This window comes from Canis lupus, chromosome 7 (genome assembly GCF_003254725.2).
Source record: "Canis lupus dingo isolate Sandy chromosome 7, ASM325472v2, whole genome shotgun sequence".
NCBI classification, from domain to species: Eukaryota; Metazoa; Chordata; class Mammalia; order Carnivora; family Canidae; genus Canis; species Canis lupus.
The window spans coordinates 65,509,972-65,798,329 of record NC_064249.1 but is presented as its reverse complement, the minus strand read 5'-3'; the positions used below and the strand labels follow the sequence as shown (position 1 = coordinate 65,798,329).

The window sequence follows — 288,358 nt, the reverse complement described above, 5'->3', positions numbered from 1 at the left end:
TAGGGAGTATAGGGGAAAATGCAAAGGCTCTGGGAGATGGAATCCAAACCTGGTTCCATATGCATTTGCTAAGCGGCCTTGAGTGACCTCCTGAAGATTAAATTTCTTAGGCTGCAATATAGAAGCAATATCTAATTCACAGGGTTGATGTGAAGAATGTATACAAAGCTGCTTTTATACAGTACTTGACCCAGAGTAAATATAGCAAGTAAACAGTTAACTATTAAACTCTGCTATACTGATGATGGAAGCAAAGGAAGTCTCTGTAGTCTGGTGGAAAAAATGATCTTAAATAAGTATATGGGAAAATTTAATGATCAAAATTGGTGCTACAAAGTAAAAGGGATAGAGTCCTATGAGATTATTTTAAAAGTTCAGAACTTATTCTGGGGGCATGTTGTTAGAACTTTAGAGATGTTGAAGATGGCGACTAATTTAAGAGCCAAGCTGGGGAGACCAACCATGAACACATACACAACAGTGCTCAACAATACCTATGATGCCAGACAGCGAACACGCGCTGAGGGCCAGCCAGCACAGTGTTGAGAAGAGGGCTAAGGTGTCTGAGAGCTGATGGGAGCTGGGGGGTAGCCTGTGGGCTGGTAGCAAGGGTGGAGGGCTGGAGGGAAGTGAAGACGCAGTAAACGCTGGAGGCAAGAATATTGCAGGGTTCGCCTCGGGACTGGGAGTAGACCCCATGGCTACAGAAAGAAGACCTGTTCAGCCCATACCCCCTTTGGATAAATAGAAGAATCCTGTGCCCTTCCCCAACCCCCACACCTAGAGATATTGATCTACTTCAAATTGGGCTGTCCTCTGGTTATCTCCTGTGGATCTCCTTTGGCCAACATTTTATTGAGCTTTTCTTTCTGTAATTTATATTGGAACAGCAAGAGGCATTTCTTCTCATTTTCCACATATGAAATTTATCATACTAACTTTGCTTCTTAAGCGATACCTCCCCCTCCCCCAGATTTTCCCTTAGACCATTGATTGTAAAATAAGTAGTGGGGGTTGGGGGAGAGATAAGCTCCTCTGGAAAGTAGGTTGGAGCCAGATAAGAGGGCCTTCAGTGTTGCTAATGTCTCTGCTACTATAACTACCCCCACCTGAGGCACACAAATTCTTCTTACAAGAAGAGGGCCAAGGGGGGCCATTTGGGGGCCCACAGGAGTGAAGTGAGCTCAGTTCTTTGGGACCCCCTTCTGCAGGCTCGTGCTTGGCCCTAAATGAATGAGAAGAGAGGAAGCCTAATATATAAATAACTTGCTTGGTCAATCTCAAGGCTGAGGAGTTGAGAGGCCGGTTTTCCACAAGATCTGTCTCTGAGTCTACTAGTTTTTCTTATCCCAGAAAATCAGAAGAAAAGAATTCTTCCCATTCTGCAAGTTCTAAAAACCTTACTCCCTTAAGAGGAGCTCGACTTACTGTCTTTAGTTCTAATTTGGAATCTTTAGGTAGAACTGGGTGGGGGGTGGGCAGGAGAAGTTCTTGAATTCATTTTAATATTAGGAATGGCCAAAAAAATCAAAGTATTGACCCCAGAGGAGATGTACAGGCTAAAGAAACTTAGGGTTTTTTTGTTGTTGGTTAGAATTGCATCTGCCCAACATAGTGATACTGGTTATCTACACTGATTGCAAACGTGTCATTTAATAAAAGCAGTGTGTATGGTAGTCAGGATCTTCAGTGCATGGAATCTATGGAATTATAATAATAATAAGAGGTAGTGGGTGAGCAAAGATTTAGGTCTTCTGTTCTAAGTAGTTTGTTGAATAATTGAGGGGAGAATCCAGTTCTGCCAAGTAAGAGGGAAAAAGGATACGGAAGAGTGGGTAAGGCTTGTAGAGGCACCTTTGACCCAGGGAAGTGTCACAGTCAAGACCGTGGAATCTAGAAGAAAGGAAAAGTGAGGCACAGTTGTCTTGCCATTCATTTCTGATTTATCTTTGAGTGAGTTGCCAGTTGTAGCCAACCTTAGGAAGATATTCGGAGTCTCCATCAGGCTCTGTATCCAAATTTGGCATTTGTAGTATCAACCTGTTGATGCATGAGCAGTACTGTGTTTGCAAGGACAAGCTAAGGAGCCCGAATCCAACTCCCTATTCCTGTCCCCACCCGAATCCCAGCCCGGGGGACCACATTGAAGATAACTCTGTGCCGGAGATGGCATTTAATTCATACAATTCTGATGATAGGAAAGACTTTCTTTATCCACCCATTTTCCTCATTCATTCATTCATTCAACAAATGATGTTTGTGCAAAGTATTCTGGGGCCACCGGGACCTCTACTTCTGAGCCCAAGGTCCATGAAGTTGATGATGTCCTAAACATTGTGATATCAGCTCAATGATAGTAGTGTGGGTGCTGATTCTGACACTATTACAGCTTCGATGATGAATTAGGCAGTGTTTGGCATGGTGGTTGGAAGACTCCTAAGCCCAACTGGGTGGGAGGCAGCTGTGGTGTCAGGAGGAAGTGAGTCTGTAACCAGGACTAGATTCAAAGAAGTGGTCTGAGCAGCATTAGCCGGAGACACTGCTCTCTCCCAGGGGTGCACGCCCCTACAGCTTCTGCTTACACACCTGGATAAGGGCTTCCTCCCAACCTGTTTCAGGAAGTGGATCAAGAATGGATTAAGAATGAGTCCTGAGTGTAAGATTCTCACACATAATGCTTTTCTGAGCTGTGGGTGTCCTAGCAGGTAGTACTCAGCAAGCCAGAGATCCACGTGCCTTCAACTTCCAGCCTTTGTGCCCTAAAACTCTAAAGTTTGGGTAACTGAGCTCCTGGCAGGTGTTGTCTGCCAACGGGGCTATTGCCTGCATTGCTGGGAGGGCCAGAAGCAGGCTTCCTGGTGTCAGCTAACCTTAGTGCTCTCCAAAAGGCAGTGAGTGAACGTCAGTGCACTTGACTGAGCACAAGGCCTACGTTCTACAGACTGCTAAGTGCAGCCAAGGGGCCTGCCAACCAGAGGCTGATAGAAATGGGCTGTTCTTAGGTGAGAAGGAAGGAAAACAGGGGCCCCATTGAGGACCTACCAACCTAGCTCCCACGTTGGCATCTAAAATGGTCAATTTTAGCTGATTGGGTTCATTTCGCAATTGGGTTATGTGATTCCCAAGCACTACCTCTTATCGCTAAACAGAGGTGTGAAAACAGAACTGACTTGGCACAGACTGGCTGCCTAAAGGAACGTCTTTGTATAAGGCTCAAGACTTGTAGGGAGGAAAAAGACACAGGATGCTGGTCCCTATGCCCCTGCTTCAGCTCATCTATTTTTGGTTCACTTCATTCAAAAGGAGACCAGACACAGGTCTGTTGCATAAAAAAGTGGTCCCTGTAGAGAGGAGAATTAACCCCACTTGTGCCATGATGTGGGGTTCTGGCCTCTGCCTGGGGTTAACCTGCAGGCCCGAGTGAACTACTCAAATAGCTTGTGGACATTTCCCAAATGTGTAGTGAGGCTTACATACAAATATGCAGTCGGCGCTGCTCGCTGCCTCTTGGGAGTGAGAAGCAAGATGGCGCCATGCCAGCAGCCTCACAAAGCCGCCTTGTTAATGCTTCTTTAGATGCTCCTGTGTGGCTTCATCGGAGCAGAGGAGGATCTGTTTACGCCACTGACTCCTATTGATTCTTCTGGGGGGGATGGGAACTACAATGCTGGTCTCTGTTAGTCTCTGGAGCGTGTTGGGAGTGTTTGGCCAAAGCTTGAGGGTGTCCTGTGATCCTCTTGGTTGATGTGATACTGAATTATACCGTTGGAGGGTGAGCTCATTCCTGGGCCTCTGAAAACAGGTTTCTGACTAGGTTTGGGGCAGAGGGAAAACTTCAGGCATTGGATCTGTTGAGAGGCCTATTGTCTCCTTGCAGTGAGCTGAGGGTAATGTTTCTCAGAGTTGGGTCTCAGGAAAACTGGGTGTCCAAGGGCTCATCCAAAACATACATGACAGTGAAATTTGAGGGGCTGAAACACATCTTTCTCCAGAGTCACTTTAATCCTAGCAAAGGTCTCTTTGTGGAAAAACTTCAGCAAGTGTTTGGCTATTGTTTTGTCCTCCCCCATTCCCCTCCCACCCCTTCTTTCAGCCCCTTTGTTCTGCTTAAAGGGATTACAAACCTGGTAAAGGGAAGCCGTCAGCTAGATCAGGAGGTAAGGCCCCGTGGCCAAGTCAGGCTGGAGTCTCCTCCCACTTTCTTCTGAGGACCGTCCTCCCGGGGCTCTGCCTAAGGTGTACTCCCCATCACAGTCTTACCCGCCCTTCTTTCGGCAGAGGGCAGGCTCGACTACAGCTCGCGGCCGACCGGGCTTCATCAAGGGCAATGCACAGCATTAGTAAAGTCCGGATAGTCCCTGGTGACCTGACACAGACCCTCTTGGGAAAGTGTCCCTTGAATCCTGACCCCTGGCCCCCAGCCTCCCAGCTGAATGAAGCACAAAATCCACACCACTCTTCTGCCTCGAAAGCTCTCTAATTTGGCTGAAGCGTCCCTTATTGGGTCCCTATGTTCAGAACCCTTTGACACTGGAGCCCATTTCATCTCCAGCTGGGCCTCGCTTCAAACCATATGTCACCCTGTGGGCAGAGTGAACTTTCTAAAATGAAAATCTGCATATCATTCCCGGTTTTAAAGGTTCTAATTGTTCCCTAGAGTTTTTGAGAAAAGGTAGAAAGTTCTTATATGGCATCCAGTTGGGCTTAAGGATCTGGCATCTTCCTCCTTCCTCATCCTACCCCATCACAAACCAGCTCTTCAAGCTGGTTCTGCTCCAGGTGTCTGACTGTCTTAAATGCTCTCCTGCAACCCCTTCATGACTTTTCGACCATGACCAGGTCTGTCCTCCCTTCCAGACTGTACAAGCGAAGACAGACATGGTGCCATCTGGCTTTCTATCCCCAGCACCTTACAGAGGTGGCAAATACAGGTGCTCAATAATTTTGCTCAGTCATTTAAAATTTTTTTTTATTTTTTTATTTACGATAGTCACACAGAGAGAGAGAGAGAGAGAGAGGCAGAGACACAGGCAGAGGGAGAAGCAGGCTCCATGCACCGGGAGCCCGACGTGGGATTCGATCCCGGGTCTCCAGGATCGCGCCCTGGGCCAAAGGCAGGCGCCAAACCGCTGCGCCACCCAGGGATCCCTTGCTCAGTCATTTTAAATAGGGATCTTCCCTGCATATATTACAGGAAGTGTTCTTGATAACCATTAAGAATGTGTTCTTGACAACATTTAACTAGTTTGGGTTGGTCTGTTTTTTCCTGAAGAGATTGTTCCTAGGATTCGTGAAGAGAAAGTACGAGGACTTCAGACCTGGAAAGGAAAGCAAAACATTTTCAGGGAACACTCTTGAAATAACAGCTTTTAAAAATGAGTTTGACCCAAAAATATTCTTCTCCCAGGATTCTAAGGTCTCATGGAAATGCCATTTTTGAGAACAAAATATTGGAGCTGACGACTCAAAGAAATGTGTATCACAGAAAATGATGGGACTATTAATACAAAGGGAGTAGATCTGTATTTCCAACATGGTGGGATGTCTGTGGTACTGGGTGAAGAAGTAAGATGGTGAAAAATTTAATGGTGTCATCCTCACATATCTGAGGGTAACATTTTGCATGTATAGAAAATGGTCTGGGAGGACACATATCAAGTGAAACCTATGTCCATTTCTGGGAATGGGACACAGAGAAGAGCATGGGGAATTGTCCATTTTCCATGATAGTTTTTGGAGTGGCTTGAGCGCTGAATTACCTGGGTCTCGTGGGACGCTGTAGGATTGGAGTACATGACCTTAAGCTCTGGCATGATTAGCATTGGCACAATTGATTTTTCTCTGCTTCCTGCCTATTTCTTACCTGTCAGAGGTTACTGTCCTGCCTTCACGGCATTTCGATTGGGATTCTGGAAGATGGGGAGGGTTTTCCAAGAACCAAGGCCAAGGTCTGCCGGGGGAGATGGTGATGGTGAAGAAGATCCTTTTGGTCAGGGGACTTCCCTGAAGTGATCCATGAGGGGCCAAGGTGGGTCGGAGCCGACACAGCTCACATCTGAGGGAAGGTGGACCTGGGAGCAGCACCTTGTTCTGGTCAGTTACGGGGTCGGAGAGTGAGTCTGAGTTCAGGCTCATGAGTAGGGATGTGCTGGGGAGGAGCAATATAAATACTAATAGCTATTATTTATTAATTCACATTTATTAATCCTGAGCACTTCTTTTTTTAAGATTTTTATTTATTTATTCATGAAAGACACACAGAGAGAGGCAGAGACACAGGCAGAAGGAGAAGCAGGCTCCCTGTGGAGATCCTGATACGGCACTCGATCCCAGGACCCCGGGATCACGACCTGAGTCAAAGGCAGATGCTCAACCGCTGAGCCACCCAGGCTTCCCATTTTTTCTTTTTCTTTTACCTGACATGAAAATAAAGCTCCTAGGTAACGAGAAAGTAGGATTCGAACCCAAAAAGTAGGATTCGAAAGTAGGATTCGATTGCTGGGGCCCTTGGCACATGTGCTTCCTTTTGCACTTGGATTCTGACTGAATCCAAACTCTGTGCCTGTTACCATGACACGGCCTAGGGGGGTAGACAGCAAGTGAGCTCCAGTCACATGGGTGCTGAGGGGCTCTCAGAGGCAGCAGGCGTGTGAAGAGGCCTCCTAATGGAAAAAGCACAGATCTCAAAGGCGGACACCTCTTGGTTAAGTCCCAACTCTAATGTGGTCACGGAGAGGGCAAGTGCCTCTTGGGCCTCAGTGTTGTCATCTGTAAAGTGGACCCATGGTCCCTACCTGGCACTCAGGGAAGAGAGCTCCTGGCAATGTGGATTTGGACACCACTTCCTGCTCTAATAATAACGAGCACGTCTGTTACAGAGCCCCAGGGCAGCCCTTCCCAGCTTTATCCCTGTTGACCCTCCCAAGGAGCATCAAGCTATCTGCCCACTCCCTATCACCCTGCTTCAGGCAAGAGTTGTTTACACTTGCTCTCTGCTTCCTCACCACCATTTACACCTCAGAGCCCTGGAATCTGGTCTGGACTCACCACTCCACCGGGAACTGCTCAGGCCAAGGTCACCTACCCACAGCTTGCTTGGGGCAAAATCCGGCAGATACTTTTCTGTCTCTACCTTGCCAGGCCTCCCAATGCACTTTATCCCTCCAGCTTCTGGATCTCACTCCCTCCTAGATCTCTGCCTTCCCTCAAGCTGCTGCTTACTAACTCATTCCTTCATATCCCTCAAACCAGGGGGGCCTGGCTGGCTCCACAGGTGGAGCATGCAACTCTTGATCTCAGGGTTGTGAGTTTGAGTCCCATGTTGGGCATAGAGATTACTTAAAAATAAAATATTTTTAAAACCCCCCACAAAACTTCCCAAATCCACTGATTTCTCTTCACCTAGCAGCCCCAGTCATTTTCAGATCAGATTGTGCCTTCCTCTGCTCAACCAAATTCACCTTTTGCTCTTCAGATAAAGACCAGAGTCCAGGGATCCCTGGGTGGCGCAGAGGCTTAGCGCCTGCCTTTGGCCTGGGGCGTGGTCCTGGAGACCCGGGATTGAGTCCCACATCGGGCTCCTGGTGCATGGAGCCTGCTTCTCCCTCTGCCTCTCTCTCTCTTTCTCTCTCTCTATGTGACTATCATAAATAAATAAAAATTAAAAAAAAAAAAAAAAAGACCAGAGTCCACTCAACATGGCCAAGAGGTCCGGCCCATCAGGCTCTTTGACCACCTTTCAGTCTTCACTGTGCCCACTCGGCCCTCATGCCCTGGGCTCAGCTTGCTGGGCCTCTGTGGGGGAAGGGGGCTCTTTTGCTGGGGCCCTTGGCACATGTGCTTCCTTTTGCACTCCCCCTCCTCCCCCAGCAGCCCCCACGCCCTTCCACTTCATCGCTCCCCTCCTTACCTTTGCCAAACCAACTTCCAGTCTCGGTTTAAATATCACTTCCTCAGGAAGCCTCTTCTTGATACCCCACACCAGCTGGGGCCCCTTGGTTATATGTTTTTCTTGGCACGCTGTACCTCTCCCTCCCAATGTTTATCATAATTGCAAATATGTGCGGATTATTTGTTTCATATTTTAAGAATAATTCCTTCCCAAGATGGAGGCTCACTGAAAGTAAGCCCGGTGGGTCTTACTCATCACTTGATGAGGAGTGAGGTGATGGGATCTGCCCAGATGCAGGTTCATTCCCCCTGGTAGCTCCCCTCCCCATCCATGTCCATCCTCCATTCTCCAAACCACAGAGTTGGATTCAAAACACAAACCTTGACCATGTCATTTCCCTACTTCGAAATCTTTGCTGACCTCCTACTGCCCAAGATCTTCACTCTGCTTCTCTCTCTAGTCTCACATTTAAGAACAAATTCTGCCCTGGAATTCTGAGTTTGGTAAATCTGACTGAGTTGTTCCTAGTTTCTGTAATGAGCATCCTCTGTCCTCCGACAGGTTCCATATGCCTTAGTTGCCATGGCTTCCTCTGCCTAGAATGGAATGAATACATACTCACCCCCAGTCTTTTTCCAACTACTTGGTCTCCCTGGCCTGGCTGGGGTGTGTACCCCGTATACCCCGGTAAGATCCAGTGCTACCCCAGTGTTGGTTCACAGGTCTGTCACCTCCACTAGGTGACAAGCTCCTCAAGAGGAGGATCAAGACTTGCTGAGTGTCCTTAAGTCCCTAAAACAGAGAGCCTGGGGCATGGAGCAGATGTCTAGTATATTCAGTGAATGAAGACTTACCTGATTTGTAGTCTGTGGCTCCTAAATGAAGCCTGCTCCACTTTGAATGGTTGGTCCTGCCTTGCTCGTGTCACACTAGCATATTGGTTCCTCTAAAATATCAAGGAACAGTAGTCGCTCCTGGGAGAGCTGTTATGTATTATCTGGTGGTGGAGAGGGGAGTGAGAGAGGAAAGAACACTTTGGGGGGCTACTCATCTCTCATCTCTCTAGAGCTCCTCTAATGCATGCTATTTCTCCTTTTGCTAATGAAATCTCTTTCTCCATTCTCTGTCTACTCTCTTTGCTATTTATGAGGGCTTACTGGAAGGATCCATTAGGACCAGTGGTGGAATATGTTGTACAAGTACTGACTTAGGATTCTCTCTAGGTTTGTGATGTATACAACAGCTTCTTCTTTTGTTTTCTGTCCTTGACAATGAGAAATGATTCATCTGAGGAGAAGAATGTCTTCTATACCTGGGGTTAGGACCAAGGCCTGCAAACACCCAGATATCCCCAACTCTGCAGGTTCCATCCCACCCGGCTCACCTCCTGTGCTCAATCAGCCTCTCCAAACAGTGTAGCTCTCTTCTCCCCAAAAGTCCCACAGCCTGTTTCTCTTGCTCTGTGCAAGTAGTTATCAACCCTGGCTATACCCTATAATCATCAGGCTTTTAAGAAATACAGAAGCCCAGGACCTGCCCTACATCGTTTGAATAAGAATTTCTGGGATGGGCTTGGTTGGGTATGAGTAATTTTGAAAACTTTCCAGGGTGATTCCAATGTGTAGCCTGTGTTGAGAGCCACTACCCTAGACCCTTGCTGGTCTTTCTGATGGAGGGTCCTCTCTGCTCTGGCCAGATTCCTGCCTACAAGATGTTGCTTACTTCATAACTTCGTCCCTGAGACAGCAAATCCAGATGGTCCTCTCATGTGACCCTGGAGGGTACTCTGGACCATTCGCATGATAGCTCATTATGATTATTTATGATGGGTAGACTATCTGCTTCTGGAGGCCCCTCAGTAAAATAGATCAGAATACCCTAAGCATTGTAAGTTTTTAATAACATTTATATAAATTGAATTCAGTGGAAACTTCAGCTGCTTTTAGGTTCCCACAGATTGTCAGGGAATTAGATCTTCCCTTCCTCGTCCATTCTGGGCCAAGGGGCTGCACCCTTCTTTATTTTGTTCTGATAGTTCACCCTTCATGATGTGGGTCACATTGATTGCAGTAAGCCCAGTCTGGCTCAAACGTTACTTTACAGGATAGTTTTGAGGGCCTTGGAATGTACTTGGCCAACATATGTGAAGGTACTACAGCAGTGAACCGAACACTGTTTTCCAAATAGATCGATCAATTGATGAACTCATACACTTTATCCTTAAAAAAAAAAAAAAAAAAAAGTCCCCTCAAGGCCCAGTTGCTTTGGCACCTGAAGCTTCCTTTTTCAAACTCAAAACTGCCTGTTATAACTCTAGCCAGTTTCCACTGCTCTTTAAATATTCCACCGCAGCAGACCACTAGTCGCTTTGCTATCAGTGTGCACGTTCTTTACTCCTCTTTCCTTGCACTCTTCCCTGACCTTGGATGGATTTCATGTTATCATAGAAAATCCTACCCACTCTTCAAAGTCTAATTCAAATGTTAGCCCCTAAGTGTCCCCAGCCAGAAACAATCCCTTTCTCTTCTATGTTTCTAACATACTTATTTTCTTACCATTTAATCCCTCATTCGTTCTATAAATATTTATTGAACACCAAATATGTGCCAGATTCATTTATCCATGGTCTCGTTTTATACTCCATTATGGTATTTTTGTTATATCTTCTTGAGGGCTGTGGCTGAATTTTGTCACTTTTCCCTCTCTCCTCTGCCCCCTTTCTAAGAACATGGAGTCAGGTGTAATGATGTGGGGTCAGGTGTAATGATGTGATTGTTTCCTGTCCTAGACAACAGGAAAGTGATCTGTCCAAAGAGAAGAATGCCTTCAATACTTGGGATTAGCACCAAGGTCCACAAACATCTAGATGTCCCCAACTCCTCATGGGGTCAGGAGTAATGATGTGAGGTCAGGTGTAATGATGTGGGGTCAGGTACAATGGTGTGGGGTCAGGTGTAACAATATAGTTGATGGAATTGAATCTTGTTAACAATATTCTTGATGATGTGAATTGGGCACAAATTTTCTTCTGGATAAAGGAATCTACTTAACCTATTATCTATGGAGGTGACTTTTAGAATGAAAAATTTCCCATTTAGGGCTCATCACGTAGCGTCACTCTCCAAATTCTTCCAACAGTGTTTTTAATGCGTAAAAAATGCCTTCTCCAGGGACACTTCCTTGGCAATGAAGGAGGACCTGAATAATTGGCAACTGATAATAGTGATGACTTCAATGCTATCCTGCCTCAACTCTCTCTGTTCACTTCATGTGATTTGCACATGGCTATTCCCTGCCAGGGTCGAGGTTCCTTGTCAGCAGACATTCTGAGCTAAATCACTGGAGTGTTTGCACCATGAGCCCACACACGGGTAGGGTGTTAAGTACAAAGCTTCACCAATCTATTCCTGGGACGGTCAAAATTCACTCGAATGCTCTTGCCAAACACTTACCTCCCTTGGATTCCCTCTGCTTGTCTTTCGCTTCATCTTTTGCTAGCCATTGAAGGCTTCTCTCGCAGGATGTTTTGCTTTTCCAGGGATCCGAGTGAGAGCTGCTGTTTGGTTTCTTAATTAAACTGGGAGTTTTTAAATTCTTAGTGAAGACTACCAAACCCGTTTTTCCCCAATACTGGAAATAAATCCCACGCTAACATTCATTACACATTTGGAACACAATAAACTTGCAAGCTCCACATCTGTCCCAAGGTCTGTCCCACGTGCTGCCTTTCTGCTTCCCGACTCGGAGAGTGCTTTCAGTTCCACTAGGGCTTGTCAAGGACAAGAGAGCTGAAGACTGGGAGAGAGATGTAGCAAACTTATGACCAGAACTGAGAGAAAGGAAAAATCACTGTGAGAAAGGCAGCCTCCAGGAGAAATGAAATGCTGCCGAATGGGAGGGCAGCCTTCAGGTGACTTTGTGCAAAACCTCATTTCTGTGGGAAACAGTTTTTACAAAGTCAAGAGGAATTAGTGTGTTAGTCCAAAGATTTTTTTTCTTCCTTCTACAAATGATCAAGGAAAATGGATTTTGAAAATGTAAACATTCTCTTGTAGTATTTACGGCTTCTCTAATACAGGGGGACAAAGGTCTCAGAGTTTAAAATAAAAAAGCAGGAACAGAGAGATAACAGTTCTTTTACAGTTTGATTGTAATCTAAATATAACAGGAAAATCACTCTTTACATAAAACACCATGATGGAGAAATATCTGAGTAAGGAGATTATTGGTTCTTTTTTCCTTTTTCCTTACTTTTTCTTCCCTATAAGTTTTCTTTGTCTTTGAGAAAAGCCTTTCGTGATGAAGACAAATAGTGGGTTGAATGAAAAGCCAGTGTTGGGCTTTGCTGATAGAGGGTTTTGGGGAAATGATTTGTTAGGGCAGAGAAGCTAATAGATTGAGAGGGAGACCTCAGAGATCACCCAGTTCAATCCTTCATTTGACGCATAAGGGTACTGAGCCCAGCAGGTGCACAGTGTGAGGAAGCACAAAGCCTCATTTTGGGAGATTTCAGGACTCACCTATGTCATGATATGAAGAAGTACACTTAAAAAAAAAAAATCAAACTGCTGGTGTAATTAATCTGCCCCCCACCCCCATTTCCAGGAAAGAAATCCTTCAATTACCTCCAAATGACCTCTATTCTCTTTGATAGCAAAGTCACTTGCTAATAGAAAGTTTGCCGTTTGGGGAAGTTATTCTGCACCCCGCTCCCAGCCATCTAGTTTAATGTTTGTTGAGTTTGTGCTGTGCTGGCTCTCACTGTATTGCTGATACAGGGGTGTCCGTCCCTTTAGGTTTGGCTCCCTGCCTCCTAGATGCCCAAAGTCTCTCTTGCCCCCACTGGGGAGCATTGTGGGGCCCCTGGGGCAGTATGGATGGTGCTGGCTTTCTCATGCTCAGGGTGCAGGTCTGTGGGTGCACACATGCAGTGTGACAGCTGACTCCTCCTGCCCCATTTGGCTCCATCCACCGGTACTAGCTTGGACCTCAACCTTTGTTAATGCTGTCGGGGTGGGCGGAGGCAGTCCACCATCTGTGAGAAGGATGAGCCCCCTCAGGCCCAGAACCCAGTTTGGCTATATTCTCCCTGCAGGCTACCCTCTCTACTCCTTGCCTGGACTTCCTGTGAGTCTTTTATAGCTGCTCCCCAGCCTGCCTGCCCCTATAGAGTCCCCATAGAGCCCTGCCCCACAGTGACTGGGTCTCATTTGTCTCTGCATCCCTGGTTTTAACGCAGGACAGGCACTTAATAGATGTTGTGCAAGAAGTGATGTTAAGTGGCCATTCAAGTCTGTGAAAACCAAAGCCCAAAACCCAAAACCATACAAATACACCTTTCATTTCAATTAATTATTAAGTAAGGAGCTGCTGAGCCTTTAGTAGAGGGGTGCCAGAGTAGTGTGAAATGCAGTCCTTGCTCTCAAAGGACTTCCAGGTAACTAATATTACAAACAGAACTGAGTATCTCAATCAAAATGTGCTCACCAGTGGCCCAATGATGGGGACTAGACCCTCATCTTCACCAGAAGGGCACTAGGAGAGAATCAGTGGCTTCTAAGGCATCTTAGATGTTGTTGTCGCCATTGATAGAGTTCAGCTAGCATTTGGTAACATGTAGGTGGAATGTAATGATCAGTCTAGCCATCCATAGTTTTACTACTCATTCCATCTCTGTGTATCTCAAAGGATGTCTTCCTGCAGCAGAGAGAATGACTCAAAGCTTTCAAATAACATCACTTGGCATCTCACTCTTTTCCAGGGTCTCCTCTACTGGTTGTGAAGACACTGACTTATCTCCTGCATCCTTCTCTACTAACAATCTTCGAGAAATTGTCTGGATGAGGGGTTATGTCCTCCTGGAGAAACTGCCCTCTACAAAAGATACATTGTGTGCCACCAGCAGCTGAACTTGCAAAACGTGTTCTGAACCCCCCAATATATCATATTTTGCCTAAGAAAATAAGCAAATTATATAAAATGTGTTTTATAAAATGTACTCCTGTGCTTCTGCAAAATATCACAGGGTGGAGAGCAAATTCTGCCCTTGTTTTGTCTGTTTTCAGGGACGGAGACTCAGGCGGGGGAACGCCTTATTTGCTCAGCATCCAACGCCAGCCCGTGCTCGTGACCATCCAAAATGCAGCTGTGAATAGCAAGTATATCACAAGGGTTCTCAAATATGAAAGTGGGGTTGGAACACTGAGCGGGCACCAGACTTCCTCTGTTAAAGATTATCCAACGTGTCACCTGGGTGCCAACATTCCCATAAACCCCAGCAGCTCTGTCTCACCTAGGGTAACTTAACGGCTTTGAAACTGTGCCCAAGACCTAGTAGCATTCCATGAAACAGCCTCATCACCGGGGAATGAAGTCTATCTCTAAGACTGCAAGTGTGTTTGCCTTAAAGATGATTTATCACGCTCAACAATGACCAAATTTCCTAAATTAAACCCGATCCCTTGTTATAACTGTATCACTGACAATTTCATCAAGAGGAATAGATCAGCGAGGGGAGGGTCAAGCTCTCTGGGTTGGCTTTTCAATGAGCCTGCAGGCTGGTTCCCAGTTTGGGGGAAGCAAAGAGAGGAAGGCTTCTCATCTGGGGAAGGCTGAAACCAGAACCAGTGCCCAGTCAGAAAGACAGGTTGGAAGAATCTTCCTCCTGACCTCCGCCCCATCTTCCTCTTTCTAGATCCTAATTCCTTGTCTCTTTTTCTTTTAGAGATTGAGGCTCTCAAGGTTCATGATTTATGATAGAGAAAATTAGTTTCTCTTTTTCCTTTGCCAAGGCCAGTTGGAGAAGCCCGTCGTGGCAATGACTTCACTGAACTCTCAGTGAGGCCAGTCCCCTCCCCAGTTAACCTCTGCTTTTGTTTATTCTGTTCATTTAGCAGCGGCTCCCAGCAGTTCACGGTCACATCGCCTGGCTTTGAGAAGGGAATGGCCTACATCCCTGGCTAAATTGTGTTCCCTTTGCTCCACTTGCTTGAGGGCTCTTATAATGCAGTTCAAGGATAAGAGCTAGTTCATAAAAACCATTTGAGAACAAATAGAAAACGGGAACATTTGAAAGGAGAATGGGTGGTCCGTGGATGCTGCACTGGTTTGCAAGTCTTTGTGGCGAGTGTTGATCTTTGAGCTGGGCCTTCAAGAGCAAGGAGGGTTTGGATGGGCCAAGAGCATGTGTTCTAGAAGAGGGCAATGTCATGCCATCGGTGGAAGGCAGGCATCTGCTTCTTTTATAGATGTAGATTTTTGGCACTATTGTGTAGAAACATGTAGCAGAGCTAGGTGGCTTGAAATGTAGAACAGCGGTGCAGTTCTTCTGGAACTGGGCAGCAGTTCTTGGCTAGAAGCTGGATAAGGGGACCGTAGAAGAGCTTTTGCAGGTCTGAAAGGTCTGAAATGCAGATCCTTTCCAGTGACATGGGTTTGTGTGGGCACTAAGTGTCCAGTATCATCTGTTCTGCTGACTGAAGTCACTTACCATTCTTGACTGAGGCCACTTATTACAGGTGACAACACAGACCACAAGGTGAGACATAGCTAGGAAGAAATTCCAACTCTACTCTTGCAAGCTCGAACCATTTTGAGTATGTGACTTAAACTCTTTACAAAATGGGAATAATGATGTCCTCTTTACAGAGTTAATCTGCAGGAAAATATGAAGTAATGTATAAAATGCCAGGGGCCCCATAAATGCTAATGTCCCTTTTTTCCTTCCTGTGGCGTTCTTCTGGAGGCTTCTTCTCCTCTTTTCTTTTATTTTGCCTGGCTGGAACTTCCTTTCTCACCTCCCCCCACCACCCCAAATTGTCCCTGGGCTCCATGTGAAGGACCCCAGTGTGTGTACGGAAAGATTAAGCTGTCCTTATAAAGGAGAAATGCATTCAAAATGGGGCACATCAAAAGTGAATGTAGGTGACAAATGTTTATATTTGGAAAGTGCTTCTGCTTTGATCTTGGTTTCTATTTTTCGAGAGCTTGACAAATGTGCCCTCTGGGCCTTGGCTTCAAACGTCTTCAGTCAGCAGAGCACTTTGGCGGAGGTGAAACTCATTTGATCCTGCTCGTGCTTGTGCCCCCGGCCCAGGCGAGCCGCCGTCACGGAAGAGGTGTCCCCTGGTGTCCCTCAGGGCCGCCCTTAGGCCTGCAGGTGCCTGCGGCAGTGGAGGCTGCCCCTGGCTCGGGCCTCCAGAGGCTCTGGAGTGTACTTGGCCGTCAGGAACGGTGCCCTGACCCCGCTGCCTTCCTTCCTGCTCCATGAGGTCACAGCGAACCTTTGCTGATGGAGCCCTGCCCCTGCCTGGCCAGGTGCCAAAGGTGCTTCCCCGAGGGGAAATTCGTCAGGGGCGGCTGTGCGGTGGCGCAAGTCAGGCCAAAGGCTCCATGCCGGCCACCCCAGCGCTGATCTTCCCAGGGTTTGGAAGAAAAGTCTTGACGGGCTTTCACAACCATGTGTAGCCCCCATGACGCGGCCAGTCCTCGCCAGGAGGTCACGAAACATCTCTGTGGGGGCTCGTGGGTGGTGCAGCCTCTGGGTGTCGGCTCAGGTCGCGATCCCGGGTGTGTGTGTGAGATGCAGCCCCGCACGGGGTCTGCCCATCTCCCTCGCTGCTCCCCCTCTTAAACAAACCACCAAATAAGTACACAAAATCTTCAAAAGCAGAAACAAAAACAAAAGGTCTCTGCTGCGAGGCGGTTTGCTGCGGGCAACGCGCAGCCTTGTGCGGGTTTTCAGAGCTGCGCGCATGCGCCTTCCTGCCCGCGAAGCCCGGGTTCTTTCGGTCCCGTTTCTGGCCACGCTTGGATCTGGGAACGGAAAGCAGGTGGGCACCGCCGTGCCTGCCAGGCCAGTGTGCACCCGGGAACACGGCACCGCCCCAGGGTTCCCGACAGAGGGACGTCACTCCCAAGAGTCGGTCACGCGGGTCACCCAATGGCTGAGAAGCCAACCGAGGGTTAGCGGGACAGCGAGGCCGCCGAAGGGTAGCTACAGCAGGAAGCCGTCACCGCCTCCGGCTGGAGGGACAAGAGAAGGAGGTGACATTACTTGCAAGTAGGGGCTGGGGTCGGCTGGCAGAAGCAGAAACCTCAGCAGGGCTGGATTAGAGGAGGTGCAGGAGCGGGACTGGAGGAGGTGCAGGAGGGGGACTGGAGGAGGTGCAGGAGGGGGACTGGAGGAGGTGCAGGAGCGGGACTGGAGGAGGTGCAGGAGCGGGACTGGAGGAGGTGCAGGAGCCGGACTGGAGGAGGTAGGAGCGGGACTGGAGGAGGTGCAGGAGCGGGACTGGAGGAGGTGCAGGAGCCGGACTGGAGGAGGTGCTGGAGTGGGACTGGAGGGGGTGGAGGAGGTGCAGGAGCTGGACTGGAGGAGGTGCTGGAGCTGAACTGGAGGGGGTGGAGGAGGTGCAGGAGCTGAACTGGAGGAGCAGGAGCGGGACTGGAAGAGGTGCAGGAGCGGGACTGGAGGAGGTGCAGGAGCGGGACTGGAGGAGGTGCTGGAGTGGGACTGGAGGGGGTGGAGGAGGTGCAGGAGCTGGACTGGAGGAGACGCATGCTCTACTTGCAGAGAGAAGGGAGGGAGAGAAATGCCCTCCCTCCTCCTCATCTCCTACAAGAAGCCCTCGTTGCCCATTGCTGAACCCAGAAGCCAGGAGACACAGATCCTGGGAGACAGCCTGCAGGCGTCAACCACTCTTTCTCTGCCCTTAGGATTTAAAGCAAAGATTAAAGGGGAGAACCAGAAGATCCTCTGGTTCCCCAGTGTCTAGGAGCCTGCTTTGGGACTTTCTTCTCTGAAAACCAGAAAGCCGCAGGACCAGGGAAGTCCAGGGTACTTACTGGAAAAACAGTGGTATGAAGTTCTAGCATGCCTGTGCTAAGTGCAGACAGAGCCACACTCCCCTGGGGGAAGCTCACCAGGACCAGTGTTCTCACAGACACACTCATCCCTCAATAACTTCTGGAGCTCCCTCACCAATGACTGTGATCCATGCCTCTGTTCTCAGAAGGGTTGGCTTAGGCAGGTGGCATTTCCAAGAATGCTCTGGCTGGCATTAGCAGGTTACGATCCCCCCCGCCCCTCCCGGGGTCACTGAGAAATGTGACATGCCTTGATAACTAGGAGGCACAACTGTTTGGCTTCTTATGGTAAATGCTGGCTTATGGTGACATTTGGGGTATGAGGACACCGTTGATTCTGGGAATTTGTGGTCTGTTCTGCATCTTTTATTTGATTGCTCTCTCACAGAGTTATAGATGCTGCCTGCTTTCTTATCTAGATGTGTCCTGTGTGTGATGTGTGAGAATATATTTATTGAGAGGTTATGGGGGGGGGGCACGGGTTGCCAAGCAACTCTCTGGAAATGGAGGGCTATAGAGTTTACACTTGTGGGTCACCTTGGGAAAGATGTTCTGGGCTCTGGGCAGAACATTTTTCTCTCTTTGGCAAATGGAAGTTATAGGCACTTCCTAAGAACCCTGTCACCCTCAACATGCCTCTTAAATGCACACTTTTTGATGGTGTTCAGTAACATATTTTTTCCTTCTTCATAAATACGTATTCATCATAGAAGATTTGGAAAAAAATATTTAGGGAAGAAATTAAAGATTACCTACACTTCCATAACCCAAAGGTAACCAGTGCTAATCATTTTCTGAATTTGCCTTCAACTATTTTTTTTCTAATGGAGTATATATTTTAAATTAGGGCCATACTATAGTTATACAGTTTTTTTAAAAAAAGATTTATTTATTTGTGTCAGAGAGAAAGAGCACAAGTGCGTGTAAGTAGGGGGAAGAGCAGACAGAGAGAATCTTCAAGCAGACTCCCCGCCAAGAATGGAACGCAAAGTGGGGATCAATTCCACCACCCATGAGATCATGACCTGAGCCAAAACCAAGAGTTGGACATTTAACCGACTCAGCCACCCAGGTGCCCCTGTTATATACTTTTTCATCTAATATTTGGTAGAAAGTATAAAAGTATCTTACTTTTATTAAAAAAAGCTTGTTTTTAAAATCAGTGAATAACATTCTAGCTGCATGGATACACTGCATTTTGGTTATTCTTTATTGGATGTTTATACTGTTTCCAGTTTTTTTCTTATAATTATACTGCAATCAACATTTGTCCCATAAATTTTGAAGCTGGTACATCTAAAAATGTAAATATAATTGGAATGTCTGGCTGGCTCAGTAGAAGGGCTTGTTGTGACTCTTGATCTCAGGGTTTGTGAGTTCGAGCCCCATGTTGGGTGTAGAGATTATTGAAAAATAAATAAACTTTTAAAAATGTAAAAATACATGTAAGTAAAATTAAGAGTTGTTAAACTATGAAGAAGAAAATATTTGCAAAAAAAGTTACAAAGGATCAATGTTCTTAATATATAAAGAGCTCTTTTCAATCATTATGAAAATCACTATTACCTTTTTTTTTTTTTTTTTTTTTTTTGAAAATCACTATTACCTTAATGGAAAAATGGACAGAGAAATGAAATAGAAGAATTATCTAGTACCAGTAAATACATGAAAAATGTTCAAAGCCATTGGTAATCAACAGGCATGAATTAGGGGTGCCTGGCTGGCTCAGTCAGTAGAGCATGTGACTCTGGATTTTAGGGTAGTGAGTTCAAGCCCCACATTGAGTGTAGAGATTACTTAAAAATAAAATCTTAAAAAAAAAATTAAGACAACAACATGACCTTGTTTTTGCCTGTAAAGTTGGCAAAGACAAATAAAAACAAAACAAAATACAGAAAGTGTAATGCTAGTGGTAGTGATCATGTAGGTTAGAGAGAGGTCAGGATCACATAATTCCTTGTGGAAAAGTAGATTGATATATTCTTTTTGTTTTAGAGAGATTTTGTTTATTCATTTATTAGTCAATAATTATCAAGTTCCTACTATACTGAAACATATTTTTGGAGGGCGCCAGGCTGGATCAGTTGGTTGAGCACCCGACTCTTGGTTTTGGCTCAGGTCATGATCTCAGGGTTGTGAGATCAAGCCCCACATTGGGGCTCTTTTCTCAGCTAGAGTCTGCTGGAAATTCTTTCCCTCTCTCTTGCCCTCCCCCCTCCTCATGCACATACACTTGTACTCTCTCAAGTAAATAAATACATCTTTAAACAGACAAACAAACAAACAAACAAACAAATATGTTTTTAGGTGCTAGGAGTCCTAGTCCTATAAAAATATGTGGGATATAGCCCCCGTCCTTATGGAGGCTATGGTCAAGTAAGAGAGGTCTCAGGTGTCCAAATAAAGATAGTGAAATGTCAAATGGACTGATAGGAAGAGCATTGGATTTAGAATCAGAAGATTTGGGTTCTAATATTGGTTTTGGTCTCTTATTAGCTGTGTAACTTTGGCAAAGTCACTTTACCATCTCCAGCTTTGATTTCTCCACCTGCAAATAAGTTGTAGGAGAATGAAACGAAGCCAGAGATCTCAAAATAATTTGTAGGTTACTCATGCTTTTCACATCTGAAGCTTGTAGCTCTGTGATCTTAAATGAAGAAGTCATTATGCTCTTTTGGGACGACTTGGAAAGCTGGTGGGGGGAGACAAAGCATCCTGTGCTGTGGGGAGAGATTTTTGACACTGAAATTGTAGAGAAAAAATGGGCCAAGTGGCAGGAATTGATAAGCAAAGCTGGGAAGGCAGGAGAGGGTAAGGAGAGTTTAAGACCCTGTGGAGTATAAGGTATCTGGCTGAGGTGTAAGAGACTTCTGGGGGTTGAGATAAGCCTGGGGAAGCTGGATTGGGAACTAATGGTGAGAGAGCCTTGATGTGAGGCCAAGGAGCCTGGAGTATGTTCTGTAGATAATCAGAGCTACAGAGATGTTTCAGTAGACGAGTGGCTAAGAATTGAGGTTGATGACTGGCATAGGAAGAAAATGATAGGTAACCCCAGCATGCAAATCTAATATCATTCTCCAGGAAAAGGAACAAGAGCTCCTTGGAGAAGAGGCCAATGCACCGGCTGGGGCAGGGAAGTGCAGGAATAAGCCTGAAGAACCTCATAGTGCTGGAAGGTAGGAAAGTGCTAAACCCAACCCAACCCAACCCAACCCAACCCAAACAAAAGGATGGGGGGTGGGTGTCAAAGAGATACAGGAGCCAACCTGAAAGAGGTCTTAACAGCCAAAGCAGAACAATTTGAGCAACAGAATAAATAATGTAGTACAAGGTTATAACCCAAAGTATAAAATAAATACCCATGTGTCCATACTGATACAAATAAATGAGGAGAGAAGAAGAAAATCCTTCTTGTCAGAATTCCAAATAATTTCCTTAGATACCCCTCCTGCCAGGAGGTGGACCTAAGCTCCTCTCTAACCCCTCCCCACCTTGAGTGTAGTTTGTGGTTTGTGGTTGGTGACTTGCTTCCAGCAGGTAGAGTATGGCAAGAATGGGGAGGGAGTGTACCTTTACCAGGCAGGAATCTGGCAAATACTCTCTTGGTTTGGTGGTCAAGGTCAACATCTTCAGCAATAAATTGTGTTGCCAGCATATACCCTTGATGTGATGTCATGAGAAGAGCACTTATCTCTGTGGTCCTCTGATCCATAACCTTAGTTTAACCATAAGAAAATTATCAGATAGATCCAAATTAAGGATCATTCAACAAGATACCTAACCAGTGCTCCTCAGAATTGTCAAAGTCTTTGACAAACAAGAAAAGTCTGATAACCTGTCACAGACCTGAGACATGGCTACTAAATGCAATGTGCTATCCTGGATGAGATCCTGGGAACAGAGACAGGTATTAGTGGAAAACCTAATGAAATCAAAATAAAGCACAAAATTAAAAAAAAAAAGTTTTAAAAATGTATTTATTGAGAGAAACAGAGAGAGTGCACACATGTGCATGAGTGTGGGGAAGGGCAGAAGGAGAGAGAGGATCTCAAGTAGACTCCATGCTGAGCACAGAGCCTGACCTGGGGCTTGATCTCACGACTTGAGATTATGACCTGAGCCAAATCAAGAGTTGGATGTTTAATCACCTGAGCCACTCAGGTGCCCTTAAAGCATGAAATTTAGTTGATAGTCTCTTATCGGTATTGGGTTCTTTGTGAAAAACTGCTATGGTGGCGTAAGATGTTAGCAATGGGAGGTACTAGGTGAGAGCTATATGGGAACTCTCTGTACTACCTTTGCAATTTTTTTTTTATAAATCTAAAACCATTTTATTTTATTTTTAAATATTTTATTTATTTATTCATGAGAGACACAGAATGAGAGAGAGAGAGGCAGAGACACAGGCAGAGGGAGAAGCAGGCTCCATGCAGGGAGCCTGATGTGGGACTCAATCCCGGGTCTCCAGGATCATGCCTTGGGCTGAAGTCGGCGCTAAACCGCTGAGCTGCCCGGGCTGCCCCTAAAACTATTTTAAAGTGGAAAGTTTATTTAAAAATTGTTTTTAGGGGGTTCTGAGTGGCTCAGTCAGTTGGCCGTCTGCCTTCGGGTCAGGTTGTGGTCCTAGGGCCCTGGGATCAAGCCCCATGTCTGGCTCCCTGCTCAACATCTTCAGCAATAAATGAATAAATAAATAAATGAAGACCCCTGCTCAGTAAGGGGTCTACTCCCACTACTCCTCCCTCTGCTCTCATGCTTTCTCTCTCTGAAATAAATAAAATATTTTTTTAAATGTTTTTAAAGATAAATGAATGCTGTTAAATTCATTATAGAAGGTAATAAACAATATTATAGTGACTTTGATAGAAGATATTCCATGGGACAGGTATAAGGAATAAAATGATTGGATGGGCCACCTAATAATTTGACTCTTGTCTGCCTTTGATATTGAAGGCTGTGATTTTTTTCCCTGTAGCTTAGAAATTTAACCTGGAAAAACACACACAGATTCACAATGCCTTACTAAATCCCTCCAAAAAATTCAAGTTGTTTTTCTTCAGATCTCTTCAAGACTTCTTTGATAAGCGTTAAAGATATAACTAGCCATGTTTTCCTGGAATCTTATCTCATAATCATCTTTTCTTTTCTTTTTTTGAACTGCTAGGATAAAATGTGACAGAGAGTCTATAGTCTCAGGTTAAATCCATAGTACATTTCATATTACCTTCCATTCAAGTTCTCCTTGGATTCTATAATTTTTCCCCCCAGTGTTTATTTCCCACTAAATTTAGGGTAGGCTTTAAACATCTAAAGTAAAATACATTTTCCCTTAATTTCATTACCCTACCACTACAACTTCTAAATTTCTTTATACTTCCTGCCAACTGAGTCAAACCCAAGAAATGTCACAGGCATCAAAGAATGTTTTCTCTTGTGCTCACAGCTTTTCCTTTAAGAAGGACCCATTTCCACCAAATTTGCATTTACAGGTATTTCCTGTTTACAAGCTGGCCAATGATAAAAGCTTACTCTTCGGTCTTATTTCTTTTCAAAGACATTATTTGATAAGCTTAGTTTGATTCCACCCTTCCACTTACTCATTGTTAATGCCCCGTGCCTGAGAGACAGGATGGCTACAAAATTTGTAGGACCCAATGCAAAATGAAAATTATTAATAACTCTAGAATTATTAAGAGTTTCAAGAGAGTGACAGCAGAACATTGAGCAAAACATGGCATTCTTCTAAGCACCAGGTGGCACAGGTAGTGGGTCCCTGAAGCTGGCCCTGCCAAGGGGACTTAAAGTATAGCGCTTTTCATTATGGCCCTTGGACTTTATTCCAAAAGAAAAGGGTGGGGGGACGCAGTTTAGATGCCACCATCTAGCATTCATTCAGAGGCTAATGGGAGCTGGAGAATCACAGGGGGTGGCTTTGTCCAGTAGCTCAGCCCAGTCCTGTGGTGAGAGGCTGGAGTGTTCAAGGAAGGGACATAGGAATGGCCTGGAGTTCAGTTTTGGTAGACAGGTGACAGCACCCTCCTTACAACATCAATGAGGGGAAGGAGAAGGAGAGATGTGGAAGTCTGCTGGGACCATCTGACTCTTTTTGAGCATCTAGCGAATGCCAGGGACAAAGCTAGAAGCTAGAGGTATATGTAAGTGAATGAATAAAGGAATGAATGAAATATTTACCCTAGAGGAGGTAGTCTAGTAGGGGGAGATGGATACAGAGATAAATAATATCAGAATAAATATGTTAGATATTTTGAAAGCCTCTTAATCCTACTTTGGTCTTGGGGGCCTGGAGCCCCCTGACCTGATCAAACAAAAGTGGCCCCAACTCTTCATATGTTCAATCCTGCATATGGCAGGTAAGAGATGCACATTCCCTTCAATGAGCCAGGGAAATGCTCTCATGGAGGTATACAGCAGGGTTCCCCAGTGAAAAACAGTGTCGATGCTTTATTTAAGTTCTACCTAAACAAATCTTAGCGGTTTTAGGTATACACATGAATGATAACCCTAACATATGCCAGAGTTTTTTGGGGTGCCTGGGTGGCTTAGGTGGTAAAGTGTCTGCCTTCCACTCAGGTCATGACTCCAGTGTTCTGGGATCCAGCCCCACATTGGGCTCCCTATTTGATGAGGTTTCTTCTTCTTCTTCTCCTTCTTCTTCTTCTTCTTCTTCTTCTTCTTCTTCTTCTTCTTCTTCTTCTTCTTCTTCTTCTTCTTCTCCTTCTTCTTCTTCTTCTTCTTCTTCTTCTTCTTCTTCTCCTTCTTCTTTTTTTGTTAAAGATTTTATTTACTTATTCATGATAGACACACAGAGAGAGGCAGAGACACAGGCAGAGGGAGAAGCAGGCTCACCTTGGGGAGCCAGCCCAATGTGGGACTCCATCCCAGGACCCTGGGATCATGACCTGAGCCAAAAGCAGATGCTCAACCACTGACCCACCCAGACATTCTGAGGAGTCTGCTTCTTCCCTTCCTGCTCTGTGCTCATTCTCTCTCTCTTTCTCAAATAAATAAATTAAATCTTAAAAAAAAAAAAAGCCGGAATTTTTAATGGTTTAGATTTATTTTTAAATTCACCCAGTTGAGATGATTAAAGAATTTACCGCTTTATTTATTTATTTATTTATATTTATTTATGTATTTATTTATTTATTTATTTATATTTTAAAGTAGGTTCCACACTAGCTCAGAGCCAGACATAGGGCTTGCACTCACCACCCTGAGAGCAAAACCTGAGCTGAGATCAAAAGTTGGATGCTCAACCAGCTCAGCCACCCAGGACCCCCTTTACTGCTTTTTTAGAAATAGCAAACTGAAGAATCCCACCGTAATGCAAAAAAGCATTTCCCATGAATATCTATTACAGCTTTAAATGAGCTTTTACAGTATTTTCTCAAAATCAAATTCTTCTCTGAAGTGAGCAGTTTGACATTTCATATCATGTGATAGGTAGATTGTGGCTGTCAAGAGGAACTGGTGGATGATTCCACATCAGTTGTCCTAAATCCAGTTGCCTTACCAGGGTGCCTGGGCACACAACAGATCAGAACAGTCGTTTCTTCGGCTGTGGAATTTCCCAATCTAAAATTGCTAATGAGGGATCCCTGGGTGGCGCAGCGGTTTAGCGCCTGCCTTTGGCCCAGGGCGCGATCCTGGAGACCCGGGATCGAATCCCACATCAGGCTCCCAGTGCATGGAGCCTGCTTCTCCCTCTGCCTGTGTCTCTGACTCTCTCTCTCTCTCTCTCTCTCTGTGTGACTATCATAAATAAATAAAAAATAAAATAAAATTTATAAAAAAAATAAAATAAAATTGCTAATGATAATTTTCTATTTGGTAATCATCTGATAATGATAAGCACACTCATAAGGACAACAGCTCATAGGGTTTAAAAAACGAGGGCCATTGCTCACATGCAGAATTTCTCCTGCTTTCATAGCAGGGGTCACTCGAGATATTCACATCTCTTCCCCCCTGTGGCTGTCCCCATACCTTTCTCTGACCTGAGTGGGTGGGTGACACAGTAAGACTGGGTGACACTGGGTGTCATAGTAATACTGTCTGAGACACCGGCCCACCCCATCTCCTCATCCCTCTGCCTGCACTGGTGCTCGACACACATGTTGTGTCCACACAGAAGGCTGACTGAATGAGCAATTTAATGATTCCTATTTTTTTCCTTGCAGAAAACTTCGCAAGTCCTTTCATATGAATCTTGCAAGGTCCCTGAGTTGTGGGTAGGCAGAAATTCCATTTTGCATGAAGAGCCAGAGATCCAGTAAGCTAAGTGAATTACTCATACTGACACAGCAAACTGAGCTGATGCCAGGGCTGCCGACCCAGCCTCCTGCTGCTTCCCCAGTGCTCGGGCCTGCAGATCGGAGCCCTTGCCTCGGGTTGAATAGCCAAACAGCGACAGTAACAAATGTTGGCTATAAACTCTCCTGATACATTGGTTAACTAGGGAACTTGCTAACTAAGAGTAGCATCAAAAGTACTTGACGATTTACTGTCAACCTCTTCTGAGAACGCATTTTGGGAAACAAGATGTTAAAACCATCCATAGGACACAAAAGAGATAAATCAGCTGAAGCTCAATGTATACTTAAGTTTTAAAGCTTCTCTTACTACCTGTCCCCTCTCCACTTTTTTTTTTTTTTATAAACAACACATAAACACTAGGAACGGCATGTCTAGGATTCCAGTCAATTTTCTATGATTTAAGAAGTATTTTAAAAACAAAACAAAACTCTGGAAGATAGTTTGAGGAAATAAAAGTCTTAACCTCATGACAAAAGAGGTCAGTGGTAGTTCTAGGTGTCTACAAAAGGGGAACTAGTACATCCTTGTTATAAGGAAAAGAAAAAGGAGAAGCAAGTTGTGACCGTTCTCTGCAGGGCAGCAGAAAGGCCAAAGCTTGTGAAAAAAGAAGACCTAGCAGAATAAAGCGCAGTCATCCTGGAAAAAAATATACTGGGAGAAAAAGAAGAGAAAAGAATGACAAATCTGATGCTGAAATTGTTTTTCTGAAACACCATTTTTAAGTAATACTACTTTTTCTCTCTCCTACACATGCACACACACACACACACACACACACAGACATGCATGCACACATACTCATAGAAAAATCTGGGGTTTTGATTGGTGGTAGAAAAGTAAGTAGCAACAGAAAAATACATACATATGAACAACTGAAAATTTTGGAAAAGACTCAAGGGGCATCCCCATCTCTGGTAGATTATGGATAACCAGCTGCCTAGAGTGGTTGAATTGTTCATTTGTTCAGTAGCAGAGCAGATTTGTTCTAGAACACCCCAGCCATGGGCAGACAGCGTGATTCTAAGCAGCAACCAGCAGTTATGTGGCTTGTGGTGACTTCATCACTGTTTACGTTTTTATTACCAGGTAACATTACAGTTCTCATTCTGCAATAGGATTTGGCTCTCAGATCCAATAACTGTGTGTGTGTGTGTGTGTGTGTGTATACATTCATATATATTTTAATATTTAACATTCCTTTATGAGCAGGGCTGCAAAAGGAACTTTTAATCGGGGGTTAAAATACAGAAAAATCTTATATACTGGTTTGGAAGGTAAACCTTTCACTTCTGCCCTTCTGTCTGTCGTTTTTCTTCTCATTTCGCAGATGTGCTGCTGGAGAAGAACCCAGCCCCCTGGTCGGAGGATTACTGCCCAGCCCTCTGGGCAAAACAGACAGTGGTTTACCCTTAGGCTCTCTTGTGGTCTAAGGAGAGGAGGCCTGAATGAAAGCCACTGGGGAAATGTTAAATGTAAAAGGTATTAGAGAAGAAAATCAGAGCAGTTTAGTGAAATACTGACTCGGAAGAGGGCACTAACACCTCCCACATGCCCCCTTTATTTCGGAGCCGTGTCTGGGGTGGATGTGGACACTTCTCTCAGTGAGGTCTGGTTAGAGGAAATTAGCACCTCTCACCCCTCCTCTGCCCCTGGTTTGCTAGAGGGAAAAGGCTCTGCAGGCCACACTGTTCTCATGAAATGAAGCTTGGCTCCAAGCCTGCATTTTAAAAAAACTGATATATAATTGTCATATAACATTGGATTAATTTGGGGTGTACCACATAATGATTTAATATAGATTAACATTACAAAATGATCACCATAATTTGTTTAGATAACATCCGTCACCATGCACAGTTACAATTTTCTTTTTCTTCTGATGAGATCTTTTAAGACCTATTCTTAGCAACTTTCAGATATCCAATGTACTATTCTTAACTATAGAGTCCCCGTTGCTGTGCAGTTGCTGTACATACTTTATGTTACATCCCCAGGACATCTTCATCTTATAACTGGAAGTCCAAACCTACATGATACAGCTCAGATTTATTCCCATTCTAATCCAACACTCCTTGTCAGAGCTCCTGCCAACTGGTGGTGCCAGTACGTGTGCTTGTGTGTTGGAATGTGAATGGGATCTAGACATCGCTATGGTGGAAGGTGGAAGGAAGCCTCTTTAGGATTGAGTCATTCTTGGCTCAGGGGTCTTCATATAATGAGGTGACCATCACTCTGCTTTCTGAGCTGCTCACACAGGCTGGAAAGGGCTTTGACGGAAAAGATTACTTTCCAACCAGAAGTCCAAGAGCTTTGGGAGGCAGGACCTTATGCAACCTTTCTTTGACTCACTAGAGCTTTGGAAAAATCCATCTAGACCAAAGTACCTGCATCACTTGTGGTGGGCGGATCCATAGGTAGATGCCACTGATCTTATCCTGGGCTGCTTATGATGTATGTAATCTTAGGTTCCAGAATTAAAATGAAGAAATAAGTGTTAATCATATTCTTCCAACCAAATGGGGGTAAAACAGGCTTCTTTCTTTGAGTTGGCTTTTATTTTCCTGTATCTTTTTTTTGTCTGGAGGTATGAAGTATCTTTTGTGGAAACCAGTTCTGATGAAAGGTTTTTCCAATGGAAAAAGTGGAAAATAATGCTAGGAACTCCCCCACTTCTATTGATATTTTCGACGAGGCCTTTCTGAGCTCCCTTTACTTCCAAAAAACCAAAACCACAAGAAGAAAACAACTATGAACCTCTTGTTTCTTGACATTTAAATCTGCTGTGTCCTTTGGGTAATTCATGTTGGGTTTCAGAGTCTGATTTGAGACTTTTTTCTTTCCTTTCTTTCTTTCTTCTTTCTTTCTTTCTTTCTTTCTTTCTTTCTTTCTTTCTTTCTTTTTTAGGGGAGATGATGGGGAGGGGCAGAGGAAGAGGGAGAGAGAAAATCTTAAGTAGGCTCCACACACCAACACAGAGCCCAACACGGGGCTCAATCTCACAACCCTAAGATCACAACCTGAGCTGAAATCAAGGGTTGGATGCTTAATCAATTGAGCCACCCTAGGCAGCCCATACCTGGCTTTTCTATAGGTTTCACGGCACACCAGGAATGGGGCTGTTGAAATGCGTGTGCCAAAGCGCTGTCATGACCAGATGGGTTAGAGAAGCTCTTGCTAAAACAAAAAGACAAACAAAAACAAATAACTCTATCGAGATTTTAATTTTCTTTCCCTGGCTGCAGAATGGGGAGGGTGTGGAGGATGGGGAAGAGGCAAAAATGGTGGAGAATGCATAGTGTTTCCATGAGTAAGTTTAATTTGACCTTTAGGAATTTATTAACTTCTTATTGAGTTGAAGTTCTAACCTGAGATCTAAGGGTCTCATTCATCAATATACATGATTTGGGGGTGGGTGGGTGGGTGGAAGGTACATTAGTCATGGATTCAGTTATCAAGAAAGCTCAGAGTTGGGACAAAGTGTGGCTCTGTATGCAAGTGTCTCCCGATATCCATCTGCTTGATATTCGGACTTCTCATTGTTCTCCTTGTGAGATTACACCTTCCAACCCACCACCTGATCCCCTTTTGAGTTTCTCTGTTCTCAAATTCCTCCGAAAATAAGGCTGCCAGAGGGGCAGGCCAGCAGCTATGGTATCTGGACAGCTTGTCTTCATGTTCTCTTAGCTAGAAGGTGTAGGGGTAACAGCAGTGGCCAGCCCTGCCCTGGTGCCACCGACCTGACTCTGATGGCTGAGGGCACCGCTGGCCAGGGTCTGGAAAGAACAATAAGGAAGAGGGACTGCAGAGGTGGATCAATCAGCTCACACAGGCTCTGGCCAGCCGGACTCTTTGCCGATTACTCAACTCTTCCTTTTCTTCCACTCCAAGGGACAAAAAGGTCAGGATTTCATGGCAGAGTTCTCCTCCTGGACGCCTCTTATTGTGTCTTCACAGGCTCAGCAAAGATCCAGAAGGGACTCCAGTTTTGGAATTCTATAACTTCTGTGGGAACTTGTTGGCTAGTCCAGTGCCCACGCTGTGGGGAGGTGAGGGGTGAAGATAACAGGACCAGAGAGAGTCCTGCGGAGCCCCAGGAGCCCGCGCCTGCCGGCACAGCACAGGAGGTGGCCACTGGACAGAAGCAAGGATGGTCCCCTCTGGAGCCCCCTGAGAAGCCTGGGTGAGAGGAAGTGTGCGAAGTTGAAAGGGATTTCATCCTCAAGCAGAAAGCATTTAGCAGATGTCTAAACCCTCGTTTGGAGGAGGGGGAGATATTATGCCAATTAAATCAAGACAATAGCATCTTGTTCCCCCTGCAGTGAACCCTGATAAAATTGCCCGTCCAGGGGAAGGAAAGTATTTCATTATTGCACCTTTGAAAGAGGATAATCCTTTCTGTATTTCCTCTCTGGGGGATGGTGTCCTTTGTTCTTGCACCTCTGACTCACAGCTACTCCTTACCTTTAGTTTCGGGGGAAAAACTCGGTAGTTAAAAAAAAAAAAAAAAAAAGGCATGTGTGATTTAATGACCAGGTTGTTAGACAAGTGAAGACCCATCTCAGGATTCTGATCGATAAACCAGAGGTGATGACACAGTAATCTCACAGTGTCCCCTGGGCCGGGGCACTGACACTCAGGAAGTGCCTTCTGCTTCCCTGGGGATTGGGGCCCCCGGCTGGGCCCTGCAGAGCTGACTCCTCTGGGGCAGGCATCTGAGACTGGTGGACGTGCAAGTCTGGAAAAGATCTTTTGGAACCGGGAGGGGCGACAGGTTACCACTCTGATGACCTCACTCCAGGACAGAAAGCCAGAAAGTGTAACAAGGAAAAGAATTGCTCTCACAGAATCTGTGGGATGGGATCGTAAAGCCCATCAAGCCCAGTGGCTCCATCTTACAGCTGCAGACACTAAGGCTGGGCCTGATTGAGAAACATTCCCAGATCTGCTGAATGAGTCTAACGGGCCTTGCAGCACTCGGGAGGGGCTTATCCCCAAAACGTTGGAGTTTCCAAAGAGCATCAAAGAACAAAATAAAAAATTAGAAGCTCTGCCCAGCCTGGTTCTCCAAGTCATTGCGTTCTTAGCATGATCAGGAAGTTTCAAGCATCCTTTTATCAGTCGTAAGCATTGTTTTAATCATGAAGTGTCTCTCCCTGAAAGATAAGAGCCTTCCCAGGCATGAGCAAGGAATGTCTATTTCTCAGAGTGTCTTGCTTCTTTAGAGTGACCTTTTCTTTCAGGTGAAATGCAAAGACCTGGCCTTTTCATAGGAAGGCAGGTGACTCGCTTTTTCAGACTCTGGGCATCACTAAGTATGGCCCGAACTCCATAGGAGTGGTGGCAATCCAGTTTCAGACCAGAGAGCCGGTCCCACCCCAGCACAGGGCCTTTTCTGGGAACAGTCTGAGTATCTTTAGGGAGACTCACTGATTGATCTATGTTGGAACGAGTGACTTTCCTGGCGGGGACTGATCCCAGGCACCGTGCCCGTCTTCACTGTGTGTGAACCACCTGAAATTTTGATTTTTGGATAAGCAGTAGGTTGGAGAGGTTTGATGACACTAATGGGGGTGGAGTATGTGTGTGTTGAGGGTCGTGAGGCTGCTGGCCTGGTCCTGGACTTAATCTCTGGGGAAGGACATTTACTGGAAACAGTAGTGGAATGGGGGTGGAGCTTGTGGAAATACCTCTCTAACAGCAGATGTTCTTTGATGGTGAGACACAAAAATCTCCAAGTACCAACAGCTCACCCCACTGGCCCACAGTACTGTAGTCGCACCATGCCTGTTGCTTAGGATTTGGAGAATATTTTGAGCCCTCCTTTGGTACTTTAGCCTTTCCCATAGAAAATCCTACCAATTCTTTTCCTTAAGAAAAATAAAATTGAGATCTTAGTTTTAGTTTTGTTTGGAGTTAATAGTAATTTTAATACTTCTGATAGTGAGAAGATAGTAAAAGATAAAAGAGAGAAATCTTCACTGCTTAACAACTGCTTGATCCCCTGTTCAGCTCAGAAATAGGGCAGAAAGACCCCAGGACAAGGAAATGCACGCATGAATGTGTATTAGCACCGCTGGACAGAATCATAGTGCTGGGAAGGAATATATGCATGACCACCCTTCCACTGGCCTAGCTGTGACCTTTACATTGGTTAGACTTCTCCAGTCTGGAAGTAGTACTGGGAGGGAAGGGGAGATGGCTTAGGGGGAGGTGCAGTAACCCTACAGAAGAGGGTTACTGAGGCTATTTGTCAGCTGCACGAAGCACAGATAGTGGCAGGGTACCAAACTACTCTGAATTATGGACAATGTGGTTATCATTCATGGGAGGCCGAAGTAAGGCTCTAAACAGCCTCCCCAGAGATGATGGTTTCCCCTAGCAGGTAGGACAACTTGCATTTTCTGAACTGTATGGAATTTCAGGTTGTCATAAAACTCCAGAAAAAGCTGCTTTAAAACCCAAGTACATCTGTGCAGTGCATCACCATGCCCTAACCATCCGAAAACCTCTGCCCTCCAGCATGTGACTAGCTTGCGAGAGAGATTAGCCTTTTATTATTTGTGAAAGCACTCAGCAACCCAGAAATAAACATGGACGCTGATGTTGATTTGAGAACTAAGGGATATCTTTCAAGTCTAATAGATGTGATAAAAATAAACAACATCCTTTCATAAATTTAATGGAGCATGGCTTTCTGTTTATCTTGTGTCATGTACTTGAGGTTACCCCACTGGAAGAAGAAAACACTTGATTAATGCAAGGAGTCTATTTTGTAATCTGCAGTGGTTGGAAAATATTTTTCTACTTCCTGCCATGCCCTTTTTTGCTTCTCTAAGGAAGTTATTGATGGTGTGCTTTATAATAATGAGAATGCAGCAATTTCTAGTGAGAAACCCAACAGGTTCCTTTGTTGCAGCCACTCATCCATTTGGAAGTTAGTTAAAAAGGGATTCTCTGCTCTTTTTCTTTCACTGTGTGGCCGAAGCTTTTCTTTGGGTGTTTGTGACATCAAAGAATAATGATAACAACAAATATTTCAAGTACTTGTTGAAGTACTGGACAAAGCACTTTCCATAAATTGTTCATCCATACAGGGCTGTGAGGTAAATATTATTCTCATTTTACTGATGAGAAGCTAAGGTTTGAGATTAGATGACTTGCTCAAGGTCATACAGCTAGTAGTAGATGGAGGACCCCATCTTCACCGGAATGACTGTCAGTCCTGCACAAGAACCAAGGCCCTGACTGTGTTCATTCATTTATTGTGCTTGAGTATGATTATAGCACCTACTGTGTGCCAGACATTGTTCTAGACACTGGAGATACCAAACCAAAGCAAACAAAACCCCTGCTCTCCTGGAACTTACATTTTAGTGAGGTCCAGTGTGGTGACTTATGCTATGGAAAAAAAGAAATTAAAAAATGAATATATAAGATATGAGAGCAGGAGTTGCAAGTTTAAATAGAGCAGTCAGGAAAGCAAATGGGATTTCAAGAAAGAGCTGAAACAGGTGAGGGAGTATGCCATGTGGCTACCTAGGGAAAGAACCGTCTAGGCAGATGGAATGTGCAAAGACCCTTGTCTTTGTGGGGCTATGCTTAGTATGTTTCAGGAACGAAGAGGAGACTAGCAGGGCTGCAGAAGTACTGAGCAAGGTGGGGAACAGCAGATGAGATGAGAGAGGCACATGGAGGCTGGGTGGCGAGGGCCTTATAGGCCTCACAGAGACTTCATCATTTATGCAGAATGAGATGGGGAGCCATTGGAGGGTTTTGAGCAGAGAATTTTCCGAAGGATCCTTTTGGCTGCTGCATGAAGACAGATTCCACTCACCAACCCGAGATCAAGAATCGCATGCTCTACCGACTAAGCCAGCCAGGTGCCCCTAGAAATGTTTTTTTTACTGTGGAAGAGACCACAGAGAGGGGCATGAGGAGGGCAAAGGGGATTTATATCAGATCTGAGAAATGGGCCTTTGTGAATGTCTTTTACTCCATGCAGTTGTCTCCTTGACAAGCAGGAGACACTGAAAGGGGGCTTCCAAGAGTATACCTGGTGGATGCAAATCGATAGGAGGTTCTCCCGTGTGATAGAAAGTTCTACAAAGATAAGGCCTGTTTCCTGTCTTTTTTCTTCTTGAGACTATCTTGCCTGACCCACCCTGCAGGAAGAACATTTTGTCACAAACCATCATCACACAGGAACCTACAATTGTGCCTGAATGGGGATAGGTCAGTTAGTGGATTATGGAAGTGAATATTCTAAGGGTCAGGGTGGGTTCTGAGATATGCAAAGCCTGCTTGCTGATGGATACGCTTATCAGAGCTGAATCTTGGAGGTTCCTAGAGGAAGTAGGGAATAAGAAATGGAGTAAGGTTTAGGGGCAGCTGGAGTGGGGCGGAAGGACCTTTATCTACTTTGGGAGACCTAATCCAAAAGCTATTGCACACTCTGAAAATCAAGGCAGGGCAGCTGGGTGGCTCAGTGCCGCCTTTGGCCCAGGGTGTGGTCCTGGGGTCCCGGGATCGAGTCCTGCGTCGGGCTCCCTGCATGGAGCCTGCTTCTCCCTCTGCCTGTGTCTGTGCCTCTCTCTGTGTGTGTCTCATGAATAAATAGAATCTAAAAACAGAAAAAAATGAAAATCAAGGCAATGTAAAGTAAAGAGTAAAGGAAAGAGGTAATTTCCATGGATCAGGGTGCTTTAGGGATTGGAAAATGAAACCATGCTAGAATTTCCGGGAAAGGCTCTTCTTCTATCCTCACCCTCAACCCTCACTTATCACAGTGCTCTGGACTGAGACACTGATCTTAAAATGAAAGCTGTTCCTCTGAAGACACTGAAAGAATTTCTTAATACTTAGTTGGGATGATCATCAAATTCTGGGCTGTCCTAAGATTGGAAACCTCTGGGAAAACCAGGGGTCTGTGGTATCATGATGACAGTAGCTTACCTTTATGGGAATGTTTGCTAAGTGCCAGGCTCTGTGGCAGGCAACTAAAGTGCATTTTCTCATCTAATCCTCGTGCAATCTGAGCAGACACATCTGGGAGCCTTAGCCCATCCAGTGGACTCTAAGACCTGTCCTGTCCCACTGAGACCAGGCATAGGACACACAAAAGGGGGACTGACGGGATATCTGGGGGGAGGAGGGATTTCTTTTCCCTGTAGTCTTAGAACTAGGCCATGCCATTCTGAAAGCTGGTTAACCTTGATTTCAAATTAAGGAGTCATTAGTTTTCTCAACATTTGCCTCAGAAAGAAACACCTCCCTTCTTCCTTCTTGAAGTAATTAAACGTTCACATTATACTTTAAGGGATATCCTCTATTTACCTAATGCTTTCCTGTTCAGTCCTTTCAGACTATGAATCTTGTATATTTTATATACACAAAGGTGACTTTTCCTTCCTTGAATGACCAATGCTTATCAGCACGAGCAACCGATACTGAGCTCATAAATATGTCACTCGGAGTTCAGTCCTTGCCCTTCTCTTTTCTAAGAGTAATTCTCACGTGACACTTTCTCTCCCCCTTTCTTTCTGTAACCCCATGGAGACTGCACTTGTGCCCCCAAGTCCCTCTTGGAGTCTGTCTTCATTCCACTCCCCATCAGCATATATAAAAATGAGTGACTGATGCTTACACACCAGAGTCATTTTGGCAGGAGCCTGCAGACAATATAAAACAAGGCCCATGGAGCCAGCGCCTTCCGATTCCAATTAAATATTTCCTGTAAGTCTGTGCCAATTGTGCATCTTGTAAGAACATTTGAAAGCAGAAGTTTGAACTCACAGGGACCCCGTTGCCTTAAAAACCTGTTTCCTGTTTGACAAGATTTTACTAGTAGGAGCAAAGTAGCACATTCAGCAAGAAAAGTCATTGTTAGTGGCTGCGATGTGCAAAGGTGGTGGTTTCCTCTCCTGAGTGCCCTCACAGCACAGCCGCGCTGGGTTGCAGATTTCTTTCTTCCAGATAAATCTCTCAGAACATTAGAACCCTATCCCAGAGGACCCTAATGACATTTCCAGAGTTAGAGGAAATATTCGCTTATCTCCCTGTCTGCACATCCAACCCCTTGCCATCTTGTGAAGTTTGAAAAGCTCTTCAAGACAATTCTGTAGGTGTTATGCATCTTCATTTTGCAGATAAGGAAACGGAGGCTCAAGGTTCTTAAGTCAGTAAGTTTTGTTTGGAGTATTTTAGATTGGCAAGGACTAGGTGTTTGAGGTGCCTCTCATGTCACCGCTTTGCACAAATTACTAAAATCCTTGTTGTCTCAGTGTCCCAAGCTATAAAATGAGATAAATGGCAGCAGGTATTTGACATCATAGCTTTGAAATACCTCTAAGTTGGTCACAAGAAAGGCACTACAATAATTGTAAGGTAGTATTATTATCGGAGTATTATTATTAAAAAATTTTTTTAGAACAACTCAAAGTACTCTGTGATCTGGCCCTAGCCTACTGGTCTACCAAGTTTTTTTCCAGCCCCGATACCCTCCTGCTGTGCCCCATCACCCAGACACACTGTATCCTTTCTTCAGACTTTGACCTTTGGAACTTTTCCTACATGATCCCTTCTACCTGGAACCCTCACTACGGCTTCACTACAGCTTCTCTGAAGCCTTCCCAGCTCACCTGGGGATTAGGCTAGGGATCAGGCTGGTGTGATACACGGTTGGTATCAGAATTGGAAAGCTACACATTTGAAGCCTTGTGTATTATCACTGTGGTTTATTTAGGTTCCTGGAGTTCCTGTGCTCATCTCCAAGATCCCCTTTCCCTCACAATACTATGAAGACTCAGTGACATAATGCATGCCATATGCAGGGCCCAGGATAGGCACAGAATCCACCTGAGCCCTGACCTCCCATCCCCTCAGGTTAGATTCCTCTCTCCCTCTCCTGTGCTGTGTGTCTATTTTGCTTGTAACTCTCTTATGACATTCACCAAACTCTGTCTTGAGTTATTGTCTCTAGTGTATGTCTCTGCTTCTCACGTGAAACTGTGGCCAGGCTCTTTGAGATCGGGAAGGTGTTGATATATTTGTATGTCCTTACCTCGTAGCAAGTCCTCAGTGCTGCTGACGGAACTCCAGAAATGTTATCAGCTGGCTCTCCTGGCCCTGCTTCGTTGTGGCGTGGGCCGGTGACTAATGCTCATGGCTAATTTGTGAGCATGGGAAGCTGAGGCAAAGAGGGGTGAAGTGAGTCAGAAATGAAGCCCGAGCGTTCCAGAACATATTCTGAGGCTCTGACTCCAAACTGCCTTCTCTTACCACGTCAGCATTGGACACATTTAAACAACTGAGTATTCTGCTTGACCGTGTGAATATAATTTGATAAAGAAAGACTGAAGCATTCATTTAACTAACCTGTAATATTAATACTTTCAATGGGTAGGTACTACATTCTAAGCAACTAGACCTCTTACTTCAGATGATATTGACCTCATGGAAATCCTGAGAGATGGTACCCACCCCCCTCCATTTCGCAGCACAGTGATGCTTAGACAGTACTTGTGATATATTGTGCTAGGTTGTAGAGGTAACTGTTAGTGAGCACCAAGCTCCTGTTTGTTAAGATCACATATTGTCAGAGACAGGCAAACAAATCATTGAGTGTATTAAGAGGCATACACTAAGCTATAAAGTGGGGGCACAGATGGGAGAATAGTTACATTGGGAATGAGAAATTATCAGGAAAACAGGCACTATTTGAACAGAATCCTGAAGGATGAGAGATCAGAATATAGATAGGGGAGAAAAGGCAATTCTAGGAATGGGGAACAGTATGTTAAAGGTCAAGGAAGAAAAAAAAGGTCAAGGAAGAAAGAACAGAGCCCATTTCACTTGCAGTGGAAAGAGGACGTGAAACTTAGGCTGGGGCAGGAGTATGGGCCAAGCCAAAGAGCTTGGCCTTTTTTTCTGTAGGCAATGGGGAGCCATTGAGGGTTGTACACAGGAGGAGTTACTCTGGTGTTTTCTTTCTTTTAAAAAAGTAATTAGTTTATTGGAGGGAAGGAGAGAGAGAGAGAGAGCAGGGCAGAGAGGCAGAGGGAGAGGGAGAAAGAAACTATAAGCAGACTCCTCACTGAGCTCTGAGCCTACTCAGGACTTGATTTCAAGACCTTGAGATCATGACCTGAGCTGAATCCAAGAGTCAGGCGCTTTGTTTTTGTTTTTAAATTTGTTCATTTATTCATGAAAGACGAGAGAGAGAGAGAGAGAGAGAGGCAGAGACTTAGGCAGAGAGAGAAGCAGGCTCCATGCAGGGAGCCCAATGTGGGACTCGATCCCAGGACCCCAGGATCACGCCCTGAGTCAAACGCAGGCGCTCAACCGCTGAGCCACCCAGGCATCCCAAAGAGTCAGGCACTTAACCAACTTGCAACCCAGGTGCCCTCACTCTGGTGTCTTCTTACGATCATTTAGGTGGTCTTAGATTTGGAAGAGACAGTGAAGATGTCCTAAGCATGTTAGCTATAAAGTTATATCAATGTTAAAAGTTATTCTAATGGAAAATATGGATGAGTTGCTATTATTATTATGCTTGGATATTAGCAAAATTAAGCTTTTTCTATTTCAGTGCTTATTTCTTCTTTGGATAAAATTGAGAGAAAATGCGGTATGTGTCTAAAACACTTCCTTGCAGGGACAAAAGATCTCAAAGAAGCTTCATTCTGTGGAATGTTCTGCCCCCCGGGATGGTAATTGTTAATCTTTTGAATGACTGTATTTCTTTCATTAATGGAAACACAGTTTGTCTGAGAGTGTCTCTCAGGACACGTTCCTTGGCACTCTCTTCCCAGCGCCACAGCAGACACAGCTCCTTTAGGTATCCAACCATCCTGGCCCAGCCCCCTTCACCCACAGTGAACGAAATCTTCAGATACATATTACATATGCATTTATATGTTCTTAAATAAGTATGTGGGGGCGGGCACCTGGATGGCTCAGTCAGTGAAGTGTCTGTCTTCGGCTCATGATCCCGGGGTCCTGGGATCCAGCCCTGCCTCCGGCTCCCTGTATGGGAGTGGGGTGGGGAGGGGGACCTGTGCTTCTCCCTCTCCCTCTGCCTGCTGCTTCCCCTGCTTGTGCTCTCTCTCTCTGTCAAATCAATCAATTAAATAAATAAATAAATAAATAAATAAATAAATAAATAAATAAATAGTGATGTAGGCTATGGGGAAAGATAATCCAGACACGTTCACAGAGCCCAAACTTCCAAAGATTTCCCCATGATGGCCCATCAGTTTCAGTCAAGTTACAGCCCGTGCAGTTCCTGGCTTGGACCCAGGGAGGCTGAGGCTCCTGCCTCTATTGCTCCCTGTGGCTGTCTCATGTGATCAACCTGCACAGGAAGTGTCCTCGAACAGCTTTTCTTTCTTCGTTTCTTTTAAACAACAGCTGACTAATCTACTGTGAAATGTTCTTCATGAAGTGAGCTCACCAACAGATGGTGCTGCTGGGACCCATCTGGGTACAAACAACATCCTCACCCCCTGACAGGGCCGGCTCTTCCTGGCTTTCCACACCAGTGTTTTAACATTCCTTCCATTTTCAAGTGCTTGAGCTTCTGCAGTAGCCTATCAGAGAGGCCATCATGAGTAGTAAGGCAGGTGCTTGTTGGGAATATGACTTTTCCAAGGTCACCTGGGTGGGTTCACTATTCCTCTGTGGCCCCCCACCTCAAACCCCACCTTCCTTATGTGTGATGTAATCTGCACAGGCCATCACAAGTTCTACAGGCTGTTTCTGCCATCATCCATCATTAGCTCTGGGTCAGTGGAACTTCCAGAACCTTGGAATTCAGCCCCTCAACCTGGTCTTGGAAACTTGCCCATCTCACGGTGGTAGGTAAATCTGACGCAGGTCTGCTCAATTCTTCACATGGTGAAGAAGGCCTTTGGGGTGACTGACCACTGGGCTGGACGTTGCCACAGGTGTGGTTCCTGTGGAAAGGGTGAGTCACAGCCCTGGCTGTTGGCTTGCTCCTTCATGCACCTGCCTCTGTCTGGAGGCATCTCACTTCCTCATGAAATGGACAGAGGAAAGCCCCAGGGTGCCAGGGCATAAGCTGCTTTGGCTCTGCCAAGTTACTTCGTCATCCTCAACTCATGTTGCCTTTCACCAACCACACCACCAACACCACTGGAATCACCCAGTGAACAGAGGAAGGAAACGGGGGAAAGTATAAGTGTGCCGTCACATCAGGTTCTGGATCTGCTCAGGTAAGTTCAGAGATAGTTCAAAGGAGCAACAGCAGTTCAAAGTTCAAAGATCAGAGAGCTTGAACTCAGTTCCTGTGTTGGGTGGAGGCGTGCATGGCTGTTGGTGTTGGGCAGATGTAAATTGAAATCCTGGCTTTTCTATTAATGAACCCTGTGGCATTGGCAAGTTACTTGAGCTCCCTGAGACTCAGTTTCCTCATCTGTAAAAGGAAAGGCAAAATGTTTTCCTCATAGACTTCTAGTGAAGGTGAAAGGTGATGGTTAATATAGGGTAATCAAAAGAACCAGATGCCACTTTGAGATTTCAAAGAACCATGAGTTAACTAGAAGCAGGAATAATCAGCAGATAGGGTAGATGACAAAAATAAGATAAATCATCTCTAATAGTTAAATAAAATTTTAATAATAAGTTTAGAAAGTACCCTTTCTCCAGACTCACTGAAATGTTTAACATAAATATATCTCTCAAAAATTTAAACTGAGTAAAAACATTTTCATCTTGCCGCCTTGGTTTGATGTCTTATTTTCACAGTGTTTTGTGCCATATTTTGAATGTTTATTAAGTCACCTTCTCTATATATAATCAGAGCACTGTGATGGTTTTGTTGTTTTTAATTTTAAAAAACTGTTAAAAAATAAAAATAAAACCCATTTATAACTCATTGGCTTATCATTCTAATGTCTTTTATCAAAAATATCAAAATTAAGCAATGACTAAAACGTTTAAAAGCTTAAGAAATGCCATCCAAAACAAAGTATTGCAGTTGATAAAGAGGACTCTGGGGACTGAAAAGGAAGCCCGAAGGAAGACTAGAGGAATTATTCTGAAGAATTATCCTAGAGAGGATGGTGAACAGGCATTACCATGTACCTGTCCCCAACTCAGATGACTTCCACAGTGCAGAGTTCCTTCTTTTTGTGACCCTGACTTACCTGCCCTTTCCTTGCTTGCTCTTGTTCTCTTAGGATCCGACCTTTCACTGACTTTAGATTCTCACTTGTACCACGGGGAGAGGTAATGCAATGGCTCAGGCCCAACCACTGAGAGTGTGGCCTTTGTGAAAGATGTATGTCCCCAAATTGAAACCAGGGGCTCCCTCTCCTGGTGTCACCCTAAGAACCCTCACATTGGAAGGATCAGTGGGGCCTTCATCAAGGGAGATGGAATGGATGGTCTTTTTATGGCTTTGGGGGATGGCAGTCAGGACCCATCATCGAGTGGGACCACTTCTCATCCTATGCCTTCATGGCCAGCACTTCAATGGGCACTTGAAAGTTTCCATTTGGATCAAGGCATCCTTCACAATTGGACAGCAGAAATTCCCTTCTGAGTCAGAAGCTGTTATTCACCTCCATACCTCTAAGACAAGGGGAAGGGTAAGGTCACCCAGACAGTACAAAACAGAGAAAGACTCTCCAGGATCAGTATTATGTTCATCCACATGTTAAGTGTGGTCCTTGAGCAGGAGAAAATGTAGCCAGAACTCTCGTTTTCAAGTAATTTTTCTTTTTAAAATTTTTTTTTTAATTTTTATTTATTTATGATAGTCACACAGAGAGAGAGAGAGAGAGGCAGAGACATAGGCAGAGGGAGAAGCAGGCTCCATGCACCGGGAGCCCGACGTGGGATTCGATCCCGGGTCTCCAGGATCGCGCCCTGGGCCAAAGGCAGGCGCTAAACCACTGCGCCACCCAGGGATCCCTCAAGTAATTTTTCTAATAGCGCATTTCATAATAAGCCAAAACTTGGTTTCCTTATTTCACTATTTTTGCTTTATGTCATTATTTTTATGAAGGTCTCTTAGCACATCAAAAAGGTATTTATGAGGTGTTTAAAAAAGCCATTAGGCAAAAAACCCAAAAGATAACGAGGATACAAGAATGATGTAGAGGAAGAAAGTAAGGAATGTGTATTTCCTGAATAGTTATTATTAGCACTTATATGCCAAGCATTCTAAATGATCTTATGTAAGCCTAATAACTACTGGAAATGCAGGTTTTTGCATCTCCATTTTACAGATGGGCGTCCAAGACTTGAGTGGAGTGAGGTTAAGTAATTTGTGTGAAGATGCTGCTGAGGAGCAAGATTTGAACTCAGGCCTGCCAGCTCTGAGGCTGTATTAACCAGGCAGAGGGCAACACACCCATGGGCTAGGTGAGGCATACGTGGGGACATGGGGACACAAGCATTTCTCTGGCCCTCAATGTCCTCAAATGGGGGCTAAATTGGATACTCCTTAAACTGTTATCAAGACATAAAAGTATTGCCTATGTAGGTTCTCAATAAATGTTGACTGAACCACATTGTGTATATCTGGAATTACGGAATAGACGTCTGAGATGGGCCCCACCCAGGGAGGGAAAGAGAACAATATGATGTTGTGACTACAACCTCAGGGAACTGAGCCTTTAATTTGTTGTTCATTTTAATATATATTTTGTCATATTAAAAGTGCATTTTTAGAGGACCCTGGGCAGCTTAGTCGGTTAGGCATCTGCCTTCTGCTCAGATCCTGATCCCAGCATCCTGGGATCTGGCTCCCTGCTCAGTGGGGAGCCTGCTTCTCCCTCTTGCCTCTTCATGCTTTCTCTCCTTATCTCTTCCTCTCAAAAATAAATAAAATCTTTTAAAATATTTAAAAAAAAACCCGTAGTGTCATCATTTAAAAAAAAAAAAAGGAGTGCCGTTTTACAAAAGTAGAGTTTTGGCTTTTTTTTTTTTTTTTTTTTTAAAGGAGGCTCTATGCCCAACATGGGGCTTGAACTCACCACCCCGAAACCAAAGGTCACATGCTTTACTGCCTAAGCCGGCCAGGTGTCCCTTAGCCTATTTTTAAATAAACAAATATGGTTGGCTCTTTTGTTATACTTCTAAATACATGTCTGGGGTCTTAAAAATCAAACTGATTTCTCTTCAAGTATATATTTTCAATCGTTTCTATTTACACTGAGGATTAAAAGGCCCCCACACCAGGTTAACATGATGGTTAGCATTATATGCGTGCAGGCACCTGCTTTATAAATATACTGAGAATTTCTCCATATATCTGAGATGCAAGGCTACTCTCTAGAGAGCATTTCCTACACTGTGCTGTGGCTTACCTTGTATGGACAGCTGCCACACTTATTTTATCTAGAGTTATCTGGAACATTTGGGCCTCCTTGATTTATGTGAGTGAATGAAAGAAAACCACTACTATATCTAAACAATACAGATAGCAGGTGTGATAGCTAAACCCAGTAGTGAGGAGACCAGATTCCTGCAGTTTCCTGCCTGCTCTGGCCACACTGGGATGGGCCCTGTGTCTGGGGGTGACTGGCATCACCTCTGTGTCACCAAGACAGAGCACTTTGGGCATACAACTGGATAAACTGCTTCCACCAAAGAAGCACTGAGAGGGCATGTGGCTTTGTGTGATGTTGTGGCTCATTTCCTTAAGAGATAAGTGGTACCTGGCTTCCTTGAGGTCTAAAGATCTCAGAGATAGCTGGACTTTTGTCATTAAGCTTGGAGCAGGACAGGGGAGGGATATATATATATATATATATATATATCCCTTCCAGTGGCAAAAGAAGAGTGAAATCCCGGGGTTTCTCCTTCTTCATTTGAAGCCCTACCCATGAGGCATCCCAGACAGGGAAGATTATGGAGTTCCAATGAATAGGTTCCTTATAAAAGACCTACAACTTATATACATAGAATCATCCCATAATAATCGGCACCCTGATTTGGGGATCAGGGGCAAGAAGCAAATGCCTCTGTGCTTGTCCAGACTTCTCTGGCTTTCTGAGACAGCTTTCCTATCTTTTAGCTTATATTGCACTTGTAGCAGAGTTCATCTGTAGAAACATATTCATGGGAAGAAGGAGCTGGGTGCCCAGTACCCCAACAGGGACAGTTGCTTCTCTAACAGCGGCTCCAGGATCTGGAGTGGACTCCAGAGGGCCAATTTGAATACACTCAAAGCATATGGCCTGGCTTAATGCATTTTTTTTAAAAATCCTTATTGATAAACAGACTGATTTCTATTCGGGAGGGGTAGACCAGAGGTTCTCAACTCTGGCTGCCCCTTAGAATCATCTGGAGAGTTCAAAATCTCAAGGATTGTATAGTTTCTTTGATGAATTGAAAACAGAGAAAAAAATGATTCTAGCAGATTATTTCTTTTGGAAACCAATCCCCAGCACCTTGCTTGCTCTTAATTAACTTATTGGAGTTGACCCAAATAGAAATGTATCTCATCTCATCCACCCACCTTCTCTGTCACTCACTGAGTAAGGAAGATGAAGGGATAAGAAGCAGAACTTGGCACTGTGCATGCCATTGACACATAAACCGATGCAGGATGCTTGGACAAATCAAGAGCAGCCTTTCCCACACCTGGAGGTTCCTCCTGCGTGGTCCGCGGTACTGGCATTTCTAAACCATCTCTTCTCCCAATCCACACAGCTGCTTCCAGAAACATCAATGGAAAGTCAAGAGCAGGAAAACAGCCCTTTCTTCTTGCAAGAGGTATTTTACATTTTAGTGACAGAGGTGGAATTGCCTGAATGTCACTCTGCACTTAGCAAAAAAGAAAAAAGAAAAAAAAAACCCAACCCCAAACTCTGGAGTGTTCCCAAGAAGAGAGGCAGATTCTCCTGGTGATGAAGATTACAGCATCTGACTGAGAAAGAATCTCCCAGGATAGATGACTGGAGAATCAGAAGAAGAGGGAGCTAGGGACTTATGTGTCCTCGATGGTGGAGCTTTCAGTGGGTTTGACTTGCGCTTCTATAGAGTTAGACTTACTCCTCTGCTTTTCTGAGCAGCCTGAGAAGATAGATCCCAGATGGAATATTCGGGGAAACTCTCAGATGGGTTTGGGACTCTAGTGTGTGTTCTTCACTCCAAAACATATCTATTGTCATCCCTCTAAGTAACTGTATGCAGTCTGACAGACGTCTGGGTGATAACGCTGTAAAGGAAAACCAAAGAGACCAACTGCTTGGGTTCATTGCTGCCGGCATTGACGTCATTTAGAAAGTGTAGGACATCAAGTCACATGGGAGACACTTTCACACCCTGTGCTCCAACGCTGGCTGAGGCAGATCATTGACAAATTTTGATCTTGTCACTACTATAGAAATGTTGTAAAGGATAGAACGTTAAAAATAAATAAAACCAAAAACAAACTTCAGAGTAGACATTAGTAAGAAATATAGGAGGGTTGCAAAGGCACCGCAGCTTCTGAAATCTGTGCTGGTGCTTTGTGAGTATTTGGAAAGGTTTTTGTCAGGCTGGAGGGGATATTAGAGGAAAGGGGTGGGGGCACTTGCTCATTGCACTCATTGAAACACAAGAAAGCTGGAGCATGGACACACAAGACCTCCCAGGCTAGGGTTGGGCAGCCGGGGCAAGATCTAGATACTGGTGTAAGGACACGAGTACAGCACTCCGGAGGGTGTTCCTGCTGTTAACTGTGCCAGGCAGGCCCCAGACCTCTTCAAGCTGCCTGGTACCCTGCATCCTTCTCCAACACTTCCCAAGGTCATAAACAAACACTTGCAAAGAGCAGTTCACATATTTGAGAGACAAAATTGATCCGCTTTAACCTTTTAAACCTGAAAGTTTTAAGAAATGTATTACTGTAATCATAGATGCATAGAGAAGGCAACATAAGACCTCCAGGCATTGGCCAAAGTGGTGTCATGTTGTCTGTTTTACAGTTGGAAACTCTATAGATATATACTGCTGGGAAATATTAAAAAGAAGATCTGTGAATGTCTTTTGAGTGTTTAGTTCTGGTAGGGCGGGAGAGAACCAAACAGAATTACTATATTTCTTAGCAGATACCGACAGTTTCCAAAATGCTTAATGTCACATTAAAAAAAAAAAAAAGAAGGATTTTCCAAGTCAAGGATATGTTCCTAGAGTCATGAAGGGATGTCAAAAATGATTATGTCCCCACAAAAAAATTCATTCAAACGAAGACATAAAGATACTCTATAGGAATGGCAAAAGAAGGAAGCTGGGGCTGTGTCCAAGCCCAAATGAAGAAGGTTAACATTACTAAAAATCACTTCCATTGGAACAGTGTGGCTCACCAGACATCCAAATAGTTTTTATTTCCACTGGTTTCTCCCTCAATAATTGGATCTTCTAATCAATTCACTTTCAGGAAAGAATATTGAAAATAGATTTGCATCTATATTCTTTTAAATTCTTGGTCCCAATGTTAGACCGAAAGATCTGATAGATAAAGATAATGGTTTGATCCAGTGTCCTGACAGGTGTTTCAAAGTTTGTTAAGGAGGGCTCTCACCCATTAGATTGCCACTTGTTTTAGATCCCTCTGGTCCCAAGAAACAAACGATAACTCACCGGCTTGCTAAAGCGCTCAACTCTCATATCATGTCAGGTGAGTGATAATCCAGTCTATACTTGTCCTTTGGTCAAGTGGAAGAAGATGAAGACAGGACGTCTGGGTGGCTCAGTGGTTGAGCATCTGCCTTTGGCTCAGGGCATGATCCTAGAGTCCCAGGATTGAGTCCCCACATGCACTGGGCTCCCTGCATGGAGTCTGCTTCTCTCTCTGTCTGTGTCTCTGCCTTTCTCTGTGTTGTCTCTCATGAATAAATAAATAAAATCTTTAAAAAAATTTTTTTAAAAAGAAGAAGATGAGGAGCACACAGTTCCCCTTAGACAGACGTCAACCAGCCTTCAAGGCACTCTCTTCCATTCACAGCATTACCTCCTAAGGACTTTCCAATGGAATTTTAGGAATATTCCATTTTAATTCTATTTTCTAATAATAAGAATAGAAACACCTTCATTTCAAATAATAAAATCACATTTGTTTCCTGTTTCTTTTTCTTCTGCTTTATCATCATCATTACTAAAGATTTCATCATTGGATCCTAATATAATTACTCTTTGAAAATAAATTTTATTATATCATAATGAGAAATAAAAATTTAGGAAAATATTAAGAAGGAAAAATAAGGAAGAAAATGTTACATATTTTTCAACCAATGAAAAAATCTAAAATGGTATTTTGGGGTTATTTATGCTCTTTTTTCCATGTAATGATTTTTTTAAAAACTCAACATAGATATGATGTAGAGAAGTGAAAAGGCAACATACAGAAATTTCTGAGAAAAGATGTTTGAAATAAAGTGGCAAAATCCTTGTATCCAGATTATTAAAAATTTCCTACAAAGTAATAAGAACAAGACAACCTAATAGAAAAATCGGCAAAAGAATTGAATGGGCATATCACTAAAAAAGATATTGAAGGGGCCCCTGACTGGCTCGGTCAGTGGAGCATGTGACTCTTGATCTTGGGGCTGTGAGTTTGAGCCCCACATTGGGTGTAGAGGTTACTTAAAAAATATTCAAATGGCTAAGAAACATATGAAAAAGTGTCCAAATTCATTAATCATAAGGGAAATGCAAGTTAAAACCATGATAACATACCACTACATACCTCCTGGGATGACAAAGATTAAAGTCACTGGTAGTATCAAATGTTGGCAAGGAGGTAGAGCAACTGGAACTCTCCTGCACTTCTCATCACAGTGTAAATTGGCATAATATTTTGGAAAACTTTTTGTCAGAATTTACTAAAAATGAACATACATATATCCTACAATCATCAATTCCTCTTCTAGGTATATACCCTGTAGAAATGTGTACATTTGTGCAACAAAAGTCATACTCACTGTAGCACCACTTGTAATAGCCCCAAACTAGAAGGAACAAAGTGTCCATCAACAGTAGAACAAATAAAAATGCTGTATTTATGTAAGGGAATACTACACAGTAATCTGAAAGAATTATTCCTGAATGTAGCAATGTAGATAAATCCCATAAACATAAATTAATCAAAAGAAAAGACACACAGAAGTACAGTTGACCCTTGAGCAACACAGGGGTTAGGAGCTTTGACCCGAAATGCAGTGGAAAATCCACTTATAACTCTTGGCTCCCCAAAAACTTAACTACTAATAGCCTACTGTTGATAGTCAATTAACACATATTTTATATATTGTATGCATTATACATTATATTCTTACAACAAAGTAAGCTAAGGAAAATAAAATGTTAACAAGGAAATCATAAAGAAAAGAAAATACATTTACAGTACTGTACTGTATGAAAAAAATCCGCAAATAAGTGGACCCGCAGTTCAAACCCATGTTGCTGTAGGGTCAACTGTACATATTTATGGTCCCACTTATATACCTCAAAATTAGGCAAAATTTCTTTATGATAATGCAAATTTGGTTATTTTTTGTGTTGTGACTGAGAGGGTATCTGAAGGGGCTTTTGGCATGCTGGCAATGTTTGATTATTTGTTTTGAGTGGTGTGTACATGTCTATACTCACTTAGAGAAAATTTATTGAGCAATAAATCCATGGTTTTATACTCTTCTGTGTATATAAATGTCAAGAAAGATTCACTTTATAAAACGTCATTTAACAAAGAAAAAGACACTGCTTCCAAGCTGTTTGTGAAGTGTTAAAATTTTTTCCCTCTACAATGAGTTGGAAAAAAGCAATATTTCAAAATTACCATATTCTTTTGTATAATTAATGATTGTAAACATGTGAAACAAAATTAAATGTAATTATAAGTAAAACTACATTGTTTTAAATCTTGCAAAAAATAGTAGATCTAACTTTTCTTACTTAACAAAAAAAAAAAAGGATATTTGGTGTTGCTAAAGATTCACCATAAATATAACCTCTGATGTCTATTATTGGATCAAGATTTGTTAACCCCTTTCCTTCTGTAGGACTGGATAATTTTAAATTTAGGGATGTTATTAAAAATGTTACAATGAATATTGGTACATATTTTTTCTATAGTTCAGATTATTTGCAGATGGGAATTACTGGGTTATAGAACATAGAGATTTTTAACTCTTAACGTATATCATCAAATCGCTCTTTTATTTTATTTTATTTTTTTATTTTTATTTTTTTTTCAAATCGCTCTTTTAAAGGGCTGCTCCACAGCAAAAGAGACAGTTGACAAAACTAAAAAGCAACCTATGGAACAGGAGAAGATATTTATAAACGTCTTATCAGATAAAGGGGTAGTATCCAAAATCCAAAAAGAACTTATCAAACTCAGCACCCAAAAACCAAAAAATCCAGTCAAGAAATGGGCAGAAGACACAAACAGACAGTCCTCCAAAGAAGACCTACAAATGGCCAACAGACACATGAAAAAATGCTTACATCACTCTGCATCAGGGAAATACAAATCAAAACCACAATGAGATACCACCTCACACCAGTCAGAATGGCTAAAATGAGCAAGTCAGGAAACGAAAAGATGTTGGTGAGGATGCGGAGAAAGGGGAACCCTCTAACACTGTTGGTGGGAATGCAAACTGGTGCAGCCACTCTGGAAAACAGTATGGAGGTTCCTCCAGAAGTTAAAAATAGAGCTACCCTATGACACAGCAGCTGCACTACTGGACATTTACTACAAAGATAAAAATGTAGTGATCTGAAGGGGCACCAGCACCCCAATGTTTATAGCAGCAATGTCCCCAGTAGCCAAATACGGAAAAAGCTCAGATATTCACCAACAGATGAATGGATAAAGACGGTGAGATATATATTTTTTCAATGGAATATTAATCAGCCATCAAAAATAATGAAATCTTGCCATTTGCAATGACATCAACAGAACTAGAGGATATTATGCTAAGTGAAATAAGTCATTCAGAGAAAGACAAATATGTGATTTTACTCATATATGGAATTTAAGAAACAAAACTGATGAACATAGGGGAAGGGAAGGAAAAATAAAATAAGAAGGAAACAGAGAGGGAGACAAACCATAAGAGACTTAACTATAGGAAACAAACTGAGGGTTGCTGGAGGGGAGGGGGGAAGGGGATGGGGTAACTGGGTGATGGGATTTAAGGGGGGGCACATGATGGAATGAGCACTGGGTGTTATATGCAACTGATGAATTTCTAAATTCTACCTCTGACACTAGTAATACATCATGTTAATTAAATTGAATTTAAATAAAAAATTTAAAAAATGAAGGACTGCTCCAATACACACTCCAGCAATATGTGATTGTGCTTACTTCATTAAAATTTCACTGATACTATTTTTTTGCTTCTTTAAACTTTGCTAATTTTATTTGTAAAAATGCATCTCATTGCAAAGATCAAAACTTATTCTGAAAATATTGTGTTTGCTGAAAATTCCTCTTTTGCATTTGTCTGCAAAATAGATTTACCAGCTACACAAGATTATCTAACCCAAATAATATTGTCTAGCATTAAAAATGTTTATATTGACCAGACATTTGGAAGAATCATTTCAAATCTTTTTGTTGCCAGTTGTGTCTTAAAAATAAAAGTTATTTGTAAATATTTCAGTATGCATCATAAAGGATAAGAACTCTTTTTATTTTTTATTTTTATTTTTTTAAGAACTCTTTTTAAAAACATAAGCACAAAAAAATAAATAAAAACATAAGCACAATAACACAATCATACCTAAAAAGATAATTCTTTAATTTCATTAATTACTCAATAAACATTCACATTTTCCCATTGTCATAAATGTGTGTGTTTTTTTCCTTAAATTCAGATCTAAATAGTCCATATATTATGATTGATTAATATGTCTCAGATGTCTCTTAATTTATGGTTTTCTGTTTAATTTCTTTCCCGCCATAGGTTTATTGCTGTGGATGATATTGAAGAGAGTGGTTGTTAGTCCTATAGGGTTCCCACAGCCTGGTTTGTGCTGATTACATTCCTGTGGTATTTTTAAAACATGTTCAAGTATCTTCTATTTTTCCTGTAAATTGAGTCAGCATTTGACACTTGATAAAATATAGATTTATATTTTTTATTTTATTTTATTTTATTTTTTTTTTTTTAAATCCTTATTTATTTATGATAGTCACACAGAGAGAGAGAGAGGCAGAGACACAGGCAGAGGGAGAAGCAGGCTCCATGCACCGGGAGCCCGATGTGGGATTCGATCCCGGGTCTCCAGGATCGCGCCCTGGGCCAAAGGCAGGCGCCAAACCGCTGCGCCACCCAGGGATCCCAGATTTATATTTTTTAAATCAAGATTGCTTCATAGGTAGTATATATACTTCCCTTAGGAAGTACATAATGTCTGATTGTCTCTCTCTCTCTTTTTTTAAGATTTTATTTATTCATTCACGAGAGACACAGTGAGAGGCAGAGGCATAGGCAGAGGGAAAAGCAGGCTCCACGCTGGGAGCCCGATGTTGGACTTGATCCCGGGACTCCAGGATCACACTCTGAGCCAAAGGCAGACACTTAACCACTGAGCCACCCAGGCATCCCTGATTATCTCTTTTTATATATACTATTTGTAGCCATTGATGGTCATTGCCTGGATAATGAATTCATTTGGACTTGCAAAAATTGTGATGAATTCTCTTATTTCTTCTTCATTTGTTAGTGTGAATACTTTAATAAAGAGAATATTCTCTCTCAACTATTTAGTTACCCTGAGATACAGTTTATATAGGAAAGGCTTTGTCTACTAGTTTTCAAAATAATGACTTGGTTCTCTGCAATTTTCCACAGGTGAACAATGAGTTTTGTTTGTTAGTATCATGATTTCAAAGACTTAAAAGGATTTGATGTGTGTTATTCCAATGCAGTTACCTTTTTTTTTTTTTTAAGATTTTATTTATTTATTCATGACAGACACACACACACACACACACAGAGGGAGAGAGGCAGAGACACAGGCAGAGGGAGAAGCAGGCTCCACGCAGGGAGCCCGACGTGGGACTCGATCCCAGGTCTTCAGGATCACACCCCAGGCTGAAGGCAGGCGCTAAACCACTGAGCCACCGGGACTGCCCGCAGTTACCCTTATTGATGTACAAATGGACACATCTTTGGCCAGTAGGGGCCCAATCAGATGGGCTCTCATGTCTTTGACATGACCCTAATATTCCTTGATACCTTTTTTTCTTCTGATATGACACAATGTTTCAGGCCCTTTAAAAAATGTTTTAGGGGTGCCTGGCTGGCTCAGTCAGTGGAGCATGTGACTCTTGATCTGGGGGTTAGTAAGTTCGAGCCCCACATTGGATATAGAGATTACTTACAAATAAAATCTTTAAAAAATGTTTTAAATGGAATTTATCCTTAAAGGATGAATATTTTCAGCTATTGAAAATACTCAGAAAGGGAAATTATGAATCTGAATACAATTCTCAAATTGGAATCAGCCCAAATATTCTGAGCAATGGCAGCTTCCTTCAGGAGATGGAAAAGGTGTCTACTTATATGATACAACTGTCATCAGTTTGTAAGTTTTTTGTATTTTTTATAAAAGCCATTTACATTCTTTCCTAGTTAGTCATAGATGGTTTACATATCTGACTCCCTTGCTAGTTTGTATTCTGAGAACAAAATCTCGCCTTATCTGTCTTTGTATCCCTAGCACAGCACTTGTCACTTAGTAAGTACTTAGAAACATATTTTTTCCATTTTTGACATTAGAATTAAAATAAGTAAATTTAAAAGAGCTACATAATATGGGGAAGTACAGTAAGGGAAACAAACACCTCTATTTCCAGAACCACACACACTCACTGTTAGCATGTCACATGTGCATCTGGATGACTGGCTGTGCACCAGAAAATGAGTTTACACTTTACATTAATACAGCTTTGCCTTAATATAGCAATTTCTATAATGTCTATATACACATTTAAAGATCTATATGATTATGTTTAGCCTTAGAATGCTTTTATATTTATTACCAGCTTTTAATCCTCCGCCAGATGATTAGCAAAATATACGAACACAAGTATAAGTAAGGTCATTTCGTAAGTTGGGAGCTAAGGAATAGAGAAGTTTAATGACTGAGGACACAGAGGAAATGTCAGAGCCGAAGAGGGAGCGGGGATGATCTAGTTCTGAATTCCATTATTGACACCTCTCAGAGCCTTTGGGGCAGAACAGCTGGGATCACCCCAGCCCAGGCTGCAGCATGTGACAGGACTGAGGGCAGTATTGTTGGCCTCTCACCCCTTTAGACAATATTACCATTTCAAGAAAAGGAATAGCATATGTATCTTCTCAAGGGACCAGATATACCACCCTTTTAGGAGGATAAATTTTGCCTACTTTTCAACACTATTTTAGAACATAATTTACTCATTCCAATTCAAATGAAATCACTTAGGAGAAAGACACTTTCCCTTCACTATATGAAGGGCAGTTTTTGGAAACAGACCAGTTCCAAATTCTGGCTCTACCACTTATTAGCCTATCTACAGCTCAGTTTTCATATGTGTGGAATGATTCAGTAACTGCAAGAGGAAGGACTTGGGGGTGCTGCGGAGCCAAGTTGCTCAGACAAGTTCCTCATTGGACATTATGTGAAAGAGAAGAGGAGGAGTTTGAGTCCTGAAGATTTCTAAAATGTGAGCAAAGATATGCTGTGAATCCTCACTTTCTCAAGTGGCAAACAATTCAAGTGCTCCCAGTCTCCAGAGTGGGGGTTCAGGAGTACCATGGTGGGATGGCCAGATCAGAGCTGTGGCTGCAGTGGGGTGAAGGTCTGGACTCTCTTGGATTAGTAGGTGCAGCCTGGTAGCAGAGGGTTTGGAACCTAAGAAAGTGATCCCTATGGTGGAGAGCGATGGTGCCTTGTGGAAGTAGGGGCGGTGCTGACATTCCTGGTGTCCACTTCTCGGGGGTGGGGTCTGCTGCACCTGTGAGCAATGTATGGGGTTTCTGCTCCTAAGGGTGGGGTGGGTGGAGCTCTGCACCTCAGGTTCTCAGTCCACTTACAATGTCCTTGTTCAAGCTTTCCTTGGGCAGACCCAAGGTTCCAGAGGGACCTCCCTCCCCTGCTGGAAGCTGGGATATTTTACTCCACTGTCCTCTTCCACTATCCCTCCTGCCTCATCCAGGGCACACTCAAACAAATAGGACCACCTTTAAACATTCTTACCTTTTTTTTTTTTTTTTTTAGATTTTATTTATTTATTTATTTATTTGAGACAGTGAGCTAGAGAGAGCCCGAATTGGGGGGTGGTGCAGAAGGAAGAGAGGGAGAAGCAGGCTCCCTGATCAGCTTGGGGCTCAATCCCAGAACCCTGGGATCATGACCCAAGCTGAAGGCAGATGTTTAATTACCTGAGCCACCCACGTTCCCCACTTTTAAGCATGTCAAAGGGCTTTTAGATCCTGGTAGGACTGTTGTGCTTTGGGAAGGACTAACTTAATCAGACTTAATATCCTCAGTACTGTGAGCCAGAATTTTAGTGACCTCTTTTAATTCACCTTTTCCCCTTAAGCCTTTCTCTTGAAAACTTTCAAGGCTACATAAAAGTTGTAAGGATAGTGCGGTGACCATCATGATATCTTTCACATCTTCTGCAGAATCTGAGCAGAAACAAGCCCGGGAGCCAGTGTAAGATGTGTCCATGATGTACAGCTGGTTCTGGAAGATATGAAGATGGCCACACGAAAGCTTTAAGCTAAAAGTGCTTTTTGAAATTAGTGAGGTGATGGCCTATGCTCATTTGGGAAAGAAAAGCAAAGTGGCACCAGGGCTGGTGGCTGTCAGGGATCCTACATGAAAAGTGTATTGGTGACTCAAAGGCGTTGAGTTTCCCAGGGTGGCTTTGTTGCTGTGTCAGCCCTGGTATTGGTGAAACACATGTTGGGGGCCCCTGGCCTTCATGAAGTCTTGGGGCCTCTGTCCCCTGGCAATAACTTGCTTCCCATTTCCTGGAATCTGTCAGAAGTGAACCTTGTAGTATAATTACCCTAAATTGTTACAGCTAAGTTTTGAATGACAGGGAATGAACCCTTTTTCTTACTTGAAAAGAAGTGAAGGAAGACACTTGAAATGTTAGGAAGACTTTTAAAAAGGTGCAGGATTCATTTCTTCTTCTATGGAGAACACCATCCCCTCATCATTCTGTATGGCTCTGGAGTGATTGCAGGTATAGGGTGGCCATATCTGCAATTTCTCATCTCTGGGGAAGATTTAATTGCCCTTGTCATATAGCAATTAAGAGGACTAAGTCCTTCCATGCATATCCACATTTGCTTTAACTTTTTCGTTCAACACTTAAGAAAACAACTCATCGGGACTATGAGCTAAGACTCTAACACCTTGCTGAGGATATACAAATTGGATCACGTTCTTGTGGAAAGGACTGACCTCATTTGCTTAATTTGTTTAAATACACTACAGTGTCTTTCAGTTGGATGGTGTGGTGGTCTCACATTATGGGGGACTGTGGTAAAAGTGGGCAGGGGTTGCTGGAAGAACCCCTCCTCTTTCTGCTTCTAGCAGCTGGGGCAGGGGGAGGGGAACATAAAGAAATTCAGCTCCATAGGACTCATTAGATACAACCTCTTTTTTGTAGCTGAAATTTGTGTCTAAACCCAAGCTGGGGGTCTCACTCTGGCCCTCTGGCCCTCAAGGTGTATCAAGTGTCTTGCTGGGCACAGCAGCAGGTTTACTGTCACAGGGCAGCTCCACTCCCACAGAGAAAGACTGCTGAGCACAGAATCTCTGCTTTCTGAGGCATGAAAGTTCCTTCCTATACTGTGTGGTTCTAGGCTGGCAGAGTGGAGCAGGGAGAGGTAGAAGCCTCACTTACCTAAGGACATGGTAACAGAGACAAACATAGCATTGTTCCCTGATTGTTTTTCCCTGCCTATGGCACTACAATACCCCAAGAAAATCGAAGTTGTCCTTTATATAAAAAACAGAGAAAGATTCCAATCATCCTAATTACTATTTGCACACCTCCATGTCTAATGGCATATTCAGACAGCACCAGTAGGTTCTGAATTAAGGAATTAAATAATTGACTTTTAAGGACCAGTTCTTTTAATCTGATTTTGATTTTCCTACCTTTATTGAGATGTGATTGACATATATCATTCCATAAATTTAAGAGGTACAACATGGTGATTTGATAAACATATATATTGCAAAATCATGACTACAATAAGGTTAGCTAATACTTCACATAACTACCATTGTGCATGTGAGTGTGTGTGTGTGTGTGTGTTGACATTTAAAATACTCCCTTAGCCACTTTCAAGTATATAACACAGTATTGTTAACTACAGTCACCATGAGGTACGTTCAACCCCCAGAACTTACTTATCTTTTTTTTTCTTTAGTGGGGAAGGGGTGGACAGGGGTGGTGGGGGAGAGAGAATTTCAAGCAGATTCCCCTGCTTAGCATGGGAGTCCAACTTGGGAATCCATCTCACCACCCCAAGATCATAACCTGAGGTGAAATCAAGAGTTGGTTGCTTAATTGACTGAGCCACCCAGGCTCCCCTAGAACTTTTTCAACTTAACGAGGGACTGTTCTGTAGAAAATACAGGTGTGATACTCTCTCCAAACAACTGAAAATCTTACTAACACAAGGCACACAAAATTTAGAAATGATGCAGTTGGTGCTGAAGAAAGTCAGAGGAGTCACACTAGTGATGGCAGGAGCAGCCTGAGAAGACAACAGATGGGCAGGCTTAAACTCGGCAAATATTACAGTACATAACACATGCAAGCGTGCTGAGTCCTGGGAAGGAGATTGGGGTTGTATGTGGGGGCTGTTAAAGGGGATCATTGATTTTTATTGCACTCACGTATCACTTGCAATAGTCAGTGGTGTGCTGGTAAATGTTTAAGAAAAAAAGTTTATATTGTAGTGTTCTCCATGGTGTAAATACTGCCACTATGGATAATTTCAAACAACCAATGTAAGACCAATCAGTTCACAAATTCTTGGAAATTTAATAATTCAAGGACGTATTATGTGCCAGGCTCTGGGTCAAGCACTGGGAGAGATGGAGAAAAAACTCTGATGCAATCCTTGTCTGCCAGGCGACAGAGATAGAAATAGAGCCAAGGAGCTCAAGAGGAACTAGTGGGAGGACACATTAGCCTCGGCAGGGTGTGGGGAAGCAGGAGAACCAAAGAAAGGTTTCTGAATGAGCTTTGAAAGATGGGATGATAGCTAAGTAATTAGAGAATGGGAAAAGGCCCCAAAGCATGAACGTACATGCTGCATTCAGGGAATTACACAAGATTATTGGCACTAAAAATAGGATGAGGCTGGAAAAGAAAATTGGGGCCATATTATCAAAGGAGATGAATTTTGCTGTATAGTAAGGAGAGCTACAGATAATTTTTGAGAAGAATCTTGCAATAATTCTTTTTTTGAAAAAAATGATTTTATTCATTTGAATAATTTCAATTATTTCAAAAATAATTTGAATTATTTATTCATTTGAATAATTCATTCATTTTGGTGGGGAGGATGTGGAGGGGCAGAGAGAGAGGGAGAGAGAATCCCAAGCAGACTCTCCACTGAGCACAAAGCCCCACAGGAGATTGATCTCAAGACCCTGAGATCATGACCTGAGCCAAAATTGAGTCAGAGGCTTAACCAGCTGAACCACTCAGGCGTCCCAATATCCAGCAATAATCCTGATGGCAATATGGAGACAAACCTGTAAAAAAGATCACTGCAATGTTTCAAACAGAATATAACAAGAGCTTCAATTAAGTCAAATGTAGTAGAGATAGAAATCGGGCAAATTCAAATGGCATTTAGGGAGGAAGAGCTGACAGGCTATTGGACTGGCTGAAGTGAGTAGAAGAGTTTGGTTGCTTGAAGATAATACCCAGGATTTTGAGAAATGACCACTCTGCCACCTGTGGAAATGAGTGACTTGAGAGAGCCCAGCTTATCGTTTTCTTTGTATCTTACTGACATTTGTGAGTTTGAAAGGGAAAAGGTCAGAGACATGAGTAAGGCCATGCACATGGCTTTGTTGTTCCTGTGTTTGGATTTATATATCTTGATTCTGGATAGTTATGTTATAAAAATTATGGACTTCTGATTTGGGATGGAGAGCCTTTGACAAATTTGGGAAATAATTATCCCAGGAGTTTACTGGATAAGTAAGAATTTATCCATGGAGCTTGAAAAGAGAATAAATGAGAGAAGGGAGGATAGCACCCAGGTAAACCTGTGAATCCAGTTATTCTGAAGAGCAATAGGCATAACATAAAAAGAATAAGGGAGTGGGAGGTGTTTGGTGATTCACGTGAGAAAACAGTTGGGAGGGAGGCCAGAAATAATACTCGGTGCCTTAGATGTCTGTGTACAAACACATAGGGCATAGGTAACAAGCTAAGTCAACTTGGGATTATAACACCAGGTGTAAACATGATCTCCCTGAAACCTTGTGAATGGGACTCAAGACTTACGCACAGTGATGAAATCAAATTTATGCCCTTTTCAAAAGAAGCATGCCTACGAAGCAGAGAAGGGGATTCATGTATGTTGTAGAGGAACGAGGTATAAGCCCATTGAAGAATGTAAAAATGAATATTTAGAAGGAGAGGATCAGAACATTACTATATACCATTTGGCCAGAGGTCATGGGGAAAAATTAAATTTCACATTTGTATAAAATAACTAGATAAAATTCTTCAAAATTTGTAATGGGAAATCTGACCCTGATTTCACAAACATAACCTTTTTATATCCATTTTTATGCTTGAAATTACTGCATGTGGTCCCTGACAAAAGCTTTATTTAAAAAAAAAACTATTTTAGAGAGAGATCATGCATAAGCGTGAGGAGCAGAGAGAGAAGGTGAGAGAATCTTATGCAGACTCTGCACTCAGCATGTAGCCTGACGTGGGGCTCGATCTCACGACTCTGAGATCACCAGCTGAGCTGAAACCAAGAGTTGGACATTTAACAAACTGTGCCATCCAGGCATCCCCTAACAAAAACTTTTTAAAAATCAGTTCTTGAAACTCTCAATAATCTCTGTTAAGGAAAAAAAAATTTTGTTGTGTAAGTAGGTGACAAAAAATGGAAATGTTTTTATAATTATTTAAACATGTACAATTGTACTATTTACAACTATTTAAAAACATACAGTAGGACTATAGAGAATCAAACAGTACTTCCCTTTTTTTCTATTGACGTGTAATGTTGAAATTCATATGATAAGGCAATCAGATTCTTTATGATAGGCAGATACACTCAACTTGTCCATGGGGATAGGTTAATAACCCCCTGTAGCCAAGGACCAAAGTCTGCTCAAAGGGGTCTGCTAAAAAATTGAACAGTGGAGGGGCTTCCACCCAGGAGTTAAGTGTCTACCTTTGGCTCAGGTCATGATCCCAGGGTCCTGGGATTGAGACCTGTGTTGGGCTCCCTGCACAGGCGGGGAACCTACCTCTCCATCTCCCGCTCCTCCTGCTTGTGCTCCTTCTGTCAAATAAATAAAATGTTAAAAAAAAAAAATTCAACAGCGGGAGTCTTTAGAAAGTGTCAGGCCAGACACATGTTGATGCTCTCAGGAGGTCTAATCTTATGTGGAGCCATATTCCATCAGTACCTGGATATGTGAGTGTTACCTCACATATGAATTGTGCCTCCCCCACCACAAATTCATATGTGGAAGTCCTAACCCCCTGTACCTTAAAATGTGACCTTATTTGGAAATAAAGCCTTTGAAGATATAATCAAATTAAAATAAGGGTGGGCTCTAATCCAATGACTAGTCCTTTTAAGAAGAGGGAAATTTAGACACAGAGGTGCACAAAGGAGAGACAATGCAGAGTCATGAAAAGAAGATGCCAAGAGGAAAGGCCTGGAACAGAGACTTCCCTATCAGCCCCCAAGAGGAATCAAACTTACCGACAACTTGATTTTGGACTTCTGGCCTCCAGAACTGCGAGACAATACATTTCTGTTATTTATTTTATTTTATTTTTATTTATTCATGAGAGACTCACAGAGAGAGGCAGAGACATAGGCAGAGGGAGAAGCAGGTTCCCTGCGGGGAGCCTGATGTGGGACTGGATCCCAGGACCGTGGGATCATGACCTGAGCTGAAGGCAGACACTCAACCCCTGAGCCACCCACATGCCCCATTTCTGTTATTTAAGCCTCTTGGTCTGAGGTGCTTTGTGACAGCAGCCTGAGCAAACTCATCCAGTGCAAATACAGTTCAGTCTCCAGAAGAGGGAGGCCACTGGTAAGGACCAGGCAGTATGTTCGGGTAACAGCCAAGCAGGGGAGTGGAACTTTAGCCTCAGAGGAGGAATGAAAATGAAAAAGGGGAATGGAGACAATGTCTAGTGAATTTTGGGCAAACTGTGAAATTCAAGTTGTTCCCACTGACTTTTCCAAAATTCATCTTCCAAACATAAAAGATCTTACATCAAGGACAGAGTGGTAGGAACCCAGGAAAGCTGCTTGCCTCCAGGGAGAGTGGCCCAATGGTTGGGCAATGTCATGGTGTCTGAGGTTCCTAGTACCCATGGCTGGGTGGAGGGGGCAGGTGGATAGGCAAGGCAGTTGTGTGAAAACAGATTTAAGTTTTATTATATAGAAGGATAAATTTTGGGTCAAAATTAAGAGAACTTTCACTTTTTTCTCTGTAAAAACATCTGAAATTTAAAATATCATAGGGAATTCGTAAAATAGAAAAAAAATCTCCCCATGATTCCACTATCTTTTTAAAAAAGTAATCTCTACATCCAATGTGAGGCTCAAACTCACAACTCCAAGATTAAGAGTCACATGCTCTACTGACTGAACCAGCCAGGCACCCCAACAATTCCTCTATTTTAACCAAATTCACCATATATTTCCTTTGTCTTTCTTCATGTGTGTATATTTTAGGTAGTTGGATATAGTAAGTGTACATACAATTTGAATACTGATTTTTAAAGAAATAAAATTATAGTCTACGTATGTTCCTATTCTGCTACATGATTTCTTATTAAGATAACTTTGAATGGTTGCGTAAGCCCACAGAGTGCCTGAAGCATAATAAATGATTCCCTGTTGACAGATATTAAGGTTGTGGTTGGTTTTTTCCTTATCAATTTTTTCTTTAAGGTTCCTTCCAGCACTGAGAGTCTATGATTCTATGTTTGGCAAAGGGAAATGAAAACTACTTCTCAAATTATCTTTTCCATCTCTAATTACTTTTAAGAAAGGGCCTTTTGGGATATCCTGACATGTTACATTAAGTAAGTCAGATTTCTTTTATTTCCTGAGTATCACTTCACAAAAATAATTTTAAGAAATTTCTATCTGGTTGCCTAACTTGGACAGTTTTTCCTCCCAGATGTATCCCAAAATTTTAAAAATGGAAAACTAGTACCAACAATTTTTAAACACCTTTCATCCAGATTCCCCCAACATTACCATTTTATCTAACCACAGTACAATGATCAAAATTGGAAAAGTATTTTTGATACAATACTCATGAAATCTGCAGACCCGATTCAGATCACACCCATTGCTCTACTGTGCCCTTTTTCTGGATCCAGATCCAATGGGGAATCACAGGTTGTATGAGCTGCATGTCTCCTTAGTCTCCGTTAATCTTGAGCACTTCCTCAATCCTTCTCTTTCACACCTTGATACTTTTGAAAAGTACTGGCCAACTATTTTATAGAATGACCCTCAGCTGGGGTCTTTTATTTCCTCATGGATTTTTCATACCACCAAGGATGTCACGCCCTTCTTAGAGCACCTCTATGAGGAAGCACATGATGTAGATCTGTCCCATTACAAGTAATGTTAACTTTAATCATCTAGTTAAGGTGGTGTCTGTCAGATTCCTTCACTATAAAGTTACTATTTTTGCCTTAGTAGGTACTGTGAGGACCTACTCTGAGATTTAAAGATCTTGTTTCTCATTATACTTTCACTGACAAATTTTAGCTTTTGTTGATGATACTTCTCCAAATCAATTAATACAATTAAGTATTTTCCACATGATGATTTTTCTTTTTTTAAAAAAAAGATTTTATTTATTTATTCATGAGAGGCAGAGAGAGAGAGAGAGAGAGAGGCAGAGACACAGGCAGAGGGAGAAGCAGGCTCCATGCAAGGATCCTGATGTGGGACTCGATCCCGGGACTCCAGGATCACACCCTGGGCTGAAGGCAGGTGCTAAACCATTGGGCCACCCAGGGATCCCGATTTTTCTTTTTTCATTATTCTTTTTATTGTTGTTAGTTATAATTTCTTTGGACAGTTTTTATAGATTTCCTTAACCCATACAGCCCTTGATCATCCTTTCGTTAAAGTAAAAGAAGAGAATATTTATCTAGTGCTCACCCTGTGTTGTTCCTGTCATCAAAATGTAACGGGGCTGCCAAAGGCATGGTGGTGACAGAGCATCTTCATGCATCTGCATTAACTCCTGATTTTCTGAGTCTCCCTCAGCTAATTAGAGCTCATTCTGCCAAGGAATCACACACACTTTTTCATATACTATGTACCCATGAATCATGACTGTAAAGTGATAAAGGAGTAGCAATTGCCACTTCAGTTCTGCAGATGAGAAAAATGAAACCCAAGGAGGTAGATCCATTGCCTGGATCAGATAGTAGCACAATTGGAACTAGTTTCTAGTCCCTGGAGGTTTTTAGTTCCTATCTGGGGCTGGTCTAAAAAGTATATCCTAAAAGACAAATAAATAAATAAAAAGTATATCCTTCTATTTGTGTATGGATAAGATGATATGTCTTCAAGAAAAGATGCTGCTTTGGAACAAATTTATTATTAATAAGACTATCATTCTTTAGGGTATTTTGTACTGTTCACCATTATAATCCAGTCTGTTATTTGCAAATAACAATTATAATAGTTATTTAAACATAAGCTTCTTTCAGGTATAAATTTCATTGACTATTTCCATCTCAAGCTGAATTCCTGATGATGACCTTAAATTCTAAATATGGAATCTGCCATTTATCCAGAATGCAGAATGGTTAAGAGGTTCTGGTTAACTGAATGTTACCCTATGTAGCCAGCTCATCATCTTTCAAACTATCCAAGCACATAGATGAAAGGCAAGTATTCTTTAAAATCAGACAGTATCGTATGTTAGGACAAATAGCAACTCTGAGTGGTGCCATTAAAACAGGAGGTAGGAGATAAGCTAATTTAAAAAAGTTATCTTGGGTATGTTACCTTATTTTCTTGCCATTGATCTTTTTTTTCTAAAAAGAGCATGTAAGAGAAAGAATTTTATATTAGGTGGACTTTTGGGTGGTTGGTTAGCTCAGATTTTAAAAATGTACTAATATATCTGTTAAACTAGTTTCTTTTCTTTAGGGTACCATAATTAGAATTTACCAATGGGACAGCAAGCATCTGCATTTGTTCATACAATCAAGACCCACTGTAAACTCAACCCTCCTGGTTGGTGTTGTTTTGTTTTATTTTTCAGTCATTTGTATCCCCAGGGCTCGTCTCTGTGCCTGGTACAAAGTAGGCACTGTATAAATATTTGCTGACTAATCCACTGACCCACTGACAGCCAGACTTTATATCCAGAGTGAGGGCCCAGGCTGGGCCTTCCTGAATTCCTGGGATTTTTTTTTTCTGATTTCAAAAAACAATACATGCTCTTTATAGAAACTTGTAAAATAGAGAAACACACACACTCAAAACAGAAAATAAAGCTCTTCCTTATCTTACCAGCCATAAAGCTGATTATGCCATAAAGATGAGCATTTTCCCATTTATTGAATATTCTTCAAAAACATGTTTTTAATGGCAATAGAATGATCCATTGTGTGGATGTGCCATACTTAATCATTTCCTTGTTGTAGGTCATATAAATTCTTTACAATTTGCCACCATTGGAGATAATATTGTAAGGTTATACAATAAACTCTTCAACTAGTAAAGCTGATTATCAAGTTACTTTCCAAAAAGATTATATCCATTTAAGTCCACTTGCTAGTGCCCCATAGATTTTAAATGCTGACAGTTGAGAAACAAGGGTTTTGAAACTACTCTTTTTGCTTTTAAATAGCTTCCAGCATGATGAGAATGAGCTTAGCCTTTTCCTGCAGACTTAATTCTGGGCCCCTGTGAAGGGTAGAGTAAATCACAGGGGAGTGGATAATTTGGAAAACATGCCTGGAAACCTCAACCTAAATTGAAGAGAGAGCATTAGTCCTTTACAAAAAAGCTTTTAGGATAAAGCAAAGAAGCAATAATACCCCAAATTGAGTGATTAATAACACAAAACAACTAATAATATTATGCTGATTGTTGACACTTTATTTATGTCTCAAGTTAAAAACTATTTTCTCTTTTCAAAATACAAAATCATGCCAGTGAAAAGGAGAATATATTTGGGCTAGAAACTAGTCAGAAGGAAGGAGGACTTCACAAAAAATTAACATTCAATAAATAAATACAATTTTAAAAATAAAAGTTAACATTCTGAGGAATAGATTCATTTCACTCTGAAACAAGAACCCGATTTTCAAAAATAATATGTAATAAAAGCCAAACTTTCAAAAATTATTTGCTAATATTGTAAAAAAAGATTCAATTTTGGTGCTTGTCTTTTTCTGCAACTGCTTATTCTACCTCAGAGACTGGTAGATCAGGTGTAAGACTGGAAGCTCTGCTCAGTTCCTACTACAAGTACCCTTTAGCTCCTAAATATAAGATGTATGCATCTCTTTATTAAGTCATCATTTAAAATGACTATGAGTCATTACAAACATTTGTAAAGTATTATTATTGCAATAGAAGAGTTTAAGTGTTTAAAATTTAACCCTTGGAAGGACAATTCTTTTCCAGGCTTCCAGTCAAGCAAAGGTTGCAATACTTGGAACTCTGTGGAAAGCTCTAGAAATCAAGCTCTGGGCTGTGAGCCAGTCATGCAGTGAGAAACCACCATTTTAGAAAGTGGGATTTTTGGAGTACAATGGGAGTGAGACTGAAATCAATCTTTATGTGGGGCAATTTTGCTGAGAAGCCTGAGTGATTGACCCTTTACTTTATTTTGTGTTTTTACTGATTGTCATGAATCACATTCCAGCTTATTTTCCAATCACAAGCTTACTTATTACATTTTACAGCTTAATGGCTCATGGATAAACACTGTAACTACCATTAGTCAAAAAGAAGATATTTTGTAGAGAGTTGGGTAATGTGCTTTTATTAATATGAGGTAGTTGGGAAAGCAATATTGACTCCACTTTCTTTGTACAGTTCTTTAGATGGTCTCATGGTTGACCTTGTAATCCTAGTGCATGATTGACCAAAGACAGACCATCAAAAGTGGACTAGAAGCCACCACAATTTTGCCCCAAAACATGCTGGCAAGTCAATGAATACCAAAGCTATTTTCTCAGGAGACAAAGAGTAAATCATATTTTGAGGACCCTTGTGTTTCCCTTCAACAAGGAAGCATAACAGAGAGGAAGGTGAAAGACTTGTAACCACTATTAAGTGATGTAAGAAAAGACATGTTTTTCTTTTTTTCTAAATATTTATTTATTTATTTATTTATTTATTTATTTATTTATTTATTTAGGAGAGAGAGAAAGCATATGCATATGAGTGCCCAGAGGGAGGGACAGAGGGACAGAAGGATAGGCGGGGGAGAGGGAGAAAATATCAAGCAGACTCCCCACTGAGCGTGGAGCCTGACGCAGGGCTCAATCACAGGACCCTGAGATCATGAACTGAGCCAAAACCAAGAGTCTGATACTTAACCAACTGAGCCACCCAGGTGCCCCAAGATACTTTTTTCTATTTCTATTAACATTTTCCTGTCTAGCGGTGGTAGATCTGAAGGTTCTAAGCTGGAGTGAAGGTCTAAGTAGCTGGGATTTGGGACAGAAACTGAGGATCTACAGTCTGGGCCTCCTAAAGGATGGAGGTAAATTGTATTCTAGGATGAACCGAAGTAGAACATTTCCATTTCCATCCTCTGCTCCCCATACTTTTATGCCTGCCTCTATTCATCTAGCTTTCTCAGCTCCACCATGCCACATAATACCTCCCTTGGTGGCTGGGGTTGGGGTCAACGGGGACAGATAGTTTCATGGATATTATTGGTATTCTGCCCATTTCTCCTCTTTACCCAGCTCAATGGACCATGTCTTCATTTAGTTTACATCATCAACCATGTACTCTGAGGTGAGATGATCTCAACCTCACCTGTTAGTTGGCTTAATCCGATCAGCCCATTCCACTTCCAAGGCTAAGGGTACTCATTTAGGTGTGGATATATGACTTACAGGGTCCCATCAAGGTGAGTCTCGGGACTCCTGCTTGAAATGCTGACTAGGGTGCTCTCTTTTTCCTTCTTATTTCAGGAAGTATAGGGACCACTGCAGTCCTTTTGCCACCTGATAGAAGTGACCTAAAGATAGAGTCAACAAATGGGAGAGGCACACAGGAGGGAGTGTGCCTCCTGTGAGGGAGTGTGCAGAGAAATGGAATGGGAGCTCCTGGGTTCAAATGACTCTGAAGCTTGTCTCACTCAGAACTTCCAGTTACATGAACACAATTAATGTCCTCATTTTTCAATTCAGTTAGAGGACTTTCTGTGTTTTGGAGCCCCAAATATTCTCTTTACAGAGGCATGCAGATGTCTTGTATCTAGGCATCATAAGGGAGATCTCCAGGAGCACTGTCTCCCTCTTTTTAAAATAAAATATTTTATTTTTAAGTAATCTCTGTCATGCTCAAACTTACAACCCTGAGATCAAGAGTCACACACTCTACCGACTGAGCCAGCAAAGTGCCCCAGTAGTGTCTTCCTTCTGACATGATGTTATGAATGGTAGTCAATCACTCATGTTAACCTAGAATGTAGGGGATCCCTGGGTGGCTCAGCAGTTTAGTGCCTGCCTCTGGCCCAGGGCGTGATCCTGGAGTCCCAGAATCGAATCTCACATTGGGCTTCCTGCATGGAGCCTGCTTCTCCCTCTGCCTGTGTCTCTGCGTCTCTCTCTCTTTCTCTGTGTCTCTCATGAATAAATAAATAAAATCTTTAAAAAATAAAAAAATAAAATAAAAAAATAAAAATAAAATCTAGAATGTAGATTAAATGGTATATACTTGTAGTGAATAATGCTAGAAAGTAATACTGTTCAGGTATGTACAATACTGTATAACAAGAGGGGGAAGGGCAGTATTTGGGCTCTAATCATCACTTATCACATTATTTCTATGACAATATCTGCTCCAATAAGTGACTTACAAGTGAACTTTTAGGGACCCTCTGGATCTCAGGTTTCTCACCAGGGTGCATATTAGTTGAAGTTTGAGGTATCTTCTAGCTTTAATAGTCTATATTCTTTGTTACCAGTTCATTTCAAGTAAGTAAAAGTGAAACCCTGTAATAGGACAAGCATTCTTGAATAATAGGGCATTTGAAGATTGTGCATTTCCCATTCAGCAAGCTGTATCGTGTTTGTTTTCACACCAGTTGAAGATTTGCCATCATTATTTTAGTCATTTTTGAAATTCTAGCATACTGCTCACCTCTTGCCTTTAAATATTTGTACATAGAATACCTTATTTCCCATAGCAAAATCATTTTTTGATTTGCCAGTTTTATGGAAACTTTAGAGATCCAAATAGGCTCACATTTCTAAGCAAAAGCAAATAGTAATTTCCTCCTTCTCAACCCATGGATTTGTCAAAGCAGGGATCCTTTTCTAAGAGTAGAGATATTTGCCATCTTTAGATGGTTTTTCTTTTTTAATGTCGTTCTTTTTTTAAAAAAAGATTTTATTTATTTATTCATGAGAGACACATAGAGAGAGAGGCAGAGACACAGGCAGAGGGAGAAGCAGGTTCCATGCAGGGAGTTGGATGTGGGACTCGATCCCAGGACTCCAGGATTATGTCCTGAGCAGAAGGCAGACACTTAACCGCTGAGCCACCCAGGTATCCCATCTTTAGATGGTTTCAATCCCAAAATACAATGATTCAAAATACTTTTCCTTAAACACTTAAGTAATAATAGATTGAAAACCAAGTAAGCACAGAGGATGCCTTGAAACAAACAGATCTATGCCTGGAATTGTGATTAGGCGAAAACTACTTTACCTATAGGTGTGGTAGGTGATGGCTTACCTTGTAGAAAATAAATGTTACTAATTTACTTAGTAACATTTAGTAATTCCTCCCCCAACTCTCCTTCACAAGACCGCCAAGAATTTGGAAATTCTACCAATCACTCTTCAAAGAACTTCTACTACAAGTCCCCAGTAAAACAATAATATGTTACGTTGGATGGGCTGGTGATCAGCTCATTGACTTCCAGTACCACAATAGCTTAGATCAGCTCGAAGGCCACTTGTTTGGGGGTGAGTTGGTGGGAGAGAGAAGAAGACACAAAGCTTGACTGTGGGGTAGCCTGATGAGAGTCCCTATTGATTACACAGTACTAGTTAGGAAAGGTCAAAGATGATTTGATCTATTTCAAGCTGCTGCCTTGAGCTTTCCCTATATCTTCATTCACAGGAAGTCAATAGATCTCATTCTCCGCAAGTCTCAGAGGGTATGGATTGGTATAGCTCCTTTTCCCCCACATTATTCCCATTCTTTGCCCTTTGGTTCCCCATTGTATGATCTCCTACACAGAAGTCTCACCAGGATCCCTGTTCTATAGCCTGACAGTTGCTCTGTAAGCAAGAGAATGGCTGATTTTATATGCTACTTCTCTTGCCTAAATGATGTACTTAGATTATGTCCAGAAATAGTGCCTCTTCAGTGAACCCCTAAGTTGGTGCATAGAGGGAGGAAGTGAGAGACAGTTCTTCTTTTGCTTCATCCTTGTCTCCAGCCCACAGTCCCTGTATCAGTGGAGAGATGAAGCGAGTAACAGAAAATGTGATACTGATGTTGGTTCTTGATGTTGTGGAACGAAAGAAGTGCAGTTGAACTGATGTGGGCAATGAATCTATTTGGGGTACAGCTAATTAGGTAGGATATTTTATGGTGACAATTCCTTAAAAAAGGAATCTGTACGGCAGGACCTTATCTATAGCATTCTTGTAAGATACTCCACCCTCCACCTTTTTTGGTGTTCTGTGAGAATGTGTTTGACTTTAATTTCTTTATCAGGTGCCCCATTTCCCATGTATTTGAGGGCTTCTGGGAAGGGAGGACCCTTGGTGTGAATGATAGCTGGTTTTCTTCCAACAGGACACCAGGCCTCACACTAGGCACATCCCCTCCAATGAAAAGAAATTTTGACTACCCTGAACAATGACTGTACTCTTAAACTGAATTTAGCAAAAAATGAAAGGACTTGACATTGTACTTGAACAAGCCCTTCAGAAGTGCCTCTTGTACTCTTCTCCACTTTTTGGTGTGAACTTATCCTATTCTATTTTTGGTGTGCACCAGTTAGTCATAAATCTGTTCCTTTGTGTTATACCTAATGGCAAAAGGCATTGCTCTTAAGACTGAAATCTGTTCCTTTAATATCGACATGCTGGAAACAAAAGAGGAGCATGCAGCCAGCATGGAAAAAGGAAGTGACATCTTTGCTTCATGTTCATGGTGCTGGAGATATTGCTGATGTTTACTAAATTCTTCCTGATTTGAACAATTAGCCATTAATTCTCTTAAAGTGCTCTTTCCAATTGGCTTCATAAATTATTGGCTAATACAGAATTCTGAATACAGACAATATAATATTCTTAAGTGGCTGAATTAGGGGGGAATTATGTGGAGAGTATTCTGAAGTTGAGGGGTTGTAGAATAATGTGAAAGTATGCAGTCCATAAAAACCAAGACAAAGCTTCAGCTGCAATAATAGCCTCATAATAGCTTCTTTAAATAGTACACATTTCCACAAGCTACAGTCATGATTTGTTTGTATTAAGATTATTGAGTCAGAAAATGACTCATAGATATCATTTGATAATCAGCTTTATTCAATATAAATTCCCCTGCAAAAGTTGATGTTCAAATACTCTGGCTGAGGAGTCTATTTAGTAGAAGAAAAAAATGAATTTTAGGAAATGATATAAAGAGATCATTGTTTTTACTGTGAAATGATGTGGTGTTGATAATGCTGGATTTTATGCTTTGGTTTGGAGCACTGCATCTGAAATTTTCAATATTGTCACACTCAACTGTTTATTCAATGAGTATTTAGTGAGTGCTTTGTGCTAGACACAGTGTGTTAATGGGGAGACAAAAATGAATGAGACAAGATCTGTGCCCTTCAGGTCTTACAGACTAGAGGAGCACAGGGATGCAAAACAAGCCACCTGTGATTCACTATGTGTCACAATGACCATAATGTTGCCTAGGCATAAAGGTGGCAGCCATAATCATGAGAGTGTGGTTGGGTGGGTGGAGGAAGAAGAGGGCTCCTCTGTGGTACAGACATATTGTGATGGTCTTTGCTGGTTTGGGGGTGGGTTTTTCAATCATTAGAAACACACCAGTTGTGACTGTGGACACAGTCTGGGAGAGCTCATGAGGACAAAGCAGGTACAGAAACCCCAGGCCACATTTTAGCCATCATGCAGTGCTTCTCCAAGGGAAAAAGGTTATTGGCTCTGTCAGAAAGAAGACTCTTTTACACTCGTTAGACATTAAAATATTTGCAACCTGGAAGAGTTTCATTGCCTCTGAAACTTTCAGTTTTGCCTCTGATGTAAACATGCTATGGTGGGCAAAAGCCCAGGACTAGGCACCTCGGTGGTGCAGTTGGTTGAGTATCTGACTGTTGATTTCAGCTCAGGTCATGATTTCAGGGTCGTGGGATAGAGCTCCATGTGAGGCTCCATGCTCAAAGCGGAGTCTGCGTGTCCTTTCCCTCTGCCCTCATCCCATGCACTTTCTTTCAAATAAATAAATACATACGTACATACATGCATAAAACCTTAAAAAAAATCCTAGGACTCCATTCACAGGTCAAATTGTTGGCACATTTGTCACTGTGAGGACAGCACACCGGAAGGTGCCATATTAAAAGGGTGAGTTTATGATCTTAAATGATCCCCAATAGGAAATGTCGGATATTCTCAAAGCCTTTTCTCTGTATCTTTAGTTTTCTTTATGCCTTTGATTGCCTTTCTCCTTAACTTTTTGAGTGCTTGATACTCTCTCTTCCCCCTCATGTCTCTTTCCCTTAAGGGGTGGCTTGAACTAGAAATTTGCATTTGTACTTATTTATCAAACAATTCAAATCTGCACATGGAGCCAGGTACTCTTCTAAGCATTTTATAAAAATCAACTTACTTAGTTGAGTTGTCACAATTCTTTGGAGTGGTTGGTTACTCTTATAGTTGCCCCCTTTTTACAGATAAGAAAAGTGGGAAGTAGAGATCTTTAAAACATCCTTACGGACACACAACCAGGGAGCTAGCTGAAGAGCTGGGATTTGAACCCAGAAATCCATGCTCTCAGCCTCCACACGGGTGCTGAGTCCAGCCACAGCACTAAAGTGTGGGTACAGTCTGCCTCAGGTCCACCAGCTCAACCGCTCAACCACTGGGTAGGCTCTTTTTCCTTACTTACCAAGGCTTTTCACTTTGGCCCAGAGCATGCTGAGCTCTTTACAGAAAGATGCCTTTGAAATGCAAAGGTTGACAGCTTTATTTGTGGATCTACACTGTGGTTTTTGGCTGGAGTCAGCTGGGCACCAGCTATGTGGTAGTCAGTCTTTAAAAATGGTGTAATATTCACACTGTTTTTGTTGGATAATTGCATGCCTTTAATTTGTGGTATTATAAACAGAGCAGTAATCTGGTTTAGGAGTAGCCAGAAAACGTTATTTGATATCCATTAAGTCAAGCTGCTATTTTTATTCACCTCAGTAGAGGTGAATATTATTATGGTCCAGAAAAAGCAACGTTGTAATATATTCTAATGGGTGCCTCCTGACTGGATAGAATGGGGGAATAACAAAAGAACCTTCTAAAGAAGGTAGGGAACAATTCTGCTTGCTTCCCTAACCAGTGAGTACAATTTTCCCTTTAGATATTACAAGAGTTTAGCTTTCTCTAGAATATGAGCTTCTTAAAATTTATTTATTTGACAGAGAGAGAGAGAGAGCAAAAGCAGGAAAAAGGCAGAGAAGCAGGCTCTCCGCTGAGCAGGGTCCCCCAGATTTGGGGCTCCATCTCAGGACCCTGGGATCATGACCTGAGCTGAAGGCAGACCCTTAACCAACTGAGCCACTCAGGCTCCCCTAGAATATGACTTTTTTAAAAGGGAATCACACCTTTTTTAGTTCATGGATTTGGAACAATGATTTTTTTTAAAGACCTACTTAAACCACTGTTGCCTAAAATGTTTACCTTACTCTGAATATTCTGAGAGCTGAAGATAAATGAAAATGCTAAATCATGTAAAAATATTTAGTAAATGTAAAGTCCCTATATAGTAACCATATTGGAAATAAAATATTCATCATCAGTGGTTGCTTTTTATCAGTGTCCTGTGATTTAAGTTTACTTATTATATAATTATAGATAAAAAATAGGTTATTTAGATAGCATCTTTCATCCAAAGACATTTCAGTGATTTGCAAACTTGAGCCTAAGTTAACCGTTTAGTCTTTGGAGATGAATCATTCCTTTTGTTTAGCCCATTGGTATAGTATTTAGATTAACTTGTAGGTTTGTATTTAACCTGACACAATCCAAAAGAGCCAGATCAGATATGTGCTAGCAGTCTTCCTGGGGCCCCGACAGAGCTACATGCAGGGAGGAGGGCCCAAGTCATTAGTTTGTGATTAATGTTTATAGAAAGTAATATTTCTAGCATTTTATGGATGTAGCAACTGAGGCACTAAGGGGTTAAGTGGCTTGCCTTCGATCACAGAGCTGTTTAGTAGATCCAGGCAAGTCAGGCACCAACACAAGCCGACCATGATTTTACACTTAATTCTCACCAATTTAAAATTTTCCAAGTTATAGTTCCTGTACCTGCCCGTGGGCAGGTTATAAACTGGAAGTTGAAACTACAATGAGAGGATGTTGACAATCATTTTCTAGGGGAAGGAAGAGACCAAGGTTTGCTTTGGCTAACAGAGCTGGCAAGGGGGCCATTGTCCCCACGGACCCAACCCTCTCGGACCGGCTGGCTCTCTGCTGATCCCCCAAGGCTTCCATCCATGAGGATTCAATCAGCCTTAGGGCTGCTGGCCGGGGTGGGGGCGGCAGGAGGACTGTAAATCTGGGAAAGCTTCAAGTATTCAGGGTCTTGAACTTTATCAGGTTTGAATGTGTGATTGTGAAAGTAAAGAGCAGAGAAATGACAGCACTCAGTAAATCAAACGTAGAGAAGATCAGGACTGTCAGAGACAAGAGAAAAACAGGCTCTGGGCACAAACCCTGGTGAAAACCTGCAGGCAGGAGAAGACTTTTATGTTCCCTCCAGACTGTGTCTTCTGAAAAACAAATCTCTTTCCCTGTCATTTTATCTAAAGAACAGTATTCTTTGTTTTGTCCCCCGGATTTCTTTCTTTACGTTTTCATTATTGAAGTTTAGATCTTGTTTTGGAAGATGGGGCTGTATACGGAAAAGAAAAGAAAAACCAAACTCAGAAGGAAAATCAGTTGAAAAATGGCTGGAATGGCCTGGATTTTCCTCTATCAGCTATGTGTTCCATAGTTTCTCAGTGATCTTTATTTTTCTACTCCTTAACAAAATGTAACTAAAGTAGAATAAGCCTCCTGAATACAGTGATACCAAACTGAAAGGTACAAAGCCTGAGAGTAGTATCAGATGATCAGATCAATTTAATTAGCGCCTCCCACCCCTTCTATCTAATGCCAGTCCACAGTTGCCCGCCTTCATGGCCTCATCTTTTAACTCACTCCCATCTGTTACCAGAAAGAAATTCCTAGGCAGGGGGTACTGTTGTGGACTGGGATACTTTTCTCAGGGGATGAGTAAACTCATCTCAGGGGATGAGTTTACTATCTCTGTCCTGTAGAAGATGTTGGAGTCTGCTGCTGGCATTTGTAAGGGAGAACTACAAGGAATGTTTCTTCTTCAAAGGAACCAAGAGCAAGGAAAGGATCTATAAGTGTCTCACCCCATTCCTTCCTATCATAATGCAATAAATAAAATCCTCACTGCTGGTATGTAGAAAAAGCCTGAGACCTTTAATGAATGGCAGGACTTCAAGTTGGTGCGCAAAAATGTTCTTTCCTGCAAATTATTTAGCTCTGGGGAACAGCTGGGTCACACAAGAAATTGAAATTTGTTGTGGTACATGCAAGTCTATTACAGTACAGTTATCGGTAATAATAGTTCACACTTACGGAGTGCTTGCTATGTGCCAGGTACTCTTAGCACTCTACCTATAAGAAATCATTCAATCCCCTTAACAATCCTGAAAGGGGGAGGTACTTTTATCATCCCCATGTCACAGATGAGAAAACCGAGGCACAGAGAGGGTGAGGCAATTTGCCCTGGTCACACAGTTAGAAAGTGGTGGCGTCAGGATTCCAACAGAGGTAATTCCTTCAGTCCGTGGACCAGAATGACTCCCTTCTTTACAAACTCACTGTGAAGGCTAGAGGACAATGTGAGCCTGGGCACATTTGCAGAGAAAGGATCAAGCATCCCTCTCCATCTTCGAAGCTGTCTGTGGTACTTTGCCTAACCGGCTCTACAGAAGCGCCAACCTTCTAGACTGTAAACACTTCAAAATTAGTTGCTAACCCTTCTTCTTTGTGGAGTATATACGCAGTGCTATTGGGCAAGTGCAGGAAACTGGAGGGCTGCATATGGGCAGACAACTCTTGGTTCTGATTCTCTGCATATTTTCAACATGACTGAGTGCAGAGGTTGTAATTCTGGGTGGCAAATGCAGTAGTTTTTTATTTGAGGGGGCACTTTCCCCTCTTTAATTGACTTAAAGGAGCATGAGTTACTTAGCAGATCTCTAAAAGCTTATCACCTCCTTTTCTGCTTCCCCTTAGCACTCCCCCCTCCACCTCCACCTGGCCCAAGAAAAGTAAAACAGAAAGGTCTCTGAGCTGAGACCAGCTCTGTGGCAGTGGCATCTGGACTCTGACCCTAGAACTGGCATTGTCTGCACATCTAGTGATACCAGCAAACCCCAGGGGAAGCCCAGATCCTGTCTGTCTAGTGTGTTGGAAATTTATGTATCTCTTCCACCTTTTGGGGAGCAGAAATGATCCCTTTCCTTCTGATGCCCTGATTTTCCCTATCCCTGGAGGCTGGGTGAGGGGGAAGGATTAGATAAGGTGGAAGGGTTTGGAGTTCACCTTATTTGGAGTGGGGCCATGAGAAAAGAGAGGCTTCTTTAACATCCGGGGCCCAGCATGAGGTGACGAAACCGAAGATGTTGGTTTGCCCTTTGGAATTCAGAGTCCAGTCTCCAACTTCACCATAGAACATGGGGGGCAGCATAAGATACGGAAAGAATCCCCACTGCAGGGAAGCCAATGCAGTCTCTCTAATCTGCCACCCCAAGGTTCTTATCCACCCATACTGCAAAGAGGTAGAAAAGGCTTAGGTGAGCCTAGAGTGGGGAAAGCTACCTCTACAGGGGGGAAAAGAAATGACTTGCAGAACCCCCCCAAAAAACATGGCACCTGGCTCCCCAAGACCAGTTCCCAGTCCTGGGTCAGGAAAGTGGATATTGCCTGCTTCACCTTTAGTGAGAGGGAAGGGAGCACTCTCCGGGCAGGGCCTCCACCCAGCTGGCAGCCCTAGGCTTTGTGTAGTGATGCCAGCAGTAATTAATAATGACAATAAATATCACACTTCATAACCAAACCCAACCTGGCGATGACTGAATCATGGGACCTCTGCCTCCCACCTGCGTGCTGGCAGTCCCCACCCTCCCCATCGGCCTCAGTCTCCTTTGGATGCCCAGTTCCACCCACCAGGTTCTGACCGGCGGCCGGCGGAGGAGGCCGGGGACTCAAAAGTTCTGCTCCCTGGGACCAGAGATTTGGAGGAACTCCGACCCTAGGCAAAACCGCAGGGGGTCGGGGGAGAGTGGGAAGGCAGGGGTGGGGTGACCGGAGTATTATTATTCAGCATCAGAAAATAATCAAAACGGGATAGTAACTCAGGCCCTCCTGAGCTGGGTTTAGATTTCCTGCCAAGCGCAGGGGCTCTGCTTTGGGAGCCCAGGCCCCTGGAGCCCGGAGTGCCACGGCTCCGGGGGACCCCGAGGCCTGGGCACCTCCACGTTCCCGGTGCAGCAGCCACAGGTCGCGCCGGGCCGGTGGAGGTCTGGCCCGCGGCGCGGAGATGCCAGGCTGTCGGGACGCACCAGGCCGGGGGAGGGCGGCCGGCGCCGGGCGGAATGTCTTTATCGGGATCAGAGAGCCACGGGCTTCTCCTTCGCTTCTCTAAGCGATCGCGGATAGACACCTTTCGATCTTTTGCCAGGCATCTTGGCCCTTAATAGCTAAATTTATTTGGTTTAAAGCGGCCTTGGGAGAAGCAGGGAGGCAGGCTCTTTCGTCGGTCATGGGTGGCCTAGATAACAAGCTTTAAAAGAGAGAGGGAAGAAGAAAGTAAAAAGGTTAATGGACCAGGGGAGGGCGAGGAGGCGCCCAGCGTGCGGCTTCGCGGCGACCCTCCTCCGGCCGCCCCTTATCGCGGCGCTGACTTACCCGCGGCGCAGGCAGCACATTAAGTCACGTAAACAGCGCGCGGGGAGGAATGCCACCGCGGTGACCTCGCGCGCCGCCGCCGCCGCCGCCGCCGGCCCACCTCCGCGCCGGGCAGGCGGCCGCCGGGGGCGCGCGGGGGCGCCCGGGGCTGCGGGGCTGCGGGGGGCGCCCGGGGCTGCGGGGCTGCGGGGGGCCCCCCCGGCCCGGCGTCCGCGCTGCGAGTTCCTCGCCCCGAGTGACCCGCGGCGGGCGGAGGGGGCGGGGAGCCACGCCAGGAGGTGGGGGCCACCCGTTCCCTCCGCTGCCGACTCTTCGCGCTCCCGCCGCCACCACCTGACATGTCTAAACAGTACTTTCGGGGTTTCCAGAATTAAAAACAAAACAAAACAAAAAAACGCAAAAAAAAAAAAAAAAAACCAACAACCCCCAAACAACCCGTTTCCCCCCCCCATCCCCCCCTCAAACGGGATCAGAACTCTCTGGACGCGCCTGCATCGGATTGACAGCCGCTGAGTCGCGAGACAGGCCGCCCCGACCCGATTATTGGGCCGGGAGGATGGCTGGGGCGGGGGTGGGGGCGGGGGTGGGCCGGGGTGACCCTTGTCCTTCGGCACAAGCATCCCAGGGACTGGGAGGAATCCGGTATAGACGAGAAGGCCCCAGAGATCTGGCTTTTCAAACGCTCTCAATGGGAAACCATGTTTTTAAGTCAGAAATTGTACTGTTCCTTTCTGAAACGTCGCTGGAGCAGCGAGGAGCTTTGTGAACTGACAACACGATGGGCTTCAGCTTGCAGGGGTAAAGGCGTGTCGTTCCGCGGGTCTCCGCCCGGGTCTTGAAGCTCCTCTGGAAGCAGGGCGCGACCGGGTCCCCAAACATCCCTTCGCTTTTGGCAACAAAGCCTCCGCCCCCTGCCCAATTGGCTGCTTTATTCTGGCTGGATTTGAACCGCGAATAGTAGTGTGGCGCGACCCAAATGAATCAGCCCTGGGGACAGGTCGCGTCCCAGAGCCAGCAGCTCTCGGAGGACGAGGAGGGCGGCTCGAGGACGGAAGGCTCACTCCGAAGGGGCCACTCCCTGAGTCTAGATAGTCGGGAGAGAAATAATTTCGTTTCAGATTAGCAAACTCACCAAAAAGGAGACCGGCAGAAGGAAAAGGAAAGGAAAAAAGAAAGGGGGAGTGGGGGAAGACCCATGAAGAAAATAGAACTTCTAAGAGAAAGGGACTTCTCCAGCTCTAGGGTTCCTCCCTAGTTTAGGGAGCACTTTTTCCCACTGAGTCCCCCTACCTAGACCAGCTGCAGTGCTCAAAGGAAACCCGGAGCGCGGGACCTGGGGTCCCTCAGGGGGTGGCTTTGAAAATGTGCCGCTCCTGCCCGGGGATGTTTTCCCCAGGGCCAAATCCAATGCATTGGGAAAATGGTAAACTGGATGGGTCAGTCTGGCATCCCTGCCTTTCTGTCTGAACAAACTCTGCGGGATAAACAGTTTTGTTTTGTTTTAAAGTTAACTGAAGAGAAAAACATTTTACCATCCATTCCTCCCTTTAGTTGGAAAACCAGTCTAAAAAAATTGTGACGGTGCATAGGAGCAAATTACAACCTCCCGCCCTTGTTTTAGGCAGTTTTAAAAAGAGATTGGGAATCTGGAAATTAAAATGCCGGGTCCCTTCTGGAGCCCTTAGGAACTATAGGCTGCCGGCCGAGTTGGTCAGAGTCTGCCTGGCTGCTCACCTCTGTTCCAGCGGTGCCAGAGCCAGCTGCTGCGAGCTGGAGCTGCGGGAAAAGCAGGTCCCTGGGGGTTTAGCTATTGTCCAAGGAAATTCACCCAGACACCTTCATACTTGCTGATATAAAGAAACACACTCAACAGGAATCAGGTTCCGGGCTAGGTCTCCTCAGGGCTCAGGCTTGGAGGCCGTTCACAGCTTGGAATTTAACTTAGACAGAGGATTTTTAAAAACTCATCTCCATTAGAAATCACCTCACTGAGATATGAATTAAGGAAAAAAAAACCTCCTCTGCTTTTAAGAGTAAACCTGAAAATCATTTCAAAACAGTTGGACTCAAAAGAAAGTCAAATGTCCACAACGTTTCTGTAACTGCTTGCAAATGAGACTCTAAAAAACTTCAGTCTACTTAAAAATTTGGTCGGAACTCACGTAACCCCCTGTTCCCCCCCGCCCCCCCAAAAAAGGTATTGGAAGCCCTGGCCAGTGTTAAGCGGAAGGCGGACTCCAGGTCATTTCTTCTGCTAGTCCCATTCGATCGAACTCAGGTTAAATTTTAAAGCCCTGAATCCTGCTCCGGTGGCCAATCTCTGTTCCAGAGTTTTCTACCTTCACTCCACCCGAATTGAGGCCACATTGAAACTGGGAGCCACCACAGTGATTGGGGGAAGCAAAGAGGCATGTAATAAAAATGACTAAATTGGATGAGAACGGTTTATGGACAGTTGTAATAGCAATTTAGAATTCAGAAGTGTTTAGCAGCAATTTACAACGAAGAATGGGGAAAAAAAAGCAACCAAGAGTTCTCGCCAACTTCCTCGATTCCGCTTCTTCCCCTCACTGCCAGGGCCTGTCCCCTTTCCCCCGTTGGACACACAGGTTCACAGCTCATAATTATATTGAGAGGAAACATACTTTTAACGATGGGGGTCTCACAATCTCTCAAAATCATATTTTACAATGCCTCTAGCTACGCCCGTTCAACTCTGCTTAGGCTCCTCTCCCTTCCCCAAATGGAAAAAGACAAAATAGAAGAAGAAGAAGAAGAAGAAGAAGAAGAAGAAGAAGAAGAAGAAGAAGAAGAAGAAGAAGAAGAAGAAAGAAGAAGAAGAAGAAGAAAGAAGAAGAAGAAAAAGAAGAATAATAAGAAAAGACAGAAAAAGAGAGAGCCCAAATGCTTTCAGGGAGACTGACCTTTAGAAAATCATTTACTTCGATTCACCTGGGGAAAAAAAAAATGTAAAAATCCATCCTCCCAAAGCAAATTCTCTGTCCGCTGCCTTCTGGGGTCACATCTGTCGGAAGAAATCTTTTTGTGAGCGAAAGGGACCGAGACATATATCACTGCTCCTGCGGCGGATGAACCTGCGGCCGCGCGCCTCGCTGCTGACAGATCCGCGCTGATAACCCCGCGACGTTCATTTCCAGTCCCTTCGCCGGCTCGGGACCGTATCAGTTTGTACACAGTTGTGATAACCATTTGGAGGGAGCGAAGAAGGGGTGTGTATGTGAGGGTGGGGGGTGGGGGAGCGGTATTTCCCGCTGGGTCCAGGGAAGGTGAAGTGAACCCCCTCCCTCTTTCCAACGACTTATCCGAGACTTACCTGCAGTTCTCCGGGATAAGCTCAGAGCAAACGGGGACACGAAAACTTGGAAAGCATCTCGGGGTGCGACTGGGGTGGAAGCCCGTTTCATCACGCGCACCTTCCGGGACTAGCCTTTACGTATACAACCCCGAATTCAGAGTTCCCAAGGGTTAGCTGGTAAGTGTCGACGTGAGCTTCCCGAAACCTCCTAGGAATTTAGTCTGTTTCTAAAAAGCCTGGCAGAGATAGGGAGTTGGGCACTGGATTTCCTTCTTTTCCATATTCTTTGGAGCCTCAATCCCCGACGGTCACCACGACCCGAGCCCCAAGGTCTCGAGGAGAGGTCGGGGAGAGTTTAAGGTAGTTCACATACAAAGGCAGAGCAAAAAGCTCTTTTAACGTGGACGAAATAGAGCGGAAGGGCCGCGGAGTAAAGCACTTTCCCCCTCATTCTGGGGGCACATTGACCCGAAAGCTGGCGCGTCCCTCTCGCCGTGGTGGCCGCGCTGGGCTGTGCACAGCCAACTCCTCTCGTGCCGCACCCCCACCCCCCCGCCCCCGTAAGTGCGTGTGTAACTGGGGGCGGAGGAAAGTGCTGCGCAGCCGGATGGGTGTGGGTCGCCAGCCAGGTCAAGCGTTCCGCCACCTCCGCCCCTCCCCGTGCGTCCCGGGGCTCGGCGCCCCCTCGGTGGACTCGCCCCCACTCCCAGGAAGGTCCTCGCAGCTCGGCCCACACCCGCAGGCTGCGCGGCGCTCATTGTCTGCCCCGGCGGCGCGCTCCCCTCCCCCAGCCGCCCGAGGTCCCCTCCCCACCCTCTTTTCTCTCCTCCCCTCGCTCCCTCCTCCTCCTCCACCTCCTCCTCCTCCTCCTCTTCACCTCCAGCGCCCAGCTGCTCGCACAGCGCAGTTCCGACCCACAGCCTGGCACCCTTCGGCGAGCGCTGTTTGTTTAGGGCTCGGATGAGTCCAATCAGGAGCGCAGGCTGCAGTTTTCCGGCAGAGCAGTAAGAGGCGCCTCCTCTCTCCTTTTTATTCACCAGCAGTGCCGCGCAGACCCCGGACTCGCGCTCGCCTGCCGGCGCCCGCAGCCTCTCTCCGCGCTCGAGAGCCCTCTCCGCCGCAGCCGTTCTCCATGCGCAGCGCGCGCCCGAGGTTCGGCTGCTTTCTCGCTCGCTCGGGCTCCCCTCTTTCCTCCCCTCTACCCCCTAACCCGTCGCGGGCCCCTCAGCCCCGGGCTCTCCGGCCCTCTGCGGGCCGCGGTCGGCTGGGAGGGTGTCTCCCTTCTTCTGTCGCGGCTCCCAGGTTCCCGGGACAGACACCGCGGACCAACTTCTGCTGTCTCTTCCTCTCTCTCTGAAGCGCTTATCTGCGCGCAGCCTTATCTCCGACTTATCTGGCGCAAAGGGGCGGGAGCCGGCAGTCAGGCGGGCAGGGAGACTTCTTTCTTGCTATCTAGACCGGGTCTGTGTGTGGGCATTAATTTTAGTATGGTTATCTCCGATGAGCCGAAGCGATCTGGAAAAGCAGCTCGGAGGAGGCCCGCCTGGCTGCATTTCGCCTCCCTTCCCCACTGCCTCCGAGTCTCCCCGTCTCTCTTCCTGCTCTCCCCTTTGGGGTGGCCTCGGCCCCGGGGCGGTCTCACGCCCCCCGCTCCCGCCTCGAGCCCCCCCCCCCCCCGCATTTCCCCCTCCTTTTCTCAGCGCTCCGCTCCACCCCGCTACGTCCGATTCCGGAACGGTCCGGCCTTTCCGCGGCTGGGGATGACCGCGGGGTGGGCGGGGGTGGCCCCGCCGGCGTGAGCGCACGCGCTGGTGGCTGCAGGCGCGAGCCGTGCCTAAGGTGTGCGGCGCCACGGGGAGGAGGGTTGGGCGTGAGACTGCGGCCCCGCGGGCACCCAGCAGTGCCTGGGCCCGGAAGGTCAGAGCCTGCGGTCTCCGCCCCGGCGCCCCACCTTCCCTGGGCTGCAGCACACTTCAGTCTGGAGCTCGCGTTGCGTCCGGTCCAGGGCGGTCCGGGAAGCTCCGGGGAAGCCGGTGTGGGAGAAGGCGGCGGTTTCGTTTTCGGGGACAGGTTGCCTTCCTTTACGCTAACGATTGTCACTCGGGCGGACCTCACACTGAGGCGTCCCGGGCGGGGACTCCCGCAGGGAGGCGGGAGAAGGCAGCGCCGACGAGCACGACTGCTTTAAAAAGTTCTTTTGTGCGCATCGGCCGGGAGAGAGCCACTCTGGGGCGGAAGGACGACCTCGGCGGGTCTCCCCGTCACCCCCGGGAACTGGCGCGCGGAGATGGAGGATGCTGCGGAGGGGGTGGGCGGCCGGGCGAGGGGCCCCCGGCGGTGCAGGCCGGGCAGGGCGGGTTTCCCGGGCCGGGGGGGGGGGACCCCGCGGCGGATACCCAGGCCCCGCTCCCCTCCCCTTCCCCAACACCCCCCACCCGCCCCGCCCCGCCCCGCGCCCGCGCCCGCGCCCGGGCCGGAGACGGGATGTTGGAGGAGCCTCATTAGCTCGAAAAGGCAGTGGGAGCGAGGTGCCGTGCGGCCTGCGCGTTTGGTGACCCTTTTTGATTTCTCCTCCCGTCCCCGCCTCCCCCCACCCAGCCTCAGGAGCTAGGAGTCGGCTTGGAGAGGCGCCGGACCGTGGATGGCCTTGACTGACGGCGGCTGGTGCCTGCCGAAGCGCTTCGGGGCCGCCGCCGCGGACGCCGGCGACTCCGGAGCCTTTGCAGCGCGGGAGCGCTCCTCGCCGCCGTCCCCCATCTCCTCCTCCTCCTCCTCCTGCTGCTCCCGGGCTGGGGAGCGTGGCCCCGGCGGCGCCGGCAACTGCAGGACGCCGCAGCTCGACACGGAGGCGGCGGCGGGACCCCCGGCCCGCTCGCTGCTGCTCGGCCCGTACGCCTCGCATCCCTTCGGGGCGCCCCACGGACCTTCGGCGCCCGGGGTCGCAGGCCCCGGGAGCGCCCTGTCGAGCTGGGAGGACCTGCTGCTCTTCACTGACCTCGACCAGGCCGCGACCGCCAGCAAGCTGCTGTGGTCCAGCCGCGGCGCCAAGCTGAGCCCCTTCGCGCCCGAGCAGCCCGAGGAGATGTACCAGACCCTCGCCGCCCTGTCCAGCCAGGGGCCGGCCGCTTACGACGGCGCGCCCGGCGGCTTCGTGCACTCTGCGGCCGCCGCCGCCGCCGCCGCCGCCGCGGCCAGCTCCCCGGTCTACGTGCCCACCACCCGCGTGGGCTCCATGCTGCCCGGCCTGCCGTACCTGCAGGGGGCCGGCGGCGGGCCCGCCAACCACGCGGGCGGCGCGGGCGCGCACCCCGGCTGGCCCCAGGCCTCGGCCGACAGCCCCCCGTACGGCAGCGGGGGCGGCGCGGCGGGCGGCGGGGCCGCGGGGCCCGGGGGCGCCGGCTCGGCCGCGGCGCACGTCTCGGCGCGCTTCCCCTACTCGCCCAGCCCGCCGGTGGCCAACGGCGCGGCGCGGGACCCCGGGGGCTACGCGGCGGCGGGGGGCGGGGGCGCGGGCGGCGTCGGCGGCGGCGGCGGCGGCGGCCTGGCGGCCATGGGCGGCCGCGAGCACCAGTACGGCTCGCTGTCGGCCGCGCGGCCGCTGAACGGGACGTACCACCACCACCACCACCACCACCCGAACCCCTACTCGCCCTACGTGGGTGCGCCGCTCACGCCCGCCTGGCCCGCGGGACCCTTCGAGAGCCCGGTGCTGCACAGCCTGCAGAGCCGCGCCGGAGCCCCCCTCCCGGTGCCGCGGGGCCCCAGCGCAGGTAAGCGGAGCGCCGCGGCGGAGCGGGGGGCCTGGGCTCCGGGGCGCGCGGGGGTGAGGAGCGGCCAGTCGCCTGGGCCTTGTGCCTGGGGCTTTTCTCTCTGGGCGCCCCGGGAGGACTCGCAGAACTCTGGCGGGGCCACCCGGAGCCCGGCGGACTTGGCGAGGTGCTTCTGTTTGGCCGATTGTTGTTTCAGTTCCTTTCCACGAAGGAGACTTCGTGCGCGTGGACGTGTCAGTGCCTCAGAGAAGCTCGGGGGACGTGAGCAGGGAATGGGATGGGGAGGAACTGACAGGGCCTGAGACTTGTCACAGGCCCCATTTGCCCAAGCACAAGAATAGGACTCTGTGGAGGGCGGGCGTGGGGGGGGGGTCAGTTTAGGAAATGTTGATTCACCCCTCCTCGGATACGGTCTCACCCAGTCCAGCTCCCCAGAGGTGAGGAACTGTGTGTCCCTCAAGGAGAGTATTTAAGAGCTGCCCAGTGGAAAAGAACCTAAGGAGCCGGTTGGCTTCCTCCTAGGTGAGAGGGACAGTAGAGAGGCCACCTGGACTGGCCAGCCTCCTGACTATGCCGAGGAAAGCTGGCGGAGGGGTCCTTTTGCTTGACATCAGCTGAGCAGAACTGTCTGGGGTTGCTGCTGCTCCTGCCCGGCTGCCCCCCACCCCCACCCAGGGACCCTGGAGCTCCCACATCTCTTCTTCCTCCAGAGCTCAGCCCACCGACTTTTCAGTTTTCCGGGCCACCCAGGCTTTCATTCCAGTGTCTGGGGGCAACGCTGGGTGAACTGGGAAAAAAACAGTGGTCAAAATACCTGGAAGCACCCCCATTTTGAAAAGCGTTTTGTGCTCAAGCAGAGGAGGTTATAAACGGTATTGTCCGGCCTGACAAGGCCTCTTGCTCCTTTTCTCGGCAGCTGCAGCATTCTGGGTCCTTCTAGGTGCGTTCTCAGGTCTCTTACTTTGTATTTAACCTGTCTGATAACCCGACAGACTCCTAAGACAACCTTTTGGGTGGGGGATAGGGGCTGTCGTTTGTTTGAGGGGAGGTGTGGGAGTCACAGAGGTGACAAAGAGGCAGGAGGCATGTCAGCCTAAATTATCCTACCTGGTGTCTTCACACTCCAGATCTGGGTTTTTCATGGAGCCTCAGTGCTCGGTTTTTAGGACAAGCCTTTTAGGGGCCCTAACTAGTAGGAGAAAGTGATGAATCGCCAGCCTTGTATTCAAAAGACATACTGGAAATGCCAGGGGCCCCAAAGTGAAGGATGTGTCTTGAACAGCCCTGCTGGTAACACTGGGAGGGTGCAGCAGGCGTTTTGGTAACAAGTTCTTCCTTTCATTCTCTACTTCCTAAGATTCTGGTCTCGGAACTCGCTCTTTTCCTCTGTGAAGCTGGCCCTGGAGACATCTTCACCATTGTGTAGAGTGGGTGTGGAGAGCCCTGCTGAGGAGAGACTTGGGAGCAGAGAAGCATAGGGACGCACGGCTGGTTCCCTGGCCGGAGCTGAGGGACTGGAAGATGAGGAATCTTCAAAGAATGGGAAGGAGGTTGGGGGTTGTTAGGATGAGGCTTTTGTCAGCCAAGAATCCAACCGGGAATCCGAAAGGGTACATGAGTTGGGTTAGGGGCGAGATCCTACAGCTCCACCTGTTTCGGGACATACCTTAGGCTGGTCTCCGTACCCCTCTTCTCCAGTCTTCTGGCATTTCACAGGACTGAGGAAGAGAAGTAGTCCCAAAAGACATAATCGGAGTCTTCCGACGTTTAAAGCAACTTCTTTAATATAGAAAATCTTTTCAGGGGCCGTAAGTGTGCAATTGCAGGCGACTTACAAATTTCATTTTAAACCTAGCTTATTCTTTCACCAACTTTTCAACCTTCTGGATGGGACATTGCAAAGTCAGAAAAATCTTCCATAGATCCAGCATATGTTAAAAACAACCAAAAATGGGAAGGGTTTTGGGAATACACACCTTTTGCTTAAGAGTCTTTTAAGAAAGCAGGAAGCTACTGAGAATCAGCCAGTCTGGGAGTGGGGGAGCAAAAGATCTAATTTTGGTTGTCCTCAGAGGTGTTCTCCTGCAGGGAAACCTTGACCTCCAACCCCTCTTTCTCCTCCTAGCTTCCTAGCTAGATTTCTCCTTCTCCACTTTGATGGTTTAAAAAAAAGCGCCCCCAAAACGGACCGTTGTTGAAGGCACTCTTTTGCCTTCTGTTTGGGCTAAAACCCGAGAGCACTGAGCCTTTTCAATCTACACAGTGTGGAGGACTCCAGCTACCTGCTCCATACACCTCTCCCTGATTTTGGTGGTGGATGGGTGGTAGGGAATCCTGGGGTGATTATGCTGAGTGCTTGAGTCCCTGAGACCAGCGCCCTCCTAACCTCCTGCTGAATTGTGCTCCATTCTTTGGGTCCTGGGATGGCATTCCCTGGCCGTACCCTTCTCCCTGGAGCCTCTTATTTATTTATTTTTTTCCTAGGAATCCAAAGCAGTTGTGTTGGGAGACGATGATGAGTAGGGGGGAAACTGATGAACGAAAGTCCAGTGCAGTCAGATTTTCTAATTGTTAAAAAAAAAGTTTTTCTTATTTTAGTCCGTTGAAGGATTATAGCTGCTTGGTAAGTGGTAGGGAGAAAGTTGGGAGCTCTAGATTCGATTTAATGAAACAAACAAACTTCCTAAATTTTATTTATCCAAAGGGGCTTTTGGTTTTCAGATGACTAAAGAGATTTACCTGGAGAGTTCACACTGTCTTCTCCTGGGAACTTTTATTGTTTCCAGCCTGGGGGAAGGAGGCCAGGCATAGGGCTGGGTTCTCCAGGGAATGCCCCACTCCTCTATCGAGAGGGTCTCTGATAGGTAACATTTTAAAGTCAACAACTAAGACAAATACCTTGTTTAACTTCAGTGTCCTTGAAGTCCTGAGCATTTTACTGATTACCGTAGTCAATAGTGGCTTTTAGGGTGGAGAAGAATAAATCTTTGTGATGTGTTGTAAGTCGCGGTGTCCCCGTGACAACTTTGAACTCCAGTTATGTAGGATGCTAGTTTCTTTTAAACTTATTTCTTGAGGAGGAAAGAGACTTGTTTTGTAGCGTAAATTGCATTAATGGACTTAGAGAGTATTCATGCCCAAAACATATTTAAATATCTTTACAAGTAGTTAGTTGATGGTAGGAACAGGCTGTACACTCCTCGGGAATGAGAAAGAACATAAAGATTTGCTGGCACACATCTTCAAATAAAGCTTTAAAATGTAACATTTATTTACTTTAAAAATTGATTCAGAAATTCTTGGTAAAGCCACATTTGGACATTTAAGTCCTTTATAAATAACCCTAAACAAAAGGCTATTTTTATTTTTTATGAAGTTTATTTTAAAAGCACTTTTTAAATTAGTGAGTACCCATCTCATTTTAGATAGTATTTATTTATTCATATTTAACAAATTTAAGTGGAAGTAATAAATATTACAACTATTTACTCTCAAGATTTTTTTCTTAATAACAGGCTTGGGTTAGTTGTAAACACCAAAAACTAACCAAAAGCAAAATGACAAACGCAATTTAGATAGATTGCCTAAACTGAAGTTCAGTGTAGGAAAATATGAAAGTTTTGTTGAGTGTTACTAAACGATTTTAGTAATGTCCCGAATCAAAAAGATATCAACCGTTCGTAGGAATTTTGCAGATGGAAGCAGTGGAACTCAGAATATTTTAGCGTTTGCTCCTTGTGACATGAGAAGAAAATTTAACATTTATCTCGGTGCTTGTTAATGTTGGTGCGTTTTTCCCCCTTTAGGAGACCGGAGTCATTTTCTAATTAATGGATAAAGTGCCTAAGAACATATTTCTAATTTCACTTGTCCATTTTTTTTTTAATTGGAGGAAAGGAAGGTTGACAGATACAGTAAATACATTAAAATAAAAATTACGTGGGATAAAAGTAATAAGGTAGCCGGCCTGTATCCCAGGATATCTGTGGGTCTGGTTGCAGGGGTCAGTGATCAGCGTTGATATTGTATGGCTGGCTGGGGTTTGGCAGGTGGTCCACTGTAATTATGATGGATTTCAGTTTTGAAACGCTTGGGAACAGCGGGAAAGGAGGGGTCAGGGGACCCAAACCAGCTTGCCCACAGCTCTCCATTCCGAGGTCCTTGGAGACCAGGCAGATGAGATGATTCGGGCTCGGCCTCCAGCACCATCTCCTGCCACTTTTCTTGGGGTTCTCCCGGGCGCGCCCAGGGCTGCAGAAGTATTGGATACAGGCTCAGCGGATCGATAGAGAGACTACGGCCGGCTCCGGGCTCGGCCGCCGAGCGCGCGGGGAAGGAAGGGCGCGGGCGCGGGCGGAGGCGGAGGCGGGCGGGAGCTGGGGCCCGGGCTGCAGGGGGCCGGGGAGCCCGGGAGGGGCGGGAGGGCCCGGGCTGCAGGGGGCCTCACCGGGGCTCCCGTCCCCGCTCTCGCCGCAGACCTGCTGGAGGACCTGCCCGAGAGCCGAGAGTGCGTGAACTGCGGCTCCATCCAGACGCCCCTGTGGCGGCGGGACGGCACCGGCCACTACTTATGCAACGCCTGCGGCCTCTACAGCAAGATGAACGGCCTCAGCCGGCCCCTCATCAAGCCGCAGAAGCGCGTGGTGAGTGCGAGCGCCGCCCTCCGCTGCGGCCCGGGCGCCCCCGCGGGAACAGGTGCGGCGGGGACCCAGCTGCGCCCTTCCCGCCCGCGAGCGCGCGAGGCCGGGGGGCGAAGACCGCCCTTCCCCACGTTCCCACCTAGGGCAGGATGTCTGTCAGCGCGGGACCAGCAACGTGTAGGGGGCTACCTTGTTTTTTTTTTTTTTTTTTTTTTTTTAAAGTCTGTGTTTATATATATAATCTCTAGATGTACTTCTAAATGCACTAGAATCATTCTGGAAGGAGACACAAGAAATTAGTAATGACGGTAACCTCTGGGGAGAAAAAACTGAGTATACCGAAACCAGGTCAGATGAAGGAAGGAGATGTTTTTCACTATGTACTGTTTGGTCTGGTTTGGATTTTATTTTTGAGACTCGAACCCCCTCCCTCTCGCCTTAGAGTATCACAACCACAAACCCACACTCCCTTTCCCCTACACCCTCATTCAGGGTTCCTTTGATTCTGTTCCTTATACTTTTGGATCCCTTTTACCTCTCCTCCTGGGAATGAGACAGCTTGTAGCCCCAAATTCCATCTTTTGGATTGTCTTTGAGTTTGATCAAAATTTACTCTAACCTTTGTTATTTTGAAATCTAGCTGTTCAGAAAACTGCATAGCACTTGAGGGGAAAAAAAAATGCAGTCTTATGTGCTTCCCAAGTTGGGGATTTTCACCAATCCAAACACATTTTTAAATGTATTTTATGTGTTTTAAATTCTGGGAATTCTGATTTTTTTTCAGGGATAAATCTCTTCAGAGTTAGGTGTGGTTTTAGGAGAGGGCATTTACTGCTGTAGTGATTAGAGAAAATAAATGAAAGTGTTCACAGGCCCCACTGTAGGGCTAACATTTGTTTAACCAAGCACTCATACTCTTAATACCTTTTAAAGTAAAATATTTTACAGTGAGATGCCAGACATCTTAAGTATCCAAGTAATTTATTTAATTGTTATACTGTAATTAGCAGGAACAAATGCTACACATGTTGTTTGTGTTAAATAGATTAGGGTGAAATTGCATCACAATGGAAGTCTGACACCTTAAAGAGAAGCAATTAGTTTTATGGTTGTTTTGTTTTTAATGCATTTAAAATAAAGTGGCTGAGGTTAATTTAATGTATGTGCCTTAAACTTGTTACAACCTCCTGCAGCTTGAAATTGTCTTCAGAGGGCATCCTTAACTTCAGCATCTGACTCCCTATGGTTTTCATTTCTTATGCATCATATTAAAAAAGTAGTGGCCAGAAACTATGCCAAGAAGTTTGTCGTTTTGGTGTGTCAACAGTGAAACTGATTTTTTTTTTTTTTTTGAAAGGTACATTGAGCTGAATACTAGCTGAGTTCAGCAAGATAACCTTTTCTTGAGATTGAGGGAAAAACTGGTAGAAGAGTAGCTGATTAAGTTCTAGTTGCATTCTAAATTTGATCTAGTAACATCCATTATTTAGATAGTGCCATTTGTTTTGTGCACTTACCAGTAAAAATAACTTAACAAAAAAGAGTTTTTGACATCTTCAATTTGTTGGTTTCCCTTCTGTGTGGCAGGTGTCTTGGCCATGACCAAGGTCAGCCATTGTGCTTTGTAAATGGGTTATAAATGATACCAATTGAAGGGTGTGTTCATCAATTAGTTCTTGTGGGCTTCTTATTTATGGTTTTGATGGATCTAGCTTAGTTCTCAGAATGTTGAACCCAAGTTTGTTTAGCTAGCAGTCCAGAACCAATCACTGTGAATTTGAACTTGTAATATATTGCAAAATAAGAGATTTATGGTGTAACTTGAATTCCTTGTCAGTGATGAATATAACTGAGATCACTTGTTACAAGGAACTTTTATAACCCATTCACCTTCATTTCACATGTTTATGGAGACTGGCTTCACTTATGATTTGCAGTTGACGGTCATAAAGTTCTTTGTTATAATGGTAAATTCTGATAACAAGTTTACTTCACATTGGCTTCAAATTCCACTGGAAACTGTCATAAATGACCTGTTTATAAAATGAACCTTCTTGTCCCTAGTTTACTGATTTCACGTTTATGAAGAAAAAGGAGTGCTCTCCTAGGAAATTATTTTAAAAGAAAGAAACAAATCTCGACATGCAAAAAGTTTTGTTTTTATCATTTTAACAAAACAGTTCCACAGATGGTTTGCCTGTCAGCCAAGCATGTTCATTTCAACCAAAAGTCAAATCGATTTTTCTTAGCATTGACTTCTTACAAATGTTGTAGTGCTAAGGGTTTGCCAGTGTCTGCTTGTTTTTATGACTTGTCTGTAAAGAATAATGCTACAGTCATCAATAGGATGTGAATTGTAAATGCAAAATTCAATTTTATCTTTTAAATATGTCGGCAAAGGATTTGATAAATCTGTCCTTTAGCCTGTGAATATTCAACACACCCCCAGTTCGTATTTTTGTTATACAAGACTATTCTTTTCTGAAATTAATTGATGTAGCTAACTTACCAAATTCTGTTGAAAAAATTTTCGACTTATTTTGATCCTTGGATTTTTCCCTCACAGCTTCTTTACTGAAGTCATAATACTGTTTTAGTTGCCTTTCTAGGTAATTTAAAAACAAATATAGATTTTGGCCTTTTGGAGAGAAACTTATACTAGCTTAAACTCTTCTTTATCACTCACACACAATTTAGATGAGATAAATTCCCTCTTAAGGATGTTATGGGCATAAAGGTCACATGGAAATCGGAATGACAGTGCCTTTTCTAATATTTAAATCTTTGTATGAACAGAAGCTGAATACTGTACTGATAGGACAAAGAAAATATATCCCTATCACCGTAAATAAGACTGCCAGCATTAAAACAGTGCCACAAAATTTGCTTATACTTTGTAAAAAGAATAATACGAAAACTTAGAGGCAGCAGGCAACCTTGCAAATTATGATATGTATTACAATATATTTCTTTATAAAAATTTTGTACATTTTACAAGATCCGTTTCTTTATACCTGTCAGTATATCTACCTGACTGCCTGCCTTTGTAAAGTTTTTGGGTTATTCCTCTGCACATGTCTGAGAAATAGACTTGATTACAAATGACAAGTGGAGACCACCCAAAGCCACTTAGGACACTGGCAGGCAGTTTGTGATTGTGTTTCGTGACTCTTATAATTCAGACCTGAAAACAGTGAGCGCAGTTATTGGCCAACATTGTCCGGGTTATTCTGTACGCTGGGAGAATAATCTGGAGCAAACCAAACACTGTGGGATGGAGCACCCTACATAAAATTCCAGTTTCTTGGTTCAAGAAGTTCAGTCTAATCAGACTTTAATTTTTTCCCTATATTTTAAAATTATTGTAAATAAAAGATCCATGCTTGTTGATGACAGGGAAATGATACGTTGATGTATGTGGCATATACATAAAGTCATTCATATCTGTACACTTTCTTCTACCTTTTAGCCTTCCTCCCGGCGGCTTGGATTGTCTTGTGCCAACTGTCACACCACGACCACCACTTTGTGGCGCAGAAATGCGGAGGGTGAACCTGTGTGCAATGCTTGTGGACTCTACATGAAACTCCATGGGGTGCGCCACGTATTCTGCTCATGTGTATACGTGTTTAGAATCTTATTTGTACATAGTTTCAGTTAAAAAAAAAAAACAGCCAAGGAGAGGGGATAAAAGTGAAGAATCTGATTTCCTATATGTACGTTACTGAATTTAGGATGTTATTAATTATAAACCATTATCTTACATATCAGTAAGAAACAAAGAAATGCTGCCAGTTAAACTGCCACATATCCATTTTAAGACATCTCAGTTTTAGAAATGCTAAAATGTGAAAAATGTGCATTTTAGAATCAATAACATAGTAGTAACTTTAAAAATATATATACTTGAAGAAAAAAAAACATGGCACCAACTAGAAATGCATAACTAGTTTATACCTTAACTTTAAACTTTTTGATGCAATCAAGTACATTTATGTAAAGGAGCAATAATATATTTGATAGTTATAGTTAGCAACACTGTCCTTCATTTGGAGGAAACCGTGAAATATTATAAACACATCAATCTTAAAAAGGAAATTAACCTTGTATGTGTAGGAGGAAGAGAATACACAATCTCTTTGCAATAAAAATATGTACCTAGTGGTTTTACTCTGTGATTGAAGTTGTTTAAAACAATAAACAGTAAGTTGAAGGAATAAATTTTCCTTGACAAGTCACCTCATTTTCTCTGAAGGAATCTGCATTTGCTGGGGAAAGTATAGTCTTTGTACAGGTTGGGATCTATTGAGTGTGTATAAAAATTGAGTGAAATTTATGCCAACTTCTTTTAAATGAGGGCTTTCAGTTCTGATGTTGAGTCTTTAGTTAAAGTTGAGTTTTTCTTCAATATAATATTCATTAAACTTAAGGCCTGTTTGAAAATTTTTTTTTTTAGGTGCCTCGACCGCTTGCTATGAAAAAAGAGGGAATTCAAACCAGGAAAAGAAAACCTAAGAACATAAATAAGTCAAAGGCTTGCTCTGGTAAATACAATAAAATGCTATTTGATTGTAAAGTATTGGCCAACTGTAACGGTCGAGTATGTGTGTATTTATGAGGTTAATTTTGACTGTTGCAGGTAGTAGCAATAATTCTGTTCCTATGACTCCAACTTCCACCTCTTCTAACTCAGATGACTGCAGCAAAAATACTTCCCCTACAACACAACCAACAGCCTCAGGGGTAAGTGTTAAAGGAGTATAGACGCTTTCTAAGCTAGTGGGTTGCTTTCTAGTATATTATCACAAGTTTTATCTTATCTGGTAGTACAATAATCTAAACCAACAGTTCAGTTTAGTTAGCTGATACCTAGGAATAGTTTTTAGAGGAGATTACATTTGAATGTCAACAAAATGACAAACCTAAGTACTTTACAAACCTCTTAATTAAGATCTATATCATTTTTTATGGTTAAATTAACCCAAGTAAAAGCAAGAAGTTTTGGTGTGAAGTGCTTGAAGTTGTTTTATTTCCAGGTTTCTGTCTTGAGCTGCTTGTATAGATGTATTTGTGATGTAGATCAAGAACACTATGAACTCAGGTTTTATATATCTCGGTGCCCATGGCATTTAAATTTGCTTATCGTAGCGACTCCATCTTTTTGCCTTTCTTCTCTTCCTTTTTTTTTTTTTTTTTTAAAGTCATTTCAAAAAGCAAAACTCATCATAATGTGTTCTGTGCTGCTGTAGTCACTGATCTTACCCACTGGCCTTCTGCTTGGGGGCCCTTGCCTTCTAAGGCCCCTTCATTGTACCTTGGCTTATTTCAGCCTTGCCACAAGCCTGGGAGCAATTCGCTTTTGAGTAATTCACACCCCTAAGGATAGGGATGCCTGGGCTTGGTGAAGATCACAGTTTCTGTAAAGGGGTGATTGAAACCCAGTTTTCCTTGAGTGTTGAGCACATTCCACCGTAAATTTGTTTTCCAAATTTACCTGGAATGCTCTTTTAATGATCAGGCCTTACCCTAGACCTCAGTGTGATCCGGGGCGAGATCTGGGCCGCAGGACTTTTTTTTAAGGATTATGCTGAGACTGGTTTAAGTCAAAATACCAGCATTAAAATCCCTATTTACTTAGTAATTGTTTTTTACATTTAGCTTTGCCCTGTTTGGGGTACTTTGAAATGCTACAGATTCCTGGGCCCCACCCTGGATTTTCTGAGTCAGAGTCTCTGGGGGTGGGGCTTGGAAGGCTGTGTTTTTGCATAAGCGCCCCAGGTGAAATTGAAACTGTTGCCCTCGAGGTGTCTTTAACCTGGGTTCAGGAACCACAGAGCCGGTTTCTTTTCATTGTATTTTGAATGGCTTAAACAAGCAAAAGGGAAACATTAAAAAATTTAAGTTTGATATTTCTGTCTTTCCTCCATCCCAAATTCTTTTGGCTTTTTCTTTTGCTTTAATGATGCAAGAAGTATGTTCAGTTTCACAAGGCAAAAAGCCTTTCCGTCATTTTCATTTGTTGCAGATAAGGTGTTAAAGAAGGCTTCTAGCCTTTTTAAAGGTGGACTCTGGTGTAAGATTTTTTTTTGTTTATTTATTTATCTTTTACAAAAGGGTTAGTTGTGATTTCAAGAGTCTAAAGTGGTTACTTGTGTGGGAATGAAAAGATAAAGATTATTTAAAAATATTCTTTATGTTCTCAGTCCTCAGCAGCACTTAGGTAGTAGCTAAATGAGGCAGGTAGTAGCTAAACGCCCTGGTTTTTAAAGCACTGGGGGAGCCGTCAGGTTTTTTGGCTTTGGTGTTGGTCTCTTGTAGCTGAAATAATCACTGCCAGCTTTGGGTCACTTTTGTTTGTTAAGGCCGGCTTAAGCCTGGAAAAGGCCAAATTTGAATGATAAATGGCACAGAAATACAGGTATTTGCCCAACAATGGACTTGGGGGACTCGGGGTTTCTTTTGCTCTCATGGTTTTGTGCTGTGTAATTTCAGAACTGGCTATTTGTGAGTCTGATCGGTTGTCCTCACCGGACAGGCGCTGGGGAGAAAGTCGGGGAGGGGTCTGGCTCTGGCCTGCCTGGAAGAGGGGTCTCAGGAGCTATGTTGGCCATCCTCCGCCTGCTTTGTGGGCACCTCCTACCTGGGGCCCCGCATGCTGGAGGCAGCTGGCCGGCCCTCACCCCTCGAAGGAACTCTTCTGTCCTGCGCTGGAGGCCGGGAGGCAGGGCGAGCAGGACTTTGGAGGTTGGTGGAGTCTGAGAGCAGTTCCAGGCGAGGTCTTGGGCTATAAGCCCCCAGCACTCCTTAGCCCAAGCAGCAGCGTGCGTGGGAGCTGGCAGTGTGAACTGCCGACCAGGCAGGGTTTGTGTATGCGCCTGCAGAACCCCAGCGGCCTCAAAGGCTTCCCAGCACCTTTTCCCAGGGCAGGGGGCACAGACTGCCTGCCTTCTCCCTACATACAGGGACCCACTCCCTCTGGCCTGGGTTCCACAGGCACCTGGGCTTTGGGGGTTCCCTAGTCTGCTAGCCCACCACACACGTCTCTAGCAGCCCCTATGTGACATGGCTGTGGTGGGGAACCAGGCCGACAGGACAGAAGCCCATCTGCTGGCTGCCTTTGGAAAGTGTCCCCTCCCAGAATAATTGTAGACCCTAATGGTCTCCCCAGGTGACTACCTATGGAGGAGTGCCCGTGTGTGTGCCCCGTGGTCCCTGAGTACCTTCACGGCCTTCTCTGGGTGGAGACTTGGTTGGTGTGTGCCCTTGGGGGGCGGAGGGCAGGGAGCTCCCTGAGCCACTGGGGGAAGCACTTGAGAAAGGTGGCTGTGCCGACAAGATGTGTCCTTTTTCCCATTTTGGTCACAGTTTATGATGTTGGAGGGCAGCTGGTGTTGTGCCAGGATGATTACAGGATTTGGGGAGGTGCTGTAGGTGAAGAAAATGTTGCATCCGCCTGGCAAGGTTGCGCCTGGTATGCAGTATGCATCACCCTGGTTGGCTCAACGTTTAAGCCTCCTTTGATGTCCCGCTGATCTCCAGTGTGGCCCTGTGGTTGACGTGGTGGAAATGAGTAGTTCAGGGTTATTTCACTTTTAAGAGGGTCAGCCGAGCTACAAAACAGTCATCTCAGGCATACTCCCAGTGGAAGAGCGGAACTGGGGGGGCCACATGGTGTAAGTGGCAACATAGCTGCTTTGCCCATCTTTCCTTAATGGTTGTAATAGCAAGGAAGTCAGATTGTTGCAGTGGTCCACAGCACACCTGCTGTTCCTTTTTAATCCCGCCACCCTCAGAAAAGCAGTGTAGGAGACGATCAGTAGGCGTTCCCAGCAGGCTCCTTTTAAATCCTTCTGTTCCTTCCCTCTCCTGTGGGGGGTAGGGGGCAACAGGTTCCCATGGCTGGTTCCTGAGCTAGCCTGGCAGGACCTGAACGTTCTGGAGGGAGGGTAGTTTTCTGCTGCTGAGAGCAAAGGCTCTAGGGCTCCCTCCTGGGCAGCAGTAAGGTGAGGGCAGGATTCCTAGCATGCAGCATTTGGCATTCTTCCTTGACAAGTGTCTCAGGGGCACGGAAATCATTTTTGTGGTGCTCTGAGGCCTTATGTCTTTCCTTATTTGTCATGAAGCTACAATGTCTTAGCTTTATGTATTTGTTGCTAATTTGTGTTTTAACTTAGAAAGAATGTCGTCTTTTTTCCAAGAGATCTAATGGTCATCAGGTTGCTGACTCAGCTACCTGATGACTCAGTTTCTCTTTGTAGGTTTTCTGTGTGGTGTGTTATGTGTCGGAGACAGAGGGAGGGCAGTGTGTTTCCTCTCTGAGATTGGGAAGGCTGACTGCTATGCAGCCTAGTATTAAAATAGCCCCTGGCTTGTTCTTTTTGAATTTTTGTGATTAAGAAATATGTCACACTTACATTTTGATAGACAGTTGATTATTTTTTGTGCCTTTTGAACTTAAAGATGCATTTTCCAAGAAAAGTCTTATGTACTAAAATTTTCTCTCGTGTAGGTTTACTGAAAAATATGTATTTAGTTGACTTAAATATGTAACAGATTTTCTTTAGCATTTATATTCTTGGTGGATGGTAAGAATATTTAAATCTTTCATTGAATTCCATTTATTGACTAAATCACACTAGGGTTTTTTTGTTCTTATTTAGAAGGGAAATATGGGAACAGTGTTCTATTTTAGCACTTCCCAAATAAGATTTATTTTTTCCAAATAAGATTTCATAATTTCTAAATATTCTTACCCTTCCTATGACTTGTAACTAAAAATTAGTAAAACTGGAGAAATCTTTACATATATAAAAATATAATAGATGTGTATATATGATGTGTGCATATTATACATCATATATACTCATTATTATCCATACATTTCATACATCATATATATTAGCTTATGTTTTATAGCTCAGTCCCCAAATTTTATAGATAAAAGGCATTTCTCTTATTTTTCCTTTGTGGCAGGAAGGATTAATTTGGGGATGAAAATAGCAGTGAGATTTAATGTCTGAGAATAAGATACCACTGAACATATTGCCTGCCTAAAAGTAGTTCTATAAATAATTACTTTAAAAAATTAAAAGCCACTTAAGTTTATATTAAAACTGCAAATATAATGTTGAAGTCATCATAAAACATAAAATGTTGGAGATGAACTCTAGCAGACTAATCCTGGCTTTATAGTCGTTGTTCCATTTAAAAAGTATTGTGCTCTGAGAGGCCCTGTTTACCATTGAATGAAACAAGGTACCTGACCTCGAATTGTTTATAATGTGGTGGTAGTGGTAGGGACCACACTGCTGGTCAGGTGTGGAAGTGCCTTAAATGAGCTACGGGGTAGGGTAGAAGTTGAAAGGAGGGAGTGGTTAATTCTGACCTCAGAGTTGGAAGTGGCTTCACAGAGTGCATTTGAATCAGTGGGATAGGATTTTTGCAGGGCAAGGAAAGCACCACGATGACATCCTCCAGAAAGAAGAGCATGGGCAACTGTGATGCTTTGAGGACATAGCTTTAGTGTTCAGTGTTGCTGGAGCATAGGGTGTGGAGCCAAAGGTAGGAGGTGAGACTGGTGAAGTAAGTGGAAGGTACACTTTTGAAACTGGTTCACATCAATATAAAGTCAACCTTAAGTGGGGTCCAGTTGTCTTCATTTCTAAATGATGGACTTTCTCTAACCCCCATCTGTGTTGACAAATGTGTTTCTTTTTCTATGCTAGAATACAACAATTAAAGCACTTTTTAAAAAATTTATTTATTGAGAGAGCAAGAGAGAGAGCTCACAGTACACACAAGACAGTACACGAGCTGGGGTGTGGAGTGAAGAGGGAGAGGGAGAAGCAGACTCCCCAGTGAACAGGGAACCTGATGCAGGGCTCAATCCTGAGACTCCAGGATCTTGACCTAAGCCGAAGGCAGATGCTTAACCGACTGAGCCACCCAGGCTCCCCAATTAAAACATTCTTAAGAGAGTATTTTGATAATTGATGTAAACAAAGACTGGCATGCTCCTGCTTGTACATTTTATAAGCAGGGTTTCCCCTCATCATTAGTAAGGAAAAGACTCCCTCAGAGCTGGTTGACATGCACTGGCCTCATGGCACTATGATGTAGGCCTGGGCTCTGGTTTCTCTATCCCCAGGGCTTCTCAGGGCAGGATGGTTTGGGGTGGCCTGTTGAATTTTCTGAATGGAGACATATTGGGCATGGTGTGTTGGAGATAGGAAATCTTTCTGTACCTTTTGTGGTTCATCGCTGGTAATAGACGACTGCCACGAAGAGAGGCAGACTTAAGATTTGATGCTGGCTGATTCTGCCCCTTTGGCTGAGGGGTGGGGGCGCTTACCTGCTGATTGGTCATTTTGATACAAAGTAGGTATCTTCATTCTTGCCTTATTTATTCTTCTGGGATGCTCTGTGCCTAGATAGAGCTGTTTCCCAACTAGTCACTCCTCGGTAGTAACTTCATTCAAAAACCTTGTCAGAAGAAATACTTCCTCTGAGCTGCATGGTGCTAAATCTTGGGGCTCCAAGTGGTTTGAAAGAATAAATGCGCACCTTAGTGCTTGTGGCCACAGCAGCGACTGGGGACTGATACTTGTTAGGGTATGCGTGGGTCCTCAGATGGCCTTCTGAAGAAAGTTTAGGTGCTTTGTAGGTTAATATTTAAAGTTCTTTTTATAGGTTTTACGTGCTAATATTTGCATCCTATACTGAAAAATGGAAAACACCACTTTAGTCACGTAGCTTATTACTTTTTTTTTCTCTAAGATTTCATTTTTTTATTCATGACAGACACAGAGAGGCAGAGATAGGCAGAGGGAGAAGCAGGCTCCCTGTGGGGAACCTGATACAGAACTCCATCCCAGGATCCTGGGGTCACGCCCTGAGCCAAAGGTAGATTCTTAACCGCTGAGCTACACAGGTGCCCCAGCTTATTCCTTCTTTATTAGCAAATTTATACTCCACTGTCTTTTTTTCTCCAAGGGATTAGGTCATACTGGATTTACTAAGGCATTGTGATTGGTCACAAAATAATAATTCCTGTTATTATTAACTACTACTACCATAATTAAGTAGCTGAAAGGTACATTCATGAAGGACTCATATACAATATGAGTTACTTTCACTCAGAGGAACTTGATTCTGCAGAGCAGTTCTGATTCATATGAGACTCCTGGAGAGGGTCAAAAAATTACCGCTCATCTCTTAAGTTGAATATTTTATGAGAGCCTTTAGGTTGCAGGAGAGCAGGGCATTAGTGTTAGTTTTGCATTTTATCATTGTCCTCTTGCTTTTGAGAAGATTTCTCCCTTTTCTGTATTTATTATTTACAAGATACTGGACATAGAAAAGCAGAAGCCTGCTTCTATCAAGTACTTTATGTATTTTGTGTACATTTTCTCTTTTAGTCATAATTATCACTCTACCTATGTTTTATTTCCATTTTTGATTTAGGGGGGCAGTGAGACTCAGAACAAAGTAATAGGCCCAAGGTTCTGTATGTATTTTTTTAAAAGATTTATTCAAGATTATGTACGTATTAAGAATCAGGATTTAGACTCAAGTCTGGCAGTCAGTTGTTACCTGTGGCATGCTAGAGTTTTTTTAAAACCTTTTATTTTTCAAAATTTCAATTAATTAACATTTCAGTAAGGCATAGATTAAGACATGATAAATGTGATATTGAAATCTTCAGAAAGAAAAATATTTTCTGAAAGAAATCTAATTTTTATTAGTAATTTGAGCATCAAAAAAAGTCCTGCAGAAACAGGTGGGAAAATTATGCCAGAGAAGTGATTTGCTTATAACCAAATATATAAGGCAATATTTGTAATTTTGTACAAATTTTCATGTATTTCTAATAAAATGTGTTACAGTGCTAAGACTATGTCAATTGGATAATAAAAGAATAACACATAGTGAAATTGGCTGTGGTTGGTGTACTTAAGGTAATTATTAAAAGGCAGTACTTACATCCTTCAAATGATGTGATTTCTGATACATAGTAAGTGCTAAATTAGTTGGAATTGTTCAGAATGTTCAAATTGCCTCCGGTCTTTATGAAATCATTGAAAAAGCATTTAATAGGCAAGTGTCCATTCCTCCCCCCACCGCCCCCGGAGTTTATAGTCCACGATGCTCTTTTCTAAATGAATAAAAAGAGAGTTAGAAAGTCATCAGTCTCCCACAGCGGTCTGTGAGAGTGCTGCAGTTAGGTTTTATAATTGCCTCATTTATAAGCCAGGATCCAGAGTGACTCCCTAAGGTCACAAAACCAGCCGGTGTTGAAGCCGGGACTGGAACCGATGTCTCCTGCCTCTCTCAGTTCCAGGGCTGTTACCACTCCCAGGGAGCTGACCAATCATCACAGTTATTAATATCCCACTTGCCACTCGCTGCAAGCCATGAACGTAAATATTTTGTTGGCATTTTATCTTCACGCTCCCTATGTGCCAGGCTCCCTTTCTTCTTTCAGTTCCTTCTTAATAACTCACGTTCCTGTCTGACCACACTGGCCTTTGCTGAGAAAGTCACACGCCAACCTGGCAAGGAACATGGAAGCATGTGGAGTTTGCATACTTTCATTTTGATCTCAAGGCCTTTTCTAGACTTCCCGTTTTTTGTCTTGTATGTGTGTGTGTGTTTGTGCGTGCGTGCCTGTGTGTTATGGGGAGGATAGTAAGGAGGAATAGTTAGAAATGCATTGCACTACAGTAATACCCAATGCCTTTATATATGTGTGTGTGTGTGTATATATATATATAGAGAGAGGTCAGCACAAGTATATCATTCTTTAAATAGTTTATAATATGTAAGTCCACCCAATTTATCACAGGACTGTGGCTTATTTAATAAGTGACTCATTATCACAATCTGAAAGCCAGAATGCTAGGTAAAGAAGAAGTGTGGGTAGAATGTCGTGTGCCTTCTCACGGCCTCGGGTTGGGCGGCTTCGTCGTAGAACACAAGGTTTCTCTGTAGATTACAGATTCTTTGTAGTCTCCCCCCCCACCCCCCCACCCCGCCCTGCCTCTGTAAGAATATACAAATTGTCACAAAACATGAAATAATGTTACGGGAAACATGGCCAAATTTAAGAAATCTGGCTTAGAATGCTCTGAAATGTTATTGCTAAATGAATCTTCGAAGAAAATGAATTCCTTTACTGGAACGAAAGTAATTTATTATGCATTTCATGGGTGTCTGCCAAAAGAGTTACTAGCAATATGAAGATCTAATGGATATGAATTCAATACAATCTGTTAGCTTTGTTCATGTTGAGAGCTACCTGTTATTTTTTTTCCTGAAATTTTAATAATTTTAAAAAGCATCTCCAAAGACAGGTGTTGGCATGTGCGATAATTCATAATTCAGTAACCTAGTGCACCAGACCCAGCACTTGGAATCTGTGGGAATGAGCACAACCAAATTATTTTATTGACTTCGGATTTTAAGAAAGACTTGAACAAATAAACGACAAGTATTGATCTCCGTGTCCTGTTGGAGTCTTGCGAGTAAATAGTTCCAAGTCAATATCTGACGATGTTTAAATTTACTTGCTGTGCTGCTGTTTTCGTTGTTGTTAACATGGCATGGTTTCACTAGAGCCGGGGTGCACACTCTGGAATCATATTTTTTATCTTATTAAGGGACACATATTTTTAATTTAAAGCTCTGATTAAGCTTATTTGCTTGATTCATGGTGAAGCCTTGGTATGGTCTGAAGTTTATTTCTGGGGGTTCACAGATTAGCAGCTGGAAGGAAACAGATTCAGGCAGCCAGACACTAGCTCCAGCTCTATGTGTGACTCTAGTTAGCTGCCAAGGTTTTGTAAAGCCTCTGTTTTCCTCCTACTAAAAGAGAAAAGTAATTCCTACCATCTGGTCCTTAAGAGCATTGTGTAGCATAAGTGGGAGATGCCTGCAGACCTCTTTGAAGCTCAAGGAGAACAGCACTATTTAAATATAATCTTGGAAGTTAATAGTGCTGTGCTTTATTCACATGGCATTTCCCACCCCCCTTCCCCATTTCAAGACATTAGAAATAAATCCTTACTTTCCTGGTGGGGGGAAATGAAGAGATGTAGAGCTATTGCATTAACAAAGTAACCATGGGTAGGTTTTTTTGTGTGTGTGTTTTTTTTTTTTTTTTTTAAAGATTTTATATATTTGAGAAAGGGAGAGCATGTGTGTGGGGTTGGGGGATGGCAGAGGGAGAAGCAGATGCCTCAGTGAGTAGGGAGCCCAATGTGTATAGCTCGATCCCAGGACCCCGAGATTGTGACCTGAGCCAAAAGCAGATGTTTAACTGACTGAGCCACCCAGGTACCCCCAAAGTAACCATGTTTTAAATATTTTTATTTTTCTGATAGCCACAAATTTTCACTCCTTGTGACACTTAGTACTTTCATAATGCTTTCTTGTAAATGCTGCTTGGTTCTCCGATCATGGTCTGCTTTCTCTGATTGAGATGGTGAGATTAAGTTATCCATCTGAAAGTTTTGTTATAAAAGATCATAATTCACCAAGTTTTAAATCTTTCCTTGGGATCCTTTACCACTTTGACTAGAGTAGAGCCATCCATTTTAATTCATTTTAGAAGATAAACTTTTTCTTTAGAATACCAGTGACTTCAGTTTGTGGGACAAATATTCCCCCATGCCATTTTTTAAAATTTGTTTTCATTTCATTTGTTTTTATTGAAGTTCAATTTGCCAACACATAGTATAACACCCAGTGCTCATCCCACCGCCATTTATGTTTGTGATCAGCATTTAAAAAAAAGATTTTATTTATTTGAGAGAGAAAGTGTAGAGACAGAGGGCATGAGCACTAGCAGGGGGTAGGGCAGAGGGAGAGGGGGAAACAGACTCCCCTGCTAGGCAGGAAGACCGATGTGGAGTTCGATCCCAGAACCCTAGGATTATGACCTGAGCTGAAGGCAGACGTTTAACCCACTGAGCCACCCAGGCGCCCCTGTAATCAGCATTTTACTGTTAACCCAAGGGCACTTAAACTTCGGGCTGTGCCTTTCTTCACTGTGACAAACCTGCTATTTGAATGTGTACAGATGTATGAAACAATCTGCTCCTTTGCCCAGGGTAGATCATGTGCATAGAATTGCTCTTCCCTCCTTGAAAAGGGCAGCATTCTGGGGTATGGATAGAACCTGGCCTACTCAGGCCCAGAAGGGGCGAAAGGGCCCAAGGGGGGCAGCCAGTGAGCTCTCCATTACAGAATTTGCTTGTTAAATTACAAAAATAACTAAAATATTTTGCTAAAAACTGAATTAGGTCATTGGCTACAATGACCGTGACTCTTCCTTCTTGCGAGAGAAGGTGTTTATGTTCTTTTGCTTTGAGTTGTTATGGGAGACATAAAGGGCTTTGTTTTGATTGACAATTTTTACGGGTCCTGATGGAGACAGAACGCTTGTGTGTTTGTGCCACTTCCTAAACTATTAGTGAGTCACTTTTATGTCTCCCTCCAAACCGAAATGAGTATAGTTTTTAGAGTGAAAGTTTATTTATCTGAAAGTGTTTCTCCTTTGTTGGAATTTACGCATAGTTTTTTTGAGGCAGGCCGCTATAAAACACTGGGAGAGCCTAACCTAGAGGTTACAAAAGCAGAGAAGAGAGTGTTGGCAGTGAGGGATGGCTGGCTTCCCCTCACAGAAGAGAAAGCCATAACCACAAGCTTACTTAGATGTGTAGGAAGGACAGATCAGAGGCCATGGAAGCCGACAGTCTGAATTCGAGCTAAGGAGGCAGTGTGATCATCATCAAAGTCTTAAGCTCTGGGAATGATCACACACTCACCCTCAACCTGCCTGGGATGCTGTGTTTTGTTTCTTCAGATCAGGGCTCCAGTAAGTGATTACAGCACAGAGGACAGAACACACCCCAGTTGACTCCTTTTCGGTTTCCTTCCTCAAAAATGAAATTGATGTTTATAATTCACAAGCTATAGAACCTACGTTGTTCTGGAGTGGCCGTGTCCTTTAAAGGGTTTCCTTGGCTCTGATAAGAGCTCTGATAGCCAGAGCTGCCTGAGGAGCTGTCTCTGGGCCTGCCTGTTACCGGGTCTGTGAGGTAGTGGGAAAGATAGACAGCTGCCAGTGTTGGTGAGGCCACTGCGAGCCAGACACTACTGGGCACTGACTCTATGACTTTATCAAATCAGAAATTCTTGACTTTTCAGATATATGTCCAAAAGTTGTTCTCACAGGAAAAAAAAAAAAACCAACAACCATGTGATCTGAAGATGAATTGTGCCTACTTTGCAGGCTAGTAGATATTTTCCATGACCCAGCCTGCAGAAGCCCGGGTTGTCCCTGAAGTCATTTATTCCTTTAAGAGGGAGATTTCCAGCCCAGCCATCCTGCCAGGTCTCCTACCTAACCTGGCCTGAGTTCAGTGCTAAGCCCGGGCTGAGTCTGGTGCTGATAACACATTCTTTCAACAGGAAGTGCCTCCATTTTCACTTGTCTGTGGGAGGGTGGAGGGCAGATAAGCCATGAATGGAAACACAGAACAGATTTCGGCCCCACCCTCATAATGCACTTTGATCAGAGAAAGAGCGAGGACCTCCGCCTGTGTGCACTGCCCACCAAGACTGGGAAGGATGGTGCAGCTGTGGGCATTCCACAGCCCTCCCCTCAGAGCTTCTGTTCAGGAACCCTGGCGGGGTTGGGTTGGGTTAGGTTAGGGAAGTGTCTGCTTTGGCTGTGTTCTCATGTCCGTGATCTGAACTTTCAAGGTTTTTCCACTAGATGTGGGGAAACATATTAACCAATCGAAATTTATGCTTGTAATTTTGTGTGTGTGGTACAGGATCCAGGGCCATAAATTTTCTCTGAATTTTTTTTTCCTCCAGGTTGCACTGATTCTCAATAGGTAGCTCTTGAACATCACCAAAGAGGGAAAGACACTCCAGACAAACGATGATATGAGAAGCCAGGTTTCATAAGGAGAGTTGTGCCAATTCTAGATTTCTTACCCAGTTAGAATACTGTTGCAAGAGCTCAGGTTACACTAATGCACCCATTATACCATTTTAACATCCATGGACCCATGTTTCACATCATCCAGGTTCCAGCCAATGGCAGGTGGCATGGATGTAGGTGACATCAGTTGCTTGGGATCCCCTTCTGGGCCTCTCTTCTCTTAGTGCCTCCACTCTGATTCCTCCCTGTTTGATCCCGCTACTTTATGACTTTTTCCAGGCTGGCTTGTCCTGTCCTTGAGTGCTTGTGCGTTTTATTTCTGGTGCTAATGTTTTCTACCTTCCCCAAAGTTACACTGCACTACGCCATTCAGTTAAAATATTCAAAGGAAGGTACTGATGACTAATAGATGGTCCTCTGTCCCCAAACTCTACCTGGTTCCCTTGAAATACTTCTGCATGTGCAGGAATTGTAATGATGACATAGTTAGAATTTGTATCCTGCTGTTTTTCAGTTAACATTGCATTACGGGATTTTTTCCGTTTGCTGCATGATCTTATTATTTTTAATAATTGCATAATAGTTCATTGAGCGGATGTAACTTGCTTTTCCAAACCGACCCGTATTATTAGGCATTAAGATTATTTCCATGGTTTCCACTATTATAAGTTACCCTGCAATGGCTGTCTTCCCTTGTGGAACCTTTCCCTTCCTTTGAATTCTTTCCTTATAAATACATTTCCAGAAGTGAAATTACAGAGCTAAGTAGGGTATAAAGTTCTTGTTGGCTTTGCGAACTGCCTTCTAAGGCATATACCAGAATACAGCCCCACCGGCCATGGATGAGGGGATTGGGGTTATCACGGTCTCAACAGATCTCATCGCTATGATCTCATATGTATTGTGACATAAAAATTTTGTTTTTTATTAAGATATGATTGGTATACAAAAGCTGTACATTGCAGTATTTCTTTTTTAATTTTTAAAAAAGACTATTTATTCATGAGAGACATAGAGGCAGAGACATATACAGAGGGAGAAGCAGGCTCCCTACAAGGAGCCTGATGTGGGACTTGATCCCAGGACCCCAAAATCACAACCTGAGCCAAAGACACTCAACCACTGAGCCACCCAGGTGCCCCCACTGCAGTATTTCATGTTTGAGTACCATATCCCCATTTATAAATAAGCTCCTCAAGTGTTGGTACAAGCACCTCTTTCCATTTTTTTCTGAGAAAGTCGGATGTGGCTTTTGATTTCAAATGAGCTATGAGTTGCTCACATAATTTGCAGTTTGCCTGCCCTTTGACGTAGGAGTGGTGGTCTGCAGTATAGCTTAACATTTTTGACTGGACAAAGAAGACAAAGATATTTGAGTTGATAGCTTTTGGAATTATTGCTCAAGTGTGAAGAACAAGGTGTTAGAATTTCTTTACTTAGAAGAAAGTCATTGCTGATGTGGATAGGTGGTTTTCACTTAGCTCTGAACGAGTTCCACTGCTGCTCCCATTAGGTGATGGTAGTAACTCACCTGGAAAAGGGTAGAAATGGGGAGATCAGGGACACCTGGGTGGTTCAGTGGTTGAATGTCTGCCTTCAGTTCAGGTCATGATCCCAGGGGTCCTGGGACCAAGTCCCTCATTGGGCTCCCTATGGGGAGCCTGCTTCTCCCTCTGCCTGTGTCTCTGCCTCTGTGTCTCTTATGAATAAATAAAATCTTAAGAAAAAAATAATTGGGGAGATTAAGTTAGGTCTATGCTCCTTAACAAGAATAATAAAATACTAATAGCATATGTTTGTGTTGTCTTTCCTGTTGTCTCAGATACTGTTGGAAAGACTTTATGTATGTTAATGAATTTAATTCTTGCAGTAACCTTAGGACATAGGTGCCTCTTTTAAATTTCCATTTTCTAGGGGTGCCTGGGTGGCTCCATAGGTTAAGCATCTAGCTTTTGATTTTGGCTCAGGTCTTTATTTTGGAGGCCTGGAATTGAGCTCCACATTGGCCTCTGCACAGTGCAGTCTGCTTGTCCCTCTTCCTCTACTCTCTCCCTAAAATTAATAAATAAAATCTTTAAAAAAATTCAGTTTTCCAGTTGAGGAACCTGAGACACAGGGTTTTAGTTCAGGCCTTCTAGTTTACCTCTCCCACATTGTTTCCTTGCCTCCTTTGCTTATCCTTCTGTTTCTGCTGGCTTTGCTTAAGAGTAGGTCTCTGGTATGTCCTACACACCTCCCATGCTCAATACCCTTTCCTCACTAATCTGCTTACCGTGGCAAGGCAACATGCTGATGCTTTCACAAGCACTGTACTGTCACAGCCCTGCTTGAGGGTTGATGTGAAGGCGAGTTTTGCCAGGAGGAGCCTTGGAGAGGTGACCTTACTCCGTAGGTGGCTGAACTAGGATAGTACTCAGAAGTCCGTCCACACTGGTCCCCACTGTTGCAGGCTGCGTGCGGCCCATCCCCAGGAATCCTTTCCCTTCCGTGTCCTTTTTTTGACCTATTGCTCCAACCCTATATCTCAGCCACTCATTTGTCATTCATGATAGGAAGTTGATCATTGTTACTTTCCAGTGTGTATGTGGCCTGGGAGCTCATCCAGGGAACAACCGTGTCTTTGGGGCCTGGTGTCTGGCTCTCATAAGCATCTTGCTAATGTTTCTCGTTGCTGACTTGTGGTAGTGACCAACCCCTCTGCTATCTCAGCATGTCTGGCCATGTGAGGTGGGCTGCATCCTGGGCCAATCCAGGTATCCCTTTTTGATTCTGAATGATACAGATCATTCAAATCTGTAGTGAATTCAGATTTAGTCAGATAAATGCACATGTGCTTTTTCTGGAAATAGGTAGATCAGTTATGAGATTGGATGTGACATAAATCATTTATAATTGCATTAACTCTTTTTATTAGTTTTATGGTAGCTCCTTCCTAAAATGAGGCCTTCTGTGTAATTGAATTTTTGTTTAAAATAAACTTTTGTTTATTTCTTTGGGTGTTAAATCTGAGTCCATGTTGGATTTGCTCATAGTGGAGTTTCTGGAATTAATGGTTAAAGTTGGTTACCATATTTATATGGGTAACGAGAACCATAGCTTTGTGTTTGACAGGATTCTTTGAGCCATTTCAAAATCTGTTTTAAGTTTTAGACATCTCAATGACTTCGTAAAATGTTTTTTATGTACCCAAAGCCCTCAGTTTAAGTCTCCTGTTAATTTAAAAAGAAGTTTGAGGGTAGCCCGGGTGGCTCAGTGGTTTAGTGCCACCTTGGCCCAGGGCGTGATCCTGGAGACCCGGGATGGAGTCCCACGTTGGGCTCCCGGCATGGAGCCTGCTTCTCCCTCTGCCTCTGTCTCTGCCTCTCTCATGAATAAATAAATAAAATCTTAAAAAAAAGAAGTTTGAGTGTGGTGGTACTGTTGTGACTGGATTTTTACAAACCCTCATTTTTGCCAGGAAAGGGAAGGCTTGGTTCCCCGAGGGGCTGGATTGGGAAGTTGGGATGGGCAGATAGGAAGTCCTACGACCAGACCTTCTGAAGCCCTTGTTCCCAGCCTCATGCAGGTATTGTGAGGATTAGAGAGAGAACCAGATTTTTGATTCCAGAAAGAGCAGGACTACATTGACTTCCAGGCCCCTGAGTTGGAGCCAAGGGGGGCTCAGCATATACCTTCCATTCAGTTCAGCCTGTGTGTGGTGCCCAAAGTTTCTCTGAAGTAGATGCCACATCAGCTCAGCCAGACAAATGGATGTTGTGTCAGGGGGAAAATATCCAGTAATTTATGGGATGAAACTGTGAAAGGTAGGAAGAAATAACAGATTTCTGAACTTTTTAGAAGGAAAAAGCCATGATTTAAGTATGGATTCATGGCTAGATTTTTTTTTAGGCCTTTATTTATTTACTCATGAGAGACACACAGAGAGAGATAGAGGGAGAAGCAGACTCCCTGCGAGGAGCCTGATGTGGGACCTGATCCCAGGACCCTGGGATCACGCCCTGAGCCAAAGGTAGATGCTCAACCAGAGCCACCCAGGTTTCCCTCACGCCTAGATTTTTTTTTAATGAACTTTTGACTTTGGAGTGATTTTAGGTTTATGGAGAAGTTGCAGAGGTGGCAACCTTCACTCAGTTTCCCCAGATGCTAGCCTCTCAGGCTTCCACAATGCTTTGTCCAAATCATGGAAGAAGCATTGGTCTGTGACTGACGCAGGCTCGGCACCATCTCTCCCCCACCGCCCCGCATGCTGCTGGCCCCAGGCATCCATCTCAGGCCTGGCCTAGCAAGGGCCCCCCTTCATGCAGAGCAGTTCTTCTGAGCTTGCTCTGAGCTGTGAGTTTTTTCTCAATGAGCCTCATTTAGGGTCTGTCTGACTTAAAGCGAGGTTCCGGGCTTTCAGGCAGAAGACCATAGAGGTGATTTCCCTGCTAACATCACAGCGGGAGAATGTGACATCTTGTCAACAGGATACTGGCCTGTGGCTCCTCTGTGGCCACAGGGGCTTCCATTCTTTTTCCAAAAGGGTTGAGAGAGTGTGATGGTCTTTCCACTGTCTTTTCTCTTTGGAAGGAAATGCAAGTGTTGCAGACAGGGTGGTGTTTTCAGGTGGAAGGAAGGCTGATATGTATAGACTTCTTAGCTGCATCAGCTGTCACTGCACCTGTTGTTTCCCTCAGGAACCTGGATGTCACTTGTGAGGTTTCTATATATCCTGTAACTACCTTCTTCTTCTTCTTTTTTTTTTTTTTTGCAAAGATTTTGTTATTTGAGAAAGAGAGCATGAGCAAGAGCAGAAGGGGAGGGAGAAGCAGATTGCTGCTGACCAGGGACCCTGAGGTGAGGCTGCATCCTAGGACCCAGGGATCATGACCTGAGCCGAAGGCAGATGCTTAACTGATTGAGCCACCCAGGCACCCCTAAATCCTCTAACTTCTTAACCAAGTATAACATGCATATAAATCCTGAGGGGCACACCCCCGTATTTTCTGTACCTGCCTGTCAGCACACATGTTGCTGGAAGGAACAGTGGAGTGTTCTGCAGGTTGAAGTTGTGGCTGATTCATGTGTACAGGCTGAGTTCTGACACCCAAGAATAGTATGTGCCTGCATTCAAATTAGTAAAGGATGCAGCAAGAAGACTTGTTATTTTTGATATGTCAGAGCTTTTGGGGGCACTGTGTGCAGATGGGGCACTGTCTCTCTGATGTACACGTCACTGACCTTGTCCTTGGAGCCACACTGAGCAGCTTGGGCGTCATGCTAGTCAGGGCTAGATTTAAGAAAAAAGCCAAAGGCAACGGCTTTCTCAAACTGTAGTCTAAACATGATTTTGGTTATTTTGGTTTGATTCTATGAAATTATATCATGTTTTCTATTTGCCTTTTTCATTTGGATGGAAGGAAGGAATGAATGAAACAGAACAGTGATATTTTGCTTCAGGTAATTGCCACAACCATGACAGACACAGGATGTTAGCATTTACTTTATAATATGCTCTGCTCTCAACATGGCCTGTTCTCCTCGAAAAGAATTTAAAGGTAAATGCAGTAGATGTTAAAGCCTGTGTACGGGTTACTTTTCCATGAAGTCAGTGCTCAAAAATTTCATTTATCAGGCCTTGCTGAGCTGTGTAGCTTTCCATTTTAGACTTTGGCGTAACTGCTAAGGTTGTGGCTCTGCTGTGTGTGTGTGTGTGTGTGTGTGTGTGTGTGTGTGTTACTTTGTTTCTCTTGGGAAATGATTAGATTGTGTGGGCATCATTAAGACCTGTTTACCCAGGTGGTATGGTTTGCCTCACTGTCCAAGAGCTGAGAGTTTGGCACTGTTTATAAAAGATTTTTATTGACGTATTCATTCATGAGAGACCAGAGAGAGACAGACACAGGCAGAGGGAGAAGCAGGCTCCACGCAGGGAGCCCGATGTGGGACCCGATCCCGGGTCTCCAGGATCACACCCTGGGCCGAAGGCGGCGCTAAACCGCTGGGCCCCCGGGCTGCCCTGGCACTCTTCATGGATAGGCCTCACGCGGTTCCCCTTTGCCACCTTGTCCAGCTGCGCATCTCGCTGCGTGGCTGCTGCCATGAGGCCTCAGGTTCACGGGAGAATGTTTCTGAGAGTTTGTGCTGCCAGGGTTAGGCCGAGGGCGCCCGCGCAGGGAGCGGCTCTCGCCCGGCCCCACGGCCCGTGGCAGGTGTCCCCGCGTGCAACTCGCAGGGGACTGGCGCCTGACAAACGTGTCGGTAACCGTCTCTCCCCTTCTCTTTCCTCCCCATCCCTCTGCGGCCAGGCGGGCGCCTCAGTGCTGTCCGGCGCAGGAGAGAGCACTAACCCCGAGAACGGCGGCGGCGGCGGCGAGCTCAAGTACTCAGGTCAAGATGGGTTGTACATTGGCGTCAGCCTGGCCTCCCCGGCCGAAGTCACGTCCTCGGTGAGACAGGATTCCTGGTGCGCCCTCGCCCTGGCCTGAGCCGCGCCGCGGGAGCGGAGGGCACCCGGCCTGCGGGGACTTGGTCCAGCCGTCCCAGCCGGGGCGAGTGTGCTGACAACGCTGACGGAACGTTCCTCTGATGCGTGATTTCCGTGCCTTTATTTTGAAAGAGATGTGTTTCCCAAGAGGCTTGCTCTGCCTTCCCTCCCTGCCCCTGTCTCTGAAGAGCCAGAGAGAAGATGGAGAGCTTCGGAGCGCAGGTGCAGCCCGCCGCGTGTCGCCACCTCCCTGGCCACCGGCCACTGGCCACGGCACGGCCACTGCCAGCCAGCCTGCCTCTGGGTCCGCCGGGGATCTGTGTCCGCTGTGCCGCTTCCAGAAACCGGGACTAGGACCGGGGCCTTGCCTGCTAAGGAATATTGAGAGAGATTTTTTTTTTTAAAAAGATTTTATGTGTATTGCCCCAAATCATGTGCTTCTTCTGATCGGTTTTGGTTGTTCCAGAATTTCTTCGTACTTTTTCCACACCTGAATTTCACATGCTTTCATGGAGAAGACCATTTGAGGCCATTTGGTACACACTCTGGAGGCTGAGTCAAAAATATTACTCAGTTTGCAAGACTGCGTTATAACTGTAACGTACACTGTGACTGACGTTTCTCAAAGTTCATATTGTGTGACTGACCTGAAGTCAGTCGGGATTTGTAAACAGGGTAGCAAACAAGATATTTTTCTTCCATGTAAACAATAATTTTTTTAAAAAGTGCAATTTGCGTTGCAGCAATCAGTGTTAAATCATTTGCATAAGATTTAACAACATTTTTTATAATGAATGTAAACATTTTAACTTAATGGTACTTAAATAATTTAAAAGAAAAAATGTTAACTTAGACATTCTTATGCTTCTTTGACAACTGCATCCCATTTCTATATTTCCAATTGTAAAAGAAAAATACTTCAAGAACAAATCTTCTCTCAGGAAAATTGCCTATATCCATTTGTTAAGAATTTTTATACAAGAACACGAATATCCCTTCTTTATTTTACTGTGGAATATGTGCTGGAAAAATTGCAACAAAACTTTACTACCTAACAAATAACATTTGTAAATATTCTAGGCATCTGTACACACTACGATGAAGTCTATAGTGTGACTAACCCACAGGCAGGTTGGTTTACATTAATTTTTTAAAGATGGGATGTCATGGAAACCTATTTCACCAAAGTTTTGAAAATAAAAAGGGTATTGTTTTGTCTTCTGTACAGTGAGTTCCTTCCCTTTTAGTTTCATTTTGATACTGTATGTGGCTAGAGATATTCATATAAAACAAGTGCATGTGATGTTTGCAAATTGCCTTTCGGCTTTCCTTTCAACAAATTGTCCTTTGGGAGTTGCTTCATACCTTGGTTTATTTGAAATTGGCATATGGAGTTGTCACCTTCAATTTGCATTGGGGGCAATTTTTATAAGTGAAAAGGACCCACTATTCTATGATAACATGGGAGACTGTTTCACAACACAATGGTGGCATTTCATTTTGGGCTCCCTAAGTGTGAGGCATTTTTTACTTCTTTTCGTGATTATAGTCATACTATGGGGGCCAGCCTGAGTCTTCCAAGAGAGAGGAAGTCTTGCCTTGTGGTGGGTTGTATTGCAAGTGAGACTCTAAGCTGGGGAGAATGTGCATCCGGGGAAGCTGCTGAATCCTGCGTACACCCTGATACCAAACAGACTAGAACAGTGGTCTGGGTGTGGCATCAGACCACACGGCTTCAGGTCTCTGCTCTGCATGCATGAGCTCTGACCTTGGACAAGTCACCCCATTCTCATTTTCCTCGTCTGTAAAATTAAGTCCAATTAACATATAACTCTTAGGATATGCGAGAGAATCCATATGAAGTGCCGAGAGCAGTGTCTGGCACATAGGAAGCATGAAGTGTTGACTTTGAAGTAGGGTAGCAGGAGCTCTTACCGCGTGGGTGTTTTGAATGTCTTATTCCCTGTGGCGTATTTAGAAGTTTATTGTCTGTGAGGGTCTGGTGTCCCTCGATCCACTTGCACTTTTTGAGCAAGGCTAGGATGACTGAAATGAGGGATTCTCTAGCCCAGGGAACAGCAGAGTTGGAGGGAGGGAGCATGCTTGAGACACACCAGTCTGAGTTCCGCTGACGGGGTTGGTCTGACAGCAAAAGAAAATTATTATCCCGACTACTTTTTCCCCTTTCTCTTCTTAACAGTTCTCATTACTTTGAGTGCTTTCTGGTGGGTGGGTTGGAAATTGTTAGAGTTAAAATGCTTTGGTTAGAAAATAAGTTTTTCTTATTGGGGCTTCCAAATAATCTTTTTTCTGGGGATGGTCTCAGATGTTACTCCTTCAAACCCAAGACACCATCAGGTTGCTAAAGCTCTCCTCCTCCTTCTTCTCCTTCTTGTTAGAACATAAAGGGAAAGAAATCAAGCTTTCATAAAATAAATTACAAGGAGTAAGAATAAGGGGAACAGGGCTTCTTGTAGCCTGTCTTAACACAATGGCCTCTCTCCTAAACTAGGCCTTTTCAATGGTAACTTTCTCACCTGTGATTATACATAAAGAAGTTTGGTAATTTGTTCCAAATATATGATCTCAGCACTGCTCCTCCAAAGTGTGACATATAAAAAAACCAAGTCATTTCTCAAAAGGGAGTGTATTTAAATCGATGGTGCACCTCATCTTACAGAGTCCTTAGACCCATTACCATGGGTTGCAGAATTTCTGTCCTCTGTTGCCTATGGCTGACTTTAGGCTGCCTTACATAACTAAGGTTCCTGTCTGGGGTCTCTCTTTGGGGCCACTTTATGTTGTTTCCTGGTGCCTATGGGAGGGCCAGGAAAGCAAAGGGAGCCATTCATTTCCCCCTGCAAATCAATTAACTTCTTGCTCATGGGAAATGTTTTCCCCAGTCCTTGGAAATTTGATGTAATTTCAGATCATAGATAAATTAGCTGCTGGGAGGGCAATACAGCAAGTCTTTGGTGGCTAAGCCAGATTCCAGACTGCTTTTAATTTTGGGTAGTGCGGTAGCTTTGGCGCATTCAATTCTATGTACTGGCATTTTTCATGGCGTCTTCAGATCTTACGACTCTGAGAAGGAAATAATAGCGTGTGTGTAGGCGAGGCAAGGTAGGGGAGCAGGGATCAAACATTCAGGGTAAGGCAGCTCTTGCTAATTAAAATGTGTTTTGTTTCTGGGTTGAAATACTATGTCAGCTTGGCAACACTCCTGACTGATCCCCTGTTGTTTGGAAGCTCTAATGGGGAGTCAGACATGAATTTGATTATTTTAAATAAGAAACAATACATTTGCTAGACCAAATCTTTCAAAACAGGGTCTGTGGGATAATTTATCTACAGCTCTGCTGGCTACTTGAGGCTTTGAGATGGATTCAGTGTGGCTGAACCTGTAACTGCAACCAAAGCAGACCCTTCTGATGTGGACCCTGGTGGTGGGTGGGGGCTGGGGCACCCAGACAAGGTGGTAGCCATCTGTAGCACCTGCAGAGGAAAAGAATCCTATGGTGTCTTTGACGGGTTCAAATGTCAGATATTAGGAGATTGGAAAGCCTAAGTAAATTTACAGGGCCTTTGGATAAAATAAATTATGGCTGATACACATAGTTTGTAAAGGAAAGTTAGGATGTGGCAGGTACACGTCTGAGTTAGACGTTAGAGCAAGCGACTGTGCTCCCAGTGAGCACGCTGGCCTCTCTGTAATCTGCATCTCTAATTTGCTTGGAAAGCTTTTTTGGGGTTGTTTGCTTTTAAGGAATGGGCATTTAAAAAATGGCTAAAGTATATCAATTAGAGATGAAATAATACTTTAATTAGTAGAAGGGCTTATGTTTCAATCATCAGTGGTTCCCTGTAGTAAGATCATCATCTGGGTATCCCTTCACTTTGGGGCAAGTCATTTCCTCTCTCTGGACCTCAGTCTCCACACAGCCATAAAATGCAGAAATCAGGCAGCAAGCGTGGTTGCTCAGAGGTCCCTTCCATCTGCATTTGCTGCCCACAGGTCCACACGTAGATTATACGCAGAGGCGATGGCGCGTCTGTGAGAAGCTGGAGCTGGGCTCTCCTAGTTCTCTACTGGTTCCTTCACCACCTCAGGTTTTGATCTATGGAGGGCATGTCCTGTCGCCTTAGGCCACAGAGGGTGAGAATCCTGGTCCCATCCATGAACACAGGGGCTTTGTAAGGGGTGCTGCTCCACTCCCTAATGCCAAACCTGCTTGGTCTGGGGCCCCTGATATAAAACTTATACAGTGATACGGACCCAGACCGGAAAATGGAAACGTCTGGCAGCTGAGCAGTCCACAGAACAAGGAAAAAACAGCTTTGCTTTGCTTGGCCCATTGCTTCAATATCTTGTAGTTGGTTTTTTATTTCTTGGAAACAACCAACTTTTCATTGTTGTTTGCCTTCTGTGTCTTCTCTTTAGCCATTAAGAGTTTTCCTCCTTGTCTCTCCACCCCTTCCCGGGTTTTACCCCTATTTTTGTGAATTCTGTTCCTTTAACACTCCAAGACTGGTATGAAATAATAATAGCAAATATTTACCCAGCACTGACTACGTACCAGTTTCTATACAAAGCGTCGCACATTTATGTAATCCTCATACCAAATGAATGAAGTGGTGCTATCCTCATTTTACAGATGTGTCTACAGAGAAGTTAAGAAAGTTGCCCAAGTGGCAAACTTACACAGTGGCACAGCTAGCATTTGAGCCCTGGCAGTCTGGCTCCAAAGCAATGCTCTTAATCTCTCCGTCATATTGTCTTTTCCTCTTGATTTAAAGGGGAAGCGATTGAAGAATGCAGAAAGGGAGCAGAATTGCCTGAGACTTGAGGCTAAGTCCTTCCTCTCTCCCCGAGCATCTCAGAAATAGGTAATTATGATTTGCAACACAGGTATTCCTAGATTGAAGACACCTAGTAAATGTGTACGTTTTTTCCAATGATTTCTTTAGAACAGAGAAGGTAGTGAATAGTTGTTAGCTGGAAAGTAGAGTTTGGAGGGATTGTGCCGTATTTGAACAATTAATTGTCTTCTTTTCGTGGAACTCCAAGTAAGGCTGGTTATGCCCTTACCTGGCACAAAAGATGAGAGTAAAGCATTTTGCAAAGTGTAAAAAGCTGGCAAAATTATTAACAGTGGCTAAAACTGAACACGAGAGAACAAGGAATGCTTCATTGTAGTGTCAAATCTTTCTCTGGTTGTGCCAAGGAATTTTTTTCAGAAAAACTTGTGCAAGATGTTGGCAGTGATGTCTTAGGCTTTATCTTTTTGAATAAGTGTTCATTAGTGCTTACATCATTGTTGCTATTATTATTTTGATAAGTGTACATTACTAACAATGCTCTCTGTCAGGGGTTCTCAGACTTTTATTTACATGAAAATCATGCATAATGTTTGTTAAAATTGCAGAACCCTTGACTCTTTCCCCAGAGAATCTGATCCTGCAGGTCATCTGTAAGGCTAAAGAATGTGCATTGTTTTTTACCTTGCATTAATGAAAATTTCTTAAATAGTACAAAATTCAAGTTATAAGTTGGAATGCAGTGAAAAACAATTGCCCTTCTTACCCCTATTCCCCAGCCACTCTGTTCTTCTCCCAGATGTAACTTATTTCTTGTATTGATTATATGCATTGACTATTGGTGCACACACAAGCACATACAAGTATATATACTCAAAAAAAATTTTTTTTTTTACTCACCTGGTAGCATACTATACACATTGCATTTTGCTTTTCTCACTTAGTATGTCTGGGTAGTTCATTATTTAATCAGTGCCTTATTGAAGAACATTTGTTTCCAGTCTTTTGATATTCTAGCAGTGTTGCAATTACTATCCCATATCTATGTCATTTCACTCATATGCAAATATACCTATGAGGTGAATTTCTAGAAATGGCATTACTGAGTCAAGGGATGTCTCTACTTTTAATTTTGATAGGTATTGCCGAATTAGTCTTACAGAGGTTGGCTCAGTTTGCACTCCCATAGGCAATGTACAAGAGTGCATGTTTTCCCTTAGCCAAACAAGTATGTTATCAAACATTCTGATCTTTGTCATTTTCACATCTCTGAATTTTGTTTTGCATTTATCTTGTTGTGAATGAAGTTGAACTTTTTTTCCTATGATTAAGAGCCATGTGTAGTTCCATTTATGTGAACTCTACCCAATTCTGTTCGTATTCTTTACCTATTTTTTTCTATTGGGTTATTGGTTTCATTGATTTGAGAAGCTCTTTGCATATGAAGGACATTAGCCTTTTGTCTGATACTCTTTAAAGATATTTATTCCTGGTTTTTCTTTTGACTTTGTTTATACTTTTAAAAAATCATGATGATCTTTTCTTTTTAAAAGGTATTTCAGTTTATCAATCTTCTTTTTTTATGGCTTTGGAGTTTTATGTAATATTTAGGAAAGCCTTCTCCACTGTTAAGATTATTTTTTAATCCCATGTTTTCTTCTAGTACTTTCATGGTTTTGCTTTTGAGGTTTACATTTTGTTTCCATCTGGAATTTTTGTTTTTGGTGTTTGTAATATGTAGAGAATATATTTAACCTTATGTTTTTCCAAATGGCAACCGAATTGTCCCAGTATCATTTCCTGAATAATCCATTTACCTCCCACTGATTCAAAATGGGAATTAAAAAAATATGTAGATCCTCATATGTATATGTATTCTTGTATAAATTCTTATGTGGATATATATATATAATATAAATTTTTATATATATTTGGCTCTATTTCTGGATTTTTCTATTCTCTACCAATGATCTGTTTATTCATGCTATGATCCCAAATTGCTTTGACTATTCAATATATTTAGAGGGCTAACCCCTTCTCATTAATCTTTTTAAAAAATGAGGCCTTGATCACTATTTTCACTTTATTTTCCATACAAACTTTAAAATCGACTTGTTCATTTAAAAAAAAAAATCCTATTGGTATTTTTATTGGGATAATATTAAAATGTTAAGGTAACTTAGGGGGGAATTAATATATTTTATTAAGTCTTCCAGTCCAATATGAAATATATCTTTTCATTTATTTAGATTTTTTTTGCATCCCTCATAATTATTTTAAACTTTTCATTTAGATCCTATGCATGTTTCCAGTTATGTTTATCCCTAGATCTTTCACACTCTCTGATGTTAGTCTTGCTTTTCTAAATGTTTGTTACATACGCTGAGTGTATTATTAACTTTGTTTCCCAGAATCATTTTGAATTTTTCTATCTTCTTTTGGTTGATTCTCTGGTGTTTTCTGGGGGGACATGCAGTTTCTGTTCGCACTGCTGGTGACTTGGGTGTCAGTGGGAAACCTTGCTCTTGGTGTTGTTCAAATAAGGAAATACAGTACCTCTTAATGTACTTGTTCACTTAAATCATGGATTCATTTAACTTTAGAAATGGAAGGGATCTTGCCGAGGTCCAGCAGAGGAAACTGAGTCGTGAGAGGTTAAATCCTGCTGGCCAGCGTGGACAATGAGTTTCCAGGTTCCTGACTCAGTGGTCTTGGCTCTGGGTTAGGCTGAGAGGTCACTAAATGAAACTAGAGAACTAAACATTGTGAGCAAAAGTTTGGCCTTTGGCAGAGGCTAGTAACTTCTACTACTCTGAGCATTGCTTCATTAATCAGTTTAGAAATTAACAAGCTACTGAGACTTGGGCCAATAGAGTTGTTCAAAGATTGCATATGTCCCCAAACACCAGCTCAGAGTTATCTCCAGGGAGTAGCACAAATGACCATTGGTCTTCAGTGAATCATCAGGCTGCATTTGCTGGAATAAATGAAAGCATTGTGAGAGCAGGAACTCAGGACAAACACCTACACTTGCTAACCCAAACAGTTTTCCTTTCTGAGCCCCTGGAGATCACTTATCACCAAATGGACAGATACACTCTGAAAAGTTTTTGTAGGCCTCACAGCTTATAAATAAGAGACTGCATTCTTTATGCTACCTTCTTGTTGAATCTGGCAGAGGGAAGATCTCTGGCTCCAAACAGCTGGGCAATGACCAGTAGCTAGGTTGGCTGAGGGTGATGACTAGTCAAATTAACTTTGTAAACCCAGTGTATTTAACTCAGAGCACCCTACATTTTGAGAACACAAGCCATCTTATTCATGGAAGATCGTGTTGGGAGCAACTGTTGTGTATTACCTATCGTAAAGCCAATATTGAATGGCAGTTGGTCTGTGGGGAACATACTGGCATAGGTTGCCTAATATTTAACATTTCTATAACTCTTTGCTCTTTCTTACACATTTATGATTCCTTAAACACTCTTACCAGGACTTTCTTTTTGTTTATTCTGTTCTTCCATTTACATTTTGCTGAATATGTGAGTCTACAACAAACATTTCTGATATTTTATTACCACTAGATTCATTGGTGAAATTTCTAGTTGAGTCCCCCCAGGAGAAATTCCAGAAGATGCCTCCTTTCTTTTCCAAATGAGTGAGAGATTCTTTTATTTTGAAACTGACTAGAAAAAGCCTTTGGTTGGTGGCTATATCTTCGATTGGGGCAGTGGAGGAAGCTGCTTCTTGATTCAACCTTCTTTCCTTGACCTCCTTAAGGCATTTGACATTGTGGCCTACTCTATTATTGCTGAAACCTCCCCTTTTGACTTTTCATGATGTTATAAATAAATCAGGAGTGCAATGAAGTGGAAAGACTGTGGACTTTGGAGTTATGCAATCATGAGTTTGAATCCCAGCTCCATACACCAGCTCTGTGGCTTACCAACTTACTTAAACTCTCTAGGATGCAGAGTTCAGTGTTCAAAAAGGAGAACAAGATTACTGCTTCATAGCCCTGTCATCAGCCTTGAAGCCTCAGTCAACTTTGTGAAGGGAAGAGCAGCGTTTGTAACTCTGGGCATGATGCTTTTAGTGCGCATATGAGACAGACACAAATTTATTTAATTAATTTATTATTTTTTAATATTTTAAGAGTTTTTTTAAGATTTTATTTATTTATTCATGAGAGACACACAGAGAGAGACAGACACATAGGCAGAGGAAAGACACTCACTTATTTAGTTGCTTTTTATTTCCCATGTGCAACCTGGAAAAACCTCACTCATTCATTCATTTACCATCTGTTAGGGTTCTTCAGAGAAACAGAACCATATGTGTATATGTACATGTAGGTATGTATATATTTGTACGCATGTATGTGTATTTGCATTTGCATGTATATATCTATATCTCTATATATATATCTATATATCTCTGTGTGTATATATATCTTCTCTCTTCTTTTAAGGAATTGGCTCATGCAGTGATTGTGAGGGGTGGCAAGTCTGAAATCCATAGGGCAGGTTGGCAAACTGGTAACTCCTAATGGTTGGAGTTAGATAATGTTGGATCAATACCCATTTATGATAAAAACTATCAACAAAGCGGGCATAGAAGGAATATACCTCAACAAAATAGAAGCCATGCATAATAAGCCCTCAACTAACATCATACTCAACAGTGAAAAGCTGAAAGCTTTTCCTCTAAGGTTAGGAACAAGGCAAGGATGCCCATTCTCACCACTTTTATTCATTATGGTATTGGATGTCCTATCCAGAGCAATTCTATAAGGAAAAAAAAAATCCATCCAGGTTGGAAAGGAACAAGTAAAACTGTCACTATTTGCAGAAGACATGACTTATATATAGAAAACCCTAAGGACTCCATCAAAAAACTAATAAATGAATTCGGTAAAGTTGCAGGATACAAAATCAATACACAAAAATCTGTTGTGTTTCTATACACTGCTAAGAGACTATCAGGAAGAGATAAGAAAACAATCCCATTTATAATTGCATCAAAAGAAAATACCTAGGAATAAATTTAATCAAGGAGAGGGTAAAAGACCTGTATACTGAAAACTACAAGACATGAATGAAATTGAAGAAGACACAAATGAAAGACATTCTGTACTCATGGAGTAGAAGAATCAATGTTAAAATGTCTATACTACCCATAGCAATCTACTGATTTGGTACAATCTCCATCAAAATTCCAGTGGCATTTTTTTTCACAGAAATAAAACAAATAATCCTAAAATTTGTATGGAACCATGTAAGACCCAGATAGCCAAAGCAATCTTGAGAAAGAAGGAAGCCGGAGGTATCATGCTCCCTGATTTCAAACTATATTACAAAACTCTGGTAATTAAAAGAGTATGGTATTGGCATAAAAGCACATAGATCAATGGAGCAGAATAGAGAGCCCAGTAATAAACCACACACATATGGTCAATTAACTTACAACAAGGGCTGAAAACATGGGAAAAGATCAATCTCTTCAATAAGTGATTGGACATTTGTTCAATTGGGAAAATTGGACAGCCACATACAAAAAGCAAAAGTGGCCCACTATCTGACACCATGCACAAAAATTAACTGAAAATGAATTAAAGATTTAAATGTAAGAACTGAAACCATTTAACTCCTAAAAGAAAAAAATAGGTGGTAAGCTCTTTGACATAGGTCTTGGTGATAATTTTTTTCAGTCAAACACCAACAAAGACAACAAAAGTGAAGATACATCAAACTAAGAAGCTTCTGCACAGCAAAGGAAACCATCAAACAAAATGAAACACCAACCTACTGAATGGAAGAAAATATTTGCAATTTATATATCTGATAAGGGGCTAGTATCCAAAATATATGAAGAACTCCTACAACTCAGCAGCAATAAAACAAAAAGTCCAATTAAAAATTGGGCAGATCTGAGTAGCCATTTTTCCAAAGAAGATATACAGGTGGCCAACATGTACATGTAAAGGTGCTCAACAGCACTGGAAATGCAAATCAAAACCACAGTGAGCTATCACCTCACACCTGTCAGAATGGTTATTATCAAAAAGATAAGAAATAACAAGTGTTGGTAAGTCTGTGGAGGAGAGGGAAACCCTTGTGCACTGTTGGTGGGAATGCAAGCTGGTGCAGCCAGTATGGAAAACAGGATGGAGGTTCCTCAAAAAAGTAAAAATAGAACTACTATGTGATCCAAGAATTCCATTTCTGGGTATTTATCTGGAGAAAACAAAAACATTAACTTTAAATGATATGTGCACTCCCATGTTCATTGCAGCATTATTTACAATAGCCAAGATATGGAAGTAATCTAAGTATCCATCAATAGATGGATGGATAAAGAAGATGCACTATGTATATGATATATACATATATATATCTCATATATATATCACATTAATTTTAACCATATGTGAATATTATTCAGCCGTAAAAAAGAAGGAAATCTTGCTGTTTGTGACAACATGGATGGACCTTGAGGACATTATTCTAAGTGAAATAAGTTAGGCAGAGAAAGACAAATACCATATGATCTCTCTTATATATGGAATCTAAAACAAAAACAATGCCTTCCTAAAAAAACCCAAGCTCATGGATAGAGACAAGAGATTGGTGATTGCCAGAGGCAGGGAGTGGGAGGTAGGAGAAATGAGTTAAAGATGAAAAAAAGGAAAGAAAGAAAGATGAAAAGAAAAAAGATACCTTGCCCAGTTTTGCAGAGCAGTAGTCTAGAAACTCAGGCAGCATTCCTTTCTTTCTTTCTTTCTTTCTTTCTTTCTTTCTTTCTTTCTTTCTTTCTTTCTTCTTTCTTTTTTTTTTTTTTTTTTGATTTTATTTATTTATTCATGAGAGACAGAGAGGGAGAGAAAGAGAGAGCCAGAGACACAGGCAGAGGGAGAAGCAGGCTTCATGCAGGGAGCCTGACATGGGACTCCCGGGTCTCCAGGATCAGGCCCTGGGCCGAAGGCAGCACTAAACCGCTTAGCCACCCGGGCTGCCCTCAGGCAGCATTTCTATGTTGCATTCCTGAAAGGATTTTTTTATTCAGAAAGCCTCAGTATTAGCTATTTGCCTCCCATTGATTGGACTAGACTCACCTATATTATGGAGGGTAATCTGTTTTACTCAGTTTACTGTTTATATGCTAATTACATCTAAACCATACCTCGGGAGCAACATTTAGACTAGTGCTGGGTAGGGACTCTCTTGGGTTTCTTACTGGGCAGGGGAAGTTTCGTGGGAGTGCTATCCTGAAGTGCAGGAGCTGTTGACTCCCACCTCTTCAGTTTTTTGCTTGGCTTGCCGTGTTCTAGCTGTGTGACTCTGGGCCAGTCACTGGGCTCTTCTGGACTTCAGCTTGGACATTTAGACTTGATGCACCTTACATTTTCTTCTCACTTTTTAACACTGCATTTCTCTGCTCCTCTAGTGTTGGTACAAGATTTGCAGAGACTTGTTAGGAATTCACAGCTTGTGATTGCTTCACTTTTTTGGATATGGCTCCATGTTTTCAGTTTTAAATTGACATCACATGTTTATTAACCAGAAAAGGGATGTCTTTTTATCACTGTTATGTGATGATGTCATTCATCTAGTCAGTGCTTTGAGAGGTGTTTTTAGATTAAAAAATATTTTTAAAGAGTATGTCTCATTAAAAAGACATGTTCCCAGGAGAAGCTCCAGGGTAATGATAGGTAGACTCACCATCTGTATTAGCTTTCTTGATATTTAGTGAACTGTAGAGTACACTGGAAAGAACCAAGGCTTTGGAGTAAGATAGATCTCGACTTAAACCCTGCTTTTCCACTTACCAGCTGTGCGAACGTGGTCATAATATTTAACTTCCCTGAGCCTCAGTTTACTCATCTGCGAAGTGAGAATAATGGGATAACTTCTGGGGCTGTTGTGAAATTAAATGAAACGCTATATGTGAACTGCCAAGCATCATTCTGGACACTGAGGAAACGTGAAATAAAGATGAGCTCCTTTCTCTTCCCCTCAATTGTTTCTGAAGTTCTGGAGCACCCAATGGTGCCAGTAGTAAGTTTGACGCAAGAGGCTTACTTTCAAGGATGCAGAAGAATTATCTGCCTTAAAAAAAAAAAAAAACCCCAACACCCCACATCCGGGTGTAGTTACCATCTGAGTGTCTCAAATGAGAAAAGGAAGGGTTAGGTTGTGGAGTGCTTTGCTTTTTTTAAAACAGACAGTCTGTACTCTAGGAATCAGCAGTACTTCCATTCTAGGAAGAAGTGATTAATCATTACAGGAAATAGTTTTGTATTGTTTTTTTTTCCTCAAGTACCTTACCAATGAAAATAATTAAAACTAGAAATTCAGTTGAGAACAGTTTTGGGAGAAGTCAGAACGGAGATGAGCATCCCAGGACTGGAGTTGACCTGTTAAGAGTTATTTCATCCTGTCATGGTTTTAATCCCTGTCGTGATCTTTCCAAGGCCTCAAGGGGCTTATATATTGAAAAATAAATTTGTTTAATGCTTTGTAGCAAAAGACTTAGAATACCATCTTTGGTATTCTATTTTTTGGTATTCTTTGGTATTCTATTTTGCTACTTCCCATCAGCAATGGGAATAATGGTAAATAATGATAACTAAAAATAGGCTTCTGTGGGTTGCTGGAAAAGAGCTCTTTTCCAGTTGCAGAAAATGGGGAAGGTATGATTCTTTGCAGCCTGTGGCTGGGTCATGCTGCTGTCTGGCAGGGCTGGGCACAAGGGTCTGACCATTTCATTTTCTTTACAGCATCATTTGTGCTGGACCAAGACGTATTCACCCTCTAGTTCCACCTGGTTTAATTCAAGCACTAAATTGCTGCTGATTATCATTAACCAGTTTCTTTCAAGAGGCTGGAGTTTGTGGCCTGTCCAACAACTAGCTTCTTAGCTCTCATCTGAGGTAGGTGTGCCCTCAGGAGAGAGTCCTCTGTCCACTGGCCTGATCTGCCTCTGCCTCCAGGCAGTGGAGGGCAGGGGGCCCGTGGCTCAGCCTCACTCTTGAACACACAAAGACCACAGAGGCCTGAGTTCTGTTTGCAGGTTCTCTTCTTAACTGTTTGCTGCTCACATTCCAGCAGGGTCAGGAAATAGGAAGCCACACCGAGGAAAGAAGTACAGAGGGAGAGACCTCACAGAGAAACAAAGAAAAGATAAACTCTCAGATCCAATCCACTAATTGGCTCATTCCTTTAACTGCCGGTAGAGTAGGCAGTAGGACTAGAGAAGACTTTAAATATTTTTATTTTGATGAAATATATAAGCCAGGGGCACCATGTTAATCAACGTGGCTCAGTTGGTTAAATGTCTGCCTTTGGCTCAGGTCATGATCTCAGGGTCCTGGAATAGAGCCCCGTAGTGGGGAGTCTGCTTCTCCCTCTGCCCCTCCCCCTACTCATGTGTGTGTTCTGTCTCTCACATAAATAAAATCTTTAAAAAAAAATGAAATAGATAACCCAGAGAGCATATGCATCTGCATATATTCAGTTTAAAGAATAATAATGAAATACCTAGGTCCCGTCACTCAGCTTAAGAAATAGAGCATTAGGCAGCCCTGGTGGCTCAGCGGTTTAGTGCCGCCTTCAGCCCAGGGCCTGATCCTGGAGACCCAGGATCGAATCCCACGTCGGGCTCCCTGCATGGAGCTTGCTTCTCCCTCTGCCTATGTCTCTGCCTCTCTCTCTGTGTGTTTCTCATGAATAAATAAATAAAAGCTTTAAAAAAAGAAATAGAGCATTACCGGTATTTTTAAATCCCTTGTGCTGCTCCAGAAACAAGTTTTCAGTTACCTACATCTAAATAACCAATATCAAGTATCTGAATCCACTATACATTTACATTTAAATATGCCAATTGTCACCTCTTTTGACATTCTCTGGATAAGAATTGGCTTTATTTTTATTTTTTCAAATAAGCTTTAACACCCAAAGTGGGGCTGAAACTCACAACCTGGAGATGAAAAGTCATGTGTTCTATGACTGAGCCAGCCAGGCATCCCAGATAAGAACTGGTTTTAATGATTTGAAGGATTCCCTACTTTTCCCAAACCTTCTCATTAGCCTCTCCCCTACCCCAACCGTGTTAAAGATTTCCCCCAACCTTTATCTGCAGAAAACAGGTTGATAATCCATCTAGGAAGACCTATTTCTATGAATAATATCTATTTAGCTACCTGATTCTTCCTAAATTCTGCAGATGTTAGAGGCAGAATTTTATAGACTTAAGGAAGAAACAGATGCCTTTCTTTCAGGGTAGGGGAATGGCAGGGGAGGTTGCAAGTATGATTTTCTTATTTTTAACAGACAGTTGAGGCTTGGAACAAAGATCACTCTTTCTTTCTTTCTTTCTTTCTTTCTTTCTTTCTTTCTTTCTTTCTTTCTTTCTTTCTTTTTCTTTCTTTCTTTCTTTCTTTCTTTCTTCTTTCTTTCTTTCTTTCTTTCTTTCTTTCTTTCTTTCTTCTTTTTCTTTCCTTTTTTTGTCTGGCCTTTTCCAGAGGGATACTGTAGAATGATATCATATGTTCTGTATGGGCCATTCTAGAGGGATACTATAGAATGATATTGTTGTATGTTCTGTGTGGGCAACCTCAGGAACTATACGCTGGGAGGATAGATGGTGCAGGTAGATTTGATCATATTAAGACAGACACTCCTGAGAAGCCATTCTGAATAGTATGGAGTAGTCTACCCATCAGTGCAGGTCAAGAAGCTTCTCTCATTGCTCATCACTCAAAAGCAGGCTGTGATGATTTTGTCACTCATATGCTTTATCATTTTCTGGGTGTCTTCGAGGATTTTTAGGTACTCTACAGCCCATTCCTATAGCACTGACTGCTGGACTGAACCTGGACCAGTTTTAGCTGTCCTAACTTCTACTGCCTCCTCCACAGGGCTTTGAGAATGATCTGGATGTGAGACCCAGATAGATGTAAATCTGTATTCCTTGGTCTTGATTCAGAGCAACTTTTCCTTTTTTTTTTTTTTTTTTTTTTTAGTCTCCTTCCTAGAATCCCATGACCTTACACCACCAGGTGGAGCTTTTTGGCCCTGGACCCAGAGGAACTTTTGGTTTTGGGGCCTATTTGAGGGGTGGTGGTGGATCTTTTTGGATTTGGCATTATCATTGATGGGCAGGGTCCAGGCAAAAGAAGAAACTCCTTCTTATTCCTCTCATGAAAGTTGAGGCCACCGTGCAGAAGGCTAGTCCTGAGAGCCTTATCTGGGGGGTGGGGATCTTGTCCTTAGTCTCCTCCAGTTGGTAGAGAACCTCAGATCCATTAATGATGACCAGAGGATGAAGTCACTAGTGAGTCAGGTTGAGACTAAATTATCAACTAAAAGAGATGATTTTGACCCGGGGCCTGCAAATATTTGGACTTATTTAAAAAATATCATATGTATGTAGGTATGTACATTTTTCTGGGGAAAGATCCCTTTTTTTCATCATATTCTCAGAGGCACATGTGACTCAAAGTAGATTAAGAGTCAGTGATCACTTCTGATTGCTCATTTACAATAAAATGAGAACAATAGGAGTTATAATTGATTTTTTTGTAAACCTGAAATTATAAGAATGCCTTTTATTCTAGGATTATGTCCATTCTATTTTGTTGGCATTAAAATATTTTTTTTCCTTTTAATGAGATAATGGTGATAGTGAATGATAATAACTACAGAAAAAAGTTCCTTCTGAATTATAATTTCTTTTTCCTTTTTCTGGCCTGTGAAATACCACATCGTGAGAAGTACTAATTTAGAGACTTGCCTTTATATTTGTGTATGGTTTCAGAGTATGCTTTTACGTATCACTCTCCCCGATCTGTCCCCTATACGTGAGAGTTGCCTTTTGTTATGTGCAAAGCTGTCTTAAAGAAAGTGTTAGAAGATAAACTGAGGCATGTTAAAAATTTTAAGAGTTTATTTACACAAAAATCTACTGGAACAGGGTCACAATAAATCCGAAGTGACTAGAGTACTCCTAAAGTCTTAGGGCAAGAATCTTATAGGGAAGATGTAGAAGCAAAGCCAGGAAATTATTTGATTTGCTAAAGATTAAGTAGTTCCCTTATTTGGAAAGCCTAGCTGGTTGTGACTGGTTTGGATTTCTTAACCTTGAGGCATTACAGGCTTTGGGTTTGGTTTGCTTACATGGGCTCTTAAGGTGTTGGAATCACCTCAATCTAATGGCCTCCTCCTTTAATTAATTTAACCTATTTAAACCCAATTTCTTCTGGTTCTAAGAAAATGTAACTGTCACTTTGGGAAAATAACCTAATCTTCTTTGGTCTTAATTTTTCTTATTAAAATTAAAGAGTTGGGCTGAGACCTCTGAAAATTTTGTCCAAATCTAACATTATGTAATTCATATGAATACATCTGAGGCCAGGTGTGAAAGGCTGATGATATACAGACAAATGCCTTGATGGAGAAGGGTAGGGAGAAAACTCTACCTTTTGATTTTTCACAAAAGTGGAAAAAAATTGGGGGGAATCTACTTAAAATTATGGGTTACACAATTGTATTAACTCATGTACTGATCTAGTTTTATGAGGTGTTATTAGTGAGATTAAATGTGAAATATTTACCAAAAAATGTACAGGTTTTACCTTTAAGTGATTAATATACTTCTTATACAAAGATGGGTAAAGGAGAAACTGATCAAAAGCTGATATAACAGGGGCACCTGGGTGTCTCAGTCAGTTAAGCATCTGACTGTTGATTTCAGCTGAGGTCATGATCTCAGGGTCCTGAGACTGAGCCCTGTGTTGGACTTCATGTGCAGCACAGAGTCTGCTTGAGATTCTCTCTCTCCCTCTGCCCCTCCCCCTGTTCTTGGATGTTCTCTCTAAATAAATAAACAAGTAAAATCTTTTTTAAAAAAGTAGATGTAACATTAATAAAAGCAATGAAAACAAATAATGGCAATTACTGTTCAGTTCATTGGGTGCCCTTTCTAACTGAACTTTGCAGTTATTACCTCGTGAAACCTATAAGGGAAATTTGGTCATCTTGTTTTTTATAGATCCAATCATTGGCTGGGCAGCCAGTAAGTGGCAGGGCTATGATCTGAATCCAAATACACTGAACTTGAAAGCTCCCAACCCTTATCTATCACACCTCAAATTCAGTTTCACTTCTCAATGGGGGATCCAGTGTTCAGCAGCTTGGGTGGTCACCTAGGAGCTTGTTGGAGCATCTTGGGCCCCACCCTGGACCTATCCAAGCAAAATCTGGATTTAACAAAACTCTTAGGGTTACATATTCATGTGGAAGTTTGAGAAGCACTGGTTTGGACAACTCGATTTTTTTTTAAAACTTATCTCACATGTTAATACACATCAAGTGATTGAAAGAAAACCTTCTACTAAGGATGAAAGAGTGAAGTCCTTCTTTGCTCACTGACTGGTTTTGAATTTCTGCTCTCTTCTTGTCTCTTTCCTTCCTTGAAAACTGAATATATCATAGACTGCACAACACCAAGAGTGAATCCTGTTATAAACTGTGGACTGTAGGTGATGAGGAAGTTCATTGACTGTAACAAATGTGTCATTCTAGTGTGGATGTCCAGAGTGGGGGACACTATGCATGTGCGGGGAGAAGGGATATATGGGAACTCTGTACTTTCTACTCAGTTTTGCTGGGAACCCAAAACTGCTCTAAAAATATATATTTAAAAAACACACACACACACACACACACAATTGAATATGTGAGCTGTAGGCCTTGCCAACGATGGGACAGCCAGAAAGATAAAGCCTGTTAAATTCTTTTTTTATCCATTTGGATAAAAGGTGCTTTTGAAAGAGAGGGTTTTGTCAAGTGCCATGATCTCATCATCTGGCAACACGGGTGGGAGAGCAGCCAAGGGAAACCCAGGGCGTTGACGTGTGGGTGACTCAGGGACCCACACCGCTGACAGTGAGCAGCCCCTGGTTTGGAGTTGGTGGGAGGGGGCAGGGGACGTGCTGTTCCCTTTCAGTTGTACTGATCAGTCATGAGAGCCTGGAGGCTCCCACCTTGGGCTCTTGGGCTCTTGCCTGCCCAGAAGTGCCAGGCACTGGCTTTTGCTTCTCTCTGTTGTTCTGGGCTCTGTTTCCCCCTTTGTTCTTCCCTAGATGGTTGTGATCTGCGGTGCCTCTTTCAAGGGCTCTGCTGACACCAGGCAGCCCTGGATCTCAGCATGCAGACATTCCAGCCCACTTCCCAAACTGTGCCCTCACTGGCAACTTCTAGGGGCAGTTAACATGCCTGAAACACATCCTTTTATGTGTTTTGCTTGGGTTTTTTTTTTTTTTTTTTGCTTGTTTACTTAATAATATTCTTAGCATATGTATAAAGCTTTTTAAAACTTTTCATTCTTGTAGCTCATTTGATTTTTTTTTTTTAAGATTTTATTTATTCATTTGAGGGAGGGAGGAAGGGAGAGAGAGGAGAGAGAGAGAATGAGCACAAGAGCCAGGGAAGGGGCAGACAGAGAGGGAGAAGCGGATGCCCCTTGGAGCAGGAGCCTGATGTGGGGGCTTAATCCCAGGACCTTGGGATCATCACCTGAGCTGAAGGCAGCCGCTTAACTGACTGAGCCACCCAGGTGCCCTCATTTGATTCTTTTTTTTTTTTTTAAACTTTTTTTTTAACTTTTATTTATTTATGATAGTCACACAGAGAGAGAGAGAGAGAGAGAGAGAGAGAGGCGGAGACATAGGCAGAGGGAGAAGCAGACTCCATGCACCGGGAGCCCGATATGGGATTCGATCCCGGGTCTCCAGGATCGCGCCCTGGGCCAAAGGCAGGCGCTAAACCGCTGCGCCACCCAGGGATCCCTCATTTGATTCTTATGATAGCATCATGTCAATGGATAGGTGAATGATGGCATTAGAGAGGCTATATGCTTATCTTCTGGGTTGTAGAAAGAGAAATTCAGTGAACGGAGTGAATTGTGTCCACTCGGTGCTACTAGATGACGTGGGTAACATGGGCCACGGTTCTGGGACTCTTCCCCATCCTAATATTTCTGGCCTCCTAAGCCTTGGGGGTCTCTCCTGTGTTGCTTCAGTACTAACGAGGTCAGCAAAAATAGGTGATATTTTTCTTGGTAACTATTGAGGGAGAAAGTTAACCCTGTGTGTTTGCAATTGTGCAAAAAACACTTTCTTGGGAGATCTAGGATCTGGGTAGAAAGCAATAGGCAAAATGATTCTTTAAAAGAACTTTTTTTTTCTTTCCATTTGTCTGTGCTGTTGTGGCCAAGCACTTAATTAAGCCTTTCTTATTTTTAGCCATAGTGCTACATTTTAAGAAACAAAATACCGAGGAAAACAAAGCTGAGTGAAACGGCTCTGCTCTGCTGAGGGATGCCTAGCTCAGATCACCTCTGAGCAGTGAGGAAGCTGGGTGAAGGCTTGATGCCCTCAGGGAAGCTGGGCTGTTGCTGACAAGACCGGTTATCAGAATTGGAAGCAAATGGTCCAAGTTGCTGTTTAGTATCTTTGGCTTTCACAGCTTCCATCCCAAGCCAATAACTTACTTGGGCCCCCCAAGTGACCTGTGTTCCATACCTCAGTAGTGCCCCCCCCCAGGTGGCTCATTCACTAGCAAATGTGAGAAATGACTAATTAGCACCCCTCTGCCTGCTGAAGCAGTGTAGGTGGTTGTTTAAAAAGAACAACTCTCATCCCATTCTGCTCCCTCTGAGATACTTGGATTAACAGTGGAAGGATGTTTCCATTAATGAAACCACCACAGCATTGAAGTTTTAAACTGAAAAGATGCGTGTAAAAAGAATGCTAAAAAAGTTTGAAAAAAATGAAAAAACCTATAACACTACTACCCTAATGTGACTGCAGTACCTTTTTTATATTTGCAGTTTTCCTAGTCTTTGTCCACATATATGTTTGTTGGGCACTGGTGGCAAGTTCACTATAATATACCCATTTAGTGCTGTGCTTGTCTTCTCTTGATATTAACCATGCATGTTCTCCACATTTATATACTGTCTTAATAATGATCATTTTCACAATGTGTCTGCACAATACTTGACCACACTGATAGCCCCAATGTACTAACCAATCCCTTTGATGGACATTTTGATTGTTTCTACTTTTTCTGTTATTGAAATGGCCAGGAACATTTTGGTGTGTAGAAACTTTGTCCTCTTTGAAATCATTTCCTTAAGGAAATAGCAGCAGTGACAATTGAAAGAAGGTTACTGGAAGGATGGTTCCAGGCTTCTGCTTCTGTCCCCGCTGGAAGGGGATGCTCAGTGCTTTTGAACCATCTCATAGGTGCTGCTCTCTGAAATACTTTCTCAGTCCCTTTAAAATATCCCTCCTTGGGGTGGCTGGAGACAGCACAGGCCATTAAGTGTTGGACTCTTGATTTTGACTCAGGTTGTAACCTCAGGGTCGTGATTTCAGGGTCAGGAGATCAGGCCCTGAGTTGGGCTCTGTGCTTAGCAAGAAGTCTGCTTAAGATTCTCTCTCCCTCAGCACCTCCCCCTGCCGAATAAATAAATAAATCTTAAAAAAAAATTATCCCTCCTCAGTTCCTACTTATACTTCTGCCTTCTTCTTCTCATGTTCCTTCTTCCAACCATCTTTCCTCAGCATCAATCCACCCCTTGGATACTCCATGAACATCTATCACTCATCCCCAGAAGGGTCTCCTCTGAACGATCAATACTTCTTTTCTGTCCTGGCTCCTTTTGGAAGATCTGCCCTCAGAAGGATGGAGAGGGGAGAACAACTCCTATTTGAATCTTATCAGCCTCTCGATCTGATGTCTTGTCTAAATATTGTTTCTTGTCCTGCTTATGTCACAAACCCTCAAGGCAAGGGCCATGCCTCTACACGTACTATGGAGAACAGAGAGAGCTGCTGGCACTCGGAATGTTGTCATTGTAAGGTGTTAGTAATTGGAAGATGTGAGTAGACATTCTCAGAGGTAGAAATGAATGGAATGGGAAGACCAGTAAGGTAAAGGTCATCACAAGAACGGGGTGATCCTGAGCTTTTACCAACGTGTTCCGGGTAGAGTCTGGGTTTGTGCTACTTGGGGATATTGACAGCCAAGTAGACACTTGAAAGGGGGTGCTATCCACTTGAACAACACTTTATAGTGTGTTTTGTGTCCCAAGTTAAATTCAAGGCCTTAGACAAGGTAGTGACCCAAAAACATGACTGAGATACTCCATCAGTGACACTGAGCAATGAGACTGGAACTCCTTGACAGTTTTTACGTTTTAATATTTCTGAATGGAGGGTAAACTTTATAGAGGATTTTTCAAGTATAGAAATCTCTTGTTGGGACCGCCCATTCTCTATGACGTCAACCAGGGGTAAGTAGTTATCCTTTTTTACTTTATTCTAAGATATTAGTAGTATAAACCTAGCCTCCCTTGATGATTTTAGTTAAGGTCTTTCATTAGTTAAATGGGAATCACAAATAGGATGGAAATAAAAACACTGTGTGGTCAAGGGCCTTTCACATCAGGTTTTCAAACAACAAAGATGAGTAGATTGTTTCTACAGTCTAATGCAGAATCTGTCTTTGGATTTGAAATGTGTTGATGGTTATGAATTTATGGAATTTTAAATACAAATTGCATAGGAAGGATACCTATAACTGTTTACATGTTGTTTAATAGCTTGATGAGCACTTTAATATACATTTCTCTCAAGTCTCATAACAACTTGTGGAGTAGATTGTAGGTCTACTTGTATTTTATAGAGGTGAATATGGAAGCAAAAGAGGGGAAGGGATTCAAGGTGAAAGTTATTGAATCAGAATTTAAACTCAGCATTCGAGCAGCATGTGTCTAGGGTCATGCTGTCTCTCAGATATGGAAAATAATGGTAATTTCGGGTGCAATCTCATCCTTTTTCTGTCTTTATGAGTACTTAGTGATTTGCCCTCGTCATCTCCTCTTATCGCCTATCTCATGGGTATCATTCTTGTGTTGTTAAAATTCCAGAGAACTCGTTGGACTTTGTATTGGTGAAATAGCCAATACCTGCAGCCCAGAAATGGCAGCCTCAGGGATTTTCAGGAAACAGAACTGGAAGGGGGAGGAAAGGAGAGCCGGTCAGCTGAAAGCATCCATTAGACACCATGTGAAGCCCACATGACGCATTTAAACAGAAATGTTCCAACGTGTGAGTTGAAGGAGAGTTGGCACTACTACGTCGTTTTTGGAATGCTATAACTGCCCCAGAAATACTGCAGGTGGTGCTGCCCTGATAATGCTCATTGGAATTGGCAGGAGATTTGGGCTCCCCTTGATACACATTTTGGTGCCCTACCAGAGGTGAACGGGTTTTTTTGTTTGTTTTTTTAGGTTTTTGTTTTTTTGACTGCTAATAGATAAACCATTTGTATTCAAATTATCTTTTAATTAAATTACACGAATGGACTACATATGTCTTTAGAGTCTTTTGGTACATCCACTCTTACTACTGTGTGACTTTGGGAAAGTGACTTTATCTCTATGCTTCATTTATGAAATGGAGATAATATTAGTCTCTACCACATAGGGTTATTACCTAGATTGATTGCTTTTAAGTGAGAAGCCTAGTGAGGGCTTAGTAAAGGTTAACTGTATTTATTATAAAGGCTAACTTTTCTTCAAATGTGTTATAGATGCTAAGTTGCTCTTCAATTGGTAATGAGTACATTCCTTCTTTCATTTAAAAAAATTGTGGTAAGGGGTGCCTGAGTGGCTCAGCTAGTTAAACGTCTGCCTTCGGCTCAGGTCATGATCCCAGGGTCCTGGGATCGAGTCCTGCATCGGGTTCCTTGCTCAACAGGGAGCCTGCTTCTCCCTCTCCCTCTGCCATTCCCCTGCTTCTACGCTCTCTGTCCATCAAATAAATAAGTAAAATCTTTAAAAAATTATGATAAAGTATATGTGATATAAAATTTACCATCTTAATCATTTTTAAGTGTACAGATCTGTGGCTTATGTACATTCATGCTGTTGTGCAGAATATGTCATTTCAAGTGGGGAGTGGATCAGGGAAGGCCTGGGTGTGGGTGCTGTGTTTGCAGCATTCAGAGTTCTGCTCTGGGCACAGCCCAGTGCCAGGAGTGCTCCCAGTGCAAGGAGGCCATACAGAGGAGAGCCAAGCAATCATTGTCCAACGGTTCTGTGAGCAACCGAGAGGCTGACACTCAAATATTTATGTCATGTCATCTCTCCACTTTGTTTTTATCCACTTCACTGGCTTCATTTGCTCAATCAGTTCTTTGGTCCTGGGAAGTAAAGGCCTGGGTTCAGATCCACTTTGTGGACATCACTTGTTTGAAATGTCAGCAAATTAGTGGTTGAGAGAACATTTAGAAGTGCAACGTGCCATGATTCAGAGGTTCATGTCTCAGATCTTACTCTAGACATCTAGATTAAGTGTGGAACTGAACTCAGTCATCTGAGTGCATATTCCTTGAAATGGACAAGGCTAGAAGTTTAGAAGATCAACTTCTGAAGGTCATAAGGATGTGAGAATAAACAGACTTTTGTAGGACTGGGAAGTCTATATGCCTACCTCCCTGAGGTTGTTTCTTGAAGTTGTTGGCAGTAGAATTTACTGGGATTCTTCTTGAAATGATCTCATCCTCCCCCAGAACAGATTTATTGTCAGTAGTTTCTAACATGTAACTTTTCAGGTAAGTGCCAGTTATCCCTGGTGCTGAATTTGTTATTTAGCTCTTCTGGGCCTGTTTAGGTTACAAGGTGTCAAAAAGACACACGCTTTTCAATACATGCCAGAGGTCTTAGGTTGGCAGACTATAAACATTAAAGAGCGCAGTTGTCTCCCAGGTGGCTGCCCTAGTTGATACTGAGAGCTCACAAAGAGAACTATTGCCAACCTAACGGTTCTGGCGGGGGGCACACCTAGAGGCAATCACCTAGAGATTATTATTTTATTTTCCAGCTTTACTGAGATGTAATTGACCTGTAACATTATATAAGTTTAAGATGTACAACTATAGTGATTTGATATATGTGTATATTGCAAAATGATCACCACAATAAGGTTAGTTAACACATCCATCACCTCACAGTTATAATTAAAAAAAAATATTTTAGTTATTCATGAGAGACACAGAGAGAGAGTGAGAGAGAGAGGCAGAGGCATTGGTAGAGGGAGAAGCAGGTTCCCTGCGGGGAGCCTGATGCGGGACTTGATCCCAGGACCCTGGGACCATGGCAGAAGGCAGATGCTCAACCACTGAGCTACTCAGGTGCCCCACAAAGTTATAATTTGTGTGTGTGTGTTGAGAACTTTAAAAATCTACTGTCCCTAAGCAACTTTCAAATATACAATACAGTGTCGTTAACTATAGTCACAGTGTTGTGTGGTATATCCCCAGGACTGGTTCATGTTCCATCTGGAAGTATGTTCCCTTTGACCACTTTCTCCCATTACCCACCCTGTCCCTCATTCCATGCCCCTGGAAACTACTGGTTTTTGTGAGTTCTATTTTTTCAGACTCCACGTAAAAATGAGATCATATGTTACTTGTCTTTGTCTTACTTATGTCACTTAGCATGATGCCCTCAAAGTTCATCTACGTTGTCACAAATGGCAGGATTTCCTTGTGTGTGTGTTTTTTTTTAAATGGCTGGATAATATTTCTTTATTATTTCCTCTATCCATCCAGTCGGTGGACACTTAGGTTGTTTCCATGTCTTAGCTATTGTAAATAATGCCGCAGTGAACATGGGAGTGCAGATATCTCTTCAAGATAGCAATTTTATTTCCTTCAGATAGATACCCGGAAGTGGAATTGCTGGATCATATGATAGTTTTATTTTTAAATTTTCGAGGAAGCTTCATACTCTTCCATAGTGGCTGTGCCATTTTATATTCCCAATATTGGTCCCCAAGGATTCCCTTTCCTCCCTGTCCTCACCAACACTTGTTATCTCTTGTATTTTTTGATATAAAGATTTTAATTTATACATCCATCCATCCATCCATCCACAAAGCACTGAATATACTCACAGGCATTGGGAATTCTAATGAGGGGGAAATCACATGGAGCATTTTCCAGTATAGTGTGACTGTGGAGCCCTAAGTATTCCATGGGGTAAGGTTTTGGAAGCACTAAATAATGAACTGTACAATGCCCTTGAATTCCATTTGGTGCCTCTTCTATAACCCTAACCTGATTAGCCTTTATATCTTTCTGGGTATTTTGCAAAGAATAAGGTTTGATAAGCAGTGGCTAGAATTTGTTCAATCCACAAAATGTTGTGAAAGCCCATCCTTTTGCAGTGATTCGAGGAGCTGAACTTTCAGTTTGGATGAAAAGAATAGAGAAACAGGTATCTGAGAATGCCAGGCCTACCCTCCTGCATTTTCTAGATAAACAAAAACTGCCACCTTCCTTTCATGCAGAGCCACCTGGCCTCTGGCCTCACACCTGGGATGTTTCATCTTTAAGTATCTGATTGACCTGCCTTTCCACTCTCTACCTCCTACTCCCATTTGGAATCCAGGGAGTTGTGAATGTACGTGTTTGGGGAGAAGGCAGGAGTTGCAGTACCACCTGGAGGTTGGGCAGGCACACCCCTGCATGCGGTGTTTATGTTTGTGTAAAGGTGTAGAGGTCCTGGCTGGAAACTCCTCTCTTGGGTTGGGTCTAACAGGCTGTTGATGCCCGGGGAAATCAAACCCCAATTTCCTGGGTCCGCAGCTTCTACCTCTCCCTGAGGTCACTTTTCTCATCCCACCCTCAATGGGTAAGGTTCTGATTGGGTGGTGGTGGTGGGGGCGTCCTGAGGGAGAGGTTGAAGAAGGATATCTCCCTTATTTAGTCCTTGAGGATCAAAGAGTCATAAGTGTTTCCTCTGAAGAATACTGCTTCCTGACATGTTGCTTGTCTTGTGATCAGTTTTCTTAGCAGGAAGAAATAGTTTTTCCTTCCCTCCCACAAGCATTCCAAGGTGTGGGGATGGTCATAGTTTAGAGATATAGAATAGAAAATAAGTAGAGAATGGCTCCAAGTCCCTTTCTGCCTATCTAGAGGAAGTAGAAGAATGAACCTACAAGCAAAACAGTAGTTTCCTCAAATTTGCAAAAATTTCCTTAAAAGAAACTACAAGTAGCTTCATTGTCCTGTATGATAACATGCTAGTGGCATGCTTAAAGAGGCATTTGTACTCTAAGGGTCTATTTTCATACATGTGTGTGTTTGTGTATCACATCATCATTAACAAAATAATATGTGTGAAAGTGCTTTATAAACAGTACAAGAAGCATGTATAGAAAAAGATTCTTACTCCAACAGCACTTATTAATGCTTTGCTTTTTGCAGAGTGTCATGGCTGGACCTTTACCAAGGCTGGCTTGCACACTTTAACATGGATTCTTGCCTGATGGAGCAGCTCTGGCTCCTAGAGCCAAAAGGCCTCTCCTTGTTGGGTTACATCAAATATCCATCAGTTGTCCTGATTTTATGGCAACTGGATGGGATGACATAGTAAGGCATGTTCTTTATAGTGCAGCTTATTTGAAGACTTAGCAGAAAGCAGAGCTTTGAGGTCCTGGAGGAAGGGGCAGATCCATTTTGAAAAGTGAAAAGAGGGATGCCTGGGTGGCTTAGTGGTTGAGTGTTTGCCTTTGGCTCAGGGCATGATCCTGGGGTCCTGAGATTGAGTCCCACATCGGGCTCCCTGTAGAGAGCCAGCTTCTCCCTCTGCCTGTGTCTCTGCCTCTCTCTCTGTGTCTCTCATGAATAAATAAATAAAATCTTAAAAAGAGAAAAGAAAAGAAAAGCAAAAGGAAGGAGGCAAAGCAGATGACCTGAGGTCAGAGGTATTCTACAGCACTAGATGTCTGAAAAGCAGCATGCCTAGAGCAAAGGAGAGTCAATGATGAGTGCTCCATTTGCTTTATGGTTTTTCCTTGTTGTTCAATTTGAGTGAATCTGACAAGATCCTTGACATTTATAAGCTCATGATCAATAATACAATGGAGATATAAATAAACACATTGAAGACATAAATAAATATCTATTATGAATAAAGTATTTACATTATGGTAAATGCAGCCTGTGGGGGTGTTGAGTGATGGGGAATTCTGTGAAGTTCATTTTCTGATAGGGTGCCTGAAAATGTCCCTGACTCCCAGGAGATCAGAGACTGCTTCATAGAGACAGTGGACTTCAGGAGCCCTCGGAGTGATAGCATGGAAGTTCTAGATGAGGGGTATGGCACAGGGTGAGGCTGCAGAGAGGACTTGGAGCTTTGAATGGTTTGCAGGTTGAACATTGAAATATGTAAGAAATGTTACATAAATTGCCAAGACACTGTCCTGGGTTAGCACAGAAGAATTGTAATGTGTTGAAAGAAATCCTAATAAATATGTCTTTTTCTAAAATTAGCACAAATGCCAGGTCCTTTAGTCGCAGTAGAGTCTCACTGAAGGCCTTAAGAGGATGTATGTGGCTTCTGAGTCTGCTTTCTCTGCAAGTAAAAATGTATTTGCTAAAAAGATATATGACGTTGAATGTGATCAGAGTTGATCCTTGGAATACAGACTATAAAGCACTGCTGTGTGCTGTTATTTTGGCAAAAGTTCTTTCTTAAAGATTTTATATATTTATTCATGAGAGACACAGAAAGAGAGGCAGAGACACAGGCAGAGGGAGAAGCAGGCTCCATGCAAGGAGCCCAATGTGGGACTCGATCCCAGGACCCCAGGATCATGCTCTGAACCAAAGGCAGATACTCAACCACAGAGCCACTCAGGTATCCCTTGGCAAAAGTTCTTGGTGGCTTCTGAATATTTTGCCTTTTGTATAATTCCTGAAATGATACAGTCTATATACCCTGAGGGATAGGAGCTTCCACTCACTGGTTGCTTTATTAAGCTACTTTTATTTCTTTCTTAGACATTGGAGAATTTTCAATCGAATTTCTCTTCAAGGGTTATTTCTTCAGTGTTCATTAATATGTTCAGTGAAATCTATGCTTCCACATTCAACAACACGTTTATTAAAAACCACTGAGATTCTACAAATTTGGGGGTTTGACCAGATGCTGCACACATGGAAGTCGATTCTAAGGAATATGGAGGATGAGATGGAGAAGAATGTTCAAATTTCCTCAGGCTGAGTTGTAATTTATACTTATGAGTCCCACATGGTTAAAATTCCAAGATAATCTAAAGCCATTATTTTCCTTAATAGTTGTCTATTGATGGGAATCTGAACTCTCATACTTCAGAGTAAATGCCCAAAAACCAAAGACCCTTACTTCAAGGATCTTACAATAATAAACCAGCCCATTGTTGAATACTCCAACTCCTGCCATCTATGCAGTGTTGTCCCAAGGACTGCGGGAAACACAAAAGAAACCTAAGTCTTTGTCCTTCAAGAATTTGTGGCCTAGTTGGACATTAAGATCAGTACATAAGAAAACAATGGGGCCTATCTCAGTGAGAATGCTTTTGACTTCAGGAAACAAAAACCTCAGCTGGAGCTGGCTTAACCGAGTAGCTGGTCAAGTAACCAGACATCAGAGGTGGACTGGCTCTAAGCTCAAAAACATTATCTAAGACCCAGGCTCTGTGAGTCATTTCCCTTTGCCCACCCCAGGGCTGCTTCATCTTGGGCTGTGGGATGGCAGTTGGTAGCCGTCGGGGTTAAGGCTCGCATCCATGTCCAGTGAGAGAGAGCTGGCATCCTATAGCTTGCTCATAAGAGCAAGGAAATTCCATCCTCAGAAACTCAGAAAGTCCCCTGTCACTTCTCACTGGGCCTAATTAGTTACACAGCCATCCCCGAATCAAGAAACTTGGCAAAAGGTGATGGGAATACTCTAATTGGTTTAGATTCTTCAGGGTTCACCACTGGAGCTAGGAAAAAGGTCAGCTTCCATGAAAGCATTGGACTGCATGAAGGAGGGTAGATACTAAAGAAGAGTATGGGTTCAGTTGAAAAGGGGTCACATGGATGCTGGTTGACCAATATGTATATTCACTATGGATCCAAGCAACCTGTTAGGCTGTATTTGAGGAAATATAACCTAACATCTGTAACCACAACTGCCTTCCAATAATGCTGGATGTCATTAAATAGACACCATCTTGCTGGCGCCATCTTTGGAATGTGCTGGGTTTAGACTATGAAGTAGTGGGGCTGATCAGCTCTACACTTGGGGGCATAAAGAATTTAAATGTGGGGGTTTGGAAAAGGAAAGCTCTAACAGAGAGGAGGCAGGCAGGACCAGGCATTCCTTTGGCTAGAAACAGATACAGAAATGCTTGGGATGGTGGAGGGGAGTGGCAGATGAGAAGGTTGCAGAGAAATGTCTAATAAAGATTTTTAAAGCTGCTGCAGGCAGGTGCAATGAAAACTCTTCCTCCTATGAAACTGCACTCTCCAAAATGCTACATAAAATTTATGTTACCCAGTAAAACTTTTGCTTTAGTGTTGGAGTTTAAGAATATCCTGCCATTATGCTCTTAATCTCCAGTTTGCCTGTGTGTCAGTTTTTGGGGTCACCCCCCCCAAACAGGCTTCTGTAACAGGGAGAGCTGGGGAGACTGAGACACTGTCCCTTCTCCCCAGACCTCAATCTCCTGGCTCCTGTCCTCAAAGGGAGAGGCATGGGCTGTGAGGATACCCAGTAGAGGGTCCCTACCATCACCAGAGATTGGCTCTGGTGTCTCTCATTTGCACCCGATGGCTTCTGATGATGGTTATCGTTGCTTGGCGGTATGCAAGTGGCACGAAGGGTCCCTGGGCTGGCGTGGGTTGCACGTACAGTACAACATATCTGTATGCACACAGTTGTCTTTCTTTTCTTGGTTTTCTCAGGGCCAGTGGAATTGCATGCCTTCCCTCATTTATTCTTACATCAGTCCAATGTGGTAGGTACTCTTATTATCCTCATTCTACAGATGAGAAACATAGGGCTCAGAGACATCCAGGCCAATAATTAGTCACAGTGAATCCTGAATTCACTCTGAGCTCGTAGTCCTCATCAAAATACTGCATTGGCTCCTCCATTTCTGGAGGGGTTTACAGAGGACCCTTCAGCTGAATGGCAGAGACTCAGTTTCAGGACTCCCAGTTCAGTGCTCTTGCTATAGTCACTGTAGTGAGCTTGGCCTCCAATGCCTTCTCTGTAAGATATTTGTAGCCATAACATCTGATCAGGCCTTGGTTAATAAATCAAGTTCTAGGACCACGGTGTCATTTTACTTTTTTAATAGCTGTGTTTTATTGATATTCAACAAAATGTGAACATCTCGTAAGTGAATATCTGACGCATTTTTCTAGAAGTGGCCGAGGCAGACAAAACCCCTCAGTCTATTCTGGGGAACGTGTTTTACTAAAAGAAACACACAGGGTTGTCTTTGGGGGCCAGAAAGTGAGAATTTTCCATTGTTGGCATTCTTTCCCTGTCCTCCCTAACTAACTTTTCATATTCTTGGAGGGGGAGGTCAACAGCTTGTTTGCCCTCCTCTCACCTATTTTCCCCATCATGTGAGAGAATCTGCGTGGAGTGCAGAATTCACCTGCCACGCTGCTTTCCTAAAACAGCAGTGCATGCCAACAAATTCTCATTCACAGGAGTACTGAGAGAAAGTCGGGGGGGATGGAGTGACCAGCCCCCGTCCCCCAGCGGGGACCTTGCACAGCTCAGCACATGGTTTGCTAGGATGAATGAATAAATGCATTTGTGAATGAATGATGTGGCTTCTGAGAAATCAGGCAGTGACAAAATGCATCCTGAACCTGATATACTGAAAACATTTCAGAAGTCATTTATGATCTTTTCAGTTTGCTTGCAAATTTCAGTTGTCTGGAAGTTTGGGATGCTATAGATCAAAGATCAGAATGAGTGCTCTGTTATCACATAGCTTCACTGTTTACAATTTCTTATATTCTCCTGTGTGTTTCAGAATGGTGTGATACACTCCAACTTCATAAGCAACCAGTTCCCTCCACACCTCAATGACCTCATCCAATTTACTTTATATAACATATTAGCGAACTCAAAGATGCCTTAACAAAGATCAAACATAGGCAAATGCAAATTGTTTCCGGCTCTGTTTCTTTTTGCTTGACACCAGGGCTAATGCTGGCAACAAAATCTGCTTCTTTCCTGCTTTGGGGAACATCTCGGTAATCAACAGGGTGCATGTATTCCTGCATCTTTCTTTCGTTTAGTCCAAATATTGACACATTCTCTCTTAAATATTTAAGATGCCTGGTAAAACGCCAAACAGTATTACTCAAATTCCTCAAATCAATGATTAAAGATTTTTTAATCTTGTCTTTTAAACAACACACCAAAAGTGTAGCGTGTGAGAACCGCTGACAAGCCTAGTGGAGAGATGAGTTATAAAGTAACTAAAAAAATCTTTTCAACAAAACCCAAGCTAATTCTTGCCTGATGTTGATTCACAATAGATCTGCGTAATCCCTTTTGTTACTTAACAGATGACTTGCAATAAAAAACTATTCCTAAAGTCAACTATTTATTATTATTATTATTTTTAGTAGGCTCCAAACCCAGTGTGGGGCTTGAACTCATGACCCTCAGATCAAGAGTCAGATGCTCTACTGACTGAGCCACTCAGGCACCCCAACTATTTATTATTTTTGAATTTACCTACTTATTATCTGATAGAAACTCAATGGAATTTAGTGCTGGTTTATTTTAGACCTAACACTTGGAGGTCCAGAGGCAACAAATAATTTACCCCCAATTTCAGAGGTAGTATGTGACACAGCCCAGTTTTTCTGACCCCACTCCAATGATTCTCCCCCACTAACATGGTGATGCCTGCTTCCAGTTATAACCTCAATATTCTTTCTGAAGAAAGAAGTCTCACAGTGCTCCTGGAGATAAGGACAGCCTTGTGGGTCAAGGTTGACCTGCAGAAGCTGCAGTTCCCCTCCTGGGTGCCTTCACTGTGGTCCTGCTAAGAAGAGGGGGAACATTTCTCTTTCTAAAATCCATTCATTCTAGAGTAGGAAGAGTCCCCCCCCCACCTTTTAAAAAAGATTTATTTATTTGAGAGAGAGCACAAGTGGGAGCGGTAGCAAGAGTGAGCGAGAATCTCAAGTAGATGCTACCCTGAGTGCAGAGTCTGACAACTGACAGGCTCCATCTCACGACACTGAGATCATGACCTGAGCTGAAACCAATAGTTGGATGCTTAACCCACTGCACCACCCAGGTGTCCCCTGATAGTTTATTTCGAAAGTATTTATCACAGCCGTTATCACCATTATTGGTAATAAACATTTTATGTTATAGGATTAACTTTTCTTTTCTTTTCTTTTTTCTCTTAAAAGATTTTATTTGTTTTTTCATGAGAGACACACACAGAGAGAGGCAGAGACACAGGCAGAGGGAGAAGCAGTCTCCATGCAGGAAGCCCCATGTGGGACTCGATCCCGGAACTCCAAGATCATGCCCCTGGCCGAAGGCAGGCACCAAACAGCTGAGCCACCCAGGGATCCCCCTCTTTTTTTTTTTTTTTTTTTAAGATTGTATTTAGTTACTTGAGAGAGAGAGAGAGAACCAGCAGGGTGGGGACAGAGGGAGAAGGAGAAGCAGACTCCTCACTGAGGAAGGAGTCCAACTTGGGGTTGATCCCAGGACCCCAGGATCATGACCTGAGCTGAAGGCAGATGCTTAACTGACTGAGCCACCCAGGCGCCCTAGGATTAAGTTTTCATAGCATTTTCTTCACTTATCTTTCATGCACTATCTTATCCTCATTTTAACTTTGAGTGGCAAGTGCTAGTCTTCCCATATCACTGGTGAGAAACTCAAGGCCAGGTGTGTTCTTTGCTGGAGGTCATGTACCCAGTAGGTATGAGTAGGTAGAGAGTTCTAGCTTTTGCTAGAACTGAGATCTTTTAATTCCTCTCCTTTATCCATTCATTTATATTAAAACTTCTGTTATTGAGATGACAAGGAGTTCTGTAACTGTGAGGGAGGAATTTAAATCTTCTGTGATATGTTGAAAAAATCTTGGGTTATTTGATTCTTTCTCAGCCATTCTCTTTGGCCTCTGACTTTTGTCCTCAACACGAGGACAGTTCATGACTGGATTTCTGTTTGGAAGATTCTCATTCCAGGTGTCCACTGTGTGGCTGTGCCAGTTCCACACCACACTGTTCCCAGAAGGCATTCATGGTGGCAGCCCCTCAAATCACCACTGAGGCATCTACCTTAAATTTTCTCTTGTGCATTTTCCAAATCCTGAAATCTGTGGATTTCTGGAATTTTCTCTTAAGATCTCATTGGCTTATTTTAATGATTACCGAGGGCTGGTTGGGCCAATTTCCTTAGGGCATGACCTCTCTCTTTGGGAGAATTCTGCACCCACAAATCATGGCTGGAACAAGGAAATATTTTTACTCATGTTCCCACATTCCCTTTTTTCTTTCGAGTAGGCTACCAAAGGCTTCAGGATTACCCCTCTTGCTGCTCCTCGCCTCAAATGTAAACAAATCATAAATTCTGCAGGAAAGCAGTGCAAAGGTTTTAAAGACTGTGTTTACAACCAGGATTGATCTTCTGAAAACCGAACTTTACTCAAGATAGAGAAAAATCCAAGGAAGAAAGAGAAGAGAGAGATAGCTTGCATTGCATAAATCTCTCTTTTCACCTCATCGGCCGCCAATCTTAGAGAGACACATTCCTTGTATTCAGAACCAGTGTTCTCACATATCGACATCTGCAATACAAGTTAATGGCAGTTGAGTGTTTGTACGGGAGTACTGCCCACAAAACCTGTTCCTCGTGATTAATGATCAGTTAGTTAAGTGTTTCAGATCTGCACGATGGCTTCTATGGATAGGAGGGAATAATCTGAGCTCAGACATTTTTGTTCTTTCAAGAAGTCTGTTCATGGACTCAGGTCCTGGGAGGACCAACTGTGGCTCCTGAGAGGCTGATCCCTGAGGGCTCATGACTCCCCCACAAGGCACCTGGTCCTGCAACTCCAGACCAGAAATGTGGATGCAGAGTAGCCATTAGGGGTGGCCTGGCCCTCAGGTCCTCTTGCCAAAACCTCCAAAAGCCTGCTTTTCCTGCTTCTCAACAGGCAAGTTGAGGCTATTAGCAGTCCCTGGAAAGAGTGAAGGCTGAACCTGAGAATTTGGGGGTGGCTTAGCCATGGAGACTCCTTGGAGAGGTGTCAACAATTACAAAAAAAAAAAAAAAAGAGAGGGCTCTTCATGGCCACTTTAATCATCTATCTCGGTGAGAGGATCTGAAATAACATGAACCTTTCCCTTTATTTTCAATTGAGCATAAGAACAATGAACATGAGGTCTACTGACCTTCCCCCCATGCCACACTTCCCCATTAATCCCAGCTGGTCCCATCTCTGCAGTCATGCCTGTGACCCGCTCTTCCCTGGACTATACAGCTGTGATTAGTGATATACCTTCTTTGGATGATATTTGCCTTTATTTCTCTTATTTTCACTGTCTTATCTTTCACTTTTGCATGTAACAATCTCAGGGTAGACAGAGTAACACCTAATAGCACAGTGAAGGCATAGTGACCGACTGCCTTGTCATTGATTGAGAGCTGAGTCTAGAAGTTTCTAAAATTCAGGAGGTGAGACTGGAGTAGGCTAGCATTAGAGCCTGCTATGTGCCAGGTACTGGGCTGAGGACAGTGGCTGAGCCAAAATGTCCAGTTGTCCCCCTCCATTGTCTCCATCAGCCCTGCTAAAGCTAGCCAGCAACCATGATCGTAGTGACCTTAATAATGTCCGTTAATCTGGACAATTGTTATTTTTCAATTCCTATGAAATTTTAAAGGAAACTTGCTCTTAAACTAGTCTCCAGGGTGTGCTTACTATAAAAACACTCCTTCAAGACAAGTTCCCTAAGTCTCCCCTTTTAATCTCACCTTCTCCTGGCTAGAAATTCTGGACTCATCACTGGCTACATCTCTGTGGTTACAAAGATGGGGCCTGAGGGGGCTCACAAGTCAAGAAAACTCACAAGTCAGTATCAGTCAATACTGAACACCTGTCACAGGTGGGACATTTTATTTACAACATAATAAATCTCAGTGTGTAATAGAGGCACTGTGACTGATGAATACTAGTTTCAGAAGTGGATAGCGGCAGTTTAGCTGTGCACCTTCTGCCGAGCACAGAATCAATAAATGACATTCTGCACATTATGAATTTATTTAAATGGTGAGGTCTCACTGAGTATCAGAACCATAAGCATGCCCAAGGGCCCTTTGATACCACTCTCTGTATACAACAGCTCTGATCCTCAGTTGCAACAGTTTTTGGATTGCTTTGTTTTGTTTAAAGCCAAACTGTTAAGTGACAAACTCAGGAGTGAAAGTTAAGCTTTTGGTATTCAAAAAATTCCTGATGTGCAATGTAAACCCCAAATAATAGTGAGCTCTCTGTGAGAACTTTGCTTCCACCACTGACCCCACGTAGTCTACTCTTAGATGATCTGTGTGTTATTTGTAGATGATCTCCCCTAATCTTCATAACAACCTGTGAGATAATGTGTGGTTATTCCCATTTTACACCTGAGAAAACTGAGTCTCAGAAGCACAGAGCTCTAAGGAGCATCTGCATCCAGGTCTGTCTGATGGCAAAGCTCCTGCTGGTTCTCCTGTAAAATATTCATATGTAGAATCAGGTTTGACATTTGAGGGAACCAGCTGGAGCTATATTGCAGATAGTTTCCATTGCATTTATTTTAAATAAATAAATGGGACAAGGGGGAGAGGGTAATAAATTGCTTAATTGCTTTCTTCTCTTTACCTCTCATTTCATTGGCTTCCCCACTTACCTGCCATTCTAATTCCTCTCTAGGTTACCTCAAGTTTTGCCTGGATTTTATTTTTTTAAATAACGTATTTTATTTTTAAATAAGTTCATTAAAAATAATTTTAAACTTGTAGAAGTTGCAAGAACAATACAAAGAAATCTTATATCCCCTTCACCCAGAATACCACTTATTAATGTCTTCTATTTTCAGGCTTTTTCTCTTGCCTTCTCTCTCTCTCTCCACATGCAGATAGTGCAGTTATACATATTATACACATATAAGTAATTAATACATAGTCTTTTTCTGAACTACTTGAAAACAAGTTGCTTACATGCTGTTCCATTACTCATGATTATTCAGGTGTGTATTTCCCCAAAGCAAGGACACTCTCCTATATAAACGCCATACAACCATGCAGGTCACTTTTACACATTACCATGTCCTCCACAGACTCCATTTACATATTGCCAACTGTCCCCAGCATGTCGCTTCTTTCTTGTCCAGGGTACAATTCAAGGTCTTATATGGTGGTTAGTGGCCAACTCTCTCCAGTCTCTTTTGATTTGGAAAGGTTCTTTGGTCTTTTTCTACCTTCTAAGATCTCGAGTGGAAAAAGTACTAGCCTTTCATATTGTAGGATGGCCCACCCCTGGGTCTCTCTGATGTCTCTTCATGCCCAGACTCAGGCCATGCATTCTTGGCAGGAATCCTCTAGAAATGATGCTGTGCATTGAGAAGTTGCCAGCTGTCTAACCACTGGAGATGTTATTCTCTATCACTTGGCTTCTCAACCATAAATTCTCATTTTCCCTTCTTAACTGATGAAGATTTTATGAGGAGACCACAATAGCCAGTTCTCACCAGCCTGTCTCCATGGATGACTGCCTTCTGAATCAACCACCACTATGATGGTTGTTGAATAATGGTTTTCTGGGTTTATCATCAATTCTGCCTACTACTGACATTCCATTGTAGGCAGACTGTTCCCTTCTCCATTTATTTGCTATATATACATATAGGAAGGGATGCATGGATTCTCATTATTTAAGGGACTATTGTTATTATAACTAGTTATTTTTGATGCTCAAAGTGACATTTGACCGGTGGGAATGTTTTCAACCTGGCTCCTGTCATGTTTCTATCATTCTTGCTTTAGCTTTTATTTACTTTCTTTTTTCTTTTTTTAGAGAGAGAGAGAGCAGAGAGCAGAGAGTGTGAGCTGGGGGATGGGGAGGAGGGGCAGAGGGAGAGAGTGAGAGAATCTTTAAGGCAGGCTCCAGGCTCATCAAGGAGCCCAACATGGGACTCGATCTCATGACCCTGAGGTCATTACCTGAGCCAAAATCAAGAGTCAGACTCTCAACTGACTAAGCCACACAGGCGCCCCAACTTTTTTTCCTTACCTTTTGGCACAACATGTTCCAAGCTTATTGCCTTAGTCCAGGAACCAGCCATTTCTCTGGGGAGCTCTCTGTTGCCTTTTAATGGAGGATGGTGCTCAGAAACCTAAGATCTGGCTCATATGCAGACACATACACACAAATATCATATCTATTTCTGTACATGTATTATAAAATGAGTGCACACTGGTACATCTAATTCAAATCCAATACCTTAGCTTTCTTTTGGGTCTTCTCCTTTTCAATGTTTGTAGATTCCTTCTCTGATAATGAGAAATGGGCTCTTATCGGCCCCCATAAACTTATTGTTCAACCCTCTTGTATATCATTAATCTCTTTTCTGTTCCAACAGCTCTTTGGGCAACTGCTTCTGTGGTCCGCCATTTTTCCCTTCCTGTCTCCAGATTGGCCACTGGGCATGCCACCACCTTGGCAGTGTCCCTTCCTTGTCACTACTACTCCCTGGGCACACCACTGCCTTCTTACCCTTTAACCCTGCCCCCTGCCCCCCACCTGTTTCTGCTGCTCTGTAGCCAGTGGGCATACTGTTGCTTCTGTGCAGGGAAGAGAAGGGCCTCAGTCCTATTTGATAGAACTATAAGTTGAGCACCAAACAAAGGCGCGTAAGAGGGGTAGCATAAAAAAAAAAAAAAAAAAAAAAAGAGGGGCAGCAGACTTGATGCATGAAAAGGAGCCTTCTTTTCTTTTTCCTTTTAGATGAACAGTGCTCAGTATTTTTGATAATGTTGCAGAACTGTTGTTTAAACTATGTTAATAACCACCTAGTAAGCTAGTGCATGAAATTACTCTCCAATTAACAAAGCAAACAAAAGGATGCATTTTAGTCTATTTTTTTAATAAAGATTTTATTGATTTATTTGAGAGAGAGAGAGAGAGTGAGCGCGAGAGAGAGCACAAGCAGAAGGAGGGGCAGAGAGAGAAGGAGACTGCCTGCTGAGCAGGAACCCGATGTGGGGCTTGATCTCAGGACCCTGGGATTATGACCTGAGCTGAAGGCAGATGCTTAACTGACTGAGTCTCCCAGGCGCAACCCTCCACCCCCTTTTTTGGGGAAATCTGTGATCTTAAAACAAACTTGTTTTTAAACCCTTCTTTCTCAGCTTGATTACTTTGATTTTAGTAAGATCAATTATTTCACTTTGCAGTCTGCTGTTTTGAGGGCTATTTCTTGTTATTTTGAGGGCTCTCCGAGCAATTCTGAGCAATCAGTAAAGAATTTTGAGCACTTTCGAACTTAAGGTTCCAGAGTGGTATGTGAAGGACACGTTTAAGAATGATGGGTGAGGGGATCCCTGGGTGACTCAGTGGTTTAGTGCTGCCTTCGGCCCAGGGCGTGATCCTGGAGACCAGGGATCGAGTCCCATGTCAGGCTCCCTGCATGGAGCCTGCTTCTCCCTCTGCCGGTGTCTCTGCCTCTCTCTCTCTCTCTCTCTCTCTCTCTCTCTGTGTGTGTCTCTCATGGATAAATAAATCTTTTTTTTTTTTTTTTAATAAATCTTCTTTTAAAAAAGAATGATGGGTGACCAGGCACATAAGAGAAGAAGGCAGGCCTGATCCCTCTGGGCACCTTGAGCCAATGACTTCATTTCTCACAGTCTAACCTATCAAATGGGGGTACTGTTATGTAGGGTTGTTCTGAGGAATTAAAAAAGAGAGAGAGAGAATGGGCTTAGACTTAGCACAGAGCTTGGCACATGGGAGAGTCCAGTGGAGGTTATGATAGTGAGTAAATCTAATACCTGCCCGTTGACCTTGGCTGCTCACAGTCTTTCATCAATAGATATAAGGACAGGAGAAGTCAAGCACCATCCTGTTAGCTTGCATCTCCTAGTGTTGCCACTACTCCCAACCCACAAAAGAACTTGGATATTTTAGGAAATTAAAAAAAAACAAAACAAAACAAAACTGCGTTGCTTCCTTTCTCCGAGTGCCAAAGGGCGTTCCCCCAGCCCCCACCTTGCTTGTCTTAGGTCAAGCTCCCCAGAAGCAAGCCTGTAGAGAAGGCAAGTGATTTATCAAGGGCAGAGTGGCTGGAAGGACAGGTGACAGAGGAGAAGCAGGATGGGAAAGCAGAGGTCCCCCAGGCAAGGGTGTGGTTTCAGAAGTTCCTCAGGGGGTAGCTTGGCCTCTGCAGAAGAATCCTGAATATAAACCATGCCTTAGAATTCTCCCAGCACCGGAGGGTTCCTGGGCAGGGCTGCCCTGGGGGAAGAAGTTCCAGGCCCTCCCGTTCTCTATTAGTTGGGCAAAATAATTCTAGTAGCCTGAGGGTGGTCCTCCAGGGAAGAGCCTGAAGGCACTGCTTTGGGATTTAAAGTGCATTACAGTGAAGATGGAAGGGAGGGAGGTGAGGGGGTCACCACTGGAACACTGACATTTCTGTCACTAGACCCCACTCCAACACTCTGGTTGGGGAGTGCTGACCGGGCCCAGAATGATCCCTGGAGTCGAAGCTGCTCTACCTCTCTCCCTTCCCTCTCATCTCTAAGGTTATCCCCATCACAGAAGGTGGTGAAAAGGCCCTGGGGCATCTGACCAGGTTCCACTTCTGTCCTGCCAGCCCACTTCTTTTTCCCCCTCCTAGGGCCTATATTCTTCTCCTCCTCATTATTTCCAGCAAACACGAGTCATGGAATTCACAATAAGAGAAGAGTCATCTGTCCCAGGGTGGTGCACAATGAATTGCCAAAGCAGTAGTCAATATCATGGGAGAACTGGTAGTGTGGGAGAAGAGAGCTGGCTAGGACTGGTGCTTAAAGGAAGAAAGTTGCCAGGGCTTTGAGGTTGGCCCTGACAGCAGGCCTTACACAGGAAGAGAGGGGCAGACATTCTGCCCAGGGGACTGATGCAGGCACAAGCATGAGCTGTTTGGAGTGAACCATGAATCACTCTGTCATGGCGCCCAGAGGGAAGAAAAGGGAATAGCTGGGAAGGGTGAGGAGCCCAGGGAAGCGACTGAGCAGCTACGGGCCCCTAAGAGCTTGGTTTGGGGTGGGCACAACAGGAACAGAAGGGCCCTTCCCCTGGGACTCCTGAACATTTGGGCCAATATTAGGGATATTTTAGAGCAATTATCTTAGGAGCTACATAGCTAGGTCAGGTGTAGACTTCTATATAAAATTTTGACTTTGACTAGAGACTGGAAATGTTGACAGTAGACTCTCCCTGCTACCCATAGTTTGAAGAAAGTAGGATTAAAAATAAACATCCCATCAAATTGTATTAATCTGATTTATTTAGTTTTTAAAAGATTTTATTTATTTATTCATGAGAGACACACAGAGAGAGGCAGAGACACAGGCAGAGGGAGAAGCAGGATCCATGCAGGGAGCCTGATGTGGGACTCGATCCTGGGTCTCCAGGATCACACCGTGGGCTGAAGGCAGATGCTCAACCACTGAGCCACCAAGGCATCCCTAATCTGATTTTTTTAAAGTGAGAAATGTGTCTGTGATCTTGACACATTTCAGAGACAAATGGGGGTGTGAGCTTCCAGCCCCTGCACATAGTAGGCACTTGACAAACAAGTTTTAATGACTAGAATCATTTGCTCAGAGCCAGTATTTGTTGTGATCATTTGATTTTAGTCTTCTCTCAGTATTGTTTTATGCAGCATGGGGCCTCTAGGCTGAGTGGCATGATAATGCTGACCGCCAAGGGAATTAGAGCGATGCTTCCGCCTTTTGAGGGGGTATTTTCATGAGTGCCTCAGAGCACCAGCTTCCAAGAAGACAAAATATTCTAGGATGAGAATTGTGTATGGGTGTTGAAGGAAATAAACCACTTGATTTTCCGAGTTCTTTTAGGCTTTAACCTTTTACAAACATTTTTAAAAATTGTTTTTTAGAGAGAGAGAGACAGGGGGGAGGGGCAGAGGGCAAGGGAGAGAATCTTAGGCAGGCTCCATGCTCAGGGTGGAGCCCAAGGAAGGCTCCATCTCACTGCCCTGAGGTCACCCCCTGAGCCAAAATCAAGAGTTAGATGCTTAACTGAGGTGCCCAGGTGCATCTAGGCTTTAATCTTATTATTGACATAATCAAGCTTAATAAGGAAGTCTTATGTTTAAAAATTAAAGTAGTAAAAAACTTGGACTAAGATACTAGGGAGCATGTACCTATGGCACAAAATTATAAAATATGCAAATTATACACCATGCAAAGGTGAATTCCCATTTATCTGTTTCTTAGCCACCAATTTTCCCTTCCCAGAAGGAGCACGGTGCCAATCCCATATATACCCTTTAAAAGACTCCGTACATTCACATACAAATTCCCTATACAAATGGTTGAAAGGTATATATATATATATATATATATATATATATATATACCTATATATATACCATTTTGTTCCTAACAATATATCTTAGAGAGGATAACTGATCAGAACATATAAAGCTTTATTTATTTATTTATTTATTTATTTATTTATTTATTTATTTATAGGAGAGCAAGTGTGAGTGGAGGGGTGGGTTTTTTTTTTTTAAGATTTTATTTATTTATTTGACAGAGAGCACAAGCAGGTGGTGCAGCAAGCAGAGAGAAAGGCAGAAGCAGCTTCCCTGATGAGCAGAGAGCCTGGGATGATCCCCCTGGGATTATGACCTGAGCAAAGGCAGATGCTTAACCAACTGAGCCATCCAGATGCCCCTGTTATAAAATTTTTAATTAATACAGAAATATACAGGATAAGAAATGAAAACTTCTCCATTCCCCTCCCATAACTTTTTAATGTCTTCACATACACATCTATATGTACACACATATACTCAGAGTATTTTTGTTTTGAAGGTTTTATTTATTTGAGAGAAAGCATGTGGAAGAGAGTGCATGAGCAGTGGGAGAGGCAGAGGGAGAGAGAGGGACAGGCACACTGGGATCTAAGTGCAGAGCCCATCTTGGGGCCTGATCTCATGACCCCAATATCATGATTTGAGCCCAAATCAAGAGTTGGACACCTAAGGGACTGAGCTATCCAGGTGCCCCCAAACTCAGAGTATTTTTTAAAACTGTAAGTGGTATCATACTGCATATATTTTGTCTGACTTCTTTTTTCATTTTATTTTTTTAAGTTCTTATTTAAATTCCAGTCTGTTAATACACAGTGTAACATTAGTTTCAGGTGTAGAATTTAGTGACTTATCATTTACATATAACCCAGTGCTCATCACGAGTGCCCTCCTTAATGCCCATCACTCATCTAGCCCATCCCCCGATGCACCTCCCTTCCAGCAACCCCCCTGTTTGTTCTCTAGAGTCTGTTTTCTGGTTTGCCTCTCTTCCCCGCATTCTCCCACCCCAAGTTCATCTGTCTTATTTCTTAAATTCCACATATGAGTGAAATCATATGGTATTTCTCTTTCTTGGACTTATTTCACTTAGTATAATATTCTCTAGCTCCATCCACGTCCTTACAAGTGACAAGATTTCATTCTTTTCTATGGCTGAGTAATATTGTGGCGTGTGTGTGTGTGTGTGTGTGTGTGCCCGCCACATTTTCTTTATTCATCAGTCAATGGACATTTGGGCTCTTTCCATAATTTGGCTATTGTTGATAATGCTTCCTTTTTCATTTTAAATATGTGATTGGTATGTTTATTTCTATTGATATGAATCTTATTTTAATTTTAGTTTTTACTAATAAAAAAGAAACTTTTTAAATAGACAATATATGAGATAGGGTGTAAGTTCAAAAAATATAAAAGGTGCACAGTGGGAAGAAAGTCTCTATCAGTCTCTGGTCCTCAGCCACCTATTTTTCCTTTCAGACACAGCCACTACTACTACCGATGCTGTATCCTTCCAGAGATAGCCAATGCCTTTACAAATATATATATATTTTAAAAATGTGTCCATGCAAATGGTAGCCTGCTTGCCAGGCTGTCTTTTGTTTTCTTCACCCAAAGTAGATCTTAGATATTTTTCATATCCATATGTATATAGATGTTTTATTTTTTTAAGCAACCACATAGTGTTGTACTCCAGATCACAGACATACCATATTTTATGTAATCTGTTCATTAGTCATTTTACAGGTACAGAGGGGGTCTGTTGGGAAAGTTCCTAGAATGCAGAGAACTGTTTGCCTGCCCTGCTCTTCTCTTTCCTTATCAGTCCATTCCTTCATCTATTCACTCACTCATTTATTTATTTATTTACTAATTCTTTTGACCCCAAAGCCTGTCAGGTGCTGCTTAAAACTCTTAAGTCCTGACTAATTTAAACCTAGCTTTCTTTTTAAAGATATAAGCTTATTTTGCAAATAGACTGGTTCACCCAGAGATGTGAAAGGCCTTCCTATCTCGACCATCTGTAAGTTCTCCCCATGGGCTGAGAGGGCATATGCCTTCATGAGAAGAACGTGACTGATGTCTCTGAGTCCCTGGGACTCTATAGGCCCTGCTCTTCAGTTCCACCCAAACCCAGTCCCTCCGCCTGGGCTCTAAATGAGTTTGGCAGAGGCCGGGAAGCCAGTCGATTGTGTTCCAAATGCCAGATGAGTAGGAGAGAGGTCTCATGCCAGCCAGTGGGGAGGTAAGTATTAGTCACACAGGAGCACAAACAAGTCTCTGAAACCACATTTAGCCAGCTGTGGCCAGCGGTGTGCCATGGTTGGCTGCCTACAGACACCTTTGTGCCACATTAAGAAAGAGTTGCCATCTGTTGCAGCAACAAAGCCAGCTGCTGGGAATTAGGTGGTGAAGCTCACAGGAGGGGGTGGTGCAGGGCCGAAAGGGAAGGCCGAGCCACTCCCTGCACAAACAATTCTTTGTAACTCTCCTCTGAATGGGAGTTGGCACCAGAGAGGGAGGTGGGTCAGAGGAAGGGAAGGCAGCTCTCCAAACCTTTGCCATTTCTTCAATGACACAAGAGAACACTTGGTGCGGGATGGTTCTGATAATAGCAACAGGGCTCTGACGACGGCGGGTGGGATGAGGTGGAGGGGCCGTGGCAAATATCAAAATGCCCCAAATTCTTTTCTCTTGCATGTGAGATGGATGAGCATTTTCCAGTATCTTGGCTCCAGCCCTCAGTTCAGAGGCAACTAGAGCAGAAATACTGTGCGCTCTTTCTCCCCAGGACCCTGGGCTTGAGGGCTGAAAGAGGTTATTTCTACCACTACTTGAAGAAAAAGTTAGAAGTGTTCCTTTCCTTGCTTTGAGTGTGAATTTTAAACTTAAATCGCAGAGTACAATCTTTATTATTATTTTTTATTTTTTTAAAAAAGATTTTATTTATTTATGTATTTATTTATGAGAGACACGGAGAGAGGCAGAGACATAGGCAGAGGGAGGAGCAGGCTCCATGCAGGGAGGCCAATGTGAGACTTGATCATGGGACCCCAGGATTACGACCTCAGCTGAAGGCAGATGCTCAACCACTGAGCCACCCAGGCGTCCTCAATCTTTATTAAAAAAAAAAAAAAAAAAAAAAAAAAAAACATCCAGGGGATAAATGTTCCCAAAGCATGTAGAATAAAGGCTGTACTTTCACTTTGAAAGACGCGTCCATGATTCTGACATCTTTCGTTTATTCACTGATTTGTTGGATTGGTAACCTGTCAGGTGAACATTTATTTCGTGCTTATTTTGTGCCAGGTAAAGCTCTCTCTGTAGAGGAGGAGGAAGGTGTTGTGGGATCACCAGAGGAAGACAGTTATTTTGATCAGGGAATCCAGGAAGGGCCTGGAAGAGGATGTGGCATTTGGACTTGGGCTTTGAGGGATGAACTTCCACATTCGATCTCACAGGTTCAGTGATGGCAAATTAAGGTAGGATGAAGCCCTGATTTAATGGGGGAAAAATGCAGTCCCATTCCAGAGTGCCCTGTCTATATTGACTTTAGTGTAAATTCCTACCTGAGAATATTCAGTTCCTGGCTGTGTATGGCATCCTCCCTCTGTGGGTTTGATAGAAAGCATGTTGTCCATGTTCCCTTTCTGCAAGATAATCCTAAATGGCTCTTCATAGCTTCCCACATCATGGGCCTTGTATCTCCTTTTCGGAAGTCACTGTTTAGATTAAGTTATTCTGCTCAGCTAATGCCTATCAAAATCCCCATTCCTTGCTAATGATGAAAAACTGCCCTGATTGTGTACCTTCCCCCTCACCCTCAACCAGCCCCATCTTTCATAAATGGAAGGAGAGAGTGAATGTTCTTTGCTTTTGATCAAGACATGTGTCCTGCCAGGAGCAAGGAAGGATGTGTAGGAGGGAATGTCTCCGACAGTAACAATAACAAGAGTAATGAGTAAAAGTTCTCAACAGGATCTTGGGCAACTAAGTTACCCAGACCATTTATACATGTTTACAGTGTGTGTTTTTTTTTTTCTCCAGCTAACAATGGTCCCCAAATGCCTTCCTTCCCTAGGCCCCCTCCCTAGCACAGTGAATGGTCCTGTTTGAATGATAGTGCAGCAGCGGTCAAAACCGGGCTTTTATTCCTGCTTGGTTTGGGCAGTGCATAAAGCCAAGTGGGGCTCCCTCAGCTCTTGGTTACAGGAAGGCAAGGCACTCACCGGCCCGGTTCTGGATTTCAAAGCTGGGAGTGTCCTGTGGCCTTCATGAGACAAATGGAGCTGCTTCTCCAAGTGGCTAAGGCAGACTTTTGTGAATTCCTTCCACGTCTCAGCTCTAAGGGAACTGGAGCTGTGATCCTCTGTTGAAGAAACAGACGGTGACTTCAGCGACAATTAGCTGACTTCCTACACATCCCTCTGTACCACCTCTTGGGTGATTGAAGAGGAAACAAGATTTCCTCCTCCCGGCTCCGCTGGACAGAGCCTCCTCCAGCTTGGGTCAGCTCAGTCTTAGCCGTGGGGCCGCAGGAAGTTTCTGTCATCCTCCGCACCCCATTCGCATCCTGGTAACAGGAGGATGAGCAGGAAGTGGAAAGTGTCAGGGCAAAGCCTTTCAAGCTCACAGTCGGCTATGGGCAGGGCAGCGCGTGGGCCTTTAGGAAAACAATACAGAACTTTCCAAATGGTTCTCTTAATGGCTCTCTACAAATACTTTACACAGCCGCATTAGAAATTGTTAGTCACTATGATGCTGGGTTACTTATTTATTTTTTCTTTTCATTCTGCCAGAAAAAAAAAAAGGTCAAAGTTGAGTATTTCTCTCATGGGTCTCTTTCTGCTTGTTTGGGATACTTTTGACAGGAGACAGGACAGGCCACTGACAGGCCTCTGGTATGAGAGAGTAGCCTATACTCTCATACTCAGGATCAGAAAAATTGGTTAGCCCAGATTGATGCTTTAAATTTGGGAAGAGGCTCCCACACACCAAGTGCCAGCCACCAGCTTGTTCCAAACCTTTAGACAGGGCACATCATTTTTTCAGGCTCAGGCTCCTTATTTGTAAAATGAAGGTGCTGGAATCGTTAAGGTCTAATGATCTCTGAATCCATGAGCCTCTGAGGAGACCTGCACAGAGGCCCTCCAGGCTCTCAGCAGGTAGCCAAGCTCAGGTACACCTCAAACCCCTTGCCCAGGGGACGCTTCCCATGCCCTCTGTCTGTCCATCCTTCCTCCCAAAGTGGGGACAGACCTCTGACATGCTCTTCAGCAAATCCTCACTGACTGGGCATAAGGTTTGGCAGTTGGGATTCCATACAAGGGTCTTCTCAGAGGCTTTATCAGAGAGATTCCTTTTTTTTTTTTTTTTTTTTTAGGATTTTATTTATTTATTCATGACAGACACAGAGAGAGGCAGGGACACAGGCAGAGGGAGAAGCAGGCTCCCTGTAGGGAGCCCAATGCAGGACTTGATCCCAGAACCCTGGGATCATGCCCTGAGCCGAAGGCAGATAGATATTCAACCATGGAGCCACCCAAGAGCCCAGATTCTTTTTAATCACCCTAGAATCACAAACTGGGCCCAAAGATGGGCCTGCTTGTAAGAACTCCTTTCTCAGCTCCTCCTCGTTAAGCACTCTTGTCCTTGCTTATTTTTATTCCACTTACTGCACAAAGCCCAGTTGGAAACTAACCGGGGATGCTTCTCTCTGCCCTCACTTCACCACTCACCCCTTGTCTTCCCTAGCTATTGAAGGGTACTAAGAAAAAGGAGCTTTGTTTTTGTTAGGAGGTTGGCATTTACCAAAATGAACATTTAACCTGACGAATTTTCAAATGCTGCCCATCCATTACCTTGGAATGTAAATACATTTGAAAAGCAGACCTGTACTAAGGCACTCCCCAACTCCCACAGTTGGAGATCACCGGGCAGCACCTCCTTGACTTGGTGTGAGATTGGCATTCAGAAGCTCCTTGGGAGAGGCAAACCCCCCCTGGTTCCTCTGATGCCAAGCCAAAGGCAATGATACCTGGCAGAGCTTGCACATGGAGCCTCCCTGAATTTTGAAAATAATAGACCATGGAAGTATCCAAATGGAACTCAGGCAGATCTTTTGGGAGTTATTTCTTTTCTTACTTGTTTTTATTCCTTGTTCTAAAGGGGACCGTCTATGAGAAGTGTCTTCCCCAAAATAGGTACTCCGTTAACACGAGCATTCTTTTCTACTCCTCCTTCCCATTGCACACAACGTGTGGGTGACCTGTCCAGAGTTAAGATCCTCAGAGCTGGGGTACCAGAGGGAGAGGAGAGATGGAGACCCTTCCTTTCCAGAATGTCATTGTACAAAGGAAGCAGTCAGCTCTCAGGGGATGCCCAGGACCGCGATCAAGGAGAAGGAGCAATCTGAGCGATGTCTTTGAAGGGGAGCAGGCTTGACCTTCCTGATTTGCTGTCATGGCCCTGAAGATTTTAATACTTGTACATAGATGAGTCCCAGGTCCCTTTTAAAACATCAAGGGGCTGAATTGCCTGCCCCTTTCCCCTCCACAACCACTTTCCTGAGTCACATACACTTGGGGACTTCATCAAGTGCAAGCTGCAGCCAGGTCACTGAGTCTTTGCAAGGTCACACAAGGCCTGGATCTTTAGAATCTCCCAGATTAGAGCCCCAATGGGGAACCAGTTTGTGTGAGCCTGGAGGCCCGGAAGAGATGGTCATGAGCAGTCACAGGAAAGGCATGAAAATCAAATTGAGTTGATGACTGATTGCACTCCAGTTTAAATCATTTCTCCTTTTACATCGTAAAGATCCTTAGATGAGAGGCTGCCACTCAGAAGTTTGGAAATCTAAACTGAGAAGCACCCAGACAAAACTGGGGAACTCTGAGGAGACTCTAGATGAGTTAGATGTGGCATCAACACCACCCTGGCATGGGAGGAACTGGCTGACTCTTGGAAGCCTGGTTTTCCTTCATGGAATCCCCTCCTGGGCTTATCGCCGTGTGTCCCTGCTGAGCCGGGTCTTCCTCCACTGTTGTCCGTTTTTGGCTCAGCCAGCTCCTGGGCACGTCACTTTTGAAATGTGTGTAGTGGTGCACCTAATTGCTGCTGCTTGGCTGCTGCTGTGACTTTTCATTACATCAGTACATTCCTGAATTTAATGAAATTCTCTGTTACGGGAGACACATCTCTGTGTTCAGGAAAACCGTGCTCTGGTCAGGCTCCCAGATCTCCGAGGAGCCCTCTCCTTGGCCGTGTGGCTGGTTGCTGTCCTGTGCTGACCACCTTGCCCATCCTGGCCAAGAGCTATGCCACAGCTGCACCATTTCGGCCTCCACAGCCTCCTTCTGATTCAACCCAATGCTACGTCCCACACTCCTTTTGGTCTCCATTGACTCTCAGCACAGTGCTTTCTCTGACTGCCTTTTCACATTCTTGGGAAAAGGCTGCTTGCCCTGTCTCCAAGTTTTGGATGTGAAGGAATCACTTCCAAGAAAAATGTGGCCAGGATGTCTGTCTTCTAGGTCAGGTAAGCTGAACATAGATTTGTTGCATGCCAACTCTGTGACAGGCACTCTGTCAGGCACTACAGGTCCAGAGAAGCTCTCAGTCCAGGGGGGACCAGACATGGACTTATCATTGCAAAACAATGTGGAGAATTGAGGAAGAGGTGCTGAAATGCCCTCACAATGTTTGGTTCAGCCAAACCTGGTGTTTGAAAGAGGAGGAAGGATGAGGTGAAGGAGGAAGGAAAGGGTATACTGGGCAGTGCCACTGGTGTGAGCTCAGTTAGAACTGGTGTTAAAAGGCAGGGTGAGCTCAGGCATCCCTGGATGGCCAAATCTGTGGGGTGGAGGAGACCAAGGCGCCCTGCCCTGTTAATGATGGGCAAGCTTGACAGATATACTTTTAAAAAAGTATATCTGATATCCAAGAGAAAGATGGAATTAAAGGAGACAAGACTAGAGAAAGGAGTCCAGTTAGAAACTTTTTGCAAACAAAGGATCCGAGAAAGAGGCAGTCCAGTTCTTATGGGGTTTTCTTTCCTTTTCGTTTCATATTTCCCTCTTCTTCCCTGGCTTTGAGGTGAGTGACCAAAGGGTCATCTTCTTCTTCCTCCTTCCTTTTGTTTTTTCTTTTTATTTTTAAATAATTGTAGGCTCCCAAGAAGTTGCATAAATAGTACCGAGCCCTGTTTGACCTTCAGGGTATTAGGTTGTATGACTTTAGTACAATATCACGACCAGGAGATTGGCCTTGTATAAAACTGTTAATCAAGTATTTTATTCAGATTTCATCAATTTTTATGAGCCTCTGTGTGTGTGTGTGTGTGTGTGTGTGTGTAGTTCTATTCAGTATTATCAACACGTATATTCAGATGACCACCACCCTCAATTAAGGTAAAGAACCACATACCGGGGGGCCTCCTCCTGCCCCCTTCCAGCAGACTGCTGGCCATGTCTTGAGGTGCATTCCAATGAGTTAAGCCAAAGCATGTATTTGAACTGCCGCTGACTCATAAAAGAAAAAAAAAAGGGCCCTTCTTGGCACACTTAGGTCCTTTGAGTTTTTCTTCTGTACTCTGTGTAGGTCATGCCTACCTCTCTGGAGAACATGGGTATATGTGTGGGAGGGGGAAACTGTGCTTAGGATCTGAAGCAGAATTGTTACCCCATGGGTGGATTCAGTCTTGCCCGGGTCTTCCTGAGGCTGAGGACAGGGGCTCTTCTTGCCTGAGCAGTGCCCCACCTTCTCTAAAGTACCTCTTTTATGAGAGCTCTTAAATCCCCAGTAGAGAATAGAACTAAAGCTTAGGAATGGATATGGTGATTTTAAACATATATGTTTAATAAGGATGTACAAGAAATAAATATTATGTGGCTGAACACACACTTATTTTTATAGACTTTAAATATAGTTCTATAAGAAATAGAGCCTTCAAAAAGGATCATTCTTGGGGCGCCTGGGTGGCTCTGTTGTTTAAATGCCTTACTTATTTAAGGCTCAGGTCATGATCTTGGGGTCCTGGGATGGAGTCCCATGTCAGGCTCCCTGCTCAGCAAGGAGTCTGCTTCTCCTTCTCCCTTGCCTCTGTCCTCCTCTCATGTCTGTGCACTCTCTTTTTCAAATAAATAAATAAAACCTTAAATAAATAAATAAGTAAATCAATAAAAAAAAGGCCCATTCTTTGCCAAATGATGAATCATTAATTCAATAAGAGCATTTCCTCCTCACTCAGTCTATTGTGTGTTTGAAGTTCATAAATATGCAGACTGACCTCACCACAGGTATATTTCTGAGATTTATATATAAAGTAAGTGTTTCAGTATTCACTAGTAAGTGTAGTGAATCAAAGTGATTGTAATTTTACAGATGTAATAGCAGTTTAGACTTAGAATAGCCATGTGATATCATCTGGTATAATTTTTTATGTAACTGAGAAATCACTTTTCCAAAGCGCTGGTATTCATAGGGCAGCCCCCACTCTGTATCAGACAGCTTGAATCGTTGGTGCTTTTTCTTTTTTTGTCCCAGATCTTACATCATAAGAATTTCATTTATTGGTTAGAGCTTGTCCTTTTGAACTACTCAGAATAATGTAATCCCGTTTCCATGCTTGGTCTTGTTGGGGATTTGAAAGCAGTTCTTGTTTCCTTGAAACTGCCTCTTTCTAGTATAAACACCTTCACTTCCTTGAACTCATGCTCCAAGACCTCGTTTCCCAGACTCTCCACCATCCCGTCACTTCCTCAGGAAGTGCTTGCGTTTACCCATGTCACTCTTCAGATGTGCCATCCGCCGTCTCTCTGTTATCACAGAAGGAAAAACAACAACAGAGACTGAAGCACCTAACTTCATGAACCACATGTAGGCTATTGAATACTTTAAACTGTATCCTGCTCTTGTGATGTTAAATCTCTGCCTTTAATTTTCCCTATAATTTCTGTGAGGAAAGTAAGTTACGTGAACACTTTATTCATATAGTAAGCACTTAATAAAGGTTCATTTTTATTGCTAATTTGAAACAACTATATCTTTTAAAAAACAAGAGCCAAAAAAAAAAAAAAAAAAGATGTGAATTAACTGAAAACCATAAGTTTTCAGTTTCAGTTCAGTTTCCCCACATCTTAACTTTAGTCAGATGATAGTCAAACCTTCCTGACTCTTTATGGAGGTTTTGCCTTCTGAGGGATGAATAGACAAAAGTCAATTCATTATTGATGTGCATGGACAGCGATCTTTTTTCTTTTCCTGAGATAAAGCCTAGTTGGGCCTCTCTCTCTCTTTTTTCTTTCTCTTTTCTTCCTCCCTCCCTCCCTTCCTTCCTTCCTACCTGCCTACCTTCCTTCCTTCCTTCCTTCCTTTTTTTTTTTTTTAAAGATTTTATTTATTTATTCATGAGAGACACACACAGAAAGAGGCAGAGACACAGGCAGGGGAAGAAGCAGGCTCCCTGAGGGAAGCCCCATGTGGGACTTGATCCCAGGACCCCAGGATCACAACCTGAGCCAAAGGCAGGCACTCCATCACTGAGCCACCCAGGTGCCCCTCTTTTCTTTTCTTTTCTTTTCTTTTCTTTTCTTTTCTTTTCTTTTCTTTTCTTTTCTTTTCTTTCTTTTCTGTTTTTCTTCTTTCTTTCTTTCTTTCTTTCTTTCTTTCTTTCTTTCTTTCTTTCTTTCTTTCTTTCTTTCTTTCTCTTTCTTTCTTTCTTTCTTTCCTAAGAGCAGTGAAGTACTATTTCTGGGTTTTAGAAATAGTTTTAAAGTAGTAAGACAAGTATTTTCTGGTTTCATTAAGAAATGTTGGTATGAAGAATCCACTATTTCTGCTTGAGGATATACTGATGAGACTCTTATTTATAATATAGTTTATTTTGAAATAATTAAGAAGTTCCAGGAAAATTGCACAGTGCAAAGAACTCCCAAATCTCCCTGCCCAATTCTGCACCCATTAATATTTCACTGTTTGTGCTCTGTCATCATTCCTCTCTCCATAATGATTTTTTCCCAGTTTTATTGAGACATAATTAACATACAACATGGTATTAAAGTATACACTAGAATGACCTCATGTATGTATATATTGTAAAGTGATTACCAAAAGTTATCAACCATCACTTTGTATAGTTACATTTTTTTCTTGTGATGAGAATTACTAAGATCTACTTTCTTAGCAACTTCCAAATATACAATACAGTACTGTTAACTTTAGTCTTCATGCTGTTCATTATATCCCCAGGACTTACTTATTTTACGACAAAGTTTGTACCTTTTGATCCCCTTCACTCTTGTCCCTTACCCTCCACCTCTGACTCTTCCTAATGATTATCATTAATGTTTTTCTGAACCAGTTGAAAATGAACTGCACACAATGCCCTATAACTTCCAAATATTCTGGGATGCAATTCCCCAACACTTTACCGCATAACCACCAAATAACTTCGAACTCAGCGCTGAAATCAATATTAATAAATCACTGCTGTACTGTCCGTAGATCCCATTTAGATTTTGCCAGATGTTTCAGTGTCTGCTTTTTTTGTTTCTGGTCCAGAATCTCATCCAGAAACGCATGGTGCATTTAGGTGTCATGTTTCCTCCATTGTCTTGAGTCTAGAATAATTCCTCAGTCCTTCCCTTTCTTTAAGGTCCCTGTCTTTGACAGTTTCTTTTTTAAAGATTTTGTTCGAGAGAGAGAGAGAGAGAGAGAGAGAGAGAGAGAACATGAGTGGGAGGAGAGGCAAAAGTAGAGGCAGATTCCCTGCAGAGCAGGGAGCACAACACAGTACTCGATCCCGGGACTCTGAGATCATAACCTGAGCCAAAGGCAGATGCTTAACAGACTGAACCACCCAGGCACCCTGCCTTTGACAGTTTTAAAGAGTACAGGCCTTGCGTTCCTCAGGACTATTTCTTTGTCGCTTATTGTCTCTTTGGTTCTGTGTAGGCTATAGTTTATCCTATTTATTTGTTGTTGTACCAATGACTATCTTTTTCATTTTCAAGACTTTTGATTACTTATACCCAGTTGTTCATGTTTCATTTCTTACTGTTTTTGTCTTTTCTTTTTTTTTATAAAAAGAATTTTTTGTAAAAAGAATTTTTTATACTTAAATTCTTTTTTGTAAAAAGAATTTTTTATACTTAAAAAAAGATTTTATCTATCAATTTATTTGAGAGAGAGAGAGAGAGAGCATGAGCGTGTGGGGCAGGGGCAGAGGGAGAGAGAGAATCTCAAGCAGACTCCCCACTGAGCACAGAGTCCAACATGGGGCTCGATCCCATGACCCTGAGATCATGACCTGAAGCAAAATTAAGAGTCAGACACCCAACTGACTGAGCCACCCAGGTGCCTCTCTTATACTTTTAAGATGGAAGTTATTGCATTTTATAAGCATCCTAAATATACATCCTTTATAAATACACATAATTTATGTTCTATAAACTAAATTTAGTTTGGCATGTTTTTGATATTTCCTCTACCAGTTCTCTGGGGTCCCCAGATCAGAGCCAGGCTCAGTAGGGTTCTTGAGAACTTTGGTCCTGCAGTGATTTGGAGATATCAGAGATCTGATCACAGCTTGGCTCAGTTACTGCTGGTGAGGCTCTGTCTGTGTCCCTTTGTCCTTTTGAGCCTGCAGGTTGCTCAAAGCTTCTGACCAGGCAGTAGTAGGCATCAGCTTTTTTCTTTTTTCTCCTCTGTTCCTTTCACTATTAGAGGGGACCTTACTCCCCTCACTGTCTTCAATAACACTGAATTCTCTGTCCAGCTTGCTTTTAGACCTGGGGCCTGTTGATTCAGCCCTGCTCACTCCTTTGCATTTATGATGTATTTCATTGCTTTATGGTTGGGCTTCTGAATTGCATGAGAGCACTTATGGATGGCTTCAGGTAACATATAATAACCACTGCCCCGGACCCACCTGCTGGGACCTCTCATCTGGACGTTCTGCAAAAGCCTCCCAGAAGGGCTCTGCTGCTTCATATTTCCTCCTATAATCCATTTGTCATTAAAAATGCACATGGAAAAGTTATGTCCCTCTCTAACTTAAAATCCTCCTGGCCTCCTCTTGATCTAAAGTTCAAAATCTTTAAGCGTAGTTTACCAGGCCCTGTTAAATCAGGTTCAGCCTTTGTTCTAGATATATTTATGCCACTTGCCCCTGGCACGTGAATCTCTGCTTTGCTCAGTAGTCATGTGGGCGTCTTTCAGCTCTGGAACCACTGGTGTCCACATACTTCAGGCCTTTACACAAGCTTTCCCCTCTGCTTGAGATGCTCTTCTGTCCTTTACATCTTCATCCCTCCTTCCCCGATTAAATCTTAGTAATCCCCAGATCTTGGTGTTTTGTCCTCAGGTAGACGTTTCTGATGCCCCCATTAATTGATACAACTTACTCACATTTATTTATGTGATTATTTGTTAGTACCAGAGGGTTTTGTTCACTATTATATCCCTAGCACTATGTGTGGATTATAACAATTCACTAGAGATTCATGAATGACGAATGAGCCCTCCGAGCCCCACGTGGTCTCACCCCTGTTTTCTTTGTGACCTTACTTCTACCACTTTCCCTCTCTCTCACTCTGCTTGAGTCCCACTGACCACCTTGCTTTTCCCCAAACCTAGTAGGCATGTTCCTATGTCCAAGCCTGCCTTAGTATGCTTGGGATGCCATAACAAAATAGCACAGAGTATGTGGCTTAAACAACAGAAATTAATTGTCTCAGTTCCAGAGGCTGGAGGGGACGATCAAGTTTCCAGTAGGGTTTGGTTTTTGGTGATGCTTCTCTTCTTGGCTTGTAGATGGTAGCTTTATCCTCACGTGGCCTTTGCTTTGAGCATGGGCAGAAGGAAGAGAAGGGGACCGGAAGGGGAGAACACTCTGGTATCTCTTATAGGGACATTAATCCTATCAGATGAGCACCTCACCCTTAAGAACTCATTCAACCTCACTTACCATCCAAAGACCCATCTCCACATACAGCCACACTGGGTTAAGGCTTCAATATGAATTTTGTGGGGGAGGGGACACAATTCAGGCCATGACATTCTGCCCCGGGATCCCAGAATTCATGTCCTTATTGCATGAAAAAAATACATTCTTTCCATCCCAACAACTGCCAGAATTTTAACTCATCCCAACATCATCTATAAATCCCAAAGTCTATATCAGCTAAATATCATGTAAATCAGGTATGGGTGTGACTAGAAATATAATTCATCCTGAGGCCAAATTCCTTCCCAGTTGTGCACCTGTGAAACCAGACAAGTTAAGTGCTTCCAAAATACTGTGGTGGGACAACATAGGATAGACATTCCCTTTCCAAAAGGGAGGAATCTAAAAGAAAGAAGGGGCAGGTCCCAAGTAAGACCAAAACCTAGCAAGGAAAATTCCATTAGATCTGGAGGCACAAAAATAATCTTTGATTCATTGGTCTGCCTTCTGGCCCATCCCATGGCCCCAGAGAGGGGTTCCTGCTCGTGCTGCACTGCTGGGTAGGAGTCCTACCCACAAGGCTCTGGCTGGTGGCAGCTCAGGTTGTTAACCACAGTGGTGGCCACATCCTTTGAAACTGAGATGGGGACACCCTGAAAGATCTCTGAATCACCTTTGGGGTCATTGTTCCCTTTTCTTGGAGAAAGCATGTGAGCATTTGCAGCCAAATAGCAGTATTGTCTAGTCCTGTAGAATGTAAGAAGTCCAACAGCCTTCCTTCATTTCCCCTTTCATATCTTTCCCTAGTCCTGGCAGTATTTCTATTGGTCTAATCCCATCTCTTCCTGGCTTCTTCTGAGGGGGCTGATCAAATTCATGCTTCACACCCATACTGATCTCTTTATCAAATGGTGTTTCAACCACACCCTAGTGTTCTGAAGAGAACACTTTCTTCTCATTTTTTTTGCATTATAGATAGGCAGAGAACTTCCTAAATCTTCAAGTTCTGGTTCCTTTTTCCTTAATATATTGCTTCAATTTATCTCTCTCTCCTCTCACCTTTTACTCTCAGTGATAAGGGAAGACCATACCACGCCTTCAATACTTTGCTTAGAAATATCCCCAGTTAAATGTCTAATTTCATTGCTGGCAAGTTCTACTTTCCACAAAACACTAGAACATAATTCAGCCTGGTTCCTTGCCACCTTATAACAAGGATGGCACTTCCAATAATCTGTTCCTCATTTGCTGACATTCCGGTAATGATTATTTATGTTTTCTCTAATAAGATGGAGGCTCTCTTTCCAACTCCCCTCTGTTCTTTCTGAGACCTCACCAGAACTGCCTTTAGCATCCACATTTCTACCAATAATCCCTTTCTGGCAATTGAAACTTCAATCTCTACCCACTGCCCAGTTCCAAAGCTGTGTCTGCATTTTTAGGTATTTGTTACACTAGTCTCCACCTTCTTGGTATCCAACTCAAGTCTGCTTGGGTTGTCACAACAAAATACCACACACTGGGTGGCTTAAACAACAGAAATATATTTTGGGGGTGTGTGCCTGGGTGGGTGCAGTTCGTTAAGTGTCTGACTCCTGGTTTCAGGATCTCAGAGTCCTGAGATTAAGCCCTGTATCGGGCTCCATGCTGAGTTCCGGATCTGCTTAGGTTTCTCTCTCCTTCTCCCTCTGCCCTTCTTCTCACTCTCTCTTTCAAATAAATAAGTAAATCTTTTTTAAAAATTAATTTTTTCACAAATCTGAATTCTGGAAAGTCCAAGCTCAGGGTTCTGGCAGGATTCAGTTTTTAGGGAAGGCTCTCTCCCTGGCCTGTAGAAAGCCACTTCCCTGTTTTATTCTCCTCAAGAACACTGAGCACTGTCCAATATTCCATATACTTCACTTGCTTATTGTCTTCCTCCTCCATGAAAGGTAAGCACCAAGAGGGCAGAGTTATTTATCCCTGGAATTCACTGATGGAGCCTCAATTCTCAGAACATGGCAGGTGTCAAATAGGTGTTTGTTAAATGAGGAATGAATTCCTACCCACTGTGTATGTGTGCTTTGTGTAAAATAAGGTAAAGAATATTATTTAATGTTTATTTTGCTCTTACTGATTTGGAATGAAAGCCCTGTCACACCTACTCTAAACCTAGGGTTATTTTCCTCATGATTTTAAAATATTCTTGTTCATTTTTATTTCTTGAAACCTAACAGGCATTTCCTCTGCATATGTGTTTGGTTTTATGGTCCTGAGATGTTTCTCTTGAGAAAAACACATATTCCTGTTTCTCTCGTTAAATGTCTTAAAATGGTAATAAGTAAGAGGCATGTCCCAGCACAGATAACATCCAAATCCTGGAAAAGTTACCATTGCAGGTGGCAGGTAGCATTTCTGAGGTGGGAATCCTGTGGCCATACACATTTAGTGAAACAAAATAATAAAGAGTGAGGGAAGGAATGGGAAGATAGCGTGTCATCTAGCAGCTTTTGGAGTCAGAACTACCATTGTGTCTGAGGCTCATTTCTCAGTGCCAGTGAAGCCATGCTCAGTCCCCGCTTATGAGTGGAGTCTCATCCCCAGGCCTGCCTCATCCCCATCCCTTCACTCCACGGATGGTGACAGCCGCACACACTCCAGGCTTTGGCAGGTCCAGGTGGGAGAGTTTGTTTTCACAGATGCATCCCACGGCCCAGAGTTGAAATTTGGCTCATAATGTGTCCCCGAATAGAAAAGCTAAATTTCTATTTTGTAGTGAATGAAAAAATTTCCCCCCAAACATTGAAACGGGTCACAGAGTATGCGACATTTTTAGACACAAGGATGTTCCTATCTTCCACTGGCACAGTGAAGGTTTCTTTCTGTTCCAGATAGAGACTGACAATTATAAATCTTTTTTTTAAAGGTTTTATTTATTTATTCATGAGAGACACAGAGAGTGAGGCAGAGACATAGGCAGAGGGAGAAGCAGGCTCCATGCAGGGAACCCAACGTGGGACTCGATCCCAGGACTCTGGGATTACGCCCTGAGCCGAAGGCAGACGCTCAACCGCTGAGCCACCCAGGAGTCCTGAGACTGACAATTATAACCATTTCTGACATTTATTATGTAGTTTGAAATATTTGAGGATTAAGAAAAAAGACTCTTTTCTCCCTCTGCCCAAATTTACTTTTGTTATTTATTTATTTTTAAATATTTTTATTTATTTATTCATAAGAGATACAGAGAGAAGCAGATACATAGGCAGAGAGAGAAGCAGGCTCCCTGCTGGCAGCTGGATTCGGGACTCGACCCCGGGACCCTGGATCATGACCTGAGCCAAAGGCAGACGCCCAACCACTGAGCCACTTAGGTGCCTCCCAAGCCTACTTTTAGTAGAGTTCCCCAAACCACAAGCATTCTTTTGCTTTTTAATAGTTAGAAAGGAAGGGGCTGAATACATGACCTAACCTCTGTTGACAAGGTCAACCTCTGCCTTTGTTTTATATGATTAAAAAAAAAGCCATTTAAAAATCTGCATCCCTCATGGTATCTTTAGTCCCCTAGTCTTAGAACAGTTGATTTGTGAATAGATTTCCAACACTGGGGTTTTATCAGCACAGAAATGCAACAGTGTATGATAGTTAGATGAAAGTCCTTCTGGAGTCAGGATGGCAATCTAACTTCTAAATTTATGTTAAAACACATCTACTTCTTATGTGTCAGCCCTTTAAAAAAGGTTTAAAATGTTAATATTGGTTCATTTTGTCCCTATGACACTAACACACACTGGATATGAACATTGACTTCTTTCTGTAGGGGCAAAAGGATGGTTTGGGTCTCCTGCCCAAGGCATGCTGTTAGAAAGTGGCAGGATTAGGATCCAAAACCAGGCAGCCTGAGCTTTGAGTTGGTTCTTAACCACTTCCAGCTTGTGGTTGGTAGTCTTGGGTCATATACGTTCTTTCTCCTTGATGGGAAGCTGGAGTCGGACACTGCACCCTTACTTCTGGCACAGTGGGCAGAAGGGCTTTGCCACTTCCCCTCCATTGATGCCACCTGTCATATGCTTCAGGGCAAAAGATCTACTCTCCTTGCCTGGGAATGAGCCTCTGTCCTCCACCCTTGCAGGTCACTTGGGAGTCCTATGAGTTTCAGGGTTTCGGTGCCTTCTCCCACACAGCAAACATGTCCACTTGGAACGCCTGTTCTCTTGATTAAATGTTTTCAAATATCCTTCACTTGGGATCTCAGGTGAAACTCCTACCTTTCACCTAGTTTGTATTCCTGGCCTCAGCACATGCAGGAACCACTTAGTGAGGTAGGCGTTGGCAGCCGGTACTCTGAAGGCCAGAGAAGCATCCCTTTGTGATGGGAACAGATAACATGACATAATCCACTGGCATCCAAAACAGAACAGGCTGTACTTTTTAGAAATAGCACCCACCTCTTACTCAGTTATTTTAGGGTCTGTGCATCCTGAGCTGTCACCAGGAACCTTCTGAACTTCTGGGGCCATTGAAGTTCAGAAGGTTCTGTCCAGCCAGGCAATGTCATCTTGTGGTCTGGGTGCATGGGGTCAGAGGGTGGGGAGACACTCAGAGGTCCAGACAGTCTGTAGGGGGCTCTGAATTGTGCCAACTAGGTTCCTGCTCTCTTCCTTGAATGTGCTTTGGTATTTCTACTGTATCCTCAGTAGAGGATAAAGCATATTCCCCCTGGAGGTGAACTCTAGGCCAGTCTGGATATAAGCCCATGGGAGTTTTTATGATTTGTCCAGATGATTCAACAGGAAAATCCAGAGAGACGGCTTCTTCATCGAGTGCTCTTCTGGCCACTGGAGCTTGTCTTGAGTGTCTGGGGACAGCCCTTCTATTTCCACCTCCAGACAGGCCACCCTGCTGGCTTTTTGCATGAGCTCCAAGGAAGTGTGGCCTATAGTGGCTTCTTGTAGGTAGCGATGTCCCATGCCCCTCAGGGGATGGAAAATATGGGATTAGAATAATGTGGGTCTTGACACTGAACTGAAGGAGAGTGGTGGGTGTGGGGAGAGAAGAGCTGGGATCCTCGATGGCTGGGATCCTGGATGCCTTGGCTCCTTCCCGCTGCGTGGCTTAGGGCAATGCTCAGCATCCTGCACAGCAGGCAGGCAGGAGCAGCCTCAGTTTCCCCAGGGTCTGCTGGGGAGTGGGCGCTGACCCAGGCACACTTCACTTCCAGAGCATCCTTTCATGGTAGCCTCATGTTGTTAAATGAGATGATCTTATGAAAGACAAAGGAAGTCATAAGCAGTATCCACATGCGTGCACATGGAAGGTGTTGCTGAGGTCACCTATTTAATGTTGAGTTTAGGATTATTCTCTTCCTACTTTGCCACTGCCTTCCTGGCTTATTGCTAAAACTTTTAGTTATTTGAAAATAAATACAATCATGCATGCTTTACCTTGCCTAAAAGGATATCCACTGTAAAACCTAAAAATACCCCCCAAAAATGAAGGCTAGTAAAAAAAAAAAGAGTATCCACTTGTTATTAGCTCCATTCATTCATCCACTTGTCAGATTTGTTTGGGATATGGCAATTTCTTTCTTTCTTTAGATTTTATTTATTTACTTGAGAGAGAGAGAGAGAGAGAGAGCACAAGCAAGCACACAAGCAAGGGGAGGGGCAGAGGGAGAGGGAGAAGCAAACTCCCTGTAGAGCATGGAGCCTGATGCGGGGCTCAATCCCAGGACCCTGGGCTTATGACCTGAGCTGAAGGCAGACACTTAACTGACTGAGCCACTCAGGCACCCCAGGATATGGCCGTTTCTAAGAGTGACAAGGTCCTAGCAGATTTTATAATTCAATGGAGAGGAATAGAAAAATAATTTTAAGACAACATGGACAATGTTATAATGGAATTGTGTACAAAATGCTAGGGGACACACAAACTTGTACGTAAAAGTTCACAGCAGCATTATTCATAATAGTTCTGAAGGGGAAGAACCCAAAAGTCCATCACGTGATGGATGGATGAGTAAAATTAGTATATCCATACAATGGAGTACTACTCAGCAATTAACAGAATGAAGAAGTGACACATATATAACATGAAAAGGCCTTAAAAACATTATGTTCAGGTAAAGAAGCCAGTCATAAAAGATATTATATGATCTCACATATCGAATGGTTCTGTGTATATGAACTATCCACAATAGGCAAGTCTGTAGAGACAGTAAGTAGATTAGTGTTGCCTGGGGCAGAGCGGGGAGTGCCCTGCTGCTGGGCATAAGGTTTATTTTAGGATAATGGAAATGTTTTCAAATTAGATTGTGGTGAGAGTTGTACAACTCTATGAATGTACTGAAAACCATTGAGTCGTACACTGTAAATAGGTGAATTTTTATGACATGTAAGTTATATCTCAATTAAGCTGTTAGAAAATGCATATAAGGGAAGGAGAGTTCATTTTGATCCACATATCTGAGATCCAGATATCTGAAGGCTTCAGCTTGGAGGAATATTTGAGTTAGCTCTTGAGGGGCAAATTTTCCAAGTGGGAAAGTGTGGGAAAAGCATTCTAAATAGAAGCAGCTATTTGCAAAGCATGGAGGAATGCAAAGGAGTGGCACATCTGAAGAATAGCCGGAAGGTTAGAGGGGCTAGATGTAGGTCATGGTGGTAGGTGGCAGTGGACAAGGCTGGAAGTGTAGGAAGGGGCTACCAAGAGCATTTTGGTGTATCAAGGAATTGGGCACTGTTTTGTCCATAGTGGAAAATCACTGACGGGCTTTAGTGAAGACAGCGTCATGACCAGATTTAAGTTGTAGAACACACTGAAAAGGATGGTTTGTACTGGGGTAGAAATAGGGAAAGAGAGATAAGCTATATGGTTTTGGCTGTTGTCTAGGCAGAAAAAGGATAATATCTTGGACTAATCGAGTGTGAGTGAGATGGATTTTAGACATGTTGAGTTTGAGGACCACCTAGGTTCAGATACTCAGAAGGCAGTCAGGAATGATCATAATTGTGACAAATCACAATAGCACAAAACCTACCATATAGTGGTTGTCGGTGTTTCAGCCACTGTGCTAGGTACTCTATATTAATATTTCTCATCATTGTAAGCAGTCCCTGAAGAAAGATCTAGAATATCATCCCCATGTGATAAACAAGCTGAGAAATAAAGAGAAATAAAGAGAAAGAGACCCTCTGAAAACAATAGCTGTATAGATTTGTTTTCTGGAGACTTCGGGAAGTAGTTTCCATTAAAGAGTAGTCTCCAGGAAGGAGAAAAAATGAGTGGGAAATATCAGAAAAGGAGACAGAACATGAAAGACTCCTAACTCTGGGAAACAAACTAGGGGTGGTGGAAAGGGAGGTGGGCGGGGGGTGGGGGTGACTGGGTGACGGGCACTGAGGGGGGCGCTTGACGAAATGAGCACTGGGTGTTATTCTATATGTTGGCAAATTGAACACCAATAAAAAATACATATATATATATATATATATATAAAGTAGTCTCCAGGGTGTCTGGGTGGCTCAGTCTGACTCTTGATTTTGGCTCAGGTCACGATCTCAGGGCTGTGAGATTCCCCTGTATTGTGCTCCATGCTTAGTATGGAGTCGGCTTAAAATTCTCTCCCTCTCCTTCTGCCCCTCACATGTACATGCTCTCTCTCTCTCTCTTTCTCTCAAAAAAAAAATTAATTAAAAAAAAGCAGTTTTTGAGCTCATCAATGATGGCCTGACTGCCTCAGGTGGGAAATTAACTGAGCAGTAGACAGTGGCAGTGGGGGCAGGCATCACTGTCACACCAGTCCCTTTGCTGGGACTATAATTCCATCTCCACTGGATGTTCTCCCCTCCCCCAATTCTAGTAAATGAAAGCAAAATGTAAGTCTACTTATTGAGTTGACTGTCTTGGGAGGCCACACGAATGAGCTGGAAGGTAGAAGGAGAAACAAGAGAGATCTAGAAATACAAAACGTTCTATCTTTGGATCAGTCTCTAAAAGAGTTCAGTTTAAAAGAAAGGTTTATTCTTTTATTTGGCTGGATCTTTAAACAAGCAGCTTTCTTTTTCCAAGGCCACCTTTGTGACCAGCACTGCCCATTACCAGGGTATAAACTTCTGGAGGACGTTCTAGTTGCGGCCATGGCCTCATGCCTAGAGAGAAGGCTCGACAGGATATGTGGAGTGAGTGGGTGTGCCATGACCTTAAGGCTTGGGACGAGTCCGCAGTTTGCTGAGATCCACTGTAGCCAGCCTTCTTCTGTAGGGTGAGAGACTTTACTGCTCGGTTGCCCTGAGGCAGTAACACTGAGGCTACCCACCTCTGTGATCTTTTTGCCTAAGTCCCAACTCAGTTAGGTAGTTGTGTTTGAATTATTTGTGCCAAGATTCTCTGCTGTGAGTGAATCCCATTAGTCCCCGTGCCCAACACAGGCAGGAGACCCTCAAAAAATATTTGTTGGAGGGAAATGAAAGCTTGGATCAATGCGAGGAGTAGGTTAAGTCCTTGGCTGGCTTCAGCAGAAAGGAACCCTTGGAGGAACTATAGGAGAACGAATCTGAAATTTTAGATTTCATGAGGCTCCTGAAACCAACCATCTTCCTCCTTTACGTCAATTTTACTTCAGATTGATTCAGCATCAAGGAAAGGAGAGGATTTGAAGAGGAAGAATGTAAGCTTCAAAAATTACCTTTCCCTGAAGTATTTCTTTTGTAACTATTGTGACTGCCTCTAGGAAAATAAATTGAATCTGACCCAGACTGTGACAAGGAAGAAAGTCAATGGAAAAAGGGAAGCATTTGTGGACTAAATTGAGAGGGGGAAAAACCCAAACCAACCCTCTTTTTAGGGTTCAGAAGAGGTTTCTCTAGTTACTTGTTAGTTCTCTGGTTGACCAGATCAGAACTTGAAATGGTAGAAAATGGCCATTTGAAAATCCTAGCCTAAAATCTCATCCTTTCTCTTTCCTTTCCACAGTGAGGCCCTGTTTTTTTTTGTTTTTTTTGTTTTTTTTTTTTTTTCCTTTTTCTTTTTCTTGGTATCTGCCCTTGTATAAGTTTTCTCTTGCTGCTGTAATAAACATGAATGTAATGGCTAATGGCTGAAAACCAAACCTGTTATTATGCCACAGTTCCCTAGGCCAGGAGGCTAGGTGGGCTCCACTGGACTGTGCTCAAGCTGTGATGTCTGTGTCTGGGCTCCTGTCTAGAGGCTCTGCAGAAGATTCAGTGAGGTTGTTGGCAGGATCCAGTTCCCCTCGGTTGGAGGACTGAGGTCCTGTCTTCTTGCTGTCAGCCCAGCCACTCTCTACAACTAGGGGCTTCCTGCTTTCCTTCTCATGTGGTCTCCTTCATCTTCAAGCCAGTGATGGTATATCAGGTCCTTCTCCTGCTTCCATCTCTGTCTCCTTTTACCTTCCTTTTTCCTTTTTTTCCACTAGCTAGAGAACATTTTTTGCTTTTATGGGCCCATGTGACCACACTGACCCATCTGGATGGTCTCCCCCTTTAAGGTCAACTGTGCCCCATAACATAGCATGATATGGTATTTTGTCACATTCACAGTTTCTGGCATTAGGGTGTGGGATCTTGGGGACTGTTCCTAGAAATTGAGCCTACCAAACCAACTGTTGGTATGATAACAGATGACATGAACCAGTCAAGGCTGCCTGGGGGGGTGGTGGTGGTGGGGAGGGGGCGCTGTGTGTGTCCATTTTAGCGACAGCCATTGGGAAAGAAAACCAAGAATCACTCATGCCTGTTTCCAAATGGCATGGAAGCCATTTGCCTTGTCACAAGACACCTGTTAAGTGCTTGCTTGGTTTTGCAAGTTCAAGAAAGTTTTGCAGGGGAATCCCTGGGTGGCTCAGTGGTTTAGTGCCACCTTCAGCCCAGGGTGTGATCCTGGAGACCCGGGATCGAGTCCCATGTCGGGCTCCCTGCGTGGAGCCTGCTTTTCCCTCTGCCTGTGTCTCTGCTTTTCTGTCTCTCCTCTCTGTGTCTCTCATGAATAAATAAATAAAATCTCTTTTATTTTTTTTGAAAAAAAAAAAAAAAGGAAAGTTTTGCAGTTCTCTTCCAAACTTTAAAAAAGGTGAATGACCTATGGGTGGATTTTTCTTCTTTTTGGTTTATTTACTTATTTGTTCACTTCATGCTAAATTCTCAGCTCTCATTTTGACCTTGCTTTTGCCAAAGGGAAACTCAGTGTAAGTAATATTGTGGTAAGTTAATTATTTTTAGTCAAACAATATGGAACCAGGCAATAAAATTCAGGAAAGAGGCCTGTTTTGAAACTTGTGGCCTTGTCTAAATCACTAAGTGTCAATAAATCGCTTCCAAAGCAGGTGGGACACCACTTGCCTGGCCATGGCAGTCTGGTGTACTTCAGGGGACGGAGGTGATCTGGGCTCCAGAGTCACATTCTGTTAATGCCTCATCAGACCCAGTGATTCAAGCCCTTGTCTTTACATGTTATGTGTTTGGTGATGGGAGAGACAGATGCCAGTTTCCCAAGAGGGAAAAAAAGCAACTGGAAAAAAGGAAATGGCAGATTGTCAATGAGATAGCTTTTGTTTCAATTTTCCCTCCTTTGTTTTCTTTTTAAGCTGTGAATTACCGTACTTTCCCTTTTGGTGTTTTGGGCCATAGATCTTTGCATTAACCTGAACCTTTTTTTTTTTTCCCCTTTTCCCTAATATTCATCTGGAAAATACCCCTACACCTGACAGTCTTGTTTAGTGAGATCAGCTGTCCACTTCCAGACTTTTTTCAAGGGAGAGTGGCATGGTCCCATGGCAGGAGTCCAGACTGGAAGCCAGGAAAGCTGGGCCCCTTTCCCAGGCCCATCCACCACGCCTCTGCAGTGCCTCGAGCCTCCATTATCCTGCACTGGGCCTGCAGTGTGCTGGTGTGATAGCTGCAGATAAGCAAAGGGCAGCATTTATTCGGTCACAGTTCCCTGCTCTTCCATGAACCAGCCGTGTGACTTGGGCTCAATCAGTGTTCCTATATATGAGCCTCAGTTTGCCCTTCTGTCAACTAGGAAAAGATATTTGCCTCGTGGGAGAAGCCAGTAGATGATAAGTACATGGAGCTTTGCCTCACAGCGCAGGCAGGATGTGGCCAGTGGCTGTCTGGGACCATGCGGAGCTGGGCAGGAGTGGGAAGGGGCCAGGTGGCGGTGTTGAGGATGAGCCATCACACTCTGTTCCTGTTTCCTTGTGGTTTGGGACAATACCAGGGGACCCTTGCTACATCCCTGTGGCTCCTGACACTGGCAGGTCTGTTGAAGAGGGTGGCTGCCGGAGCAGAAAGGCGCAAAGGTCACAGCAGTGGGCAGGGTGGGCAGGTACGATGAGGGAGATGAAAACAGCCATTTATAGGGCTGCTACTTGGGGGTGTTTGAGTCTGTCTTGCTCTAGTACCCTGTCCCAGTATTTTCCAAAATTTTCTCTATGCAGTTTTGCTTCTGACACTGGTGGCTGTGATTTAAAAAATAGCTATATCTATATCTAGATAGAAAGATAGAAAGATAGAAAGAAAGAAAGATAGATAGATAAATCGATCTAGATAAAAGCACACTGGACTTGGTGTCAGACCAACTGGATCTTGGATTTGAGTTTTGATTTCACCAGTTCCATGACACTGGCTAATTGACTTAATTTCTGTGTCTCTCTGGTTTGTTGTGAAGAGCACGCAGATCACAATATGTAGCTATAAATCATATAATTAGTCTTTCGTTTTCCTGTAGGACATTTTAAGGACAAGCGAAATGAAAGTGGCAGTTGGGCCAGGACATAGTGTACTCCAGGAGATACCCTGTCCTGTGAAGGAACAAGGTCAAACAAGTGAGTAGCTGAGAATGAAGGGGCCATTAGGAGGGGCCCTCCCCTTCCTGGATTTCTCCTACTAATGGACATCTATGTTTCCACTCAGAATTCCTATTCATTTGTTAGGTACAAGGCCAAGATACCAAAATAGCACTTGTGTAGGGCTGAAACTATTACTGCTCAATTGTTTCTGGGCTTCACTTCTTGCGCTCCACTCCACCTCTCCTGGAGTATCTGCGGACGTGTTGAGGATGTACTACAGGCCGGGTGATGGTGCTCGGGAGCGGTCCAAACATTACATACGGAGGCAAGAATTTTAGAGATGTTCGGAGCCAGGCACAAGCCCTGATGTCCCCCCAGCAAGCCGATCACCCCAGGCTAGTGACAGTGGAGGCTCAAATGTGCCCCGCATACTGCAGAGGCCTGGCTCATGTAGGTAAAGGAGGCCTACATGATGGATGTTCAACTTTCAACGAGGAGTTTAGAATACATTTCTGGACACACGGGGGATGTCATAGGTCGGCAGTTTGAAATTCATCACTAATGCTAACCATCAAATTCCGTTTCATAAACACACAAGTGTTTCCTAATAGACACAGCCACTGAGTTTCACGTGCTTGTAACAACTGCATCTAAGTAATGTTGGAAACACTGCAAATGTCACTTTGCGAAGGCACAGGGACTCTGTAGGACAGGCTGGGACCTTTGGGCCCACCTTCTTTTCTGTCATTTCCAATCATGTGGCCTTCAGAAAGCTCAGTCCCCTCATTTCAGTTTCCTCATCTTCAAAGTGGGGAAAATTCTGCTGAGCTTAGAGCTCATTGTGAGGAGTTAGGATCACGTGTGAAAAGGGTTAAACCCAGGTCCAGCGGGGGTGGGAATTCAAAACCTGGAATCTCTTGTAGAAAAGTGAAACGGGGTAGCCCAGGTGGCTCAGTGGTTTGGCGCCGCCTTCAGCCCAGGGTGTGATCCTGGAGACCCACGTCGGGCTCCCTGCATGGCGCCTGCTTCTCCCTCTGCCTGTGTCTCTGCCTCTCTCTCTTTGTCTCTGTCTCTATGAATAAATAAATAAAATCTTTAAAAAAATAGGTGAAACAGCATATATAGTGTTTATGACTTAGCATTTAAAGCCCCTCTCACATTTTTTCCCCTTCTTAAATGGAGAATGATGGTAAGATTTAGTAGAACTTGTAGAATTTTATTTACATAGTATCTCAGGTGATTTTCCTGTGGTGGTTTATCTTAGAAATTATGCATAAAATCACATCCATGAAATAAAGCCAGTAAAATTTGTATCATGTGCCATGTCGTGGGCTGTACATTCTACACGTAGAAGCAGCTAACACTCATTAGACCTTAGGCAGACTTTACCATTGCTGTCTCCACTTTGCAGATGACAGAACTGCATTTTGAAGTTTGGGTCATTTGACCAGGGCCACATGGGAAACGAGGGGCAGAACCAGGACTCCCAGTGAGGGTTTTGTGATACCAGAGGCTGTATTCTCAGCTAAAGATGCCTACTGACTTCACTCAAAATTCACCTGTTATTGTAGCCTTGTGCTTCAGAGTACTTGCCAAGGTTGTCATGGCTACACAGAGCGAGGAGAAACTTTGCAGAGGTGACAAAAGGAATGAGAGCTATTAGTTTTGGGGTGACATGCCAAGGTCACTTTCTTCTTTCATGGCTCAACTCCCCCTTCCCACCTTCTCAGCAGATACCGCATCCTGAGAGCACCTTCTCCTCCTACTTATTCCACATTCATTTCCAAACTCCCTTCTCCTGGGCCACAATTGGTGTGCCATCTTGCTCTTTGGAGCCCACATGACTTCAGTTATCTTGGGGTCAAGCCCAGCAGTCTCCCTAGGATGCCCGCAAGTGACCTTCACTTCCCTCCTCATCTTTTATTTTCTGTCAGTTCCTCTCAAGAATGCCCCCTTGAGTGCCCTCCATGGACACAGCCCATCCCCCCCTGCACCTTAACCAGGCAGCACCGGGCCTACTCTTGGCTCCAGCAAGCTTAGCAGGCCCTGGAGGAGGACGACCTGGCCAGGCGAGTGCTTAGGAGGCTGTCCAGAGGCAGGACTGCATGATGGAAAAGCCAAGGCCTTTGTATGCACTCATGCATTCATCCATCCATTCATCCCGATTTATTAAATACCGAGTGTTAAGAACACAACACATGGGAAAATGCTCTGCATCACTTGCCATCAGGGAAATACAAATCAAAACCACAATGAGCTACCAGTGAGAATGGTGAATCACACCAGTGAGAATGGTGAAAATTAACAAGGCAGGAAACAACAAATGTTGGAGAGGATGTGGAGAAAGGGGAACCCACTTGCACTGTTGGTGGGAATGTGAACTGGTGCAGCCACTGTGGAACACTGTGTGGAGGTTCCTCAAAGAGTTAAAAATAGATCTGTTCTACGACCCAGCAATTGCACTGCTGGGGATTTACCCCAAAGATACAGATGCAGTGAAACGCCGGGACACCTGCCCCCGATGTTTATAGCAGCAATGTCCACAATAGCCAAACTGTGGAAGGAGCCTCGGTGTCCATCAAAAGACGAATGGATAAAGAAGATGTGGTCTATGTATACAATGGAATATTACCCAGCCTTTAGAAACGACAAATACCCACCATTTGCTTCGACATGGATGGAACTGGAGGGCATTATGCTGAGTGAAGTAAGTCAATCGGAGAAGGACAAACATTATATGGTCTCATTCATTTGGGGAATATAAACAATAGTGAAAGGGAATAAAGGGGAAAGGAGAAAAATGAGTGGGAAATATCAGAAAGGGAGACAGAACATGAGAGACTCCAAACTCTGGGAAACGAACTAGGGGTGGTAGAAAGGGAAATGGGCAGGGGGTGGGGGTGGGGGTGATGGGCACTGAGGGGGGCACTTGATGGGATGAGCACTGGGTGTTATTCTATATATTGGCAAATTGAACACCAATAAAAAATAAATTTACAAAAAAAAAGCAATTTAAAATCCCTCATCTAAAAATGAATGAATGAATGAATGAATGATTAATAATAATAAAAAAGAACTCAACAAATTATCAGACACAGCCTGCCCTTACAGCTCAGTAGAGGGGACAGACCCAGAAACAAGACTGATGGTTCAGTGGGTAAGTCTGCATGGTGGCATCCGTAGAACACTGTGAGTGTGTGGAAGGTAATTGAGGAGGCTGAGATGGAACAAGGGGAAGGAACATGTAAAGATTCAGAGGCAAGAAGGAGTTGGTGCTTTCACAGAAATACACAGAAGGCAGTGTGTCTGGAACATTCTGTGTTGGGGGAGAGATGGCAAGAACCCCAACTCATTCTGATAGACTTGTCGGCCGCCATCCAAGCTCTCCCTCGGCTGGTGTCACTGCGGAGGCCACCCAGGCAGTACCTCCCTAGATATGGGCATCACTCAACGGGAGCCCGTGTGGGGCAGGTGCACCCCGAGGCCAGCAGAAGACAGGATTCTTAGAACCTCCATTCTTAGAACCGAAGCCGCAAGGGGAGGGACCAGCTGGAGAAAGCTCCAGCTAAGAGTGTAGGAGAAGACTGTTGGATAAGAGCTGGAGACTTTGGTAGAAGACAGAGCCACTGCCACGCCCCAGCCTGGCAGAAAGATGCAGAGCACGGTGGAGAAGGGTGAGGCGTCTACTTGGAGGTAAGCAGAAGATAGCCAGCCTGGCAGACGTCAATTGTGTCCCTAACTCCACCCCGGCTGTTTATCGTCTGATCCACAGACAAGTCTCACTCAAAGCATTGTGCCAGTACACAGCGAAAACACACCACCAAGGAAGAAATATAAACTCAAAAGTAGAATCCAGATCACAGAAAACAAGAATTAAAGGTTAAGTGTGGGGAAGGGGAGAAGAAGGTGGGACAATAAAGCAAATACGTGGAGATCATTTGGACTTAAAGAGTTACCACTGTTGAGAAAGAAATAGGACTCTGAGCTTCCTGGTGGCCAAGTTTTAAAGGAAGATGAGGTCAGTTATGTGGTTTTCCTTGTGAAAGAAGTGAAAACATACTAGCTTGTATCAGAAGCTAGACTTTCTAGATCTTCGCATGAATAGGAGTTTTCTCCATTGGGGCAGCATGATTTCGAACAGACTGTGACCCTATGAACATTCCTCTAGCAAATTGAGGTCAATGCTACACATCTGGCTTCTATCTGTGTTGTTCACTGGCGGTGCTGTGATCCCTAGTGTTTGCCAGTGGTGTTCAAGCTCTGTGTCTGTCGCATGATTTCGTGTTCCTCGACATTAGGGACTGTGCTTCGTGTATCTTTTCTACCTCCCATACCACATTAGTTTGAAATTGAACCTAGTGAAAGTGTTTTGAATATTAAATATTTTCCACTATTGCGGAAATGATTTCTTACATAGACGAAGCACAGCTGGCTCTACAAGCAGGTGCTCTAGGGGCTCGGTGCACAATGGAGTTTCCACTGTCGGAGGTACTCCGGGAGACTGTGGCACCACCATCCTCATGGAACTGTGCCCCGAGATGGAAGGAACCATGAGAGTTCATCCCATTCTCAGTTTAATGTTAATGAAATACAGTTGAGACTAGTGGTACTTAGCATTTTGGCGTCAAAGACCCCTTTGAAAAGATAATGAAAACTAAGGGCTCTTGCCCCAGGAAAAGACAAAGGAAATTGTACAATTTGGGTTTAAGTTTCAGGAAACTCACACTTCTGGGAGCCCAGCCCTGTACTCAATACGGGGCTCTGGACCCCTGTTTAGAATGCCTGGTCTAAAAAAAAAAAAAAAAAAAAAAAATAGAATGCCCGGCCTAACCTCTGGTCTCACTTTGTACAAAGGATTTTTCTTCTTGATATACTCTGGTCCCATTAGTGATAGACACAGAATGCTGTTCTTAGGACCAAGTTCATCCCATGGGGATGAGAGGAGCAGGCAAATTACTAACCAGACTCTCACACCCCTGCCTGCATACAAGTATTCTACAGATAGAACAGAATAAATACAACACATGGACTATTACTCAGCCATAAAAGGGAAGGAAATTCTGAGACCTGCTATACCATGGATCAACCTTGAGGACAGTATGCTAAGTGAAATAAGCCAATCAAAAAGCATAAATACTATATGATTCTACTTCTAGGAAGCACCTGGAGAAGTCAGATTCATAGCACAGAAAGTAGAATGGAGGTGGCCAGGGGCTGCGGGGAGAGAATAGGGAGTTAGCGTTCCATGAGCACGGTTTCAGTTTTCTAAGTTGAAAGTTCTGCAGAAGGACGATGGTGATGGCTGCATGACATTGTGAACATATCTAACACTAAGAGCTCCACACTTAAAAGTGGATAGGATGGTAAATGTTGTGTCATATGCATCTTAAAACAAACAAATAAATAGGAGTTTAAAACAGTGACTGCAGCATGCTGCCTGAGGGATGTGTGGGATGGGAGGCCTAGGCTCACCTGCTAGCTGTGATGTGCTGTGGCCTCATGAAATGAGCTGCTGGGAGCCAGTTCTTTCTGCTGCTGGGTAGGCTCTCTGAGCTGTGCCAAATGGCTGTGGCATTGAAAACCAGCACCAGGAGCTCCTTGATTTGCACTGGGGTGGTTCTGCTTGGAATTGTGGACTTGTTGCAGTGTTTTCATTTCTATACTACACTCTATTACTGATGTTAACTTTTCCTACGAGACAATGGCTTGACCGTCTTCTATTTCCTGGGGCTCTATACATAATTGTAAAAGGAAAACCATAGCTGCATATGTGATTCACCATACAGGAACTCTTCATTTTATAGGACTCATTTTTTTTTTTTATAACAGGAAGTAAATATGTGTTGCTAAGCTACTATGTCCATCAAAAAAAATTCATATAGTAGATTCCATTGTACTCTTTGTGTTCTGTGAGAGTTGATGATTCTTTTATGCTAATTCAGCCCTTTTGTTCTTGACCTCTTTTACCTAAAGTTAATTAGAGTTTGACCATAGTGTATTTGGTATAAACAGGAAAAAGAAAAAGGCTTGAATCCTAATTTTGCATGAGAATACAGAAGTCTTCCTTAAACTTTCTCAAAGGAATAATTTATTGGCCTACATTTTCAGTTCTGCATCTATCTATCTATCTATCTATCTATCTATCTATCTATCTATCTATCTTCTATGGCTCAAGGAACTTGCAAACATCTGATGTAATCCTATTATTGCAAAAGAAAGAAATACAGACTGCATGAGTAAATTTTAGGAGTTGCAAGTATCTCTTCTGATCCTCTGGGGATGAGGCACCTACTTTCTACCTCTGAGAAGAATAGGGCAGATAGAGACCATTTGAAGATGCATCTTAAGACCTTTAGGCCAGAGGAAAGGAAGAACTGCAGGTAGTTATTCCTTTTTCCCAAGATTGAGATCTCAAAATAAAAATAGATATCATCGTCCATATCAGATGCTCTGACCCTCAGGCAGTGGGAAGGTCCTGATGTAATGGAATTGCTCCATCTGCATATTTAATTTATATAAACTCAAGTATGCACATATTTGATAGGTAGGGAACCATTTAAATAGAGCTGGCAATTAGGCCTGTCATTCAACCCAAGTTCCACAGAAAGACAGGAGGGGGGTACAGGAATTTCTTTGTCACAACTGGGCTTTCTTCCATGCTCTCAGTGTCAACAATTCACCCTGCTGAGGGTGATTCTAGTAGTTTTTATTCCCATAGAGCATGGCTTCTACCCGCAAGTCATCATGCTCATCTAGTGCTCAGTGGTTAGTTTCAACTCTAGGGCAAGAGCTGGCTCTACTGAGCTTCTTGGAAAAATGGGATGTCTGTCTCTAGTGTGGGTCACAAATATGGCCTTGTTCAGTCTAGCAGAGGTCATGAAGATTTGAGAGAGCCAAAAGTCATCAAGTCGTGGCCTCAAGTACTACAGTGATCATTCAGGAGACAAGTCAAATATGTATAAGATTTTAATGAAGACTGAAATGCTTTTGACTTGTGCCTGGAAGAACGGGATTATGAACATGAGCTTAGGAATTTTATGCGCTCTAGCTTCCTGCCAAAGAGGTACAGATTTCTGATGAAAAGGGGTTTCCAGGAATAATTTCGACTCTACCTGCTTTTCACCAATATATGGTCTTCTGACCCTGACTCCTATGAAAATTACAATGGTTAAGAGCATGAACTTCGGGGTCAGATTCCAAATCCTAGCTCCTCCATATTAACAAGTTAACATGTTAATTTTACTAAGCCTCAGTTTCCTCAAATGTAACAATAGTTCTTACCTAATAGGATAGTTCTGCAGATTAAATGCAAAGCACTCAGCACCTGCATTTAATAAGTAATGCAATAGATGTTTACTCTGATTATTCAGGAAGCAAAAGCAATCCAGTGCATTGGCTGAATGCCACTGATTTGTGGGAAGAACAAAGGAACTGGTTCTGTGCTCTGGATCCAAAGTAATGAAAAAGCTTCAAAAACATATTTGTTTTTTCCCTTCATCTGTTATGTTTTATATGCCTAACTTCTAAACTATTTAAATATATGTGTTAGTTATGTACCTAGCCATCCAAAGCATTCAGTGAATATCTGTTGAGTACCTCCTATGTGCCAAGCTAGGTGTTGGTGATACAGAGGCAGGACAGTGGCTGAACAGGGGGAGGAGACAGACACCTAAGCCCGTAGTAATAAGGTAACATAGAGAAGGGAATCCCTGGGGCACCTGAGAGGACTTACATACAGAAAGTAGAGAATGGGTTAAGAAAGGCGTTGGGTGGGGTCCCTGGGTGGCGCAGCGGTTTAGCGCCTGCCTTTGGCCCAGGGCGTGATCCTGGAGACGGGGGATCGAGTCCCACGTCAGGCTCTCTGCATGAAGCCTGCTTCTCTCTCTGCCTCTTTCTCTCTCTCTCTCTCTGTGACTATCATAAATAAATAAAAATTAAAAAAAAAAAAAGAAAGGCGTTGGGTGTGAGAAAGCTGTGGAGATGAAAAACAGCAGGGGGCACCCACAAGGAAGTCAGGTTGCCCGAGTGGAAAGTGCAAATCTGGGAATGGTGGGCAATGGGGCTGGACAAAGAGGCTATCCTGGAGCCCTTCCATGCTCCACTAGGGCCTTTGACCTTCATCCCAAAGGCTATGAGAGCTGTTGATTGAATCTATCTCATTCGAGATAGATGATTCTGGGCAGAAGACAGATTGGAGGGGGACACCAGAGGCAAGGGTTGGGGTATCAGACTACAGCAGCCACTGGGTGAGGACTGGTGAGGGGGATGTGGGCAGGTCCTCTGAAGAAGAAGGGGAGGCAGGGAGGCTGAGGATGAATAGCAGGTGAACATAACAGGACTCATGATGGCTGGGGTGAAAAGTGGAGTGGAAGGAGGGAAGAATCAAGGCCAGTTATCTAGTTTAAGCAACAAAAGGGTGGTGCTGCCAATTGAGCTATTTTTAGAATAAAAGAGGAAGAACATATTCGGAGGGACGAAGATGATTTTGCTCCTTTTGAAAGAAATTTTAGTTATACAGAACTTGCAGTCTAGGAAGATAATGATTTGAAAGGGTTTTCCTTTCATTACAACTGGAGATCAGTAATCAAAGAAATTATTTGTACTAACAAATCCTCAGAAATCATGTCTAACCAGGTGGTTACATAGTCTAGTGTTCTCAGCCAGGACCAAGCAAAATCTGAGCCCAAATGACCTTCATGATTTAAGGTAGGCAGGGGAAGAATCTTAGAGAAAAGAGGCTAGGAAAGAGAGAGAATGGATAAACACACATAATGTTAATTTAAAAATCTTAACACCCTGACCTCAGATATTTTCTACCTTTCCCCTGGCATTTAATTAATTGCACCTCAATCTGTCTTTTTCCCCCTCATTATCTCCTGATGGAGATTCTAGAATAAGTGGTAAATAGCGAAAAATGAAGCCAAGACAAGGAGGGAGACATGGGGCTTGGATAATCCACAACCTGTTACTTCAACCACTCAGATCAGGTAGAGGTTGGAGTACCAAGTAGGCAAGATGGGGAGAATTAAGAATGAATGTGGGGCTGTCTCCCTAAGGTTAGCCAATCCATGGACTCAAATCTTTGTGCTTCTTTGTGCGAGTTAGCAGCATAAATTGTCTATGTGTTTTTTGAATTTCGTTTCTTTTAGATTTAGTCATCTTATTTTGGAGGGTTCTCGATAATAGCAAGAGGTGGTATTTGGTTTCAACCCCAAATCTGGTTAAATGAGAAGCTGGACGTGGGAAGGAGAAGATGCACACATTTTTCATTGCTGAAAATGGATCGGTAGTGCCATAGTGGCATACAAAGGGCTTCTCAGAGTTATCATTTGACAAAGTGCCCCAGGAGAGGGCTGATGTCAGTGGGGAGAGGGCCGTGGGTGGGTGTCCCCAGGATGACTTCCTCTCTCTCCTCTCCCTGCCAGAGCTCCCTTGTCCAAACCTGTAATCCTTGCCCAAGCAATTCCAGTTCTGGGTGTTTCTTAAGCAAATAGAGCAAATCATGCCAGTGTTAGGGGTTGTCACCCTTCATAGATTGTATTCCAGGGCAACTATTAATGTTTTTTTCTCATGACTCAGTATCCCTGCCTCATCTGCGACTTTGATTTCATCCTCGTCCAACGGTATTCACATCTGTATGTGTAGTTAGCACCAATAACATGCTGTCCTGTTTTCTAATAATCCACTTTGTGAAGTCGAGCCCTTCCTCATTTATGTACTGTCACATTCTCTAGTAGTTAGTTTCTCAGGCCTTTGTCTTCCTGCTCCTGTACATGGGAAGCTTTCTGTGACTGGGAAGAGATGTGCTGTGAAGCAGCTGCTTCCTGCATAGGCATCTTCCTCACCAACTCCTGCCCCAATTTGAGTCCTGCACACAGTAGATGGGTGTTCAGCAAAAGCTTGTGGATTGTGAAGCAGTGGCACCAATATAGTATCTCCAAGTCATAAGAGAAATATGCTGAACATATGTATCTACACAAAACAAAGACAAGTACCTGCCCCTCAAAGGAGGTCTTCTCAGTATTCATGGAAAAGATAGTAATAGCAACTCTTGTTATGGACTTGCTATGTGTCAGGTGCTGTTCTAAGCACTTTACATGCATCACTATATTTGATCCTCACAATAGTCTTTTGTTTATTGTTATCTTCATCATATAAATGAGGAAACTGAGGCACAGAAAGGTTAAAAACTTGCCTGAGAGTCAAGAATATGCAGTGGGGAAAAAGCCTCTTCATCAATAAATGGTGCTGGGAAAAGGGGACAGGTACCTGCAAAAGCATGAAACCAGACTTTCTTACACAATACACAAAAATAAAATGGATTAAAAACATAAATGTGAGATCTGAAACCATAAAACTCCTAGAAGAAAACATAGGCAGTAATCTTTTTGACATCAGCTATAGAAATATTTTTCTAGATATGTGTCCTTTGCAAGGGGAACAAAAACAAAATTAAACTGTTAGGACTACACCAAAATAAAAGCTTTTGCACAGTGAAGGAAACTATCAACAAAACAAAACAAAAAAAAACACCAAATAGTAGAAGATATTTGCAAATGATATATCTGATAAGGGGTTAAAATCCAAAATGTATAAAGAACTTATTCAGGGGATCCCTGGGTGGCTCAGTGGTTTGGCGCCTCCCTTCGGCCCAGGGTGTGATCCTGGAGACCCAGGATCAAGTCCCACGTCGGGATCCCTGCATGGAGCCTGCTTCTCCCTCTGCCTGTGTCTCTGCCTCTCCCCCCCCTCCCACCCCCGTGTGTGTCTCTCATGAATAAACAAAATCTTTTAAAAAAAAGAACTTATACAATTCAACACCAAAAATCCATAAATAATCCAATTAAAAATGGGCAGAAGACATGAACAGACATCCCTCCAAAGAAGACATGCAGATAGGCAGCAGACACGTGAAAAGATGCTCAACATTACTAATCATCAGGGAAATGCAAATCAAAACCACAATGAGATATCACCTCACACCTGTCAGAATACTAGAATCAAAAACACAGGAAACAACAGGTGTTGTGAGGATGTGAAGAAAAAGGAGCCCTTATGCACTGTTGGAAATGCAAACTGGAACAGCAACTGTGGAAAACAGTAATGGAGGATCCTTAAAAAGTTAAAAGTAGAATTACCATATGATCCAGTTAATTCCACTACTGGGTATTTGCTGCCTCAAAATGAAAACACTAATTCGAAAAGATATTTGCACCCCTATGTTTATTGCAGAATTATTTACAATAACCAAATTATGGAAGCTACCCAAGTGTCCATACAGAGATGAATGGATAAAGAAGATGTGAGGTATGCATATGGCAAGTTTTCATTCTTTTTATGGCTGAGAATTATTCCATTACATATACCTATAGGTAGACAGATATTGTGGTTTTGTGTATATATCTATGTATAGATATATATTATGTGGTTTAAATATTGTAATATATAGATATCATCGTGGTTTTGATTTGCATTTCCCTGATGATTAGTAATGTTGATTAGTGATATTCCATTAAATATATCTATATATAGATATATAGGGCTTTTTTTTACATACTTAAAGATTTTTAAAGATATTTAGTTAAGTAAGTTCCCTTCCATTCCTTGTAAGCTAAGATTTTTTTTTTTTAATCCCTAATGGGAGCACCTGGGTGGCTTAGTTGGTTAAGTGTCTGCCTTCAGCTCAGGTCATGATCCCAGGTCGAGCCCTGAATCGGGCTCCCTACTCAGCACGGAGCCTGCTTCTTCCTCTCTCTCTGCCCTGCTACTCCCCCTGCTTGTGCTCTCTCTCTCTTTTTGTGTCAAATAAATAAATAAAATCTTTTAAAAAAATTACCAATGGGTGTTGAATTTTATCAAATGGTTTTTCTTCATCTATTGAAATGATTATGGGGTTTCTCTTCTGTAAAAATGGTGAATTACATTGATTGAATTTCTTTGCATAACTTAAAAAAATTTTTGGTATCATTATGTCTCACATCAAACTACTCATTTAACCTGTTTTTAGGTGTATAATTCCGTGACATTAAGCACAGTCCCAATGTTATGGAACCATTACCATCATTCAATTCCAGGCCTTTTGCATCATATCGAACAGAAATTCTCTATTTAACTTTTTGAACAACATCTAAAAATCTGCTTGTCTTTTCTTAAAAAAATAGAATCAAGCACTTATCTCAGTTCCAGGGCCACCACTCTGACCCAACATTCACTTAGACTATTCTAGTCACCTCTTCTTGGACTCCTAGCCTCCTTCCTCACCCCACCATCTAATCTCTGCCCTGTAGCCAGAGATTTGTACCTGGGGAAGACCTCCTCCCTCCTCTGATCCAAACCTTCCATTACCTTCATAGTACATGCCCAAATTTTCAGGCAGCTATTATAATTCCGATTCTTGCCCTGTTCTCTTGTTGAAAGAAAGCAGACTGGTGCTTTCCTGAGCATGCCTAGCTCAGCTTTATCTCAAAGAATGTGCATATCCTAGTATCAGTTCCTGGGATAAACATCCATACCTCTTATGACTGGTTGCCAGAAATGGGAAGCCCTTCATACAACCCTTGTCCTGGACTCAGGACCCTGGACTCAGGCCATCTCCGGTCTCCAGACCTAAAAGTTGGGGAAATAGCAGGTGAGGAGCCTCAGGACATCATAATCCCAGAGAACACGCATAGTGGGGGGACCAGGGAAGGACTGCTACACCTTCTACTTCCCAGTGTAGATCCCACAAGTGCTTCCTCAGCCATCAGAACCTGTGAGAAGAGGCAGGTGACCATGGCTGGGCTCCACCTGCCAAGCCCACAGCCAGGTGGCCTCCAGCCGACCCACTAACCTCAGCACTTCCGTCCCCAATGCTGCCACTTACCAGTTCTGGGACCTCTCAGTGGCAATCAAGCTCCATGTGCCTCAATGTCTCCATAATCCCCATTCTAGTTGTTCTGTCTTTGAACAGCTTTTAGAAAACTCTTAAAACTTAAAAAAAAATTTTTTAAAGACTTTATTTATTTATTCATAGACACACAGAGAGAGAGAGAGAGAGAGAGAGAGAGAGAGAGAGAGAGAGGCAGAGAGAGAAGCAGGCACTATGCAGAGAGCCTGACATGGGACTCGATCCAGGGTCTCCAGGATCACGCCCTGGGCTGCAGGCGGCGCTAAACCGCTGTGCCACCGGGGCTGCCCAAGAATAAGACCTTTTGTTTTTTTAGGATTTTATTTATTCATGACACACACACACACACACACACACACACACACACACACACACAGAGGGACAGAGACACAGGCAGAGGGAGAAGCAGGCTCCCTGCAGGGAGCCCGCTGCGGGACTCGATCCCAGGACTCTGGGATCATGACCTGAGCCAAAGGCAGATGCTCAACCTATGAGCCACCCAGGCGTCCCTAAAACTTTAATTCATGCTGAGTCCCCCTTCTGTTCACAACCTACCAGGACCCTCAGTATGAAGTACAACTCCCCAGCCTCCCATTCTTGACGTGACTCCACTCTATTCCCTGCAGACACGAGAAGGCCCCTTAGCTTTCCTGAACCTTTCTGGCTCAGTGTCACCTCCAAGCCTGTATGCAGGGTGGGCCCTCTGCCTGTAACAATCCTGTATGCCACCACCTTCGCTGGCAGAAATCGGGAACCCACACAGGAGCAGCTCACTGGCCTGGACACTGGGGCCTGGAAGGCAGTGTCTCCCCAGGGGTGTGAGGGTGAGTGTCCCCTCCCTGGGGGCGTTAGGATGTGGGTAGGACTAAGGGTGAGAAACGGCTTGGAGGAGGTAGCATTTTCCTGAGCTGGTCTGTTCACATGACCACTGGAGTCTGTAGGGAAAGTGGGCCAGCTGGTAGTCCCTCCCCAGGCCTTGGCGAGGGTGAGCCTGCCCTTCAGACCCGCCTCTGTGCAACAGGGACAAAGACTTCTCTCACAATTTAGGAGACTTGTCACCTCGGGCTCCACCCAGCCACCTGGAGCCTCTGATCAGATCTTTTAAATCAGAGAATCTGTAGTGATGTTTCCTTTTACCTTCTATTTGGATTTGGACAATTTTTGCACTCTTTTTTCTTGATTAGTCTTGCTAAGTGTTTATTACTACTATCTTTCCAAAGCACCAACTTTATTGATTTTCTCTCATGTGCATTTGTTTTCTATTTTGTTACTTCGTGTTACTTTAAAAATTTTCTTACATATTTGGATTAATTTGCTGTTTTTTTGCACTAACTTCTTGATTGATTTTTGGCCCTTGATTTTGGCTAGTGAGTGCACTTGGTACTACATATTTTCCTTAGCCAGAATTTTAAACCATATTCCGTAGGTTGATGTCATATTTTCATTACAGTATATAGTTCAAAATGTTTTCCAATTTTTATTGCGATTTATTCTTTGACTCAGAATGAGTTTTTTAAGATTTTAATTTATTTTTAAAGATGAATTGCTTAATTCCAAACATTTGGGCATTTCACTGTGATTAGCAAATATAGTCTGAATGATTTTAAAAATTTGAAGTTTGGGGCATCTGGGTGGCTCAGTTGGTTAAGCATCTGCCTTTAGCTCATGATCCCAGGGTCTGGGATCGAGCTCCGCATCGCCCTTCCTGCTCAGCGGTGAGTCTGCCCCTCTCCCTGCTTGTGCTCTCTCTCAAATAAATAAATATGAAAAATAAAAAAAATAAAAAATTGAAATTTGTTAAGAATTGTTTCATGGAGAGAGTAAGGCAACTTTTGTAGATGTTCCATGTGGACTTGGAATGAATGAGCATTTCTTACTGTTGGGTGGAGTATTCTGCATATGTCAAATAAATCAAGCTTATTGATTTTGTTATTCATATCTCTTGTGTCCTTACTAACTTATTTATTTATTTTTGCCTATTTTTTTTCTAATCTGCTAAGAGGACTGTTAAAGTCTCCTACTAACCCTGTGCATTTTTTCCTCCAGTTCTTCAATTTTTAAAGCTATGTTATTTAGAAATAGATGGATTTACATTTTTATCGTTATGAATATCTTTCATCTTTAGTATTGTTTCTTGCCTGAAAGTTTTCTTTGCTTCATATTAGTGTAGTTATAGTACCTTTTTTGTTAACATTTTCATGGTTTATCTTTCTCCATGTTTTCCTTTCAGTCTGTCTGTGATTGAGGACTTTGAGTCATGCCTTCATATCCGAAGGTGTATCTTGTAAGCTGCGTGGTTGTTTTGGTTTTGTTTTGGTGGTAGTTATACAGACTGATTATTAATTTTTCAGTAGGGGCTTTTATTCTGCTAATATTTAATATAATTACTGACATAATTGGTTTATATCTATCTTAATATTTACTCTCTTTATGTTCACTTGTTTTATGCTTCTTTTCTTATTTTTTGCCTTATTTTCTTTTAATCCTATATTTTTTATTATTACACATTTCCTTTTATTGGTTTGTTATATATTCTTTTTTTTATTTTTTTTTTAATTTATTTATGATAGTCACACAGAGAGAGAGAGAGAGAGAGGCAGAGACATAGGCAGAGGGAGAAGCAGGCTCCATGCACCGGGAGCCCGACGTGGGATTCGATCCTGGGTCTCCAGGATCATGCCCCGGGCCAAAGGCAGGCGTTAAACCGCTGCGCCACCCAGGGATCCCATGTTATATATTCTTTTAGTTATTTATTTTGGGATTATAATATCATCCCTTGATTTCTTTATTAATTTTTAGAGTTCCTTATTTGAGAGAGAGAGAGAGAGAGAGAGAGAGAGCATATGAGGAGAGGGTAGAGCAGGGGGAGAAAGAGAAACCCAAGCAGAAACCCAACTCTGCACTGAGTGCAGAGCCCAACTGGGGCTCAATCCATGACCCCTGAGATCCTCGACCTGAGCTGAAATCAAGAGTCCAGTGCTTAGCTGACTGCACTATCCAGGCACCCCTCATTCCTTGATTTATTTGCATCTCATATAATCTATACTCTCACCCTTGCTGATTTGGACAATCTTTCTTAAGTAACAATTTAATCTCTTCTTGCCTCTTTTTATTGTTGGTCTGCATTTTGATTCTACATACATTTAGGACCATATAAGACATTTTTACTGCTCTCTGGTAAAATCGAGATTAATATGTGACATATTTACTTTTTTTGTTCTTGCATTTCTGTTTCTATCTGGTTTTGTCTTCCTTATATGAGAATTTTCATTAATATTTTCTTTTTTTTAATTTTTTCTTTTACTGAGATGTAATTGACGTATAACATTATATTAGTCTCAGGTGTACAACATAGTGACCTGATATTTGCATAAATTATGAAATGATCACCACGGTCGGTAAGTCAGTCTTGTTAACATCCATCACCTTTAATGGAAGTCTGCTGATAAGATAATGAATTACCTGATTTTTTTTTCTTTGCCTGAAAATTTGTCTCTAATTTCTTTTCATTTTTGAAGAATATTTTCAGTCAGTGGATACAGAATTTTAGGTGGACATTTATTTTCTTTCAGCACTTTAAAGATGGCATTCCTTTGTTTTTTGTTTGGTTTTGGTCTCATTGTTTTTCCTCTGAAAATAATGTATCTATTTTCCCTGGCTGTTTTTTAAAGATTTTTGTCTTTGTCTTTGTTTTTAGCAGTTTTATGATGCTCTACCAAGGTGTGGTTTTCTTTGTGTTTATCCTACTTAGGTTCTAGAGAAGTATAGATTTTTCCCTGATAGCTTTTGTGAGTTTTTGAAATATGTAGGATGTTATTTCTTCGTATCCACTTCTGCCCTGTTTTGTGTCTTATTTCTTCCGTTTTGGTGATAATTTCCACCTTGCCATCTATTTTCTTGAATGTACAAATGCTAGTAATGCAATTATTTTAGTCTGTCCCTAGTAACTCCAGTGTCTGGGTTACTTGTATGTCTGTTTTTACAGCCTATTTATTTTTTGGTCTTGTTTCTTCTCCTGGCTGGCCATTATTGATTAAAGGCCAGACATTTTGTATAAAAGAAATGAAAGAAACTCTGGATGAAATGATCTTCTGCCAGAAGGGATTCACACTATCTTCTAATTGGCAGTTAAAGTTGGGCTGTTTTAAGACTGAGCTGTGGTCTCTGGGAGGACCATCTGCATTTGGCTTGTTCCTCATCCCTGTGCTGTGCACTTCCAGATGTCCCGGCTGAGACCTGGAACATGTACTAGGGCAGTTCCTTCCTGGCAGGCCTTAAGCTGCAGTTTTTTTCCCCTTTAACCTTCAATACAGTGAGACTACTGCCTCTTTCCCTGTGTAGCGTAAGAATCTGGAAAGTGCCAAATGTAATTGTCAAATGTTGGACTCATTTTTCTGTCCCACCTCCACTCTCTCAGGGAGCCTGTCGTTACCTGTCCTAGCTGCCTGAGAATCATATTCTCTCAGTTTTATTTTATTTTTAAATTTTTGTTAATTTTTGTATGTCTCCCCCCTTCTCCCATGCCAGAGTCATATGAGGAAGCTAATGTGCTGGTGTTTGGAGGTGGTGCCTTTGGGAGGTGATTAGGTCATGATGGAAGAACCCTTATGGATGAGATTAGTGTCCTGATAACAGAGGTCCCAGAGAGGCCCCTCCTGTGAGGTTACAGTGAGAAGACAGCTGTCAGCGAGGAGCAAGTCCCCACCAGACACCGAATCTGCTGGTGCCTTGACTTGGACTTTCCAGCCCTCAGAATTGTAAGAAATCAACGTTAGTTGTTTATGAGCCACCCAATCCATGGTATTCTTTTAAGCAGCCCTAATGACTTATTTTGTTTTAAGAGATATTACTGACATAACATTATATTAGTTTCAGGGGTACAATATGATTCGATATTGGTATATATTTCTTGTGAAATGATCCAGGTTCCATCCATTGCCGTGCATATTATGAGTTTTTTTCTTGCGATGAGAACTTTCAAATATGCAATACAGCATTGTTCAGCAGAGTTACTGTGCTGCACATCACATCCCCGGAACTTATTTATTTTATAACTGGAAGTTCGCACTTTTTCCATACTACCCCTAGTATTCATTTGTCTCTTTGATCTTGTGGGATTGATTGCTTCTCAGCAGCTGTCCTTTATCTAGTTCTTCAGCCTCTTCCACTGCTGCTCCTGGAATGAACAGATGTCATGGGGAAACAAAAGTTGCATGCACAATTATGGGATTACCTTAAGGACCTCTTCTTTCTAGAATCTTTCTCATGTCCTGGCTGCCCAAGCACCTCTTGTACAACCTAAAACACTTGTACTTTTGTATTATATTCAGTGTTTCTGGTTGTTTTCTGTGGGAGTACTAGTCTGCTACAACCTACTACATCATAGTTGGTAAGTTAAATTACCAGAAGCGATAATTTAATGTCAAATAATACTTTCTTCTGTATTAGTCATCGTTCCCCAGAACAACAAAACCAGTACAGACATATGCGAGGAGATTTATTATGGGAATTAGCTTACACGATTATAGAGGTTGAGATGTGTCTGCATCTGCTGTCTGCAAGCTGGAGAATCAGAAAAGTGGCTTGTGTCTGTATGTGAAGGCCTGAGACCAGGGCAGCTGAGATTGTGAGTCACAGACTGAGGCCAAGAGATTGAGAGTAGGGAGGGTGGTGTTGGAGGTGCTAGTGTAAATCCCAGAACCTTATTGCCCCAAGATCAGGAGCTCCAGTGTAGAAGGGCAGAAGATGGATGTCCCACCATCCGAGCTCAAGAAGTGAGAGAGATAATTCACTCATCCTCTCCCTATCTGGGGCCTCAGTGGTTGAGTGATGTCCGCCCACATTGATGAGGGCTGGTATCTTAGTCAAATGCTAATCTCTTCCAGAAACGCCTTCACAGACACACCCAAAATAATGCTTTGCCAGCTCTCTGGGCATCCCTTAGCTCAGTCAAGTTGACACATAAAATAAACCATTACAACTTATAAAGATCTTTGATGTATATTATCAAGGTGCTTCCTGGAGGGCTATTCTAATCATGTTTCTGACCAGAGTATGTTATGTAATTACCATGTACACACTTCTAATATAGTTACCTGTGTGCATGTAATATCCACTATTCATGTATAAGTGGTTGGATAGAAGAGATTTTTCTCCTACTCCTTTCTTAACAACATAGTGCCTTATACTAAGCTGTAGAATGAGAACACCATAGTCTCACCAATTCTTAGTTGTGCAATATTAGTGAGTGGATTAATTTGATTCTGTAAATTGTGATTTTTTAAAAAAATCGTCAGGTGGTGTAAATCTCTCAGAGTTACTTAGATAATTAGTTGAGCTAAAGTGTGTAAAGCTTCAGGCATGTGGCACATGTTCGCTAAAGGGGAACTATTTTTATAAGTAGTGTATCATTAATATTTGTTGAATGAATAAATGAATAAGCTAATGACTTAGGGAGAATGAAGCTGCCTATTTTGGGCTTTAATGGGATAGGAGACTGCATAGGGAACCGGCATTTGCAGCAGGGGACAGCACAGGGCAGCAGATAAACTCAGAATGGGGCGTGTGCCAATGATATTTCACAAACTAGCCAAATTCAAAAAGGTAATTGTCAGAATATAGGGGAGCAAGTCTCGGTTGTTCTGTGAGCCGTTTGGAACTGTGGGGGACTTCAGAATGCTTTCTATTACTTTTACCCTCAAGATCTGGTTCCCTGTCACTTCAAACACAGGTAAATTTGGCTTTCCATAAAGTAAAGTCAATGACAATAAATTTTCAGAATCTGAGAGCTGAAGAGACCTCAGAGATCACTGATGCCATTTCTCATCTTCATTGGATCTGCAGCAGAATTCCTGACAGTTGGTCACACACCTACTGCCTGTTTGCTTGGGGCACCATAATTACTCTGCTTCATGGGGAAGTCTGTTCCATATTGGCCCACCAGGTACAATGTTCTTCCAAGAAGAGAGCTGAAATTGGCCCTTGATAATGTTCCTCTATTAATCTGATGTTGATTGGTCCTCTAAGGTCCCATGGAATGATTCCAATCCTTTTTTTCTAAAATATATTTTTAAACCATTTGAAGGTAGTGCTACATGGAAAAAAATACCAGAGGAATAAGAAGACTTGAATTATGACCAAGTTCTATTACCAGCAATGTAACAGTGTGTAATACTCATTTTATAGAATAGTATCCAAGGCTTTAAAAGCTAAGCAAAGGTCACACAGCTATTAAGTGGTATGCTTGGACTGTGAGTCCAGCTTTGCTCAAGTTCAAGCTCTTATCCACTATGTTGCAGCGCATCTGTGTGCTATTGTTGAACTTGTGCCTTTTAGTAAACTTCAGTCTTTTCTCTCTCTCAAATTTTGGTCAATTTAGATTTTCTCTATTGGAAATTTATGTGATTCTATCTGTCATCTATCTATCATCTATCTATCTATCTATCTATCTATCTATCTATCTATCTATCATTGGTCATATATCCGTCTATTTATTTTTACTTAAGTGTATAGCTATACTTTTCCCTGTTAAGCCTAAAATGGAGGGGTTGACCATTTCAGCCTGTCAAAACGATTATTGGTGTTTATCATATGTCATCTCCCATAGAATTTTGAATTATGCACAAATCTGATGATTTTCAAAGTTGAAAAAAGACATCACTAAAGTGTTTAATTGTATCAGGCAGGGTCATATGACAGGCCACTGGCAGCTTCAACCAACTGTGAACATATCCAACTGCCCTATTATCTTAATTGCATATTTTCACTTTGACCACAATGACATCCCAACAGACTTAACCTTATTTCCTAGTGGATATGTTTCATGGTTTGGCATCATGATTTAGTGAATCCATGTTGGCTCCATGTGATCACAGCATTCTTTTCTAAATGGCTCACAAGCCATCTATTTGGAAATTTTATTCTAGATTTTTGCCAAAGGTCGACAGGTTGACATCAAGAATTTCCTTTACTGAATTGTAATTCCCAGAATCTAGGTTTCTCAAATTTCACAATCAAAAACTATTTTCTGGTCTTCTGGCCCTTCTTTGTTCATGTCTCCCCTTGTCCCCTGCCCCACAAAGATTCCCAACAATAGTTGCCTAATAACATCTTTGAATCTTTCTGGGCATCAGGTTATGATTTGTCTGGGCTGGAAGGGGTGACTTCACTTGAAACATGATGTAGTGGAAAGTGAAGTGTACCTAGTGTTGTAGACTGAAATTCTTGTCTAGTTTCATTACTTGCTAGTTGTGTGACCTACGGTAAATATGTAGCTTCTGTTTCCTCATTTGTAAGTGAGGATAAAACCTGGCAGGGACTTGAAAGAATTCCATGAGTTAACAGCTGAGAAAGTGTCTAGAGTAACATAAGCTTTAACTTATGTAACTTTTAACTTTATTTAAAAGTCTGAATTTTCCCTAATGCCTTATCTATCTTGGATTTCAATTTATTCTTTACATTTTTAACTGTCCTTTAGAATTTAAAGATTTATTTTTTTAAAGAAGACAAGAGGAAACAAGAACTCTTTGGGATGGATGATGGTATAGAGCACTGGACTGGGAGTAACACAAGACATCATTTGCCCAGAGGATGCTTCATTAATTTGTTGTGTGACTTTGAGCAAGTCATGCAATCACTCTGGATTTTATCTTCATTTGTAAAATGAGGGAGGTGGACTGGATGATTTCTCAGTTCTACTTCTTAGTTCTAAATCCTGTGACTCTAATTTTGCCTTTGCCATGTTTTTGAATTGTATAATCTTCTTTCTCTAGAAAGCTCTATTCTTTTAGCCGGTTCTTGATCCACTTTGTGAATCAATCTCAGAAATGAAAAAATCCTAAGCAGTCCTCTTTCCACACAAGTGCTTCTGAGCTGAAACTCTGTCATCTGTGGGTTGACATGGGCTATTGCCCAAATGAACCCAAACTGGGATGACAAACTTGTGGTTCCTACTCTATTTATTATTTACTGTTTTGGATTATCCAGAATTTGATTCTATCATTAGCCTAATGATTCAGAATTGATGGCATAATAGTGCTAAGTCAACATATAGATATGTTATAGAAATAATGGAAATAATTATATAGCACTTTCCAAACTAAAGCATTTTTTGATAAATGAGAATGGATTTCAGATGTAAAATACAGCAATTACTCTTTGCCCTAGAATGCTGAAAGAAGCCTTTGGATCTACACAGGAAGTAGCTATTCATCAGTTGTGATTAATTTGGGGGAAAAAACCCACATTCCTTGTCTCTAAAATATTAATAATAAGAATTTTCTTTTTATTGTGCTTATTTTCTACTCTGGGAAAATTAACCAGAATCTACAGAAAGTGTTTTCTGATCTTGAGGTAATTAAATACCTAGATATCTTGGTTTCACTTTTCAGGGCAGATTTTACCAGATAAACTTCATTCATCCATCTGGGTTGTATGTACACTAATTTACTAAAGAAATATTTTAAGCACTTGTATGCTATGCCATACGTGGGCTCAGAAAAGAACTGAGGGACGGATCCCTGCTTTTAGAGAGGTTTCGATTGGTTGGGGGTGATCTGCAAAGGCTAACTGAGAGAGTGTAGTAAGGACGTTCTGGATCCTGGATGTTTCAGGAGCCTTGCTCTTTGGTTAAGCCTTTCTCTGTATTCTTAACTGCTTGGCCTTATCATCCAAATATGCTCTCTGTCTTACACCCTAAAGATGAACAATGAACCTCTGCTAATCCATCAGTCCCTTTAGGATTACTCTACTTTTCCATCCTCCATGAAAGAGCTGTTTGCCTATACAACCTGCTCTTTACCTCCCATTCATTCTTTAGTTGACTCTGGTTCACCTTCCCCTCCACCATCTCACCAAATCTGCTCTTGAGGAGCTCACAAATGACTTCCAAATTAATCCAATGGAAATGTCAAAATTCTTGCCTCTTTTGCCCTCTGAGCATTTGAACCAATTGATATTCCCTCTTGAAATACTCTTTTCCTTTGAAACTCCACTGTCTGGTTTCCTTCTTCCTCAATGGCCAGTCCTTACTATTGCTCTGGTGCTTTCTCTTCCTCTGTGTTGCTTCTAGATGCTGGTATCCCCCAGGGCTGGTGTTTGGACCCTCTAGTCTTGTCTTTTCTCCTCTGCTCTATTCTTTCTCTCCTTTCCTCTTCTCCCTCTCTCCTCTCTCTCTTCTGAGGTAATCTCGTCTTTTCTCATGATTTCAATGTCACCTATATACTGAAGTGCCTCAAAGTTATGTCTGCAACCCAGCTCTTGTTTCTGAGCTCCAGAGGCCAATATTGAACTACTTGCTTGGCAATGTTATTTGAACGTCTCATAGACATTTCAAATGACATCTCAAAATCTGAGTACAGATGGCTCTCCACAAATCTCCTCCTCCCACAGGGTCCCCATCCCCACGCCCTACCCGTGAACTGTACCTCTACATGCCCAGGCTCTCCAGGGTGTCTCTGGCCTATTCCTGCCTTTTGAACTTTGGTATCATGTGTCTTACAGGCATTGTAGACTCAACATGCCCCAAAACAGCCTACTGATTTCCATCCTTTCTGCCATCACTCTGCTCTCAAGCATCTTCAAAACAAAACATATTTTGACTTTTTTTTTAAGGTAGGCTCCATGCCCTGAGCCACCCAGGAGCCCCCACACAAAACATATTTTAAAACAGACATACACAAGAAGGAAGGAGACAAGGATGGAAGGGAGGGAGTGAAAGGAAGGAGTGAGGGAGGAAGGGAGACCAGGAGAGAGGAAAAAAAAAAGACAAAAATAGATCCAAAGCCTTCTGGTATTACTCATAACCATCTACTGTGCTGTTAAAGTCAGAACCTGATGGTGAGTTTTGACTCTTCCCTTTCTTTTTCCCTTATATCAAATGCATGCAAGAAACTCCACTTCTGGCCATGATGGAGTAACAGAGAGTGGACTCAACCTTCTCTCTTACAGACTGAAGAACTGGGCAAAATATACGAAGTGATTTTCAGGGGACTGGACAGCTGGTTGATTGGACAGGATGTGGTGCAGGACAGGACAGTGGTCCCTGGGAAGAGGGAAACAATGTGAGCCCTACGATTGATTTTTCAAGCAGGTTAATATTTTACCTGTTTGTGTGCCCATGGATTGTTTGTTTCCCTCCTCTAGTATATGAACTCTAGGAAGGGCAGGAGCCTTGGTTGTTTAGCTGAGCACCTAGTCCAGTGACTAACCCATTGTAAGCACTCAGTAATTTCCTGGATGGGATGCATAAAGGAGTGAATCCTTGCTTACATCTGCTCCCTCGTTAACCAAGTTCTATCTGTTCTATTTTTATTTTTTATTTTTTTGTTCTATTTTTAAATCACATTTCAAATCCATCCACTTCTCTCCAGCTCTATGCTATTATCCTTATCTGCAACACCATCATATCTACCCCCAAAAACACTCTACCTTTTTAGGTGGTCTCTTTACTATTGCTTTGCTGCAATCACTTCCTCCAAATTGGTTATTTAAAAGGTTAACTTCAGGGGTGCCTGGGTGGCTCAGTCAGTTAAGCATCTGACTCTTGATTTCTGCTCAGGTCGTAATCTCAGGATTGTGGGATCAAGCCTCAGGTCAGGCTCTTTTTTCAGCACGGAGTCTGTTTGTCTCTCTCCCTCTCCTCCTTCTCCCTGCCCCACTCCATGTTTTTTTTTTTTCCCTCTCTCTCTCAAATAAATACAGTCTTTAAAAAAGAAAAAAAAAAGAGGCAAACTTCATCCTGTCACTTTATATGAAAACATATCAAACATATCAAACAAACTCCATGCACTTGGAGTAATCCTTACAAAGGAATGATCAGCTACCACCAGTTGCCCAATTCAGCAGCCCCTTGAATCCATGACACACAATCTGAAAACCAGTAACCTAGATGCTCACTGGTGTCCTTTCAGCTCTAGGTGCTGTGTTATGATGCTTAGACTTATTTGTCACAATCTAAGTTACCGATTAAAACATAATCGATAAAAATTACCTCTAAGTTTAACAATTCTAAGCATAGTGACGAGTACAAATAGAACAAGAATGTGTCTGTTTGATCATGGAAAACAAGTTGGGCCATAAGAATTTATCAATGTTATTCTGGCACCCTGAGGAGAAAGGAACATCTCATTCTAAATACTGATCTTGGTTTTTCAAGTGTATCAGTCAATCAATGTAGGTGGGACACCTAGGTGACTCAGTAGTTGAGCAGCTGCCTTTGGCTCAGGGCATGATCATGGGGTCCTGGGATCAAGTCCCACATCAGGCTCCCTGCATGGAGCCTACTTCTCCCTCTGCCTGTGTCTCTGCCTCTCTCTGTGTCTCTCATGAATAAATAAATAAAATTTTAAAAAATCATGGTAGGCAAGTTTCTCAGTCTACCAGAGCTTTCTATAAATATTATGACAAAACACAAACACCTTTGCTTTGATTCCATATTCACAAGGCAATGTTTTGCTTTGTTGTTTGGCTTCTGAGGTGGACTTACCCCAAACACAGCACCCAGTTTAAATGCATGTCCTTGCTTTACAGGTTGGTTTGATCTTTCTCTGTAATTTAACATATTGTTCTCTAAGCTTATAAATCAGCCTCTTGTGGTTTAATTAGTGTGAATCAGTTTACCAACTATCAGATCATGCAGAGTGAACAGATAAAATGGTTTCTATGGTTCTGCAATTTAGGGACCAGACTAGAACATGAACATCTCAGCTCCTTTTAATAAAGAAATGATGTCATGACAGAACAGTGTCACAGTGATATACAGAATTGGCTCAAGAAAGTTCAAAGGAGGCAGGCCCCAGTTCCAAGCCATGGTGACACAGAAGGAATGGAGAGGAGGAGACAGAAATAATATTAATAGTAGCCAATATAACTGATGTGACCCATTTCATGTACACAGAGAGACAAATAAGATCGCATTTCATCTGTTTTTGAAATTAATGCCTTCTCTACTTCCCACATGCTTAAATAAACAGGAAATCCTCTTTCTCTCTGTCACAAAGCCCCCTTCTCTCCCTTATGTGGGAGTCACCTACAGGGTCTTGTTTGTACCTATCGCCTTATGCTGGATATAAAACCCAGGGGGCCCTTGAGGCTAGAGAAACACCTTGCTGAGTTCTAAGAGCATTTCATTGATGCTGATTTTGTCCCAAAAGACAACATGTGTCTAGGTTTCTGTTTTGGGTCACTGCTGCAGGCACATAGTTACTCCTTGAAGGGTAAAGAGGTTCAGCTCTTTGAAGGGACCTGCCCTTCCCTGGTATGAACACAACTACCCCCACCCCCAACACACGCAAACTCCCACCACAAACTGGCCTACTCCCAACATTCGACTTTGAAAATCCACTATTTCCACTGCCAGTTTCTTGGGTGCTAGTAATCTTGAGAGGGCTGACTTGGGACAGGCTCCAGCATACACTACCATGTGGACCCTGAATGGCCACAACTCTGAGGTCATTAACTTGTTCCCTTCCAGAGCCAAGAACAGCCTGCCCAGGAGACACGTTCTTACTTCCACTTTTAGAGTCACAGGAAGCACATTTCTGGAAGAGATCCAATACCTTTTGTCCCTAATTTCACCCTCAGGCATTCAGAAATGTTGAGATCTATTTTCATAACATCCCACTACACATTCAAAATCTTTGTTTTAATAATTTAAAAAGTAGATATTTGTGTTCCTTGTTTTGGGTTTGTATGTATACGTGTGTGTGTGTTTAATCTTGTTAGACATGAAGCTAAAGTACTCCACACTCTGGCTGGCTACATATGGTGGAAAGATGGTGTGTATGTGTGTGTGTGAGAGAGAGAGAGCGAGCGAGCCTGAATGTACCTGCTCCTGCAAGCACACAGGCAGGGAGAGGCTGCTGCTGGGATCCATGCAGACCCAGGTACCCAGCAGAGATGAGTGAGCAGGGAGAGGGATGGTGGATATGCAGGGGTGCCATCCACAGAGATGGAAGCTCAGCAAGAGAATCTCACTGGGGAGAGAGACAAGTCCGTGTGGTGTGGTGGTGAAGAATGTGGGTTCTGGAGTCAGACTGAAGAGCAGGGTTCAGAAACCTGTCCTACTGATTAAGCTGGGTGACCTCAGTCTCTTTACATGTAAAAGGGGGATGGTGATGATGGTGATAGTGGTGACAAAGACAATGGTGAGATTAAAGGAAATAAGGTGCAATGTAGTGTGAGGAAGTGCCATAAAGGTGTTAGCTGTTGGCATAATTTGCCTCATGCGTGCAAAGATAGAATGTTTTATTATTTTTTTTTTCTGAAACATTTTCTATCTTTTATAACCGTGTCAACTGAGTATTTCCAAGAGTGTAAAGAACTGGAAGTAGTGGTTTAGGCTAAATGAGAGAGTTTTCTCGTGCTAATGCCAGTGAGCTAGCTCTGGCCTTTTGGCGTCTGAGTGGCAGATGAGGGTGAGATGGGGAGTGTGCAATGTCCCGGATTATGGGGAGGGTGAGAGGGTGAAGGGAGGCAAAGAGGCAGCCCTCAGAGGGAAGTGGGGTGTGGAGAGGGAGGAAGAAAGGCTGCTCTTCTTCTTTGTGAAGAAGAGAGACTGAAAGAATTTCAGCACTTTGCTCTGTGGTGACTGACACAACATGTCTTCCTGCAGATCCTTGAGAAACCATCAAAACAATGACATTATTTTATAAGGCCTGAGTAAAGTCTAGGTTTTGTTTTAAAGATTTTATTTATTTACTTGAGACAGATTGAGAGAGAGAGAGCAAGAGAGAGAGCAAGAGAGAGAGCCAGCATGAGGGGCAGAGGGAGAGGAAGAAGCAGACTCCCTGCTGAACAGGGAACCCTATGTGGAGCTTGATCCCAGGACCTGGAGATGGTGACCTGAGCCATAGGCAGATGCTTAACTGACTGAGCCACCAGCCGCCCTTGCTTTTGTTTTTCAAAACAGGCCTCATTATAGTTTAGGTACCCATGTAAAGAACTTTGAGACTCTAAATTGGGTCCAGCACTTTCCTTTGTCTTTATATGTGTTTCTCTTCTAAAATAATAGATTAGGGACATCTGGGTGGCTCAGCGGTTGAGCGTCTGCCTTCAGCTCAGGGCGTGATCCCAGGTCCCAGGTCCCAGGATCGAGTCCCACATCAGGCTCCCTACAAGGAGCCCGCTTCTCCCTCTGCCTGTGTCTCTGCCTCTTTCTGTCTGTGTCCCTCATGAATAAATAAATAAAATCTTAAAAAAAAAATAATAGATTAGTTTAGCAAGACCCCCCTCCCCCCATTTTACCACATTCTAAAAATATACAGGGTTTCTGTATAATTTTAAGTGATTTTATTTTCTGCTACTTTACCTGTGATGTAAGTGAATCTCCCTTTTCGCTTGCACATGTGGCTCTTACTGGTCGTCTGACAGTCACGCATTTGGGGTAATAGCTCCTTCAGCACTCTGGAATAGTTGCTCTCTGGCTCAGATGACTTGTTCTGTCAACCTCATCTAGAACCTTCTGGGCATTTCATATCTCCCATTAGTATACTTCCAAACCAAATTTGAGAGGCAGAGTTTCCCTAAAAACTCCATTTAGTCTCTTTTTTTACTTTCATCTTCAATCAGATCTTTCTCACTGTGATCAAAAGACGTCCTGCACGCTCGCAGCCAAACTTCCCTAATCTCTTACCCCTGTGTTTGAAGCTCCCTGGAAGGCGTTTTTGCTGCCCAGTTTCTGGTTTACACCTGTCTTTCAAACTCTGAGTCTTCTTCTTTTTTTAAAAAAAAAATTTAAGATTTTACTCATTTATTCATGAAAGACACACACACAGAGGCAGAGACATAGCCAGAGGGAGAAGCAGACTCCTCACGGGGAGCCCGATGTAGGACTTGATCCCGGGACCCCTAAGCCAAAGGCAGACACTCAACCACTGAGCCACCCACGCATCCCAAATTCTGTGTCTTTTTATTCCTCTCACTCAGTTAATCTTTACATTAAAAAAAAAACAAAAACAAAAAAACCAAAAAGGATACTCCTTCTAAACTAGAGGTTGTTTTTTTGTTAATTTTTAAGTTAGTGGTTATGTGGATTTTTTAAAAAATCTTTTTCATTCATAGCAAATACTTTTCTTGGGTTTCTAGTAATGTTTTAGCAATAACCTGGCTTTCTCAATTAATTTCCCTTTATATGATTCTTTTATGACCTCCCCCCACCTCAATGTACTGCTTATGGGTTGGCCACAGTTCCCTTTTTAAAGTTAGATAACTGCATGATGGATTCTTTGAGTTTTCTTCTAGAATGTGGAACTAAATTGTGTTGTAACAGCCATTACGTAGTGATTCCTATGAAAACACTCTTGCTAAGGCCTGATCTAGCACTCAAAGCCATGACCGTGATGGGTCCTCTGTGAATTTTAGGGGCAATTCTTTGATCCCCAGACTGTGCCTCTCCTTGTGTGATAACATGAGGTCTGCCATTTTCTTGTTCTGCTTGATCTTGTGGTTTTTTTCACTTTCATATAACATTTTTTGTTTCATCTCACAGATTTTTGGCTTATAATAAAGCCCTGTAGCAACATAGTCATGATTTAATTGTGAAATTTCTGCCTAGAATAATCCCACTGTACTTTATTGGCCCCACAAGGATTTTCCAGGGTTTCTATTGACTTTGTGCCCCACGTACAATGTCTTCTGAGCAACACTGTTCCATCCTCTTCCACATTTGTCACTGGGTAGTGCTTAGAGCATTGCTGACTTTTTTTTTTCCCTGATGACTGCTTTGTAACATCCTTCACTTTCTGCACAAGTGCTGAATCCTGTGTCTATATTGTGTGTTTCTTTTCTTTCTTTTTTTTTTTTTTTTTAAGATTCTATTTATTTTTTCATGAGAGACACACAGAGAGAGGAAGAGACATCGGCAGAGGGAGAAACAGGCTCCTCTCAGGTAGCCTGATGTGGGACTCAATCCCATGACCCCGGGATCACGCCCTAAGCCAAAGGCAGAGGCTCTCTCACTAAGCCACCCAGATATCCCTCTACTGTGTTTCTAAGCAGAAGGTGCTATGTTTGCTTCACTTTCCACAGTCCCCACTGGGTCAGTTGCCTACTGAGGTGCTTCAGTTACTTTATTTTCCTCTTTTTTCCCCCTCAGTATCAAACTAAAACTCATGTTTATTTATACTGATCGGATTTACCCTACTATTTACTGTGAAAGGACCTGGTCAGCTTTCTAGTGCTAAAAGCCTCATACCAGGTTGGTTTAGGTTGAGCCTGTCCTGCCTTTATAAGTTAAGTTCTAGTTATCCTGAAGATAACTTTTATTAGTTAGGTAATTATCAGGGACTTACCAAGACAGAAGTTTATCTCACTTTCAAGTAAACATTATCTATGGCTGGTATGGTGGCTCCATTATCATCAGAGACCCAGACTCCTATGTTCTTGTGTCACTATCCTCAACATGTGGCTTTCACACAGAGATGTGAGTTGACTTTTTTCTAATCTCAGCCATCACACTATATGTCAGTGACCAGGAGTAGAAAAGACATAAGAATAGGGTAGGCTCCCTTCTGTTAAAGACATTATCTGAAGTTTCACATGCCACTTCCTCTTATTATCCATTGACCAAAACTCCATCAGACGGATATACCTCTGTAGCAATGGATATTAAGAAACATAGTTTTTATTTTAGGCAGCCATGGGCCCTGCTAACATTTGGAAATTCTGTTACTGAGCAAGAGGGAAGATTAGGTATTAGAGATCAATTAGAAATCTCTGATACATACCAGAATTCCAAAGAAATTCCTGAATTCTTCCTTCTATAATATCCTCTAAGCGTCCAAATTTTGGGAACTATTTATTTTATTTTATATAATTTTTCAGCTTTATTGAGAGATGATTGACATATAATATTGTGTAAACTTAAGGTGGACTATGTATTGATCTGATACACTTTATATTGCAAAATGATTACCACAAAAGTGTTTGCTAGCACCTCCATCACATCACATAATTAGCATTTTTTTCTTTTTGTAATGAGAACATTTAAGATTTACTCTGTTAGCAACTGTCAAGTACATAATACAGTGCTATTAATTGTAATCACCATGCTATACATTAGATCCTAAGAACCTACTCATCCTATAACTAGAAGTTTATAACCTTTGACCAATATCTCCCCATTTCCCTCAGTCCCCACCCCTCTGTGGTAATCACCACTGTACTTCTGTTTCTATAAGTTTGGTATTTTTAGATTCCATATATAAGTGATATTTTACAGTATTTGTCTTTTTCTGTCTAACTTATTTCACTTAACATTTGCCATTAAGGTCCATCCATGTTATTGCAAATGGCAGGATTTCTTTCTTTCTCATGGTGGAATAATATTCCATTATCTCTATCATCTATCTATCTACCTATCTATCCATCATCTCATATCTCCTTTATCCATTCACCTGTGGACAGACACTTAGGCTGTTTCCATGTCTTGGGTATTGTGAATAATGCTGCAGTGAACATGGGAGTGCAAATAGATACTCTTCAAGATCTGGTCTTTATGTCCTTCAGATATATACCCAGAAGTGGGATCACTGGTTGGGAACTACTTAATTCTATCAGTCTTGCCTTTGGGAACATAATTCTCTTAGTGAGGAACTTACCTGTTTTCCCATTGGCTCTCTCCTACCCTCTCCAGCACTAGGAGTCAGGCCACCTTTCTGGTGGCTATACTTTTCTAGTAAACTGGAGGTTCATGAGATTGAGAAAAATTGCTATTTTTGATGGTGTCAAAGGCTAAAGTTGATCTGCTAAATATTTTATTTAATGTTAATTTGTACATTTCTAACTTTTGGATCTCCAATTCACTTCTGTTTACCACAACTTTCTCCAAAATCCTCTGCTCATGGGTGGGGAAGTTTTGCTCATTCTTTTGCCTTTCCCTCCCATTTGCTCCTGGCAGATCTTTGTGTTTACATTCATTTCACATACAGACATTTCTTTTTTCCTGAAATTTGCATGCTTTGCTTTTCAGCAGGTTTTTACCATCTTTCCTGGTGTCTACCTTCCTCTGCGTGGAGTATTTCTTTCTCTGGATTTTGGCATCATTTTGCACCTCTTCCTACTTGCTAAGGAAGTAACTATAGAGCAGAAAATGTCAGGTAAAAGTTTACATGCTACCTAAAAGACCAATTAGCTGTCTAATACCAGCTACACTTATTCAAGAACCATTGTGATTTTGAGCCCCGATTGCCTCCCCTAGTAAAATATGTTTTGATTACATGTAGTACTGTTTTGCTCTTTTGTTAAAAATGAAAACATGATCTGGCAACTATATACTATTTTGATGTGTATGCTCAAAATCCCCCCAACTTTGTGAATTTCAAAGTTATATGAAACTAAAGCCAACAAGAATATTGACCTTAATTTTAACCATGTGTCTTAGAATTAGAAATTAAAAAGACATTTCCATGATGACTAGGTTGGTAATAAATATTGCAAGATTTATTCTGAAGGATGCTTCATACGCTTCATTAACTCCTCTTGTTTGGTGCCACCAGCATGCCCTGGGCCCAGGCTTTTCATTCACTCCTTCATTTTACTCCTTGTATCCAGTCATTTGTAAGCATCTTTCCTTTCTCTGCACAGTCTCTTGGATTTGTCCTGGGGTCTCAGTTTCGGTGCCACCTCTCAGAGCCAAATCTCTATCAAGTCCCATATAAATTACTACAGCAGTCTCTTCACTGGTCTCTTCACTTTCAATTTATCCCACAGACTGCTGCCAGATTCATCGTTGCTTTCATCATCTCTTGTCCCTTATTAAGACCTGATGCTATTGCCTTATTTCTGATTGTGTTAAGAAGTCTGGATGCCTTAGCTTGTTAACAATGAGTCTTGCTCAATAAATCGTATTTTTCCATTTTCTCCCACAGAGCAACCCACCACACATGCCCTGCTTCTGCATGCTAGTTTTCTTCATGTCCTCGTCTCTCTGTTTCCAGCTTCACGTCTTTGCCTACACTCTACCCTCCCTGGAGAACTTCCTCTCTTCGGCTCCGCCAATCCACGTGATGCCTTTCCTTTCATATACCAAAGACTGCCCATTTCCACCCCATTCTACAGTAATATGTCCTTTTAATGTAATATTTCTGACTGGGGTCTGTATTTATCAAATTCCTGCAAACGAATTGAGGATTGCTTTACTTGTACACTTCTTCTTTCCTCAAGTAGTCTATTTTATCTACTTTCTGTTCCTAAATGGGTCTAGCTGGATACAGTTTGGTAGTTAATTTTATTAGATCAATGAAATGAGAACCACATAAGACTTGACACATTTATTTCACATGTTTTGGTGTAATGCCCTCCTTCTTATTCTTGGATTGAGGTTAGGAGTTGAATCTTTTCATTTTATTCATAAACTTCTACATTGCTCTTAAATATACCTTCGATTCCTGTCTTTATGGCCTTGTAATTTCCATACTTAAGTGAAACAGTTATGAGATGCAGATAACAGACTAAGCCCAAGGGGAATGATATTAAAGGAAAGGAACGTAGAAAGTAAAAATGTCATTATTGAGATCTGTGGGTTACCCTCACTGGATTTAATTCACAAAAAATTTGAATATCTTCAAATACACATCTTTAGAACAAAGGAGAGCTATCCATTTGAATTTGTTCTCACCCTGGCTAAGCTATTCATAATTGGTTCATGTAGGCTCTTTCCCATGATACTGGATAAAATATCGTGTATCCATGATAAGATATTATGTATAACCAAACAAAAATAGGGTAAGGCTAAGACAAGTGAAAAGGAAGAAACTAAGATGAAAGATGAGTTACCTTAAAATTGTAGCTCTCAAAGTCTGTGTCTCAGCAAGAGACTAGGCCTTGAACTTCAGAAGCTCAAGTTAGCTGTTGAAGATTGAAAGTTTGGGCTGGTGAGACAGCTAGGATTGAGGCCCAAATGAAGTAGTCCTAGGAGTGAATGCTGAAAACATGAAGACACATGCTGAGGGGACTAGGATTGTTTGGGCAGAGTTTAATGATCATCTGCTCTGATAATGCCAGAAATCACACTATTTTTGGTCTCCCTTGTCTGCTGAAGATGGCAGTTTGTCAGTCCTGTGAACCTCAAGTGCCTAACAGGCGATGAACAAACTCACTCATGTGGTAGAAGCCTTGAAGTCATGGTGAGCTCTCCTGAACATAAAACTGTGTAGCAGAGACAGAGTAGATGCTCACCAGTCCTGAATCCTCTTCCTAGGTGAGCCTTGCCTTCCTTACAATTAAGCTGGAGCCATATGATTAGTTCTGGTCACAGGAATTTGGGTAGAAGTGATAGCTTCTACCTCTGGGCCTGGTCCCCAACACCTGAAGAGATCTCTGGCTTGCCTTTTCTCTTTGCATGCTGATTGGTCAGATGAAGAAAATCCAGCAGAGGATTTGAGGGTAGAGTATGGTGGAAGCACAAGATGGAAGGAACCTGGGTCCTGCAATCATTGTGTAGATTGCTGCCCACATAACATCTTTATTAAACAGTGAAATGCATGCAGAATCTACTTTGATTGGTTTAAGCCCCTGGGGTTGTGGTGTTTGTTGACATTATTAGCTTGATGAATGTAAATAATGACGTCTTTAATTCATCTCAAGATTTAGAACAGTTTTACTTAAAAAAAATGATCCGTTTAAGAAAAAATTCTTAAAGCTACCGAATTTAATTCAGTTTCACAAGTAGTTGATGAGTAACTCATGTGCTAATAATAATAATAATAATAATAATGCTAAGATCTGCATAGTGCAGTGGGAATAAAATAATGAACAAGGCATAATATTTTACTGGGAGAGGCCGATAAAAAAACCTACAAGTGAATAAACAGCATGCTTATGAAAGCTATGAAGAGAATAAAACACAGTAACAACCTGAGAGAAAGTGACTGGGTGGAGCCCAGCGTGGACAGGTGACCGAGGAGCTTCTCTCTTTTAGAAGGGGACACTTAGGTTGAGACTTGGATAGAGAAGATGCCAGTCAACTGTCTATCTGGGGAAGGGCTGTGTGCACAGAAGGTAAAGCATATACAAAATCCCTGGGGCAGGAACAAAGTTGGTGTGTGCAGATCAATGAAAGACTCATGTGACAGATATTTAGGACCAGGGCGATAGTGCCAGGTCATGCACGGCCTTTTGACCTGGGTTAAAGGTATGCACTTTATTCAATGAGCATTATTGGGCTTTAACCAAGGGGCATGATGTGTGTGTGTGTGTGTGTGTGTGTGTGTGTGTGTGTGTGTTTAAATCACTGGCTACAGCTTAGAGAATGGATTTTAGAGAGAAAACATGGAGACCTATCAGGCCGGGAAGCAGTAGTTCTGGCCAGATATGATGGTGGCTTAAAATAGGATAGAATTGGGTGTATTTGGGATTGAGATGAAAGGATGGTTTTCAGATGGATTAAACAAGAGGAGTTGGGGAAAAGAGGAATGGAGATATATTAGAGAATTCAACAAATATTGATTTAACACCTTGGCTATGTGCCAGTCGCTCTTCTAGCTCTGAGAACAGAGTAGTGAACCTAGACCTTATACTCTAGTGGAAAGAAATAGATAGTAATAAACAATATATGTCAGGTGGGGAGAGTGAAGTAAAGCAAAGCACTGTGAGGGGATAAAAGGGTGGCATGGATGACTAGTTTTAGATAAGATAATCAGGGGAGTCCTCTTTGATTGGATGATATTTGAGCAAAGAAGTGAGGAAGTAAACCACACAGATATCTGAAGCAAGGGTGCTCCAGGAAGAGGAAACAGTGAGTGCAGAGGCAGTGCGGTGGAAGCACAAGTGGCATGTTGGAGGGGCAGCAGTAGGCACTGTGATGGGGAATGAGCAGAGAGGAAATGGGAGGAGACGAGGTCATAGAGAGGTAGGCGGGTGGGCAAATCCCAGGCTAAGATTAGGACTTAGATATGATTTTGTGATGGGAAGCCATTGGAGAATTCTGAATAGAGGGACAGAAGTAGGGAGACCAGCTAGTCTTGATATGTGAGAGTTTTATTTTAGCCACTGGTTGGATGTTGATGCCATTAATTTTTTTTCTTTTCCCCTTCTAGTAGGTTCCATACCTAGCATAGAGCCCAATGCAGGGCTTGAACTCATGACCCTGAGATCAAGATATGAGCTGAGATCAAGAGTTGGATGCTTAACCGACTGAACCACCCAGGCACCTTGATGTTGGATGCCATTATTGAGAAGAAATTTCAGAAGAGAAATCAAAGTTCTGTTCAGGATAGATTAAATTTTAAATGCCTATTAGACATATGACTAAAGATATCAAGTAGAGGTGGATATTTAAGTCCAGAACTCAGGAAAGGAGTCAGGACCAGAGGTCGAAATTTGGAGTTGTCAGCCTCGGCATGGGGATCATGTCTCAGGACTAGAGAGAATCACCCAGATGGAGAAAAGAGCCAAGGTGTGGCTCTGGGGCCCTTCTCCTTGTAGAAAGCAGCACAGAGGGGAAGGAGGTTGAGAAGAAGTGGCTTATGAGGTTGGATGAGAATCAGAAGAGTTTAGTGTTAACAGAAGTCAAGATAAGAAAGTGCTTCAAATAAGAGAGTTCAACTGTGTCAAATACTGCCAAGAGTCAAGAAGGAGGAAGAGAGAAAAGTGGCCCTTGGATTTGACAATGTGAAGTCACTGGTGACTTTGCCAGGTAGGAGTGAGTTCAGGAGATGAGGTGCCCATGGGACAATGAACAGCTCTTGAGACAAATTTTGTGGGAAGGAAAACATAGAAATGTGACAGTAATGAGGGAAATGCAATTTTTATGGGTCAAACTCTCCTTTTCCTCAGTTGATGTTCTCTCTTGAAGAGGAGAAGACATCGCCTTGCACTGTGTTAGACCAATTGGTACAGGACTAATGGCTTCATGTCTTGTTTCTTTCATATATACTTGCATTTTAAAAGGAGGAATTTGCATTTTGTGTAGTAGATAGTTTAATATATCTTGGGTAGCTAGAATGAATGAATATTCTAGCTAAGACTAGCACTGGACTCTGTGTGTGTGTGTGTGTGTGTGTGTGTGTGTGTGTGTACATGCATTATCTTCAAATCTGGTGTGCTGGAAATCTTCCTGACAATCTGTTAGGCATCAGGGATTTTTATCTCCAGATGGGTGCCCCATTTTTCTTTTTGATAACCTCTTACTAATGAAGAGCCAGGGATGGGAGTTCCATTTACAAATGGTGAATCATTAGAAACAGATTTGTAGGTGGAGAAGGCTTGTCCAGCAGCAGAGCCTCACTTCTGAGGCATGCCGTCAGTTCGTTGCACAAATGGGCCCCGCAAGCAGATCTATGGGAGGGGAGACAACTCATTACACATGTGCCCTCCCACACCACTGCTCTAACCACAAGCCTTCATCAGAAAGCCTGAGGCCAAAAGGACAAACGCTCCATTTAGAGATCACCTTCCAAATCCCTGCCCCTTCTTCTTTTACAGCAATCTGGGAAACTGAACTTTTTTTTTTAACTTAAGATTTTATTTATTTGAAAGAGAGAGAGAGAGTTCACACACACACACACACACACACACACACACACTAGTGGGGGAGCAGAGGATGAGGGAGAAGACTCCTTGCTTAACAGGGAGCCAAAGCAGGGCTTGATCCCAGGACCCCGGGATCATGACCTGAGCCAAAATCATGAATTAGGCGCTTAACCTACTGAGCCACCCAGGTTCCCCTTAAATATTTTTTTAAGGAAATTTTGTTACTGCATAAAGAGAAATTCAGGGTAAAAAAAATAAATACAAATGAAATGCCATTACCGTGTTATTGAATTCTAGTTGTATGCTTGTTTACCAAGGGCTATCAGCTTGCTTTCCTTTTTTTCTTAGAAGGGAGGTTATAAAATATTAGAGTTATTAAAGATATAGCAGCACCAAACTGAAACTTTCTCCTTGACACAGTCTGAAGCATTGAAAGAGAAGAGCTGTTTGCACAGCCCTGTGAATGTACTGGAAGCCACCAAGATGTACACTTTAAAAACGGTTAACATAGTCTATGTTATGTGAATTTTACTTCAATTAAAAAAAACAGAAGTGAAAAATATTAATTTTGATCCAGTGATTTAATATCATATTATAATATTGCTTAAATTCTTTTGTCCCTGATTTTGGTGAAACACTGCACCAGGAAGGATGTAATGCTGAGACCCTCATGGTTCAGTGTCAGAGTAGCTCTGCTGTCTAAGGAGCACAGCTCGAGAATCTACAGCAGTTTTAAACTGCCAGTGCCTTCACTTGAATTTCTTGAATAATGAAAAGTAATGCACTTTAATTTCTTAAATAATGGAAATACTCTTCTAAGTCCCCAATCTGTTTCCTTACCACTTCTGAAACCTACAATATGTTTGAACTTGAATAGTTTACTTGTCAGAACTTAAATTTCTTCACCTGTAAAGTAGAGATAATACTACTCATCTTATTGTGTTGTTGTGGGGATTACCTGAGAAAGCCTGAGGCCAAAAGGACATGGTTCTTCATGGAAGAACCTAGCAAAATTCCTGCAAGAACACTTGTTCTGTGCAGGAATCCCTGTTCCTGATGCAGTTGAAGAATATTAGAGAGCCAAATTCATATGGATGCTTTATGAGAGATTTGATGCTGATGTGTTAATGATTGGCTAGAAATCCTTCTAATCCATGAATGGATAAACTTTGAGAGTCTGGAAAATAGTCACTATTAAGTATATAGTCAATGTCAAAAAAACAAAACAAAACAAAAACAAAGACTTCTGATTTCATTTTCAGAATCATTGATTGTTGAAATACATCTCATCATTTGCATTAAGAAGTATTAAATCATTATTTGTCTCCCTATTGCATTTCTATAGAATTGTCTTCTAGTACAGTTTTATATGTTGGGACTTCTTCAATGTGGTTTAATTAATTAATCTTCAAGTAAATCCAAAGCATATTAAGAACATTTATGGGATTTCCTTATGAAATATCATCACTTCTGGTTCACCCGCATTTTGCTGGTTTTGGTCATCATTATTTGTATTGTTGTGTTTGGCAGAAATCCTGGAAATACAATTTACTTTATGCTAAAACCATTCCTAAGGAAAAACTTTGACTCCACTGTGGAGTGAAATATGGCTACACTCCCTTGCATTGTGTTCTTGGTTTTGGCTATACATCAAACTAGCAATGATGTATTCTTTCAAACTTTGGAACTTGAGTGTGGGAGGTAGGGAACTTTCAGATGCCACAAACACACTTTAAAAAGCATTTCGAACCAGTCTTCTCTAGGAATTAAACTCTCCAATTTTTTTCACACACACACACACACACACACACAAAGCCCTAGGATGGGGAAAAAATGGATTACTGTTGATATAGGCTTCTCCTGGCATCTGAAAAGATGAGCAAGGTCTCATTTTGTATGCTTGAGGCATAGTTTGGCTCGTGGAGTAACTAAAGCCATATGAAGTGTTTTATGATGGGTGTTACAGTTCATTAAATATTCACTTACAAGGAAGACCTTTTAGCGCTGTAATTCTTGAGGTAGGCATTTTTTCCTCCTCAAAGTCTAGAAGGCTTCATTGTCTAGAATGAGAATAGGCTGTCAGGCAAAGTAAAGAGAGTTGGAGCTTCCTCCTCTGGGTACTTTGTGTTTTCAGTGGGTGAAATTACTTGGGAACATCCTGTGTAAGTCTTTCACTCCCATTTGTTGAGCATTGCCCTTCACATCTTTGTTGAAAAAGAACTATCTAAACACCTGTATCTTAAAAATGAAGGTGTGGATATACACATATCTAAGGCTGATGTTACATGTCCCTCTTGATTCCCCATTATTGATCAATAACCCAGGTTTGGTCTGCATACACGGAAAGTCCAACTGCATTGGAGTTTGTCACCAGTCACTTAAACTAACTGTATGTTTGCAAAATTTGGACTTATCAGAGACCTGGCTATGGATTGTGGTTCTCTGGAAAAATTCCAGGTAGAGGAAGCCAAGAGGATTCTTATGAATGCAGTTAATTAATTCTGAAACAACTTCTCATAGAGTTCCCTGACGTCCAGTGGAATTGGACAGCTCTGATTTTTAATCCCTTGTGAGTGTTGTGAAATCATCCTGTTACATAAGCAAGTAGTCATCTCGCCAGCTTTGGGGTTCATCTTGTTGTTGATAGATCTGAGACGGTAGCTCAGTGAGAGTGCTGGGGCATGGCTCCCCACCCCCACAGGGTGCAAGATCGCATTCTGTTAGACAAACACTGCTCACTTTCTTTCAATGCAAAAAGTGTGTGTGTGATTAAGTAGATTTGAGGCTCTTGGCGGTGTACTAAAGCGGAACAAAGCACTCTTGATGATTGGTAAGACAGGTGTTGGCTTTCTCCTCCTTTGTTTAAGCAGCACTGTTCCTCCTGAAATTGTCCCTCTGAGAGAAGACAGGCACCACAGTCAAGCCAGGGGCCAGGCCCTCATCCCTACTTTTACAGCCAGAGGCGCAGGGTTTAGTTCTGCTACATATTGGCAATTACTTTGCACCCCTTTCCCCCCTTTCATCTCAATAACTCTGGGTGAGCTGCCAATCCTCTCAGGCAGCCCTCCTGGGAAGAGGCCGAGTATATTTGCCTTTGGTTCACCTTGTCATCTTTTTCTGTCCTTTTGGGTCTTTTGGTTACTTTCTCTTCATCTTCAGGCTATTTTGTTCTTAGTTCCCTTCACCTCCTCTCCTCTCAAACAGACTCTTTGGCAGAGGCTCTGATAAACACATTTGCACTGAGGTGTAAATGGCTGATAAAAGATGTGTTTCTTTTCCCAGGAGTATCTGCACTGGAGCAAAGACATAAACTTCCAAGGGTGGAATTTCAGACCAGCAGGCCAGGTGGAAGAGCGCCTTAGGAGTGAGGAATCTTCCTGAGGCCACCCTAGGCCTGCTCCCGAGGAAGGCCCAGCTCCAAGGTAGTCAGCAGCTGGTGATGGGAGGCCCCAGGCTGCTGGCCGCGGGAGGGGCTGGTCCCATGGCCAAGACTCTGGCCTCGCTCCACGACTGGAGTTTGAAATCGTGAGGCCCTGTCTGAAAATCTTGAGCAAGAGTCTTGCTTATCCCAGAGGAATGTTTGGAAACACTAATAATATTACATTTGTGGTGAATGTTTCATTATCTTACTGTTTTCTTCAGCCAATGTGATAGACACATCGTAGTTTTAAGGATTCTTAAACTTGCCTTTTTGTGAAATGGCTGAAGTTCCCACATATAGGTTCGCTCCTGCTCATGGAAACCGGTTAGTTTCATCATTCTGTTTCATCATTCCTCAGCTTGTCTAAATCAGAAGTGTTTTTGATATTCAAACGCTGACCTCTGGGCAAATGAAAAATTGCTAAGTCGCAGTAAAATTCTTCCAGGCTTGGAGCACATAGTCATGAGCACATCGCTGCAGAATGGGATCCCTGGGGCTGATGTCAAGACAGGGAACACCAGCCCCCATGGAAGAGTCTGCCCCTCCTCTGGAGTTCTCTTAATGGACTTGTGAGCCAGTCAACTCTGCGTGCTTGACATGTGTCGGTTCTCAGAACAACTCCTGCCCCATTTTAAAAAGTCATTAAGTTCCATTATAACTAAAAGCAAAGACTATTGGTTAACACTTCTCCCCCCAAAACACAATTCACATGTTAGACAGACTAGTTATTTTATCCCAGTGAGTTGAAAATTCACTATGCATTTCCCCTCCTCTGATGCTTATGGTTGCTGAAACACAAGTCAGAGCTATGATGTAGAAGCATATTTGCCTGTTTTCTTTAGAGCCTGAGCTCCTTAAGGACAGTGGATGAATCTCATGTATCTTTTCTTCCCTCCAGGGCCCTTTGTATAGTAAGTTCTTATAAAAAAAAAATTCTGAGGTGGAAAAATGAATAAAGATACTCATTCCTTATCCTATTTTTATAAATTAAAATCCTTCATTTCCTGACTGTTTTGTCTACAGCATTCTAAACATCCTTACAGCCATAATAATACTGTCTCTACCACAACACAGATGAGCTTCAGAAACTTACAAACTTGTGCTCAGTGAAAGCAGCCATAGAGGACCATATATTGGATAGTTCCCTTTATGTGAAATGTCCAGAGCAGGCAAATCTCTAGAGACAGAAAAGAGATTAGCTGTTATATAGGACTGAGTGGGAAGGAGAAGGGGGTGTGGAGACTGCCAAAGATAGAAGTTTCTTTTTAGGGTCATGAAAAATGTTCTAAAATTTATGTTATGGTCATGATTCATTAACTCTGTAAATTTACTGAGTGGTACATTCTGATGCTATGGTATGTAACTTACAAATCAATAAAGTTATTAAAAATGAAGAGACTCTGGTCTTGGGTGAAATGGAGAGAAAAGAAGAGGTCTTGGCTTGGACCCTACTTCTATACAGGCGTGGAAAAAAGAAGAATAGTTAATCTTAGAATTTTACAGATACAATAATAAAGTACTTTGGTTGGTTTGGAGGTGAAAATGAAGATGGTCATCTTTGGGAATGAAGAGGAAATTGAGGCAAGCTGGCAAAGAACTTATGGTGGACATACCCTAAGGTGATCCTCAAGGACCTGACTTGTATAATTCCCTCCTCTTGAATGTAGGTGTGTCCTATGACTTGCTTCTAACCAGTAGAATATGGTAAAGGTGATGGGACATCATTCCCACAGTTAACATTTTGTCCTCAAAGTCTCCATCTTAGCAGACTAGAGTGAGAGATCCTCCTGCTGACCTTAAAGAAGCAAGAGGCTCAGATGTGAGCTTCCCATGAGAAGAGTCATAAAGCTGAGAACAGCTGGGGGCCTCTAGGGCGTGGGGGCAGCCACTAGCCAACAGCCAGGAAGAAACCAGGGGCCCTCAGTCCCATAACCACAAGGAACTGAATTCTGTCCACAACCATAAGAGCTAAGAAGAGGACTCTGAGCTCTAGAAGAAACGTCACTGTGTCAACGCCTTGACTGCAACCTTATGAGCCTCTGAGCAGAGGACAAGAAGCTGTGAGATAATAAAGGTGTGTTGTTTCACGCCATGATATTTGGTGTAATTTGTTTGTTTGTTTACAGTGATGAAAAATTAATGCAGAGACGTTGCAGGAATAAAAGTGATTTTCAGGATGTTTGGTAGAAGGGCTTCTGGAAAAGAAAACTCAGGGTGTTAACCCCCTTAGGTTAGGATGGGTGTCTTGCTGTTGACATCTGCAAAAAGCAGTTAAGATGAGGAAAGATCAAATGAATCTGAGAATATGGGCTCCTGTCCACTCAGACTCATCCTGGAAGTTCACATCTTTTTTTTTTTTTGTATATTTTTTTTATTGGAGTTTGATTTGCCTACATATAGTATAAACCCAGTGCTCATCCCGTCATGGAAGTTCACATCTTATAGGAGAAGCAGAACAATAGTAAAATATCGACTATCATTGTACTAGTGATAGCAATGACAAAAATGTGTGTGTATCTGTGTGTACGTGCACATAGGCACTAGGTTAAACCCTTTTATGTATATTTAATTATTGCATTTTTTAAAAATTCATTTACTTATTTTAGAGAGAGAGTGAATGAGCAGGGGGAGGAGCAGAGAGAGAGGGAGAAGCAGACTCCATGCTGAGTGCAGAGGCCAACATAGGGCTTGATCTCACAACCCTAAGATCATGACCTGAGCCAAAATCAAGACTCAGTCACTTAACCACCTAACCAATCAGGCACCTCTAATTATTTCATTTTTAAAGAGACAGTATAGGACATGTTGTGGTTCTGAATTTGGAACACTAGTTCCAAGTTCTGGCTCCATCAGCCTACCAACCACGTGACCTTAAGCAAGTCACTTAAACACCCTTTCCCCTCAACCTACACATTTGTAAAACAGGCTTAGTAATAGTATCTACCTCATAGAGTTGATACGAGGACTAAATCAACAGTGCCTGGCACATGATAAGCCCTCCTGTTACCTCTAATTGTTATTGTTATTGCTACTGTCTAATATTGCTTTAGCACATGGTAATTACGTATACCTCCTCTCTTGTTCACTGGGTGACCTTGAGCCAGTGACGCTCTTTCTGTCAGTTCCTCTTTTGTAAAACAGGGCTAGGAACAATAGCTTCCTTGCAGGGTTTTGTAGGATGAAATGAGACAATGCTGTGTCTAGTGCTGTTTGCAGAGGTCTGACTGATGAGACAATCTTTGTTCCCTTCCATCAAGGTAGAGATGTGCCTCCTGGAAAGAGGCTGGGTGTCAAATAGGACATCATGATCTCTTCTTTTATTCAACAGTTTTGTCTGCAAGCTTGGGAGAAGGCATCTAGCATAGTGATCAACATGTTTTAGTTTTCAGTGAGTGTTAGTTACTGTTAATTATTGCATATAATCATCACAACAATTCCTTCAAGTTGGGTTCTTTATTATACCCATTTTACATTTGCAAAACTTAGGCTTTGAGAAGGCAACTTGCTTAATGCCAAGTAGAGTCAAAAGTGAAAGGCAGACTCTGATCCTTTTTCTTTTAAGATTTATTTTAGAGAGAGCTGGTGTGAGCAGGGGGAGGGGTAGAGAGAATGGGAGTGAATCTCAAGCTGACTCCCCACTGAGCACAGAGCCTGATTCAAGGACTCAATCCCAAGACCCATGATACCACAACCTGATCTGAAACCAAGAGTCAGATGCTCAACTGACTGAGGCCACCTAGGCACCCTGACTTGCCTGATCCTAAGCAAAAGTATTTCAGGAAAGCATATTTTACACAGACTACAGAGAACAAAGACTGTTAATTACAATCAAGGCCAAGAATATGCTTTAAGATGGAATTGGGGGAAAACAGGTAGAAAAGGACAATCATCAAATGTAGGTGATGACAAGGAAGAAAAGAAAACACAGGCTAAATGAAATTCCTGGTAAACAACCCCATGACGTTAAGATAAATTTAATTCCACTTACATATTTTACAAATAAATGTGATTTTTACAACAAAACAGTGACACTGGGTTAGAAGTTCTCATTTCCTGGCTCAGGGGTGGAATGCGTGGACAACCCAAGTGAGCACTTCCATGTCTGACTTCTGTGGGCCATCATCCGAGACAGACACGATTACAAAATCCCACAGTCTGGCTGGGGTTGATTGGGAGGCAGGAATCAATTGGTCTCTTTTTCCAGCTAAACGAGGAAAGACAACAGGCGAATGGGATGAAGTTGTGCCAGGGCCACACATCCTGAGTTTGCGCCAGCTTGTATCCTGGCTTCACTCTTTCGGAATCCCAAGGCCTCCCTGGACAGTACTTTTTACCACCCAAGTATTAGTGTTGCATGGGATGGACCTTTGGGGCAGACCCAGAGGCGGCCAAATGGATAGTTTTGTTTGTGCAACAGAGTTACCACCAGAGAGCTAGCTGAATAGCCGGCCTAGCTAGAGCACTTCCGTAATATGGGATAGAAATAGTGGCATCCTGGACAATGATGAAGAAGATGATGATGATGGTGATGGTGACAGCTAGTATTTATTGACTTGAAGAGTGCATTGAGGCAATGCAAGGCTTTTTAATGGGCGTTAAGAGCATGAACTTGGATTCCAGATTGATTGCCTAGGTTGAAATTCCAGGTCTGCTACTTACTAGCTGTGTGACTTTGGGCAAGTTACTTAACCTGATTCAGTTTCCTCACCTGTGATATGGAGATAATCATAGTTCCTAGATAGGATTGTTGTAAAGATTATATGACATTATAGCCAGTATGTGTATAAATATAAATACACAATAGGTGTATATTTATGTGTGTTTCTGTATACATATACAAATACACATGTGTATAAATACATATACCCACATATTATATATATTTACATATTTCCATGTGCATGTGTGCATAGATCCATAGTATATAAAGCACTTCCCATGCTAATGATTAGGACAATCATTAGCATTAAGTGCCAATCATTAGTTCTCAAGCACCCACTGTAGCAATGATTGAGAGCTTCCTCTCTGATAAATGCTTTAAAGACACGATCTTATTTAATTTTTACTGCAGCCCTGTGAGATATCACATTTTCCATTTTACAGATGAAGACCTGAGGCAGGGAGGCTTCAGTGATGTGCTACAGGTCCCATTCTGATGGAGCCAGGGCTTAAACCCTGGTCTATCTGACTTCAAAGCCTGACATGTACAAGGCTAAGCTGTGTCATCTCCCCATTGATGTAAGCAAACTACCCACAAATATCCCAGTGCCTGTATTTCTCTAAGATATCCTTAATTCACATGCCAGAACAGAGGCTTAGCTCCAGAGCTCTCTATGAACCATACAAATATCTGCATGGTTTTAGCATAAAATGATTTATAACCACTCTGGTAGAAATCAGAATGTTACACATGGTACCTAAAATGCATGCCACTGGATAAAGGGATTTTACAACCCACAGAGGACGGTACATGAATCTACTAGAGAGAGAGGATTCATCGAAATGAGAATTTTTCTCTTTTCTCTCCAATAGTTCATACTTCCCAAACAGGAATAGTGAAAATGATATCAGGTTGCAACCAGAGAGGAACCAAGAATCCGTATTAGAGACTGTGTTTTCCCATGCTGAGTGCACTTAGTTATCCCGACAATGTTACTTGGTGCCACAAGATGTAATTCCTTCAGAAGAGAGATTGGCCCTGCATTGCCAGACAGTATATTAGGTGCTGAGGGATCGGAGAAGAGCAGTCCAGAGTCCCACAGGTAAGGCACACATGAGCAGTGGAGGGGCTGTGTGTGTAGAACACAGTGGTCTAGAAGTGTGAGGGAGGGAGAGTACCTCCGTGCCGACAGAAATCCCAGAAGGCTTCATGGTGGAAGTGAGCTGGGCCCAATGGATGAATGGGGGCTCGCCACTCAGAGAGTCGGAGAAGGCCTTTCAGGTAGGAGGAACTGTATTTGCAAAGGCACAGAGATCAGAATGAGGCTGCGTGCTCAGGAAGGGAAGGGAGGCAGGTGCGGCTGGAGCAGAGAGTGCAGAGCGAGGAGGAGGAGGGTTGTGGCGCAATATGCAGCTGGTGAGGCCCAGGGGTGTCACCAGGGAAGGGCCTTGTGTTTCCCGGAGTGTGGGCTGCAGCTCTGGGATGGAGTATGGTCCACAGGCAGCTACAGGACTTCTCTGTGTTTGTAAAGACTGGAAACAGGAAAGACCAGAGAAGAGCCACCCGAGAGCAGGTCACTGTGATGTTAGGACAGGAGGTGGTGACAGATTGAATGAAGAAGTATCAGTGGAATGGAGGAGAAGGAGAGGATGGCAGAGAGGTCGTGAGGGCCGTTCTCAATCAGATTGGGTAAGCCGAGGGGGAAAGACATTAGGGGCGACAGAGATTTCTGCTCTGCACAACCATGTACTCAGCTAAACAGGAAACACAAAAGGAGCTTGGGCAGAGAGAAAATGAAATACGGAGTCTGGATGTGGGAGAGGGGCCTGCTCCGCTGGGCACATGTCCCACCGGTTTCTGTCTCAGATGGCTGACTGTCAGCAAATGGTGGTTGAGTTTGCTGGATTCTTGTTTGGGGAGTCAGTAGGGAGGTGGAAAGGGGGTTCCGGGGTCCCTGAGAGAGCTTACGTGTGGCTACTAGGAGAGGGGTTGTAGCTCAAGCCATGGGGGAAGGATCCTGCCTGGGGGCAGCACTGGGAATGGGGGGGCTGGCTGCGAATGTGCCACGTGGAGCACCCCAGGTGGAGGGGGAACAGATGGAGAAGGAGGCACAAGAGAGGAGAAACAAGTTGTGTAGAGTTAAGAGACTGGAAAGATTCAAGAGGAGAGTGTTGGTTACTGTCAGATGCCACCAGAGGCCACCTGGGAAAGTCCTGAAGATCCACGTTGGGTTTTCTCACTAGGAACCGTGGAGAAGCCAGCAGAGCTCCTTAGGACTGGAGACTCAGGTGAAGGCGTGGATGGGAGGATGTTAGGATCAAAGGAGGCAATCTGTGCGAAAGCACACTCCTGATTGTCCAGGGGTGGAAACCAAGGTGGGAGTCTAGCATTAGCATGACCATGGCATAGGATCGTCTTGCAACATCCTGTCACCAACTCCTGGAAACTAGGAAAAGATTTTGATTATGCTGACTTGTTCCTGGCACTGTTACTAATTACCTCGTGGAACCATAAGGAAGAAGAGAATTCTAAAGAAATTGTGAAGAAGTGTTTGGTGAAAAGGAGAAAGGAAGCCTTCTCAGCTGTGGAGAACAGCACACAGACGGGGTTAGAGGAGGCCCTGAGCAGGGCAGGTGGGGGAAGGCGGGGGTGGGGGGGTTTGCTTGTCTGCAGTGAGTATCTGACGTGAGGCGTCATGGCACTGAAAGTTCATGACCAAGTCCTTGGATCTGACCTGAAAGGCCAGTGGGAGCCATGGAAGGTTTCTGAGAAACGGAGTGACGTTATCAAAACAACATAGTATATGCAGCACCAGGGTCCAAGGCCAGATTGTCAGACATGACCTCCATGTTCTACGTTTGCTTGGTCAAACACAGCCTGCAGTGGGAATGACTGTGTTTGTTCTTGTCCCAATAAACTCCAAAAAGTGCTTTGGCGTGGGTGGCTGACACCACACTCAATTGCACATGCAAATACAGTAATTATGCCTGAAAAATTAGAGGTCAGCTGGAGGCCAGCGGAAGATTTGGCCTCTCTGCTTCCAGATTTTGAAATAGCAGATTATGCACAACTCACTGTCTTCCGCCAAGACCTCATTACACACTTTTGCCAGCATCTCATTTTACAATTTCCATTCTTTTAAAGAGAAATCCCCACACAATGGTGATTCTAGCCAACTAAGTGCTTTCCCCCACAGGGCAGTTTGTCAGAGCGTCCACCCCCTCCCCAGACCAGCTCCCCCTACCTGCTGGCCTCTGGGACACCCCTCCCCCCCCACTGCCCGGGGGACTCAGAGCCACAAAGGAAAATGCCCAAAGCCACGGGCGCCTGGATTTTCTTAGGAGAAACATTTTGGGAGAGGAGGATATAATAGAGTCCTGAATATAATATGGCACAACAATCTTAAATATTCCAGACAGGAAAAGTTTTTTGTCAAAGCCTTTGACAGTTTAAACTTTAAAGCTTTAGCAAAACTTTTAAACTTTTAAACTTTGAACCTGTTTGAACCTCTCATGATTTATGAATTATTAAATGTACCACTGAAAATCAGACTTTTCTCTTTAACTAGGAAAGCTTTCTGCTTAAAAGCAATGGAGAAGAAGGTTGCTGTGGGGGATACAGAAGGAAGAAAGGGTTGTGGGTTTGTTTGCTTGTTTGTTTTTTTTTCTGGAGCAGCATTCCTTTTGGTTCTGTAAAACCCAAATCTAGAAAACATTTAGGAGATAAAAGGCCCAAACCAAGGCACACAATGAAAAAGGAGGAGAGAGATCAAAAGTAAAAGGTAAACTGTCTGAAATTAGTTATATATATAAATAAGAGTTGAGTTAATGCAAATATATAATATGCATTTGATATATTGGTGATAAAATATACATAATGTGAAAGTTACCATTTTAGCCAATTTTAAGTGTGTGGTTCAGTGGCATTACGTATATTCTCATTGTCGTACAACCATCACCACCATCCATCTCCAGATTTTTTCATCTTCCCAAACTGAAACTGTGTTCCCATTAAACATTGTCATTGTCCCCACCACCATTCCTTCTCCCCAGCCCCTAGCAACCTCTCTTCTATGAATTTGACTATTCCAGGCACCTCATGTGAGTGGAATTTATATACACACACACACGCAAATATTGCAGAGTACCATATATGTGAGGAACTTGGATATATATATATATATATATATATATATATATATATATATATCCTGCTTTTATAATATAGCCACAAACATAAGGAGGGTATCAGGCAAAGAAGAATCTGAGGTTTTCCATGCATTTGAGACAGAAATGAAAGGCAAGCAAAGTGAGTACAGATAGGGAAAAAAAAAAACAAAAAACCTGGCTCTGATTTATGCTTCCTAGAGGGTACAATTCATTTCAATCCTCAGGAGCCCCGAATCTCTGATAAAACGTATGGGCTGAGTTGAACCCTATCACCGACAGCCCAGTCTTTTTTTTTTTTTTTTTTAATTGGAGTATGGTTGACATACAATGTATTATATTCACTTCAGGTGTACGACAGTGATTCAACAACTGTGTGCGTTACAAAATGCTTAGCGCGGTGAGTGTAGCCCCCGTGTGTCACCATACAAACTTATCAGCATACTATAGAAGGTATTCCCTCTGCGGTACTTTTCATCCTCGTGCCCTGTTTCTTTTATAACTGGGGCTTTGTACGTCTTCATCCCCTTCACCTATTTCACTGGAAAGGCCCAGTCCTGAGGACCCCCAGCGGGCTGCAGGGGGGTGGCTGGGGTCAGGGCCGGACAGAGGGGGGGCCCCGGGAGAGCTGTTTGCAGGGGGCACCTGTCAGGGAGCCCATGAAGGGTGAGTGACCCAAGTGCTGACGTCTTCCTGGAGCCTGGGCACTTGTGGGATGAGCGCGTGCCCGACTTCCCCGTGGCTCCCAGCGTGGACACTTTGTGACTCTGTTAGTGTGTTTTCACGGGCATAGTAACCAGGTCATAGAAACGGTGCCCCCACCGTCACCCCACAGCATCAAGTGTAAACTCTGTGGACACCCGAGCAGCCCACAGGTGAGCAGCAGAACATTTAGGGATCGCCTCGAGACTTTCCACCAGCTTCATCGTTTGGGCATCTCACCTGGTGAAGGCCTAATGGCACTGGGGGGGTGCAGCCTGCTTGCTGGCTGGCAAATGAGCTGGGATTTGTTCTTTAATGATGTCCGAAATGACAGAGGCCTTCCGTCTGGGGTGCGGAAAGGTATGTCCCGTGAGGAAGAAGGGGGGAAGGCGGTGCTGTGTGAGTGGGCAGGAGGGACCCCAAAAGGGGGAGGGTGGAGCAGCAGCAAATGGCTTGCTTCGCAGTCTGCCAAGTGCTGTCCCCCAGTTTACCTCTTGGAGAAAGCCTGTCCTCTTATTGTCTGTTTGGGGAGGGTGAACACATTTGCCCAGGAAGCTATAGCTGGATTTCCCTAGTTGTCCTGTCGTGTGTATAGAGGAACACACTCTCTTAATGGCCGAAGTTCTGTGACAGACGTCGTGTCCCTGGGAAGATTCTGGCAACAGCGAGAAAGGCCAGGGTGGGGTTCTGCTCCTCCTATTGCACCTTCAGCAGTAGGTGGGGATTGATGCCAAGTCCCAGAAAACTGGGCTAGCACTGTGTGAATGCCTCCTGCTCAGAGTAGGGCAGGGCAGGGTGATAGGAGGATAGGTACCCGGACTGGGAACCCACTACACCCAAGAGTGGATGCTCAGGAGTTAGCTCCCTTCGCCTGCCTCTGACACCATCATGAATTCACATTCTCCGCGGGAGAATTTTCCGTGTTCTCCCCTCGTGCTGGCTTTCCTCAGTCTAAGGGAAGTCTTATTCCATGATGGATCTCTTGAAGAGCTTTATGTCAAGGACAGCACACAAGTTCTTGGGTTAGTGAGTGATCCCCCTTGGGCGGATATCCCTGAGATAGGTCTCACATAAGTCTGTGGCTTAACTCTGTCCCCACTCCAGCAAAGAAATGCCACAGTTTACCAGTTGCCAGAGAGAGAGAGCCACTGCACCCTCCTGTTCTGTGACCCTTCCAGTCACCATGGTCATAGGACACTGGAGAGAGTAAGAACAAGATTTAAAGAAAAAAAAAAAAAAAAAACAAGAGGACAAGCTACCCCAGGAAACTGAATGGAACTTGAGCAGTCGGAACATTTAACCATGGAAACTTAGCCCTGGTTTAATATAACAGGGTATCTGAACCAAGAGAAAGAAGAAAGGCAATCCTGAGTCAGTCAGCAGAGGGGAAAGGTTTACAAGAGGGAGCATAGTTATTATACCACCATTTATTGACTGCTTCGTGTATACCGATCACTGACTAACCATTTTATTTGGATCTTGTGCTTGAATCTTGGATGAATTCTGGAGCCAGGCTGCCTGGGTTTGAATCCTGGCTCCATCATTCACTTCCTATGTGACTTAGCCAATTGTCTTAAATGCCTGCGGATTTAATTTCCTTGACTGTAAAATAGAGATAATAATAATACCTAACTCACAGGGTTTATGACGATTGATTGAGAAAAGATTTGTAAATCTCTTAGCACAGTGCCTGATATACAGTAAATGCCAGCTTAGTATTGGAGATAAGGTCTATACATCTCCACTAGTGTGGATGAGGAAGCTGAGGTTCAGAGACACTAGGTAATTTGCTCGGGGTTGTCCAGCCAGGATTTGAACCTAGGCTTGTTTGACAATTTCACCTGTGGTTGTCTTAACCAGCAGAGTGAAATGTTTTCAGAAATAGAATCCTTTCCCTGAGATGATGTATGATGATAATGATGAATTCTGATATGTGCTGGGTGCTTTATGCACATTATTTAATTCTTATAATAGTCCTTTTGGTTATCTATCCTTATCTCCAGGTATTGAATTGAAGAGTATGCCTCTGAAATTCACATCTATCCAAAACTTCAAAATGTGACCTTTTTTGGAAAAAAGTCTCTCTGCAGATAGTTAGTTACAATGAGACTCTACGGGAACAGGGTGGCCCCTAATCCAGTGCCTCATGTCCTTATAGGAAGGCCAGAAGAAGACACAGAGACACACGGAGAATGCCATGTGACAATGAAAACAGAGATGAGAGTGGTATAGCCACAAGCCCAAGAAAGCCAGGGAATGTCAGAAGTCCCCAGAAGCTAGAAGAGGCAAGGGATGGTCCTTCCCTAGAGCCTTCAGAGGGAACATGGCCCTACCAAACTTTTTAGCCTCCAGAACCATGAGAGGATAGATTCCTATTGTGTTCAGGCACCTCATTTGTGGTCCTTTGTTATGGCAGCCCTAGGGAACTAGATCTCCCCAGTCGACATTTGAGAAACTGAGGCTCAGGCAAGCTAAAGGATTTGCCTCAGGTCAGCTCATTGGCGGCAACAGAACTGGGACTTGAACTTGGGTCTGTCTGATCCCCCCCCCCCCCCGCCCCCGCCACTGCTCTGACATCCCCCAGTGAGTGTCAGGGTTGCTGAGGCATCCGGGTCATGGTCAGGCTAGCCATCATGGGCACCCTCCCCAGCACTATTGGGTCCAGTCTCTCCTGAACTTGACCCTGTGGTCCAGACACCATGAACCACATGCTGCTCAGTGCACTTGGTGGAAGAGACTAAAACAGCAGCCATATGTCCCTTACTATTGGGAAACAAATCTACCAGAAACTTGGGAGAGACTTTCCCAAGTCCCAAGTCCCAAGACTTACACAGGTATTAATTTAGGTTTTCTTAAAGTACAAGAGATAGAGACAGTTATTTCAGAATAATACAAGTTGTAGCTCCTGGAGAATTCCTTCGCATTATATCCTCCCAGATATAAAATCAGATTAATGACCAGTCATCACCACCTTCAGCTCATGCATGGCCCTGCTATTTATTTATATCCTCTATAACAAACAGCTATGAAGCTGCCAATGAACTCCGGAAGTAGAATATTGGCAGTAACTGACAGAAACCTGTATTCTCCTCCCCGTTCCCTTCCACCTCTCCTTGTATAAAAAACAACCCTCTTGAGTCTGGTCTTTGTTATTTCTTTATAAATACATACTTTTGTCAGATGGGCATATGTGTGTGCACAACTCCTATGTGGTCTAGCCATTTCTTTGACTTTGACCCCAGTTTTATTCATCCTGCCTTGGTAACTGGCAGGTCATGGTCTCAGTAGCCCAAGTGGCTTACTAAGTAATGCTTTCCTCATACGTGCGGGGCACTGTGCACCTGCTGACTGCATTCTTGTGTGGTCCCACCGCCTTGCTCACGTCTCCTGGCCCTGCCAGCAGATCTGGCTATACACCCCTTTCCTGGAGACAAAGGCACAACATGCGGAGAAGTGAGGGCCAGTCATGTAGCATAACTGACCAGAGTACTGTGAGAATGGAGGCTGTGTGCCAGATTACGTTTCTTAGCCAAGTCTATTAGGCCATCTGATAGCTCATTTAGCTCTCGGGTGTCCTTTCTATGTGTATGATCACACTTCTTTTTCGAAGGGATCCAAAAAAGGCTTAATCCTGTGGCATTTTTACACACACAGGGGCTTTTGTTCCAAGGTCTTCTGCATGCAAATAATAATTTTGAAGCAGTTAAACAAATCTCTTTGTAACCCACGGAGGCCCATGCCTGTCTCCATATCTGGCAAAGGGAGCAGGGATGCAGGTGAAGCCCAAAGGAAATGTTTCTTTGAGGGGAGATTCTGGTCAGGCTTCTCTTGGTAGGTGGATAACACCTGATTTAAATGTCAGTGCTTCTTCCAAGCAGGGGTGATGCTGGGGATCAGGAACAAGAGGTGGTGAGGCTGGGAAATGGAGATCATAGGGAAAGAGAGACTTCATTTGATATCGTGGGTTTGGATGGGAGAGGAGGAAATGGAAAATGCATCCTCTGCTGATTCACAAAGAGAACGGCTTTCTGGTGCCTTCCCTCTGGATTGTGGACATTCTCCCCCACGAATAAACACGGAGAAGGAAACAAAGGAAAGGAGACTTCTAAGTAATTCCAGTAAGTTGTTTCTCTGGCCAGAGACTTAGCCTAGAGCCAGCACACTTCAAAGACAATACAGTTGCCTGTCAGCTGCAGAATTTCTCTGTCCAAGGTGAAATATTTCATGGAGGATGAGGCAAAAGTTTTGGAAGGAGAAGGTGATAACACGAAGCCAAGGAAACAGAGAAGGAATGATACTCCAGCGGGGAAACATGCTTGGGGAGCAGGGGGACAATTCTGGCCTGAACCTAGAAGGTAAAAATGTCATAACAGGCAAGCAGATGTCTTCTGGCCGAGAGATCAAAGCTGTTGCATTTGGAATGTTGTCATGATCCCTTTTTAAAAGGCGGCCATCCTCCAAATGGATGCGTGGTAACCAGTGAATGTGATCACGAGAAGTTCTTGGGTGGAAGTCATCAAAATCCATGAATTATCATGGCTTTTATTCCTTTCCCTGGGAGATTAATAACGGGTGGGGCAAAGACCAAAGCCAGAGGGATCTAAGGATCATAGGAAGAGTCCCCCGAGGCTTCCAAATGGAACCTTGGAGGTTATATTTTGGATGTGGCTAGTGGTGTTTGGAAGGGTAATGCTTACTCAGTGCTAGTTCTGTACACGCAGAGCCCACAGATCAAAGGATGGAGGACGGGGACTTCCTGCCAAAAAAGTAGCCCATAAAATGCTTTATTAAGCACAGAGAAATGAGCTTTGGCAAGAACACACTCTTACACGTGCAGGGAAAGTGATCAAGGTAAAGAAGCCAGGAGAAACCTCAAAAGCCAGAACTGTGGACATTTTTCAACTTTGATGAAAAGCAAGAGCAGTCATCATTGTGACAACCATAATCAAGTGACGTTTCCAGTGATCATGACATCAGGCCATTTCCTCAGGGAAAGTTGCTTACAGCTTGGGAAGTTTTGGCTTTTCTGGAGCCTCTCCCTGAACAGTGGGGCCAATGATAGATTTGGATGAATGGAAGCCTGGGGACAGCATGGTAACCAGGAGCACTCCGACCCTGGATGGAAGGGCTGGGTCCCAAGGAGGCATTCCAGTCCTTGTCTCACCTACTCCCCCTCCTCCCCTCATCCATTCTGGGTTTTCAGACAGCCGAGAACAGCTTCTTGCCAAAGTCTTGGTGATGGATTTGGGGGTGTCATCTGTTTGGGGGCCTGGGGATTTAAAAGATTTCAGCTGCATCTATTTAAGTCTTGCTTAGGTGTGTTCACATGATGGATGTGTCACTACCGTTAGAGGGGGGACATGCGGGAAGGAGATGGGACCTGATGGTGGAGGGTAAGTATAAAGGGGGTCTTAAGGAACTAAAGAAGCTGAAGTGATTTTAAGAAACCAAACCAAACCAAAAGGTGTGTTAAGAGAAGGGATCCCACCTTTTATGGGACGATGTCCTAGTTCTTTGCCCCTGGTGGCCTGTTCCCATCTGCCTCCACCTCCCATGTTGCTGCACCACCATTAGAGCATGAGACTGCTTGCATTTCCCCACGTGGACTGCGAGGAGCTGACTTTCAGGGGTACCCAAGGCTCCCCACCTCCTGGTAGTCACATTCCTATAGAATCCTCTCTCCTTCAGTGGGGGCTGACCTAGCAACCTGCATGACTCAAAGTGATGGGATGTCTCTTCTGTCTTGCTAGCAGACTCTGTTGCCTCCCTGGCTTGCACATTTCAGTGAGGCCAGTGGCCATAAGGAAGAGGACCACTTGGCAGAGAACTAGAGGTGGCCTCCAGCCAGCTAGACCAAGGTCTAAGTCCAACAACCCTTGAGGAACAACAATCTTCTAACAACCATGTGAGCTTGGAAATGGAGCCCTCTTACAAGCCATCAGATGAGCCCCTAGCCCTGCCCAGCACCTTGACTGCCACCAGGAGAGCCCTGAAGGTGAGGACCCAGCTAAGCTGTGCCCCACAGACACTGTGAGATCATAAATGTATGTTGTTTTAAGCCACTAATTTTGTGGGTAACTCGTTAGGTGGGAATAGATACTAGTGCAGAGCCCTTGAAATTTCATGGACCTGTGCTCTTGCTTCTGATCTTCCTAATGCCTGCGAGGCCTCCTCTACCTCCCCCTTGCCAGCTTGGCCAGTCCCCACTCATCGTTTCATATGTAGTTCAGGTACTACATCTTCGGAAAGGCCCGCCCTGCCTTCCCATGGGATTGACTTCTCCCTTCTTGGACCTTGCGCAGACTTCATAGCATTTAAACCTATAGTGCAACTTGCTGTATTTCTATCAATCTCCATAGAAGCCCTCCAATTCCTAGAAGAGGGAAGTATTTTCACCTGTTAGAACTGCAGTAGACCTTTCTGAAGCACATGAAATCAGTTACTCCAAGGGATTAGACAGTGATGGAGGAAGGGCCCAGCCTAGGCTGGTGGTGAGTGGCCTGGGTTGCTGGGAAGCAAACAAGGTGGGTGGCTGCGGGGGGGTGGGGTGGGGGGGTGGTAGTTGGGGGGAGATAGCCCTTGCCCCATGGGCTTTGGGACAGAACAAAAACAGAGTGAGAATGAGAAGGGATGTAGGGTGCATCTGGAGGGAGGTTTCATGCTCAAACTTGAGCCCGGCTCATCAGGTAATGCAGGGCTACACGCCAGACACAGTTCAGTGCCATGGATTTCCTTACACATCGTAAAGATGTGACTGCCTTCCTATTTTTAAATTCTTTGTAATTTTATATGCTATAATACATTTATTTGCTTATTGCTGAGGGTGCTCATCATATTGTCTTGGTGAACGTCATAGCCGAGGGCTTAGCGGAGTACAAGGCCCATGGTTGGTGTTCATTAAGGATGCTCTGAGTAAGAGTGCTAAGGCCTGCCACCTGTGGGTGGTGAAACAGAGAAAACAAAGAACAGCAGGCAGCAGAAGGGTGGGTGCTGATTGCTGGGGAAGAGCTTACCCTGTTTCCGCACATCTGGCCGGTGGGACCCCTGGCAGGAGTGCTTGGTTGCTTAGGCATCCCGCCAGCTCTTACTGACCATCTAACAAGCGCAAGCCTTGAAACAAGATTGGGGATCCTATGACAAGACAGGACAAGGTTCCTGACCAGGGGTGGAGAGAGCCTTGAGGAACCTGTAGGGGCTTTCAGGTAAGGATGGAAGAGGGCCCAAGCCAAGGGCTGGGTGTGGGGGAGGGGGGGCTGAGTGGGGGGAGACTTGTTTTGGGGGCCCGTTGGGTAGATGGTGTGGGAGTACCTGCATGTCCCTAATTAAGATGGATATTGTCTTAGTCTGCTCAGGCTGCTATAACAAACTACCATAGACTGGGTGCCTCAAACAACAGAAATGTACTCTCTCTCAGTCCTGGAGACTGGGAATCCCAAGATCGAGTTCCAGCAGGGTTTGGTTTCTGGTGAGAACCCTCTTCCTAGCTTTTGGATAGCTGCCTTCTCGTGATGTCCTCACATGGCAGAGGGGGCAGGAGGGCGGGTGGGAGATGGATAGAGAGAGATCTGCCTCCTCTTATAAGGCCACCAATCTTATTGACTTAGGGCCCCACCCAAATGACCTCAGTTGGCCTTAATTATCTCCTAAAGACCTGTCTCCCAAAACTGTTACATTGCACGGCTAGGGCATACACATCTGCACTGTGAGGGACACAATTCAGTCTGTGGTGGCTGTTTCCTTCTGGAGCCAGGTGGTGCATGCCATGCATGGACAGCCCAGGCTCCACCTTCTCTTGGGCCACATGTCCAAGCAAAAGGCCAGGGCTCTCCAGGCTCAAAGTGGGGTGCCAGGAGCATCTGACTCGTGATCTGAAGTGACTTCATGCCCCACAGGTACCAAATGATGGTTCAAAGCACTGGACTTTCAGAATTGACAGGACCCAGGCTCTGCAGCAGGTGTGATGCTTGTCATTAGAGGCGCCAGCCCTGCCTTGATGCAGCCTGCTTGCAGGGAGCACCTGCTATGCTGCCCCTGTGGTAGGAAGTCACCTCAGCACCAGGGAGAGGAGTGCACGTATAGCCTTTGGCTCAGGTCATGATCCTGGGGTCTTGGGATCGAGTCCTACATCAGTCTCCCCATGGGGAGTCTGCTTCTCTCTCTGCCTGTGTCTCTGCCTCTCTCTCTGTGTCCCTCATGAATGAAAGAATGAATGAATGAATGAATGAAGAAATGAATAAAATCTTTTTTAAAAAAGAAAAGCAATACAAGCTCATTATAAAAAGTTGGTTAATATGGACAAGGAAAAAATTGAGTGTTCAGAATTCAACCATTCAAAGCTCTTGCTACGGTGATAATACTGTATCTTGTTCCTACTTTAATCACAGATACTTTTGTTTGTTTTATAAAGTTTTTTTTAAGATTTTATTTATAAAAAAAGATTTTATTTATTTATTCATGAAAGACAGAGAGAGAGAGACACACACACACACATACACACAGGCGGAGGGAGAAGCAGGCTCCATGCAGGAAGCCCGACGTGGGACTCGATCCTGGGTCTCCAGGATCACGCCCTGGGCTGAAGTCAGCGCTAAACTGCTGAGCTACCCGGGCTGCCCCTGCCCTGTTTTATAAAGTTTTAATCATATAGTAAATATAACGTTGGCCTGATTTTTAAAAGTTCCTGTTACTGGGTAAGCATTTTAAAAGGTATTACAAACTTTATAAACTTTATTATTGCCCTTTTAAGACTTCCTTAGTTAAACACAAATGGTTTGTTTTTATTTTTTTGCAGCTTAGCAATTATAAGTGTTTTAGGCAATGACTTTGCCTCTGGGGAAAGTCTGTTTGGGCAACGGTGTATTTTTATTAATAGTACTTTCTGAATTTCCTATGTTCCCAATTTAGATCTCAAATTTGACTCAAGTTGTTTATTACGTAATTTAAAAATTCCAACTGGTGGGTTTTTATTTGCTAAAAATCACTTTAAATGGCTATTCCTCAAGTTGGCAGATATATTATTTCGCTTTGCTGTGTACTTTCAACTATTAACTATTTAATTAATGTTGAGCATCTTTGTACATGAATCTTTCCTTAGTACATGATTTCTCAATGGGAGTGATAATTGTCCCTAAAGGAGGGGGAGTGGTGAAATAAATCTTACTCTTTTTTTGGTATAAAACACAGATATAAATGCAACACATAAATAGTATATATGTGTTATAAAATTGTAGGGACACAAGGAAAAAGGTGCTTAAAAAGGTTTTGTAATAAAGGGTCGATAATAAAAAGAAAGGGTAAGAAATACTGCCTGGGAATAGAGGCCTAGAATGGAAATAGTAACTCAAAGGGCTTGAACATTTTATTTATTATTTATTTATTTATTTTAAAATATTTTATTTATTTATTTTAGAGAGAGAGTAAGAGCAAAGGGAAGGGCAGAGGGAGAGTGAGATCTCAAGCAGACTCTGCCCTAAGCACAGAGTCCAGTGTGGGACTCGAACACAGGACCCCAACAGCATGACCTGAGCTGAAACCAAGAGTTGGATGCTTGACCAACTGAGCCACCCAGGTGCCCTGAAAAGCTTGAACGTTTTATTTTTTTTTATTTTATTATTTTTTAAATATTTTATTTTTTTGTTCATGAGAGACACACAGAGGCAGAGACATAGACAGAGGAAGAAGCAGGCTCCCTGTGGGGAACCCAATATGCGACTTGATCCCAGGACCCTGGGATCATGCCCTGAGCCAAAGGCAGGTGCTCAACTACTGAACCACACCCAGGTGCCCTAGGCTTGAATTTTTTAAAGGGCTTGATGGATATTCCAGTTTTGCCTTCTACAAAGGTTGTTCTGATGTATACTATCTCCAGCAATAAAATTATTTTATCCTAATTATGTCTTATTTAAAAAAAAAAAGTCTATGAAATATCCACAAGAGAAGAAGCCTTTTATAATCCAATTCTCATTTTGAACATTCAACAGTTAGTGTTGTTAAGAACACAGGTTTGGTGGGGATTAAGGAGTGCACTTGTCCGATGAGCTTGGGATGATATGTGGAAGTGTTGAATCACAGTATTGTACACCTGAAGTTAATATAACACCACATATTAACTTACTGGAATTTAAAGAAAAACTTTAAAAAAAGAACACAAGCTTTATAATTGACAGGTGTGAGCTCTGTAACCTTGGGTAAGTCACATCACCTCCCTGAGCTTCAAATCCTACCCTGTGATACAAAAATCTTAATCTGCAGCCGGGGTTCTTGGCTGCAAGTAATCAAAATTTATTCTGACCGACTTAGGTACAGAAGTTTTGTGATGGGATTTGAGTAGCTCAAAGAATCACTGAGAAGGGTGGGTGCAAGTGGGCTCAGAAACTGCTGGAAACAAGGGAGGAGCCACTTGACCTGCTGCCCCTAGCATCCAGATGTTGCTACCAATGCTGCTGCTAGAACAGCTTCTCCCTGTCCCCTTCTTTCTGCCACTTGTTTCTGATTAAAATCTGAGGCCAGACCCAGTCACACGCCTGAGGTCTAGCTGCCAGGCAGAGAAAGCAAGTGTCTGGCTCTGTGGCCTCTGGTCAGCAGTGAGAGAAAGGGAGCCCCAGGCATCTACAGGGAGAATTTCCCCGCACCTGAGAAGGGGGTCAGATACTGGGCAGCTAAGACACAGAAGTCAAGAAGTCTCAGGAAGTCCTTTGTGGCACTGCAGAGGGTCTTTGGGAGGATTACGTGAGCTGAAGCACAGAGATTGCTGGTGTTTGGGAAGATCTCAGTAGATGGAATCTATTTGTCTCATGTGTTTCTGCTCTGCACAGGAGCTCCTGCACCAGGACACATGCACACACACACACACACACACAGATATACACACATGCATGTGCACACACAAGCACACACTTCTTTAAAGAATAATGCAGTAGGTGAAAACTCCATGTAGGATGCTGGGAATGCCACAGACCATAACTGTTTACGTGTCCAGTGGTTGGTACAGTCCGAAACTCAGAGGAGGAAGAGACACGGCTGGCGGCTGCCTGGGAAGGCTTTGCAGAGGAGGAGGGCAGAAATGGGTGATGAAATGAAGGCGGTTGCATAATTTGGCTCCTGCCATGGGGTTGCAAGTGTCACGGTTCTTCAGCACAGGCCAACAGCCCCCCGGGGTGACTCTCCATTTGATCTGCAGCCTCCAGAGCTTGGGGGCCACATTGCCTATGTAGTGAACTCTACCCCTCAGCTGGCCGTCCAGGGACATGTGCGTTGGCGGACCACATGAGGCCTTCTGGAAAGCCCCAAGCCGTTGCCAGACTGTCTGAGAATCCTGACTCCTACTGTAATACTGCGAGTTGATACCTGTGACAATAGCTGTCCATCCCTTTGGACATTAAATGCATACCAGCCCCACCCGAGAGATCCTTCCAGTTTCTTCATGCTCCCCGAGCCTGGGGCCCCGCACCTGCCCACACCATGGACAGGACTGCCCTGTCTTTGCCCGGATGGTGGGAATCGGATTCTGTCTTTCAGTTTGACAACAGCAATGAGTTGCTATTTTTAGCTTTGCATGGGAAAGTCTGAGGGAGCAGGGAGAAAATGGATCAGCCAAAAAATCTTTTCCAGGGCAGCTGCCTTCTCAGCCAACATGGAGCAAAAGAGGGGAGAAGGGAGGTAGAGATGTCTCAGCCACTCCATTAAACACCACTGACTTCAAGGTCCTCCCTCGAGTACCCTGGCAAGTAGGGACAGCGGAGAATTGAATCATTCTTGTGAGGCAGACATTCTTTGCCTGTAAGAGGGACAGGAAAGGAAGTGAGGAGAGATTCTCTGTCTTCTGAAAAGTTTCAAATACTATCAGAAGGTTCTGTGGGAGCTGCCGTCGGGCACCAGCAGGACAGGAGGTGGCCCAGTGGTCAGAGGTCCGGTGAAGGGTGATGAGAGAAAGCCCAACAAAACAGAGACTGTGAGATGGGGAGGGTGGTGGCAGGCCGAGCAGTTGGTCCCCATCCAACAGAGTGAAAGGTTCAGTGCAGGGAAGCCGGGGGGTGGGGGGCAGGGGCAGGGGAGGGCAGAGGAAGGAGGCCCAGGAGGCCAGGAGGTACGTGTGCCAGGCGGTGGGGCTTAGGGACCGCAGTCAGGACCCGGCTCCAGCTGCTGGGATGGAATTAGGGGCAAGACATTAAGCCTGTGAGGAAAAGGAGGGCGCACAGCAGGGCCTGTCTTTGGAAGAGATGAGGTGCCAGCAGGTGACTCAGTCATGGAGAGGCAACCTGACATATTAGAGAGTGGGGGCTTTCAGAACGACCTGCACTCAGATTCCCCTCATGAATCTTGTTGGCTGAGTGAGCTTGAGCAAATCGGCTAGCCTCTCTCCACTGTGATTTGCCCCGCCGAATGCTACAGTGTGAGGGCAGGTGTATTCAAATGTCGTCACCAGAATTACTCCTGGGGAGAGCACTGGTTTTTGCAGAAGAGCTGTGATGCCCTGTTTCGGGGATGATGCTGATGCCCCAAGACACAGACTCTACTTGGGGAGAGCCAGGGGGAGGCTGGGGACTGTGCATCACTCTCCCTCCTCTTCTTGGTGCTCAATCTCCAGCAAAGTTACTAAGCTCATGAATAATTTGGTATGAAGATATCTTTGGGGATAACCAGAGGAAGGGCTGAGGTTTGTGTCAGGGCTGAGGCGGAGCAAAGAGGCAGGGGTACGCATGAATGGGAAAGGGTACTCAGTGGACTTCTCTGTTACAGGCACTAAGGGGCTTATGATACAAGTGCGGGACACTTGTGCTGAGAAGTTCCCCTGTCCACTGCCTGGCATGAAGCTGGCATTCAGTAAATCATGGAGCTGCTCATTAGCCAGGGGAACTGACCCAGAGGGATTGGATGGGATGCCACTGTCTGGGCTTCAGGCATTGGAATGAAGCAGAACCCCAGATACTGACCTGGGCGAGTCAGCTTAAGGATGACCTGCTGCTGAGCTCCCCTAATCCCAGAGCCAGGCTGCTGGGCGGCTGCGGAGGGGCTGGGCACATAGCAGGACTTGGATTGGCCGTGCAGAAGGCCTAATGATCTCCAAATGCTGTTTCTAATCTTTCTTAGATTTGACCAATGCCAGATTGAAGAACAAATTATGATTACTCAAACATGATTTTAATGTTCACATCCTGCACCTAAACCTAAGGGCTTAAATAAATACATAGACATCTCTGTTTCCCATTCAAGGGACAACAATGCAAAGTTCTGCTCTTCCCTCTTTCAAACCCTTGTTTTTGACTTTTTCATTAACCTGTTACTTTTAATGTGCAAGCATCTTGATATAAAACATTCAAACTTAAACCTAAGGTAAAGCTGGGGCACCTGAGTGGCTCAGTTGGTTAAGTGTCTGACTCTTGATCTCGTCTCAGGTTATGGTCTCAGGGTCGTGGGACCAAGCCCCGCATCAGGCTCTGTGCTGGGCATGGAGCCTGCTTAAGATTCTCTCTCTCTCCCTCCACCCCTGCTCTTGCATGTGCACTCTCTCTCTCATTAAATAAATAAATAAAACCCAAAACACCCCACAAACCAAAGTTAAAACTTAGGAAGAAGAACGTGTGAGCAATTTTGGGTGTTCCCAGCATTATCAACTTCCAAAAGCAGACCTACAGAGTTTAAGATTTCTCCTCTTCACCCATAAACTTTGAAACTTTTCCTTTGATAAATACCTGTGACAGGAAGTTAGAATTACTCACCATTTCCAATTTTATCTTTCCCCGAATATACATAGACACACCCCAAACACAATTCTCTCTTTCCACATAAAATTTTGAAAGACTGCAACGTTTTTTGGAGAGGTGAATGTATCGCAGGCTGTCCCTTCCCTGACACATTCGGTTTAGGCAGGTGGTGATCTTCTTCCCCGGCCAAATGTGAGGCCTTCCGGTGACACCTGACAAATGCTCGAAAGCACCAGGCTTTGAATTCATGGGGCTGGGGGTGGGCTCTGTTTTGGATATGAAAAATAAAATATCTCCTGTTTAGTTGAAAATGCCCCATTTGGGTTAGAAATTGTTCTTAGTGTGTGTCCTCACCTCCAATAATCACTTTTTTTTTTTTTTTAATTCAAGTTACTTAACATGTAGTGTATTATTAGTTTCAGGGCAGAGTTTGGTGATTCATCAGTTACATATAACACCAGTGCTTGTTCCCTCAGGTGCCTCCTTAATGCCCATCATGCAGTTACCCCTCCCCTCTACCCATGATGACCACAGTTTTGATGGCAGTACAGCTGGGTTAAGGCACGCAGGGCTTTTACCTCTTGCAGCAGAGTACTTGCTTCTGCCTTGAGGTCTAGGAACACGGTGAGGTTTAGCCCACTGCCATGGGCTGTGTTCCCCAGATGGAGCCTGGAGATGAGGACTCCGGCGCAGGTGAGTTCTGACCAGGCCTGAGGCGTGGGACAGCCAAGGAAGGAGGCTGAGCAAAGACGGCATATGACGCATGCAAGTCCTGCAGCGAGTCTCTGAGGACAGAGGATGGAGTGTCTGCTCTCCTGCAACTGGCTAAGGGCTGCCCTGAGGGGTTGGGACTTCCAGGCACTCCCCGCACACAGGTGAAGTGAGCTCTGGCAGCTGAGGGCAGCCCCTGACCCAGGGGAAAGCCCCTGAGGGAGATGCCCGTTCCAACCTTGAGGCAGCCTTGGCCTCTTTGTTATGGGTCTCCAGAAGCTTCTCATTTGTTTCAAACAATGAGATGTTTCAAACACTCCTCAAGTCATATGCTGCTGAAGGACGTGCCAACACAGAGTAGTAAACCACCTCCCTCTGACTCTGCTATCTTGTTGTCACAAGAGAATTCAGGCTGGCTCTGGCCGGCGAGGGGTTCCTCTCTCCTTTGAGGAAATCCATCCAAATGGGGGTGAGCTAACTCTGGCTGTGGGTCCAGTGAGCGGCTTGGGGACATTTGTGCTGTCACTCAGCGACTCTGCTCCACGAGGGCTCTCCCTGACGTGCTTCTCTCCTCCCGCGTGGTCTCCCCATCTTGCCTCTGTGCTGTCCCCCTCAGGGTGGCCCGTGAGGACCCTTCCGCTCTGCTCCTGCTCACCTCTTTGCTTTCACTTCGTGTCACTATGCCCCAGTATCCTCTTTTCTAGCCGTGTTTAGTGTACCCGGCAAGCCTCTGAAAAGCACCTACTGTATGCCCAATGCCATTTCTGGCCTGGAGGGACACAGATAGATCATATGGATGGAATTCCTGTCTGCACAGAGCTTGTGGTCCCCGGTGGAACATGAGCAAACAGATGACAACAATGCTGCGTGGTAAGTGTTGGTTTAGGCGGGAGTAAACGGGTTGCCACCTGGAGGTCAGGGATGCTTCCCCGAGGAAGGGACGTTTCATCCGTTTCATCCGAGACCCACAGGGTAAATGGACAGGATAAAAGAGTCAGCCAGCAGAGGCTGGGGAGGTGAGAAGCATGTTCCTGGCAGCACGAGTAAAGGCTGGGGCAAGAAAGAAAAAAAAAAAACTCTGTATGGTTGAAAGATAGAAACAGAGCCAAAAATTGAAAGAAAGAAGAAAAAAAAAAAAGAAAGAAAGAAGAGGCCAAGATGTGGCCTGACCACACAGAGATTTGTAAGGCAGCCAAGCAAGGGTAGGCCATCGCTAGACGTTCCTTGCACTCTAACACACTCCTCTCCTCTGCACCTCCTTACCTGACATTCCTTCTGCCTGCAAAGTCAAGGGTTGGGGGTCCCTCCTGTCCCAGTGCCCCTGCAGTCCAGTCCAAGCCTGCCTGTGTTCTCCTGAGCACACCCCACACACTGAGGCTGAGAGCGAGCGGAGGGCAGGGGCCGTCTCCGCACGCCCAGGCGCAGGGCCTGGTGGCACAGGTGCAGACCAGCTGCCAGCTGGATGGCCTGAAGGGAGGCAGGAAGAGAATGGAGAGCAGAGAAGCACAGCATACTGGGAGGTGGAGAGAGAACAGGAAAGGGACGAGAAAAAAATTTCACTCTGCTTTTTGAGTTTCCTGGGGAAAGGGAATAAACGTGCAATTCTTACTAGGATGAAAGAGAACCACAGTGATCACCTTTAAAAGGACAGAATACGGGCACCGCCGGTGGCCCAGCAGTTTAGCGCCGCCTTCAGCCCAGGGTGTGATCCTGGAGACCCGGGATCGAGTCCCACGTCGGGCTCCCTGCATGGAGCCTGCTTCTCCCTCAGCCTATGTCTCTGCCTCTCTCTGTGTCTCTGTGTCTGTCATGAATAAATAAATAAAATCTTTAAGAAAATAAAAATAAATAAAACAACAGAATACAGGAGAGAAATAGTTTACAAAAGAGCAACTGGGTGGATCAAGGTAAAGAGACCCTTTGCCAGAGGCTGAGTAATGGCAGGGACTTGGGCCTCTGCCAATCCGTTAAGAGCAGGACTCCGAGGAGTCCTCCGAGCAATCAGAATGGTCAGCACCCGCTGCAAAACTGCTTTGCTTTTATGGCTTTCATTAAATTGAATTAACTATAATAACCAGGGCTTCTGTCTGCCCCACTCTCCATTTCAAAACCTTCTCTTTTAGCTGTTGGGCATGGAACTTCTGCACTGAAAATCAGAGTGGTGTGTGTGTATGTGTGTGTGTGTGTGTGTGTGTGTTCCTTTACTAGAAGGGCAGGCTGATCTTTAAAGAGCTGAATTACAGTAATAGGAATGGAAATGAGTTACTTATGGCAGCCCCGAGTCCCTCATGCTGTCACTTCCTTACATCTGGGAGCCCCTCGCCACAGGCCATCATGCTGGTCAAGTGCAAAGGGGAGAGCTCTAGCGTTGCATTAGGAGACCTGGCTGGACAGCCTGCTGTCTGTCCTTTACCAGCTGCGAGATGTGGGGTTTCCCTTCCAAAATGTTTCCTTATTTCAGTTCTAGAAGCATACCTGGAGAAGGCGAAAGAGCGAAACTTTCACTTTTAATCCTTTAAATGACTTCTAAATATGAGCCTATTTGGAGAAAAGGGGGGAAAAAACACAGCCAAATGTCTGTCTTTGCAGAAGAGCAACAGGGAGCCTACGTTGGCAGTGTCTTTGTAGGTACTTTAGAGAGCCGAAGGTCAAGGCGCAGAAGGCGTAGTGAGGGACTGTGGCTCCGCGCCCTGTTCTGACTGTGCCTCTCTCATCTCCCCTGGCCAGCCTGCTACCACGAACTTCTTCCTGAGTCTTCTGGAAGATGCATTGTGGGCCCTCTGTGGGGCCTTGGGCACTTTCCACATCCGAGCCAGCTCAGGCCCAACGGAAAGTATTGATGGTGATCTATTGGTAAATCTTCCAGGGAGAAACCTCTTGCAAGGGACAGAAAAAGGTCATCCTTTCTCAATACAGAGAAATTATATTATGATTCTTGGAAACCACAACAAAAACCAGAACAAAGAAAAATCAACATCCATTCTGTCTTGAAAATTCAAGTACGGAGCAATGATATATGGAAGCTTCATGTTTCTCATGGGGCTGTTAATAGATCTGCAGTTCTCAAGGACCCTCTGGAGGGTGACAGCAGCCATTGGCAATGGGGGGGGGGGTGTGTGTGTGGCCAGGGCTCTCCCATCACCGCTAGGCAGATGGACACAGGGGCTGTGTGCTGCGGTTGGGCCGTGGGCGGGTGGTCAACCAGGCTATACTCCAACCACAGCTCTGCTACTTTGTGCGTGTGCGCTTTGGCCGAGGAAGTTATCCATGCTGCCTCAGTTCCTCAGTTGTAAAGTGGGGAGAAGAATGGCTTCCATCTCACAGTGTTGTTGAGAACATTTAATGAGTAAAGACAGGCAACGCAGCTACTCAGTAAGTGGTATTTACTACTGCTGTGCTCTGTCCTAGCTGTGCAACCGGCAATGTTACCAACCTCTTTTAGCTTTCATTTCCTCCTTGTAAAATGGAGTAAAAATACTTACCTTGGGGCCATTGTCAAGTTTAAACGGAATGGTGTACAAACTGGTGTTTACTGAGTTGGTGTTAGTAAAAGGCAGCCTCCCCAGTGGGGGTTTTTCTGAGTCTTCTACACTTTCTTAGTTTCTTCTTGACATCTTTTCAAACACGAAGCTAGTAACACTCCCTTGCTCTCTGGACAAGACAAGGTGTGATCCTTGCCCGGCATGGCGTGAAGCCACAGCAAGTAAGGCAGGCAGCCCTGCAGGGAGAAGAGACCTGAATAAAACAATCACAGGAGGAAATATTTAGAAGGCTACATGCAGTGCGGAGCCTGTTTGGCATATCTTCGCTTACTTAAACCTCAGCACTCTTGTGAGCTAGCCTCATTCCCATTTGTAGGTGATGGAACTGTGTGTGGGGGTGGGGGTAAGCAGGAGTGGGATTCAGACCCCAGGGCATTGGGCTCTGGAGTCAGTGTCCTTTGCATTAAAGCTGTCTCTGGAGAGAGGAGACTGGAACGTGTGGGAGGAAGTGAGAGAGGTTGGGAGTGTGTCCTGGATGCCAGGCCCACCTTCATTTTAAAACATTTTAAAACATCAGGGAAACAACCCAATTATTCATTGTCCCTGAAGCAGCTGCAGTCTCTGGTCCTGTGTGTCCTCATAATCATCCTTCCCTGCTTCCTCTCTCCCCGCCCCCTGGCTGCCTCATTGATAGGAACACCGGACACATGAGGCCAGAAACTCAGTGACCGCACACAGTGTCCTTCTGTGTGGGTCACTCGCTCACAAGGTCAGCACAACAAACTCACCCCACTGCAAGGACAGTCCCTGGGAAGCTGGGGGGAGAGGTGGGGCCAGTGTTTGGTCTTGGTCTCCTGCCTGTCCCAGACCAGGGCCCTGCGGCTGACTGGGGAGGGAACACTTGGGGGAGGGCAGGAGAGAGGTGGGAGAGGAAACTTGATTGGAGAAGGGGATGGGGGGTGGAGAAGACTTCATTTTGGCATTTTGGAAGATTACTCTGGAGGCCACTAATTGGAACGAGCTTTTGCACGTCCAATACTTTATGTACACCAAGTACCTTGTTACTTTGTTTTGGTAACAAGAGTTTGAAGTAGTCACCTTCCCTCTCATTTTTCAAACCATAAATGTCAGAAAATACTCCTTATTGTTGATTAGATTGTTTGGGAGGGGGTGGGGAAAGATTACCCAGCTTGTGAATCATCACCCGTAGTACACTGTGTGGTGTAAACTAGAAGATCTATGTTCCTTTTCCCACCAGAGATAGTCTAAGAATCATATTGTGAATTTGTGTAACACCTAGTTTATAAGTTATTTTACATGTATTTTTAGGAGATGGAAGATCATTTTGTTTCAGATTCATAACCCTCTCCAAATAAAATGTCAATATCCTTCTTTCTGGGCTCAGCTTTCCAAGGCCATGCTGCAGAATGGGGCTTTCTTTTCTCCCTTTCTTTAAAGATTATATGAATCTCAGGAAAAGAAAGCCACCGAGTTTAGGTGGCTAAGAGCAAAGATTTAGACAGAGAAAAGAGGACTTGTTTGGAAGATCTGCCGATTTTGGGAATAGAGAGTTTTCTTTCTTCGGGTCTGGAGGATTTATAGACTTATGTTTCCTCCTTAAGACAAATGACCCAAGCACGTTTTTTTTTTTTTTTTCGGCCCTAACTCTAATCAATTACCTTTGTTACTAAAGAAATAAATAATCTCTACAGAGTAATAGAGTTAAAACGCACTAGGTTCTAGCGTTTGGGGGTTATTGAGACTTTCTGTTTGTTTGCTTTTGTCTCTCGAGAGCTGTGCTTTCGCTAACTCCTAGTCCTGGAGTAATTTTTTGCCAGGAGTCCTGATGCGCAGGAGACAAGTCGGAATGTCAGGGCCCGAAGGGACCGTGGAAAAGCCCGAGCCGCAAGCCCTGGCTTTGGGGGGCGGGGCGGGGCGGGGGGACCGGAGGCCCAGAGAGCCGGAGCCACTGGCCCGAGTCACCGAGCCGGCCGAGCGCCCCCCACCCCACCCCCACCCCCACCCCGGGCTCGCAGCCCTCGGCGTCTCGGCTCCGGACCCGGCTCTCGACGGCCCCTCCTTCGCGAGCTCTACGCCTGGGGCCGGGCCCCCGTTCCTGCACCTCCTCGCCCCCTCCCCCACCCCGGGGCGCGCGGCCCGCGGAAGGGCTCCGCGTGCGAGCGGCCCGGGCTCCCGCCACCTGGCGGCGCTGGGCCGGGAGAGCGCGCCGCGACGCCGGCCAGGGCGGCCCGTCCCAGCGCCCGGCTCCGGCGGGGCGGCCCCGGTCGCGCCGCGCCAGGCTCGCGGGGGTCAAGTCCAGGTTGCGGCTGCAGGAAGGCGGCGGGGGAGGGGCGGCCGGGGCCGCGCCCCCACCTCCTCTCCCCTGCGCCGTGCGCGGAATGTTGGGCCCGGGCCACCGGCGCTCCGTCTGTGTAAACATCGTTAGCCTCGGGAGCCGACGCGTCGTGCGTCCCCCGCTTCCCTCCCGCCTGCGGCCTGCCCGCGCCCGAGGACGCCCGAGGACGCCCGAGGACGCCCGAGCCCCCCGCCCCGCCCCGCCCCGGCCCGGCCCGCGGGGTTCCAGGCGGACCCCGGCGCCCGGCCTCCCGCACGCGGAGGGCGGGGCGCGCCTCTTGCTCCTGCACCCAACGGGGATCGACGTCCGGGCCGGATGCTTGAGCACCTCCTCTGGGACAGCTTGAGCTCGGGAGGCAATCTTCCCGGCTCACCTGGAGCTGGCTACACGTGGCTGCGTGTTCAGGAGCCCTCCTCCACCTCCCGGGCGCCAGGGGGGAGCGGAGGCCTCCCACCCCCGGGCCTCGGCGGGGGCGGGGGCGGGACGGGGGCGGGGGCCGGGCCGCTGCGCTGCGCTGCGCTGCGCGGCCGCCGGGGCTCCGCGGCTCCCTCCCTCCCTCGCTCCCTCCCCGCCGCCGGGGGCCCCGCGCCGGCCCCGCGCACCCGCCCTCCCTCCCGCCTCCCCGCCCCGCTCCTTCCGCGGAGCGCCCGCCTCCTTCGCAACCAACTTGCAAACCCACTGACTTTCAGACACGGGTTTCATCATCCATGAAAGCATTATCTCCGCTTTCTTCGCTCGGGTGGGGGTGGGGGTGGGGGTGGGGGGTGCCGTCCTCCTCGCTTGGGGTAAGAGACCCCAAAGCGGGAGGAGACGCCTTCCAGGGTATGTATTTTGAGGCAGATCATACAAATGACAAAGATAAAACCCCTTGGAGCCCATGGCGGTTTTGACTTTAAACATGAGGCGAGTTAACAAGGGAAGAAGCAATAAATTCAGCCCGGGGCATGACCCAGTACTAAATTGTCTCTTACAGTGTCCAGATTTCTGGCCAAGTTGTCAATGTGATGCCCCCTTTCTCCGCCAGCCTCCCCAGTTCCCCTTTCAGGTCGTGGTGTTTTTGTTGGTTTGCTTTTGTTTCACTGCCAAGTTATCTCTGCCCTAACTCCCCGCCCCTCCCCCCTCGCTGACTCTGGTGTCCAAGTTCCTTAAGCATGACCAGAATCACACACCCACAGTTTCTCCTGCTAAATCCCTCAAGTTGCTTCCCTGGTAGAAATTTTGAAACAAGCTCTCCCGTCAGAACATTTTGTTCATCCCTCCCCACACACAAGCTGGTGAAAGATGGAAGGCTTTGGTATTTGCTGGAAACGAAAACACGGGGACGCGGCTGGAACAGACATCACGATGTTCTTTTGGTCCTTTGCACGAGGTGATCGTGTATCCTTCACATTCTATATGAGAACATGTCGCCCCAACTGGAGACAAGCGGAACTGGTGAGGGTTAACCAAGGAACGCTTAGGGTGCCTGAGTCCGGGAAAGGATTAGACCACGCTAGACTAACAGGCTGATCCGAGCGATAAAGTTATCCCAAAGATTCTTTCCGCTTTGTGTTTAACAGTTCCTTTTCTTCAAAGGCAAGGGGTACATGGTGTTGCTTTTATGGCCTGGAACCCACAACCAGCCAGCATGAAACATTGTATTATCTTTCCTGTTGCATTAGATTTAGAAGGAAACCGTGATATCCTTACCTAAGCATCGCACAGTGTTTTCCTCCTGATGTCCTACAGATCAGAAGGAGGGGGACCGAACACGGTCAGCGCGCTGCAGAAGAGCCGCATGGAGTAAGATGTGCGCAAGGCAAAGGTTTGGAACACGAAGCAGGTCATTCCAACTGCCCCCTGGGCAATGCCGGGGACTGGGCAAGGTTAAGAAGTGAAAAGGAAGTGAGGATTTTCCTCAGCACTCAACGGTTGCTCAAAGCAGTTGCCCTCTGCTTCTTGCTCAGCCACAAAAATAAGGGCATTGGCTGTAACAGTAATATAACCGCTAACATTAGTGCCAAGCCCTGTGCCAAGTGCTTAACATACATGATCTCACTTAATCTCCTCACAAGACTTGGGGGAGCTGGGTTCCTATTGTTTCAAGTTCATAGATGAGGAAATGAAGTCGTCGGAGGGAGGCTGTCACTTGCCCAGGGCCACACAGCAAGGAAACAGAGAGGAGTTTAGGGCCAGTGCTTTCAAGTTCTACGTTTATCTGCCTCCCGTGTGATTTCCTATTGAAAAGTCTGGGGTACAGTGAGTGAAGAAATGAGAAAAGATCTATTAAATATCTGATTATGAGTAGTTCTATCTTTAAGGCGGGCACTCAGTATGAGCTAGACACTAAATCGTCACCCCTGCCCTCGAGGTAGGTGGGCAGTATCACCCCCAGCTTGAGGAAGGGACAGTGGAGGCTCTAAGAAGCTGAGATGAGAGCTGATGTTTGAATGCAGAACTGCCTATTTCTTTTTTTTTTTTAATAAAGATTTATTTATTTATTTATTCATGAGAGACACAGAGTGAGAGAGAGAGGCAGAGACACAGGCAGAGGGAGAAGCAGGCTCCACGCAGGGAACCCGATGTGGGACTCGATCCTGGGTCTCCAGGATCACGCCCTGGGCTGAAGGCAGCGCTAAACCACTGAGCCACCCGGGCTGCCCAGAACTGCCTTATTTCTGAGCCTGGGCTTTTTTATCGGCATCCCGACTTAGGTTCTTGTACGAGCGTGCATGTTTGTGTGTGTGTATTTTGGTGGGGGGGGGGGGACTGAGAAGTCCTTAGGATGAGTAGCAAGAAATGAAACCTTTTCTGTGGTTAAATGCATATAAAGTGGCTGTAGTTGCCATGGTAGCCCTGAAAATGCAGAGTCAATGAGTGCCAACCACTGTTCTAAGCACTTCATATTCATTTGTTTAATCCTCCGTGAAATAAGCATGCTTATGATGCTTATTTTACAGATGAGGAAACTGAGTCATGGAACATAAATCACTCGCTGTGAAGGTCATTCTGAGAATTAGGGACAGAGCCTTTACTTAAACTCAGGAAGTCTGGCTTCAGTTTCTGTGTTCTCAGCCATTTATTGCCTACTGCCTTCCCAAAATAGCTGAACATTGGTTCATCTGTATCCAAGCCACACACAGCCACCTCTTCGATGTGTATGATTGTGACCTTCAGTCAGGCAAGGTCACAGTCAGGATTTGTAGACTCAACCAGTCTGAGACATGCTGGCCTGCTCTTTCTCTCTCCCTCTCTCTCTTTGTTATCTTTCAACTTTCTTGGAATGTTGGAGTCTTCTTAGTTTTAATTATCACAGAGTAGGACCAAATGTAGGTATTAAGTTGTACTCGTTGGCAATCCCCCGAGAAAGCAGCAGGTGGCTCTACTTTATGACCATTATGCAATAATTCTCATGAAGATAGGCCTTGAGTGAATCGATCTCAAATTCAGTGTCTGACCATCCCGCGTGGAACGTGCGAGCCACAGAGGAGAACTCTTCCATGCGCAAGCTCACGTGTCTTCTGGTCTACCTGTCAGAGCCTCAAGGATGCTCAGGGGTAAAGCACTCTGTTCTAGTCTTTGAATGACAGAGAGAGTTCGCTAGCCGGCCTCACCACGGCAAGCCAGTTGTGCAGTTGTAGAGAGATCTGACTGCTTCCTTGGAAAGTGGAAACAGAAAGCGGCTACACGTGAAATTTTCGACTTCTGGATGCAAGTTAATATATCAAGCAGCTGTGCTGAATGTGACCATGAACCGGGGTTCCTCTACATGCGCTTAATAGCACAGCCAAATTTGAACTTCCTGCATTCCCCTGCAAGCATCCTTGCAAATCTGGCCCCTCTGTGACATTGGTGAGCTGAACATTTTTAGGACTCGGGACATTGTGTTAAAGTAGAGGCAAAGAACATGACAGAGACGAACCACATATAACAGCAACCAGACGATCCGAGGAAAGGGATGTGCCATTCGGATGCTGAAAATGCCCTCTGATAAATGTCTGAAGTTTCCTGAACATTAAATACGAACAGGAAATACTTCACAGAAGACTCCTTAATATAACAACTAGTGCGTATTCCAGTCAGTGGAGTGGTGGATTCATGAAGTAAGTATCGGAATTTGTGATTGTTTCCAGCAGGGGTCCTGGATTCATCTTTAACCCCTCATCGTTCCCTAGACGGACCATGGGCAGGCTCACGGAGGCATGGCAAGAAACCGTTTGAAGGACCTTCAAAGTCCTTGAGATAAAAGTCCATATGAAACAGTATTCAGGCAACTTCCTCGATGCTAGGAAGTCAGTGAGTTTTGTATTTCTGCCAGTTCTAGAAATAAATACAATACCTTGCATCTTATTTAAGCCTATGATCTCACTTTGCCATTCGCAACAGCTCCGTGGGGTAAGTGGCCCATAATCCTCCTTGACGTCTGTTCTACAGATGAAAAAACAGTCAGAGGGCGATCAGGGGCTCTGTCCAAGCCTCCGAGTTGTTTACACATTGGGCCTGGGACCCAGGCCTTCTGAGCGCCACCTGGACGCGTCTCCACCGTGGTCACGCAGCGCAGGCTGCTCAGCTTTGTCGTCTACTTAATGTGAGATGTGGCTCAAAATGATGGGGCTTCTAGTAAGGTCTGAATATTGGGGTGGAGTTCAGATAGTGGGATGGTCTCCTCACACCTGGGAGATACTTTCCACATGTCCCCAGAGCTCTCCTGGAGAGGATGGAGGGCGAGCCAGGAGCATGTGGGCCTGTGGGAACGTCCAGGGAGAGGAGAGTTCAGGTTGGTTCCCTCCCGCCACATGTTCATTTCGCTCGTCCCCATAGCTGTCTCTAAGTGAGGATAAGAACCATGATTCATGAGTTGCTAAAGACCGTGGAGGAAACTACTCTTATATAAACACCACTGATGTGGAATAGCTGTAGAAAACCAATTATTCAAAGCTGACTTTTATTGTACTTTCAAACTGAATCCGTTGTCATTCCACATCTCTATTCTTTTCCTTTATTTAAGTTTCATTTTTGTTTTCTTTCTTCTCCTTCTCTTCTTCCTCTTCCGCCTTCCTCCTCCTCCTCCCTCTCTTCTTTCTTCTCCTCCTCTTCCTCCTCTTCCTCCTCCTCCTCCTCCTCCTCCTCCTCCTTCTTCTTCTTCTCCTCCTCCTCCTCCTCCTCCTCCTCCTTCTCCTCTTGCCAACACCCACATCTCAATAGCTTAACACCATTAGAACTTAATGACTTGCTCACATCAAACCTAAAATGAGTTTTTCCAATCAGCTTGCAGTTCTTCTCTAAGCAGCGGGAATGGGGCAGGCTCTTCCATGCTGGGGCTCCGATGAGTCGGGGCTTGCCATCAATGTGAAGCCTTCAAGGTCATGGGGCTCACTTCCATCAAGCATGCAGAAATGAAAGGAGCCCAAACTTTGCATGTGGAAAGGCTATTGGGGGCCCCTCTCTAGACAGTTACTACTGCTGCTACTTTTGGCTAGATTTGGTCACAGGTTCACCCCAACTCACCCATCGTGCACACTAGGAAGATATGTAGCCATGTGCCAGGAGAGAAGCCTGGTTTGGAGAAAAACCAGCAGTTGTGCCCCACTGATTCACTCCATGAGTTCTTTTTCTACTAGAGTGGTGCCACTCCATGAGTGATAGGAGCCGTATCAGAATGTGTAGGATTCCTATGGTGGGTAAAGATTAGCAACTTACTTTGACTAAGTCCCCAAATGGGGTAGATACTCTCTACTGCAATAGATACTTTACACGGAAAATAAATTTTCAAATAATCAATCCCAAGAGAGAAAACATAGGCAAGTAAAAGGAAGGAAAAATACCCACAGAGAACCACTATTACCATTTTGATATATTTGATATTTTACATATATATATTTGATGTATTTTCTTGAAGTTAATAGTTTTAAAAAGACGTTTTCATTTAAATAATTTTAATTAAATTTTATTTAAAACACATCCCCAATGGAACTGTATTTCTAACTATTTATACCTAAACATGTTTTACATGGTTCGTAATAGTAAAGAAGTATAATTTTGAGTTCTACTTTTTTCATCCTGTAATAACATTTTACATTAGATGGGACATTATAGCATACAGAGGACATTTTTACACACATTTTCATGACCTTATTTATGATTTTTACACTATTTTTCATACATTTGTAGTCTTCATAGTTATAATTTTTTTTGAAGATTTTATTTATTTATTCATGAGAGACACACACAGAGAGAGGCAGAGACACAGGCAGAGGGAGAAACAGGCTCCATGCAGGGAGCCTGACGTGGGATGGGACTCGATCCTGGGTCTCCAGGGTCATGCCCTGGGCCGAAGGCAGTGCTGAACCGCTGAGCCACCCAGGGATCCTAAAGATTATATAGATAAAATCTTTAATATCATATGTGTTCTGTTGAATTTCAACTCATCCATAATAGGCTTAATTATTCTCTTTTTCTTGGACTTTCATTTCCTTTTCCCCCCTCTCTGTTGTGGATGGGGTTGGTGCTCACTCCAAATCCCTTAAAGTTCTTTTTTTTGCATTTTTGTGTTGATAGAAATGTGAATCATTTAAGATTTTTTGGAAGGCTACCTAGTAGATTCTACTGCAATTTAAAATTCATGCACTCTCTGACACTGAACTTCCTTTCAGGGACTGGTGCTTTTATTTGTATGAGATAGATTCCCAGGAATGGGATATCTGGAAAACATATTGAGAGATTATTCATAGTAGCAAAACAGAAAAAAAAAAAAACAAAACCCAAACACCAACATTGCAGAGCAAAACAACAATAACCTGATGACAAAGTGATTGTCCCAGTAATAAAATATTGTGTAGCCATTAATGAGAATGAAATGGAGTTAGACCAGTTAAATTGAAGGGATTTCCATGAAGTATCGATCAGACAAAATGCAAGCAATTGTGGATAGTGTGTTTCATAGGATCTCATTTATGGAAAGCAAACAAGAGAAAAATTTTAAAAGTCTACATGTATTATATAGATGAGCTGAATGTAAATATAGATATATTTATGTCCTGGTCACAAATCTCATTTTTTCAAGTAACTGGAATAGTCATATTCAAATGAAGTGTTATCTGTTTCTTTGGAGCAGGAATTATTACCCACCTCCAATACCTGATAACAACAAGCATCTTTTTTTTTTTTTAAAGATTTATTTATCTATTCATTCAAAGAGAGCAAGAGAGAGGCAGAGACACAGGCAGAGGGAAAAGCAGGCTCCATGCAGGAAGCCCAATGTGGGACTCGATCCCAGGTCTCCAGGATCACACCCCAGGCTGTGGCGCAGCACTAAACCGCTGCGCCACCGGGGCTGCCAACAACAAGCATCTTAATATGAGGTCCAAAGACATCTAGCTAGAATCCAAGGGTTAATGCAAGTATTTCCTTCAAATGCACAGAAGTAACATTTTTTTAAAAATGAGGCCATGGTTTTGCTTTACATTTTCAGTATAGCTTTAAAAACATAGTGTTACTTGTTCCTGGGAGAAAATCAAATAATAAGATAGAGTCGGGAGGGATGACAGTAACTAACTTTTAAAGTTCTTGCTATGTGTCGGACATTGGACTAATTGCTTTAAATATACAATCTTGGGACACCTGGGTGGCTCAGCGGTTGAGCGTCTGCCTTTGGCTCAGGTCGTGATCCTGGAGTCCTGGGATGGAGTCCTGCATCGGGCCCTGTGGGGAGCCTGCTTGTGCTCTGCCTATGTCTCTGCCTCTCTCTGTGTGTCTCTCATGAATAAATGAATAAAATCTTTAAAAACAAAACAAAACAATCTTAATTGTTACAATTCTGAGAGGTAGTATTTCTCCATTTTCTGGGAAAACCCAGAGATCGATGTTTATCGAGGGTTATATAGATTATACAGCTTGTGAGTGGCCAAGACAGATTTGGCATCCGAAGCCTGTGTGTTTAACCATCTTCCCAAATGGACTGCCTATCTTTTTACTATGTTTCGTGTCACAAACCTCTTTCTATACATGGAATTCATGCATTCTTGAAATACATGGGTAGAGATAAAATTTTTTTTGGATTGAATCAAATACTTTATTATTGCTTTATATTTTAAAATTAGGTGTGTGTCCCTAAGGCCCAAATATTGGTCAAATGACATTATAAAATTGCATGTATACACACATAGGTATGTATATGTATATATATAATGTAGTCCATGTACATCTCTGTATACAGAGAGTGGAGTGGTGTGAATGGTGTAGAGCAGCTTTGTAGTTCATTCTGAAGCTAGACAGTAATTTTACCTTTCTCTTGTTTGGGTTCCAGATGACAAAAAGGAATATGAGGTCTGTGCCACTCATCTTATGATTTTTTGTACTGTTTTGAGGATTTTGAGATACCTTGATTCCACTACAGCCCCAAGAGAGGCTGGAAGTATGGGGGACAGCTGTAGGACAGAGGGACTTGAACAATCCACGGACAAGAGGAGTTTGAAGTAATTAAATCAAAATAATTAAATAGTGTTTTTGTTTTGCACATTGATTATTACCTGGTTCAACATAATGGTTTACCTCATAATGACATTTCCACTTTCAGTAAACTTGTTATAAGTAAAATTGGAAATACATTAAAACAATAGGATGGGATTATCTATGCTGCAAAGTGGAATTTCTGTTTACAAGCACCAACAACATGATAAACAGAGGATTAGTGAAATAATTTCTATATATCTTTTTTACTTTGGCTGTTAAAAATACATGAGTATTATTAGGTATATATTAAAATATTTATGTGTTGTGATTTCTTAACCTAATATAAGTTTTTTTTTTAGTGTATCAAGAGCCATCTATTCAAAATGAAAAGAAAATCCACAAATTAGTTTTTATGCCCCAAGTGTTTAAAAAGATGCTTTTTCCTAGCTAAAACAAACACCCTCCTCCTCCATATTTCCAAGACAGAAATTAATTTTCTTTTTCACAAACAGCACTGAAGGCAGCAAACAGCCTGGTCAACAGAGTGTCTGCACAGGAGGCAGTTCATTTCATTTGTTGCTATTATTTTTTGAACCTCATTTAAAGACTTCTCTAGTTTTAGAGGATAACAGGTAAAGGCTGGGAAGCAGGAATTCTTTCTATGGATCTATGGAGATTTGCTAATGAATCTTTCCTTAATTACCGGGGGAGGGGGGGGCGGGAATTGCTTTTTTTTTTTTTTTTTTTTTTTTTTTAATAGAATCACAGGGATAGAAAAAAAAAAAACAACAAACTTCTTTCCCACACCAGCACTGACAAATGAGTGGTTGTTTCCTGGGTTGAGAAGCATTAGAGGGCCAACTTCAATTCTGAGTTTAGTCAAAGTGTTCTGGGACCAGTGTTTTCAACTGGACCTCTGAGTTTACCGTATTTGGGAGGGTGACCCTAAGCCGACATTTCTCTGGTTGCAATTACATAAAAATGTTAGATTAAAAAGTGTCCAGAAAGCATCTTAAAATATGTAGTTAAATTGGAAGGAAAGGGGAAGTCTTGAGTTTCAAAAACAAACAAAAAAAAAGGAGCTCAAACCCAAAGGGGACCACTAGAGCCGGTGCTGAGACGATGTTGGGCAGAAGGGTATGTGGGCAGTGGGTCTCAGAGGCTGGGTACGAGTAGTTTGAATGCTCAGGTGGTGACGAGGCATGATCTCAAGGGTTGAGACTGAGGCTTTTGGTCTGGGACACCCAAACGGTCACTGGCCTTTGAAAGGGGGATTGTAAAAGCAATATTTCGAGGTCAGACTGAAAACTAGGGTTTTATAGAAGCAAAGCTTTAACAGCTTCTCCAGGGGGACCCTTGCACAAGGAAGGGTCATTGGGATTCCAACCGAAAAACAACTTTTGCTGAAGATACGCTAAAAAAATATGCCAAACTCCATAAGGAACAAGGCCACCACGACATAGAGTCACCAGATGTGACAAGTGAGAATACTGGCTCCCAAGGATGTGAGAAGACAGAACAATCTGAAAGAGACAGAAAATAGAAATGTTTAAGATGAATAGAAACAAATTATAGAAATAATGAGATAAGAAAATGACCCTGTAAGAAAAGAATAAGCATATTTGAAGAAGGAAAAAAAAAGAAATTGTAAAAATGAAGAATACTGAAATTTAGAATTCAATAGATAAGTCAAAGAACAAATTCGTTATAGCTGAAAGGAGAATTATTTGGCCAAAGGTCGAGCTCAGGAAATCACCCAGAATATAGTACAGAGAGATGAGGAAATGGAAATTCGAAGAGAAAGTCGGTAGTGTGGATAATAGACTAAGGAGAACCAATATATATCCAGTTACAAGGTATTCAGGGAATCAAGGAGATACGATATTTGGACACAGAGAAGCTGAACATTTTCTTGAATTGGAGAAAAATGTGAGTCCTCAGAATGAAGCAGCACAATCTCCCTTGAGCAATTTCCTCCTTTCTGTTATGTTACCATCAGCAAACACACATATTTAATAACATGTCCTAGTAAAATAAAACAAATTTCCTTGTCCCATACCCTCCTTCAGATGCTACTCCATTTCTCTTCTCACAGCAACACTCATTTCAAGAGCTGCCTGTATTCTTCATCTATAGTCTCTCTCCTCCTAGATTTCCTCAAAGCCCCCCTAATCTGGATTTCATCCCCATTTTTCCATAGGGCGGTAAAACATGATTTCCACATTGTTAGCTCCAATGGCGCATTCTCCATCCTCATTATGCACAATCAGAAGTATTTGATAGAGATGATTGTTCCCTCTTCCTTTTTAAAATTTTTTAAATTTAAATTCAATTAATTAACATATAGTGTATTATTAGTTTCAGAGATGGAGTTCAGTAATTCATCAGTCTTATATAATACCCAGTGCTCATTACCTCATGGGCACTCCTTAATGTCCATCACCCAGTTACCCCATCCCCCACCCCTACCCTCACTCCCTCCATCAATCCTCTGTTTTGTATGATTGAGAATCTCTTATGGTTTGTCTCCCTCTCTGATTTCATTTTGTTTTATTTTCCCCTCCCTTTCCATATGATCCTCTGTTTTGTTTCTTAAATTCCACATATGAGTGGAATAATATATTTAAGATCATATAATCATCTTTCTCTAATTGATTTATTTCATTTAGCATAATACCATCTAGTTCCATCCATCTAGTTGCTGCAAATGGCAAGATTTCATTTTTTGATGGCTGAATGGTACACCACATCTTCTTTATCCATTCATCTGCCAATGGACATCTGGGCTCTTTCCATAGTTTGGCTATTGTAGATATTGCTGCTATAAACTATTGAGGTGCAGGTGCCCCTTCGGATTACTACATTTGTACCTTTGGAGTAAATACCTAGTAATTGCAGGGTTATAGGGTAGCTTGATTTTCAACTTTTTGAGGAACCTCCATGCTGTTTTCCAGAGTGGCTTCACCAGCTTACACTCCCACCAAAAGAGTAAGAAGTTTCCTCTTTCTCCGCATCCTCACCGATATCTTTTGTTTCCTGACTTGTTCACTTTAACCATCCTGACTGGCGTGAGGTGGTATCTCATTGTGGTTTTGATTTGTATTTCCTTGATGCCGAGTGATGTTGAGCATTTTTTCATGTGTCTGTTGGCCATTTGTAATGTCTTCTTTGGAAGAATGTCTGTTCATGTCTTCTGCCCATTTCTTGATTGGATTATTTGTTCTTTGGGTATTGAGTTTGCTAAGTTCTTTATAGATCTTGGATACCAGCCCTTTATCTGATAGGCCATTTACAAATATCTTCTCCCATTCTGTCAGTTGTCTTTTGGTGTTGTCAACAGTTTTCTTTGCTGTACAAAAGTTTTTTATCTTGATAATTCCCAATAGTTCATTTTTGTCTTTGCTCCCCTTATCTTTGGAAATGTGCCTAGCAAGAAGTTGCTGTGGCCAAGGTCACAGAGGTTGCTGCCTATGTTCTCCTCTAAGATTTTAATGGATTTCTCTTTCACATTTAGGTCTTTCATCCATTTTGAGTCTATTTTTGTGTGTGGTATAAGAAAATGGTCCAGTTTCATTCTTCTGCATGCAGTTGTCTAATTTTTCCAATACCATTTGTTGAAGAGACTGTCTTTTTTTCCATTGGATATTCTTTCCTGCTTTGTCAAAGATTAGTTGACTATAGAGTTGAAGGTCCATTTCTGGGTTCTCTATTCTGTTCCATTGATCTATGTTTTTGTGCCAGTACTATACTATCTTGATGATTACAGCTTTGTAATATAGCTTAAGTCTGGAATTATAATGCACCAACTTTGGTTTTCTTTTTCAATATTCCTTTGGCTATTAGAGACTTTTTCTAAGTCCACGTAAATTTTAGGATTATTTTCCAGCTCTGTGAAAAAAGTTGATGGTATTTTGATAGAGATTGCACAGAATGTATAGATTGCTCTGGGTAGCATACGTATTTTAACAATATTTGTTCTTCCAATCCATGAGCACAGAACATTTCTCCATTTCTTTGTGTCTTCCTCAATTTCTTTCGTGAGTGTTCTATAGTTTTTTAATGCACAGATCCTTTGCCTCTTTCATTAGGTTTATTCTTAATAAACCTAATGAAAAACCTTATGGTTTTTAGTGCAATTATAAATGAGATCAACTCCTTAATTTCTCTTTCTTCTGTCTTATTGTTAGTGTATACAAATGCAACTGACTTCTGTGCATTGATTTTATATCCTGCCACTTTATTGAATTCCTGTATGAGTTCTGCAATTTTGAGGTGGAATCTTTTGGGTTTTCCACATAGAGTATCATGTAATCTGTGAAGAGTAAGAGTTTGACTTCTTCTTTGCCAATTTGGATGCCTTTTATTTCTTTTTGTTGTCTGATTGCTGAGGCTAGGACTTCTAGCACTATCTTGAACAACAGTGGTGATAGTGGACATCCCCGTCATGTTCCTGACCTTAAGGGAAAAGTTCTCCGTTTTTCCCCATTGCTCCCTCCTCCTTGAAATGCTATCTTCACTTGGCTTTCAGAGCACCACTCTCTCTCTCGGGTCTCCTCATTCTGCTCTGGCTGTTTCTCCCCAATCTCCCCTACTGCTTTCTTTCCATTTCTCAACCTTAAATGACCAAGTCTTTGAAGCCTTAGTCTCCTCTGTTCTCTAGCGCAACCTCATTCCCATCACATTAGCTGTACATAGAAAATGTAGCAACTCTCACATTGACATTTCCAGTTTAGACCTCTTCTCTGAACTTCAGATTCCTAAAACTTCCTATACTATATTTGCACCTGGAGGTCTAATAGACATCTCAAACTTAGTATACACAAAAGGAAACTCCTGATTTCCCCTACTCCGCCTGCCAGCTGTTCTTCTTGAAAATTTTCTCTTTTTTGGAAAATTTTCCATCTTAGAAAATGACTATTCTATTCTTTCAATTACTTAGTTCACAAATTGTTTCAAAATTTTATATGATAACTTGTATCTTCTCTTTTTATCACATCACACCCCACATCCAATTCAGGAAATACTATCAGTTCTACCCTCCAAATATATGCAGAATTTGGCCACTTCCCAACATCTCCTATATTATTGCTGTGGTCAAATCTCCATCACCTTTCTGGTGGACCACTTCACTGGCTTGCTTATTGGTCATCTTGCATCTACACTTGCTTCCCTCCATAAAAAAAAAAATGTCTGTTCTCTACATAGCAGATAGACTGAGCCTTCTAGGCTATGTAATACTCCATTGTGTAAGACTCTACTGGTTTCCCAGAGTCTTTCCAAAGTTCCAAAGTCTTTCCAAAGTTCCAAAGTGTATTACCCACTCCCTAAATTGTTTGATCTGATCCACTACCATTCTGTCTCTTACTTCTCATGTCCAGCCACATTGGTCTCTGTGCTATTCTTCAACCACAGTAAGCATGTTCTGACTTCAGGACTCCTACACATGCTAGATCCTCCATCATAATGCTCTTTTCCTGAGATATTTACTTAGTTAGTGTCCTTATTTTTTCTGTATTTCCTCAAACGTTGCCCTACCAAAAAGGGCTTCCTGATTATCTTTAGTGCTTTCCCAGAACTCACTACTCTTCATACATTAATTTATTTTTCTCCAAAGCATTTATCACTCTCAGACATAATTTATTTGTGTGGGATTATTGTTTAACTCTCATTTCATCCCACCAGTATGTAAACTTCTTGAACATGGAAACTTTGTCTAATTTGCTCTTTGCTAATCCCTAATGCTTAGATCTGGCATGTAGTAGGTGCACAATAAATACATACTGAGTGAATGAATGAGTCCTGAGCAGAAAATATAAATATAGATTCACACCTAGTACATCATAATGAACACTACAGAACACCATATAACCAACAAAAGCATTAAAAGAATCTGGAGGAAGAAGACAGACCTACAAAGAAATGATAATCAATTGGGAACAGAATTCTCAAAAATAATACCAAAAGATGATGAAATAATGTCATTAAATTATAGAAGGCAAAACAGTCAACTTAGAATAAATATCCAGTTAAGTTATTCAGAAGTAAAGGTAGAATGAAGACATTGAAGATAATAACTTATAATCCTTAAAGAGCTACTTAAAAATATACATGCCCTGCCCACTTCCAATAATTCCTTCCTGAAAATCAGACCGTCTAAATAGAAAACACTGCCAAGCCTATTTCCCATTTTATCAATGGGAAAAAAAATCTAATTCATTATATACTAACCTGAAATCACTAACTATTTTCCTAAAATACAACCAAACCACAACAAAACATTGATGTAGAATAACCAAGTACTTAAATAAATCAATAAATGTTTAAAGCATTATTTCCTGATTACAAAATAGTGAATGTGGCTATTAACAGATACTTGTCTTGAGTAACCCTGTGATTCTTCTCTGTAGCACTAACTTGCAGGGGGACTCTTTATTGACTCTCAGTGGGCTTTTCAGTTGTATTTGGAATAAAACTTTAGATTTTTTGTATTTGGAATAAAACTTTAGACTCAGAAATAGATTTATCTAAAAATCCGTTTTCAGAGTATTCCTATATTTCAGTAGGAAGGAAATTGAAACCAGTGGAAACAAAGAAATTGGTAAGCATATAAGTAAAATGAATAAGCATTGATGTAAGAACAAACAAACCCCCCAAACCAGTAATGATAATACTAATGAGGTAAGAGTTAAAATAAAGTGGAATTTAAACATTTGATAATATTGTGGCTGGCAGGAGAGGTGAGCGTCCCTTGTTGGGGAAGAGGAGAGAGCCAATGGGGACTTTTGACTTTCTCATGTGCCCATATTAAACATTTTTAAATGGTAATTTCTAAAAGAATAGAAATGCAGTTTATAAATTCAGGTCCGTAGAAGAAAACAAAAGAAAATAAAGCAAGTTTGATGCCATACAGCACAGGAACATGGAGAAAAAGATACAAGAAATATGGTATTAGAAAACTCAGGAAAAGATAGTAGAAATAAGTCAAAGTATCAGCAAATTCTTCAGTTAAAAGACAAGAAATCTCAGATTGTTTTGGAGAATATGCCCAACCATATTCAGCTTATAAGAGACATGCCTTCAATGTAATGATGCAGAAAGATACAAAAAGATGTGAATCTTGTAAACTATAAAGTTATTTCCAAATGGGAAGGACTGTTAGTTATTAAAGTCTCATTGTTCACCAGGTTATTCCATGATGATCTTTGATTGTCCGTTCCACTGGAATGTGAACTTTCTGAGGGGAGAAATCATGTATTTTCAACATTCTATCCTAGTGTCTGACACAGAGTAGGCTCTGAATAAATATCTGTTAAAGAAACATATAAATAAGTGACTGAGTGAATGGACAAGATAATAGGTCACCCTTTGACACTGACTATTTTACCAGTGCGTGTGTGGTGGTGGGATGGGGGAGGGTGTTCTTCTCTTGAAGTTGGTCAAGAGTTCCATGGATATTATTTAGATGTTGTCAATTTTATCTTATTTTTTTGTTGTGGTTATTACCAACATCTTGGTTGTTTTGTAATATATTTGGTCTTTATTTCCCATTTTCTTGCCCTCCTCATTCAATTGGCTCAATGTCACGGATTCTCTTCTTAAAAATGAAACAATGCCAAATACGTCAGATTTTGTAAGTCTGCTCTGTTAGCGTATATTATATCTTCTTTCAATTTTTATTATTTGTGTTGCCCAAGGTCGTGGTTATGATTATTTCTGAAAACAAATATGTCTCAAGGCAGACACACCCTCGTTTGTAAATAATGGTTGTGTCACTTAAAGAGTATGTACAGCTTGGTAACCATTGGAATTAAAACAGCTCCTATCAACACTCTCTGGGAGGCCATGTAGGACCAGGGAGGCGTTTGGCTGGGCTCTGTCCTGTCCATGCTTGAGCCCCTGGGAGGCTGCCCTATGCCAGCTTCAGGCAGGCGTGTGGAGAATGCAGTGACAGTTCTGGTTCCATCCTTTGGGAAACTAGAGACAGGAAACACTACACGATATGCTATTAATAAAGGACAAAACCACTTGATGGTAATTAATATTATCCTCATGACTAAATATAGGTGTTAGCCAAGTTGTTTGGGCATGTTTGCTTCTTTTGGAGAAAACGTTATCTGGATTTGGCTTTTATCATTTTGCTATATTAATTCCAGCTTTACATTTTTGTGTGTGAAATGCTCTAAGAACATTGCCTCATACCGTCAGCTTAATTCCAAATGATCAACGTTGAAGCTGAGACTAAAGGACACCAAACATCTGGATATTCACAAACATTGTTTTTTGACTGAAGTTTTCATTTGTTAGTGATTTGCCAGCCCTCCTTGAGATCTGATTAACAACCATCATCAAAAAACTCCCTACGTAATCCATATAGATGTTATTCAAACTCAGAGTTTCTTTACAAAGAGTGAATTATTTGTATAGAAATAAGTGACCTGAAATGCTCCATTTCCATGTTCTATATTTAAATCCTCATTGTGCTCATTTGTGGACTTTGGGTCTGGCACTGGAGGTGCACAACTGAGATGGACCCCAGCCCCTGGGCGGTAGACCTCTCTATACACATGCACCACAGCCTGGACTCATGACTGGCTCAGGAAAGGCCTGCTCTAGGTACCACTGGCACAGCCAAGGGCTCTTGTTGGCAACATGAATCCAAATGGCAACTCTGATTTCAGCTGGATTAGACCCTCATCAACAAAGAAAGCAGATCATGGAGCTGCTAGATGACCAATGGTCCCAGTGTATCTGGGGCTAGGAGCCTTCCCTGGACACAGGACTTACAATGCTAAAACTAGAACAATCCTAGGCAGACCAGCATGGCTCATCACTCTAGTGGGCTGCTGTGCCTTTGAGGATAGTTCCAAACATCACATGGAGCCAGTAGGTGATAACCCAAACTGCCTTTCCTGTACCACCTCTCCTGTGTTGAGTTTGTTGAATTCCCTTTTTAGAAGATGCATATTATTTTTCTGATGTTTAAAGCCCTACTGGTTCTTCAAGGTCAGGCTAAAATGTCACTGCCTTTGTGAAATCTCCCTCAATCCAACTCTCCAATTCAAATAGACTAGTTCTCTACTGGTGGAACAGACCCCCTGGTTCCAGGGTGGGTCCCCTCTGCACTTCTGAAATCCAGAAAGCTCCAAAAATGGAAAGCTTTTATGTAAGTTACTTGGCTGTAAAATCTTACCTTACTGATCTGAGGTTCTAGATAGTCTTTATTTGTCTCACTGATATGAATATTCATACTTTTTGTTGCATAAATATATTAATGTGTTTGATTACAGAGGGATATCCAGACACTGATGAGATGTTAGTTAATAAGTAATACATACGCTACATTGTCACTCTAGAATCTGAGAAAGTCCTGTATGCAGGTGGTCCTAAGATTTCAGATTAGGGGTGGTGGACTTGTACCTTTATAAGGGCACTGTTTCACTCGGCCTGTTTGTAATTAATTGTTTGCATATCTCTGAGCCTCAACTTCCTCAGCTATAAAATGAGAACAAGAATATTTGTTCTGACATATGAAAGAAAAAGTGTAGCAAACAAGTAAAAAACATTATTACTGTTACTTCTCTCATCATTCTTATCCTAATGTACTTTCCATTTTATTTATTTTGAGTCTCTGCAGAGAACTACTTCTTTCATAGCTAGTACTCAATAAACATCCTGAGACCTGTGTGTAGACACATGCTCAAAATGACAAGTTCATGAGTGATTTTCTCAGAGTCCTGTCTGGTAAGTCAAATTTAACATTAAATTGATCTACAACTTGGAGGGAGATGGGGATGGGAAAAAAACTGATCTACAGTGAATTTCCAGAAAATAGTCAAAATGTGGTCACTAAAATGTTGCCTCCGCCCTGTTGACTACATTCAGAGCCTGGGTTTGGAAGTAGCTGCTCATGGGGCATCCTTGAACTTGAATAAAGGGAAAATTTAATAGACCCTTTAGAACACATAGCAATAATTGCAGTTTATTTGAGGCCAATGAGAAGATGCCACAACAGAAGATGAGCTTGTTTGGCATTCAGCATTAAGAAATGAGGTGACTCATTTAGAGCAAAGCAGCATTGTCAAAATGGGAATTTGACCGGAACAGTCTTATTCAAATTGTTGGTCTTTAAATCAAATACAATCTACTGCAATCTAAATCATGGGACACTATTTGAGTGATTCAACACAAATGCCAAGATGAGAGAAACTTGGAACAAAAATCTCTGTGTTTTCAAATATTGATACCTGATATCAGGAAGGCATTATTCTTACTCCTGAGCAATCTAGAAAAATAATTGTCACCCTTTTAAAGCCTGTTTTTTCATATATGACTAGCAAATAGCAGTAGTGTCTTTTTCAAATATAAAGGCATAGTATGGAAATTAGAGTTCAAAGGGACAGTGGAACCTCCTAACTCATGCAGAAATTCCTCCTTTAGCACCCTTTCCAGAAAGTCAATCACCTTCTCCTTGGCTTTGTTTGGGATGGAAGATCATTGACTCCAGAAGCAACTTTATTTTCCAGCAATTCTAGTTGTTAGAAAATGATTACTGACCTTGATTCAAAATCTTCCTTGTAACTCCTACTCTGTAGATTCAGTTGCATCTTCTACAATGTCTGAGGACCAAATATGTTTTTCTTCTCGTGATGGCAGTATCAACTTGGACTGTTTAGCTGAAGTGAACAGAATACTTAACAACCATAGTTAAACAAATAGAAGCTTGTCTTTCTCACAGTGCAAAATGTCTGCAGGTTGAGAGTCCAGCTGGTAGAGTCTCAAAGATGCAGGTTCTGTCTATCTTCCTACACTGTCATTCTTAGCGCATTTTCTGCTGTATCTGCAGGTGGGAAGAAAGAAAGAACCAGGCAGTGAAAGGCATGCCAATCAACTCTTTTCTTCTTAAAAAGTAAGCAGAGAGCAGCCCAGGTGGCTCAGGGGTTTAACACCGTCTTCAGTCCAGGGTATGATCCTGGAGACCCGGGATCAAGTCCCACCGCAGGCTCCCTGCATGGAGCCTGCTTCTCCCTCTGCCTGTGTTTCTGCCTTGCTCTCTCTCTCTCTCTCTCTCTCTCTGTGTGTGTGTGTGTGTGTCTCTCATTAATAAATAAATAAAATCTTTAAAAAAAAATAAAAAGTAAGCAGAAACTTTCCTGGAAGCCTGATTTATCAGACTTCTCCTTAGCCAGAATTAGGTTCATGATCACCTCTAGACTGGCTGTAGGACATGAAATTACTATGGCCAGTTTAGATTCACTGTGCTTCTACTTTCAGGACCTGGGTGGAGCTGCTTCTTTCTGAGGTCAGGGGATCTCTCTGGCAACCTAAACCGATCTGTTTGGTTAGCAGAGAAGAAGGGGGTAGGATGGAGAGGATGAATGGTGGTGGTAGGGCCATAAGAACAGAACATGCCACAACCATGCTTCAAATATTCAAAGATTGCTCTCATATCTTCCTGTAATTTTCTCTCTTTGGGGTTAAAATGCACTGTTTTTTTCCCTCAATTCTCCTACCTATTTTTGTTGGCCTCCTGTGTATGGCTCTAGTGTGTGTCTGGCACCCAGCCCAGTCTTTCTGATGCGCCTGGCACCGGTGTGCAGTGCTGTAGGACTATCTCTCATGGGCAGACTCTGCATTTTCCATCCACATTGTTGGCTTTTGCAGCAGTCATTTCATGAGCTGGCTCTTACAGAGTTTGCTGTCAATTCTTAGGAATTGACATAGGAACTGCCCACAAATCAGATCATATTCAGTATCTGTGCAATTGATTAAAAAAAAAAAAACTAAATGAGGGCTACAATGTGCTTATTTGGGGAATGAATGTATTAAAATACAGTAAGGATTTATTTTAGTTAATTTTAAACAGCTGTTCACTAATAAAATATCTTTAGAAGACTAAGACATGAATTTTATAAAGCCTTTTAAAAATTTTCTGAAAAATCCATAGGTAGCATTGATATATTTATTACTGCATATGGATTTAAAAGAAAAACTGTCACCTCTTTATGTTTCTTTTGCTTTTCCTAAAACCCTTTTTTTCTGAGACATTTTTGTGTGCTACAATCAAGCCACACCAAATCAATTTGATTTATGCTGTAACAGAGTAGAAAATAGAAAGTAGGGCACAATGACTTTAGTATGTTCAATAATATGTATATAATGGAGAACTAATACTTTTGGAAGTATATTATTTCATGAAATTTTAAGAAATATGGAATTCTCGTTCTAGGTGCTTTCTGGTCTGAAGCATTTTTATCCAATATAGGATTAGTATGTCTTGAAAAGCAGAAGTGTTAACAGTTATACTGTAACGATCACATTTGGTTTTGTGACACCTTGCATATATCCAGTCATCTCTAGGGTTGTCATAAAATATTTATTATCAATGTCAATGATTTCAAGTCACTTTAATTATATATAGATGAATAGGTATAGATAAAACTACATAAATAGATGACACATGACATTCTGGGGGATATTATGAAAGTCTGTATCCAGAATAGGGTACCGAATATCCAAACCATCATAAATCAGTTACATATTGTAATGTGGCTTTATAAACATCACAATTACTCACTCCCATAATAAGTGTGGGTCATAAGGGCTGTCAAGAATATGTTCTGAACATTAGAATTTCTTGACAATCTGTAAGATTCTTCTTATTAAATCTATAAAGAAGCCATAGAGATGGTGACAATAATATTTATTTCACAAAGCTTATGAGAGCTTTTTAAGCAACCTAGAAAGAACAAAGTTGGCATCCAAACTCATATACAAAATTGAAAGAATCATGTGTTTGCAGACTTTTAAAAGTGTACTGTTGTTAGAGGAATATGAACATGATGGTATTCTGTGAGTTATGCCAATGTGTTGAAATGAATATATATAATAACAAATAAAAAAAACAGAATTCAAAACAATATGTACACAAACGGTACTTCCAATCATATAAAATAGATGTATAACCTTAAACGTAGTCAGGGAATGCATAGAGATATAATTAACAGTTCAGTAGGTTCTTTCAGTATTTTTCAAAACTAAGTTACTGGCTCACTCTGGCTATGGTTGAGTGAGGAGAGTGGCAAATTTTGTCCCTGAAAAACAATTATAAGCATGGGCAAAGTGAAAAAGACAAGAACCCATTCAGCACTCCAGAACTCAACTAAAGTTACAATAATCTGAGAAGCATTTATGCCTGAAATGCTGCTAAACATTAAGAAATGGGGTAATCTGTGGCAGTCTGGCCTGTGGATGCTATTTCTCCCTCACTCACGTGCCCACATGCTCAACCCACCCCAGTTCTGGGGTTCTCCCAGGACCAGGTTTTGCCAGATGGGTACTGGCAGTTTCTCCACCGCAGTCAAAAGGGGCTCACTTGATTTGGTGGTATTGGTGGTGTTGTTGGAAATAACCATGTCAGAGGCTGGTGACTGATCGTGCTGCTGGCTTCAGTCTGAGGGTGCAGTAGGGGCTGGGACAAATATGCCTGCCCAAGGTTGCCTGGCTACATAGCAGGACAAGGAAAGAGCTCAAGTCAGCCGTAATCCTGACCAATCCTGAGCCAATGAACAGACACAGAGGAGACATAACAGGGCCCAGTGGAAAGTAATGCCTGGGAAGACTGGAAAATAACTTGATTTTTGAATTTTCTGCTCTACCCACACAAAATCCATAAAGCACAGAGGCTTACTGGCTTGAGATAGTTGAGTATGATCTCTCTACATTGGATGACTATTATGTTGTGTAAACATAGGAAGCCAGTCTTAACAATAATAAAGAAAATAAATGCATCCAAAAGTTCTTCTTTGAAGAGAGAGAGAGAGAGAAAAGAAATACAAAGGCAAATTTTTAGTTAAACTCACCAGAAAAACAGGAAGAAGACACAAATCTCCAAAATCAGGACTGGAAGAGGAGACATCACTGCTCACCCTACAGAAATTAAAAGAATCATAAGACGGTAAGAGGGGCATCTGGGCACTCAGTCACTTGAGCATGTGACTCTTGATTTTGACTCTCAGGTCACCGTTTCGGGGTTGTGAGATAGGCCCCTGAGTTGGGCTCCATTCAGTGGGGAGTCTACTGGAGATTCTCTTCCTCTCCCTTTACTGCTCCTTCTACTCAAGCTCTCTCTCTCTCTCAAATAAATATATTCTTTATATATATGTATATATATGAATTATAAGCAAATATTATAAACAAGCTTATGCCAATAAATTAAAATACTTAGATGAGTGAACTTTGGCACTTTGTGTCTTTTAAGGAATTGGTTCCTTTAATCAAACATGTAAGGAAGAAACAATACCAGTTATATGCAATGTCTTCCAGAAAAATAGAAGAGAAGGCTCATGTTATGAGGGCAGCATTACCCTGATATCAAACTTAGACAAAAATATAGCAAGAAAGGAGAACTACAGACCAATATTCCTCATAAACATGGATAAAAACATCCTCAAAATGTTAGCAAATTTAATCTAGTAATGCATTAAAAGAAAAACACATTATGACCAAGTAAAGTTTATCTCAGGAATAAAGCCTGGTTCCTTCAATATTTGAAATTCAGTTTGTGTAACCATGATATTAACAAACTAAAGAAGAAAAGCCACATGATTATCTTAACAGATGCAAAAACGCGTTTGAAAAAATTCAACATCAATTTGTGTTTTAAAATGTCAGGAAATAGAGGGAAATTTCCTTAATCTGATAAACAGTATCAACAAAGAATCCACAGCTAACATACTTAATGGTGAAAGACTGAAATGCTTTTCCCCTAAGGTCAGGGATAAGGCATCATACTGGAAGTCCTAGCCACTATAGGCAAGGGAAACCAATTTAAAAATTCATATTGGAAGGGAAAAAAATTAACTGTTTACATTTACAGATGGCATGATTGCCTACATAGAAAACCATAAGGAATTGGAGCACCTGGGTGGCTCAGTGGTTGAGCGCCTGCCTTTGGCCCAGGTCGTGGTCCCGGGGTCCTGGAATAGAGTCCTGCATCAGGCTCTCCAAGGGACCCTGCTTCTCCCTCTGCCTATGTCTCTGCCTCTCTGGGTCTCTCATGAATAAATAAATAAATAAATTCTTTAAAAAATAAAAGGAAAGAAAATTGTAAGGAATTTTTTAGAAAGCTCCTGGAATTAACAAGCTTAGCAATGTTCACATATACACAGTTAACATGCAAAAACTATCATATACTAATGTACTAAAATGGACATTTGCAAATAGAAATTACAAAAATAAAACCAATAATAGCTTTAAAAAAGAAAATAGTTAATTACAAATCTAGCAAAATATATGCAGGATTGGCATGCTGAAAATAACAAAATATTGATTACAAAATCAACAAAGGCCTAAGTGAATGGAAAAATATACTTTGCTTATCGATTGGAAGACTCAATATTATTAAGACAGTGATTGTCCTCATATTGAATAGAGATTTAATGCAATCCCATGAAATATATCAAAAGGATTTTTGTAGATATAAACAGGTTGGTCCTAAAATTTTTCTGCCAAAGGACAAAGATAACCAAAATAGTTTTGAAAATGAACAAATTTGGAGGGCTCCCTGATCTGAAGACTTACTGTAAAACCATAGTCATCAAGGCAGTGTGGTATGGCCAAAAGAATAAACACATAGATAAATGAAATAGGATAATGAGTGCAAAAATAAGGGGTGCCTGGCTGGCTCAGTCAGTAGAGCATGAGACTCTTGATCTCAGGGTCATTGGCGCAAGCCTAACATTGGGCATAGAGTTTATGTAAAAAAAAAAAAAAAAAGAACCACACACATATGGTCAATTGATTCTTGCCAAAAGTGCAAAACAATTCAATGGAGAAAGGATTATCTTTTCAACAAATGCTGTTAAAATAATTGGGCATTCATTTATGAAACAAGAACTTTGACCTAAACTTTATAACTTTTACAAAAATGAAAATGGATCATACATCTAAGTGAAAGACAAAACCATAATGCTTTTAGTAGAAAATCTTTGTGACCTCAAGTTAGGCAGAAGTTTTGTAGATATAATAGTGAGACCATGACTGATAAAGGAAAAACATTGAAACATTGATAAAATGGACTTCACCAAAATTAAAATCTTTTGCTCAGAGTGAGCCACTGCTAAGATAATACAACGACCAGCTACTGACTGGGTGAAAATATTTGAAATCATGTATCTGATAAAGGACTTGTATCTAGAATATATAAAGAACTTTCAAAATGCAATAATAAGAAAAACTCTCAGTTATATAAATCAACTAAAAAATTTAACACTTCACCAAACAAGATATGTGAATAGTAATAAGTACTTGGAAGGATGCTCAATATCATTAGTCATAAGGATATGCAAATTAAACCATAAGGAGATACTACTACATACTTATTAGAATGGCTGAAAAACTTTCAATCAAATAAACAAATGTGACAAGATCAAGCACTGGTGAGCGTTCAAAGTAAGTTGAACTTTCATATATTGCTGGTAGGAATGCAAACTAGTATGGCCATTCTGGAAAACCTGTTTGGCAATTTCTTATAAAGGTAAGTATGAAAAAAAAAAAAGTTAAGTATGCATTGACCAGATGACCCAGTAATTATACTCTCAGATATTTAACCTATAGTTATGGTCACACAAAAACCTGTATGTGAATTTTATAGCAGCACTATTCATGACAACCAAAAACTAGAAACAACCAAAAATGTGGTGACAATCAAAAAAGACATTTGACTTGTTTCTAGTTTTTGGATAATTCACTGTTGAAGGCAAGGGCCATCCTGAACATTGTAGGATATTTAGCAGCATCCTTGGTCTCTACTCAGTTACTAGCAGTGAATTATCCAGCCTTAAATTTCAATAGTGCCTTTATTGAGAAACTGCTTTAAGATACCTGAGTGTACTAGGGCCATACTCAGTGGTGCTTGACAACTGCCTCTGATTACTTTTTACTGTTCTGTCTTCCTTGCTCTCCATCATCCTGAATTCCTATTTACTTCTAATGTAGAACTCTTCAGCTATTCCTTTTTTTCCTCATCCCCAATGGGTTACGTTTTCAGACTCATACCTCCATCTCAAGAGGTTTAATAAAGTATCTTCCTAAGCAAATGCACAATACACTCTCTCTAAGAGGAATTTTGTTGCCATTTGTTAAGATAATAATCATTTTCAGCTTGTTATACACCCATATCCACTGAATTATACTTGGGGTACTACAGTGGGTATATTTTTGTCATATGCTTTTTTTCACATAATAAAGAATCATGAATATTTTCCCATTGCTTACCTAATAGGATGTTGCTTGCCAAATGTTCCTGGTTTTCCCTTCTTTAAGGACGTAATAGTATAAAACCTCCTCACACCCTTGCAATGGGTGGGGCCATGTGCCTAGTTTTATTAAATGAGTTGAGAATGGAATTGACACATAATTTCTAGGACAGAGTATTTAATTGCTTATTTGATAACTTTCAGAGGTTTTTATTTCCTTATGGTAACTTGACTAGCAATGTTTGAGATTAACTATTCCATCAACATGGATATCTGAGGGACCATGATGAAAAGAGGCCCTTGTTGATGTGATCGTACAATGTGGCATGAGAAAGAAATAGACTTCTGCTATTTTAAATCATTGGAACTCTGGGGATGTTTGTTTCTGCTGTATGACCTAGCCTGTCCTGATTGATACATCTAATATCTATTTATCACTTCCGTTTAGAGGCTTACTTCTAACCATCAGATAAAGGTAACTATATCTAAGATCAAGGGGGTTTGTCTTCTTTGGTCTACCCTAATAACCATCTTGTTCTTCTTCCAGTGGTTAGGTTAGGGATAAGCATATGACTCCCTTCTAAGGCATAATGGGAGATCAGCTCGGGGCTCCTGAGAAAAGTTTCCCTGATCCTAGATAAGACACTTGAAGAGAGAGTATTTAGAGCTTCTGGACATTGCTGTATTTGGATATGGTGCCTGAAATCTTGTCACCATCTTGAAACAGTGAAGCAAATCTGACCCACTAAGGATGGCAGAGCAGAGTGATGGAAAGAACCTGGTTCTTGATGACATTATTGAGGCCTGGAATCAACCAACCTGAAACTTGTCTTAGACTTCCTGATATGTGCCATAATAAAAGTCCTGATTTTCAAGTCCATTTCAGTCAGTGTTTTATGTTACTGAAAACATCCAAAGTGATCTATCGTTTAGCTGACTTCCACAATGTTGATTTAATTGTCTGTAAAGCATGTCTAGACTGTAATATATTTAATTAACTTCCTGTGACCTAACATTTAGGTAGTTTTCCATTTTCAGCCACTATAATATAAAGAAGGTTGGGTCCCTCTCTGCAAATAGTGCCAAATAAAAGTTACAAGCATTTTTTCTTCTTTCTAAGAGTGGGAGGCCTGTCTCCCTTTGAACCAGATCTTTATTCATTCACCCACTCATTTATATTTTTTTGTGGGAGTCTCAAGATAGAACAATAACTTAGAACTGACAAGATCCTGGTCATCGTGTAGCTCATAAGAACTTGTCTTCCTTTGATTTGGTAAAACCAACTGATGATGCTTTGGTTACATAAATGTGAAACTAATCCCACCCCACTGGTTCAAGAAAAGATGACAGCCAATGGACTGATTGAGAATTGAAGTGTTTTGATTAGAAATATAAAGTTAGCATGTATTTTAACATAAAGAGATGGCTCCAGACTTTGTAACGTCTTAGGGAAATCCACGATTTTCTATGTATGAATTTAAATGACCTATTCCTTTAATTATTCTGCTGTTTATATTAATTAATTAATTAAATTTATTTATTCATGAGAGACACACAGAGAGAGATGGAGACATAGGCAGAGGGAGAAGCAGTCTTCTTGCAGGGAGCCCGATGCAGGACTCGATCCCACGACGCCAGGATCACAAACCGAGCCAAAGGCAGACACTCAAGCCCTGAGCCATCCAGGTGTCCCTATTCTGTTGTTTTTAAAACCAGTTAATTGAGGCATAATTGACATACAGACACATAATTTGATGCGTTTGGAGATAAGTATACACCCATGAAGCCATCATCATCATGCCCAGAAAACAAAACACAATGAATGATTATTAATGAATTATCACCTTATACCTGCTAGGATGTATTGGCAAGGATGTAGAGAAAAAGGAACCCTTTTGGGAATGGCATATGGTGCAGCCACTATGGAAAATAATATGGAGGTTCCTCCAATAATTAAAAATAGAAATACTGTTTGATGAAGCAACGCCACTTCTGGGTATATGTCCAAAGGAATTGAAATCTGTCCCTTGAAGAAATATCCGCATTCCCATGTTCATTGCAACATTATCTACCATAGCCAAGATATGGAAACAACATAAATGCCTACCAACAGATGAATGGATAAAGAGGATGTGAGACTGGTATTTATATAATAGTAAAATATTCAATCTTACAAAAGAGGGAAATCATGTCATTTGCAAGAAGATGTATAGACCTGAGGGACCTTATGCTAAATGAAATAAGTCAGAGATAGACAAATATTGTGTGATCTCACTTATATGTGGAATATAATATAGTCAAACTCATGGCAGCAGATAGTAAACTGGTGGCAGGAGGAATGGGGAAACAGGGAGATAGTGGTCTAAGGGCACAAAGTTGCAGTCATGCAGGAGGGATAGGTTCTGGAGAGCTACTACAGTTCAATGTAAGACTGCAACTAACAATGCTATATTGTATAGTTAAAAATTTGGTAACAGGGTAGATCTTATCGTAAGTGCTCTTACCACAAAAGGAAAAAGCAAAATACAACATAATAAAAAATAATAAATGGTTATTTCTTCATCAAAGATTGTATGTTCTTATTGTGTATCATCTAGGAAAAGTTGAGGGCTAGACTAGTAGGAACAGTATAGCTTGCCTGAGTATATGGGCACAGAGGGAGATACTATAAACATAGGAACGAATTCCTGAGAAGACTGAGATTAAATTAAAAAGTTTTAAAAAAAAGTTGTCTCCACAAACTTTTTTTTTCTCATTCTCTAAAGATTTATCATTTCCAAATCACAGTGAAAGGAACTTGAGTAATTTACCAATTTTGTTTCCCATTACATGCCTTGGAGATACCTCAGGAAAAACCAGTATCTGACTCAACAGAGTAACATTTGCAGAGGTGCCTGGGTGAGCTTAGTCGCTTAAGCGCCACCTGCCTTCATCTCAGGTCATGATACCAGGGTCCTGGGATCAAGCTCCCTGCTCAGCGGGGAAACTGCTTCTCCCTCTGCCTCTCTCTGTCCCTACTTCTTGCTTGTGCTCTCTGCTCTCAAAAAATAAATAAATAAAAATCTTTAAAAAAAATAACACTTGCAGGATGTACATTGTGGTGACTGTACTGAGATTGATTGTTACAGACATATTAAACTCTTTGTAAAATACATTTAAATGTATTAAATGGTTGCATCCTGTTTATACAGAACATCGATCCAATAACAAAAATAGAGAATAGCAGCTGGAAATTTATCTCATTCAATGTTCAGAGTTAAAAGGGTTAACCATTCATTCCATTATTTTCTGCAGATATGTCCTTTTTTAATATTGAAATCTGATGGCAATTAAATTCTGAGGTTTTTCCAAGCTACTATATGAAGAGGATGCTGAAGGCCATCACTCTGCTTCAGCAGACTGCATCATACAGACTCTTCCATTCATCAGTTCTATCAGTTCTGGCCGCTTCCAAAATATCCCCAAGAATCCAGTTTTATATCTGTCCAGGAAGTTGGGTGCCGAGGATCGGGTATCAGTACAGGTACATTTAAGTGGCAAGATTATAGTCAACAGACTCTGAAAATGGAAAGTGGCAGACATAGCAAAGCTGGTGAAGCCCCAGCCACCTCACCCTTCCAGGCCCAGGAAAGAAGAAGCGTCTACACAAGCTGGTGCATAAGCAGCAGCTGTGGTGTCACATGGAACATGGCTGTCTGGAGATGCTTCATATTTCTGCCTCCTCTTTGCTGCATGATCTTGGACAAGTCACTCTGAGTCCCAATATCCTCATCAATCAAATGTAGACAAAAATGAAAACATTTACTTCATTGGATTATTTTGAAAAAAAAAAAAAGCCTCATAATGTATGTGAAAAAAACATTATTAACTTGGGATACATATCACTTTTAGTTATTGTTTGTTTTGGAGGGGGTTGGTTAAATGAAAAATACTACTAAGGTTGAGTTCCCAGATATGGGTCGTAAAAAACATGTCTCTATTTTTTACTGTTCAATAATACACAGTCATCACTGAAAAGTAAAAACACCAAACACATGCATGTTTACGCACCCTCACCTCTCCAATGGCAGTGTTTCATTGACACCGGCTTGCCCTTGGCTTCCGAGCAATGAAAGGCAGTGACATTGTACTTCCCTTCTTTATAAGGGATGTACATCTATCACCACTATCCTTAAGCCCTCTTTCCTTGTAATTTTTCTTAGGAAATCCTTCACTCAGGTTGTATTTTATTCTAGAAATTTGAGCATTTCTTTTACAAGTATTTAAATTATTAGTCCATCTGGAGTTAATCTGACATAGGGTGGGAAAGATATGTCATATTTTTGCAAATGCTAATCCATTTACAAAATAGATATCTTTGCAAATGGCATTCAACACCAGTTATTGAATGACCCTGACTTTCATCACTGATTTGAGTTGCAAATATTTCCATATACTAAGTTACTAAAAATATTTGAGAAGGTTTTTGGATGAGACATTCCATTGAATTGTCTGTTCTTTGCCCATTCACTTTCACATATTTTAATTAACTTTATACAAACTTTCCTATCTAATGGGTGAGGCCCTCAACTTTCTTTTCCATCATCAATTGTCTTTTTAGCATGCTTATTCTTTCTGAACATCTTTAGAGTCTTTTTATTTTATATTCTAGATATCTATGAAAATACAAAAAAAAAATCTCCAAACTCTCAATTTAAAGGTGACTGACAATGTGATACCAGAAGCAGGATGTACGATTTATAAATTCTAAGGAAATTGGAGCTGTATTTAGAAAACCTCCCATCATCCACTTGAAAGATTCCCTAGCTTTGCTGCTCTGAATATACACACCTTTATTACTGCAATTAATTTGCATTTTATTTTTCTAAATGTTGGCTTCCCCATCAGAGTCTGAGCTCATTTGAGGCAGGGGCTATTTCTTAAGTATCTTTTGTACCATTGCACATTGATGGGGACATAATACATGCTCAAAAAAATGTTCAGAGAATCAATTCATGGTACACAAAACTCTTCTGTTTGGCAATTCCATGGCCATATTTTCCCCCTGTCTTTGCTGGAGGGCAAGATCCTGGGGCACCCAAGGCTCACCCACCTCAAAGGTGAGGTTTTCCTCCCCAACCTGGCACAGGTTGGCAAATGTTGACTTCTTCCATATTCACTTCTCTCTCCCCATGTTAGGATGTGAAAAACAAGGCCTCATGTAGTCTGCTAACATTTTCATAAGAAAACCAAGGTGGCTACTGGGAGGATGTGACAAGCAAAAATGAAAACAGTTCCAAACTGCCCAGGTGGAGACTGACTCCCTGAAATGACCTCATCTAGGCCAGGGTACCTGACCTAATTTTTGTTGAAGAGTGCAGAAATGGGGCCTTCGGTATGACTTTGAAGCCTGGAGTCTCTGGAGAACATTAGGAAGGAGGTGCAAGTGGATGGCCCTGGGTGAAGAGGCCAGGAATAGCACATTATTCTTCGGAAATTGATCTCCCTCGGGTTTGCTTTAAAATGTCACGGGGAGCTTTCCTTTTAGAGTTTCTGGGTAGCCCCACATGTCAGATGAAGAACCAGAGGTTTTCTCTTGCAGCACAGGATTCACTGGTCAAACTGGTCACAGAAGGCCCTCTGAGCACGGACAGCTGTAGCGATGCCCTGGTGGAAGATAACGTACACCTGTGTTGATGCAGACTCCTCATTTGTGGTCAGTTGAAACTCCTGGAGTGTCACATTTAAAGGAGGAAAGAAAATAAAATCATGTGACTGAGCTCTCTCTCTACTGTCTTCTCACTTTTTCATAGCAGTTTGGGGGAGCTTAAGGTTGAACTTCAGAGAATCTCCTAAAACCCACAGGAAGTCAGGCCTGAGGCTGGAGACAGTTTGGGGGCTTCTCATGCTTCTGCCAAGGACACTTTTGCCAAAAGCCCTCCAGGGGATCTCTAGGACAGAACTCACACGTCCTGAGCACAGAAGTTCCCACACTTCCTTCAGGTCCTCCTTCCCTGAGTGCTTCCAAACATTCCCAGCCCGCCTGAGATGAAGAGGCCAGATTCTGACCCAGCTGGATCCTTATGGACTGGGCCTAATTCAGCTTCCTGCTTTGCTAGTTTTCCTGGTGTTTGTTTGCAAAGGAAACCTTGATTGCACAGCCTGTGGGAGGGAATATTCTCTCGGGCTCTTAGGGCCTGTTGCTTCTGTGGAAAGACAGGCACAGTACAATCAAGGCTTTCTTCTCTAGTATAGGGAACAAGGCTTTAGGGACTTCTTTTGGATTGGGGCAGGTACAGAAAGCTCAAGGGCCTGGGGTCAGCAACCTTAGGGGTGGCTGTGCTGCCCTCTAGGAGTTGCCCTTGGACCTCAGGTTGTAGGAAGCTGTACCTTACAGCCTGAAGCCCTGCCTCACTGTAGACAGTCAGCTTTGACCAAACTCTCAGCTTTGCAGCAGAGGGGTGAGCTGAGGGCCACCTGTGCTGATTATGCCACATTAATTCTGGCAACCAGTAGGGTGACATGTTGGAGCGATCTCCCCCTCTCTCCCATACAAGAACAGATAACAGTTGAACATCATATGAACACCCGTGTCTGCCTCTTGGAGCCCTGGAGCTGAGGAAGGAACAAATGTCCAAGGGCTTTCCATGATTCTCTGCTCAGGTCCCACTGTGCTCTCATTCTCCTCAGAGGAAAGTGACTGGCACTCACCCAGCGCCCATGTGTGCTTGGCCTCAGGTATTACCTTGTTTCAATCTTACAAACCATACAACATTGTAACCTAGGTAGTACTAGCACTCATTTCCCCTTTTCATTCCTTTTTGTTATTTTTATCAAAGAAGAAACTGAGGTCCAGAGAGGCACAGAGGCTTGTCCATGGTCACAGAGCAGAACTTGCATCATGTCACATGCTTACAGGAGGTCTAGAAATGCTTGCTGGTGGTGAGATTTAATTTAAAGCCAAATAAAAGACAGGTTACCTTGTGGTTTCTTTCATTCATTATTTATTTGTTTACTACCTCTCAGGAACAAAGCGTTAAGTTTTAACATCCAGCCAATTCATCATTCCTTGTAAGAGCTGTGTCTATTTTAGTTTTTAATTTTTCTCTTTTTCTCTCATCCCCATTGTTTTCTCCCCTGGAGGCACCACCACTCCTATGTTTGGTACGTGTCCTTGGGTATGCGTCCTTGAAAATATATGTGTAGCATCATTTTACATAGAAATGTGTGTTAGATTGTATACATAGCATTGTGCGAAACATTTTATTCTATTTCCTATTTTTTGTTTAAAGATTTTTTTTAAATTTTAATTTCTCTGTACGTGGCTTTAGGTCCACCTAGTTCGCGGCTTCTGAGTGCTGTGTGGTATTCCACGGTGTACATCTGCATTCCCCCAATGATGGGTACCTGGACCACCTCCACCTCTACCTCGCCACTGCACAAATAATGGTGGTGAGCATCCCTGAACATGTGAGAGCTTTTCAGGGGGAAATGTCAAGTCTCTGTACTTTCTGTTGCAGGTCAAAGCATGAAAGGAGAGCTGGACAGCTGGAGATGGTGTAATATTTATTTTACATGCAACCAATAGGAACTGGAGGGCATCCCCCATTAAAGGGACTACTTTACAAAGAGAACCATTAAAATGAATGTAAATCACAGTAGCCTCGGGGACTGTTTAATAACAATCTGACTTTTTATTGGGTGAGCAGGAGATGTGCCAGCTTTCTCCTTACCGAGTCTTCTGGATCTTTTGCAGAGAGAGATTCTATCTGAAATGCTATGGAGATTACCGAGGGCAGAGGGCTGCTCAGGGAGTAATGGCCATAAATCCAATTAGTAACTCACTTTCTCTTTTGCCACAGGCTCCATTTCGTCCAAACACATGGGAGATAATTCCATGCTCTGGAACCTGGTAAATCCTGGGGGCTCCATGATATCCTGCCACCAAGACACAAAGGTTTCTTGCATGGGAAAAGGACTGGAATGATACACACTAAACCATAATTCTAGAGTGGAATGGTGTGGGTGCCTTGTCACACTTTATTCTGTATGCTTGTGTATCGCTTCTGACAAAAGGGTGTTCCTGTCTCATTCGTGAAATAAGGAAAAGGAAGAAAAACTTCAGGGATTTCTAGAGACATTTAGCAAGACTAGAGATAACAGGGTTCCCCCTTCTTTCTGACTGAGAATACTAAGGCAGCAGGGCTGCCAAGAAAGTTAGGGGATCCTGCTCCAAATAAGGAGGGCTGACACAGCTTGTGTTTCTTGACTCCTCCGAGTCAGTCCTGGGTCTGCAGGTGAGATCAATCAGCAGAGCACCAGGGGCTTGAGGAGCCCAAGGACTGAGTCAATTAAGTGTCTTGGATTCCAGAGCACTACTTGGTTGAGAACTTGCATACTTCATAAACCAGATTCTTTAATGACGAATTTTTATGATCCAAAGCAAAGAATTGAGATGACTGGGGTAAAAATAAAATGTTTACTTATTTTATTTTAATTTGGTGTTTAAAAGAATATTGCATAACTGTTTCGCTTCTTTCTCCTTTGAGATAAAAAAGATGCACTTTGAGAACTGCTCATCTAGAGGATGGACACAATCATATAGGGTTCTTTATTTCTCTTGTTATGTATCTTTTAGAAGATGCTTCCTAGGGTTTGCAGTTTCGTTAAAATGATTGAAATCAAAATATGAATGACCAAACCATACTTTTGCTGAGTTTATAGAAAAAACACAAAGGATTTGGGTTTGAATCTCGGACTTGTCATTTACTAACAACCTTGAATAAGTGATCTAACACTCTGAAGCTTTAGTTTATTATCTTAAAAATAATATGAATAATATGTAATTCATAAGAGTTTTGTGAGGAATGAATAAGATACTGTAGGAAGAACTTTCAGTACAATGGCTTGCACACAGTAAGCTCTCAATAATGATACCTGTAGTATTTTAACAGGCGCATATTTATTATTATTACTTTCCCTAGTATGACTCCAGGGATCATTGAGGTATTTCCTGGGTACACTAATACCCCGAATTCTTCAAAAGCAGAGCCTGAGACAAGGATTTGTGTGCAGGATGTTTATTCAGAAGGTGATCTCAGGAAGTGCCATGAGGAAGTGAATCCAGAAAGAGAAGAAAGCCAGTACGTGTATCTCTATAGGCAACTGGACACAATCCTGGGGACCTCCCAAGGAACCATGTGAAATATACTTTAAAGAGCATAGGATAGGGATGCCTGGGTAGCTTAGTGGTTTAGTGCCTGCCTTCGGCTCAGGGCGTGATCCTGGATTCCCGGATGGAGTCCCACGTTGGGCTCCCTGCACGGAGCCTGCTTTTCCCTCTGCCTGTCTCTGCCTCTCTCTCTGTGTCTCTCATGAATAAATAAATAAATAAAATCTTAAAAAAAAAATAAAGAGCATAGGACAGGTGCCAATAGTGTCTCCTACAACTACATAAATTCAATCTCCGATTAGGTTTTGAGTATGTGTCACCTTTGTGTTTAAACGTTTTTGTTGTTGTTGTAAGTCAGACAACTGTTTCCATTTAGCTGACATTCTCCATGTTTGGACAGAGCCACTCTACTACTGTAGTCTTCTTTGCCCATTTCTTGTCCATGATCTGATGATATAGGGCATGGTTTATGCTGCAATATGTCTCAGCATGGTAAACACATCTGTGACACTAAGTTCAAATTCACCTGTTTACCATTCCATTTAAAGTTGAGGTAAGTTACCTCTTAACCAGGTTAACCTTTACCAGGTTACCTCTGGTTCTCAAATTTTAGGTGCAGGAGCTTCTGGAAATCTTGGAGCTCTTTATAGAGAGCTCTACACTCATTGCAGAACACCACAAAATTCTGATATATTTAATTCCAAAACATGACTAGAGAAAAATGATAGCAAGAAATATTACCATGTGATGAAATTATTAACATGGACGTGCAAACTCACATATCAGTTCAATGTAATTGGCTCTTTATGAGTTTCCACTAATATTTGTTTACTAATTAATCATTAACTTGTTATCTGCTGGAATTTGCTAGCAGATAAGCAATAGTAGGCACCATAGGTATCAGAAAAACATGTAAAGAGAAACATTAAACATGGATACAATTTTATCCCTTTTTACATTAATCTGAGACAAAGAATCCCTAACTCCCTTTCAGGGACAAAACCTCTCTGCCTGATTTATAGAACACTGGCATTGGAGAACCCACTTAAAGGGTCAATTAAATCACTGTAGTGCCAGTTTAGGAGGACATTCACTAATCAAAATGAGGGAGATACCGTGATTCCAGGATAGTTGGCAGTTTCCAAGAGTAGCAGAGCAAATAGAATCTATGTTGTAGCCACTGCAGAAATAAAATGTGAACTTCTGACCAATTTATAATATATTACTTGTTTTAGGAAAGTTTTATTTATTTTAATGTTTTGCTCTAAATTAAACAACTAAATATAACTGAAATAGCTGTCTCCTTTGCTTACACTATTCCTTACTTCCAGACACCCATTTCCCAAAATTGGAATGCTTCTACCATCTTTATTTAAGGCATACCTCAAATCTCTTGTCCCCACAAAACCATACGTCGGCCACCTGCACTCGGATCATCTCTGGAATTCTTATACTTTCTGTACTACTCATTGATACACTCTCTTACACACACACACACACACGTGTGCACCTGTGCACACACCCCATACTCTCCTTCTGTCTTTCCTAACTAGACACAGTTTACATTATATCAGTGTTTGTGCTCAGCAAGTGCCCTGTATACAGTGGACACATGCAAATATATTAGAATCATATAATCAGGCATTGCCCTAACATTATTTATAGTCCACTCTAACAAACACCAATGTTTCTCAAGATTGAACCATGTCAAGATCCCTCAAAGAAAAAGAAATTTGTGCACCTTTAGTGTTGGCTTAGAATTTTTAAGTACTAAATGTGTTTAAGTATAAAATAGAGCATAAACTCCTCATACTTATATCTCTAATGCAACCATGAAACTAAAACAGTTTACGACTAAATGCAAATAAACCCAATATATTCCAATTAACATTAATAAGACAGATGATGCTGTTTGGCTGAAACTACGTTGCTCTTCAGGATGTAAGTATGATACTGATAATGAAGGTTTTTTACAATTCAGCACAGCTGTATGTAGGTTTGCTGTGTGACTGGTCCATTTTCCCATTTCAAACCACTTTGAAATTGTGTGCAATAAAATACTGTGTCATTTGCATTTGAGTTGGCATGAATATATCACTTATGTATTAATTTCAATCTCTCTTCATTTCTTATTTACCTGTGACAATGAAAGTACTTCTTGGGATCAATGTGGTCTTAAATACAGAGAATATGAAATCATGTACAGTGGTCATCCAAAGACAATGAAGATAATATTGTTAGCTAATATTTACAGACCACTTAGTATGTGTCAAGACTGTCCCATTTAATTCCCATTTTTGCTGCTTGAGAAAGATGCTATTATTATCATGGTTTTACAGGTGGGGAAATTGGGGCTGAGAAATTCAATAGCATTTTCAAATCCATCCCATATATAATTTAAACCCATAAAGTCTGACTCTGGAACCTGAACACAATACTTAAATTCATGTGTTTAGTTTATCATTAAAATAACACAAAATTAAAATTATTGTTGTTCAGAATATCACACTCCAATGTTTGATATTTCTCTACACCACAATTCATTATATGCTCAGTAATTCATATCTGTAGATTTTTTTGAACCACTAAATGCTGGTGTCATTATAGCCAGCTTCATGTCCACAATTAAACAAGTGCTTTACTGAGGGGCACCTGGGTGGCTCAGTGCTTGAGCATCTGCCTTTGGCTCAGGTCGTGATCCCGGAGTCCTGGGATCAAGTCCTGCATCAGGCTCCTTGCAGGGAGCCTGCTTCTCCTCTGCCTAGGTCTCTGCCTCTCTGTGTGTGTGTCTCTAGTGAATAAATAAATAAAATCCTTTAAAAAAAAGTGCTTTACTGATAAAGAATCCATAACTTAATTGTAGTTCTCAGTAAATGTAATATATTCAAAAGAGTTAAATAATATCCTTTTCATGCTCTACTATTATACTAGTCAGACAATGTCTTCATTCAGAAGCCCAT

The 288,358-nt window shown here is 43.0% G+C and overlaps 1 protein-coding gene, 6 long non-coding RNA genes and 1 pseudogene across 11 annotated transcripts; 5 read left to right on the top strand and 3 right to left on the bottom strand.

Annotated features, from left to right (window-relative positions):
- The first annotated feature begins 16,673 nt into the window (after nucleotides 1-16,673).
- Nucleotides 16,674-31,149, top strand: LOC112647971 (uncharacterized). Its single transcript, XR_003128618.2, has 3 exons — nucleotides 16,674-16,936; nucleotides 20,840-20,934; nucleotides 30,050-31,149. It is a non-coding gene; the product is annotated as an uncharacterized LOC112647971 (long non-coding RNA).
- A 43,121-nt stretch (nucleotides 31,150-74,270) lies between these two features.
- On the bottom strand, nucleotides 74,271-76,892 carry LOC118355207 (uncharacterized). The gene is made up of 2 exons (XR_004817223.1): nucleotides 76,788-76,892; nucleotides 74,271-76,662 (listed from the first exon to the last, which is right to left on the bottom strand). It is a non-coding gene; the product is annotated as an uncharacterized LOC118355207 (long non-coding RNA).
- A 4,064-nt stretch (nucleotides 76,893-80,956) lies between these two features.
- On the top strand, nucleotides 80,957-113,158 carry GATA6 (GATA binding protein 6). Of its 3 annotated transcripts, none has more exons than XM_025429332.3 (7): nucleotides 80,957-81,255; nucleotides 82,702-83,873; nucleotides 88,350-88,516; nucleotides 91,983-92,108; nucleotides 92,970-93,057; nucleotides 93,153-93,256; nucleotides 111,755-113,158. In XM_025429332.3, the coding sequence occupies exons 2-7, from the start codon at nucleotides 82,745-82,747 to the stop codon at nucleotides 111,932-111,934; spliced, it is 1,794 nt and encodes a 597-aa protein (XP_025285117.1). In that variant the 5' UTR covers nucleotides 80,957-81,255; nucleotides 82,702-82,744; the 3' UTR covers nucleotides 111,935-113,158. The 3 variants fall into 3 exon arrangements, with proteins under 3 accessions (XP_025285117.1, XP_025285118.1, XP_035574678.1); XM_025429333.3 differs by lacking the exon at nucleotides 80,957-81,255 and adding an exon at nucleotides 81,949-82,173; XM_035718785.2 differs by lacking the exon at nucleotides 80,957-81,255 and adding an exon at nucleotides 81,949-82,411.
- An 18,045-nt stretch (nucleotides 113,159-131,203) lies between these two features.
- LOC118355206 (uncharacterized) lies at nucleotides 131,204-222,176 on the top strand. 2 transcript variants are annotated; one of them, XR_007412120.1, is made up of 2 exons: nucleotides 131,204-131,364; nucleotides 220,644-222,176. It is a non-coding gene; the product is annotated as an uncharacterized LOC118355206 (long non-coding RNA). The 2 variants fall into 2 exon arrangements; XR_004817222.2 differs by lacking the exon at nucleotides 131,204-131,364 and adding an exon at nucleotides 215,955-216,525.
- Nucleotides 179,188-181,111, top strand: LOC125755474 (uncharacterized). Its single transcript, XR_007412121.1, has 2 exons — nucleotides 179,188-179,476; nucleotides 179,947-181,111. It is a non-coding gene; the product is annotated as an uncharacterized LOC125755474 (long non-coding RNA).
- A 22,136-nt stretch (nucleotides 222,177-244,312) lies between the features above and the next one.
- On the bottom strand, nucleotides 244,313-251,043 carry LOC112647968 (uncharacterized). 2 transcript variants are annotated; one of them, XR_007412118.1, is made up of 4 exons: nucleotides 250,936-251,043; nucleotides 248,207-248,459; nucleotides 245,988-246,528; nucleotides 244,313-245,774 (listed from the first exon to the last, which is right to left on the bottom strand). It is a non-coding gene; the product is annotated as an uncharacterized LOC112647968 (long non-coding RNA). The 2 variants fall into 2 exon arrangements; XR_003128610.2 differs by having other exon boundaries at nucleotides 246,362-246,528.
- Nucleotides 245,457-259,010, top strand: LOC125755473 (uncharacterized). The gene is made up of 3 exons (XR_007412119.1): nucleotides 245,457-245,594; nucleotides 246,337-248,975; nucleotides 258,847-259,010. It is a non-coding gene; the product is annotated as an uncharacterized LOC125755473 (long non-coding RNA).
- A 20,592-nt stretch (nucleotides 259,011-279,602) lies between these two features.
- Nucleotides 279,603-279,829, bottom strand: LOC112648266 (protein kish-A-like; annotated as a pseudogene).
- Nucleotides 279,830-288,358: the final 8,529 nt, after the last annotated feature.

What these genes read in the sequence shown, in the direction of transcription:
- GATA6 (XM_025429332.3), top strand. Translation starts at nt 82,745, where the DNA reads ATGGCCTTGACTGACGGCGGCTGGTGCCTGCCGAAGCGCTTCGGGGCC. An exon ending in TCTACATGAAACTCCATGGG is followed by an intron (nt 92,109 to 92,969) that starts GTGCGCCACGTA and finishes TTTTTTTTTTAG; the next exon opens with GTGCCTCGACCGCTTGCTAT. An exon ending in TAAGTCAAAGGCTTGCTCTG is followed by an intron (nt 93,058 to 93,152) that starts GTAAATACAATA and finishes TGACTGTTGCAG; the next exon opens with GTAGTAGCAATAATTCTGTT.